The sequence below is a fragment of the Scyliorhinus torazame genome, chromosome 17 (genome assembly GCF_047496885.1).
Source record: "Scyliorhinus torazame isolate Kashiwa2021f chromosome 17, sScyTor2.1, whole genome shotgun sequence".
Lineage (NCBI taxonomy): Eukaryota > Metazoa > Chordata > Chondrichthyes > Carcharhiniformes > Scyliorhinidae > Scyliorhinus > Scyliorhinus torazame.
The window spans coordinates 158,209,129-158,445,589 of NC_092723.1; the positions used below are offsets into that span (position 1 = coordinate 158,209,129).

A 236,461-nucleotide genomic window follows, 5' to 3' on the forward strand; every position below is an offset into this window, starting at 1 on the left:
CCCAATTCATTTTTTCCAATTAAGGGGCAATTTTAGCGTGGCCAATCCACCTAACCTGCACATCTTTGGGTTGTGGGGCGAAACCCACGCAAACACGGGGAGAATGTGCAAACTCCACACGGACGGACAGTGACCCAGAGCCAGGATTGAACCTGGGACCTCGGCGCCGTGAGGTAGCAGTGCTAGCCACTGCGCCACCGTGCTGCCCCAATAAGCCTGGTACCTTTAAGACTTAAAGGAAACTAATTGGTGCAATTAGATAAATGTTACTTGTGCAAATTAAAGAGAGAGAGCACAACTCAGGACAACTAAAAACTTCTAAGGACAAAGTGAGGTGTTTGAAAATGAGCTTTATTGGAAGGGTCTGCGTTGTCTACAACTGAAATACTGTAAACTTGTCTTTGAGTTATTCTGTAGCTAAACCCAAAAATTAACAGTAAGCCTAATTTTAGGAGATTTCCAAGTCTTCTGATTTCAGGTTTCAACCTGCTGCAGCCAAACAACCATGAAAGATGAATTCCAAAACTCAAGTTCAACCCATTCAAGCCAACTTAAATCTTTAAGTAAGAAGGCACCACCAATTGAATAAATGTTTACATTGGCATGCGACCTACCCCATTGCTATCAGTGGACTCCCCTTATTGATTCATCTTGTCTGTCTCCTGCCTTGTTAAGCTTGGTGTTTACTGATTCCAAACATAATTTTTCATTTTTGAGTCAAAAAAAAGCACAGATTTTCTCACCGTCAATTTAATTCAAATTTAACATGAATTTGGCGGGGGAGTGACTGGGAATTAGAAGGCTTCGATGTGAGGGCTGGTTTTAGAAATGTTTGCTCCCAACAATTTTGCATGCATTAAATTTATGCCAATTTCTGGCCACAATGCCCCAATATGTTTCCAGTGGACAAGGTTCCTCATCAAGCACTATTCGTACATTTGACCCTGTAGAATATTGATTTCCTGTTTTTTATGGTGTTGGGTTTCCTCTGAACATTAAGGAACCAACAACATACTGGAAATGCAAGGTCTCCTGGCAAAATACAGTCACAAAACAACAGACTTTCCACAGGTTGAAGACAGACAACTTTAATTCTGATATAACCAAATGATCCTAACACCTACAAATCACACATCTAACCCCATGTGGCCAACATGTTGTCCTCCCACCAACATCCAGAACTCATAGGTCATGGACTCCATTATCAGATGTTCAAAGGTCCTCGCTCTCCACCCATAGAAGATGTTGTGGAGTCTGTAAGATAAGACATAGCTAGCTACTGTCCACAACTAAAAGACCATGTCTACCCTTCACCACCATGTAAATTCAAGAATAGATCATTCTATGAGAGAATACATTATTAGGACTGCCCAAAGTAGAATACACCTCAGGACCTCTCAAAATAATCATCTTCAGTAATTTTGTTTTACACTCCTTAGCATTTGAACTGGTAGTTAATATGGACAATTAATGAACAATGATTATATTTCAAGGCATGTATGAACAAAGTCTGATGCACTGCACCACCTTCATATTAACAGCTCCACTTTTCCTGTTGAATATCACCTAGATCCTTTCTGATCCTCATTTTCCAGCAAACCAGTATTACTATACTCTCCCCTCCTATTCCCAGTCCTGGATACCCAATTGTCATGTTGGGTAAACTGCAATACTAACCTTGCACAAAAATTGGTTTGGCATCCATTCAATCTGATCAGCAATAATAGTGTACTGTCACTCCTCTCAATTAAGTCACTCATGCTGTGCAGTTCTTGATAAGTGAACCACTTAAATTTATGTGGTCAGCTACTAACCTATGCTTTGTAGCCTTTAGACAAATATTTAACAGTTTAATTCCATTTTACCACAATATTCCTTACAAATCACTGCGGCCCATGTTGATTCACTCTTGCACAAATTGCCTCACTAACTCTTTCTCTTACACTCAACACTTCTCCCCAATCACCTCAGTGGATTTCTTTGTCCATGAAGGGAAGCTTCTTTAATTTCCCCGAACTGAATCAAGGCACTAATTGTTTTCAGTATCCTGTTAGTGGTTTATTTTGTGAGGTGGTGAGATTTCCAACTTGAAACACCTTCTCAAATGTCACACAGTCGGACACAGAGGGAAGCATAATGAGGATTAGTTAGCTATCAGTTCCCGGAGGGGCAAAATATAAACAGATGCATTTAAAAGAAAGGGAATGAGGAACAAGCTGAAACAACAAACCATTAAATTAAATAAAATCAAAGCAAACTACATCTTAACTATGCTGGGAAGTCTACAATATTAATGTATTTCATTTTTAAATTGACTTGTGTACAGTCAACAACTTTAGACGGCCATTCTTTAACTTGAATAGCCATAAGATTACGTCTCAAAGCCACAGTGTGAAAATGTGTTGTAGAGATATGTTGTAGAGTGCTTGTATCATGCCAATATAGTGTGTTTCTGGCTGGAAAAACTCAATGCAATGCATATGTTGCTATCACAGGTCTCAGACACTCCTGTATTCACTGACCAGCTGGTTATGTTGGGCAGATCAAATAAAAGATAATTGAAAGTAAAAAGAAATGAGTGGAAGGAAAATGGAGAACAGGTATATATTAAGTGGCCTAAAGTTTGCCATAACCTGTATTCCTAAACCAAAACTGGGACATACATGAAGCAATTTAAAGTTTACAGATTGTGAAGGTGCATTTTAAATATGTAGTTCTTTCCTAACCTGTAATTTAAACCACCCACCACCACTGCCTTGCATCTATATCTTTGCTGTACTCTGCACTTGTTATTTCATAGCACAAACAGTGGAGAAAATTTGTATGGTTCAGCAGGGAACCAACTATATTGGTCAGTAAGTTTCCATAAAGCCTCAAAGTCTTAAAACAGGCATGCCTCTTACACAGTCTGTGTATATAGTTTTCCATCCAGATTAATGTTCCAAAGATTTTTTGGGGGGGGGGGGGGGCTAGCAAAACTAGGTTATTTAGCTAAAGAATGGGTTGTGTGATGGTGGATAGACACAGCAAGCAGATCACTGACAAGGAGGAGCAAAATTAGATTAAAAGGGTACAAGAACAAAATGTTAGCAGCAGCAAGAGTTGAGTCACGATGCTCCAAACGCAGCAGCTATGATACCAAAGCACTATTCTAAACATGCACTGGGACACTATATTGCAAATAAATTAACCCTCTGAGCCCTTTATAAATCTTTCTAAACTGTGTCAAAAATGACCAGGTTGGTACAACTTTGTTCATAGAATGCTAAAACTGTCTTGTGCTTCACCTTTTACATATTCATTGTACAGATTTGATAAAAGTTTTTTTTAATGTCCTTTGTTATACAACAGGTGCCTCCATGCTGAAAGCTCAGTTCTCAAAGGGTTAATGAACCATGGCTTCTTGGACAGATAAGACATAAGCTATTTCACCCATAAATAATGAATAAGCTCCTTGTTCAGGGCTTTCTGTATCGGTTCTTTGGCGTTTCTCCACATCCGGTGATGTCACAGGATGACAGAGAGGGGTTTTTCCCAGCAGAGATGGCTCCCAGCAAGGCAGGGAGCTCATTGGTGATGATGCGCTCGATTTTCTCCAGCAGACATCCTCCCATGTAAGAGCACTGTGCTGACAGCAATTTGAAAGTGTTAATTGAATTAATGCCAAAGAAATCTTTATAGACACTAGGATTGGGCAGGTCAAACTTGCTGACGTTGGTTTTAGCCAGGATGGATTTAAAAATATAGAATTTGTCTGGTTCGTCCAATATTTCATTGAAGACTAGCTCAGGATCACCGAAGAAGGTCATTTTTTCTTTAAAGGTCTGCAAGTATCGGTCCACAAGGAGAGCGTGAATGCGCACACGTATGGCATGCTGGCGGATGAAGGCAATTTTGTTCTCCAGCCTATTCTCAATGACTTGGTTGAGATCCTCCAGTAGGGAGACTTCCTCTTTCAGGAATAGGTTTTGGTTTGTATCAGGTTGGTACTCATATGGCCAAAAGGAACTAACATAGACTCTTGGTGGTTCTGTGACATTGATTAATGGTGCCAGGCTCCAAAAGAGAGCTCCATAGACTCGCATCAGTTCCTGGGTGGCCACATTGTCAGCTTTGTTCAGAATTATTCGGATTTGAGACTCACGACCCTTCAGCTGACGGAAGAGCATCTCTAATTCCAATCCGACATCCAATTTGGTGGGATCAAACACAACAAATATGAGATCAGCTCGGTCAATAAACCACTGGCAAACATCGTTGAAAGGATAACCTATGAAAAGATAGAAAAGTAGAAATTTGCAATTTTATTCCATAGAGAAATGATCAGATTACTGGGGTTCTAGAATCGAATGAAGAGGGCCACTGAATGCAAATCCCTCTGAACTATTTTTAAGGAATTGAATGAAAATCTCCTCTCACTTTTCACATTTTCAAAATCTCTCCATACTATTTGACTTCTGATCATGTCCAACTTTAGGTTCCATATCAAACTATTATTCTTCAAATGGGAACTACTGTGCTTTCTGCACTCCCAATTTCACACCTCTGCCCTACTTCCTGTCTCCCTTCAAATGCCTTCTCAAAAAACACGTTGGGCCCGAGCCCCTGAACTCCACCACATAATTGCTGTTATTTTTCATCTCGGCTATTTAAAAATAAAGAAAAACTTTGGTAAATACCCAAAGTATACCCAAAGTTTGGGCAGCACGATAGCATTGTGGATAGCACAATTGCTTCACAGCTCCAGGGTCCCAGGTTCGATTCCGGCTTGGGTCACTGTCTGTGCGGAGTCTGCACATCCTCCCCGTGTGTGCGTGGGTTTCCTCCGGGTGCTCCGGTTTCCTCCCACAGTCCAAAGATGTGCAGGTTAGGTGGATTGGCCATGATAAATTGCCCTTAGTGTCCAAAATTGCCCTTGGTGTTGGGTGGGGTTACTGGGTTATGGAGATAGGGTGGCGATGTGGACCTTGGGTAGGGTGCTCTTTCCAAGAGCCGGTGCAGACTCGATGGGCCGAATGACCTCCTTCTGCACTGTAAATTCTATGAAATATACCTTTTAACCAAGATGATAAAATATCTGAATGATAGTCTTACAGTTTTACATTTCAATTCCTCCTTGTGTTTTTGTCTCACATACTATGATCATTTCTGGCAGAATTCCCGACAGCAAGGTTCACTTGTGCTTTTCAAAATCATGAAACCGGCATCGTGGCTGATGAGGGAGAGAGAGGGGGTATGGAAGGTGTCCAACATCACCATAGTTTGCTGACAGTTGTCCCGCTGGCAGGGGTCTGCCAGGGCCGGGGAGAGTAGCGGGGGTGGGCAGGAGGTAGGCTGTGGAGTCGCGGTGGATGAGCACGGAGCAGCTTTGCCGTGGCCTGCAAGGCAGCCACGTAGCTGCGCACGCCATTAACTGCCCACTGTGAACTTAGGACCACTGGTTGTATGGGTGTCACCCCCAGGGCATCCCCCTTGGTGCCCTCTGGTCCCAGCCGACCCAGCAGTGAGATGGGCAAGCTCCAGCGCAGCCAGTGACGTCCTGTTGGCTGGGATGTGTAGGGATTGTAATGTGTATATGCAGCTGCAGCTTATCAGCCCCCCACCGTCAATCACGGACCTGGCAAATCCCACACCGTTTGTCATTGGAATCGATTGTGTTCCACGTGGTGTTGGTGCTAGACCCTCTACAGTCGCTGAATCAGTCCAGGTTCGGCACCAGTTTTGCATGGATAGAAGTCCACGCTCCACTATTCCTAACGTGCACTTCATCTTGAGTGCCAGTGCTCACAAAGTCACCGATTGTGGAATCAGCCTCGCTGTATCAAAATAACAGGATATCCAAGTGTGGGAATGGATTCTCTGATTGTTGTATTGCTTCATAACCATGGGCATGAGAACCTAAAAGATTTCTTGCTGCCATTTCTCCATCTTAGCCGGTACTATCGCAGATCATAGCCAATTCATGACTGTCCATTCAGTAATATGTTACTCTTCAAGATACTCTTCCCCCACCCCACTCCCATGCTGTCACAGGATAGAGATGGTGGTTATAGTTCCTCAATTATATCGCACCTCACCCAAATGAGCCATCGGAGCGTATATTAGCAAAATTCCTTATTTACCTCTTTCTTGCTGTTTACGGTTTTCAATTATTCCAGGCGTGTCCACAATAGTTACTCGTTCCAGTAACTTGTGTGGGAATTCAATGCCAACAAGTTTCTCCAGAAAGTTCTGTCCGAACTTTTCCAGAGGAGAGAATGACCGAGCACTGTCAGCAGCCATGACAATTCCTTCCACTGTCCGTACCTTAGACCCATGCATCAACACGGTAAATTCCGATGTAGTGGGCTCTGCACCTTATGGGCGAAACAGAGAACGTAAGAAAATTAGGAACTAGTGGTCTATTCGGCCCTTTAAGCCTGCTGTGCCGTTCAATTCAATCCTGGCTGATCTGCATTTGAACTCCATTAATTGCGTTTGCCCTCTTCCATAAAAATCTATCTGCTAAAGCAAAATACTGTGAACACTGGAAACCTGAAGTAAAAACGGCAAAGATCGAAAACCCATGAGGAGATCAGACAGCATCTGTGGAGAGAAACCGAATTTTCAGGTCGATGACCTTCCATCAGATAATTTTGACCTTGAAAATGCACATTTCCCTGTGGGGGGGGGGGGGGGGGGGTTCCAGATTTTTACCACGCAAGAAAGGCTGTGCTGCAAGAAATACCGCCTGAACTTACACCCCAGTGTTCAGCTTAGACTACACCAGCAGGAAACATTTGCTTGTTGCTCATGACTTGGGCCCAATTATTTCTATATGGACATTTCCCCCAGTCCGAGTGCATTCAAAAAGATAGATATTTGAACAGTGCCAATTTTATTTTATTTGAACCAATAAGTGACATTTTTAATACCGAAGTTCTAGATTTGTGATAAATGCTAATTAACTAGCATCTTAATAGAGAGGGCACACTAAAAACGATTGGTTGAACTAAATATATTTAAAGATGCATATTTAAAGATGCATAAAATATGTTCTTACGTGCCATTTTTATACAACTAAGTTCTTATAATCTGGAATGCACTCTCTGAACAATAGTGGAAATAGATTCAATGTTAACTTTCTTAGGAAATGGAGTAAATACTTACTTGAAAATCAAAGATTTGCAGTGCTTTGATAGAGCATGGAAGTGGAACTAAATGTATGGGCTAAATGGCCCTTACTGTGTTGTATGATTCTATGATGAGTGTTTATGAAATAAACCTCAAAGTTAATTAAATATAACTGCAGAAGGCAATACTGTAAACATCCATTGATTTTAGAAATTCTCTCACCGCTCTGGTTGTGCAGAATCTGATATCACAGCAAATGACTTAACTGATACGAAGCTTTGAGATCTAATTGAACAAGAATTCTAGTGTGCACTCTGGAGTGTGCACTTTGGAGGTTACTGCACAATTGATCAGTTCTATGGCAAATTTAAGTATGCATGCTGTCTCGCTGATCAGGATGATTGATTTACCAATGATTTAAAATGAATATGAATGATATTGGGTTCATGCCATAGGGAGTCTTTGAGTGAATTGTTCTGTCCTTTCTGGTCAGACCATGAACTCAAGTTAAAGTAACTACTTTTGGAGCTGAGTCCCAATGTCATGCAGTGAATTAAAACCCATGTGGAATAGGGCAGCACGGTGGCACAGTAGTTAGACCTGCTGCCTGACTGCGCCGAGGACCCGGGTTTGATCCTGGCCCCCTGTCCATGTGGAGTTTTTATGTTCTCCCCGTGTCTGCGTGGATCTCACCCCCAACCCAAAAAGATGTGGAGGTTGGTGGGGTGGCCGTGCTGAATTGCCCTTTAATTGGAAAGAATTATTGGGTACTCTTAATTTAAAAAAAAAAAAAAAAAATGTTTAATTTATAAAAGTACTCGTGGAATAGATGGGGTAAATCATTTGGCACTTCGAGCCTGTTCCACAAGTCAATAAGATCTTAACTGATTTTTCCACCTCAACTTCACATTCCCACACCATCCCCATAACCCTTGACTCTTAGTACCCAAAAATCTATCAACCTTTCTGAGCATTTGAGATCGAGAATTCACAAGAGAGTTGTGAACACCACCCAGTCCATCACATGAACCCTCCTCCCATCCATTGACTCTGTCTGCACCTCCCGCTGCCTTGGGAAAGAAGGCAGCATAATCAAAGACCCCTCCTGCCCGACTTACTCACTCTTCCAACTTCTTCCATCGGGCAGGAAATACAAAAGTCTGAGAACATGCACTAACATTAAAAAACAGCTTCTTCCCCACTGTTACCAGACTCCTAAAGGACCCTCTTATGGACTGATCTGATCTCTTCGCACATCTTCACCCAATGCCTGTGTCTATGTATTTACATTGTGTATTTTATGTTTGCCCTATTATGTATTTTCTTTTCATGTATAGAATGATCTATTTGAGCTGCACGCAGAACAATACTTTTCACTGTATCTCAGTACGCATGACAATAACCAATCCAATCCAATCAAATCCAAAGACTCGCAACTCTCTGGTTAAAGTCATTCCTCTCATTACAGTCCTAAATAACCTGCCCCTTATTCTGAGACTGTGATCCTTAGCTGTAGAATCCCTAGCCCATCAAACCCCCAAATAATGTTATAGATTTCATTAAGTCTCTGATCATCCAGTTTAATTATCGGCCTAAACTACTCAATCTCTCTTTCACATTGCCTGTCTCAGTACCTGTATAAAGCTGGTGGATAGTCTCATCCAATCCCAGGAGGTAGTTGACCATGGTGGACTTTCCAACACTCCATGGTCCCAAGAACAGCACCATTGGTTTTGATATGATTTCTCCATCTGGAAGCAGAGCAGTTTCCATATACAATTACAGAAAAACAATTAATTGTAACACAACAAAATCATAATGGGTTACTTGTCAGTCCCTGTTAAGCTAAATAAAATCCCTCCAAAGCAGATAATAATGTAGAGGGGTTCTACAAGTAGGTACAAACACACTGCTCCTTCCTACATACACACACTAGAGACTGATAGGTGCCAGCTTTGGCGCTGTGGTAGCATCTAGTTCCTGAATCAGAAGGCTGTTTGTTCAAGTCCCATTCCAGAGCACAAAATGGTACTGATACTCAGATGCAGAAGTGCTGTCTTTCAGATTAGCCTTTAAAACAAGTATCAATTTGTCCTTTGAGGTGAAAATTTAAAAGATGCTATGTCACTCTTGATGAGGAGCGAGGGAGTTCTCTCCAGTGTAGCCAATACTTATCCCTCAACCAACATCATCATTAGCTATTTATGGAACCTTGCTGAGCGTACTGGCTGCCGTATTTCCCTATATTGCAAGAAACGTGATGGGTTACAAAAAACAATTAGCTGTGAAACTACTTTGAACTCTTTTGAGGTTAATCGACTTATTATACTAAAAGAAACAAACTCAGGAACTACCCAAACAAAACAAAGATCAATGGAAACTTGACAAACATCAAATGGGCGGTACGGTAGCAAATGCTAGTGCTAGTGGTTAGCATTGTTGCTTCACACCACCAAGGTCCCAGGTTTGATTCCCGACTTGAGTCACTGTCTGTGCGGAGTCTGCATATTCTTCCTGTGTCTGCGTGGGTTTCCTCCGGGTGCTCCAGTTTCCTCCCACAAGTCCCGAAAGGCATGCTGTTAGGTGATTTGGACATTCTGAATTCTCCCTCTGTGTACCCGAACTGGCGCCAGAATGTGGCGACTAGGGGCTTTTCACAGTAACTTCATTGCAGTGTTAATGTAAGCCTACTTGACAATAAAGATTATATTATATCAAAGTGCAGTTAAGAGGGTCGATAAAGCACTCCAACCCATGGTGCTCACCAGGCACGGAAGGCTGAAACTGGTTTGAATCTCCCATTTGTGAAAGACAAATGTTCCTTTTGCATTATTGACTATCGCCATTAAAGAGATGTGAAATGAGGGCGGCACGTGGCGCAGTGGTTAGCACTGGGACTGCGGCGCTGAGGACCCGGTTTGAATCCCGGCCCTGGGTCACTGTCCGTGTGGAGTTTGCACATTCTCCCCGTGTCTGCGTGGGTTTCACCCCCACAACCCAAAGATGTGCAGGGTAGGTGAATTGGCCACGCTAAATTGCCCCTTATTTGGAGAAAAAAAATTGGGTACTCTAAATTTATATTTAAAAAAAGAGATGTGAAATTAATCAAGTTTGAGACCAAATTTCAATGTGACCCATTAATTTAAGAGATTAAGCTGGATAATCTTTTTTCGGAAACCTCATTCGTGTTATTGGGATATATTTTAGTTTAATAACAGTTCCTTCATACAACAACAAAGCAAAATACAAACAATGAGAGGAAAGAGGCAACAACACAATGAAGTTACTAACATTGAACCATTACAAAGGAGACCAACCAGACAACAATACAATAACAGAAAACAATGAATAAACAAGCAACAATGCCACGAGCCAGCACACAGCCTGTGTTATTGGGAATTGCCCGTTTGGCTTTTAACTGCGACAGATAAGACTGCTTTACTTGCTTAGGTTAACTAGGTTCTGTTCATTCCAACTGGTGGCTACTGAACAAGGATGGTGTTTGAGGTATTAGGGAAGTGAGGGCTGGTACGGAGGGTCACGTTGCCGATTATTGTACTGTATGTGAACACAGATTCGTATTTTCTTTTGAGTCATTTTGTTCATCGAAACATCCCAAGGAAATGATGAGGGATCTCAGGAAATGTCCAGAGAGGTATGCAGGGAAGCTTAAAGAAACAGTACAGAGAGAAAGCAAACCAAAACATCGTGAAACTAGGGGAGCAAGATAAGCAGAGACTGAAACGGAGCGAAGGAGATAGTGAAACAGATTGAGACGAAACATACATTGCAAGAGTAAGTCTAAGGCAAAGAATAAAATAAACAGATTGAAAAAGCAAGAAAGGTTGAACGAGGGGAAGGAGAGGTTGAAACAGAAACAGTGAGACAATTGAGTCTGAATCAGAACCAGTGCTGATGGATGAAGTGTGAGGGAGGCCAGGGATCTAAGTAACTGTTACCATCTGTGAAGTTATTGACGCCAATGTTTAGTTCGTTTACGAAACCTCATTAGAGAGAAGGAGAAATTTGCATTAATATCAGGCCTTTCGTGACCATAGGTCCTCACAAAGTCCTTCGCAATGAAGTTATTTGGAAGTGTGGCAGCGAAGTCCTGGCCATTAATAACCCCTCTCATCTGAACCACGGTGGGAGAATATTTCAATTTGAAGAAAATAGAAAGTGGGGGGGGGCGTCATTGAGAGAATTCCAGAAGATAGACTTCCCAGTTCCTCTCCCAGGGTGAATTGCTCATTCTGCTGTAGTGCAATAGAAGATTCGAGGCAGCCTCGCCCATTGAACTCCCCGGCACAGGGATGCGGTTGTCAAATGTGCCCTCAGGATGTCCAATTGACTCGGAAGCTGGACTTCCTTTATTTAGAAGCGAGGGAAGGTGGGCCGGTGCTGAAATGAACGACCGCCACCTGTGACTGTGATACTGCTTTTCAAGACTTCTGAAGGGAATTGAGTAAAAAGATAAGTTTTTTTTTTTATTGCAGTGACGGGTTTAATTATCAGGAACGTGTGTGATGACATTTTGGGACAAATTCCATCGGGAAAACTCACTGGAACCTAACTAGGTTCAAGAATTGAGAGATTTGAGAGCACGTTTTTAAGCTGGCGCACCCAGCACAGAGCAGCATAGTGAACTTGCTGAAGGAGCGAGGATCCGCCTGCTTTGCAGAGTGAGCCGGGTGCGGTAGAAAGTGGAGGCTGACAACGGGAAGAAATTAAGTGGGAAGCTGAACAGACTTTTCAAGGAATCTAAGAGATAGAGCGTGTTGTTTGAACATTGGAGCGCCAATTGAATATCTCGGTGGTCTAGCTCACCGCTCCAGCGAATAGTGTGGAGTTTTGAGCAGTTCAGATGAGGGGCAAATTTCCCAGTTGTGCTTCTGGCAGGAAGCCTTGTGGCTGCCACGGAAACTGGGCACAAACCTCCATCAGGGAAACTCAAACAGGACCTGTCAAGGTTTATTCCGAGACATCTGGGAAATTTCCTGCATTATCTTGGGAATTTGGAAGGGCAGGATTGGCAGCTAAACGTTCCAGGATTTAGATGTTTCAGGCGGGATAGAGGGGGATGTAAAAGGGGTGGTGGAGTTGCGCTACTGGTTAGGGAGAATATCACAGCTGTACTACGGGAGGACACCTCAGAGGGCAGTGAGGCTATATGGGTAGAGATCAGGAATAAGAAGGGTGCAGTCACAATGTTGGGGGTTTACTACAGGCCTCCCAACAGCCAGCGGGAGATAGAGGAGCAGATAGGTAGACAGATTTTGGAAAAGAGTAAAAACAACAGGGTTGTGGTGATGGGAGACTTCAACTTCCCCAATATTGACTGGGACTCACTTAGTGCCAGGGGCTTAGACGGGGCAGAGTTTGTAAGGAGCATCCAGGAGGGCTTCTTAAAACAATATGTAGACAGTCCAACTAGGGAAGGGGCGGTACTGGACCTGGTATTGGGGAATGAGCCCGGCCAGGTGGTAGAAGTTTCAGTAGGGGAGCATTTCGGGAACAGTGACCACAATTCAGTAAGTTTTAAAGTGCTGGTGGACAAGGATAAGAGTGGTCCTAGGATGAATGTGCTAAATTGGGGGAAGGCTAATTATAACAATATTAGGCGGGAACTGAAGAACCTAGATTGGGGGCGGATATTTGAGGGCAAATCAACATCTGACATGTGGGAGGCTTTCAAGTGTCAGTTTAAAGGAATTCAGGACCGGCATATTCCTGTGAGGAAGAAGGATAAATACGGCAATTTTCGGGAACCTTGGATAACGAGAGATATTGTAGGCCTCGTCAAAAAGAAAAAGGAGGCATTTGTCAGGGCTAAAAGGCTAGGAACAGACGAAGCCTGTGTGGAATATAAGGAAAGTAGGAAGGAACTTAAGCAAGGAGTCAGAAGGGGTCACGAAAAGTCATTGGCAAATAGGGTTAAGGAAAATCCCAAGGCTTTTTACATGTACATAAAAAGCAAGAGGGTAGCCAGGGAGAGGGTTGGCCCACTGAAGGATAGGCAAGGGAATCTATGTGTGGAGCCAGAGGAAATGGGCGAGGTACTAAATGAATACTTTGCATCAGTATTCACCAAAGAGAAGGAATTTGTAGATGTTGAGTCTGGAGAAGGGTGTGTAGATAGCCTGGGTCACATTGAGATCCAAAAAGACGAGGTGTTGGGTGTCTTTAAAAAATATTAAGGTAGATAAGTCCCCAGGGCCTGATGGGATCTACCCCAGAATACTGAAGGAGGCTGGAGAGGAAATTCCTGAGGCCTTGACAGAAATCCTTGGATCCTCACTGTCTTCAGGTGATGTCCCGGAGGACTGGAGAATAGCCAATGTTGTTCCTCTGTATAAGAAGGGTAGCAAGGATAATCCAGGGAACTACAGGCCGGTGAGCCTTACTTCAGTGGTTGGGAAATTACTGGAGAGAATTCTTCGAGACAGGATCTATTCCCATTTGGAAGCAAATGGACGTATTAGTGAGAGGCAGCATGGTTTTGTGAAGGGGAGGTCGTGTCTCACTAACTTGATAGAGTTTTCCGAGGAGGTCACAAAGATGATTGATGCAGGTAGGGCAGTGGATGTTGTCTATATGGACTTCAGTAAGGCCTTTGACAAGGTCCCTCATGGTAGACTAGTACAAAAGGTGAAGTCACACGGGATCAGGGGTGAGCTGGCAAGGTGGATACAGAACTGGCTAGGTCATAGAAGGCAGAGAGTAGCAATGGAAGGATGCTTTTCTAATTGGAGGGCTGTGACCAGTGGTGTTCCACAGGGATCAGTGCTGGGACCTTTGCTGTTTGTAGTATATATAAATGATTTGGAGGAAAATGTAACTGGTCTGATGAGTAAGTTTGCAGACGCCACAAAGATTGGTGGCATTGCGGATATCGATGAGGACTGTCAGAGGATACAGCAGGATTTAGATTGTTTGGAGACTTGGGCGGAGAGATGGCAGATGGAGTTTAATCCAGACAAATGTGAGGTAATGCATTTTGGAAGGTCTAATGCAGGTAGGGAATATACAGTGAATGGTAGAACCCTCAAGAGTATTGAAAGTCAGAGAGATCTAGGAGTACAGGTCCACAGGTCACTGAAAGGGGCAACACAGGTGGAGAAGGTAGTCAAGAAGGCATACGGCATGCTTGCCTTCATTGGCCGGGGCATTGAGTATAAGAATTGGCAAGTCATATTGCAGCTGTGTAGAACCTTAGTTAGGCCACACTTGGAGTATAGTGTTCAATTCTGGTCGCCACACTACCAAAAGGATGTGGAGGCTTTAGAGAGGGTGCAGAAGAGATTTACCAGAATGTTGCCTGGTATGGAGGGCATTAGCTATGAGGAGCGGTTGAATAAACTCGGTTTGTTCTCACTGGAACGAAGGAGGTTGAGGGGCGACCTGATAGAGGTCTACAAAATTATGAGGGGCATAGACAAAGTGGACAGTCAGAGGGTAGAGGGGTCAATTACTAGGGGGCATAGGTTTAAGGTGAGAGGGGCAAGGTTTAGAGTAGATGTACGAGGCAAGTTTTTTTACACAGAGGGTAGTGGGTGCCTGGAACTCGCTACGGGAGGAGGTGGTGGAAGCAGGGACGATAGTGACATTTAAGGGGCATCTTGACAAATACATGAATAGGATGGGAATCGAGGGATACGGACCCAGGAAGTGTAGAAGATTGTAGTTTAGTCGGGCAGCATGGTCGGCACGGGCTTGGAGGGCTGAAGGGCCTGTTCCTGTGGTGTACATTTCTTTGTTCTTTGTAAAGAGCAGAATGCGCCAATATATCTTTTAAAATAATCCCCCACGGATGATTTTCCTGGGCCTGCGCCCGGTTTCACCGGGACGACCCTCTGAGTAAAACAGATGGAATATGGGGCGGGTTCACTCCCAGCCACCTTTTTGGCCAAGCAATCCAACATGCTTGGGTGCAGAGCTAGGAAAGTCTCCCTTAACATGTTTTAATACAAATACTACCGTACGTAGTCCTTCTCTGAGGACCCTTGTCGATTGCCGCACCTACGGCAAAATATGTCGACTAGCTTCTTGCTGCTGCACACAGTCGGATGTGTGCAAATTGTTCTGTCCACAGGGCGAGGAACTGAGCTAGAGCGACTTACACTTGCACACAAACTTCACGTGTTGACTCAAAGGTAACATGCACGGTCCTGTACTGTAGCCTGCCATCTGCTGATCAGTAAGCATTAGTAAACACTGCATCAAATCCATATCACATCTTCAGAATATGGATTTAACACAGCTTTCTCCACTGTGTTTGGACCCCCATGCTTCTAAACTCAGGGAGCGCTGGGGCAGAATATTTATTCATGAAAATACTGCCTCTTCCTAACGTTCTTGATACTTTGCTTCAGCTGAAATTCAGCGTCTAATTTTTTTTTTCTGTGTCGGTAGTAATGTAGTTTGTTCCACTTTTTATAATCTAGTGTCGGCATCGAATCTCCTCGGGGCAGGTACAGCTGGGGTTAGGTATCGAGTAAAGCAGGCCAAAACGGCGGGTTCCCCCCGGCGCCGTCCACACCTGGTCGCTGCAGTCGTGGGCGGTGCGTGAACGCTTGGGGAGGGGGGGGGGGCGAGGGGGGGATCCTGCACCGGGCTTCACTTGGAATGTGGGGTGGCCCGCGATCGGTGCCCACTGATCGTCGGGCCGTCCTCGCTGAAGGAGGACCTCCTTCCTTCCGCGGCCCCGCTAGATCCGTCCCCCATCTTCTTGCGGGGCGGATTTAGACAGGGCGACAATCACACATGTGCGGGTTGGCGCCGGCCAACCCGCGCATGCGCGAATGACGTCCGTTATGCGGCGCCGGCTGCGTCATCTATGCGGCGCCGCTTTTACGCGGGCGACAAGGCCTGGCGCATGTAGATGACGCGGCCCCGATACTGGCCCATTGTCAGGGCCTGAATCGGTCGGGACCGGGGACGTTCCGCACCTTCGTGAACCTCGACGGCGTTCACGACGGCGCGGCCACTTCGGTGTGGGAGTGGAGAATCCCGCCCAATGTGCCGGATCCTGAGACTGGCTGGATTGGTGGGGCAATCACGTTTCCCATTATAGCCACCCCTGTGGGTCCTCTGTGAGCTTCTTGGGCTAACCAGACAGTAGGTCAATTACTGAGAATTGCCAACCTACCTGGGTGATGGGAGAGGGGGCAGCTCAGTCTACACCAGTTACTTATTCTACAATCCCAATTCAATCCAATAGTGACATCTACGATCCTCCGCGCGTCCCACCAATTTGCATTAAGCTCGTGGCGAATTTGCTGCCGATTGGGTTTTGCTCTAATAATTGATGTTTTGTTACTGGGACCAGGGAGCTTGTCAATTTATTCCCCCAAAAACTTGTTTCTTGAGTCATTACAATGACTTTTTTTTACACATAACGTCGAGTCGAGGCGTGATAAAAGCAAGTCCCTCTGGATTGATAGACTAATTTTATCCCATGGCTGTCAGTGTGTGTTCACTGGACTTGCTCAATATTCTGAGATATTAAACCAATTCGTACATGTTATTCAAATGTTGGCCAAAACATCAAAGCCCCTGCGTACTTTCAGATTGGTAGCGGCCCTGAACATGAACGGAACGTCAGTGCAACTGACAGACGTAGACACTGCATAGCCGGGAAATATGATAGGTGGAGTCTGATTTAAGCAGAAGCTGTTGGCCGCCGGAGGATTAATTTCTGGTCACTTTAATGGCATTTCTCCAACCAAGTTGCATGCTTGCTCAGCTGTGTTACTGCCTTTTTGCCTCGTAACAGTTAGAAGGTTGGGCTTGAGCATGCAAGAGGCAGATAATGTTACCAACCTTGGAATGAGTTCATGGAACGTCCTGGGTAGGCTGTTAGATGGGAGGGGAAGAAAAAGGCAGAGTGAGTGGAGTCAAGCAAAGGGAAAGAAATGAAATCAGTGAAGAAAGAGAGAAGAAAGAGGCAGAAATGGTGACAAAATGTTAAACAAATACATGGAAGCTGGACTGGAAACTTAGACGTTTAAACATGTTATTCCTTTCTCCATGCAAGAGTTGTGTGTTTATCATAACTTCTAAAATCGGAGTACTTTTCCTCAAAGGAGTTTCTTTGATCCAGGACAGTTGAAAATTTCAAGTGAAAAATCAGTATGATGTTAACTGGGGACCAGGAGGCGTGGGGAAGGGGGCAGTGTTGGGGCAGTTGAGTCGGGTGGATAGGGATAAAGGTGGGTGCCAAACTCCACATCTTGAGATTGTGCAGTTTAGGAATTTTTAACTTCCAGGCCTCATCTGCAGAGTCTCAGTGAGTGTTCCCCACATCCTATCCTACCCCACCCATCCCTGTAAATTGGCTGGGAGGAGGGGTGGGGTCAGGGGTCATGAGACAGAAGCTATCACTGGGGACAAAAGGACACAGGTAAGATACAAGAGGGCCTTGCCATTGGGAGAGTTGGGGAAGGGTGGTAAGTGGGAGGAGGCTGCCATGATAGGGAGAAGCCTAAGTTCATGCGGTTTGGGGGAAGAATCCTGCTCTTTACAGATCCCCAAGGGAATTGTAAAAAATTAAGGAGATCACGACACAACTTCGCACTTAGCAATCCTGGTGTAAAACCACAATTACTTTCCCACACAAGCATTTGGTTAAAATAGCATTCCATGCCCCAATTTTTTCTTCTGATCTCCTTTAAAGGAGAACCCCGCAGGTATCTAACGGTTGTCCCCCTCGCATGTTCAGAAGACCAGGTTAAAATTAGAACCTGAAGAATTGGTGCGGGACATCAGTAGGTGAGTCACACATGGCAGCTTTAACTGCCTGGCCTCATTCTACCTCTGGTCCGGGTTAAAATTGGCCAGGTAGAATGGTTGAGTATAGACTTTAAACGATCAGTAATCTAACCCATGAGTCCCTCATTTCTTTTCTGTGCCTGAAGCCATGAATACTCCAGAAGGGTAAAACAGGGAAATAAGAATACTGGTCTGAACTGGTCTTGTATACTTTAAAATGGAACACCAGTAAAACGGGGAAATACGAACACATGTCCGAACTGTTTTTACCTTCTGGGAGGGCAGTGCAAGAGGAAAATGCCCAAGACACAAAACTCATTAAAGCCCACTGGTACTGTACATAACGTTAAAATAATATTCCTGGGCATCTCTGAACTTCTACAAGAACAAGTGGGTTTTAACTGGGCTGTTTAACTTCAAGGTTCCATTTCCTCACATGCTACCCCAACCACCTTGACGCCAACCAACTTGGCACAGTTTCATCAGGATGCAAAGGGAGACAGAGTCTGTTTCATAGCCCGTGTGCATGGCCCACAGTATTGGTCCTTAGGTGTTGTACAATATTTACCTGTGGAGAGCATCACATTGTCTAGACCCATACAGTTCTCTCCACACTCTTAATTTCTAGAACAGTCAAAGAAGGAACATTGGCTGATATTAAAACTTTATTTTCCAGGTATTCATCCTTTAAAGGAGACACCCACCCATAACTATTGGGTTTCAAAATGGCTGAATGATCTTTCAGGATCATTATGTCATCAAGACAGCATCAATGATCATATCAGTAATGAAAATAAATGATGTTTGAACACAAAAGATCGAAAACAACATTATTAAAATTTTTGACAGGGTGGCACAGTGATTAGCACTGCTGCCTATGGCACTGAGGACCCAGGTTCCATCTCGGCCCCGGGTCACTGTCCGTGTAGAGTTTGCACCTTCCCCCCCCCCCCCCCCCCGTGTTTGCGTGGGTTTCACCCCCTCAACCCAAAGACATGCAGGTTAGGTGGATTGGCCACACTAAACAATTGCCCCTTAATTGGAAAAAAATAATTGGGTACTCAATTTATTTTTTAAAAATTCAATTTTTGACGATCAGTTGTATAATCAAAGCTCTTGAGCCTTACTTGGAATGTAGATTTTACAATCCCTGTTGAACATCAACAGCCTTGCATAGCTAAATTTTATTTTGGCTTCCGGTGGCAGCCGTAAGCTGATCGGTCGCACACAAGGTGGCTCCTGCTTGGATGCTTAGATTTTGGCCCTAACTATCCGGCCTTGTCGGGAAAAAGTGCAGAATAATTGGAGGGTGTCAGTGTCTCCTCCATAGGGAAATGTCAGCGGGTTACAACACCCGGCAGAAGTCGAATAAAATCAACTGAAGACATGGAGGACCCTCGTGGCACAGCAACAGAAAGTATGGCGGTGTTGGGTGTGTCGTCGTCGCCTACCCCACTGCCGGCAGAGCAGTTGATGGTTCTTCACTGGGGAATTCAAGAGACATCAGCAAGAGTCGCAAGAGGACCAGTCCAAGGCGATTAAGGAGCAGTAGCCCCTCGTGAGATTTAGAAGCCGGTGGAGCAGCAGTTGGAGTCACAGGGCGCGACAATCCATGAGGTAGAAAGTGTGTTGTCTGACCACCGCAATCGAATCGTGGATATGGAGGTGGCATTGCTGGGAAAGGCCTGCAAGGTGTTGAGGGTGGATGATCAGCGAATCAATCCAGATGGTAGAACCTGAGAATTGTTGGTCTGCCAGAGGGGTTCGAGGGAACAAGTGCCACGATGTGGCGAGGATGTTTGTGAGGCTGATCGAGGAGGAGGGCCTTTGAGTTGTCCCCGGAGGTGGATCGAGCCCAACGGTCGCTGTGGCAGAGGTTTAGAGAGGGGGGGCTGCGTGGTGATCGTCCGGATGCATAAGTTCCAAGAGAAGGAGTGAATCTGGAGGTTGACGAAGGCGACACAAGACTGTAGCTGGGAGGTGAATCGGATACGGATCTACCAGGACATTGGGTTCAACTTGGCCATACGGAGAGCGGGTTTTAACATGGCCAAGGTAGCTCTCAAGCTGGAGTCTTGGGAGAGGAGGAGTCGGTGAAGCAGGTGGCTTTGTGGCAGGGTTTAGGTGAGCATGGAGAGGGTGGCCATTTTGGGTGGGCCCAAATGAGAGTTGGCCTTGGAGGTATTGGGAGCTTCTTGTTAGGTTGGGATGGCGGGCATTATTAATATAGGGGGGGATAGTGACGTCAAACATGCAGGGGTTAAATGACCCGGTGAAACGATCCCTGGTGCTTGCTCATTTGAAAAGTTTAAAGGCAACATGGTTTTCCTGCAGGAGACGCACCTGAGGGTGAAGGACCAGATAAGATGAAGGAAGGGACGGGTGGGGCAGATGTTCCATTCAGGGTTTGATTCTGTTCAGTAAGAAGATTGTATTTATGGCGGCCAGCAAGGTGCGGGACCCAGGAGGGTGGTACGTGATGGTGAGGGGGTCTTGGCAGGGCTGCCAGTCACCTTAGTTAATATATTTATCTGCCTATTTGGGATAATACAGAATTCATTGAGAAGATGCTGGCGGCCATTCCGGACTTGACTTGCACTAATTCATTATGAGGGGGTTGATTTCAATTGTGTTTCAGATCCTAGGTTGAGCCCCAAGTCATTGGGGTAATGTCTGGAATTGCGAAAGAGTTGGGAGTATTTATGGATCAGATGGGGGGGGGGGGTGGATCCAGCATCTGGGAGAGAGACGGCAGGATTCTCCACCCCGCCGCGCCACATTTCTGCCCCGACCCGCCGACGGTATTCTCTGTTACGCCGGCTGATCAACGGGGTTTCCCATTGTGGGGCAGCCCCATGCCGTTGGGAAACCCCGGACGCTGGCAAACGGAGAATCATGCCGGCAGAGAATCCTGCCCAGGGATTTTGATTTATTTTCCCATGTGTATCGAGTATTCTCCCAAATATATTTTTTCCTGGTGGGGAATCTATACTCCGGGGGATTGTGGGAGTGGAATATACTGTGATTGTAATATCAGACTACGCACCACACAATGTGGACGTGAGGTTCGAAACCGGTCGGGTCCAGAGCCACCATAGAGGTTTTATTTGGCGCTCCTGGCGGACAAGAAGTTCTGCAAAAAGATCGCCTCGTCGATAGAGGACTATATGGTGTTCAACCAAAACGAGGTCTCAGCCTTCACGTTTTGAGAAGCGTTGAAGGCAGTGGTCCAGAGGGAGGTAATATCTTATAAGGCCCACAGGGGCAAGGGTGAGACAGATGTTGGTGGATGCCATCATGCAAGAGGACCGGCGGTACTCTGGCACTGACTAGAGAGTTGCTAGCGGAGCGAAAGAAAGTGAGGTTGAGTTTGATCGGATATTGACAGGGAAGATGGTGGGTCAGCTCCGGTGTTCAAGGGGAGTGTTCTCCGAGTATGGGGAAAAGGCCAGCCGCCTGCTATCCCATCAGCTGAGACAACAGGTGGCAGCCACACGGGAGATAGCACAGGTGAGGGATTGGGGGGGGGGGCTGGCGCCGACGAGGCATTCGAGGATTTCTCGGGGGTTTTATACTTATGAGCCCCGGGGGAGGACGTGGAGATGGAGCGGTTTCTAGATGGGTTGAAGTTCCTGGAGGGGGGGAGGGACAGGGATTGGAGGTGCCATTGGGATTGGAGGAGATAATGGAGGCCATTGGGCTGATGCAGTTGGGGAAGGCACCGGGGCCGTATGGCTTTCCGTCAAAATTTTATAAACAATTCACGGTAGCGTAGGCACCGTATCTCCTGGTGATGTACAATGATTCGTTGGCACAGGGGTGAGTTGCCGGCTACGTTGGCACAAGCTTCGATCTCTTTAATTCAAAATAGGATAAGGAAGGACCCAGTGGAGTGTGGGTCGTATAGGCCCAATTCCTTGCTGAATACCAATGTGAAGGTTCTGGCTAAGGTGTTGGCGACTGGAGGGGTGTGTGGCAGAGTTTCTGAAGATCAGACAGGTTTTGTCAAGGGCGACAATTGTCAAACAACATTAGGTGGTTGTTGAATGTGGTGATGGCTAAATCTGGGGACACTGCCAGAAGTTGTTATCTCCGGTGTATCCAAGAACACTGCATGAGGCTAGAGAAGAAATTGCGGGAGCCCTGGATGAGATATTTGCATCATTGTTAGCCACGGGTGAGGTACCAGAAGATTGGAGGGTAGCAAACTTTGTGACCTTATTTAAGAAGGGCAGCAAAAAAATACCTGGGAATTATAGACCGGTCAGCCTAGCATCTGTGGTGGATAAGTTACTAGAGAGGATTCTGAGGGATAAGATATACAGGCATTTGGCAAGACGGTTTGATTAGGAGCAGTCAGCACGGCTTTGTGCATGGGAGATCATAACGTACAAATTTATTAGAGTTCTTTGATGAAGTAACCAAGAAGGCTGATGAGGGCAGGGCAATGGATGTAGTTTATATGGGCTTAAGGAAGGCCTCTGATAAAGTTCCACATGGTAGGCTGCTCTGGAAGGTTAGATCACATGGCATCCAGGGAGAGCTGCCAAATTGAATATACAATTGGCATGATGGTAGAAGGAAGAGGGTAATTGGGAAGGATGCTTGTCGGACTGGAGACCTGTGACTAGTGGTGTGCTTCAGCAGTCAGTGCTGGGCCCATTGCTATTTGTCACCAAATCGTTGATATAGATAACAATGTACAAGGCATGAAGAGTAAGTTTGCAGATTACACTAAAATAGGTGATATTGTAGACCGTGAGAAAGGTTATCAAAAATTGCAGCAGGATCTTGATCAGCTGAGCAAATGGGCCAAGAAATTGCAAATGGAGTTCAGTACAGATAAATGTGAGGTGTTGCATTTTGGAAAGTCAAACCAAGGTAGGACTTTCACAGTAAATGGTAGGACCTTAGGAAGTATCGTGGAACAGACAGACCGTTCAGGTGCATGGTTCTCTAAAGGTGGAGTCACAGGTAGATACGGCAGTGAAGAAAACGTTTGGCATGCTGGCCTTCATCAGTCAGGGCATTGAGTATAGAAGTTGGGAAGTTATGTTGCAGTTGTACAGGATGTTGGTGAGGCTGCACCTGGAGTATTGTGTTCAGTTTTGGTCACCTTGCTGTAGGAAAGATGTTACTAAACTGGAAGAATGTAGAAGAGATTTACAAGGATGTTGCCAGGACTCAAAGGACTGAGTTATAGGGAGAGATTGGACAGGCAAGGACTTTTTATTTGGAGCATAGGAGACTGGGGTGATCTTATAGAGATGTACAAGATCATGAGAGGCATGGATAGGGTGAATGCACTCAGTCTTTTTCCCAGGATTGGGGATCGAGAACTAGAGGGCAAAAGTTTAAGTTAAGAGGGGAAAGAATTAATGGGAACCTGAGGAGCAACTTTTTTAAACACAGAGGATGGTATGTATGTGGAATGAGCTGCCGGAGGAAGTGGTTAAGGCAGGGACATTGACACCATTTAAGGGGCATTTGGCCAGATACATGGATAGGCGGGATTCACGCCAGCCCCCGGCGATTCTCCGACCCGGCGGGGGGTCGGAGAATGTCGCCCAGGGTGTCACTTTATGCAGATGACCTGTTGCTTTGTGTCTCAGACACACTGGTGGGCATAGAGAAGATAACAGGCCTATTCGGGATGTTCAGCACCTTTTCAGGGTACAAACTCAATGTGCTAAATAGTGAAATATTCCCAGTGGATCCCAGGGGAGGAGTGCCAACTTGGAAACCCTGCTGTTCAAACTGGCCAAAACAAGGTTTAGGTATTTGGGGATTCAGGTGGCTCATGATTGGGCTACAATGCACAAAAGGAGTTTGGTCAGGTTGGCAGAAGGGTGAGAGGGCATCTAAAGAGGTGGGACCCTTGTCCTTGTTGGGGAGAGTGCAGACCATAAAAGATGAAAATTCTCCCAATGTTTTTGTTTCAGTCCCTCCCGATGTTCCTCCTCAATCTCAGCCTGTGTGGGCAGCCACGACACCCAGGATTTGGAGGACTTTCTTGCAGCGAGGATAGCATTTGGGGGGGCTGGCTCTTCCAAATTTGTTTTATTACTGGGCAGCGAATGTGGGAATGGTGCGGCGATGGTAGGCAGAGGCGGGGTCGCAGTTGGTATGGATAGAGGTGGCCTCCTGTGTAGGGGCATGCTTAAGGCTTTAGCGATGGCCCCTTTCCTGTTTTCGCTGACCAGGTAGTCAGAGAACCTGGTGGTGGTGACATTCCTTAAGATCTGGAACCAGCTTACTTTGGAGTAGGGGGGTATTGGTACTAACCTCGATATGTGGCAATCATAGGTTTACAACAGCGAGGACGGAAGCCACGTTGGAGTAGGGAGGGGTTGAGCGGATTAGGGACTTGTTCGCAGGGTTGGAGGATTTGTGGGGCTGTACCAGTTGCCATGGGGAAGTGAATTCGGATGCATGCAGGTGTGGGACTTTGTGCGAACGGAGCCTCCTTCATTCCCTCAGCTGCAAAGTCATACCCTACTGGAGAGGTCATCAGATGATGTATTGAGGGAAGTGAGGATTGCGGATACCTAAGGGTGGCTACTGGAAAAGGGTGAAGGAGCCATTAGAAGAAATAAAGGGGAAGTGGAAGGAGGAGCTGGGATTGGGGGGTGCCTGCAATGAAATTTTGTAGCGGGTAAATGCGACTTCCTCATATGCCAGCCTGATATGGTGCAAGGCAGTCCACAGAGCTCACATGACACGGGTGCGGATGAATAGATTCTTCACTGAGGTGGAGAATAGGTGCGCGGGGAGCTGGTGAATCACGTACGCATGTTCTGGTCCTGCCCGAAGCCAGTACAGTTTTGGACATCGATCTTTGAGATATTGTCGGAGGGGCAGCACGGTAGCATTGTGGGCAGCACAATTGCTTCACAGCTCCAGGGTCCCAGGTTCAATTCTGGCTTGGGTCACTGTCTGTGCGGAGTCTGCACATCCTCCCCGTGTGTGCGTGGGTTTCCTACGGGTGCTCCGGTTTCCTCCCACAGTCCAAAGATGTGCAGGTTAGGTGGATTGGCCATGATAAATTGCCCTTAGTGTCCAAAATTGCCCTTAGTGTTCGGTGGGGTTACTGGGTTATGGGGATGGGGTGGAGGTGTTGACCTTGGGTAGGGTGCTCTTTCTAAGAGCCGGTGCAGACTCGATGGGCCGAATGGCCTCCTTCTGCACTATAAATTCTATTTAATCATGAGGGAGATGCCGGAACTAGTGGAGGGGAGGGAGTCGATGTCATGGCCTTCGCCTCTGATTACTTGGCGGCGAATTCACCGAAGGCATTGGTAAAGCTGAGGGACATGGGGGAATTCCTGCAAATGGAGAAAATTAAGTTTTCTCTTAGATGTTCAGAGGAGGAATTTTGCATGAGATGGAGGCTATTTATTTATATCTGTGTTTCAATATTTGTTTGGTGCCGGATTGGGGTTCGGGGGGGGGGGGGGGTGGCAAGGTTTAAAAAAGGGGGAAATGACAAACTGTTTGTACATTAGCTGATTTTTGGATGGTTGTGTGGGTGTGTAATTTTTTATGTTATGTTTGGAATCAAAAAGTTTTGTTTTTAAACTTTTTTTATTTTGTCACTTTTTTGTGTTCTCTTGTGAGACCATCACAGTCCAGATTTTCATTAGCGTCCACACATATGCATTTTTCAACATGAACCATTGTAAAATAGGATAGTTAGCACTGCTGCCTCACAGCTCCATGGACCGGGTTCAATTCCGGCCTCGGGTGACTGTGTGGAGTTTGCACTTTCTCTCCATGTCTGCTTCGATTTACCCCGGGTGCTCCGGTTTCCTCCCACAGTCCAAAGATGTGCATGTTAAGTGGATTGGCCATGCTAAATTGCCCTGTGTCCAAAAAGGTTAGGTGGGTTTACTGGGTTACGAGGATAGGGTGGAGGTGTGGGTTGAAGTAGAGTGCTCTTTCCAAGGGCCGGTGCAGACTTGGTGGGAGGAATGGCCTCCTTCTGCACTGCAGATTCTATAATAGCTGATTCCCACCTTCCTTTCAAATCCTAACTAGTTCCCATACTGTTACCTTAACTGACATTGGCAACATCAGCAGGGGCTGAGTTCCTGGTCAGTGCCACCTCACCCAGTGCATTTGTCCTCACAAGTCGTTAACAGTGTCATTTTTAATCTTCAATTTTGAAAATCATTCAGGTCTGTAACTGAACGGCCAAATCAACAATTTCAGTTCTGAAAGCGATGACATGGGAACCGGTCACAGGATAAACAGAAACAATAAACTGGGGCGTGTAGGAATGCATGCGTCAGAGGTTGAGGCAAACATCTGAGTGCTTCAGCACTACATCCCTAAATCATCATTTCTGGAGTGCTCCTTTATGACCAAATAATTCTGACTGTAAAAACAGAAGTCATTTGACTGCAAACATCGAGTCGGATTATTCCTGGATCTGCTCCCATATCTAAACTGAAAATAAACAGGTTTCCCTGATAATACTTTCATCTGTGAAAACCAGGCCACACTGTTATGGTTGGAACTGGTGTTTCACAGAATAAAACGTAATATTGTTTACTGGTGCAAACTCAATTCAACTTCAATGGCAAGTAGCACACATTTAAAGAGATTAACAAAAGCAACAGCTGGAAATTCAAAATATAAGAAGAAAGTGCAGTATGAGAAAATATAAAGGACACATTGGAATCTCGTGGAGACCCTTCATCAGATCTGAAAACTGGGAGATAAATGAACTGCTTTCTAGGATTGAGCAAAAATAGGGAAGGAGGCCACTGCAGGGTGCTGCCCTCCTGTCATGTCATGACCGTTGTGGGCTCAGTCGACAGTTCTCATGCCTCAGAGTCAGAAGGTTGTGGGCTCAAGTTCATCTCCAGAGACAAATGCATAATCTATCCTGACAGTCCAGTGCAGTAATGAGAGAGTGCTGCATAGGAGTGATATGATTTGGCTTACCCTCCACTTTAACAATGAGCACTTGCTTAACATTCTGACACATGCCCCACATTTTAGAATTTCTTTCAGAATTTATTAATGCTGCATAATATGAACAAATTGGCAAAGAAATGAAGATGCATTATCTGAAATTCCTCAGCCACCAGAACCACAGGTGTTTGAATACAGTTCAGCCTCTTTGGTGAGATGTTTTGCCACTGATATGCCACATGTTCTGGACTTATGCTGGTATCCATCCAAAGATTTTCTCTGTTAACCTATATTGTCGCTCCTTCACACTTCAGGGCTACATCACAGCTAGTATTAGCAACAAAAGCTGCTTGGCACAGAAATGCACCCAGTGTTGAATAAAACATCCCGTCTTGAGCTCAAATATATTTAAATAAAAGGGTGCACTAGGGAATTATATCCCAAATAAGATCATTTTGGTTCACTTGAAGCTGGCAACATCTTCCTTCGAGTAGGATGCAACACCCTCTAAACCCCTTGATTAGACAGTGCTTTAGAATCAATCAAGCCAGGTCTCAGTGATGGAGCAGGTAGAGGCCCTGTGGCCAATCCTGGCTAGATCTGATCTTCATCAAACATGCATTCCTTTTGAGATGCTGATTGACTGGTCAGATTATTATATCATAGAATCATAGAGTGATGGATATTGTGAAATTATGATCTGCCGAATATCCCATTTAATATGGCAGCAGTCTTGCCTGACTGTTATCAATTGTATTCACTGTATGTCACTTTACTGGACTTTAGCTTCATGGAATGTTTGCTCGTAATAACTGACAACACTGCAGGGCTTCACAATATCATCAATTTTCACAATTAATTGCTTTTCTTTTCAATGGCATTGACTTTAGGTTTTAACATTTCTAGGGTATGAGGAACAGGACCAATAGCAAATTGTTCTAATTAAATAATAATTATGCCTCAGCCACTTTAAGTGGATGATAAGGTCCTCTTTTTGACACAGTTGTATAATTGAAACTCTGGTTTTCTCAATTAGATTATAGGTTTTACAATGTTTGCCACCTGTGTACATAATTGTTGGAAGTGCAGACTTCCGGTTGCGGCTATGCCTAGGTAGGTTGCACGTTCATCAGCGCCCGCCGGGAACGGACTTTTGGGCTCTTCAGAGGGGCCCCAATGGCAATTGTTCGACGGCTCCCAGTGTGGGAAGGTGACAGCAAGGTTCCCCCGACATTATATGGATTGGACCAGGACTGGAGCGGTCAAAAAAGTGATCCTGGTGCAGCGAAAAGTGCGAGGGAGGAAAAGCAAGATGACGGCGTGTGGAGACCAAGCAGCGTGGGCGCAATGGTCGCAGGAGCAGCAGGAATTCCTCAAACGCTGCTTTGCGGAGCTGAAGACCGAAATACTGGTGCCAATGAAGGCGGCGATTGAGAAGCTTGTGGAGACCCAGAAGGCCCAAGGGGCGGCGATCCAGGAGGTGCGGCAAAATGCCTCGGAGAACGAGGACGAGATCTTGGGCCTGGCGGTGAAGGTGGAGGCGCATGAGGCGCTGCACAAGAGGTGGCAGGAAAAACTTGAGGACCTGGAGAATAGGTCGAGGAGGAAGAATCTTCGGATTCTGGTCTCCCTGAAGGAGTGGAGGGGCCTGATGCCGGGGCATATATGAGCACGATGCTCAATTCGCTGATGGGCGCGGGAGCTTTCCCGAGGCCCCTGGAGCTGGATGGGGCTCATCGGGTCCTGGCAAGGAGACCCAAAGCCAACGAGCCGCCAAGGGCTGTAGTGGTGAGGTTCCTCCGCTTTATGGACAGTGTGTGTCCTGAGATGGGCCAAAAAAGAACAGAGCAGCAGGTGGGAGAACACGGAGATCCGAATTGACCAGGATTGGAGTGCGGAGGTGGCTAAGAAGAGAGCTGGTTTTAACCGGGTTAAGGCAGTTCTCCATCGGAAGGGGGTGAAGTTTGGGATGCTGCAGCCAGCGGATTGTGGGTCACGTTCCAAGATCGGCACCACTATTTTGAAACGCCTGATGAGTCATGGAACTTTATCCAGTCTGAAAAGTTGGACTCAAACTGAGGGTTTGCCGTGGGGGGGATGTTTACTGTGTTTACTGCGTTTGGGGAATGTTCTTTTTGTTTCGGTGCTGGATGGGGATGGGTGAATGGATTTGATGTGGGGGCTGTGGGAGAGTGTGGGCGTCGGTGTTGGAGGGGCAGGGCCCCGTGGAGGAAGAGGGTGGAGGCCCAGGGATGGGGAGTTGGGGTAAGGCCGCAAAAAAGGAGGGGGATGGGCAGTGCTGGAGAGGAGCGTACACTGACTGCCAAGGGATGGGGGGATTCTCATACTGGGGGGTCGATGGAATGGCGGGAGAGGCCGGGGTTAGCAGGAGTCAGCTGACCTACGGGAGTGTCATGGGGGGAGCAGAATGGTTAGATGAGGATCTAGCGGGAGAGGGGGGGGAACTGGGTTGCTGCTGCATTGGCCAAAGGGGAGCTGGAAGTAGGAGAGGTGGTCGGGGCGGGGGTCCGCCGCCTGGGAGACTGGAAGGTGCGGGAGGCGCGGGCACGTGGCTGGCCGAGAAAAGGAGATGGCTAGTCGGCAAGGGGTGGGGTGCGAGGCGAGAAGCCCCCTGATCCGGCTGATAACTTGGAAGGTGAGGTGCCTGAATGGGCCGGTCAAGAGGGCCCGGATGTTCGCGCACTTAAAGGGACTGAAGGCTGACGTGGTTATACTCCAGGAGACACATTTGAAGGTGGCAGATCAGATTAGGCTGAGAAAGGGACGGGTCGGGCAGGTCTTTCATTCAGGGCCGGATGCGAAGAACAGAGGGGTTGCAATACTGGTGGGGAAACGGGTGTCGTTCGAGGCACTGAATATTGTAGCGGATAATGGAGGTCGATATGTGATGGTGAGTGGTAGGTTGCAGGGGATGTGGGTGGTACTGGTGAACGTATATGCCCCGAATTGGGATGATGCCGGATTTATGAAACGCATGTTGGGTCGGATTCCAGATCTGGAAGTAGGAAGCTTGATAATGGGGGGGGGGGGGGGGGGGGGACTTTAACACAGTGCTGGACCCAGCACTGGACCGTTCTAGGTCCAGGACGGGTAAGAGGCTGGCTGCGGCCAAGGTGCTCAGGGGGTTTATGGACCAGAAGGGGGGAGTGGATCCATGGAGGTTTGCCAGGCCGCAGGCCAGGGAATTTTCCTTCTTTTCCCACGTTCATAGAGCCTACTCCCGGATAGATTTTTTTCATTTTGAGTAGGGCGCTAATCCCGAAAGTGGAGGGAACGGAATACTCGGCCATAACCATCATGGACCACGCCCCGCATTGGGTGTAGCTGGAGTTGGGGGAGGAGGGGGACCAGCGCCTGCTGTGGCGCCTTGATGTGGGACTATTGGCGGATGAGGGGGTGTGCGGGCGGGTGCGGGGGTGCATTGAAAGATATTTGGAGGCTAACGACAACGGGGAGGTGCAGGTGGGGGTATAGTCTGGGAGGCGTTACAGGCGGTGGTCAGGGGAGAGCTAATCTCCATTAGGGCCCACAGGGAGAAGAGAGAGAGGAGGGAGAGGGAGTGGTTAGTGGGGGAGATTTTAAGGGTGAACAGGAGTTATGCAGAAGCCCCCGAGGAGGGGCTACTTAGGGAGCGACAGAACCTCCAGACGGAATTCGACCTGATGACTACGGGGAAAGCAGAGGCACAGTGGAGGAAAGCGCAAGGGGCGGTTTATGAGAATGGGGAGAAGGCGAGTCGGAAGCTTCGTAAGAGGGAGGCAGCAAGGGAGATTTGTGGAGTTAGGGATAGAGGGGGGAATACGGTGCGGAGTGCGTTGAGAATAAACAAGGTATTTAGGGACTTCTATGGGGATCTGTACAGGTCTGAGCCCCCAGCGGGGGAGGAGGGGATGCGACGATTCCTAGATCAGCTGAGGTTCCCGAGGGTGGAGGAGGAGCAGGTGGCTGATTTGGGGGTGCCGATTGGGCTGGAGGAGCTGGTTAAAGGATTGGGGAACATGCAGGTGGGGCCGGTTGAATTTTATAGGAAATACGTGGACCTGCTGGGCCCGTTATAGTGAGGACTTTTAATAAGGCGAGTGCAATGTCTAGAGCGCTGATTTCTTTGATCTTGAAGCGGGACAAGGATCCATTGCAATGTGGGTCGTATAGACCGATCGCGCTCCTCAATGTTGACGCTAAGTTGCTGGCGAAGGTGCTGGCTACGAGAATTGAGGACGGTGTCCCGGGGGTGATTCATGAGGACCAGACGGGATTCGTGAAGGGTAGGCAGCTAAATACAAATGTGCGGAGGCTCCTCAATGTGATTATGATGCCCTCGGTGGAGGGGGAAGCGGAGGTAGTGGCAGCTATGGATGCAGAGAAGGCCTTTGACCGGGTGGAGTGGGAGTATCTTTGGGAAGTGTTGCAGAGGTTTAGGTTCGGGGAGGGGTTCATCAGCTGGGTCAGACTGCTATATGGAGCCCCGGTGGTGAGTGTGGCTACGAACCGGCAGGAGGTCGGAGTACTTTCGGCTGTACCGGGGGATGAGACAGTACGAGTATCTCCCTTGTTTGAACTGGCAATTGAGCCGCTGGCCATGGCACTGAGGGAGTCCAGGAAATGGAGGGGATTGGTTCGGGGGGTGGGGGGGGAGAGAGGAACACCGGGTGTCGTTGTATGCCGATGACCTGTTGTTGTATGTTGCGGATCCAGTGGAGGGGATGGCAGAGATCATGCGGATCCTTCGGGAGTTTGGGGACTTTTCGGGGTATAAACTCAACGTAGGGAAGAGTGAGCTCTTTGTGATGCACTCAGGGGACCAGGGAAGGGGGATAGACAAGTTACCGCTCAAGAGGGCGGAAAGGAGCTTTCGGTACCTGGGGATCCAAGTAGCTAGGAGTTGGGAGGCCCTGCACAAGCTCAATTTGACACGGTTGGTGGAGCAGATTGAGGAGGATTTTAAAAGATGGGATATGCTGCCACTCTCACTGGTGGGTAGGGTGCAGTCGGTAAAAATGACGGTCCTTCCGAGGTTTCTCTTTGTGTTCCAGTGCCTTCCCATTTTGATCCCCAAGGCCTTTTTCAAACGCGTAAGCAGGAGCATCATGGGATTAGTGTGGGCGAATAAGACCCCGAGGATGAAGAGGGTGTTTCTGGAGCGTAGCAGGGATAGGGGGGGGGGGGGGCTGGTGCTGCCGGATCCTGGCTATTATTGGGCAGCCAATGTGGCGATGATCCGTAAGTGGGTAATGGAGGGAGAGGGGGTGGCGTTGAAGAGGTTAGAAATGGCGTCCTGTGTGGGCACGAGCCTGAGGGCGCTGGTGACGGCACCGCTGCTGCTCTCGCCGACAAGGTACAGCACGAGTCCGGTGGTGGCGGCGACGCTGAAGATCTGGGGGCAGTGGAGGCGACACGGGTGAGGTGGGGGCCTCGGTTTGGTCCCCGATTCGGGAGAACCATCGGTTAGTCCCGGGAAGGATTGATTGGGGGTTTCGGAGCTGGCATCGGGCAGGGATTAGAAGAATGGGGACCTGTTCATCGATGGGACATTTGCGAGCCTAGCGGTGTTGGAGGAGAAGTTTGGGCTACCCCTGGGAAACGCTTTTAGGTACATGCAAGTGAGGGCGTTTGTGAGGCGGCAGGTGAGGGAATTCCCGCTGCTTCCGGCACGTGGGATTCAGGACAGGGTGATTTCGGGTGTATGGGTTGGAGAAGGCAAGGTTTCAGCGATTTATCAGGAGCTGCAAGAAGAGGAGGCGGCCTCGGTGGAGGAGTTAAAGGGCAAGTGGGAGGAGGAGCTTGGGGAGGAGATAGATGAGGGTCTGTGCGCTGATGCCCTGAGTAGGGTTAGTTCTTCCTCCTCTTGCGCCAGGCTTAGCCTAATACAGTTCAAGTTACTCACAGAGCGCATATGACAGGGGTGAGGTTGAGAAGGTTCTTTGGAGTGAAGGACAGATGTGGGAGGTGCTCGGGGAGCCCAGCAAATCACGTCCATATGTTCTGGTCGTGTCAGGCACTGGATGGGTTTTGGAGGGGTTTTGCGAGGACTATGTCCAAGGTGGTGAGTGCCCGGGTCAAGCCGAGCTGGGGATTAGCATTATTTGGGGTATCGGACGAGCCGGGAGTTCAGGAGGCGAAAGAGGCCGGTATTCTGGCCTTTGGGTCCCTCGTAGCCCGGTGGAGGATTTTGCTACTATGGAATGATGTGAAGCCCCCCAGTGTGGAAGCTTGGATCAATGACATGTCAGGGTTCACCAAGCTGGAGAGAATAAAGTTTGCCTTGCGAGGGTCTGTGCAAGGGTTCCTCAGGCGGTGGCAACCGTTCCTAGACTATCTCGCGGAGCGTTAGGAGGAGGTCAGCAGCAGCAGCAGCCCAGGGGCGGGTGGGGGGGGGTCTCTCGGGGTGGCGTTTGGGTTAAGGTGGGGGGGTTTCCCTATTTGTGCTTTTTACTGTTATATGGGGGGTTACTGTATATGGGGGAAATCCAATGTATAATTTCTATGTTGCGTTCTTGTTGCTTTCTTATTGTTGGGGGGGGGGGGGTTTGTTGAAAATTTGTTGAAAAACTTGAATAAATATATATTTTTAAAAAAATAATTGTTGGAAGTCAACAGTATGATATGATCAGTTCTTTTTAATTTTGCCACATTTTTGAGTTTCGTCACAGTTCACATCTTCATCCAAGTCCATACATATGCATTTTCCTCCTGTCCTACCTGTGATTTCATGTTGTCTCAGCTCATTGTACTTGTATGCTTGCTCCAGGGGTCTAATAGCATTGTGATATATCTTCCGCAACCGCTGTAGTACACCTAGTGAGGGGATGGGATGGGGAACACACAAAATGTATATAAAGGACAAGAAAACACAAATAAACATTTGTCGAGTACACCAATAACTCTGCCTTTCAGAGCATCATTCAATATAATAATATTAATAATAATAATCACTTATTGTCACAAGTAGGCTTCAATGAAGTTACTGTGAAAAGCCCCGAATCGCCACATTCCAGCGCCTTTTCGGGGAGGCCGGTTCGGGAATTGAACCCGCGCTGCTGCCTTGTTCTGCATTACAAGCCAGCTATTTAGTCCAGTGTGCTAAACTCTAATGGACTGCACTCCACTGCTCTGTATAAATGTTCACTGATCCCCAAAGGTATAAAGCGAACTTACCAAAATTGCCAGACATGCCCAAACTATTCCTCACATCCCTAGAAGATTCCTCATCCCACACCTCCACTAATCAACCTTGTGGCTAAATGCAACATAGGTGCCAACTAACCAGAACTGAACAACTGCTCCAGAAAAGCTGATGACTTAAAAGCAGCCTTGAATGTTAGAAATATACACAGAAAATAGAAGCAGGAGTAGACCATTCGGCCCTTCGAGTCTGTTCTGCCATTCATTATGATCATGGCTGATCCTGTTTCTATGAGAGCCCCTCTCACTCTTCTAAACTCCAGTGAATATAATCTTAACCGACTTAGTCTCTCCTCATATGACAGTCCTGCTATCCCAGGAATCAGCCTGGTAAACATTTGCTGCACTCCCTCTATAGCAAGAACATCCTCCCTCAGATAAGGACACCAAAACTGCATGCAATACTGCAGGTATGGCCTCACCAACACCCTATACAATTGCAGTAAAACACCCCTATTCCTATACTCAAATTGTTGCGCTATGAAGGCCAACATACCATTTGCCTTCTTTACTGCCTGCTGTACCTGCGCACTTACGTTCAGCGACAGATGCACGAGGACACCAAGATCTCGCTGAGTATCTATCTCTCTCAATTTACACCCATTCAAATAATAATATGCTTTCTTATTTTTGCTACCGAAGTGGATAACCTCACATTTATCCACATTATACTGCATCTGCCATGCATATGCCCACTCACTCAGCCTGTCCAAATCACACTGAAGCATCTCTGCATTCTAATCATAGCTCACCCCCCCAGCCAACTTTGTATCATCTGCAAATTTGGAGATAATACATTTAGTTCTCTCGTCCAAATGATTAATATATAATGTGAACAGTTGGGGTCCAAAGACAGACTCCTGCAGTACCCCACTAGTCACTGCCTACCAAGAAAAAGAACATTTATTCCAACTCGCTTCCTGTCCGCTAACCAGCTTTCTATCCATCTCAAGACATCACCCGCAATCCCATGTACTTAACTTTACACAATCTGCTATGTGAGACCTTGCCGAAAGTCTTCTGAAAGCCTAAATAAACCACATCCGCCGCTTCTTCCTGGTGAACTCCACTGGTTGCATCTTCAAAGAATTCCAGTAAACACCACGCCATCAGCACTATGACGCAGGTCAATACGAAATGTGGTCTCAGTGCAGGCGGCCATTTTAAGCAACCAACAGGAGCCACCATCTTGTGCCAGAAATGTGGCAACCGACATGGCCCACGGCAATGTCTAGCCTTTGGAAAAGTATGTTCCAGCTTCTGGCCGTGTTGGTCATTTTGCAAAACAGTGTTTTCCGCATCCTCCAGTGGACCAAATCAGATCAGTCAACGAGGTTGATGAGATGCCTCCAAACGAACAGTTGTTCAGCGATCTCATTTCACCGAGGACCAGAAGAGTCCTACCCATGAAGATATAATTTCAAAGAATAACGACTTTAGTAAGAACAAATCTGATTGCATCGAAACCAGATGGAAAAAGTCAGTGTGGATGAATGACTCATTGGTACGATGCAACCTTGACATGGGAACGAGGGCCAACCTCCTCAGTCGGTCCGCTTTGCACAGGCTGAATGCATAGCCAAAAGTCATTGATCGACCGGACTGCCGATAGGCTACAGTAGGAAAAAGATTGAGAAGTTGGGTGAATGTGAACTTGAACTAGGCGTGCACGACACAACATGCATGTTACCGTTTCACATTGTGGACATGAAAATAGAATCCATCATAGGAGCGGATGCATGTGAGGCCCTGAGCGTCAGTTGAGCGGCTGTACGTTCCAGACAGCGGGTGGCCAGCCGAACTCTACAAATCCCAAAGAGGTATGATAGTGCAGTCATTCGATGAGGAAACAGCAGACATCCAGGCAGACGACAAACAGGATGACGAGTCGGAAGATCCAAAGGACATTCCAGACTTTTGTTAACAGTCTTCAAGAAGGTGTATGTAGTCAGTAGCATGATACAGGAGCATATGAGCCCGTATTAATGCATCTACAAGATGTGAATGTTCAGAGAGTGAACAGCCGATGAGCTTCACCCTGGAGTTTGAGCCTATTGATTATTTTACAAATGAGGCAATTACGAAAGTATACCAGCGGCAATGGCGATCTGAGAAGCTTGAATCTTCATTCATTGACGAACTAGAAATCATGGGTGCACAGGCTACCAGATCGACTGGAAGAAAGGAAAAAATGTCACGCTGAAAACCATTAAAACAAAGCTGAAGCAGTTGGGTTGGTGTACTCGCAAAACATTTATGAAAACTGTACCAAATGACTCATTCTTCAATTTCTTCAGTCCTATTGAAGTTCCACAGCATGGAATGTTAAATAAAAGTTCTGCAGCACAACCTGCTGCTGACCTTGAAATTGGTTGCCTCCTGCACGAACACGTAATTCCGTGTGCAATGTTGTATTTTACAGAGGAAGTTTTTGCAGAGGATACCGACTCCGATGATGAATACTACGATGACATATATGACGATTATGAAGATGATGTAGAAAGTAAAGACGTGGAAAGTGAGCCAGATGAAGACGACTATGAAATGCTGGTAAACCTGTTTCACGGGAGTAATGGCGAGCTCGATGAAGGAGCCTGAGTAGCGCTGCTCTGGTGGTTTGGCGGGAATGACGAGGTGGTCACAAGGGTCGCCCAGACTGCGCAGGACACGAGAAGTGCGAAAGCTCTGAATGGCGCACTCCGAAATGAAAAGTGAAATTGCAGTAGCCGACACCTCGGAGGAACAGAATTCAAATAAACTAATAACAGAAGACATCTTGGAGAAACTGGCTCCAGAGGCACATGGTGAATCGTCTCAGGCCTTTGAAATGGTTCCGGTATTCAACTCCCCAATGCTCGAGACTGCTACACAGGAAGATGACCGACAAGCCACAGACAGAGAATATTGAACAATGCAGCAGCAGCAAAGAGCGCCGTGTGAAGAAACGCAAAAGAAAAATGCTGGTTACGCAGATGTGGCCAACGAGGATAAATGCCTTCAAAAAGCGGTACGCCAAAAAGATACGAAGCAAGAGACCGGCACGCAAACCAGTCTTCACAAAAGCTGGCAACAGCCCAAACGATCAGCGGGGTGATCCCATGAGGGAGGCACAATGAGCTGTGCATAAGGGTTATACACCTAGCAGGCATATCATGTCTATGGACACACTAGTTAAATTTGTTTATGCTTAAACCAAATGTGTAAAGTAAAGATATTAATCATGTTTGTATAGAAAGATCAATATCTCCAAAGGGAGGGGAATGTGATGATATGCCTGTGAATAATATTACATGTACTCAGCATTGCGCCCTCCCACCAGCAGGTGGTGTTGGACATCAGTCATGTGACATACGGCTATCGGCAGAAGATTGTGAGGCGTACGCCAGGACAGTCGCACATAAGGGTAGCTCCAGTAGTGTCCATGTAACTCAATCAATAACTTGGTCTAAATAGCATTCTGATTGTTACCTAACCATGTGTACATCAATAAAACATCATTCTAGTTAAGTCACCAGCTGTGGTGTAGAATCATTTATAAAGACAGGATCATGGAACCACAACAAACAGCAGGTTTTTTGTATTTCTGCATGTGTGAAAGTTCCAGAAAATATTCTAATTTTTGCGCATCGAGCCAGAATCCTTCCCCTTCCTGGCAATTGACTTACCGGAGTAATCATCAGATGGGGTCTTCTCATTCAGCCGAAGAGTTTTATCAATGTGATATCGGTTTCTGTAAGGTAACTGTAGCTGAGGCTGCTCTTCCATCTCCGCCTCCACCTCATCTCCTTCTGCAGACAAAGGGAAAGGAAAACATCAGAAATGAACAGCATTTCAGGATTTCAAATGCTCTGAATCCCTACTCCAAACATTTGCTGGAACAACATTCACTCTGTGTCAGCTTTGGATCAATAATAACATTCTCAGCTCTTGTCCCACTTCAACCAGGCTCACACTCCTGGCACAGTACAGAGGGACTGCTGCACTGTCCGAGGTGCCATCTTTCAGATGAAATTTTAAACTGAGGCCCTGTCTGCCTGCCAAGTAGATGTAAAAGATCCCATGTCAGTAATTCAAAGAATAATAATAATCTTTGTCACAAGTAGGCTTGCATTAACACTACAATGAAGTTACTGTGAAAAGCCCTTAGTCGCCATATTCCAGCGCCTGTTCGGGTACACGGAGGGAGAATTCAGAATGTCCAAATTACCTAACAACACGTCTTTCGGGACTTGTGTGGAGGGAAACCGGAGCACCCGGAGGACACCCATAGAGACACAGGGAGAACGTGCAGACCCCACATAGACAGTGCCCCAAGCCGGGAATCGAACCTGGTACCCTGGAGCTGTGAAGCAATAGTGCTACCGAGAAGGGCAAGTGAATTCTTCCAGTGCCCTGACCAATTTTAATCTTCAACTAACAATGTCAAAAACATTTCATCTGGTCATTCATTTCATTGCTGGTTGTGGAATTTTGGTGCATGGAAATTGGGTTTTAGTGTATTATAACAGTGACTACTTATAAATTATTTTAGTGAAATGTTCTTGGATATTCGAAGGATGTGAAAGACACCATAAAAATAGAAGTTATTTCCTTTCTCTGCACAGTGGACGATCATGGTATTCAGGGTGCTGTTTACATCTAACTAGATATCATAATACTGCAACATTGAATTTTATTCTAACTTGCTTCACTCCTGAAGGCACTGATTCATTGTAGGAGTCTTGTTTCATCGATGTTAGCAATTACTGTATTCTGTTGACTGGCTGCTCCATACTCCAAGTGCCTGTAAATTTAAAAAATCAAAATCTGAAACTTTCCTTGAATTCAAAGCTCTAAAAAAACACTTGAGGGATGTGAAGTCAATATGATATTTCTCTATTTTTCTGAGGGCTTCTGCCACATAGCATAGATGCAGTAGTAAAGCCCTTGGGCCTGCTTTGCCATCCTGTTAGTCATGGATGATTTATACTTCAATCCCATTTACCTGCCTTTAACCAAATGTCCCTTTCTACCATTACCCAACAGAAATTAATCTTGAACATTTCAGTTGACCCTCAACATCCACAACTTTTTGGGAGAGACAATTCCAAATTTTTACTGTCTTTTATATGAGGAAATACTTCCTAATTTCACTTCTGAATTGTCTGTCCTGCATTTTAAGATTTTACCTCCTTGTTCATAGAATCCCTGCATTGCGGAAGGAGGCCATTTGTCCCAGTGACTCTGCACCAACCCACTAGAGAGCACCCTACCTAGGACCAATCCCCTGTAACCCCACCTAATCTTTGGACACTAAGGGGCAATTTAGCATGGCCAATCCACCTAATCTGCACAGTGAGAGGAAACCGGAGCACCCGGAGGAAACACACTCAGAGAATATGCAAACTCCACAGTCATCCAAGATCGAAATTGAACCCAGGTACCTGGCGCTGTGAGACAGCAGTGCTAACCACTGTGCCACCCTGTTCTTTGTCTTGTCCTTCCTGTTAGTTGAGCTTCCACTACTCACTTGCAATCATTTTGAAGGTTGAACTGAGGGAGGAGTGGAGCAAGACTGAGTCTCAGAGGTGACTCTTAAAAGGTTTCCTTGTTCAGCAACAATGAATATTCTAGCCACTCTTTGATGGCCTTGCTGAGATTGTGAACTGAACAAAAGCAAAACAGGGCTTCTTTGCTTAAATTTAGTTTGAAGAAAAAATCACTCCCTATAAGATTCACTACTCACCATTAAAGATGCCATTATTTCTGTGTGAGCCTATACAGTGAATGTTAATGGTCTGCTTTCACATAGGAGGTATTAATCCTCCATGCTATGCGATCCATACCACACCAAGCCCACTTGTTCCAGCTGGGGTCCATAGAGGGTGATCAAGAGTAACAGCAGCTGATTTTCCCCCACACTAATGTCAGTTTGGCTCTGTTGGCAACATTCAAGCTCAATCATGGATTGAGCCTATAATCAAGGCTGAGGGAGTGCTCCATTTTCGATTGTGCTTTTTATTAGATGAGGCGTTAAATTAAGGTGTGGGCTGCTTGTTCAAGGGAATATGTAAGGCGTGATTTAACACCCAAAAAACAAAGTCTGGTTTTGGGCGGGAGGCGCCGAGAACAACCCCACTATCAAACCCCGAGGCCGCACTTACTTTCATTTTAAGTGCTTAAGTGGGGTGCTCTTTCCTAAGGGCCGGTGCAGACTCGATGGGCCAAATGGCCTCCTTCTGCACTATAAATTCTATGATTTCCTACACTGGGGCACCATTTTTTAAATACTGCGCCGCCCTTGTTAGGTGGATTGGCCACGCTAAATTGCCCCTTAATTGGGGGAAAAAAAATTGTGTACTCTAAATTTATTTTTAAAAAAACAAAAGACGAGCCAAGCCGGAGCTCATGAAAACTCACCCACTCCCGCTCTCACACCATGTGACCACATTGAAAATCACTCTTAGCCCAGTAGAGCAAGCAGAAGGCTGGATTAAAGTAGAAGCACGTTTCGTAGAATGACCTGTTCCCACATGGCCACCACCCACAACAGCATGGCTTAAATTAGTAGTCCTTGACCAAAAGTGACACTGGTCTTTTGAGAGCTTTGACACCCTAGATTCAATCAAATGTTTTAGACGTGTACCAATGCACAATGGTAGACTACTATATCATACTACAGTTAGCATATTCTCATAATGCACTGTTGCCTAAAGAACACTGAACAAGCCTTTGGCCTATGATGTCTTCCAATTTCCTAAGTGGTAGAAACGCTGACAAATAAGCAACATTATCCAATGTAAAATAATTAATCCACAATTAACTGAGTGAGAATCAGACAAAAACAGTTCAGTTACTGTGATGTGGGACTGAGGGATGTCAGGGGTTAGTAGCTTGTCCTTCCATTTCTGGACCCTTGTTTGAATCTGACCCATGAAAGGTGTGTTCCTACCTGCCTGCAGAAGCCTGATATGGAATCCATTCTCCCAGTCTCACCACAGTTCCTAGGGGTATAAAACTGACGTGACATTATTTTGGCACCCTCCTCCATGCAGCACAGATAATGTAATTATACATATTTTGCTGGCATGGAATAGAAGGTCTTTTTGAAGATGCAATTAAGAAAGTTTATTTGAGCACAGTAAAGACAGATTTACTTGGATGCAGTGTAAAGAGAGATTTGTTCTGTATCAAACCCATGTTTTACCTGCCCTGGGTGTGTTTAATGAGGAAATGAAGAGGGAGCTTTGTACAATATTTAACCTGTGCTATACCTGGCCTTGAATGTTTTTGGACAATGTAGAGAGAGCTTTATCTCATGTAAATTTTTGGGGCTTGCTTAATGCAGACACTGGCTGCACAAATACAGCTTTCATTTTGATTAACCCAAAATTCAGTCGACAAACTCTTAGTTGAATGAGCACAGCTAATTTCATTGGCTCTTGGATTAATTCTGGATGGCTCTAAACTTTGAAGTATTATTTGAGAGTAAGACATCACACTGATAGTACAGAGAGGCATTTCCCAAAACAAATTTCTGCCCACAAGTATTAAGGGTAAAGGAAGTGAAACCACACAGAAACCATGAAGTCATGCATCTTGGGAGGTATATGTGAAGTTATGAATGAATCACTCTCTGCATTAATAGTGAAATTAGTAGCATCACAAGCAGAAAATCTCCAAAGGTTACTCCACTCCATTGGTCAGTCTCACTCGTACAACTGATGTGTTAAATAAAGTTGATGTGGGAAGCCAAAAGAATAAAATCAAATTCCACAGCTGAATATGTCAGTGCCTTGTTAAGATGGTGATGAGTCCTCATTGACTCACCGTCTCTCTTCTGCCCCGTCATTTCTAGAGATAGCCTTGTGTTATTACTGGCGCTGATAGGCATACTTCCTCCAGAATCAGCAGCTTCTTCCTTTCCTGCATTCTCCGATCCTGGGAAGGAAGCAGCTTTATCAATAATGAAGCCTAGATTAATAATCCCCTCCTCAGCAACTTTGACTCCTTCTTCAGTTTTTTGATCTGATACTTGCACTGTCTTTGCAAATGCTTCTTTATTATCTCTATCTTCCTCAGATCCATTGGCATTGTCACTTATTTCAATCTCTAGAGTTTTCTGACTGCAAGAATCTTCAGATTTCAGCATATTTTCCTCTGCTCCACTTTCATCTGATTTATTGTAAGTTCCCTCATCATTTTGCTCCTGCCTCTCATATTTGTCTTTTCTCGTACTAACTTCTTGTTCAAAATCTGCTGCGTCAGTATTTTCTTCCTGACTATCCAATGTTTCCTCTTCCAGGTCCTTTGTTTTGTCTTGTTGGCTTGAAGTCTCTTCTTCTGTTTCCTCTGAAGAACCTTCCTTTAGATCCGACTCGCCATCAGAATCACCTTGCTTAGGCCAATGCTGACTTCTGCTGTTGCTGTTTAGCTCAGTTTCTTCTTCAGAGTCTGTGGCATATTCAGGGGCTCCATTTTGTGTTGCCTCTCTTAGTTCTGTTTCTTCATCCTCATAGGATTCATTGATGCCATTTTCTGCAGTTTCATTTGATTCACTTTCCACATTTGGTTCAATTTCTATGCTGTTGGGATCCAGCTTTTGAGAATTGCCATTCTCCTGATCAGCAAGAACACTAGCTGCGTCCCCTGTAGTGTCAGACACTCTGTTTTCATTTCTTTCATCATTTACAATCAACTCCTCAGTGTCATTTTTAGAGTTGGCTTCATTGCTTTGACATTCTTGATCTTCTAAACCTCTTTTAACCACGTTACTGTGTACAGTAGCACATCTCGAACATGTTGCTGCACAGCTATCAATTAGTGACTGACCTTTTTCTTCTTCCTCATTGGAATCCATTGGGGAACTGTGAGATCCCAAGCCTGAACTACCATCAGATGAATCTGCGTGCACTGGGGGACTGGCCTTCTCTGCTTGTTGCTTACCATTCTTAACCTTCTCATCATTCACATCGATACCCGGGTCTGCAGCCAAGGCTCGGTTCCCTGTAAGAATGATAACATCTTCACTGTTCAGTTTGGTGAGGTCTTGAGCCTGGCTCTAAATCACCAGAACATTATCAGTCAGTTTGAAGCCAATTTCAGTCGCGATGTGTTTTTAGTCAATATAATTCAGAGAGAAAATATATGTTCAAGACAATGCTGTTACTGGCCCAGAAAAGTATCAAGAGCAGGTGTTATTATTTCTAGGGAGGGGACAGATGGAACGATATAGGCCTGTGACATCCAATGGTGAATCATTGATTATGTGGGCACTCCATAAACAAAAGTAATACATTTGTGTGACCCTTACTAATCTGGATTTGGTTATGATTTTGCAGTGACAGGATTTGTTATCAGTCAGTGGCAGGGTAATTGAACTATGATCAGCCCCTCAAATGAAGCTATTTGTCATGGAATGCCATAGATTGCTGTGAATTATAACATAACTACACATCCTTCCTGGACAATGAAAATCAAAATTAAGTTCAGGGACTTTTTGATGTCAGTCCTTACAAGCATTGGAAAACAGTTATGGGAGCTGCCTCATGTTCATTTAGTGAATACTCAGTGTGTGAATGTGCCATGCAGACAGTTTCTCAGCCAAGAGGACAGTAGGTGTACTATAATTGGGCGATGCTGTTGTTCCTAGCCATTGGCCAGCTTCTGGCTTCCATCATTTGAAAAAAATATGGAGAGAATGGCACTGAGAATTACAGCAAAGCCACAGGTCAGATCAGTTGAAACTTTTGCCTGATGACAAGAGCTGATTGAGGGAAATGAGTGCAGTGAAGATAACCCTGTGTGAATATCTCCATGTTGTGCAATTACAATGGTCAGGCCTGTAATGTTACGCGTGTGTGTATATAAATACAAACCACACCTACACTACCTCCTGTGGCATTCGACATGGAAAGTCAAAACCTAATTTAGTCCTCATGTGAAGGGACAGTCAAATGTTAGAGATAATTCTCTTTTTAAAAATATTTTTATTACAGAAAAGGGTTTGTCAATATTTCAAAATAACACCACAATATTCAGCAAACAAATACAGATACAGTACAAAAATAACACATTTCAACCACTATCAATCCTACTAACCCCTAGCCCTTCTCCCTATAACTCAAAACAAAGAAAACCCCAACTAAGACCTAATAATCCCCCTCCCCATCTAATAGCCGATGGTGACTAACTCTCTGAAAAAGGAAATGAATGGCTATCATCTCGAGTTGAACCCATCTACTGATCCTCTCATGGTGTACTTGATCTTTTCAAGGTATAGGAAATCCATTAGATCACCCAGCCATGTCAAGGCAATGGTGGAGTGGGAGAACTCTATCCCAGCAGACGTCGCCTCCGGGCTATCAACGAGTCGAAAACGAGGACATCCACCTTCGACCCTGTCTGCGGCACTGGTAAGTCCAACACCCTGAAAGTGGCCACCAGCGGCCAAGACTCCAGTTCGACACCAAGAATTCCTGATATGGTATTAAAGAAGGAGATCCAAAAGCCGACAAGTTTCGGACAGGACCAGAGCATAACATTTGCTGGACCCCGAGAACACCAAATGCACCTGTCTTCTACCCCAGAAAAGAAACCGCTCAATGTAGTCCTAATCAGGTGCTCTCTGTGCACCATCTCAAACTGAATCAAGCTGAGCCGAGCACAAGAGGAGGTCAAGTTGACCGTGTGTACAGCCTCACTCCACACCCCTTCCTCAAAAACCTGACCCGGCTCCCCCTCCCACTTCCTCCTCGCCTCCTCCAGCGGAGCCTGCTCAGCAGACAGGATCTGACCGTAGATATCTGAAATCTTACCCTCACCCACTTCAGCCAAAGATAGAATCCTATTCATGAGAGAGGATGAAGGTGCTAACAGAAACAACAAGATCTCCTTGCGTAGGAAATCACGTACCTGTAGCTACGTTTTTTAAAAATTAGACCGCAGGAGCTGGAATTTTTGCAACAAACCTACCCTCCACAAACATATCCCTAAGATGTGGAGAAAGAAATTGCAAAGCAGATTATGGATAGGTGTGGAGTCTCAGGGTAGTTGTCATGGGTGACTTTAACTTTCCAAATATTGATTGGAACCTCTATAGATCGATCAGTTCGGATGGGGCAGTTTTTGTACAGTGTGTGCAGGAGGGTTTCCTGACACAATATGTGGATAGGCCGACAAGAAGGGGGGGGGGGGCACATTGGATTTGGTACTGGGTAATGAACCGGGCCAAGTGTTAGATTTGTTTGTGGGAGAGCACTTTGGAGATAGTGACCACAATTCGGTGTCTTTCACTATTGCAATGGAGAGGGATAGGGCCATACGGCAGGGCAAGGTTTATAATTGGGGGAGGGGTAATTATGATGCGATTAGGCAAGAATTAGGGAGCATAAGATGGGAACACAAACTGTCAGGGAAAGCACAAATGAAAAGTGGAGTTTGTTAAAGGAACAAATACTGCGTGTCCTTGATAGGCATGTCCCTGTCAGGCAGGGAGGAAATAGCCGTGTGAGGCTCACAAAAGAGGTTGAATGTCTTGTCAAGAGGAAAAAGGAATAGGAAAAAGGAAGAGTACGTAAGGATGAGAAAACAAGGTTCAGTAGGGTCGCTTGAGGGTTACAAGGTAGCAAGGAATGAACTGAAAAAAGGGCTTAGGAGAGCTAGGAGGGGGCATGAGAAGTCCTTGGCGGGTCGGATCAAGGAAAACCCCAAGGCTTTTTACTCTTATGTGAGAAATAAAAGAATGACCAGGGTGAGGGTAGGGCCGGTCAAGGACAGTAGTGGGAACTTGTGCATGGAGTCAGAAGAAATAGGAGAGGCGTTGAATGAATACTTTTCTTCAGTGTTCACAAAGGAGAGGGGCCATGTTTTTGAGGATGAGAGTGTGATTCAGGTGGGCAGGCTGGAGGAGGTAGATGTTCTGAGGAAGGATGTATTAGCAATTTTGAAAAACCTGAGGGTCGACAAGTCCCCTGAGCCAGATGTGATATACCCATGTATTCTTTGGGAGGCAAGGGATGAGATTGCAGAGCCGTTGGCTTTGATCTTTGGGTCCTCTCTGTCCACTGGGATAGTGCCAGAGGACTGGAGAGTGGTGAATGTTGTTCCTCTGTTCAAGAAAGGGAATAGGAATGACCCTGGTAATTATAGGCCAGTTAGTCTTACTTCGGTGGTAGCGAAGATAATGGAAAAGGTCCTGAAGGACTGGATTTATGACCATTTGGAAAGATGCAGCTTAATCCGGGATAATCAACACAAATTCGTGAAGGGTAGGTCTTGCCTCACAAATTTCATTGAATTCTTTGAGGAGGTAACTAAATGTGTAGATGAAGGTAGAGCAGTTGATGTTGTATACATGGATTTTAGTAAGGCGTTTGATAAGGTTCCCCATGGTCGAAACCAGGAGGTGTGGGATAGAGGGAAATTTGGCCAATTGGATAAGTAACTGGCTATCACATAGAAGACAGAAGGTGGTGGTGGATGGAAAATTTTCAGACTGGAGACCAGTTACCAGCGGTGTACCACAGGGATCAGTGCTGGGTCCTCTGCTATTTGTGATTTTTATCAATGACTTGGAGGAGGGGGCTGAAGGGTGGGTCAGTAAATTTGCTGATGACACCAAGATTGGTGGAGTAGTGGATGAGGTGGAGGGCTGTTGTAGGCTGCAAAGAGACATTGATAGGATGCAGAGCTGGGCCAAAAAATGGCAGATGGAGTTTAACCCTGATAAGTGTGAGGTGGTTCATTTTGGTCGAAAAAATTTGAATGCGGATTACAGGGTCAACGCAGGGTTCTGAGGAATGTGGTGGAACAGAGAGATCTTGGGGTTCATGTCCACAGATCTCTGAAGGTTGCCACTCAAGTGGATAGAGCCGTGAAGAAGGCTTATAGTGTGTTAACGTTTATTAACAGGGGGCTTGAGTTAAGAGCCGCGGGGTTATGCTGCAACTATACATGACCCTGGTGAGACCACATTTGGAGTATTGTGTGCAGTTCTGGTCACCTCATTATAGGAAGGATGTGGAAGCATTGGAAAGGGTGCAAAGGAGATTTACCAGGATGCTGCCTGGTTTGCAGGATAGGTCTTATGAGGAAAGGTTGAGGGAGCTAGGGCTTTTCTCTTTGGAACGGAGGAGGATGAGAGGCGACTTAATAGAGGTTTATAAGATAATGAGGGGGATAGATAGAGTGGACGGTCAGAGGCTATTTCCTCGGGTGGATGTAGCTGTTACAAGGGGGCATAACTATAAGATTCAGGGTGGGAGATATAGGAGGGATGTCCGAGGTAGGTTCTTTATTCAGAGAGGGTTAGGGTGTGGAATGGACTGCCTGCTGTGATAGTGGAGTCGGACACTTTAGGAACTTTCAAGCGGTTATTGGATAGGCACATGGAGCACACCAGAATAACAGGGAGTGGGATAGCTTGATCTTGGTTTCGGACAATGCTCGGCACAACATCGAGGGCCGAAGGGCCTGTTCTGTGCTGTACTGTTCTATGTTCTATGTTTAAACCTCTCCAGCCCCTCCCTCCCCCAGGACTCAAACCACAAGTCCAAATCCACTGGCACAAAGCAGTGATTCCTACAGATAGGAGCTAATAACGACATGGAGCGGAGCCTAAAATGCTGCTTTAACTATCTGCAAACCCTCAGCGTTGCCACCACCACCGGGATCAAGGTAAATTTTGCAAGGAGAAAAGGGAAACAAGGCAGTTACCATGGCCCACAAACTAGAACCATGACAAGAGCCGCCTCCATCTGCCCCCATGTAGAAATCTGAGCCTTAAACCACCCAGCACTTTTTCAATATTGGCTGCCCAACAATAGAATAACAAATTAGGTACGGCTAAGCCCCCCCCCGACTGTCTCTCTCTCTCTGCAGAAACACCCTATGAATCCTCGGGTTTTACCCGCCCAAATTAAAGAAATAGTCAACTTATCGATTCTCGGGCAGCACGGTGGTGCAGTGGGTTAGCACTGCGGCCTCACGGCGCCGAGGTCCCAGGTTCGATCCCGGCTCTGGGTCACTGTCCGTTAATTGCCCATTCTCCCCGTGTTTGCGTGGGTTTCGCCACCACAACCCAAAAATGTGCAAGCTGGGTGGATTAGCCACGCTAAATTGCCCCTTAATTGGAGAAAAATGAATTGGCTACTCTAAATTTTTTTTTTTTTTTAAACTTATCGATTCTTGCAAAAAATTATTTGGGAAGAAAGATAGAGAGACATTGAAAAAGAAACAAAAATATTGGAAGGATGTTCACCTTAACTGCCTGTACCCTGCCTACCAAGGACAGGAGGAGGTTACCCCCACTTCTGAAAATCAGCTCCCCACTCACCAGCGTGGCATAATTAAATTTACGAAGTGAGTACCAGTCATGGGGCACCCAGATTCCCAGATAGCAAAAGCTAGATCTGACAAGGCGAAAAGGCAACAACCCCAGATCGACTCACCCCCACTCCCCCTCCCCAGGAGGCTCATCAGAAAATATTCCACTTCCGGGAAGCTCAACTCATCCAAAAATTGCATCATGAGCAACTTCTCCTCTACGGGCTTTGATATGTATAGCCTTTGATAAAACTCTTCAAACACTGCATTAACTTGCATTGGGGCAGAAACAAACCTGCCAACTGAGTCCCACACCTGGACAATCTCCCTGGAGGCCACCTCAGCTGATTCGCTAAAAGACGACTAGCATTCTCCCCATATTCATGAAAGGTCCTCGAGCATCACAGCTGGCTCACCGCCTTACCCGTTGAGAGTAGCTCAAATTCAGTCTGCAATTTCTTCCTAGATGCCAGCAACTCCGGTGCAGGGGCAATCGAACACTGGCAGTCCACCTCAAGGATAGAGTCTACCAGCTTCTTATAAGTTCGTAAGATATAAGAGCAGAATTAGGCCATTTGGCCCATCGAGTCTGCTCCGCCAATCAATCATAACTGATCTCATCCTGGTTTTAACTCCACTGTCCTGCCCGTTCTCCATAACCCTTCAACCCATTAGCTGATGTGAATCAAAATCAGGAATAAAGGCCAGTAATTATTAAGGGGATTAGGGGTTATGGGGAGAAGTCAGGAGAATGGGGATGATAAACATATCAGCCATGATTAAATGGCAGAGCAGACGCAATGGGCCAAGTGGCCTAATTCTGCTCCTATGTCTTATGGTTTTATCGTAATTTATTAAGGTAATCTATATGATCCCAATTCGCAGCACACACGATCACGAGAACCACCAAGGTGCCTGCCAAACACCCACTGATAATCACGTGTCTCCCATTTGGATATTAACAGTCGAGAAAGAAACCCTTTTATTTATTAATACTGTGGTCCCTGGGCCCTACCAGCAAATCCCGAGTGGAATACCTGTCCCACCCAACCCTTTCGTAGCTGTTGTAGCCATCTGGGATGGCCACTTCCCGATTACAAAATGGACACTTTGCAAAGATTGCAGGGAAAATGAACAATACTGAGAAAACAAGCAGGTGCAAGGTTTGTCTGTTGATTGGAGCCATAGCTCCCAGCCAAGATCGATACTGCAAACCATTTCCATACTAATGAGCCATCCCCGGGAACAAAAAGGTAACATTTAAGTAAACAATACCAAGACAGACACCCCGGCGCCAGAGGAGACCAGAACAAAGCAGGCCAACGGCCACCTAGGATACGCCCAGCAATCAGGGCACCCACCCCTCTATTGGAGGAAATCGATGGGAACGATTGGGAAACGGGCCAATTAATTGGGGCCAAGTTCAAGGCCCGCCCAAAAGCGTGCGATGCCCCTTTTGGGTATAAGAAGAATCCCCCAAGAGAGAATCGCTCTCTTGTGGCTCCGGCTCTCACCAAGGAGAGACCTGCCCACCAGCAACATCAGAACAAGTAAGTCCAAGGCCAACGCACGCTACCAGACAGACGCTCCTGGCTGTTATTCCGTACCAATTTGACCCCAGCAGCCTCAGAACCAAACAACGGCCATTGTTCTTCTGACTGAGTGGGCGCCCAAAGCTAAGTATAAGCTTTTAGCAGTAGTGATAGTTTAGTTTGTAGAGTTTTATTCATGAGTATATTTGACTGTGCGTGTAAATAAATGAGCATTGAGTTTGAACTTACTAACTTGTGTATCGAGTCTTTTATCAGTATTCAGTTTTGAACCTCGTGGCGGTATCGAGAGATACCTGGCGACTCTAGAGCGAAACGTAATTAGAATTAAGGAAGGCGACCATACTGGCCACCACCTTCATAGCCAAATTAAGAGAAACACAATTCGCAACACTGTGTCCGGTCTACTAACCCGCAAATCTGGGCAGCACGGTAGCATTGTGGATAGCACAATTGCTTCACAGCTCCAGGGTCCCAGGTCCGATTCCGGCTTGGGTCACTGTCTGTGCGGAGTCTGCACATCCTTCCCGTGTGTGCGTGGGTTTCCACCAGGTGCTCCGGTTTCCTCCCACAGTCCAAAGATCTGCAGGTTAGGTGGATTGACCATGATAAATTGTCCTTAGTGTTGGGTGGGGTTACTGGGTTATGGGGATAGGGTGGAGGTGTTGACCTTGGGTAGGGTGCTCTTTCCAAGATCCGGTGCAGACTCGATGGGCCGAATGGCCTCCTTCTGCACTGTAAATTCTATGAAATTGCTCTCCTGCAAAAACAGCACATCAGCATTCAAACTCTTCAGATGAGCGTATATCCTCTACCTCTTCACGGTCATTCAATCCCCTCGCATTCCAAGTTACCAGCCGAATTGGGATCCCCTCACAAAAGAGGCTCAAACAAACAGTCAAAAGGCGAATAACAACCCCAAACCCCTACCTCATCTATCCCCAACACAAAACCAAATCCTGAAGCTCATTATCTAAAACCTGTAGTAAGATAATCAGCTGCGGGGCGGCGCAGTAATTAGCGCTGCTACCTCACGGCGCCGAGGACTCGGGTTTGAATCCCGCCCCGGGTCACTGTCCGTGTGGAGTTTGTACATTCTCCCCGTGTCTGCATGGGTCTCACCGCCACAATCCAAAAAGGTGTGCAGGGTAGGTGGATTGGCCATGCTAAATTGTCCCTTAATTGGAAAAAAAGAATTGGGTCATCTAAATTTAAAAAAAAGATAATGAGCTGCAGTTACCCTCACCGCATCACTCCCGTTAGCAAACTGCTACAGCTAGCAGGGCAACTCCTGTCCAGGACATATAAAAATAAATAACCATAACAACCAGTCACCCGTCCACACCCAACTTTAATGAAACACCCATCCTACTGTTCTTTGTATACAAGAACAATAAAATGCAAACTGGTAAAATAAACCCCAACAAATCCCAAAAACTACAAGCCCTCTCCAATAACATCCAGACCACATACATAATACAAAACACAATTAACCAACCCCCAGCCCATGCTTCCTCGCAAAAGCATCGGCATTGTACACTATAGCTTTGGCAGAAGAGAAATGGCTAATAGCAGTTACTAACGCTACTTCTCCTGGGTTTCCACTAAAATTCAGGAGAAAATCCCAAATTGGGTTTTTCATTGGGCTCTATGGAGTGAAACTGGCCTTGATTAGTGGCATGAAATGCACTCAAGGTGAATTGGCAGACCAGTATACACCACACCAGAGTTACTTTTTAAAAAAATTTCAGAGTACCCAATTATTTTTTTTCCAATTAAGGGACAATTTAGCGTGACCAATCTACCTAACCTGCACATCTTTGGGTCGTGGAGGTGAAACCCACGCAGACATGGGGAGAATGTCCACTCGGACAGTGACCCAGGGCCGGGAGGCAGAGTTATTTTTTTATATATATATCAATTAGACCAGAGCCTGTACCTCATAGAAAATAGGAGCAGGAGTAGGTCATTCAGCCCTTCAAGCCTGCTCCACAATTCATTATGACCACTGCTGATCATCCAACTCATTACCATGTTCCAGCCTTTCTTCCCCCCCCCCCCCCAATATCCTTTAATCCCTTTTGCCCCAAGAGCTCTATCTAACTCCTTCTTGTAAACATACAGGGCGCGATTCTCCACTCCCACGCTGAAGTGGCCGCGCCGTCATGAACGCCGTCCAGGTTCACGACGGCGCGGAACGGCCCCGGTCCCGACCGATTCAGACCCTGTCAATGGGCCAGTATCGGGGCCGCATCATCTACCCGCGCCAGGCCTTGTCGCCCGTGTAAAAGCGGCGCCGAATAGATAACTTAGCCGGCGCCGCATAACGGACGTCATCCGCGCATGCGCGGGTTGGCCGGCGCCAACCCGCGCATGCGTGGTTGCCGTCCTGTCCAAATCCGCCCCGCAAGAAGATGGGGGACGGATCTTGCGGGGCCGCGGAAGGAATGAGGTCCTCCTTCAGAGAGGATGGCCCGACGATCGGTGGGCACCGCTCGCGGGCCACCCCACATTCAAGGTGAAGCCCGGTGCAGGATCCCCCCTCACCCCCCACAGGCCGCCCCCCCCAGCGTTCACGCACCGCCCACGACTGTAGCGACCAGGTGTGGACGGCGCTGGGGGGAACCCGCCGTTTTGGCCTGGCCGCTCTACCCATCCGGGCTTCAGAATCGCGGGGGTGCCGGAGAATCGCCATTTTGGGTATCTCCGGCGATTCTCCGGCCTGCGGCCCGTAAAACTCGACTGGCCCGTTCCCGCCGCTCGGGAGAATCGCGGGAGGGCGTCGGACCGGCGTCCCCGGAAATTTCGGCGGCCCAGGCGATTCTCCCAACCGGCGTGGGAGTGGAGAATCGCGCCCACAATGTTTTGGCCTCAACTAATTTCTCTGGTAGCGAAATCCACAGGTTCACCACTCTCTGGGTGAAGAAATTCCTCCTTATCTCAGTCCTAAGTGGTCTACTTTCTCCCTTCAGAGTGTGACCCCTGGTTCTGGACTCCCCCATCCTCGAGAACATCCTTCCTGATTCTACCCTGTTTGGTCCAGTTAGAATTTTTTAGGTTTCTATGAGATTCCTCCCTTATTCTTCCAAACTCCAACGAGTATAATCCCAACTGATTCAATCTCTCCTTATCTATCAGTCCCGCTATCCCAGGAATCAGTAAGGGAAACCTTCATTGTACTCCCGCAAAGGGTAGCACGGCGGCGCAGTGGGTTAACCCTGCTGCCTCATGGCGCCAAGGTCCCAGGTTCGATCCCGGCTCTGGGTCACTGTCATGTGGAGTTTGCACTTTCTCCCCGTGTTTGCATGGGTTTCACCCCCACAACCCAAAAGATGTGCAGGGTAGGTGGATTGGCCTCGATAAATTGCCCCTTAATTTATATATTTTTTTAATTGTACTCCTCAATAGCAAGAACATCCTTCCTCAGATAAAAAGACCTAAACTGCGCACAATGCACCAGGTATGGTCTCACCAAGGCCCTATATAATTGTATCAAGATATCCCTGCTCCTGTACTCAAATCCTCTCACTGTGAAGGCCAATATACTATTCGCCTTCTTTACGCCTGCTGTACCTACATGCTTACTTTCAGCGACGGGGGTACAAGGACACCCAGGTCTTGTTGCATATTTCCCTCACTATATTTATAGCCATTCTGATAATCTGCCTACACTCCCAGAAATCTGGGCCGGGATTCTCCCCCAACTGGCGGGCGGGCCGTACCGGCGCCAAAGAGTGGCGTGAACCACTCCGGCATCAGGTCGCCCGGAAGGTGCGGAATCCTCCGCACCTCCAGAGGCTAGGCTGGCGCAGGAGTGGTTGGCACCGCGCCAACCGGCGACGAAGGGCCTCCGCCGGCCGGCGCGAGGTGGCGCATGCGTGGGAGCGCCAGCGTGTTCTAGCGCATGCGCAGAATCGCTGGCGTGATCCCTGCGCAGGGGTTTCTTCCCCGCGCCAGCCATGGCGGGGCCTTACAGAGGACGGCGCGGAGGGAAAGAGTGCCCCCACAGCACAGGCCCGCCCGCAGATCGGTGGGCCCCGATGGTGGGCCAGGCCACCGTGGGGGCCTCTCTTCACCCCCACCCCCCTGGGGCCGGATGACCCCCCCCCCCCCCCCCCCCCCCCCCGCGAGTACTCCGCAGGCTGCCCTCAGAGCCAGGTCCCACCGGTATGGACCTTGTGTATTTCACGCCAGCGAGACCGACCGAAAACGGGCGGCCGCTCAGCCCACCAGAGCCTGGAGAATCGCCGGGGGGGGCAACTGCCAATTGCCCCCGACCGCGCAACGTGATCCGCGCCAATAATACGACGCCGGAGAAATCGGCAGCGAGCGGCGGGGCGGGATTCACGCCGACCCCCGGCGATTCTCCGACCCGGCGGGGGTCGGAGAATCCCACCCCTGTTATTTAGTATATAAAAAATGCAAACCCTTGATTAGATTCCCACCTGTAAGTGTCTCCCAGGTAGCATCCTCCACCGCACCACTCCCCCACCCCACCTCCCCATACCCAAATTCCTCAGTTAAATTTGAGCTTGTAACACACACCATGGTAGCTGTTACTCTGTATATAAACACACTGAACATTAAATCGAGTCTGTGACTCACTCCAGGGTATCCGTCATTCTATATATAGACCGCATGAACCTCTTAATTAGTTTTGCTCCTGGATATCTATTATTCTATATATAAACCACCCGAACCCCTCTAGTTCAGGATTCTATATATAAAAAGATCTTTACAGAGTATGGGTTTACATGTTGGCATTGCTATCGCAATGCACTGACCTCGCTGTCTATTTGAAGAACCACGAAGGCGATGTTGGAAATCCGTGAACATTCTAGCAGAGGAATGCAGATGAGGTAGGTTGTTCAGATAGATTAGCTGTCGAAATGACATGTTTAGAGGATGTCCCTTGCTCTTTTACTGGAGCTGTTAATCTGGTTTTTCACCAGAAGGAATGTTCTACAAATGTTAGCATCGTGAGCAGTGATTTCCAAACTCTTTTTTTGTAAAGGGATGATTCAAAGCAGTGACACATCCTGCTGCTCTCAGCTTTTCATTCTCTATCTGATATTTCCTCTTCCATTATTCCTACATTCAGTGCAGGGTTAAGGCAGACGTACAGAGGTGGGATAGACACCCTCTGCCTTTGGCAGACAGAATGCAGTTGGTGAAAATGAATGTTTTGCCGGGGTTCCTTTTTCTGTTCCAGTGTGTGTGTTTTTTATGCCGAAATCCTTTTTGGGGGTTAGAGAAATTTATTTTGTCTTTTATTTGGGCGGGTAAAGTGGCTAGGATTCGGAAGATGGTCCTCCAGAGGGTCCGGCAGTCAGTTGGCTTGGCGTTGCCGAACATGATATATTATTACTAGGGGGTGAATGCGGAGAAGGTGCTGGGGATGGTGTGGGGTTCAGAGGCTGTATGAGTGCGGATGGAGTTGACATTGTGTAGGGGGTCAGGTTAAGCGTGTTAGAGACGGCCTCGCCGCCGTTTTCTCTGGGAAAATATTCAGCGAACTCAGTGGTGGTCTCCACATTGAAGATATGGAGACAGTTTCGGCAACGCTTTAAATTGGTGGTATCGAAGTTGACGCCGATCTGTGCAAACTATTTATTTGAGTTGGCGAGGCTAGATGCTAGGTTTAGGGGATGGAAGGAACGAGGGACTTGATTTTAGAGAGGCGATTTGCGAGTATAGAAGAATTGTCAGAGAAATTTGGGCTTTCACAGACAGATGGTTTTAGGTACCTACAGGTTCACAATTTTGAAAAAAGGTCTTCCTGACATTCCCTGTGGGCCTCCTTCCTCAATGTTGGAGCGGCTTTATTACTGGCAGGGACGGAGGAGAGGAGCACGTCGGGAATCTTCTGAAGGATTATGGAGGAAGAGGCAGTATCTGCAGAGTGGGTGAAGGCTAAGTGGGAGGAGGAATTGGGGTCCGAGATGGAGGATGGGGTGTAGTGTGAGGATCTGTGCAGGTTGAATGCAACACCATCATGTGTGAGGTTAGGGTTGATATAGTTGAAGGTAGTGCATAGGGCTCATTTGACCAAATCCAGGATGAGGAGGTTACTTGTGGGTATGGACGATGAGTGTGAGCGATGTGGAAGATCATGTACACATGTTTTCATCATGCCCTAAGCTGATGGGGTTCTGGGTCCCCTTCTATAGCACCATGTCGGTGATTCTACAAATTGAATTGAAGCTCAGAGCCTTAGGGGCCACATTTGAGGTGTCGGACCAGCCAGAGCTGCAGACTGGGGCGGGGGCAGATGTCCTGGCCTTCGCCTCACTGATTACTCGAAGGCAGGTGCTGCTGGGGTGGAGATCAGCTTCTCCACCTAGTGCCTCAGTATGCCTGAGGGATCTTTTGGAATTTTTATATCTCGAGATAGTTAAGTACTCCGTGAGGGGGGCAATTGAGGGGTTCTACCGGAGGTGGCAGCCATTTATTCTGTACTTTAAAGAGCTGACACCGTTAGTTGTTAGGTTGGGGGGGGGGGTCTCTCTATTGGGGGCTGTGCTGTGTGGGGGGGGGGGGGGAGGATTTGGAGGTTTGCTTATTGTTTTATTGTGTTATTTACATATAAAATTTTAAAAATGCAAATAAAAGCACTTTAAAAAGAAAAAAGAATTATTCCTACATTCGGGAATTTACTGATTATGGTGCAATTGCCCAGCACCTCAAACAAGTAGGCCAATCTTCATCTGTGTTTCACGATTTCCGAGTCAGTGAGCTATTAAATCAGAGGGTTATTGCTGGTGTCACCCATCCTGTCATATCAAATGTTCATACACAAGCTCCTTGTGATCAGATGGGACTCTCACTGGTTTAGTTTTTAAGCTTTAATTTCACCCCCTTTGAGGACATGAACAGTTAATTTGGGCTGAAATTTCAGTACAGTTTTGAGAGAGGCCAGAAACCCTGCAAACCAGAAAATCCTGTGCATATTCTTGAGTGTTTAAATTCTCAACACTAGTGGGACTGCGGATCCTCAGCCATTGATTATATTCAAAGCTGATATCTAAAATATTTTGGGCTCTTGGGGGAGTCGGCGGGAAAATGAAGTTGAGATAAAAAATCATCTATGGTCTCATTGATTGATTGAGCAGGCTCAAAGGTACATCTGGCCTACACGTGTTACTATTTCTTCAGTTTTTTTCTTATTTATTATGTTAAAAACAAATGAAAAAGAAAATAAATAGTGCTTGATTTGGTGTCAGGTGTAGCCACCTAAAATGGCTGATCCCCGATTAATTTGGCCAAAACCCGATGTAAAATGGCTATCCGAAAAGGTTGATGGGAAAAGCAGCCAACAGGGCACAAACGGACAGCTACAGACAGATCAGCGTATTCGGCTCTGGGGAAGTCGGCCCAGATCGATACCTGCGACCATTAGCAGCACATCAACCCAGACATCTGCAGTTTAATCGGCTATCCCCGGGAACAATTACAACATATTAGCAATTGAATGCCGATCCAGACCTCTCGGCGCCAGCAGTGGCCGAGACAAAGAAAGGTGAACGACCAACCCCCGATCAAGGAATCGCCCCATTATTGGAGCATATCGAACCCAGTAATTGGGAATAAGTCCAATCACTTGGGACCAGGGTCAAGGTCCGCCCCGAGAGGCGGGAAGCCCCCGGGAACTATAAAAATAGGGGCCAAGTTCAGATCGACCCTTCTCTCCCTTCTTCTCCTGCTCGCAACCTTTGCAAGAACCATCGACCAGAAACCGTAAGTTTGACTCCAGCGATCGCTACCCGATAGAGACTCCTAGCCATCGACCTGTATCAGCCTTTGAATCCCGCAGGCCAGACCCAATTCGATAAGCCATTCGTTTCCCTGACCTGGTGGGCCATTCCCAAAAGTTAAGTATTGGCCAGTAGTGGTAGGTAGTAGTCTAAGAAAGTAGGATTATTGTGTAAGTATTTATTGCTGTACATAATAAATGACCGTTGATTTTAATCTTACTAAGCGGTGTGCTGTCTTATTAATCATAACTAGAGCTTGAACCACGTGGCGGGATCAGAAAGATACCTGGCGACTCGTGAGCAAAGGTGACAAAATGAGAGCTAATAAAACTAAGGCTAATAAGAGCAACAAATTGGCGACTCCGCCGGGACCCGATTTAGAAGTGGAAAACCACTCCGGGAGAACCCAAGAAATTTGAATAGAATCCAATTGGAAACAAAAAAAAAAAAACCACATGTCTTCAAGCGATTCTGGTTAATAATTCACAATTCCGAAGTGTGTGCAGTCGCAGCGACCGGCAGCAGTAGAGTGGGACAGTGTCCCATTTGGGAGGAGGAAATTAGGAAATACCTCAAGGGCAAAGGATGGCCCATGTGGAATGATTTCTGTAATAATGACGACTCAGGTCCCGGAAGTATAGGGCATACTTGGTGGGAGAACATGAGTGAAATCCACAAAAAGAATTTAACAAAAGCTCGCAAGCCGATGGCTTGTGTCCTGACTGGCACAATTACGACGCACAGAGGAGGCCGTTAGGACGCTCCGCAAAGAAGCAGAGGGCATACATCGCACGAGTAAAGTCGATGTATGCGAGGTGGAGAAAGAGAATTTAGAGTTAAGGAGGAAATTGGCAGCAAAAGGTGAAAGGATGAAAAGGTGGCTGACGCCAAACGGGGTCACCAGTTTTGTCTGGCGCATTTGAGTAGTTTTCAGTCCCAGTACGAAAAGGCTTATCAGGACACGCAGCGTGCAATCCTGGTAAAGAAAGAGACAGAGAAGCAGGTGGAGACGCTACAGACGCAATGTAGTGATCTCAAGGCAGCCTTGAGAGCGCTCCACGCTGCAACCACGGAACAAAGGCAGAGCACCATAGACCATGCGAAGTGCCGGAAGCAAATTGCAGACCTGCAATCACTGCTTTCTGTCCAAAAGGGATTCCAAGAAACCTTTGGGGAAAGTTTAGAACAGGAAGACGGCCCTGATTGGGAAGAATTGCAGGAGACAGCGCAGAGATATGTTCAGGGAACATGTGCGCAGGGAAAGCCCCACCCCCCACACAGCAGGTAGTTCAGGCTCCGATGAACCCTGTAACAACCCACCGCACCGCCACATCAGACGAGGCGGAATTCCTATATTCCACCCCCCTCACAGTGACCCAATTACGGGACGCGTGTGCAAAAATCACACCGTTCCTCCCCGCTTCAGACCCACACCATTTCTTTGCCACCGTCAAACACCAGGTGACCTTGTACGGCCTGGATGAGAAAGAGCAGGTAAAGCTCATGGTCCTAATCTTAGACCCATCGGTAGCAGCAGCCCTTCCCGACCCACAGAGCGTAGGAGGAGGCACCCTTGCAGAAATGCATACCGCGATCCTGGATGCGATCGGGTATAACCGGGGTGACCCCGTAGATGGCCTAAATAAGTGCAGACAGAAGAGGTCTGAACACCCCACAGCGTTCGCAGGACACTTGTGGATTCACTTTGAAGCCGTTTTCGGAAAGGTAGACCATGCCCATTTGTCCCCAGATAATATGGCCAAATGGACCCGCACCCTTATCTCCCATGCAACAGAGGCAGGACAGAATGCCTGTAGTAATTATGACCATAATGAGAAGTGGGTGGTAAAAGGATTGTCCCGCGTTTGGGAACAGTCTGCTCACAATAAACCTGCCGCTAAAACCCCCGAGGAAAAGCAAGCCGCCGCAGACGTGCAGGCAGTAAGAACCACTCTTCACAACCCCGCCTGGGTAAATGAGGGAAAGAGCAGCCCCCCAGCAAAACCGCAAGAATGTTACAACTGCGGACAGTTGGGACATTTTGCCAAAGAGTGCAATGCCCCTAAAAAGCCACAGAGAGCCCAACAGACAGGCACTCTCAGTAAGAAAAAGGCAGAGCCCATACATAGTGTTAGCGCCCGGTAGGATCAGACAGACTTGACCGGAACGGACTGACGGTGTACAGGCTCCCCCAGTTGGGTCTGCGATACCCTTTGGGATAGGTCAGGACGACCCGTAGTCACAGCGAAAATTCGGGGACAGCCTATCGAGCTTCTCTGGGACACAGGAGGGTCCTGCACCACCATAAATTCCTCCACCCTTGGTCAGGACACGTGGCCCCACTACAGCCACTATCAACCTCAGCGGCTTCACAGGCCACTCACAGCAGGGACACATCACAGCCCCTGTACCCATCCAAATCGGAACCATTAGAACAAAACACCCCGTAGTTTTAGTCGACCTGCCCCAAACAGCAGAACACATTTTGGGAATCGACTTCATGGATTCCCACCACCTATCTTTCGATCCAGTCAACCAGTGTGTTTGGAAGATGGTGAAATCCGCTAGAGCCCCCGCAACGCTCACCATAGGGGACTACATGAACAAAGTTAGCGCAGTAGGCGAGTTTTGGTTCAGCCACACCACACAGCACGGACCGACAGGTTAGGGCAGTCCTGCAAAAAAACAGGGCAGCATTCGCGACCCACAAGCACGACTGTGGATGGATGACTGGCTCCGTACAAATAACAGGACCGGACCCTAGACCCCAAAAGCAGTACGGATTCCCCCTAGAAGCCGAGGGAGAAATCCTAAAGGTTATAGAGAGCTTATTAGAGCAGGGCGTCCTAAGATCGGTAGCCTCAACTAATAATGCCCCGATTTGGCCAGTAAGAAAGCCCGACGGATCATGGCGCTTGACCATTGATTATCGGGAACTCAATAAAGTCACCCCCGCAGCAGCCCCCACCGTAGCAACAAGTCCCGAGACCATGCTCAAACAGGGACTCCATGCCCGATATTTCACGGTTTTGGACGCCAGTAATGGATTCTGGTCCATTCCATTGGCAAAGGCGTGCCAGTATAAATTTGCCTTCACTTTCAGAGCACAGCAGTACACGTGGACATGCCCGCCACAAGGCTTCCACAACTCCCCCTCCATTTTCCACCGACAGCTGGCAAATGGACTAGCTAAATTTTCTCACCCCAAATGTCTGGTACAGTATGTAGACGATCTACTACTGCAGACAGACACTAAGGAAGAGCACATTGAGCTTCTGTCCGAACTCCTGGAATTACTACATTCCATTGGATGTAAAGTAAACCCCAAAAAGGCCCAGATATTGGAAGAAAAAGTGGTATATTTGGGTACTATTATCACACATGGCAAACGCGAGATCGAGCACAAAAGAATTGACTCGATCGCTAAATTGCCCCTTCCCCAGAACGTTTCAGCCCTCCGGTCGTTTTTAGGACTGGTTGGCTACTGCCGAAACCACATCGAAGGTTTCGCCAGCAAAGCAGCGCCCCTCTCAGACCTCCTAAAGAAGGGAGCCCCCTGGGAATGGCTTCCGCAGCATACGGATGCTCTGGAATCATTAAAACAGGCACTCATAGCCGCTCCCGCACTACAAGTTCCAGACCCGCTTTCCCCTTACGCCATAGAGGTAGCGACCACAGACCGCACCCTTTCAGCCGTGCTCCTGCAGGAACGGCATGACCAGCTAAGACCCGTGGCTTATGCCTCCCGAATTTTAGACGCTGTGGAGCAGGGATTTTCAGCCTGTGAGAGGCACCTGCTCGCAGTTTTCTGGGCAGTCCAGTACTTTTCATACATTACCGGACTGAACCCCATCACCATTTTGACCGAGCACACCCCCACCCAACTTTTACTAGACGGACGACTTAAAGACGGTACCGTCAGCCAAATCCGCGCTGCTAGGTGGACCCTTCTCTTGCAGGGACGCGACATCACAGTAAAACGGACAAAGACCCACACATACTTAGCGGACAATTTACAGTACCCCGGAACCCCCCATGAGTGTGAAATCATCTCGCCCCACCATAATACAGGCACCTTTATAGCTAAAACACCCCCCAGAAAACTAGCCACTCCATCTCAGAGCCCCCTTCACCCGGACACGTGTGACCCCATTAGGATCTATGTGGATGGATCTTCCACAGTCTTGGATGGGCAACGCATAACAGGTTGTGGGATTTATGTTGAGGACGCGCAGGGACGCGCCCTCCAGGAAATCGCATTAAAATTACCCGGACACTTAGGCGCGCAGGCGGCAGAGCTTGCGGCCATCGCCTACATTGTAGAGCACCCAGATTCCTTCCCCAGCCCAGCAGACATATATTCAGACAGTCTATACGTCTGCAACAGCCTCACTGAATTTCTGCCCCTCTGGGAAACGAGAGGATTTGTTTCCGCGGATGGGAAACCCCTCCCCTCAGCCCCATTACTCCGCCATATTTTGCAAAAAGCCAAGGACAGGACTTTTGGCATTATAAAAGTCCGCAGCCACCATCGTTCCTCCCCCCCCCTGGAAACGTAAAAGCCGACGCACTGGCTAAGGCAGGATCCAGACATGGGTACTTTTGGAAACGTCCCGAAAGCGCGCCAATGAGTGCGCCAGTGAGTGCAGTTCAGGTCACGCAGACTAGGATCGAGGATCTAGTAGAGGCCCAGAAGCAGGATAGCGCTCTCACTGAGATAGTGAAAGGGAACTTTCCAGCCTCATACGAGAGGTACAGAAATATGATAACCACACATGACGGAGTGGTGTTAAAGGACACCCTTTATGTAGTTCCTGAGCAGGATAGGAACCAATTAATCTGTTTATTCCATGATGGTCACGGACACCAGGGAATCGATCCCACTACAGCCCACCTCAAACAGCTTTGTTGGTGGCCAAATCTCAAGGACGATGTATCCCATTACATTGAGAATTGCCTCATCTGCGCACAGAACAACCCAGATAGATATGCCAAAAAGGCACAACTCAGCCACACCCGACCCGTTAACGGCCCCTGGACTAACCTCCAGATCGATTTTATAGGTCCATTGCCCCCTAGCAGGAATGGCTATAAATATGTTCTGGTGGTCATAGACACTTTTACAAAGTGGGTGGAAGCATTTCCAACCCGCACCAACACCGCGAAAACCACAGCCAAGATCCTAACCCACCACATCTTTACAAGATGGGGACTCCCCCGCAGTATTGAATCGGACCAAGGTTCGCACTTTACGGGTCGTGTCATGCAGAACGTCCTCACGATATTTGGCATAGCCCAAAAATTTCACATTGCGTACCACCCACAATCGAGTGGTATAGTGGAGCGCATGAATTGGACCCTAAAAACTACCCTCAGAAAAATGGTCCAGCAGAACAACACCACTTGGGATTCAGTCCTCCCCTTTGCGCTGATGTTTTTGTGTAACACTGTTTCCACCTCCACAGGTTACACCCCACACACTCTCATGACCGGACGCCCCATGAAAGGGACAGAATACTTGTTAGGTTTAGACCTGACCAACCCTGAAGTTACGGTCCTCACCCACGAGAAAGCCGTTGAGCAATTAGTTGCGAATGTAAAAACGGCTCAGTTAGCAGCCGCAGTTAAATTGGGCACCAAAAAGAAACAGAGCAAGGCCTGTTTTGATAAGGCAGTGCATGCAACGGAGTATGATATCGGACAACAAGTGATGTTGTCTGTGTATAACCCCAGCACATTCCTGTCTCCGAAATACTCGGGTCCGTACTCCATTACGGATAGAGTAAGCCCATCGGTATATAAAATCAAATACCCAAATGGTAAGACTGCGTGGTTTCACATAAACCAGTTAAAGGCTTATGGAGCCCAGTCAAACCACTCCCACCACGTCATGCTTGACACAGCAGATCACACCCCGCCCACAGCCAACGTAACCAGACCAACCCCCACCATGTCCAGCCCAGACACGGACTCGCCCTCGACTCCACCCCCAAAATCTACACTCCGCCCCGGAACGCCCACAGACTGCAGCAGCAGAGACAGCGACTGTGACTCTGACGATAGCCACAGCACGCCTCCCTACTATCCCCATACAACCGGACCCACAAAGCCAGCGACTCCGATTTCGACTCCAGTGATCCCTTCATGATCACTTTTCTAAACAAACCCCACCACCGAACCACACGGACGACCCCGACTTTGTCCCCACACAACTCGACGAAACTCATTGGCACCGCAACAACTCCTGCAGACTCGTCCGAAACGACGAAAGCAACCCTAACTCACACCACGCAGTCCTTTCAGCATTAATTCACTCCAGAGTTTGGCACCCGGGAGAAGGGGACGACCTCGAGTCGGACCCCCAATCCACCAACCCTTTTGCGACCCTGTTCGCAACAGAGAACTGAGGTGTCCACATGATGATTTAAAGGAGACACTTGGGAGAAGTGTCGTCCTTCCTGATGGAACCTGCAGGATGTTTTATGTTGTTCGTACGTTTGTTTAAGTGTTGTTCGTCCGACAGGAGAATTTTTTTCACCCGCTTGTTCAACGGTACCAACTTGTCCACAGATACCTGGTCAACAGACCAGACGCTTGTTCAGCGGAACTAGCTTATCTGCAGATACCTGGTCAGCAGACCACACGCTCGTTCAGAGGAACTAGCTTTTCAGCTGATACTGGTTCAAGTATTAGACGCCCGTTCTGATTTGAGGGTAGAATCACAGCAGCAACCTCACCATGATGACTACATTTTTGCCCGTTCTTGTCGGTTGCTCAGGCAGTGGAGAAACGGCGTGAGACCCGCCCTGCCCGGGGACCCCCCGTTGGTCAAACACGCTCGGGTAGGGGAGATACGGCATTGGTAGCCGTCCTACCCGGGGACTGCATCCAAATCTTACCCGTCGCGGCCCATACGCACCTCATTTGACATTTTCATTTCAAAAAGTTGTTTTTTTTGGTGACCTTTAGGTTGCTGCCACATGCTATTTACATCCTGGAACATTGGGATGGTAAATCAGCACTGGCCCTCACTGGGAAGTGTGCCGTGTCCTAAAATTTGTTTTGAAAAAAAAAATGAGGGAGTCACACGTAGTGACCAATTATAAGGGTATAATTGGCCCCAAAAAGGACAGACACACTAACGTACCGGATATTATACCAAGGTAGTTACAGATACTATGCTTGTTTTACAGAACTCCAGAAGCTCCAGGACCGGAGAAAACAGAGAACACAAAGAAAGAAAAAGAAAGAGGACAGCCATGAGGACTTCTTTCATCGTGCTCAACATCTTTTTTTTTGGACATTTGGTTGCGCGGGAACGCGGACCCCATTACTCCAAACCTCCCTGCCGTTAATGTTTCACGGGCCCGCAGTACCCAAAGCCCAGTCACCAGCGACACTGCATCTTCCTGGTGTGACAGGTTCATAACCTGGTACTCCCTGTCCTAAGTGATTGAAGCACTGTTAGCGTTGGCGATACTCTGCTGTGCAGTGCAGACTATGCGCCTCCGCAAATGGAGAAGGAGAGCGTACCGCGCTCGAACCCCGGTATATCGGATCCGATCCCCTATATTCGGGTATGACCAGACCCCCGACCCTCGCAACCTATAACACAATAACAAAGAACATGCACTTGCGTTTTTCTGTAAATAAAAGATGTACAAAACTCCCATAATCAAAAAAATGTATTATCCTGAGCTTGACTGCCAAGCCAGGAAAGAGTATGTTGAATGTTATGATTATTGTATGTTTTAGGAAGATAGGATAATGCAATGTTTGGTGAGTATAGTGTATTTAGGTAAAATTAGATGTTCCAAGTTTTTTTATTTTTGTAGATGCATGCCCCTGCCTGACATAACGCCCTTAGAATTGTTTAGGTAAAAATATTTTGGTGCATAGCTAGGGTCAGAGTAGTGGCCATGTAGGAGGTGTCCCCCCCGGTCAGGGAACGGAAAGGACAAAATTTATGTGATCCTTCACGCTTCGCGTTAGGATCACAAGTAGGGAATGTAGCCACCTAAAATGGCTGATCCCCGATTAATTTGGCCAAAACCCAATGTAAAATGGCTATCCGAAAAGGCTGATGGGAAAAGCAACCAACAGGGCACAAACGGACAGCTGCAGACAGAACAGCGTATTCGGCTCTGGGGAAGTCGGCCCAGATCGATACCTACGACCATTAGCAGCACATCAACCCAGACATCTGCAGTTTAATCGGCTATCCCCGGGAACAATTGCAACATATTAGCAATTGAATGCCGATCCAGACCTCTCGGCGCCAGCAGTGGCCGAGACAAAGAAAGGTGAACGACCACCCCCCGATCAAGGAATCGCCCCATTATTGGAGCATATCGAACCCAGTGATTGGGAACAAGTCCAATCACTTGGGACCAGGGTCAAGGTCCGCCCCGAGAGGCGGGAAGCCCCCGGGAACGATAAAAATAGGGGCCAAGTTCAGATCGACCCTTCTCTCCCTTCTTCTCCTGCTCACAACCTTCGCAAGAACCATCAACCAGAAACCGTAAGTTTGACTCCAGCGATCGCTACCCGATAGAGACTCCTAGCCATCGACCTGTATCAGCCTTTGAATCCCGCAGGCCAGACCCAATTCGATAAGCCATTCGTTTCCCTGACCTGGTGGGCCATTCCCAAAAGTTAAGTATTGGCCAGTAGTGGTAGGTAGTAGTCTAAGAAAGTAGGATTATTGTGTAAGTATTTATTGCTGTACATAATAAATGACCGTTGATTTTAATCTTACTAAGCGGTGTGCTGTCTTATTAATCATAACTAGAGCTTGAACCACGTGGCGGGATCAGAAAGATACCTGGCGACTCGTGAGCAAAGGTGACAGAATTAGAGCTAATAAAACTAAGGCTAATAAGAGCAACACAGGCCCCAAAGGAGTTGATTCCCACTTTTGCTTCATCAGAAGCCCATTGCCTCCTACAAAACGTCAAGGTCTGAATGAATCTAATTTTCCAACAGAGATTAAACTAAAGCCATCCCTTTTGTTTTGATTCCTGTAGAGCTTTCAAATGTCCAACACCATTTCCGTCAGCCCTTCCTGGCTGTCATCTCAGTCTGGATCAAGTGATTTGCTAGTCTGACCCCAAGCTATCCTTTCATACACCGTTCTATCTCTGTGTTGTTCCACATTCTGAATACAGGAATTTCAGAATGAGAAAAGATCAATCTCCATATTTCACCTTCTACCATCATGCTAAACATACAATGATAATGGGGCTGTTGACAGATCACTACAGTCGTTATATCAGTTGGTCTACAGCAGACCCAGACTTGATGCAAGGAAAACCCCAATGATAGAAAAGCTTAAAAAACCAAAAGGTCCAAAGTTTCCTGTTTCTCCTACTTGCACTATGCCACTGGATGTTTATGCACCTGCCTCTATCCTTCTGTCACTGAAACCCTAATTTATGCCTTCAGCCCATCAAAAATTGATTTTTCAATGTCTCTGCACTACCCGCTCGTCCATCACAAGCTCCAATTAATCTAAAACTTGTATACCTTTCAGACACTGGAAAATGCATTCCTGACAGTCCTGGTCTGTATCCTGTTTACCTCCATTGCCCAACCCTTTCCTTCCCTTGCAATCTCCCATCATGCATCCCAGTCCTAATGGTCTTGACTTGCTGCTTGCTCCTCACTTTCTCAACCATGTGCCCCTAAACTCCCCACTAAACCACTGCATCACTTCTCTCACTTCTTTCAAAAGGCTCTTAAAGGGGGGGCGGGGGGGACATGTGCACAGCAGCGGGTGCATTTCACAAGCTCCGGCTCTGCTCGTCTTTTTCATCCTGGTGATCATTTCTTATTTGCTTTTTCTTGGGCTATGCCATGTCCCTGGAAGAGCCGATATAAAATGCTAAAATCCTTGTTTGTTTGTGACAGCATAGTAAGCCTGTTGGGGCTCAGCTTGCAGTGGCGCATTTACTGCTGAGGGGTTCTTGCCTTGGTGGTGCTGTGTGCATCGGATGATGAACGGCATGAAAGTTGTTGCCTTGACTGAGAATTTTCGCTCTGCCATGAAGGTCTTTAGAGCTCACTTTGAGGGATTTCAGGGTACTACCTTCAGAAGAGTGGTGGAGGCGATGAGAGGAGAGGGTTATTGCACTGTCCCTGGTTAGGTGCCGCTTTTGTTTTGTTGCAATCCTTTGCATGGTGTGTCGTTTATCCTGACGGGTTCGGGAGGTGTGGGCCGGGCGAGGTGTCCCCCTGATCCACTCCCTGATGGGAGATGGGAATTCCCGATTGAGTTCGAGAACTGGCTTCCATGCAATGGTAATCTTGACTTGGAGGCTGAGTGCATCAGATTCAATGAAGCACAACGTATCCTGTCTGTGAAGCCAGGGGTCGGTAGGACCCACCGACCACTGGTCCTATTTTGTCCTATTCTTGAGCTCGTCTTGAGGGGTTGGAGGTGGCCAAGTGGGTCGAGTCATTCTCCCCGGCCGGGGCCTAGGCTGTAGACCGCCTGGACGTCAGAGAGACAGCATGGTGGAAGTGATGGTGTCTTGTGCTTCAATCATTGGAATCCTTGAGAGATTCTGGAGTGTGCTCGTTGATCCTGCCTTATTTCTTTGCCTTCTTGTGCGATATGAAAGATGCCATTATCCTGCAATTTGCCGTGTGGTTCTTTGATAATCCTGATCGTTACTCCCTGTTGATCATGTTGTTGACTTTTTTTATTACTGTCTTTTTTCCTGTAGGGGAGTGTGAAATGTGAGCATGATGGCCTGTGCCATTGATTATCCTTATCCTGTGTTAGCAAGATCATTTTGAGTCAATTATGGGAAGTGTGATTGTTTTACTCCTTTTGGTTATAAAGATTATTAGTGGAGCTGGAGCGGGGTGAAGGATGGTTGGTAGGGTTAGTTTAGTCCGCATGATATTGAGGTTAGCCGCCCCCCAGTTAGAGCTAATCTGTTTCTGTTTTTTCTTTTGGATTTGGAATATTATCTATTTGGGTCTCTCTTCGTATTCCTCCCATAGGCTACTGTGGTGGTTGGGTTGTTGAGGAAGGAGGTTGCTCTGGATATCCTTTCTACGGTGATTGTCACTTTGAGGAGACTTTTCTTCTGGGTGACCATTCTGTTGGTTCTTATCCTGATCGGATCCGGTGGGAGGGGTTTATTTTTTTTCAATTTTTTTCCAATTAAAGGACAATTTAGCGTGGCCAATCCACCTAGCCGGCACATCTTTGGGTTGTGGGGGTGAGACCCATGCAGACACGGGGAGAATTAGCAAACTCCACACGGACAATGACCCAGGCCGGGATTCGAACCTGGGTCCCCAGCGCCTTAGGCAGCAATGCTAACCAGGGTGCCACGTGCCACCCCGGTGGGAGGGGTTTCTGTTTGTGGTGGCAAGGCAGTAATCTTCTCTCCCTCCCAGGGTGCCTAATTATTGGGTGCCTTGACAGTTCATCTTCTCGGGCGGAAGCCCCACTGTTTGGTCGGGGCTGGAATAATCATCCTTTTGTGGTGCGTTGCCATAGTTGGGGTTGGTAGGGTACAGCGTAATGGGGGTGTAAGTTTTTACGGTGTGCTGGAGACCCTGGGGGCATAGTTCATTAACAACTTGGATGATAACAAAGAAAGTCATATATCCAAATTTGCTGATGGTACAAAGTTAGGCGGCATTGTAGACAGTCTAGATGATAGCATAAAATTGCAAGGAGATATTGACAGACTAGGTGAATGGCAAAATTGTGGCAGATAGAATTCAATGGAAGCAAGTGTGAGGTTATCCATTTTGGACCTAAAAAGGAGAGAGAGCAGAGTACTTACTAAATGGGAAGGAGGTTAAGTACAATGTATGTCCAAAGAGACTTGGAGGTTCAGGTGCATAGAATTTTAAAATGGCAGTAACAAGTGCAAAAAATAATCAAAAACGCTAATGGAATGCTGGCCTTTTTATCTAGAGGATTGGAGTATAAAGACAGAGGGGTTATGCTGCAGCTATACAAAACCCTGGTTAGACCCCATTTGGAGTACTGTGAGCAATTCTGGGCACCACACCTTAGGAAGGATATATTGGCTTTGGAGGGAGTGCAGCGTATGTTTACTAAAATTATACCTGGACTACAGGGGTTAAATTATGAGGAGAGGGGCAGCACGGTGGCACAGTGGTTAGCATTGCTGCCTACGGCGCTGAGGACCCGGGTTCAAATCCAGGCCCTGAGTCACTGTCCTTGAGGAGTTTGCACATTCTCCCCGTGTCTGCGTGGGTTTCACCCCCACAACCCAAAAGATGTGCAGGATAGGTGGATTGGCCACGCTAAACTGCCCCTTAATTGGAAAAAATAATTGGGTACTCTAAATTTTGAGAGAAAAAAAAATTATGAGGAGAGATTGCACATTTAGGCCTGTTTTTGCTAGAATTTAGAAGGTTATAGGTTGATCTGATCGAAGTATTCAAGATATTAACAAGAAAAGATAGGATGGATAAAGGTAAACTATTTCCACTGGTTGGAGATTCTAAAACTAGCGGACTTCGTCTAAAAATTAGGGTCAGACTGTTCAGGAGAGATGTTAGGAAGCATTTCTTCTCTCAAAGGGTGGAACTGTCTTCCACAAAAAGCAGTTGAAGCTAGAATAGCTGTTAATTTTAAATCTGAGACAGAGCAGCACAGTGGCGCAGTGGTTAGCACTGCTGCCTCACGGCGCCGAGGTCCCAGGATTGATCCCGGCTCTGGGTCACTGTCCATGTGGAGTTTGCACATTCTCCCCGTGCTTGCGTGGGTTTCGCCCCCACAACCCAAAGATGTGCAGGGTAGGTGGATTGGCCACGCTAAATTACCCCTTCATTGGAAAATGAATTGGGTACTCTAAATTTCAACAAAAAAAATGTAAATCTGAGACAGATAGATTTTTGTTAAGCAAAGATATTAAGGGATATGAGCCAAAGGCAGGTATATGGATTAGGCCATAGATCTGCCGTGATCTCATTGAATGGCAGGACAGGATCGAGCGGTTGAATGGCCTACCCCTATTCCTATGTTTCTTGTGTGATGGTTGGTGCTGGGCTAGGCCAGTCCGGGTACTGTGGCTGTTATACTATTGCGGGTTTGACCATAGTCTGGACATGTTGTTTCTCCCTCTCCTCTCTTCATAATTGTGGTTCTGTCCTGGAACTGTTTTTGAGGTTTAATTGCATGAGGCTAATTCCCCATAGATCTGGGGATTTGTGTCTTTTCTTTTGTTATTGCAAGCGTGGGTATGACAAATCTGTTCCTGGCTCTTATATGAGTGCGGTGGTCTGGAATCCAGAAAGAGAAGGCTGTGTTGGGTCATTGGTGCCGTTGGCGTACAGGAGTTGAGGGGGGTTGTACATAGGTGCCCGCCCGATTAATGTGCGGGATGTTTAATAATAATAATAATAGCTTATTGTCACAAGTAGGCTTCAATGAAGTTACTGTGGAAAGCTCCTAGTCGCCACGTTCCGGCACCTGTTCGGGGGGGGGTGGGGGCGCTACGAGACCTGAACCCGCGCTGCTGCCTTATTTTGCATTACATTTTGCATTACAAGCGAGCTGTTTAGCCCACTGTGCTAAATCCTGCTTTCCCGTGATGATTGCGTGGCTGTGTGGCATGGGAAGGTATGTGCCATTTTGTCAGGCTGTCATGTTTTCAAGATCCTATCCTGTTTCTCCCTTAGTCGCTGGTGGGGTGCTATGGGTTGCTAGTTCTGTTCAATTATTGTATTAAGCCAGTTGTGATGTTATTATCCTGTTCTTTGCTGTGCTCTTGTAAGTTAAGCTATTCCTGTTTTATTATTCCTTTCCTGCATATGGTAATATATTATTTTATAACTTTGTGTTATTTCATAAAATGTAAAATCTCAAGAAACATTCTTTTTAAAAAGCCTCTTAAAAATCTGATCGTTCCGACTTTGTTTAGTATTTAGAATACCCAATTACTATTTTTTTCTCAATTAAGGGGCAATTTATCATGGCCAATCCACCTAACCTTTGGGTTGTGGGGGTGAAACCCATGCAGACATGGGGAGAATGTGCAAACTCTACACGGACAGTGACCCAGGGCCGGGATTCGAACCCCGGTCCTCAGCGCCGCAGTCCCAGTGCTATCCACTGCGCCACATGCCGGCCCTCCTCCATCTCTCACAGTGCTGAGTGTCCTTTCCTCATTGACAAACACCTGAGATGTCTTCAACATGTAAGGTATGTGGATATGTGGTTGTTGAGTACACACAGCCTTGGTTGCATTCAGGTTTGTTACATAAATCTTGGTTTGTATTCACTTGAGTTTAGAAGATTACAGTGTTTAAATTGAGGTGTTTAAAATGTTAAAAGCATTCAATAGAGTAGAGACAGCGATACTATTTTCTCTGGTGGGGGGAAATCCAGGAGTGGAAACATAATCCTAAACTTTGAGCTCGGCCACTTAGGAAGAAAATTGGGGAGCTCATTTTTCACTTGTGGAAACCTGGGACTCTCTTTAAAAGACTGCTTATGTTGGAGGAATTTTTGAAACTGAGATTGATCGGTTTTTTTGTGAGATAAGGTTATCAAAGAAATATGGAACTTGAGCAGGCAAATAGAGTTGAGGTACAGATCAATCCTAATGTACTTGTAAATTAGCAATCGTAGCACTCTCGCATCTGTGTTGTGTGTCCAAGTCACGCTCCAGGACATGAGTGTCAAAATTAGATGATTTTCGGTTGCGGCTATGCCTAGGTAGGTTGCATGTTTGGCAGCTCCCGCCGGGAACGGACTTTTGGGCTCTTCAGAGGGGCCCCAACGGCAATTGTTCGACGGCTCCCAGTGTGGTAAGGTGACAGCAAGGTTCCCCTGACATTATATGGATTGGACCAGGAGTGGAGCGGTCAAAAAGGTGATCCTGGTGCAGCGAAAAGTGCGAGGGAGGAAAAGCAAGATGGCGGCGGGTGGAGACCAAGCAGCGTGGGCGCAGTGGTCGCAGGAGCAACAGGAATTCCTCAAACGCTGCTTTGCGGAGCTGAAGACAGAAATGCTGGCGCCAATGAAGGCGGCGATTGAGAAGCTTGTGGAGACACAGAAGGCCCAAGGGGCGGCGATCCAGGAGGTGCGGCAAAAAGCCTCGGAGAACGAGGACGAGATCTTGGGCCTGGCGGTGAAGGTGTAGGCGCACGAGGCGCTGCACAAGAGGTGGCAGGAAAAATTTGAGGACCTGGAGAATAGGTCGAGGAGGAAGAATCTTCGGATTTTGGGTCTCCCTGAAGGAGTGGAGGGGCCCGATGCCGGGGCATATATGAGAACGATGCTCAATTCGCTGATGGGCGCGGGAGCTTTCCCGAGGCCCCTGGAGCTGGACGGGGCTCATCGGGTCCTGGCAAGGAGACCCTAAGCCAACGAGCCGCCAAGGGCTGTAGTGGTGAGGTTCCACCGCTTTGTGGACAGAGAGTGTGTCCTGAGATGGGCCAAAAAAGAGCGGCGCAGGAGGTGGGAGAACACGGAGATCTGTATTTTACCAGGACTGGAGTGCGGAGGTGGCTAAGAAGAGAGCTGGTTTTAACCGGGCTTAAGGCGGTTCTCCATCGGAAGGGGGTGAAGTTTGGGATCCTGCAGCCAGCGCAATTGTGGGTCACGTTCCAAGATCGGCACCACTGTTTTGAAACGCCTGATGAGTCATGGAACTTTATCCAGGCTGAAAAGTTGGACTCAAACTGAGGGTTTGCCGTGGGGGGATGTTTACGGTGTTTACTGCGTTTGGGGAATGTTCTTTTTGTTTCGGTGCTGGGTGGGGATGGGTGAATGGATTTGATGTGGGGGCTGTGGGAGAGTGTGGGCGTTGGTGTTGGAGGGGCAGGGCCCCGCGGAGGAAGACGGAGGGGGTGGAGGTCCGGGGATGGGGAGTTGGGGTAAGGCCGCAAAAAGGAGCTGAGCCAGAGGGGGCGGGGCCGGCTCAGACGGAAAGCGCGGGCTTTTCCCCGCGCAAGGGAAGGATGGGGGCGGGGCCGGGGAGAAGCGCAGTGCTGGAGAGGGGCGCACACTGACTGCCAAGGAGTGGGGGGATTCTCACACTGGTGGGTCGATGGAATGGCGGGGGAGGTCGGGGTAAGCAGGAGTCAGCTGACTTACGGGAGTGTCATGGGGGGAGCAAAATGGCTAGATAAGGATCTAGCGGGGGGAGGGGGGGAACTGGGTTGCTGCTGCATTGGCCAAAGGGGAGCTGGAAGTAAGAGAGGTGGTCGGGGTGGGGGTCCGCTCCCTGGGGCACTGGAGAGTGCGGGAGGCGCGGACACGTGTCTGGCCTAGAAAAGGAGATGGCTAGTCGGCAGGGCGGGGGGAGTAGCTCCCTGATCCCGCTGATAACTTGGAATGGGAGGGGCTTGAACAGGCTGGTCAAGAGGGCCCGGATGTTCGCGCACTTAAAGGGACTGAAGGGAGATGTGGTTATGCTCCGGAGTCACATCTGAAGGTGTCAGATCAGGTTATGCTGAGAAAGGGATGGGTAGGGCATGCCTTTCATTCAGGCCTGGATGCAAAGAACAGAGGGGTTGCAATACTGGTGGGGAAGCGGGTGTCGTTCGAGGCACTGATTATTGTAGCGGATAATGGAGGTCGATATGTGATGGTGAGCGGTAGGTTGCAAGGGGTGTGGGTGGTACTGGTGAACATATATGCCCCGAATTGGGATGATGCCGGATTTATGAAAAGCATGCTGGGTCGGATTCCGGATCTGGAGGCAGGAAGCTTGATAATGGGGGGGCGGGGGGAAGAGACTTCAACACGGTGCTGGACCCAGCACTGGACCGTTCTAGGTCCAGAACGGGTAAGAGGCCGGCTGCGGCCAGGGTGCTCAGGGGGTTTATGGACCAGATGGGGGGAGTGGATCCATGGAGGTTTGCCAGGCCGCAAGCCAGGGAATTTTCCTTCTTTTCCCACGTCCATGGAGCCTACTCCCGGATAGATTTTTTCATTTTGAGTGGGGCGCTAATCCCGAAAATGGAGGGAACGGAATATTCGGCCATAGCCATCTCGGACCACGCCCCGCATTGGGTGGAGCTGGAGTTGGGGGAGGAGAGGGACCAGCGCCCGCTGTGGCGCCTTGATGTGGGACTGTTGGTGGATGAGGGGGTGTGCGGGTGGGTGTGGGGATGTATCGAAAGATACTTGGAGGCCAATGACAACGGGGAGGTGCAGGTAGTCTGGGAGGCGTTGAAGGCGGTTGTCAGGGGAGAGCTAATCTCCATTAGGGCCCACAGGGAGAAGAGAGAGAGAGGAGGGAGAGGTTGGAGCGGGAGATTTTAAGGGTGGACAGGAGTTATGCAGAGGCCCCCGAGGAGGGGCTACTTCGGGAGCGACGGAACCTCCAGACGGAATTCGACCTGTTGACCACGCGGAAAGCAGAGGCACAGTGGAGGAAAGCACAAGGGGCGGTTTATGAGTATGGGGAGAAGGCGAGTCGGATGCTGGCACATAAGCTTCGTAAGAGGGAGGCAGCGAGGGAGATTGGTGTTGTTAGGGATAGAGGGGAGAATACGGTGCGGTGAGAATAAATGAGGTATTTAGGGACTTCTATGGGCATCTGTACAGGTCTGAGCCCCCAGCGGGGGAGGAGGGGATGCAACGATTCCTAGATCAGCTGAGGTTCCTGAGGGTGGAGGAGGAGCAGGTGGCTGGTTTGGGGGCGTCGATTGGGCTGGAGGAGCTGGTTAAAGGACTAGGGAACATGCAGGCGGGGAAGGCCCTGGGGCCGGATGGGTTCCCAGTTGAATTTTATAGGAAATACGTGGACCTGCTGGGCCCGTTGCTCGTGAGGAATTTTAATGAGGCGAGGGAGGAGCGGGCCTTGCCCCCGACAATGTCCAGGGCGCTGATTTCTTTGATCTTGAAGTGGGACAAGGATCCATTGCAATGTGGGTCGTGTAGACCGATCTCGCTCCTCAATGTTGACGCTAAGTTGCTGGCGAAGGTGCTGGCTACGAGAATTGAGGATTGTGTCCTGGGGGTGATTCATGAGGGCCAGACGGGATTTGTGAAGGGTAGGCAGCTAAATACAAATGTGCGGAGGCTCCTCAATGTGATTATGATGCCCTCGGTGGAGGGGGAAGCAGAGGTAGTGGCAGCTTTGGACGCGGAGAAGGCCTTTGATCGGGTGAAGTGGGAGTATCTTTGGGGAGTGTTGCGGGGGTTTGGGTTCGGGGAGAGGTTCATCAGTTGGGTCAGGTTGCTATATAGAGCCCCGGTGGCGAGTGTGGCTACGAACCGGCGGAGGTCGGAGTACCTTCGGCTGTACTGGGGGACGAGACAGGGTTTGCACTGGCAATTGAGCTGCTGGCCATATGCTGCCATTCTCAGTGGCGGGTAGGGTGCAGTCGGTAAAAATGACGGTCGTGCCGAGGTTTCTCTTTGTGTTCCAGTGCCTTCCCATTCCGATCCCCAAGGCCTTTTTCAAACGGGTAAGCAGGAGCATCATGGGATTTGTGTGGGCGAATAAGACCCCGAGGGTGAAGAGGGTGTTTCTGGAGCGTAGCAGGGACAGGGGGGGGCTGGCGCTGCCGAATTTGTGTGGCTATTGTTGGGCAGCCAATGTGGCGATGATCCGTAAGTGGGTAATGGAGGGAGAGGGGGCGGCGTGCAAGAGGTTAGAGATGGCGTCCTGTGTGAGCACGAGCCTGAGGGCGCTGGTGACTGCACCGCTGCCGCTCTCACCGACAAGGTACAGCACGAGTCCGGTGCTGGCGGCGATGCTGAAGATCTGGGGGCAGTGGAGGCGACACAGGGGTGAGGCGGGGGCCTCGGTTTGGTCCCCGATCCGAGAGAACCATCGGTTCGTCCCGGGAAGGATGGATGGGGGGTTTCGGAGCTGGCATCGGGCAGGGATTAGAAGAATGGGGACCTGTTTATTGATGGGACGTCCCTGGTAGCCCGGCGGAGGATTTTGCTACTATGGAAGGATGCAAAGCCCCCCAGTGAGGAAGCTTGGATCAATGACATGGCAGGGCTCATCAAGCTGGAGAGGATAAAGTTTCCCTTGCGAGGGTCTGTGCAAGGGTTCCTCAGGTGGTGGCAACCGTTCCTAAACTGTCTCGCGGAGCGTTAGGAGGAGGTCAGCAGCAGCAGCCCAGGGGCGGGGGGGGGGGGGGGGGGGGGCAGTTCTTCCCTATTTGTGCTTTTTACTGTTATATGGGGCGGTTACTGTATATGGGGGGAAATCCAATGTATAATTTCTACTTGTTGTGTTCTTATTCTTTCTTTTTGTTGCGGGGGGCGCGGGGTGATGTTGTTGAACATTTGTTTAAAAACTTGAATAAATATATATATTTTTAAAAATGAGTGTCAAAATTAAGGCTAAGACTCTACTGCAGCACTGAGGGAATACTGCACTGTCAGGGATAGTGGGCTGGATTCTCCATTTTTGGGCCTATGTCCCCACACCGTCGTAAAAACTGTGGCCTTTCAGGGCAGAAAAACTGGCGTCAAAAGGCCCCATATTCATGGTCTTGCAGAGGGCTCGCAGGGACCCGTCGTGAATCTAGCAGCTTTAGCTGCAGATACGGGCCCCCGTACTTCGTGGTCAGAGGCCACGCATGCGCACGGCGGCGGCCTCGCATGCTCCATGGCAGACTCAGACCGCAGAGCTGGACCTCCGAAACAGTGGAACAGTGGTCAGCCGCGCGTCCGGCCCGGACCACCTGCCCAAAATCAGCCTGGTCCTGTATGAGGCCTCCCCCCGACCATGGCGGCCGCAGACTGAGTCTGCAGCCGCCACGCGAGTATCCCGAACGGCAGAACCATGTTAGATCCATGCCGTCGGGCCTGTCGGGGGCGGAGAATAGCGGGGTGGGCCTCTGGCAATGGCCGCAGGTAAGGGGATATGCAGCCTGGCGTACTCTCCCAGTATGCTGCCTTTCGGGGGCCGGAGAATCAGGGAACCGGCACCGGTCCCGATTCTGTGCACGGAAATGGATTCTCCACCCCGGTGCTGGTCGCGGTTTCGGCATTGGGGTGCAGAGAATCCAGCCCAGCATTTTTCTGATGTGGCTTTCAACCTAGGCCCAGTTTGCCCTCTTGAGAGATTGAATCATAGAATTTACAGTGCAGAAGGGGGCCATTCGGCCCATCAAGTCTACACCAGCCCCTGAAAGAGCACCTTCCTAAGCCCACACCTCCACCCTACCCCCATAACCCAGCAACCCCACCTAACTTTTTGACACTCAGGGCAATTTAGCGTGACCAATCCACCTAATCCGCACATCTTTGTAGAACTTATTTTGATTAAGAGCAGGCGGGCTATCCCCACTGTCCTGACCATAATATATCCCTCAATCAACATCACCGAAACAGGTGATCTGGTCATTATCACATTGCTGTTTGTGGGAGCTTGCTGTGCACAAATTGGCGGCTATGTTTCCTAAATCACAACAGGTACAATACTTCAAAAGCCCTTTATTCATTATAAAAAGCACTTTGATACATCGGGTGATTGTGAAAGATGCTATATAAATGCAAGTATTTTTTATTTTTATTTGAATGGAGGTACAAGCTCGAGGAGCACAAAAATCCTCTCCTGTTCCACTGAACTGAAACCTCACTTCAGGAAATGGGAGACATTTGTCTACTGAGGTAAGAATGATAATCGCCCTACTCACACTTTTTATAATCAGTTCTAACACATTTGGAAACTTTCATGATGTGACTATGACTCATTACTGGGTGAGTATGGTATGGACCAGAAAGGGGAACAAGGTCACCTCCGAGTTCAGGACCAAGATCACTTACTGTGACAATAAAATAAGACATTGCCAATGCAGAGCAACACACTGCAACAACAGGAAAAGCAGAGATGCATCAGAAGTTACAGAACCAAAGGAGATACTCAATTCCTCACAACTAAAATATATCCGAGTGACGAAGAAAGATAGGAAGGGGTAAAAATCATCCATGGCTAAACAAGGAGGTCAAATACATTATAAAGACAAAAACTAAGTTATATCATATTGCAAAGGCCAGTGGCAGGCTGGAAGATTGGGAAACTTTCAAACATAAACAAAGGTTAAAAAATTAATAAAAAGAGCTGAGAAAAATTACGAAAAAAACTAGCACAGAATATCAAAAAGGGTAGCAAAGCTTCTACAGGTACATAAAAGAGAAGAGAGTTGCTAAGATGAATGTTGGCCCCATGGAAGATGAAACTGGTGAGTTAACAGTGGGGAACACAGAAATGGTAGAGATGCTAAATCAATACGTTGCCTCAATTTTCACGGTGGAGGACACTAGTACCATCCCTATAGGAACGGGCAATTCAGAGGTAATAGAAAGGGTGGAACTTGGAACAATCAGCATCAATAGGGAAACGGTATTTAACAAACTATTGGAATTGAGGGCAGACAAGTCCCAGGGCCTGATGGCCTACATCCCAGGGCGTTAAAGAAAGTGGCAACAGCGATAGTGGATCCATTGGTTGTAATATTCCAAAATTCCATGGACACAGGAAAGGTACCAGTGGATTGGAAAAATGTTACTGTAATGCCTTTATTCAAAAAGGGAGGGAGTCAGGGCAGCATGGCGGCGCAGTGGTTAGCACTACTGCCTCACGGTGCCGAGGTCCCAGGTTCGATCCTGGCTCTGGGTCACTGTCCGTGTGGAGTTTGCACATTCTACCCATGTTTGAGTGGGTTTCACCCCCACAACCTAAAAGGATGTGCAGGGTAGGTGGATTGGCCACGCTAAATTGCCCCTTAATTGGAAAAAATGAATTAGGTACTCTAAGTTTTTGTTAAAAAGGGAGGGAGACAGAATGTGGGAAATTACAGACCAGTTTGTTTAACATCTGTTGTTGGAAAATTATTAGAATCAATTATCTAGGACATTTGGAAAGCCAAAGTGCTATCCATCAGAGTCAGCATGGTTTTATGAAGGGCAAATCATGTGTGACTAATTTGCTTGAATTCTTTGAAAATGTAACAAGCAAAGTGGATAATGGAGATCCTGTAGATGTAGTATATCTGGACTTGTGGAAGGCCTTTGATAAGATGCTGGTTAATTCTCAAGGTGAGATCACGTGGGATTAGGGGTAATTTATTAGCTTGGATAGAAGTCAGCTGCACAAGATGACGCCGGAGCAAGGCGACTCTCTGTGAGCTCTCCCTAAAAGATCCACTTTTTACTTAACTTACAATTGTTCTAATCTTTTAAAATTCATTTCTAAGACTATGTATTTTCTTTTCTTTTCATGTACTTAATGATCTGTTGAGCTGCTCGCAGAAAAATACTTTTCACTGTACCTCGGTACACGTGACAATAAACAAATCCAATCCAATCCAATCCAAGACTGGCTGACAGGCAGGAGTCAGAGAGTCGGGATAAATGGGTATTTTTCTGGCTGGCAACTTGTAACTAGTGGGGTGCCACAGGGTTCGGTCCTTGGGCCCCAGCTATTTACAATCTATATTAACGACTTGGATACAGGGATAAAAAGGTTCTAGTGCCAGATTTGCAGATGACACAAAAATAGGTGGGACAGTAAGTTGCAAAGAGGAAATAAGAACCTTACAAATGGATATAGATAGGTTAGGAGAGTGGGCCAAAATGTGGCAGATTGAGTTTAAGATGGGTAAGTGTGAGGTCATGTATTTTGGTCGTAAAAATGGAAAGGCAACTTATTATCTAAATGGAGAGAGATTTGGGGTGTTCCGATGCAGAGGGATCTGGGGTCCTCGTGCATGAGTCACAGAAAACGAGCGTGCAGGTGCAGCAGATAATAAGGAAAGCAAATGGAATGTTGGCATTTATAGCAAAAGGAATTGAGTATTAAGGTAAGGAAGTGTTGCAATTATACAAGGCATTGGTAAGACCGCATCTGGAGTATTGTCAGGAGGGAGCATAAGAGAACTCCATACCTTTAGAGACATCACAGCACTCACTTGCACCCTCCATCAGCTCAGGAACACACACCTCAGCGGGTTTTAGTGCTAGTTCAGAATGGGCTTCACAATCTGGTGGTCACCACATGGACACGTGTCCACAGGAGGAGGATGTAAGTGGCTTTTGGAGGACTGCTGGGGAAGAGGCATCGGCGATGTCCCAGTCTGATGACAAGCCTTTGGAATCAGCCTCTCGACCCATGGTGGAGAGTCAGCAAGAGGCGGGGCAACATCAGGCAAAGCTGTTGGAAGCTTTCAGCAGAGTAGCCAGCGAGTTAGAGGAGTCTGTCCACCTGCTGTCCGATGAAGTGTTGTCAGAATGTGCACACTTCAAGGTCTCCAAGGGGCGGATAGCAGACGCCATGGAGACCTTGGTCCAGCAGAATGCCCAGTTTCTACTGGGTATGCAGGAGGGCCTGTACTCCGTCGCCATTGCCAGGGGTGAGTTCATGCAGTGGCAATGTGAGAGGGGGACCAGGCACCTCGACATCCTTCCAGGTGCCCCTTCTCCTCAAAGAGTCAGACTGGGGCCGTCAAGCACCTGAAGGGAGGAGGAGAAGCAGCTGGACACCCCTGGGTCATTCACTCAGGAATCTCACAGGTTGTCGGCTCCTTCCGAATCCCCTCAGCCTGTGACCCCTTCAACCTCGTCCTCTTATCATTGCAGAGGGAGATGCTGGTCCACCAGCGGAAAGCCAAAGTAAGCCGGGGCCCTCCTGGGCTTTGCTCCCCAGAGGACGGCCGCCAATGGTATCAAAGACAACAGGGCAGACAGCTCCACAGGCTGCCTCACCCCTGCTGCAGGTGTCAGGGCAGAAGAAGAAATGGTTGCTCAGGTGAATACTGTTATTGTATTAGCTGGAAATACATTCACTGTCACTAAATAATGTCTAGTGTTGTCTTTCAGCATCATTATATAGGCTTTGTGAGCCCCCACCCCATCCCCCCCCCCCCCCACCCCCAACACCACCATTCCTCTGCAACACTCGCAATTCAGCTGGATGTAACTGCACCATGAGTAATTCTGAAGGGAGAAGTGTTTGTGGCAGGGGCTTTCAGGGCCTTGTGCATGCACTCCCCCACGCACACAAATCCTTTATCCATCACATTGATCTGACTGTCCCAAGGTTTTGTGATGCAGTCTTCTGGGGTTCTCTTTCAACTGTCCAGCTGAGCTGACCTGCATGTCCACCCATTGAATGAACTCCCATTCAGCACCAGTGACCGTCCAACACGAGACTCCGCTCACCTTCAATTTGGAAAAATGGTGGTAGTGAAGTATTAGATCCTCTGCCACTTGAGGAAGGGTGTTCCAAAGGCTCTGAACCATCCAAGAGAAAACAATTCTTCTCATCTAGTCTTAAATGGGCGACTCCTTATTTTTAAACAGTAACCCCTAGTTATCGATTCTCCCACACAATGAAGTTGTGGCACAGTGGTTTGCACTATTACCTCACAGCGCCAGGGACCCGGGTTCAATTCTGGCCTTGGGTGACTGTCTATGTGGAGTTTGCACTTTCTCCCCCTATCTGACTGGGTTTCCTCTGGGTGTTCCAGTTTCCTTCCACAGTCCAAAGGTGTGCAGGTGAGGTGGATTGGCCATGCTCAATTGACCTTTAATGTCCAGGGATATGCAGATTAGGTGGAGTTACAGGTTTATGGGACTGGGCCATGAGAGTGGGCCTAGGTCGGGTACTCTTTTGGAGGGCCGCTGCAGACTCAATGGGCCGAATGGCCTCCTACTGCACTGCAGCAATTCTATGGTTCTATGGGAACATCCTCTCCACATTCACCATGTGAAGACCCCTCAGGATCTTTTGTGTTTCAATCAAGTCACCTAAACTCCAGCAGATAAAAGTCTAGCCTGTCCAATCTAAAGGCACCTTCCCTGAATACAGGGAATTTTGGAAAATTATAACCAACGCATCAAGTATCCCACTTCTTTTTTTTTTTTTAATTTAGAGTACCCAATTATTTTTTTTTCCAATTAAGGGGCAATTTAGCGTGGCCAATCCACCTACCCTGCACCTGAAATTCCAGGAAAATGGGACCAGAAGCACTCACTAATGTTCCCTTGTCGTTATTGATGCTCCTGCGTCGTCTCTTTGGGCCACATTTGGGTTGTGGGGGGTGAAACCCACACAGTCACAAGGAGAATGTGCAAACACCACACGGACAGTGGCCCAGGGCCGGGATGTGAACCCAGGTCCTCAGCACCGTAGTCCCAGTGCTAACCACTGCGCCGCCGTGCTGCCCCTGTATCTCACTTCTTTTGAGACGCTAGGATTAAGTCCATAAGGCCCCAGGGATTTGGCACCCCGTAACTCCAGGGATTTGCTAAGTCCCCTGGCGATTGTAATTTTCATGAGGGACCCCCACCCCTTCCAACTCTAGATTTACAGCTATTTCTGGGATGTTATTTGTTTTCTCTCCAATGAATATCAATGCAAAATACCTGTTCAATTCATCTCCAATCTCTTTAGTTTCCAGTATTAATTCCCCAGACTCACCTACAGAACCAATGCTCACTTTGTCAACTCTGTTTATTTAAAAATCTATAGAAACTCTTAATACCAGTCTTTATATTTCTAGCTAGCTTTCTCTCATACTCTAATTTTTCATTCCTTATTCACCTTTTGGTCATTCTTTGCTGCTCTTTATATTCTGTCCAATCTTCTGATCTGCCACCCCTCTTTGTGCAATTATATGCTTTTTCTACTGTCTAACTTTTTCAATAACAACAAATGGTGTTTTTTCTTGGTCCTTCTCGTTGGAATATATCTATTCTGTGTATTCTGAAATATCCCTTTACATGTCTTGTCACTGTATCTCTATTCACCTCTCTCCCTTAACCTAGTTTGCCAGTTCACTTTAGCTAGCTCTGTTTTCACTCCCACATAATTGCCCTTATTTAAGTTTAAAATACTAGACTTGGGCCCACTTTTCCCTCCCTCAAACTGAATGTAAAATTCAATCATATTATTATGTTCGCTGCTGCCTAGGGATGCCTTCACCATGCGGTTGTCAATTAATCCTATCACATTGCACAATACCGGGTCAAGCATAGCCTCTTCTGTTTGGCTGCAGAATGTGCTGTTCTAAGAAACTATCCCAAAAGCATTCTATGAACTTCTCATCCAGGCTACCTTTGCCCATCTGATTTTTCAAGTCTATATGTAGATTAAAATCCCCCATGATTATCGCCATACTTTTCTGACAAGCTTCCATTATCTCTTCATTTAAACTCTGTCCTATCATGTAGTTATAATTAGGGGGCCTGTACACTACACCTACAAGACTTATTGCCTTTATCATTTTCATCTCAACCCACACTGCTTCTTTAACCTATTTTCCTGAACTTTGTCATCCCTCTCTAATGCACTGATACCAACATTAATTAGCAGAGCCACCCCTCCAGCTTTTCCTAGCTTCCTGTCCTCCCTAAAAGTCAAGTACCCGTGAATATTCAGGTCCCAATCTATGTCATCCTACAGCCATGGTGACTAAACTATGGGGAAAACATCTAGTGACAGAAGTGACAGTTTTCCACTGATGTAACTGAGTGAAAACTGGGAGATCTAATTCTAAGTTTATGAACCACATTGCTCAGTCCTGATGGCTTGCATTCCACATTTAGTACTAGCACCAATCCCAGTAGTGCTCAGTCATAGTATTCAGTGGGACTATTCAATAAATTCAAGGCCAGTACGTGTCCCTCTAACCTTCAAATTTTTGAGTTCAAAATGGAGTGGCTCGTGCACCAGGATTCTCCAGGCTCTTTTGTCTCGGAGTCATTATCTATCTATGCATAATGTTTCTGCTGTGGCTCTGGGGTAGGACCCTTGTCTCTAAGTCAGATAGATTCAAGTTTCACTTCAGACTGGAGCACAAAATCCAGGCTGATACTCCAGAGGGAGTGTTGCACTGTTAAAGTGCCATCTGTGGCATAGTGATATTGTCGCTGGACTAGTAATCCAGAGACCCAGGATAATGATTTGGGGACCCGACTTTGAATCCCACCATGGCAGGTGATGGAATTTAAAAGTCTAATGATGACCATGGAACCATTGTCGATTGTTGTTAAAAACCCATTTGGTTCACTAATGTCCTTCGGGAAGGAAATCTGCCATCCTTACCTGATCTGGCCTACATGTGACTTCAGCAATATGGTTGACTTTTAACTGCCTTCTGAAATGGCCTAGCAAGCCACTCAGTTGTATTCAGCCACTACAAAAACACAAAAACAAATGAAACCGGATGGACCACCCGGCGTCAAAACAGGTACTGGAAATGACAATGGCAAACCCAGCCCTGCCGACCCTGCAAAGTCCTCCCTACTAACATCTGGGGGCTTGTGCCAAAGTTGGGAGAGCTGTCTCACAGACTAGTTAAACAACAGCCTGACATAGTCATACTCTCAGAATCATACCTTACAGACAATGTCCCAGACACCACTATCCCCATTCCTGGGTATGCCCTGTCTCACCGGCAGGACAGGCCCAGCAGAGGTGGCGGCACAGTAATGTACTGTCGGGAGGGAGTTGCCCTGGGAGTCCTCAACATCAACTCTGGACCTCATGAAGTCTCATGGCTTCAGGTTAAACATGAGCAAGGAAATCTCCTGCTGATTACTACATACCGGCCACCATCAGTTGATGAATCAGGACTCCTCCATGTTGAACACCACTTGGAGGAAGCACCAAGGGTGGCGAGGGCACAGAATATGCTCTGGGTGGGGAACTTCAATGTCCATCACCAGAGTGGCTTGGACCACCACAGACCGAGCTGGTTGGGTCCTAAAGGACATAGCTGCCAGACTGGGACTGCAGCAGGTGGTTAGGGAACCAACAAGAGGGAAAGACATATTTGACCTCAACCTCACCAATCTGCCTGCTGCAGATGCATCGGTCCATGACAGTATCGGTAGAAGTGACAAAGTCGGGCAGCACGGTGGCGCAGTGGTTAGCACTGCTGCCTGCAATGTGGGTGTCCGGCCCCGGGTCACTGTCCGTGTGGAGTTTGCATATTCTCCCAGTGTCTGTGTGGGTTTCACCCCCACAACCCAAAGATGTGCAGGTTAGGTGGATTGGCTACGCTAAATTGCACTGTTATATTCTATGTATGTCTATGTAAATTGCCCCTTAATTGGAAAAAAAATAATTGGGTACTCTAAATTTATGGGAAAAAAAGTGACCAAGTCCTGTCTTCAGATTGAGGATACTCTCCGTCATGTTGTGTGGCACTACCACCGTGCTAAATGGGATAGAATTCGATCAGGTCTAGCCACTCAAGACTGGGCATTCATGAGGCGCTGTGGGCCATCAGCAGCAGCAGAATTGTATTCAACCACAATCTGTAACCTCATGGCCCGGCATAACCCCCACCCTACCATTACCACCAAGCCAAGGGATCGACCCTGGTTCAAAGAAGAGTGAAGGAGAGCATGCCAGGAACAACATCAGGCATAACTAAAAAAAATGAGGTGTCAACCTGCTGAAGCTACAACACCGGACTACTAGTGTGCCAAACAGCATAAGCAAGTGATACACAGAGCTAAGTGAATCCGCAACGAACGCATCAGAGCTAAGCTCAGCAGGCCTGCCACATCCAGCCGTGGATGGTGGTGGACAATTAAATAACTCACTGGAGGAGGAGGCTCAACAAATATCCCTATCCTCAATGATGGAGGAGCCCGGCACATATGTGCAAAAGACAAGGCTGAGGCATTCGCAACAATCTTCAGCCAGAAGTGTCAAATGGATGATCCATCTCGGTCTCCTCCAGAGATCTCCAGTATCACTGATGTCAGTCTTCAGTCAATATAATTTACTCCATTTTTTATCTGATATCAAGGAACGGCTGAAGATACTGGATACTGCAAAGGCAGTGGGCCCTGACAATATCCCGGCAATAATGCTGAAGACTTGTGCTCCAGAATTTGCCGCACCCCTAGCCAAGCTGTCCAGTACAGCTACAACACTGGCATCTACCCAGCAATGTGGAAAATTGTACACAAGAAACAGGACAAATCCAACCCAGCCAATTACCTCCCTATCAGTCTACTCTCCATTATCAGCAAAGTGATGGAAGGAGTCATCAACAGTGCTATCAAGCGGCACTTACTCAGCAATAACCTGCTCATGGACACTTAGTCTGGGTTCCGCCAGGGTCATTTAGCTCCTGATCTCATTACAGCCTTGGTTCAAACATGGACAAAAGAGCTGAATGCCAGAGGTGAGGTGAGAGTGACTGCCTTTGACATCAAAACAACATTTGACCGAGTATGGCATCAAGGAGCCCCAGCTAAACTGGAGTCAATGTGAATCATTCTCAAATCTCTCCGCTGGTTGAAGTCATACCTGGCACGAAGGAAGATGGTTGTGGTGGTTGGAGGTCAATCATCTCAGCTCCAGGACATCACTGCAGGAGTTCCTCAGGGTAGTGTCCTAGGCACAACCATCTTCAGCTGCTTCATCAAGGACCTCCCTTCCATCATAAAGTCAGAAGTGAGGATGTTTGTGGATGACTGCACAATGCTCAGCACCATTTGCGACGCCTCAGATAATGAAGCAGTTCATGTCAAAATGCAGCAACAACTGGACAATACCCAACCTTAGGTTGACAAGTGGCGAGTTACATTTGCGCCACACAAATGCCAGGCAATGACCATCTCCTACAAGAGAGGATCTAACCACTACCCTCTTCACATTCAAGGGCATTATCATCGCTGAACTCCCCCACAATCAACATCCTGGCGGTTACCATTGATCAGAAAGTGAACTGGACTAGCCACATTAATAATGTGGCTACGAGGGCAGGTCAAAGGCTAGGAATCCTATGGCGCAAAACTCATCTGACCCCCCCCCCCCCCCCCCAAAGCCTGTCCACCATCTACAAGGCACACGTCAGGAGTGTAATGGAATACTCTCCACTTGCTTGGATGAGTGCAGCTCCAAGAGCACTCAAGAAGCTCGACACCGCCCAGGATAAAACAGCCCGTTTACATATAGAACATAAGAACATACAGTGCAGAAGGAAGCCATTTGGCCCATCAAGTCTGCACTGACCCATTTAAGCCCTCACTTCCACCCTATCCCCGTAACGCAATAACCCCTCCTAACCTTTTTGATCACTAAGGGCAATTTATCATGGCCAATCCACCTAACCTGCACGTCTTTGCAATGTAGGAGGAAACCAGAGCACCCAGAGGAAATCCATGCAGACACGGGGACAACGTACAGACTCCGCACAGACAGTGACCCAGCGGGTAATCGAATCTGGTACCCTGGCGCTGTGAAGCCACAGTGCTATCCACTTGTACTACCGTGCTGCCCTAATTGCTTGATTGCTTCCTTTTCCACAAACTTTCAAACCCTCACCACAGACGAACAGTGGCAGCCGTGTGTACCATCTACAAGATGCACTGCAGTAGTTCGTTAGACAACACCTTCCAAACCCACGAACACTACCATCTAGAAGGACAAGAAGCAGATAACTGGGCACCCCACAACCTGGAGGTTCCCCTCCAAGTCACTCACTGCCCTGACTTGGAAATATATCACCATTCCTTCACTGTCGCTGGTGCAACATCCTGGAACACACTCCCTAACAGCACAGTGGGCCTATCTATACTCAAGGACTGCAGCGGTTCAAGAAGGCAACTCACCACCACCTTCTGAAGGGCAACTAGGGCTGGGCAATAAACGCTGGCCTAACCAGCGACACCACATCCTGTAAATTAATTTTCAAAAACATTGAAGTGCGACCCTATCTGGCCTCTCATGTAAACATAATATATCCCTTGATACTATTTAAAGTAAAACACACTAGTTTTTCTTGGTATCCTGCCAATATTTATCTCCTAACCGACATCACTAAAATAGATTACCTGGTGATTATTACATTTCTGTTTTTGGGACCGTGCCTATGCAACACTAGCTGAAATTAATTAACCATGAAGCATTTGAAGGATGCCCTGAAGGTGTGAAAGGGGCAATATCAATGTAAGACCATAAGACATAGGAGTGGAAGTAAGGCCATTCGGCCCATCGAGTCCACTCCACCATTCAATCATGGCTGATTTCAACTCCATTTACCCGCTCTCTTTCCATAGCCCTTAATTCCTTGAGAAATCAAGAATTTATCAACTTCTGTCTTAAAGACACTCAACGTCCCGGCCTCCACCGCCCTCTGTGGCAATGAATTCCACAGACCCACCACTCTCTGGCTGAAGAAATTTCTCCTCATCTCTGTTCTAAAGTGACTCCCTTTTATTCTAAGGCTGTGCCCCCGGGTCCTAGTCTCCCCTGCTAATGGAAACAACTTCCCTACATCCACCCTATCTAAGCCATTCATTATCTTGTAAGTTTCTATTAGATCTCCCCTCAACCTCCTAAGCTCCAATGAATATAATCCCAGGATCCTCAGACGTTCATCGTATGTTAGGCCTACCAATCCTGGGATCATCCGTGTGAATCTCCGCTGGACCCGCTCCAGTGTCAGTATGTACTTCCTGAGGTGTGGGGCCCAAAATTGCTCACAGTATTCTAAATGGGGCCTAACTAATGCTTTATAAAGCTTCAGAAGTACATCCCTGCTTTTATATTCCAAGCCTCTTGAGATGAATGACAACATTGCATTTGCTTTCTTAATTACGGACTCAACCTGCAAGTTTACCTTTAGAGAATCCTGGACTAGGACTCCCAAGTCCCTTTGCACTTCAGAATTATGAATTTTGTCACCGTTTAGAAAATAGTCCATGCCTCTATTCTTTTTTCCAAAGTGCAAGACCTCGCACTTGCCCACGTTGAATTTCATCAGCCATTTCTTGGACCACTCTCCTAAACTGTCTAAATCTTAATGCAGCCTCCCCACCTCCTCCATACTACCTGCCCCTCCACCTATCTTTGTATCATCGGCAAACTTAGCCAGAATGCCCCCAGTCCCGTCATCTAGATCGTTAATATATAAAGAGAACAGCTGTGGCCCCAACACTGAACCCTGCGGGACACCACTCGTCACCGGTTGCCATTCCGAAAAAGAACCTTTTATCCCAACTCTCTGCCTTCTGCCTGACAGCCAATCGTCCATCCATGTTAGTACCTTGCCTCAAATACCATGGGCCCTTATTTTACTCAGCAGTCTCCTGTGAGGCACCTTATCAAAGGCCTTTTGGAAGTCAAGATAGATAACATCCATTGGCTCTCCTTGGTCTAACCTATTTGTTATCTCTTCAAAGAACTCTAACAGGTTTGTCAGGCACGACCTCCCCTTACTAAATCCATGCTGACTTGTCCTAATCCGACCCTGCACTTCCAAGAATTTAGAAATCTCATCCCTTTTTTTTAAATAAATATTTTATTGAAAATTTTTGGTCAACCAACACAGTACATTGTGCATCCTTTACACAATATTATAACAACACAAATAACAATGACCTATTTTATAAACAAAAAATGAATAAATAATAAATAACAAAAATGAAAACTAGCCCTAATTGGCAACTGCCTTGTCACAAGTAACACTCTCCAAAAATATAATTTAACAGTCCAATATATAATTATCTGTAACAACGACCTATACATATTATACAGTATATATTAACAACCCTGAGAGTCCTTCTGGTTCCTCCCCCCCCCCCCCCCCCCCCCCGATCCTGGGCTGCTGCTGCTGCCTTTTTTTTTCCATTCCGTCTATCTTTCTGCGAGGTATTCGACGAACGGTTGCCACCGCCTGGTGTCGGGAGCTGCGGGAATTCCCTCACCTGTTGCCTCGCGAAAGCCCTCAGTTGCATATACCTGAATGCATTCCCTTGGGGCAACCCATATTTCTCGGTCAGCGCTCCCAGACTCGCGAACTTCCCATCCACAAACAGATCTTTCAGTTGTGTTATTCCTGCTCTTTGCCACATTCCATATCCCCCATCCATTCCCCCCGGGGCAAACCTATGGTTGTTTCTTATCGGGGACCCCCCCCCCCCAAGGCTCCAGTCTTTCCCCTATGCCGTCTCCACTGTCCCCAAATCTTCAGTGTAGCCACCACCACCGGGCTTGTGGTGTAGTTCCTTGGTGAGAACGGCAATGGGGCTGTCACCATAGCCTGTAGGCTAGTCCCCCTACAGGACGCCCTCTCTAATCTCTTCCACGCCGCACCCTCCTCCTCTCCCATCCACTTACTCACCATTGAAATATTAGCGGCCCAATAATATTCACTGAGGCTCGGTAGTGCCAGCCCCCCCCCCCCCCTATCCCTGCTACGCTGTAAGAATCCCTTCCTCACTCTCGGGGTCTTCCCGGCCCACACAAAACCCATGATGCTCTTTTCAATCCTTTTAAAAAAAGCCTTCGTGATCACCACCGGGAGGCACTGAAACACAAAGAGGAATCTCGGGAGGACCACCATCTTAACCGCCTGCACCCTCCCTGCCAGTGACAGGGATACCATATCCCATCTCTTGAAATCCTCCTCCATTTGTTCCACCAACCGCGTTAAATTTAATCTATGCAATGTGCCCCAATTCTTGGCTATCTGGATCCCCAGGTAACGAAAGTCCCTTGTTACCTTCCTCAATGATAGGTCCTCTATTTCTCTACTCTGCTCCCCTGGATGCACCACAAACAACTCACTTTTCCCCATGTTCAATTTATACCCTGAAAAATCCCCAAACTCCCCAAGTATCCGCATTATTTCTGGCATCCCCTCCGCCGGGTCTGCCACGTATAGTAGCAAATCGTCCGCATACAAAGATACCCGGTGTTCTTCTCCTCCTCTAAGTACTCCCCTCCACTTCTTGGCACCCCTCAACGCTATCGCCAGGGGCTCAATCGCCAGTGCAAACAATAATGGGGACAGAGGGCATCCCTGCCTTGTCCCTCTATGGAGCCGAAAATATGCAGATCCCCGTCCATTCGTGACCACGCTCGCCATTGGGGCCCTATACAACAGCTGCACCCATCTAACATACCCCTCTCCAAAACCAAATCTCCTCAACACCTCCCACAAATAATCCCACTCCACTCTATCAAATGCTTTCTCGGCATCCATCGCCACTACTATCTCCGTTTCCCCCTCTGGTGGGGCCATCATCATTACCCCTAACAACCTCCGTATATTCATGTTCAGCTGTCTCCCCTTCACAAACCCAGTTTGGTCCTCGTGGACCACCCCCGGGACACATTCCTCTATTCTCATTGCCATTACCTTGGCCAGGATCTTGGCATCTACATTTAGGAGGGAAATAGGTCTATAGGACCCGCATTGTAGCGGGTCCTTTTCCTTCTTTAAGAGAAGCGATATCGTTGCTTCAGACATAGTCGGGGGCAGTTGTCCCCTTTCCTTTGCCTCATTAAAGGTCCTCGTCAGTACCGGGGCGAGCAAGTCCACATATTTTCTATAGAATTCGACTGGGAATCCATCCGGTCCCGGGGCCTTTCCTGCCTGCATGCTCCTAATTCCTTTCACCACTTCTTCTACCTCGATCTGTGCTCCCAGTCCCACCCTTTCCTGCTCTTCCACCTTGGGAAATTCCAGCCGATCCAAGAAGCCCATCATTCTCTCCCTCCCATCCGGGGGTTGAGCTTCATATAATTTTTTATAAAATGTCTTGAACACTCCATTCACTCTCTCCGCTCCCCGCTCCATCTCTCCTTCCTCATCCCTCACTCCCCCTATTTCCCTCGCTGCTCCCCTTTTCCTCAATTGGTGTGCCAGCAACCTGCTCGCCTTCTCCCCATATTCGTACTGTACACCCTGTGCCTTCCTCCATTGTGCCTCTGCAGTGCCCATAGTCAGCAAGTCAAATTCTACATGTAGCCTTTGCCTTTCCCTGTACAGTCCCTCCTCCGGTGCTTCCGCATATTGTCTGTCCACCCTCAAAAGTTCTTGCAGCAACCGCTCCCGTTCCTTACTCTCCTGCTTCCCTTTATGTGCCCTTATTGATATCAGCTCCCCTCTAACCACCGTCTTCAACGCCTCCCAGACCACTCCCACCTGGACCTCCCCATTATCATTGAGTTCCAAGTACTTTTCAATGCACCCCCTCACCCTTAGACACACACCCTCATCTGCCATTAGTCCCATGTCCATTCTCCAGGGTGGGCGCCCTCCTGTTTCCTCCCCTATCTCCAAGTCTACCCAGTGTGGAGCGTGATCCGAAATGGCTATAGCCGTATACTCCGTTCCCCTCACCTTCGGGATCAATGCCCTTCCCAGCACAAAAAAGTCTATTCGCGAGTAGACTTTATGGACATAGGAGAAAAACGAGAACTCCTTACTCCTAGGTCTGCTAAATCTCCACGGGTCTACACCTCCCATCTGCTCCATAAAATCGTTAAGTACCTTGGCTGCTGCCGGCCTCCTTCCAGTCCTGGACTTCGACCTATCCAGCCCTGGTTCCAGCACCGTATTAAAATCTCCCCCCATTATCAGCTTTCCCATCTCTAGGTCCGGAATACGTCCTAGCATCCGCCTCATAAAATTGGCATCATCCCAGTTCGGGGCATATACGTTTACCAAAACCACCGTCTCCCCCTGTAGTTTGCCACTCACCATCACGTATCAGCCCCCGTTATCCGCTACTATAGTCTTTGCCTCGAACATTACCCGCTTCCCCACTAATATAGCCACCCCCCTGTTTTTCGCATCTAGCCCCGAATGGAACACCTGCCCCACCCATCCTTTGCGTAGCCTAACCTGGTCTATCAGTTTCAGGTGCGTTTCCTGTAACATAACCACATCTGCCTTAAGTTTCTTAAGGTGTGCGAGTACCCGTGCCCTCTTTATCGGCCCGTTCAGCCCTCTCACGTTCCACGTGATCAGCCGGGTTGGGGGGCTTCCTACCCCCCCCCCCCCCCCTTGTCGATTAGCCATCACCTTTTTCCAGCTTCTCACCCGGTTCCCACACAGCTGTATCTCCCCCAGGCGGTGCCCCCCCGCCCATCCTCTCCCATACCAGCTCCCCCCTCTCCCCAGCAGCAGCAACCCAGTAATTCCCCCCTTCCCCCCACCCCCCCCCCCCCGCTAGATCCCCCGCTAGCGTTATTACTCCCCCCATGTTGCTCCCAGAAGTCAGCAAACTCTGGTCGACCTCGGCTTCCCCCCGTGACCTCGGCTCGCACCGTGCGACGCCCCCTCCTTCCTGCTTCTCTATTCCCACCATGATTATCATAGCGCGGGAACCAAGCCCGCGCTTCTCCCTTGGCCCCGCCCCCAATGGCCAACGCCCCATCTCCTCCACCTCCCCTCCTCCCCCATCACCACCTGTGGGAGAGAGAAAAGTTACCACATCGCAGGATTAGTACATAAAACTCCTCTTTCCCCCCCTTTTTAACACCCCTCTTTGCCCCCCACATTCGCCCCACCACTTTGTTCAAACGTTCTTTTTAATAACCCGCTCATTCCAGTTTTTCTTCCACAATAAAAGTCCACGCTTCATCCGCCGTCTCAAAGTAGTGGTGCCTCCCTCGATATGTGACCCACAGTCTTGCCGGTTGCAGCATTCCAAATTTTATCTTTTTATGAAGCACCGCCTTGGCCCGATTAAAGCTCGCCCTCCTTCTCGCCACCTCCGCACTCCAGTCTTGATAAACGCGGATCACCGCGTTCTCCCATTTACTGCTCCGAGTTTTCTTTGCCCATCTAAGGACCATTTCTCTATCCTTAAAACGGAGGAATCTCACCACTATGGCTCTGGGAATTTCTCCTGCTCTCGGTCCTCGCACCATCACTTGGAATGTTCCCTCCACCTCCAACGGACCCGCCGGGGCCTCCGCTCCCATTAACGAGTGCAGCATCGTGCTCACATATGCCCCGACGTCCGCTCCCTCCACACCTTCAGGAAGACCAAGAATCCTCAGGTTGTTCCTCCTTGCGTTGTTCTCCAGTGCCTCCAACCTTTCCACACATCGTTTCTGATGTGCCTCATGCGTCTCCGTCTTCACCACCAGGCCCTGTATGTCGTCCTCATTCTCGGCTGCCTTTGCCTTCACGACCCGAAGCTCCCGCTCCTGGGTCTTTTGTTCCTCCTTTCGCCCTTCGATCGCCTGTAGTATCGGGGCCAACAGCTCTTTCTTCATTTCCTTTTTGAGCTCTTCCACACAGCATTTCAAGAACTCTTGTTGTTCAGGGCCCCATGTTAAACTGCCACCTTCCGACGCCATCTTGGTTTTTGCTTGCCTTCCTTGCCGCTGTTCTAAAGGATCCACTGCAATCCGGCCACTTTCTCCTTTTTTCATCCGTATCCAGGGGGGATTCCCTTCTGGTTTACCGCACAGTGTTTTTAGCCGTCAAAATTGCCGTTGGGGCTCCTATCAAGAGCCCAAAAGTCCGTTTCATCGGGAGTTGCCGAAACGTGCGACTCAGCTGGTCATCGCCGCACCCGGAAGTCTAGAAATCTCATCCTTAACAATGGATTCTAGAATCTTGCCAACAATCGAGGTGAGGCGAATTGGCCTATAATTTTCCATCTTTTTCCTTGTTCCCTTCTTGAACAAGGGGGTTACAACAGCGATTTTCCAATCCTCTGGGACTTTCCCTGACTCCAGTGACTTTTGAAAGATCATAACTAATGCCTCCACTATTTCTTCAGCTATCTCCTTTAGAACTCTAGGATGTAGCCCATCTGGGCCCAGGGATTTATCAATTTTTAGACCTTAGTTTCTCTAGCACTTTCTCCTTTGTGATGGCTACCATATTCAACTCTGCCCCCTGACTCTCCGGAATTGTTGGGATATTACTCATGTCTTCTACTGTGAAGACTGACGCAAAGTACTTATTCAGTTCCTCAGCTATTTCCTTGTCTCCCATCACAAAATTATCAACGTCATTTTGGAGCGGCCCAATGTCAACTTTTGCCTCGCTTTTGTTTTAAATGTATTTAAAGAAACTTTTACTATCATTCCTAATGTTACTGGCTAGCCTACCTTCAAATTTGATCCTCTCTTTCCTTATTTCTCTCTTTGTTATCCTCTGTTTGTTTTTGTAGACTTCCCACTACTCTTTGCCACATTATAGGCTTTCTCTTTTGCTTTGATGCATTCCCTAACTTCCTTTGTCAGCCATGGCTGCCTAATCCCCCCTCTGATAACCTTTCTTTGGAATGAACCTCTGTACTGTGTCCTCAATTACTCCCAGAAACTCCTGCCATTGCTGTTCTACTGTCTTTCCCACTAGGCTCTGCTCCCAGTTGATTTTCGTCAGTTCCTCCCTTATGCCCCTGTAGTTACCTTTATTTAACTGTAACACCTTTACATCTGATTATACCTTCTTTCTTTCAAATTGGAGATTGAATTCGACCATATTATGATCACTGCCTCCTAAGTGCCCCCTTACTTTAAGATCTTTAATCAAGTCTGGGTCATTACATAACACTTAGTCCAGAATGGCCTGTTCCCTCGTGGGCTCCATCACAAGCTGTTCCAAAAAGCCCTCCTGTAAGCATTCAATTAATTCCCTTTCCTTGGGTCCACTGGCAGCATTATTTACCCAGTCCACCTGCATATTGAAGTCCCCCATGATCACTGTGACCTTGCCTTTCTGACATGCACTTTCTATTTCGTGGTGCATTTTGTGCCCCTGGTCCTGACCACTGTTAGGAGGCCTGTACATAACTCCCATTATGGTTTTTTTGCCTTTGTGGTTCCTCAACTCTACCCACACAGACTCCACATCATCTGACCCTATGTCGTTTAGTGCTATTGATTTAATTTCATTCCTAATTAACAAGGCAACCCCGCCCCCTCTGCCCACCTCTCTGTCTTTTTGATAGGTTGTGAATCCCTGGATGTTTAAATGCCAGTCCTGAACCCCCTGCAACCATGTCTCTGTGATGCCTACCACATCATACCTGCCAGTCACAATCTGGGCCACAAGCTCATCTACCTTGTTCCGTACACTGCGCGCATTTAAATATAGCACCTTTAATTCTCTATTGACCATCCCTTTTTGTTTTCTTAGTGTGGTGGACCTTGGTTTACTGAGCCTTTCCATACACTGTGTCATATTTTGTGGGATGGGGACAATCGTAACCACTCTTGAGTTTTGTCTGTTCGTGTTTTTTTGTATTCCTAAGCAGCTACGCTCCTCGCTGATTACTTCACCTCTTGGTTCCCTGACTTTCCCTTCCCCCCCCAATCTTTAGTTTAAAGTCCTATTGATGAAATCTTAATTCTTTAGTTCAATTAAAGCAGCATTTTTCAAACTTTCCCAGGACTCACTTTTACCAACCGGCCGACGTTTGTGACCCACGCTGGCCGACCTTTGTGACACACCATTTTCGCTTACCTTTAATGCGACAGGTGAGCCTGCTTGGTACTCACGATCTCATTTACTTTCTCATTCAATGTTACATTTCTGCTAAGGACTTCAGCTAAGGATTTCTCGCTGCATCCTTTGAAGAGATTTGTCCTTGAACTCGCCATGCTCAGTCTTCAAATGCCTTTGAAGTTTGTGGGTTTAAACTCATTTGCTAGTATTTCCCGTCATACAACAACACATGGATTTTGCATCCTGATTTGCATTGGCGCAATTAACAAAGCCATACTTCAAGAAATCAACTTTATACTGCTTTGTTCCCAATTTCAGTTTTTTTCTTTGTTTAAACTGATCCATCTTCAGTTCTTCATAGTCCTGTTGCCTTGCATGCTCACAGCTAGAAAATGGAGGAATCTCTCCTCCGTGATTTCACGGCAAAAGCATGGGCGTACCGAGTGCATAACCTTCTCTCTGCTGCCCCTTTTGGCCGGAAGACTGCATTGTTCCGTTTAAAAGCCGGTCGCAGCCGGCATTCTCAATTTAAAAGTCGGTCACGGCCGTTGAGCACTTGTCCCCCAATCGGGAACGCCACGACTGATCGCTCCGCGACCCTCCCGACACCTGCCCACAACCCACCCGTAGTTTGAAAATCCCCGAGTTAAAGTACCTGTTTTTCCAAGGTGGAGATATTAGCAAATCTTGATAATCTGCTTTGTGAGATGACGGTAATAAGAACAGCCCATTCCAATCATGCAAAATTAAAACAAGAGAAAGCAGTAAACAAAATACAGGAACAACTTCATAACAGAGACTTCATTTCAAAAGTATTTAGACCTGGACTTCCGGTGGCGGCTGTGAAGGAGTAAGTCGCACATTTGGTGGTTCCTGCTCTGGTCGGACTTTTGGACCTTTTTCCCCGATTTTCTACCGGACTCGAATTGTAAACCTGATGACAGAGGCAATGGTGTACTGAATTCCCACATCGGTGCATGGAGAGAACGACTAGAAGTGCTTGTAAAGGCAGAAACAGAAAGACAGAGAAGGCTTGGGCTGAAGCTGCAGCAGGAGACAGCATGGCGGAGGACCGGACCTCTGGTTTGTCGACTCAGCAGTCAACGCAACAGCTGATGCAAGTTATTCAGGAAGGCTTTGCTAAGCAGAAACAGGACTGCTTGGACCCGATAAGAGTCAATTGAGCGGCTGGAGGAAGATCGTGGGATCCAGAAGGTAGAGAAGGCGCTGGCTGAGCAGGAGGAACATCAAACTGTGGTGGAGTTGGAGGTAGGGATGCTGAGAGACCAGCAGAAGAAGCTCCTGGAGAAGGTGGAGGACCTAGTGAGTAGATCCCGCCGGCAGAACTTGAGGATCGTTTGGCTCCCGGAGGGATCCGAAGGAGCGGACACTGGGCATACATCGTGGACATGTTTGAGAAGCTGCTGGGGGATGGGCATTCTCCCGGCCCTTGGAGGTGGACAGGGCTCACAAAGCACACGCGAGGAAGCCACGAATGGGAGCCCCCCCCCCCCCCCGCCCGAGGACAATGGTGGTGAGTTTCCACAGGTACTTGGATAAGGAGCGCATTCTACAGTGGGCCAAGCAGACACGGAGCTGTAAGTGGGACAACAGTGTCCTGCGGGTTTACCAAGACCTGCGTGTGGAGGTGGCCTGGAGAAGAGCAGCTTCAACCAGATTAGGTTGATCCTTTTTAAGAAAAAGGTGAAGTTCGGACTGTTGTATCTGGCCCGTCTCTGGGTCATGCACGAGGAACAGCACTTTTATTTTGAGTCGCCTGAGGACGCGCTGGACTTTGCGAAAAGGAAAGGGGACTGGTGGTGGACTGAGAACTTTTGAACTTTGCTGCAACGTTCATGTTTTTTTTTGTTTGTTTTTCTTTTAAAAAAAGTTTTCCGTTTTCATTTTGTGGAAGCTGTTTGTAATGCCTTTTGCATTGATTTGGGACCAGCGATAGAGCTGAGTGAGTTACGGTTTTCATTTGCACTGTTGGGGGATGGAGGTGTGCGTGTTTAGATTTGTGTTTTTCTGTCGGGCAATTGTGTGGGGATTGTTTGATGTTGGAGTAAGTTTGTATGAGCTGGGGGCAGGGAACAATAGGTGGGAGACTATCCGGCGCCAGGGATGGGGGCCACCAAGCTAGCTGGGTTGGCATAGTGGGGGGTATGCATATGTTCGGTTTATTAAAGGGGTTGCGTTTTGTGTTGTTACTGGGGGGGGGGGGGTAAATGTTCTGCTGACGAGGGAGGGACTTGGGCTAAGGGACAGAGAGGAGGTTGGGGGCAGAGGCTGCCTGGGGGCGGGCCAGCGGAACCACGGCGCACGGGCTGGAGGCTGGCCCAAAAAAGGGGATGGCTGATCGGTGAAGCGGGGGGCAATGAGCCCCCCAACTAGGCTGATCATCTGGAATGTTCGAGGGTTAAATGGGCCGGTCAAGAGGGCACGTGTGTTCGCGCATCTTAGGGGACTGAAGGCGGACGTGGTAATGTTGCAGGAGACGCACCTTAGAGTAACTGACCAGATTAAATTGAGGAAAGGCTGGGTCAGTCAGGATTTTCACTCGGGACTAGACTCAAAGACTAGAGGAGTCGCGATCCTGATCAATAAGCGGGTGGTGTTTGAGGCGGGTAGAATAGTCTCGGATGTGGGAGGTCGGTACATTATAGTCAGTGGGAAACTGGAGGGGGTGCAGGTGGTATTTGTAAATGTGTATGCGCCAAATTGGGATGATGTGGCGTTTATAAAGAGGATGCTGGGGAAGATACCGGACCTGGACTTGCACAGGTTGGTCATGGGAGGCGACTTCAACACAGTTATTGACCCTGGCTTGGACTGGTCAAGCTCGAAAACGGGCAGGGTGCCAGCAATGGCAAAGGAACTAAAAGGGTTCATGGAGCAGATGGGGGGGAGGGGGGTGGATCCATGGAGATTTGGGCACCCGAGGGTGAAGGAGTTCTCCTTCTACTCACATGTGCATAAAGTGTACTCCTGGATTGATTTCTTTATTTTGAGCAGGACCTTACTGGCAGGAGTGGTGGACACGGGTACTCGACGATCACAATCTCACACCATGCTCCGCACTGGGTTGACCTGCAGGTTAGTAAAGACAGTAACCAGCGCCCGCACTGGAGGTTAGATGTGGGACTTTTGGCTGACGGGGTGTGCGAGCGGCTGAGGAAATGTATTCAGAACTACCTGCAGGTCAACGATACGGAGGAAATTTCAACAGCTGTGGTCAGGGAAGCACTGAAGGCGGTGGTCAGAGGGGAGCTGATCTCGATACGGGCCCATAGGGAGAAGGTGGACAGGGCAGAGACGGACCGACTGGTAAAGGAGATACTACAGATCCATAGGAGGTATGCAGAGACCCCAGAGGCAGGGCTTTTAAGGGGACGGCGGAGGCTACAGGCGGAGTTCGACTTGCTAACCACACGGAGGGCGGTGGAGCAGCTGAGAAAGGCGAGGGTGGGCGATCTATGAGCATGGAGAGAAGGCCAGCAGAATGCACAGCAGCTCAGAAAGAGGGAGGCAGCCAGGGAGTTGGAGAAAGTAAATGACAAGAGATGGGAACCTGGTTGGAGATTCAGCAGGGGTGAATAAGGCGTTTAGGGATTTCTACAGTAGGCTGTTCAGGTCGGAACCCCCGCGGGGCCGGAGGGGATGAGGCACTTCTTGGAGGGGCTGAATTTCCCAAAGGTGGACGGGGAGCTGGTAGAAGGGCTGGGGGCCCCGATCGGGTTGGAAGAGATAGTGGAGGGTCTGAAGGCCATGCAGTCGGGTAAAGCCCTGGGGCCGGACGGGTATGCAGTGGAGTTTTATAAAAAGTTCTCTGGGATATTGGGGCCGGTGTTGATGAGGCTTTTCAATGAGGCAAGGGAAAGAGAGGTGCTGCCCCCAACGATGTCACAGCCCACGATTTCACTGATTCTGAAGTGGGACAAGAACCCGGAGCTGTGTGGGTCCTACAGGCCGATATCCCTGTTGAATGTGGATGCAAAATTGCTGGCCAAAATTTTGTCCTCCAGGATTGAGGATTGTGTTCCAGACATTATTGGGGAGAACCAGACAGGGTTTGTTACGGGTAGCAGTTGGTGGCCAATGTAAGAAGGTTGTTAAACGTGATCATGATGCCCCCGGAAGGTAGGGAGGTGGAGGTAGTGATCGCAACGGATGCAGAAAAGGCTTTTGATCGGGTAGAATGGGATTATCTGTGGGAGGTGCTGGGACGGTTCAGATTTGGGCGGGGCTTTATTGACTGGGTCAGGTTGCTGTATCACGCTCCAGTGGAAAGTGTACGGACGTATAGGACAACATCGGATTATTTTGGACTACACCGGGGGACGAGACAGGGATGCCCCCTCTCCCCACTGTTGTTTGCGCTAGCTATAGAGCCGTTGGCAATTGCTCTGAGAGCCTCAAGGGGCTGGGTGGAGCACAGAGTCTTGCTCTATGCAGACGACCTGCTTCTGTATGTATCGGACCCAATAGAGGGCATGGAAGAAATCATGAGGATTCTCGGGGAATTTGGCCGGTTTTCGGGGTATAAGCTAAATATGGGGAAAAGTGAGATGTTGGTGGTCCAGGCGAGGGGATAGGAGAAGCGATTGGGGGAGCTGCCATTTAGATTAGTAGGGGGAAGCTTTAGGTACCTAGGCATTCAAGTGGCGCGGGAATGGGACCGGCTGCATAAATTAAATCTGGCCCGACTAGTAGACCAAATGAAGGACGAGTTTTGGAGGTGGGATGCGCTTTCGTTGTCACTGGCTGGGAGGGTGCAGACGGTGAAGATGACAGTCCTCCCGAGATTCCGGTTTGTATTTCAGTGTCTCCCCATCTTTATTCCGCGGGCCTTTTTAAAAATAAATTTAGAGTACCCAATTCATTTTTTCTAATTAAGGGGCAATTTAGCGTGTTCAATTTACCTACTTTGCACATCTTTGGATTGTGGGGGTGAAACCCACGCAAATACGGGGAGAATGTGCAAACTCCACACGGACAGTGTCCTTTTTTAAACGGGTTAGCAAAGTGATCACTGGCTTCGTTTGGGCGGGCAATACCCTGCGAGTAAGGAAGGTGATGCTTGAGTGGAGTCGGGGAGAGGGCGGGCTGGCGCTGCCAAATTTTAGTAACTATTACTGGGCAGCGAACATAGCCATAATCAGGAAGTGGGTGGTGGGGGAGGGGTCTGCATGGGAGCGTATGGAGGCGGCTTTTCATGCAAGGGCACCAGTCTGGGGGCGTTGGTAACTGCGCCTCTGCCGTTCCCGCCGGCACAGTACTCCACCAGCCCCGTGGTTGTGGCGGCCCTGAGAGTCTGGGGGCAATGGAGGAGACATGTGGGAGCATCGGTCTGGTCCCCAATCTGTAATAATCACTGGTTTGCACCGGGAAGTATGGATGGGGGGATCCGGATATGGCGGAGATCAGGGATTGAGAGGATGGAGGATATGTTTATCGAGGGGAGCTTTCAGAGTATGAGGGCGCTGGAGGAGAAGTTTGGGTTGGCGAGGGGAAACAAATTCAGGTATCTGCAGGTGCGGGACTTCCTATGTAAACAGGTGTCAACCTTCCCGCTCCTGTCCTTCCGAGGTTTCTTTTTGTGTTTCAGTGCCTTCCCATCGTGATCACCAAGGCCTTTTTTAAGGAGAGTAGGCAGGAGTATTATGGGGTTTGTGTGGGCGAAGAGGACCCCGAGGGTAAGGAGAGGGTTTCTGGAACGCAGTAGGGACCGAGGAGGGTTGGCGCTGCCGAACCTAGGGAGCTACTACTGGGCAGCAAATGTGGCGATGATCCGTAAATGGGTGATGGAGGGAGAGGAGGCGGCATGGAAGAGGGTGGAGATGGTGTCCTGTAAAAGGAACAAGCCTGGGGGCGCTGGTGATGGCACCGCTGCCGCTCTCGCCGTCAAAGTATACCACGAGCCCGGTGGTGGCGGCAACGCTAAACATCTGGGGCCAGTGGAGACGGCACAGGGGTGCAATGGGAGCCTCGGTGTGGTCCCAGATCAGGGGTTACCACTGGTTTGTCCCAGGGAAGATGGACGGGGGGATCCAGAGCTGGCATCGGGCGGGGATTAGAAGAATGGGGGACCTGTTCATTGATGGGACGTTTGCGAGCCTAGGGGCACTAGAGGAGAAGTTTGACATACCCCCGGGAAATGCTTTTAGATACATGCAGGTGAGGGCGTTTGAGAGGCAGGAGGTGAGGGAATTCCCATTGCTCCCGGCACAGGAAATTCAAGACAGGGTGATCTTGGGTGTATGGGTCGGGGAGGGCAAGGTGTCGGCAATATACCAGGAGATGAAAGAAGAGGGGAAAGCATTGGTAGAGGAGCTGAAGGGTAAATGGGAGGAGGAGCTGCGGGAGGAGATCGAGGAAGGTCTGTGGGCTGATGCTCTAGGTAGGGTTAATTCCTCCTCCTCGTGTGCCAGGCTCAGCCTGATACAATTTAAGGTGGTTCACAGAGCTCACTTGACGGGGGCGAGGTTGAGCAGGTTCTTTGGGGTAGAGGACAGATGTGGAAGGTGCTCAGGGAGTCCGGCGAACCATGTACATATGTTTTGGTCATGCCCGGCACTGGAGGGGTTCTGGAGAGGAGTGGCGGGAACAATATCTCAGGTGGTGAAAGTCTGGGTCAAGCCAAGCTGGGGGCTAGCAATATTTGGAGTAGTGGACGAGCCGGGAGTGCAGGAGGCAAAAGAGGCCGGTATTCTGGCCTTTGCGTCCCTAGTAGCCCGGCGAAGGATCTTGCTCATGTGGAAGGAGGCGAAGCCCCCCAGCGTGGAAGCCTGGATAAACGACATGGCTGGGTTCATTAAGCTGGAGAGGATAAAGTTTGCCTTGAGAGGGTCTGCGCAGGGGTTCTACAGGTGGTGGCAACCGTTCCTAGACTATCTCGTGGAGCGTTAGAGGAAGGTCGGTCAGCAGCAGCAGCAACCGGGGGGGGGGGATGTCCTGTGAGGGGGGGGGGGGTTGCCTAGGGGGTGTTTGGGCAAGAGAACACATGAAAGATTTGGGAAACTGGCATGTACGGGAGAGAGCCAGTGTACAAAGCTATGTAACATATTGTTTTACCATGTATATATCTTGCTATGTGCGATTTCTTTCTATTTTGTTACGAGGGTGGGGGGGTTTATTGCTTGTAAGGGTGAAAAATAGTGTTAAAAAACTTTAATAAATATATATATTTTTTAAAAAACTACCCGCTCCTACCGCTAAGGGGGATTCAGGACAGGGTAGTTTCCAGAGGGTGGGTAGGAGAAGGGAGCGTCTCTGACATTTACAAGGAACTTATGGGGTCAGAGGAGACGCAGACCGAGGAGCTGAAACGCAAGTGGGAGGAGGAGCTGGGAGGAGAGATAGAGGATGGTCTATGGGCGGACGCGTTGAGTAGAGTCAACGCGTCCGCAACATGTGCCAGGCTCAGCTTGATGCAATTCAAGGTCGTTCATCGGGCTCACATGACAGTGGCCTGGATGAGCAGATTCTTTGGGGTGGAAGACAGGTGTGCAAAATGTGTGGGAGGACCAGCGAACAATGTCCACATGTTCTGGGCATGTCCGAAGCTTAGGGGATTCTGGCAGGGGTTTGCAGATGTCATGTCCACGGTGTTAAAAACAAGGGTGGCACCGAGTCCGGAGGTGGCGATTTTCGGAGTGTCGGAAGACCCGGGAATCTAGGAGGATAAAGAGGCAGATGTTCTGGCCTTTGCTTCCCTGGAAGCCCGGAGACGGATACTATTAGCTTGGAGGGACTCAAAGCCCCCAAAGTCAGAGACCTGGCTATCGGAAATGGCTAGCTTTCTCAGTCTGGCAAAAATCAAGTTCGCCTTGAGAGGGTCACTGTTAGGGTTCGCCCGTAGATGGCAACCGTTCGTCGACTTCTTTGCGGAAAATTAATCGTCAGCAGAAGGGGAGAGGGGGTTAGTTTAGTTTAGAGTAGGGGGTTAATAAAGGTGGGACCTGTAAGGAAGGGAGACGGCTTTTGCACTATGTTTATAGTTTCATGTACATTGTTTATTTTGTTGTTGTTACAATACTAAAAATACCTCAATAAAATGTTTATTTAAAAAAAAAAGTATTTAGACCTAAAAATCTAGGCTGATATTCTAGCACAGTACAAAGGGAATTGCCATCCTTTGGATGAGACATTGAAATGAGTTACCAATGGCTAGATGTGGATCTAGAGGGTGGGGGGGGGGGAAACAGGGTTGCTGCTGCATTGGCCAATGGAAGTAGGAGAGGTAGTCGGGGCGGGGGTCCGCCGCCTGGGGAACTGGAGGGTGCGGGAGGCGCGGGCACGTGGCTGGCCTAGAAAAGGAGATGGCTAGTCGGAAGGGGGGGGGGGGGCGAGTAGCCCCCCCCCAATCCGGCTGATAACTTGGAATGTGAAGGGCCTGAACGGGCCGGTCAAGAGGGCCCGGGTGTTCGCGCACTTAAAGGGACTGAAGGCAGACGTGGTTATGCTCCAGGAGACACATCTGAAGGTGACAGATCAGGTTAGGCTGAGAAAGGGATGGGTACAAAACAAAGAACAAAGACATGTACAGCACAGGAACAGGCCCTTCGGCCCTCCAAGCCCGCGCCGACCATGCTGCCCGACTAAACTACAATCTTCTACACTTCCTGGGTCCGTATCTCTCTATTCCCATCCTATTCATGTATTTGTCAAGATGCCCCTTAAATGTCACTACCGTCCCTGCTTCCACCACCTCCTCCGGTAGCGAGTTCCAGGCACCCATTACTCTCTGCGTAAAAAACTTGCCTCGTACATCTACTCTAAACCTTGCCCCTCTCACCTTAAACCTATGCCCCCTAGTAATTGACTCCTCTACCCCGGGGAATAGCCTCTGACTATCCACTCTGTCTATGCCCCTCATAATTTTGTAGACCTCTATCAGGTCGCCCCTCAACCTCCTTCGTTCCACTGCGAACAAACCGAGTTTATTCAACCGCTCCTCATAGCTAATGCCTTCCATACCAGGCAACATTCTGGTAAATCCCTTCTGCACCCTCTCTAAAGCCTCCACATCCTTCTGGTAGTGTGGCAACCAGAATTGAACACTATACCCTAAGTGTGGCGTAACTAAGGTTCTATACAGCTGCAACATGACTTGCCAATTCTTATACTCAATGCCCCGGCCAATGAAGGCAAGCATGCCGTATGCCTTCTTGACTACCTTCTCCACCTGTGTTGCCCCTTTCAGTGACCTGTGGACCTGTACTCCTAGATCTCTCTGACTTTCAATACTCTTGAGGGTTCTACCATTCACTGTATATTCCCTACCTGCATTAGACCTTCCAAAATGCATTACCTCACATTTGTCTGGATTAAACTCATCTGCCATCTCTCCGCCCAAGTCTCCAAACAATCTAAATCCTGCTGTATCCTCTGACAGTCCTCATCGCTATCCGCAATTCCACCAACCTTTGTGTCGTCTGCAAACTTACTAATCAGACCAGTTACATTTTCCTCCAAATCATTTATATATACTACAAACAGCAAAGGTCCCAGCACTGATCCCTGTGGAACGCCACTGGTCACAGCCCTCCAATTAGAAAAGGAGGAGGTGGGTAGGTCAGGTCTTTCATTCAGGGCTGGATGCGAAGAACAGAGGGGTTGCAATACTGGTGGGGAAGCGGGTGTCGTTTGAGGCACTGAATATTGTAGTGGATAATGGAGGTCGATATGTGATCGTGAGCGGTAGGTTGCAGGGGATGTGGGTGGTACTGGTGAATGTATATGCCCCGAATTGGGATGATGCCGGATTTATGAAACGCATGCTGGGTCGGATTCCGGATCTGGAGGTAGGAAGCTTGATAATGGGGGGGGGGGGGGGGGGGGGACTTTAACACAGTGCTGGACCCAGCACTGGACCCGTTCTAGGTCCAGGACGGGTAAGAGGCCGGCTGCTGCCAATGTGCTCAGGGGGTTTATGGACCAGATGGGGGGAGTGGATCCATGGAGGTTTGTCAGGCCGCTGGCCAGGGAATTTTCCTTCTTTGCCCACGTCCATAGAGCCTATTCCCGGAAAGATTTTTTCATTTTGAGTAGGGCGCTAATCCCGAAAGTGGAGGGAACGGAATATTCGGCCATAGCCATCTCGGACCACGCCCCGCATTGGGTGGAGCTGGAGTTGGGGGAGGAGAGGGACCAGCGCCCGCTGTGGCGCCTTGATGTGGGACTATTGGCGGATGAGGGGGTGTGCGGGCGGGTGCGGGGGTGCATTGAAAGATATTTGGAGGCTAACGACAACGGGGAGGTGCAGGTGGGGGTAGTCTGGGAGTCGCTGAAGGCGGTGGTCAGGGGAGAGCTAATCTCCATTAGGGCCCACAGGGAGAAGAGACAGGGGAGGGAGCAGAGATAGGGGAGGGAGAGGTTGGTGGGGGAGATTTTAAGGGTGGACAGGAGGTATGCAGAGGCCCCCCCGAGGAGGGGCTACTCAGGGAGCGACGGAACCTCCAGACGGAGTTCGACCTGTTGACCACGGGGAAAGCAGAGGCATAGTGGAGGAAAGCGCAGGGGGCAACGTACGAGTATGGGGAGAAGACGAGTCGGATGCTGGCACATCAGCTTTGTAAGAGGGAGGCAGCGAGGGAGATTGGTGGAGTTAGGGATAGAGGGGGGAATATGGTGCGGTGAGAATAAACAAGGTATTTAGGGACTTCAATGGGGACCTGTACAGGTCTGAGCCCCCAGCGGGGGAGGAGGGGATGCGATGATTCCTGGATCAGCTGAGGTTTCCGAGGGTGGAGGAGGAGGAGATGGCTGGTTTGGGGGCGCCGATTGGGCTGGAGGAGCTGGTTAAAGGATTGGGGAGCATGCAGGCGGGGAAGGCCCCGGTGCCGGATGGGTTCCCGGTTGAATTCTACAGGAAATACGTGGACGTGCCGGGCCCGTTACTAGTGAGGACTTTCAATAAGGTGAGGGAGGGGGGGACCTTGCCCCCGACAATATCTAAGGCGCTGATTTCTTTGATCCTGAAGCGGGACAAGGATCCGCTGCAATATGGGTCGTAAAGACCGATCTCGCTCCTCAATGTTGATGCTAAGGTGCTGGCTACGAGAATTGAGGACTATGTCCCGGGGGTGATTCATGAGGACCAGACGGGATTTGTGAAGGGTAGGCAATTAAATACAAATGTGCGGAGGCTCCTCAATGTGATTATGATGCCCCCGGTGGAGGGGGAAGCGGAGGTAGTGGCAGCTATGGACGCGGAGAAGGCCTTTGACCGGGTGGAGTGGGAGTATCTTTGGGAAGTGTTGCAGGGTTCGGGGAGGGGTTCATCAGTTGGGTCAGGCTGCTAAATAGAACCCCGGTGGCGAGTGTGGCTACGAACCGGCAGAGGTCGGAGTACTTTCGGCTGTACCGGGGACGAGGCAGGGGTGCCCCCTATCCCCCTTGTTGTTTGCACTGGCAATTGAGCCTCTGGCCATGGCACTGAGGGAGTCCAGGAAATGGAGGGGGACTGGTCCAGGGGGGAGAGGAACACCGGGTGTCGTTGTATGCTGACGACCTGTTGCTGTATGTGGCAGATCCAGTGGAGGGGATGGCGGAGGTCATGCAGGTCCTAAGGGAGTTTGGGGACCTTTCGGGGTATAAACTCAACGTAGGAAAGAGTGAGCTCTTTGTGGTGCATTCAGGAGACTAGGGAAGTGGGATAGACGAGCTACCGCTGAAAAGAGCGGAAAGGAGCTTTCGGTATCTCGGGATTCAAGTAGCTAGGAGTTGGGGGCCCTGCACAGGCTCAATTTGACGCGGTTGATGGAGCAGATGGAGGAGGATATTAAAAGATGGGATATGCTGCCACTCTGACTAGCGGGTAGGGTGCAGTCGGCTAAAATGTCGGTCCTCCCGAGGTTTCTCTTTGTGTTCCAGTGCCTTCCCATTATGATCCCCAAGGCCTTTTTCAAACGGGTAAGCAGGAGCATCATGGGATTTGTGTGGGCGAATAAGACCCCGAGGGTGAAGAGAGTGTTTCTGGAGCGTAGCAGGGACAGGGGGGGGCCAGGCACTGACAAATTTGTGCGGCTATTATTGGGCAGCCAATGTGGCGATGGTCCGTAAGTGGGTAATGGAGGGAGAGGGGGCGGCGTGCAAGAGGCTAGAGATGGCGTCCTGTGTGGGCACGAGCCTGAGGGCGCTGGTGACGGCATCGCTGCCTCTCTCGCCGACAAGGTACAGCACGAGTCCGGTGGTGGCGGCGACGCTGAAGATCTGGGGGCAGTGGAGGCGACACAGGGGAGAGGTGGGAGCCTCGGTTTGGTCCCCGATTCGGGAGAACTATTGGTTCGTCCCGGGAAGGATGGATGGAGGGTTTCGGAGCTGGCATCGGGCAGGGATTAGAAGAATGGGGGACCTGTTAATCGATTGGACGTTTGCAAGCCATGGGACACTGGAGGAGAAGTTTGGGCTACCCCCGGGAAACGCTTTCAGGTACATGCAAGTGAGGGCGTTTGTGAGGCGGCAGGTGAGGGAATTCCCGTTGCTCCCGGCACAGGTCACTCAGGACAGGGTGATTTCGGGCGTATGGGTTGGAGAAGGCAAAGTTTCGGCGATTTACCAGGAGCTGAAGGAAGAGGAGGAGGCCTCGGTGGAGGAATTAAAGGGCAAGTGGGAGGAGGAGCCGGGGAGGAGATAGATGAGGGTCCGTGGGCTGATGCCCTGAGTAGGGTTAATTCTTCCTCCTCTTGCGTCAGGCTCAGCCTAATACAGTTCAAAGTTACTCACAGAGCACATATGACAGGGGCGAGGTGGTGTAGGTTCTTTGGGGTGGAGGACAGAAGTGGGAGGTGCTCGGGAAGCCCGGCAAATCACGTCCATATGTTCTGGTCGTGCCCGGCACTGGAGGGGTTTTGCGAAGACTATGTCCAAGGTGGTGAAAGCCCGGGTCAAGCAGAGCTGGGGGTTGGCATTATTTGGGGTATCGGACGAGCCGGGAGTGCAGGAGGCGAAAGAGGCCGGTATTCTGGCCTTTGCGTCCCTGGTAGCCCGGCGGAGGATTTTGCTATTATGGAAAGATGCAAAGCCCCCTAGTGTGGAAGCTTGGATCAATGACATGGCAGTGTTCATCGAGCTGGAGAGGATAAAGTTTGCCTTGCGAGGGTCTGTGCAGGGGTTCCTCAGGCGGTGGCAACTGTTCCTCGACTATCTCGCGGAGCGTTAAGAGGTCAGCAGCAGCAGCCGCCCAGGGCCGGTGAGGGGGGGGTTCCCTATTGGTGTTTTTAAATGTCATATGGGGATTTATTGTATATGGGGGTCCAGGGCCGGTGAGGTGGTGGAGGAGATGATGGTGTCTTGACAGGCGCGTGGGAGGCACGACTGATGGTTCGTGGTGTCTTGAGGTGGCAATTCGACATGTGGAAATGGAGGGGAAAGTGGTTGTGGGCAAGCAACTTTTCGCAGTGCCCTTTGATTCCTTCGCACAATGGAGCCATCAGCCATACGTATGACATAGGATCTGGGCGCGGCCTGTCGAACAACGACATTTGGAGCAGACCTCCCACCATCTGATGTCTTGATTCAGACCGTGTCTGCCGGAGACAGCACGTCCAGATCGATGGCATGTGCGTCATAGCCCTGCTTCTGGCTGTCGCGAAGCTGCTGCATCTTCTGCAGCACCGGGAGGTGATCAAGGTTGGGCAGGTGTATGGCTGGAAGCGTCGTCTGCAGGTCCCTGTTCATAAGCAGTTGAGCTGGCGACATGCCAGTGGACAAGGGAGTCGCCCGGTACGCAAGTAGTGCAAGGTGTATGTCGGAAGCGGAGTCCGAGGCCTTGCGGATGAACTGCTTAACGATGTGCACCCCTTTTTCGACTTTACCATCGGACTGCAGATAGTGCGGACTGGAGGTGGCATGCGGACTGGAGGTGGCATGCCTGAAATTGTAGCTCTTGGCAAACGTGGACCATTCTCGACTGTGGAAGCACGGGCCATTGTCGCTCATGACGGTGTTCGGGATGCCATGCCATGAGAATGTCTCTTTACATGCTTTGATGACAGTCCGTGAGGTGAGGTCTGGCAGCTTCAGCACCTCAGGATAGTTCGAAGAGTAATCGATGATTAAGATATAGTCACGACCATTCACATGGAATAGGTCAATGCCAACCTTGGACCACAGAGAGGTCTCTAGGTCATGTGGTTCGAGCATCTCCTTGCTCTGCGCTGGTTGGACCTCTGACAGGTTTTGCAGTTCAAGACCATGTCTGTGATGTCCTGGTTGATGCCGGGTCACTAGACAGCTTGCCGGGCCCTGGGTCTGCACTTTTCTATGCCCAGGTGTCCCTCATGAATCTGCCGCAGCACCATGCTTTGGAGACGTAGCGGGATGACTATCCTGTCCAGCTTGATCAGGATGCCGTCGATCAGCGTCAGGTCGTCCTTGATGTTGTAGAATTGAGGGCATTGTCCTTTCTGCCAGCCATTGCTGAGGTTGTGGATGACTCGCTGCAACTGGGGGTCTTTGGCCATCTCTTCTCGGATCAGAACGATCTTCTCATCTATTGCCGGGAGAGTGCTTGCACACAGCTGTACCTGCAATTTAATGTGCTGGATGATCTCCAGTGGTTCACTGGGTGAGTTGAAGGAGCGGGACAATGCATCGGCGATGATGAGCTCCTTGCCAGGTGTGTACACCAAATTGAAATCATTTCTCCGGAGTTGGAGCAGAATTCTCTGCAAACGAGGAGTCATGTCGTTCAGGTCCTTTTGGATGATGTGGACCAGAGGCCTATGATCCGTCTCAACAGTAAATGTTGGCAAGCCATAGACATAATCATGAAATTTGAGGATGCCGGTGAGAAGACCTAAACACTCCTTCTCAATCTACGCATATCTGGTCTCAGTGGGTGTCATTGCCTGTGACGCGTATGCTACCCAGGATGATGTGTCATCTCTTTGAAGCAACACCGCCCAAATGCCATCCTGACTCGCATCTGTGGATATCTTGGTCTCTCGGTCTGGGTCAAAGAATGCAAGGACGGATGAAGTGGTGAGCTTGGCTTTCAGCTCCAACCACTCTATTCGGTGCTCCGCCTTCCACTGATTTTTTTCACCAGGTCGCGTAGGGCCATAGTGTTTGTGGCCAAATTTGGGATGAACTTGTCAAGGAAATTGACCATTCCCAGGAAGCGCAATACTGCCTTCTTGTCCTCGGGAACTTTCATTGCCTCGATGGCTTTAATTTTGTCTGTGTGGAGGTGCACACCGTGTTGCGAAATTTGAAATTTGATTACCCAGGAACTTCAGCGTGGATGTCCCAAAACAGCACTTGGACCTGTTTAGCTTGAGGCCATGTTCATGTATGCGTCAGAATACTTTCTTGAATCGCGACACATGTTCCTCTGGGGTTGTGGACCAGATTCTGATATCGTCAATGTAGACATGAACCCCTTCTATTCCCTCCATCATCTGTTCCATGATGCAATGGAAAATCTCTGATGACGAGATGATGCCAAATGGCATTCGGTTGTAGCAGAATTTGCCAAAAGGCGTGTTGAAGGTGCAGAGCCTTCTGCTGGATTCTTCAAGTTGGATTTGCCAAAACCCTTGGGATGCGTCCAATTTTGTGAAGAGGCGCGCGTGTCATCTCACTCGTGATTTCTTCCCTCTTCGGGATGGGGTAACGTTCCCGCATAATGTTTTTGTTTAGATCCTTGGGGTCAATGCAGATGCCCAAGTCCCCCGAAGGCTTCTTTACGCACACCATCGAGCTGACCCAGTCGGTTGGTTCACTGACCTTGGAGATGATGCCTTTTTGTTGTAGACTCGTGAGCTCTGCCTTCAGGCGCTCTCTCAGTGGAGCAGGGACACGTTGTGGTGCGTGGACCACTGGCTTGGCATCAGGCCGCAGTAGAATCTTGTACTCGTACGGCAACGTGCCCATCTCGCTAAATACATCTGGGTACTGGGTTAGGATGTCGTCGATGCTGGCTTGAAGATCCGAATGTAACGGTGTCGTGGTGTAGACCCTTTGAACGAGGTTCAGTTGCTTGCAGGTGTACGCACCTAGCAGGGACGCCCTGTCTGGTTAACAATCTCGAAGAGTAAGCTTGCTCGTGTGTGTCGTCTGGACACCTGCAGATGGCAGGACCCCAGTGCCTTGATTGCGTTTCCATTGTAGTCCAGGAGTTTGCAGGCAGCTGGAAGGATTGTGGGGGGCTTCTTGATTCTCTTGAAGTCCACCTGCGAAATCAGGTTGGCGGAGGCACCTGTGTCCAGTTTGAACTGGATGGGGTAATGGTTGACCTTCATCACTGTATGCCATTCGTCCTCGGAATCCACGGCCAGGATTGATTGGACTCGATGTGTCTGGTGTGGCGTATTCGCACTTTGTAATAGTGCCCACTCGGTATGTGTTGTCCAGGTATTCATCATCTGGATCCGTCGCACTGCCTGGATCAGAGTCATGCATTCGGTGTTGCACACTTCTGATGCGCCGCTGTCGGAATTGGGAGCGTTGGCTCCTGACTGGTGGTGCAGATCTGCACAGGGCTGCCAAGTGGTTTGGTTTCCCACAGTTTAAACAGCGTTTGCCTTTTGCAGGGCAGTTTCTTCTGGTTTTTTTTTTTTAAATGGGCAGTGCCGCAGTTCGCACACGTCATGCGTCATGACGCTCAGTGCGTCGTTGCGCATGCGTGGTGCGATTCTCGGACGTCTGCACCTGCGCAGAGCGGTTTTCAGCCGCTTCGTGTTCCCGATCGCATTGCGCATGCGTCGGGCCCCGGGAAGAGCGCGCAAAATGGCCACTTTCGGCAATGTGGAGGCGCTGGATCCGGGAGATGGCCTTAACACTCTTCACCTCGTGGGAGGCTTGTTTTTCACGTTCTGCTGTTTTGTGCTGTGAATAGCGATTTTTAGAGTGCTCATGCACAGTACACGTTTCAATCGCGACTGGCAGGGTCATGTGCTTGATTTTCAACAATTGCTCTCGCAGAGGATCAGAGTGGACTCCAAAAATGGCTTGGTCTCTGATCATGGAGTCAGTGATATCACCGAAGTTGCAGGATTGCGCTAGCAGTCTAAGGTTAGTAAGGTATGAGTTGAAAGATTCGTCCTCACCTTGCATCCTCTGCTTGAAGATGTTGCGCTTGGTGTCCACCTCACAGTGGTTGAATTTGTCCAGGATGGTTTGGTACTTCGTTTTGTCCTGCCCTTCGGAAAAGTGAAAGGAGTTGAAGATTTCTATCGCATGGTCACCCGTAGTGGTGAGTAGAAGTGCTATCTTCCGAACATCGGCCGTGCCATTGAGGTCGGATGCTTCCACGTATAGTTGAAATTTCTGCTTGAATGATCGCCAGTTGGCACTAAGATTGCCGGTGGTCCTGAGCTGATGAGGAGCCTGAATCTTGCGTATTGTGCCTGTATTCAGTAGATCTTGCGGAGTTGAACTAAACAGGTTGAACAGTCACTTCTGGTATCATGTTGTGTTAAGCTGCTTCGGATAACACAGGCTGCTACTTGATGCAGTCTTAACTAAAGGATGCTCCAGACTCAGAAATGAGTTCAACGTGTTTATTGAACTATTAACAGTTCTCAAATGAGTTCGACTCTCTGCTAATCTTTTTTTTTTTAAATAAATTTAGTGGACCCAATTCATTTTTTTTTCCAATTAAGGGGCAATTTAGCGTGGCCAATACACCTATCCTGCACATTTTTTGGATTGTGGGGGCGAAATCCACGCAAACACAGGGAGAATGTGCAAACTCCACACAGACAGTGACCCAGAGCCGGGATCGAACCTGGGACCTCAGCGCCGTGAGGCAACAATGCTAACCACTGTGCCACCGTGCTGCCCTGACTCTCTGCTAATCTAACTGTAGTAACCCAGTCTAACTGTACCAGCTTGCTCTAAGCCATGTGCTGGGGTGTGATGCTGCTGATCAACCCTGTCAAACTCTAGATGTCTGTCTGTGGAAAGAGGCAGGGTGTAAGTGCCTCATCCCTTTTATATAGTATTAATGTCATGCCCCTTTGTGGTGATGCCACCGCTGAGTATCCTGACTGCCCATTGGTTGTGTCCTATTCGGAGTGTTCATTGGTTGCATATCATGACAGGGGATCTTCTACATATAGGGTCACAGGGCTGCATAATATAGGGGAGGGCTGCAGGGCAGACGAATGAGAGTGAAGTGGGACTTCAATTGCCTCCATTGGGGAAGATGTCCCACCAACTGGGGCTGCCAGCCAATCCAGTTGGCCAGCAGCTTCATCATTGCTGACAGGAAGTTGTCAGTGGCCACTGCAGAACTGCAAGAGAAGAAGAAGACCAATGCTTGTGGATCGCCGGGGCAGGTAAATCCAGGGTCTTGAACCAGGAGCGTTTGGGTAGGTTACGAAGAGGGGAGTGGGTGGGTTTAAGTAATGAAGTGGTTGGGAAGAATGCGGGTTTCACCCTGTCCCTCCCAGCCTTTAAGCATTTGAGTGAAAAAAATGAACCCTCCTGCTCCTGCCTGGCTGGAAACACCAAACATTTTATGGCATGGGCAGTGTATTATCAGAGTCAGTTGGCTTGATATCAAACCTAATTGACTTTTGATTATTCATTTAAATATGATGGGTGAGCTATCATATTATGGAGTGAGGCCGATGGTGGGATGCACTCCATCCTATTTTATCCACAGGAAATATGCCGCAGGGGGCACGTAAAATTCAGCCCTCAATCCTGCAATCCCCAATAAATATTGACACAATCTTGGGATCCCCAGTAAATATTTACATGTTTCTGCTTACCCCTATGAATACTGACACATTTCTGAGGATCCCATACAAACATTGGCACTTTCCTGGAGAACCCTTCAAATATTTGCATGCTCCTGGGAACGCCTCATCAATATTGGCTCGCCCCTGAGGGCTGCTATCAATATTGGCTGGCGCCTAAGGTCCGCCTAGCAATATTGACACATTTCAGGGGAAACCTAATCAAATATTGCCACACTCCTGGGAATCCTATACCAACACTGGCACCTTTCCAGGAACACCTGTTCTAACCTCTAAAAGATAGGACAGGATAAACTGTCGAAAAGAAAATTTCCACTGAGAAGGGTACATTCTGAATGCATGCAAATGAAGGAAGGACATAATTAACATTTCTCTCATTCCTAGTACCCTGGCAATGCTGGCTGCTGAAAACCCAAATGCTCTCCTGATATCCAGAATTGGTGAAACCAGGGTGGTGGGTTGCTTTTTAAAAATTTTAAAGACCGCTGCATTTTATGCAATTGATGGTGGGCCAGTGGAAACATGGATGTAGGTCAGGGGTTGGTAAGAGGTTGCGCTATGTTTTCGGGACTTTTCTAATCTAACCACCACTGCTACCATCTAGAATGACAGAGCAGCAGACACTGCCGCCTGGAAATTCCCCTCCAAGCCGCACACCATCCGGACTTGGAAATATAACTCATTCCATCACTGTGGCTGAGTCAAAATCCTGGAACCCTCCTTAACAGCACTGTGGGCATACCTACTGCAGCAGCTCTAGAAGGCAGCTCACCACCACCTGCATGAGAGCAATTATGGATAGGCAGTAAATATAGGCCTAGCCAGCAACGTGCACATCCCATGAATGATTATAACATCACTTTTCTGATTTGTGGTCTGTAATAACTGATGATTAGCTATCAAATGTCACCAAAAGAGTAAGGAAAAATTATCTTATACAACAGATTGTTAGTTCAGAATACTTTGCTCAAGAGAATAACTAGAATTTTTAACAACAATTTGTCTTTATATAGCACCTTTAACATAAGAAAACATCCCATAGTGCTTTACGGAGCATTATTATACAAAATGTAACACCAAGCTACATAAGGAGATATTAAATCAAGTTGCCAGAAGCTTGGTAAAAGAAGTAGGTTTTCAGATATGTCTTACTTAAAGGAGGAAAACAAGGTAGAGAAGCGTAGGGAGAATTTCCAGATCCGAGTATCAGTGGTGGAACAATTAAAGTCAGGTGCTCAGGAGGCCAGAATTAGAGGAATAGAGGACTGCGGGATTGAAAACATTTTCAGAATTGGACAGAGGGTCAGTGAGGCCACAGAGCGATTTGTAAGCAAGGATGAGAATTAAAAAATGTATTGCTTAACCAAGATTCAATGTAGATCATTGAGCACAGAACTGATAGCTGACGAGGATTTGTTATGAATTGAGACATGGGCAGTAGAGTTTTGGATGACCTCAGAGTTAAGAAGAGTAGAATGTCAGAGTCCGACCAGGAATGTATTGGAATAGTCAAGTTTTGAAGTTATTTTCTCAATTAAGTGGCAATTTAGTGTGGCCAATCCACCTACCCTGCACATCTTTGGGTTGTGGGGGTGAGACTCACGCAGACTTGGGAAGAATGTGCAAACTCCACATGAACAGTGACACCCTGGGCTGGGACTGAACCCGGGTCCTCAGCACTGTGAGGCAGCAGTGCTAATCACTGATTAATGAGGGTTTCAGCAGCTGATGAGCTGAGACAGGGGCAAAGTCAGGCAATATTACGGAAATAGGCGGTCTTCGTGATATCATGAATATGAAGTCAGAAGCTCATCACCGGGTAAATGGGACACCAAGATTGTGAACAGACTGCTTTAATCTAAGACGGTTGTGAGGGAGAGGGATGGGACTGGAGTCTGTAATAGGGAATGAGTTTACAGCAGAGACCAAAAATGATGGCTTCAGTCTTCTCAATATTATTTTGGAGGGGGCAGCACAGTGGTTAGCATTGCTGCCTACAGCACTGAGGACCCGGGTTCGAATCCCGGCCCTGGGTCACTGTCTGTGTGGAGTTTGCACATTCTCCCCGTGTCTGCGTGGGTTTCGCCCCCACAACCCAAAGATGCGTAAGTTAAGTGGATTGGCCACGCTAAATTGCCCCTTAATTGGAAAAAATAATTGCGTACTTTAAATTTATTTATTAAAAAATATATATGTTGTCTAATAGTTTATTAACAGTGGAGGAGTCAATAGAGATAGTGGTGAGGTAGATCTGGCTGTCGTCAGGGTACATGTGAAAATAAACACTGTGCTTTCACATGATGGCACCAAAGGGCAGCATGTTAATGAGAAATAGGAGGGGGCCAAGGATAGGTTCTTAAGGGATACTAGAGGTAAGGGAGCAAGAAAAGCCATTGCAAGTGATATTATGGTTAAATAGATAAGAATGGAACCAGGCGATAACACTCCCACCCAGCTAGACGGCTAGATAGTGGAACTGTCTTGGAAGAGGATGGTGTGACCAACCATGTCAAAGACTACAAACATCAAGAAGGACGAGGAAGGATAGTGTTATAACCTGCATGCTTACCACTGGCTGGGGACTAATGGCAATCCCATAATCCTTTGGGAGTATGAGCTTCCCCAATGAGCGGGGGCAGAGAAATCATTAGCAAGTTCCCTGCATAAATAAAGCTGGCTAGTTTGGAACCAGCTAGAGAGGAGTGAGCAGCAAGGGAGTTGCTGCTGCTGTTGTATATTTATGTTATTGTAAATAAATGCTATTTCTTTGTATCCTTCAACTCGTGCTGGATTCTTTGTGGCCTTCACAAAACTGGCGACGAGGGTTAAAGTGGATAGCTGTCTACGCTGCTTAAGCCGCCTCCCTGGATTTTTGTTGGATACAGGTTGGAAGTTGTTTTTCTGTTACACCATGCCTCTGTATGGACGTTTGGATGTTTTTGATGCTGCGCTGGAAAGTTGGAACCAGTACGCACAACGGATGCGTTACTATTTCCGGGCAAACACCATCACTGAAAACGAGCGCCAGGTGGTCATTTTGCTCACTGCCTGCGGCCCGCATACTGTTTGGGGTGATTAGGAGCCTTGCATACCCAGCTGCGCCGGACACCAAGGCGTTTGATGAAGTTGTGAACTTAGTGGGGCAACATTTTAACCCAACCCGCCCATGACAGTCCAGCGTTACCGGTTTCATACCGCTGAGAGGACCCCAGGAGAATCCCTTGCAGAGTTTCTATCCAGGCTACGCAGGATTGCAGAGTACTGTGACTATGGTGAGACCTTGTCAGAAATGTTACACGCCCGTTTGGTTTGCGGTATTAACAATGCGGCCCCCCCAGAGAAAGTCGTTAGCTGAGCCAACATTGACATTTTCAACAGGCCATTCAAATGGTATTGTCCCGAGAGAGCGCAGAACGTGGAGTGCAGGAGCTACAGGGAATGGAGGTGCATGCCTTGAGGCGCAACCTCTTCCGTCCAAAAGCGTCTCCCCGCAGCCCTGCGGTACCTTGGGCGAGGCGACGTCCGGATCGACGCCAGTGGCCGTCGAACGTTCCTCCCCGAAGGGAGCCTTCTCCAGAATCAATGGATGAGGGGCCATGTCCATGTCGGACTTGTGGGCGCCGACCCCGTCGCAGACGCCGGTCCTGGGCATGCCAGAGGCGCCGACGTTCCGACAGAAACTGGGGCCAGCCCAGGGGCCGTACCTTCCATTTGAATGAACCTGCGGCGACTACTCCCAAGGACGTGCAGACGAAGGACGACTGCCTGCAGCTGCATTGTGTGGCAGCTCCCCATGTGGCCCCCATTAAGGTGACAGTACAGGTCAATGGTCACCTGCTTGAGATGGAGTTGGAGACTGGCGCAGCGATCTCAGTGATCGCCCAGAGGACATTCGACCGCATCAAGCAGGGTATACAGACCCTTACATTAACCGACACACAGGCCAGGTTGGCCACCTACACGGGGGAACCATTGGACAATGCAGGAACTACGATGACCCCTGTTGTTTATGGACGCCAGGAGGGGAGTTTCCCACTCATCGTGGTGCGTGGCCACGGGCCCAGCCTGTTGGGTCTGGACTCGTTGCGCCATTTGCGGCTGCAGTGGCAGCACATCCTCAAAACAGGTTCTGGAGGGATGACTGAGGTGCTAGGACGGTACCCAGATGTATTCCAGCCCGGTTTGGGGAAAATAAAAGTGGCTGTAGTGCCGTATCCAAGTCGAACCAGGAGCCATGTTCCGGGCGCACCCGGTGCCTTACACTTTGTTCGAGAAGGTAGAAGGGGAGCTCACTCGTTTGGAGACCTTGGGTATTATCAGGCCCGTCCGTTTTGCTGACTGGGCAGCACCAATTGTACCTGTAATGAAGCCAGATGCCATAATTCGCTTGTGCAGCGACTATAAACTTACAGTGAATATAGCTTCCCGGCTCGACCGATATCCAATGCCTCGCATAGAGGATCTCTACGCGAAGCTTGCAGGCGAACTCTCGTTCACAAAATTAGATACGAGTCACGCCTACCTACAGTTGGAGATGGACCCTGTCTCCCAGCCATACGTAACTGTCTCCCAGCCATACGTAACTATCAATACACATTGGGACCTGTATGAATATACACGGCTGCCCTTTGGGGTATCCTCTGCCTGTGCTATTTTTCAATGCATCATGGAGGGCATCTTGAGAAGTTTACCACGTGTCGCTGTGTACTTAGACGACGTTTTGATTACAGGGACGTCGGAACAGGAAAATTTGGAGGCTGTGCTTCGACGCTTTTCAGAGGCTGGAGTCCGTTTACATCACACAAAGTGCGTCTTTCAGGCGAAGGAAGTGGTCTACCTGGGTTATCGGGTGGACCGCAAAGGTTTGCACCCCGTCGCAGAGAAAGTGCGCGCAATTCAACAGGCCCCCGCCCCAACTGACAGTTCGCATCTTCGTTCTTTTCTCGGCCCCGTAAACTATCACGGGAAGTTCCTCCCCAATCTGGCAACTACACTGGCCCCATTGCACCTTCTGCTAAAGAAGAATCACACTTGGGTTTGGGGTCAGCCGCAAGAAACCGCTTTCTGGCGGGTAAAACAACAATTGTCATTGTCTGGGTTACTAACCCACTATGATCCTGGAAAGCCTTTGTTCATCACGTGTGCATCCCCGTATGGTATTGGGGCCTTCCTGTCCCACAAGATGGAGAACGGACCGAGCGGCCGATAGCTTTCGCCTCCCGCACATTGACTGCAGTGGGAAAGAAGTATGCATAGATCGAGAAGGAGGATCTGGCGGTGGTCTTTGCGATTAAACGCTTCCACCAGTATGTGTATGGCCGCCACTTCACTATCGTGACTGATCATAAGCCTCTGCTAGGATTTTTCCGAGAGGATAAGTCAATACCGCCCATTGCTTCTGCACGGATCCAGCGCTGGGCTTTATTGCTCGCTGCCTACGAGTATTCTCTGGAGCACAAACCAGGAACCCAGATAGCGAATGACGACGCACTGAGCCAATTGCCTTTATCGACCGGCCCCATGTCGACTCCCACGACCGGTGAGGTGGTTGCAACCCTAAATTTTATGGACTCCTTGCCTGTCACGGCATCACAGATCCGTGAGTGGACCCAGATGGAGCCAGTGCTGTCAAAGGTTCGGCACATAGTCTTGTATGGTGGGCAGCATAGACAGCTCCCAGGCGAGTTGCGGGCATTTTCCTCCAAGCTGTCAGAATTTAGCATGGAAGACGGTATACTCTTGTGGGGACACGTGTGATTGTCCCGGAAAAAGGACAGGAGCTGATACTAAGGGACTTGCAGAATGGGCATCCGGGTGTGACCAAAATGAAAATGTTGGCTCGGACATGTCTGGTGGCCAGGCCTTGACATCAACATTGAGAAGGTGGACCAAAACTGCTCCATTTGCCAGGAGCATCAGAGGCATCCGCCGGCCGCACCCCTACATCACTGGGCGGCCTTGGGCACGCTTGCATGCGGATTTCGACGGCCCTTTTCAAGGATCCATGTTCCTTCTATTTATCGATGCCCAATCTAAATGGTTAGAGGTGCATAGGATGGTCGGCACAACATCCTGCGCAACAATCGAGAAGTTGCGTTTGTCTTTCAGTACGCATGGTCTCCCCAAGGTGCTGGTCATGGACAATGGCACTCTGTTCACAAGTCGGGAGTTTGCAAGGTTCATGAAGGTGAACGGCATACGCCATATCCGCACCGCTCCATACCACCCAATGGATTGGCGGAGCGCGCAGTGCAGACATTCAAACGAGGCCTAAAGAAGCAGTCTTCCGGATCTATGGACACGAGACTGGCTCGATTTTTGTTTTCATATAGGATCACTGCACATGCAGTGACTGGGGTAGCTCCCGCGGAACTCCTAATGGGCCGGAGACTTCGCACCCGCCTTAGCATGGTTTTCCCGGATATTGGCGCAAAATTACACCACACTCAAGAACAGCAGGGACATGGTTTTTCTCGGCATCGGCCGATTCGGCAGTCTGCGCTCGGTGACCCAGTGTTCGTTCGAAATTTTGCTGGTGGTGCCCAGTGGGTCACTGGCGTTATCTTTCGCCGAACGGGCCCTATCTCTTACCAGGTGCAAGCCCATGGTCGTCTCCAGCGCAAGCATGTAGACCACGTTCGGTCCAGAAGACCATCTCTTCCAAAGATTCCCCGCCCCCGGAGCTCAATTCTACAGCCACAGAGACGAGTATTCCTCACAATCTTCCTCTGGCGCCGCACTCAAAACCTGCACAGGTCGTTGCAGAACCACGTGGAGATAGAGACGCCGAGATGACGGAGGCAGCGGACTCCGACTCCGAGATGGAGACACAGGACGCCTCAGAGGGGGAGTCCTCAGGCCCACGGGTCGTGGATGTACAACCGTTACGCCATTCATCACGTAAGCGCCGTTCTCCGTCTCGTTACACACCGCCTGATCCAGCGCTTCATGCAAATGGTGTCCGGCCTGCGGCAAAACAAGTCCGACGCCCTCCTTCGCCAGGGTCTTCGGTAGATTCCGTGGACTTTGGGGGCGGGATGTTATAACCTGCCTGCTTACCACTGGCTGGGGACTAATGGCAATCCCACAATCCTTTGGGAGTATGAGCTTCCCCAATGAGGGGGGGGGGGGGGCGGAGAAATCATTAGCAAATTCCCTGCATAAATAAAGCTGGCCAGTTTGGAACCAGCTAGAGGAGAGTGAGCAGCAAGGGAGTTGCTGCTGTTGTATATATATGTTTTTGTAAATAAATGTTATTTCTTTCTATCCTTCAACTCGTGCTGGATTCTTCGTGGGCCTCACAAAAGATAGTTTACCTTTGTCACAACTGCATAGGATATCACTTGTGACTTTGCTAAGAGCTGTTTCGGTACTGTGATAGGGGTAGAAAATTTACTGGAGAAATTCAAACATGGGAGTTCCAGGAAAGAAGGTGGGAATGGATTTGGGAAAATGACAACATGTTCAAGAACTTTAGAAGAAAGGAATGTTGGAGACGGGCAGTAGCTTTCAGGGACAGTGAGTTCAAGGGTTGGTTTTCTGAGGAGTGGGGGGATGACAGCAGATTTAAAGGAGGGAGGGGCAACACTTGAAAAGAGAAAAGCAATATCAGCTAACTTGGGCACCAGGAGGGGTGGCTGACTGTTTAATGGGGATGGAATTGAAGGTAATGAGAGGTGTGTCTCATGGGCAAGATAAGTTCAGAAAGGATATGGGATAGATACTGGAGAAAATTTCAAATTTAGGGCTAGATTTAGAGTTAGCATTATAGCAACTGTGGCCAGGGACAGTGGAAGGGAGGAATGTGGCGACGGTAGCGGATCAGATGGTCCGTGAGTTCCTTGCATTTTTTTGTTGGAAGTGTGGGTGGAGGAGACCAGGTACAAAGAGGTGTTTTAGAAGACAGTTTGCAGTAGAAAAAGAGATGCTGGGGTCATTTTTGTTTTCCAGGAAATTTTGAAGAGAAAATTCAATAAATGTTTGAAGCAGAGGATGATCAAGGACAATGGGTAGTATTGAGTCTGCTCGAGCAAAGTGCCAGCACAGGTAGGACAGGCAAAATGGTCTTTTCCTGTGCGTTAACTTTCTATGTCAGGAGTACGCACAAGGGCTCCTGGAATGGAAATCAATGTTTAGGCTCACTGTAGATGTACCATTTCCTTCAGGAACCATTGGGTCATTAGCAGCCAAAGAATCGGGATGATTGCTACAATAGGAAGGAAAGAAGAGGAAAAATTATTTAAAATAGTTGTAAATGGTCATACTAGCCCCCACCTTTTCCCTGTCCCACTCCTGTCCTTTTGATTTTAACTCTTCAGCAAGAGAGAATCTAACAGTGTACCCTTGACATTCAATGGCATCATCATCACTGAATCTCCCAATATGAACGTCCTGGGGGTTACCAATGACCAAAAACAGAACTAGACTAGCCATATAAATACTGTTGCTTTCAGAGCAGGCTGGAAATTCTGCTCCTGATTCCCCGAAGCCTGTCCACCATCTGCAATGCACAGGTCAGGAGTATGATGGCATACTCTCCACTTGTTTGGATGAGTTCATCTCCAACAATATTCATGAAGCTCACCAAGATCCAGGACAAAGCAGCCTGTGTGATTGGCACCCCATCCACCACCAACCCGCAGTGTGTACCATCTAGACTGTACTGCAGAAACTTACCAAGGCTCCTTCGACAGCACTTTCCAAACCCAGAACCTCTACCGCTTAGACAGACAAGGGCAGCAAATACATGGAAACACCTCCACATGCAGGTTTCCCTCTGAACCACACACCATCTTGATTTGGAACTATATCGCTCGGTCAAAATCTTGGAACTCCCTTTCCCACAGCACAGTGTGTGTATCTACACCACATGGACTGCAGTGGTTCAAGAATGCAGCTCATCGCCAACTACTCAAGGGCAATTAGTAGTGGGCTGGCCTAGCCAGCAACACCCAGATCCTGTGAACAAGCAAAATTTTTAAAAAACAAATTCATCAGCTCTTATAAATGTTACATAATTCTTAATTAGTTTCCAGGGTGCAGATAGTCAACCTGAATCCAGTCATACCTCTACATCGTCGGAAGGGTAAGGGCATAGAATATACCCTGGGTGGAGGACCTCCATGTCCATCACCAAAAGTGGCTCGGTAGTACCGCCACAGACCACAGTGGCCAATTCCTAAAGGACATAGACTGGGACTCAACAGGCGGTGAGAGAACCAACAAGAGGGAAAAACATACTTGACCTCATCCTCAGCAACCTGTCTGCTGCAGATGTATCTGGCCATGACAGTATCAGTAGAAGTGACCACTGCACAGACCATGTAGAGACAAAGGCCCATCTTCACATTGAGGATACCCCCCATCGTGTTGTGTGGCACTACCACCATGCTAAATGGGATAGACTTTGAACAGAACTCACAACTCAAGACTGGGTTTCCATGAGGCGCTGTGGCCATCCACAGCAGCAGAATTGTACTCAACGATTGAGAGATTTAAAAAGAGCGGGAGCTGCGAGTCGGAGCGGAGATTTAAAAAGAGCGGGAGCTGCGAGTCGGAGCGGAGATTTAAAAAGAGCGGGAGCTGCGAGTCGGAGCGGAGATTTAAAAAGTGCGGTGAAGTACCCTCAATAATGACATAGAGATTAAACTGTAAAGAAGGCTTTATTAGATTAATAACTATGCTAGAGCTAGAGACGAGAGCTGACTGTTACACAGACCATGAGGCAACCCTTTATGTATGGCTCCCAGATGGGCTGAGCCAGAGGCGGAGTCCCCAGGGTTCCAAGCCCGGTCTTAAAGGGGACATCACCTTACATGATGTTAAGGCAGTAACCGTTCATTACATTCACCCCCTGTTTAAAAAAAGAGTCCGGCGGGGGTGAAGTGCCATCATAGGTCCATCCGTCTCGGTGGCCGGATCGTCCTCCTCAATTCAGGCGGTGGTGCGGCGGGCACGGACGTCCCAGTTGAGGGCACATCCGGGAGCACAGAGGTCGGAGCTTCGGTCCGGGTCGGGGCAGGGGAACTAGGCAGGGCATGGGGTAGCGGTGCCGGCGCCGGCGGGGTGTGTCAAGAGGGGGGCGACGGATCCTGCAGGGGAGCGGCGCGGGAAGGGGCGTCAGTGGTGGAGGATCCAGCGGGTGCCAGATCCCGGAGGGAAACCGTATCTTGCCTGCCGTCGGGGTACTCCACGTAGGCGTAACTGGGGTTGGCGTGGATCGGTCAGACCTTTTCAACTAGGGGGTCCGTTTTATGGCTCCTCGCGTGCCTCCGGAGAAGAACAGGTCCCGGAGCCATCAGCCAATGTGGAAGCGAGACCCCGGAGGTAGACTTCCTGGGGAAGAGAAATAATCGGTTGTGAGGGTTCTCATTTGTGGCCGTGCAGAGGAGTGACCTAATGGAGTGTAGGGCATCGGGTAGGACCTCCTGCCAGCGGGTGGTTGGGAGATTTCGCGACCGCAGGGCCAGAAGGAGAGCCTTCCACACTGTCGCGTTCTCCCTCTCCACCTGCCCGTTTCCCCGCGGGTTATAACTGGTCGTTCTGCTCGAGGCGATGCCTTTGTTGAGCAGATACTGACGCAGTTCATCGCTCATGAACGATGTACCCCGGTCGCTGTGGATATAAGCGGGGAAACCGAACAGGGTGAAGATGCTGTGCAGTGCCTTAATCACCGTGGCTGAGGTCATGTCGGGGCAGGGAATGGCGAATGGGAAACGGGAGAACTCATCGATCACGGTGAGGAAATAGGCATAACGGTTGGTGGACGGGAGGGGCCCCTTGAAGTCCACGCTCAGTCGCTCAAAGGGGCCCGAGGCCTTTACGAGCCGAACCTTGTCTGGCCTTGTCTTGCACTCCGCGCAGACTTGGCAGGCCCTGACCATGGCCTTGACCTCCTTGGTTGAGTAAGGTAGGTTGCGGGACTTGATGAAATGGACGAGCCGGGTAACCCCCGGGTGGCAGAGGTCATTGTGGATGGCTTGCAGGCGGTCCTCCTGCGCGTTGGCGCATGTGCCGCGGGACAGGGCATCTGGGGGCCCGTTGAGCTCCCCTGGACGATACTTGATATCGTACGAGTAGGTGGAGAGTTCGATCCTCCACCTCACACAATTTTATCGTTTTTTATTTTGCCCCGTTGCGTGTTATCGAACATATAGGCGACCGACCGTTGGTCGGTGACGAGGGTAAACCTCCTACCGGCTAGGTAGTGTCTCCAGTGCCGTACAGCCTCCACAATGCAGTCGAAAAGGAGGCACAAGCCAGAGTGTCGAACCTCGGAGGCGGTGAGGGTTCGGGAGAAGAACGCTACTGGTCTGCCTCCTTGATTGAGGGTAGCAGCCAGGGCGATGTCTGATGCATCACTCTCTACCTGGAAAGGGATGGTTTCGTCCACCGCGTGCATAGCGGCCTTGATGATGTCGGCCTTGATGCGGTTGAAGGCCAATTGAGCCTCAGGCGAGAGGGGAAAAGTGGTGGTCTTTAGGAGTGGGCGGACTTTGTCCGCATACTTGGGGACCCACTGGGCGTAATAGGAGAAAAGCCCCAAGCACCGTTGGAGGGCCTTGAGGCTGCGGGGGAGAGGGAGTTCCTTAAGGGGGCGCATGCGGTCGGGGTCGGGACCTAGGACCCCGTCTTCCACGACATAGCCGAGGATGGCCAGCCGGGTGGTGTGGAAAACGCATTTGCCCTCGTTATAGGTCAGGTTAAGGGCTTGGGCAGTCTGGAGGAACTTTGAGGTTAGCGTCATGGTCCTGCTGATCATGGCCGCAGATGGTGACATCGTCCAAGTACTGGTATGTAGCCCGCAAACCGTACTGGTTCATCGCCCTTTGAAAGACGGAGACCCCATTTGTGACACCAAAGGGGACCCTGAGGAAGTGGAAGAGTCGGCCGGATGCTTCGAAGGCAGTATAGGGGCGGTCTTTTGGTCGGATGGGGAGCTGGTGGTAGGCGGATTTGAGGTCGACCGTGGAAAAGACTTGGTATTGGGCGATCCGATTTACCATTTCCGCGATACGAGGAAGGGGTACGCATCAAGCTGCGTGAATCGGTTCATGGTCTGGCTATAATCCACGACCATCCGTTTCTTCTTCCCGGACCAGACTACCACCACTTGCGCTCTCCAAGGGCTGTTGCTAGCCTCGATGACCCCCTCTCCCAGTAAACGCTGGACCTCTGACTTGATAAAAGCCATATCTTGGGCACTGTAGCGCCGGCTCCTGGTGGCGACGGACTTAGAGTCAGGAGTGAGGTTCGCGAATAGCGAGGGGGGTGCGACTTTGTGTCGCAAGGCAGCACACCACGAGGGGGGGCAAGGGTCCGCCGAACTTCAGTGTCAGGCTTCGGTGGCTGCACTGGAAATCCAGTCCGAGCAGCAGGGGGGCACAGAGGTGAGGGAGGATATAAAATTTGAAACAGGTGTATTTGCCGCCCTGGATCGAGAGATCCACAATACAGTACCCCGTGATTTGTACCGAGTGGGACCCAGATGCGAGGGCTATGGTTTGGGATGCGGGATGGGTGCAAAGGGAGCAGCGCCTTACCGTTTCAGGGTGGATAAAGCTCTCTGTGCTCCCGGAGTCGAAGAGGCATGCAGTGTCGAGCCCGTTGACCTGGACCTGCATCATGGAGTTCTGCAGGTGTTTTGGCCGAGTTTGATTGAGGGTGATCGCACCCAGTCGCGGGTAGTCGGAGTCCTCAGCCGAGTCGGACTCGTAAAATGGCCACCGCCGCCAGCTGCGTGTGTCGGGTCGAGAAGATGGCCGCCGACAAGATGGCCGCTCCAATGATTCGCACGAGGCTGATGACGCGTCAGAAGAGGTCGGGTCGGTGCGCAGCAGCATTGCGAGGCCTGCGGGCCCGAAAGCCTGATTTTCGGGCCGGCTGTTCTTTGTTTTTCTGGCCCCTGGGTCTGGCCAGGCAGACCCTCGCAAAGTGCCCTTTCTTCCCACAGTCGCTGCAGATCGGGGAGCGGGCTGGGCAGCGTGGGCGTGGGTGCTGGCCCTGCCCGCAGACGTAGCATGGTGTGCCCCCATGGTGAGCGGGTCGCCGCGTGGCGCAGGCCTGTAATACGGTTGAGTCTGAGGAAGTCCGGGGGGGCTGGCAGAGTCCGCGGGGTACGTACCCAAGTTATGTCGGGCCACCGCCAGCGAGGAGGCGAGCGTTAGCGTCTCTTGGAGGTCGTTTGCCCCGTTTTCGAGCAGCCGCTGCCAGATGTAGGTCGAGCGGATGCCGGACACGAAAGCGTCCCTGATGTGCAGGTTCATATGGACTTCCCCCGTCACATCCTGATGGTCACAGTCCCTGGCAAGCGCGGTGAGTTTTTCAACAAACTCGTCGAGTGATTCCCCCGAGCGCTGCCGGCAGGTAGAGAGCAGATGCCGGGCGTGCACATCATTGATGGGTTTGACAAACCGCTTGCGGAGCAACCCGATCGCCTCATGATAAGTCGTAGCCTTTTCGAGCGTGGTGGAGATTCTGTGACTCACTCGAGCGTGGAGTAGACGCAGCTTGCGTGGCCCCAGGATGGGAGTCTCTGCGGAGTCCAGGTAGGCCTCGAAGCACTGCAGCCAGTATTTAAAAATGTCCTTCGCCTCCGGCATTCGTGCTTCCAGATTGAGCTTCTCTGGTTTTAGGCCTGCGCCCATCCTGAATCTAGTTTAGTCTAATAAATTGAGGTACCCTCAATAATGATGCTTAGAGATTAAACTGTAAAGAAGGCTTTATTAGACTAATAACTATGCTAGAGCTAGAGACGAGAGCTGACTGTTACACAGACCATGAGGCAGCCCTTCATGTATGGCTCCCAGATGGGCGGAGCCAGAGGCGGAGTCCCCAGTGTTCCAAGCCCGGTCTTAAAGGGGACATCACCTTACATGATGATAAGGCAGTAACCGTTCATCACATGCGGGAGCTGTGAGTCGGAGCGGAGATTTAAAAAGAGCGGGAGCTGCGAGTCGGAGCGGAGATTTAAAAAGCGCGGGAGCTGCGAGTCGGAGCGGAGATTTAAAAAGATCGCGGCCTAGTTTTGGGAGCCGTTCGGAGGAGGAGGAGCAGTCTCTGACAGGGAGAGAACCTGAGAACGTCTAAGACCCTCAGAAGGTAAGTAAGTGATTTTTACAGTTTTTTTTTACTTTTATTACCTTTTCAAATTGTGTGTGGGGGGGAGGGGGGGGAGAAACTGAAGTGACATCACAGAAAAGCTGTGACCTGAGTGGCTGGTAAGGAATCTACACTAAATTTAAAAAATTAAGCATTGGTAACTAATTAAACATAATTACTTAATTATAATTTAGAGGGGTATCTAAGCCAGAGATCGGAGAGTACTATATTTAGCTTTCACATTTATAGTAGAAATTTAGTGCTAGGAAACAGATAGTTAACAGTAACTTAAAAAAAAAAATTTTTTAACTTTTAATTTTAATTTACTAATTAATTGACGCAATGTCAGTTAGAGGGGTGCAGTGCTCGGACTGTGAGATGTGGCAGGTCCGGGAGGCTTCCAGCGTCCCGGATGGCTTCATCTGCAGAAAGTGCACCCAACTGGAGCTCCTCACAGACGCATGGTTCGGTTGGAGCAGCAATTGGATGCACTTAGGAGCATGCAGGAGGCGGAAAGCGTCATAGATCGCAGTTATATAAATATGTGGTCACACCCAAGGTGCAGGCAGAGAAATGGGTGACCATCAGAAAGAGCAGGCAGTCAGTGCAGGAATCCCCTGTGGTTGTCCCCCTCTCGAACAGGTATACCCCTGTGGATACTGTCGGGGGGGATAGCCTATCAGGGGAAAACAGCAGCAGCCAGAGCAGTGGCACCACGGCTGGCTCTGATGTTCAGAAGGGAGGGTCAAAGCGCAGAAGAGCAATAGGACTGAGTTTAGGAGGAACTTGTTCACCCAAAGGGTTGTGAATCTATGAAATTTCTTGCCCAGTGAAGCAGTAGAGACTCCTTCATTAAATGTTTTTAAGATAAAGATAGATAGTTTTTTGAAGAATAAAGGGATTAAGGGTTATGGTGTTCGGGCCGGAAAGTGGAGCTGAGTCCACAAAAGATCAGCCATGATCTCATTGAATGGTGGAGCAGGCTCGAGGGGCCAGATGGCCTACTCCTGCTCCTAGTTCTTGTGTTCTAATAGGGGACTCTATAGTCAGGGGCACAGATAGGCGCTTCTGTGGACGTGAAAGAGACTCCAGGATGGTATGTTGCCTCCCTGGTGCCAGGGTCCAGGATGTCTCCGAACGGATAGAGGGCATCCTGAAGGGGGAGGGCAAACAGGTAGAGGTCGTTGTACATATTGGTACTAACGACATAGGCAGGAAGGGGCATGAGGTCCTGCAGCAGGAGTTCAGGGAGCTAGGCAGAAAGTTAAAAGACAGGACCTCTAGGGTTGTAATCTCGGGATTACTCCCTGTGCCACGTGCCAGTGAGGCTAGAAATAGGAAGATAGAGCAGCTAAACACATGGCTAAACAGCTGGTGTAGGAGGGAGGGTTTCCGTTATCTGGGCCACTGGGAGCTCTTCCGGGGCAGGTGTGACCTATATAAGGACGGGTTGCATCTAAACTGGAGAGGCATAAATATCCTGGCCTCGAGGTTTGCTAGTGTCACACGGGAGGGTTTAAACTAGTATGGCAGGGGGGTGGGCACGGGAGCAATAGGTCAGAAGGTGAGAGCATTGAGGGAGAACTAGGGAATAGGGACAGTGTGGCTCTGAGGCAGAGCAGACAGGGAGAAGTTGCTGAACACAGCGGGTCTGGTGGCCTGAAGTGCATATGTTTTAATGCAAGAAGTATTATGGGTAAGGCTGATGAACTTAGAGCTTGGGTTAGTACTTGGAACTATGATGTTGTTGCCATTACAGAGACCTGGTTGAGGGAAGGGCAAGATTGGCAGCTAAACGTTCCAGGATTTAGATGTTTCAGGCGGGATAGAGGGGGATGTAAAAGGGGTGGCGGAGTTGCACTACTGGTTAGGGAGAATATCACAGCTGTACTACGGGAGGACACCTCAGAGGGCAGTGAGGTTATATGGGTAGAGATCAGGAATAAGAAGGGTGCAGTCACAATGTTGGGGGTTTACTACAGGCCTCCCAACAGCCAGCGGGAGATAGAGGAGCAGATAGGTAGACCGATTTTGGAAAAGAGTAAAAACAACAGGGTTGTGGTGATGGGAGACTTCAACTTCCCCAATATTAACTGGGACTCACACGGGGCAGAGCTTGTAAGGAGCATCCAGGAGGGCTTCTTAAAACAATATGTAGACAGTCCAACTAGGGAAGGGGCGGTACTGGACCTGGTATTGGGGAATGAGCCCAGCCAGGTGGTGGAAGTTTCAGTAGGGGAGCATTTCGGGAACAGTGACCACAATTCAGTAAGTTTTAAAGTGCTGGTGGACAAGGATAAGAGTGGTCCTAGGATGAATGTGCTAAATTGGGGGAAGGCTAATTATAACAATATTAGGCGGGAACTGAAGAACCTAGATTGGGGGCGGATGTTTGAGGGCAAATCAACATCTGACATGTGGGAGGCTTTCAAGTGTCAGTTGAAAGGAATTCAGGACCGGCATATTCCTGTGAGGAAGAAGGATAAATACGGCAATTTTCGGGAACCTTGGATAACGAGAGATATTGTAGGCCTCGTCAAAAAGAAAAAGGAGGCATTTGTCAGGGCTAAAGGGCTGGGAACAGACGAAGCCTGTGTGGAATATAAGGAAAGTAGGAAGGAACTTAAGCAAGGAGTCAGGAGGGCTAGAAGGGGTCACGAAAAGTCATTGGCAAATAGGGTTAAGGAAAATCCCAAGGCTTTTTACACGTACATAAAAAGCAAGAGGGTAGCCAGGGAAAGGGTTGGCCCACTGAAGGATAGGCAAGGGAATCTATGTGTGGAGCCAGAGGAAATGGGCGAGGTACTAAATGAATACTTTGCATCAGTATTCACCAAAGAGAAGGAATTGGAGAATGTTGAGTCTGGAGAAGGGGGTGTAGATAGCCTGGGTCACATTGAGATCCAAAAAGACGAGGTGTTGGGCGTCTTAAAAAATATTAAGTTAGATAAGTCCCCAGGGCCTGATGGGATCTACCCCAGAATACTGAAGGAGGCTGGAGAGGAAATTGCTGAGGCCTTGACAGAAATCTTTGGATCCTCACTGTCTTCAGGTGATGTCCCGGAGAACTGGAGAATAGCCAATGTTGTTCCTCTGTTTAAGAAGGGTAGCAAGGATAATCCAGGGAACTACAGGCCGGTGAGCCTTACTTCAGTGGTCGGGAAATTATTGGAGAGAATTCTTCGAGACAGGATCTACTCCCATTTGGAAGCAAATGGACGTATTAGTGAGAGGCAGCATGGTTTTGTGAAGGGGAGGTCATGTCTCACTAACTTGATAGAGTTTTTCGAGGAGGTCACAAAGATGATTGATGCAGGTAGGGCAGTGGATGTTGTCTATATGGACTTCAGTAAGGCCTTTGACAAGGTCCCTCATGGTAGACTAGTACAAAAGGTGAAGTCACACGGGATCAGGGGTGAGCTGGCAAGGTGGATACAGAACTGGCTAGGTCATAGAAGGCAGAGAGTAGCAATGGAAGGATGCTTTTCTAATTGGAGGGCTGTGACCAGTGGTGTTCCGCAGGGATCAGTGCTGGGACCTTTGCTCTTTGTAGTATATATAAATGATTTGGAGGAAAATGTAACTGGTCTGATTAGTAAGTTTGCAGACGACACAAAGGTTGGTGGAATTGCGGATAGTGATGAGGACTGTCAGAGGATACAGCAGGATTTAGATTGTTTGGAGACTTGGGCGGAGAGATGGCAGATGGAGTTTAATCCAGACAAATGTGAGGTAATGCATTTTGGAAGGTCTAATGCAGGTAGGGAATATACAGTGAATGGTAGAACCCTCAAGAGTATTGAAAGTCAGAGAGATCTAGGAGTACAGGTCCACAGGTCACTGAAAGGGGCAACACATGTGGAGAAGGTAGTCAAGGAGGCATACGGCATGCTTGCCTTCATTGGCCAGGGCATTGAGTATAAGAATTGGCAAGTCATGTTGCAGCTGTATAGAACCTTAGTTAGGCCACACTTGGAGTATAGTGTTCAATTCTGGTCGCCACACTACCAGAAGGATGTGGAGGCTTTAGAGAGGGTGCAGAAGAGATTTACCAGAATGTTGCCTGGTATGGAGGGCATTAGCTATGAGGAGCGATTGAATAAACTTGGTTTGTTCTCACTGGAACGACGGAGGTTGAGGGGCGACCTGATAAGAGGTCTACAAAATTATGAGGGGCATAGACAGAGTGGATAGTCAGAGGCTTTTCCCCAGGGTAGAGGGGTCAATTACTAGGGGGCATAGGTTTAAGGTGAGGGGGGCAAGGTTTAGAGTACGAGGCAAGTTTTTTTTACACAGAGGGTAGTGTGTGCCTGGAACTCGCTACCGGAGGAGGTGGTGGAAGCAGGGACGAGAGTGACATTTAAGGGGCATCGTGACAAATACATGAATAGGGTGGGAGTAGAGGGATACAGACCCAGGAAGTGTAGAAGATTGTAGTTTAGTCGGGCAGCATTGTCGGCACGGGCTTGGAGGGCCGAAGGGCCTGTTCCTGTGCTGTACATTTCTTTGTTCTTTGATAATCAGCAACCTCATGGCTCAGCATATCCCCCACTCTACCATTACCACCGAGCCAGGAGCAACACCAAGCGTATCTAAAAATAAATTGTCAACCTGATGAAGCTACAACAGAGTACTACTTGAATGCCAAACAGCATAAGCAGCAAGTAATAGGCAGAGCTGAGCAATTCCACAACCAGTGGATCAGACCTAAGCTCTGCAGTCCTGCCACATCTAAGGAGCCCAGCACATATGTGCAAAAGACGAAGCTGAAGCAGTCGCAACAATCTTCAGCCAGAAGTGCCGAGTGGATGATCCATCTCGTTGTCCTCCGGACGTCCCCAGCATCACAGATGTCAGTCTTCAGACAATACGATTCACTCCACGTAATATTAAGAAACGACTGAAGGCATTGGATACTGTAACAGTTATGAGCCCTGACAATATTCTGGCAATATTACTGAAGACTTGTTCTCCAGAGGTTGTCACACCCCTAGCCAAGCTGTTACAGTACAGCTACAACACTGGCATCTACCCAGCAATGTGGAAAATTGCCCAGGTGTGTCCTGTACACAAGAAACAGGGCAAATCCAACCCAGCCATTTACCGCCCTATTAGCCTACTCTTCATCATCAGCAAAGTGATGGAAGGAATCATTACGAACGCTCAGTTTGGGTTTCGCCAGGGTCACTCAACCGCTGACTCACTACAGCCTTGGTTCAAACATGAACAAAAGAGCTGAATGCATGAGGTGAGTGTGACTGCCCTTGACTTCAAGGCAGCGTTTGACCGAGTATGGCACCAAGGAGCCCAAGAAAAACTGGAGTCAATGGGAATTAGAGGAAATCTCCCCACTGGTTGGAGTCATACCTGGCACAAAGGGAGATGGTTGTGGTGGTTGGAGGTCAATCATCTCAGCTGCTTCATCAATGACCTCTCTTCCATCATAAGGTCAGAAGTGGGAATGTTTGTGGATAACTGCACAATGTTCAGCACCATTTGCGACTCCTCAGATAATGCAGCAGCGCATGTCCAAATGCAGCAACAACTGGACAATACCCAAGCTTGGGCTGACAAGTGGAGAGTTACATTCGTGCCACACAAGTGCCAGGCAATGACCATCTCTTACAAGAGAGCACCTAACCATCGGCCCTTGACATTCAGTGGCATTTCCATCGCTGAATTCCCTGCAATCAACATCTTGGGGGTTACCATTGATCAGAGACTAGCCATATTAATACTGTGGCTACCAGAGCAGGTAAAAGGCTAGGAATCTTTTGGCAAGTAACACATTGCCTGATCCCCCCCGCCAAAGCCTGTCCACGATCTACAAGGCACGCATCAGGAGTGTAATGGAATACTCACCACTTTCCTGGATGAGTGCAGCTCCAACAACACTCAAGAAGCTCGACATCATCCAGGACAAAACAGCCCGCTTGATTGCTACCCTGTCCACAAACATTCAATCCCTCCACCACAAATGAACAGTGTCAGCCTTGTGTACCATCTACAAGATGGACTGCAGGAACTCACCATGGTTCCTTAAGCAGCACCTTCCAAACCCATGGCCATCTAGAAGGACAAGAGCAGCAGATACCTGGGAACCCTACCATCTGGAGGTTCCCCACCAAATCACTCACCACCCCGACTTGGAAATATATCAATCGATCCTTCGCTGTCACTGGGTCAAAATCCTGTAAATCCCTGCCTAACAGCACCGTGTGTGTACCTGCACCTCGGGGACTGCAGAGGTTCAAGTAGGCAACTCACCACCATCTTCTGAAGTGCAACTAGGGATGGGAAAGAAATGGTGGCCTAACCAGTGACGCCCACATCCTGTAAATTATTTTTTTTAAAGTATGACTCAGCTAGGTCTAGTGAGCATTTCTGGCCAAAACTTGCAGAATGTATTTTACAATTAACATAATCACAAATGAAGCTGAAACAGGAATGTTGGATGTGAATGAAGCACTGAAGAACGTGATCTGTACCGAACTGGTGTTTCTCCAGTCCCTGCAGCTTCGATCAACATTCAGTTCCAGAGTTGTGTGGAAGTTTTCCATGTGCTCAAACCACCTCCCTGGCGAAGTGAATACACTCTAGCATGGCGGCTACGTTTGATATCAGACTTTTTAAAAATTCCAAAGTGGAGTGTGGGCCTCACTGGCAAGGCCAGCATTAGTTGCCCATCACGAATACCCTTGAACTGACTGGATTACCAGGCCATTTCAGAGGGCAGTGAAGAGTCAACCAAATCTCAGTCCAACCTTGTGATAAACGGTTACTGCCTTATCATCATGTAAGGTGATGTCCCCTTTAAGACCAGGCTTGGAACCCTGGGGACTCCGCCTCTGGCTCCGCCCATCTGGGAGCCATACATAAAGGCCTGCCTCATGGTCTGTATAGCAGTCAGCTCTCGTCCAAATCTGTAGCATAGTTATTAGCCTAATAAAGCCTTCTTTACAGTTTAATCTCTAAGCATCATTATTGAGGGTACCTCAAACCTGTTATCACACACAGGCTACACCAGCCGATTTCCTTTACTGAACCAGATAACCTTACTGAACCAGATTGGTTTTTTAAATGACAATTGATATCAGTTTCATGGTCAAAGCTTTCAATTGCAGATTTTATTAATTCCACCAACTGCGGTGTGGGGGGGGGGGGGGGGGAGAGTTGGTCCAATGTCCCCAGAACTTTAGCTTGATTCTCTGAATTCCTTTTTTGTTTTTAAATTTAGAGTACCCAATTCATTTTTTTCAATTAAGGGGCTATTTAGCGAGGCCAATCCACCTACCCTGCACATCTTTGGGTTGTGGGGACGAAACCCACGCAAACACGGGGAGAATGTGCAAACTCCACACGGACAGTGGCCCAGAGCCGGGATACGAACCTGGGACCTCGGCGGCATGAGGCAGCAGTGCTAACCACTGCGCCACCATGCTGCCCGATTCTCTGAATTCCTAATCTCACCACTACACCACCATCATAGAACATAGAACAATACAGCGCAGTACAGGCCCTTCGGCCCACGATGTTGCACCGAAACAAAAGCCATCTAACCTACACTATGCCATTATCATCCATATGTTTATCCAATAAACTTTTAAATGCCCTCAATGTTGGCGAGTTCACTACTGTAGCAGGTAGGGCATTCCACGGCCTCACTACTCATCATATTATGTACATTAAGAAGTTTAAATCGGGACCTGTCCAGCACACAGGTGACTCGTGGACTTGGTCCTTAACCAAGGCTTTGAGTACAGTGTATATGGAGAATTCTGAATTCTCTCTGTGTACCCGAACAGGTGCCGGAATGTGGCGACTCGGGGCTTTTCACGGTAACCTCAGTGCAGTGTTAATGTAAGACTACTTGTGACAATAAAGATTATTTATATATTTATTTGTAACTGGATATTGTCTTGTGCTCATTCCTTTACTGATCTAGGTTGTTCTGCTTATTCAAGCTTCTCATGCTACTGGCTGTTTCTAAATTTTTTTGGAAGTGCACATCAAAAACCAAGGACACAACTATAATGTACCACCCTGGTCTAGTTGGACGACATTTAGAGGACAGTGAACAGTCTGCTCTCTATATTATATAAAGGCAGGACGGCACGGTGGCGCAGTGGTTAACACTGCTGCCTGCACATTCACCCCGTGTTTGCGTGGGTTTCGCCCCCACAACCCAACAAAAAAATGATATGCAGGGTAGGTGGATTGGCCACGCTAAATTACCCCTTAATTGAAATAAAACAAATTGGGTATTCTAAATTTATAAAAATAACACTGCTGCCTTCGGTTCGATCCCGGCCACGGGTCACTGTCCATGTCTGCGTGGGTTTCACCCCCACAACCAAACGATGTGCAGATTAGGTGAATTGGCCATGCTGAATTGCCCCTTCATTGGAAAAAAATAATTGGGTACTCTTTAAGGGTGGAACGGTAGCTCAATGGTTAGCACTGTTGCTTCACAGCTCCAGGGTCCCAGGTTCGATTCCCGGCTTGGGTCACTGTTTGCGAGGAGTTGGCACGTTCTCCCTGTGTCTGCGTGGGTTTTCTCCGGGGGCTCCAATTTCCTCCCACAAATCCTGAAAAACGTGCTGTTAGGTAATTTGGACATTCTGAATTCTCCCTCTGTGTACCCGAATAGGTGCTGGAATGTGGCGACTCGGGCTTTTCACAGTAACTTAATTGCGGTGTTAATGTAAGCCTACTTCGGACAATAAAGATTATATATATATATATATATATATATATATATATATATAAATTTATTAAAAAATATATATATTGTATAAACGCACTGATGAAGTTGCAAAACATACTTACAAGAATGTAACCAGAACGGAGGGTTGCAAGTGTTGGGAAGACCGAAGAGTTTGGGCTCCTTTCCCTCAAAGAGTAGGTGAGGGGTAACCTGATAGAGGTCTTTAAAATTAAGAGAAGGGTGGCGCAGTGGTTAGCACTGCTGCCTCACGGTGCCGAGGACCCAGTTCAATCCCAGTCCCGAGTGACGGTCCGTGTGGAGTTTGCACATTCTCCCAGTGTCTGCGTGGGTCTCACCCCCACAACCCAAAGATGTGCAGGGTGGGTGGTTTGGCCATGCTAAATTGCCATTAAATAGAAAAATGTTTTATTTTTTAAATTATGAAGGGATGATGTTATCAATATGGTAAAGATATTTTCATTTGTAGAGAGGGGTTCAAACTAAAGATCATAAATATAAGATAGTCCATAATAGTCAGAGAATGATGTAAATAAGGAATGCATTACCACATGATTTAGTTGAGGGTATTCACAATTTACAGGGAAGCTAGATGAGAGAGAAAGGACTGGATGAATATGTTGGTTAAAGTTAGATGAACTAGGATGGAAGGAAGCTCATGTGGAGCACAAACACTACCCTGGACCAATGGGGCTTAATGGGCTGTTTCTGTGGTATGCCTTCTATGGTGTAAAAAGAAATCTCCAATATTGGGCATAGTTAATCAAGCACATCCACCTGTTACTCAGAATGCTGAGGAATGTAATTAAATATAAATAGAGATTCCTACAAGCTGCATTTAGCACCAGCTCCGAAAGGACTCAGACACTTGACCGAAATATCTTGAGATTTTTAGACTTCAGTAACACATAGCAGGCAGTTAGAGATTTTTTGTAAATTATATAATTTCATTTACTTTTTTTAAAATTCTTTTTTTCCAATTAAAGGGCAATTTAGCGTGGCCAATCCACCTACCCTGAACAACTTTTCGGTTGTGGGGCTGAGACCCACGCAGACATGAGAGAATGTGCAAACGCCACACGGACAGTGACCCGGGGCTGGGATCAAACCTGGGTACTCAGCGCTGTGAGGCAACAGTGCTAACCACTGCGCCACCATGCTACCCCTATAATTTAATTTACAAATAACCAACTTTCTTCTACATTTTATCACTACGTTTCCTTCCTATCATAGAATCACTATTGCAGATGGAGGCCATTCGACCCATCGTGTCTGCACCAACCCTCCAAAAGAGCACCCTACCTAAGCCCACTCCACCACCCTAGCCCCGTAACCCAACCTAACCTTTTGGACACGAAGGGGCAATTTTTGATGGCCAATCCACCTAACCTGCAAATCTGTGGGAGGAAACCACAGCACATGGAGGAAACCCATGCAGACATTGAGAGAATATGCAAACTCCACACAGTCACCCAAGGTCAGAATCGAACCCAGGTCCCTGGTGCTATGAGGCAGCAGTGCTAACCACTTTGCCACCATGCCGCCCTCTTAAAATCCATTAAAATATTAACTTGTCTCTGGGTCAGGTTGCCCATTCAGGCCTTTGCCTCAGGGCTATCCCATCACTTGTATAACTCAGCTCTCTGTACCTCAACCCACAATTACCTCATCTCTGGGGTACCTGAATCATCAAGTACTTTATCTGAGTGCATTGCCCTTCTAGCACCTCATCTATCCAGCAAGTCATCCCTCAGGCATCTTGTCCCTTTTACTGACTTCTGCTCCTTCTACTTTTTCACCCCTTCATCTCTCTACTCCTTTGCTCTTCCAGTTCTTTGCTGTTCCAGTCTCTCTTCATGAGTGAACCGACAAAGAATTCAACCTTAGAGGCATCACAACTGAACCCCATTCGGTCCTAATGTCCACACACACAAGCACGTACAAAGCTGCACACCTAAATGTTAGAAAATAATTTCTACACAGCATTAACAAGAGTAAGTCAAAAACCCTAATACCATTTATACTTGAGGGTCTGAGCTGTAAATAATCAGGACCACCAGTGATCAGCAGTGCTTTTACAAATTGGCATCAAGTGTCAAATTATCGTCAGTCTGTAACATAAGTTTACAAAATTGCATATAAAGAAGTTGGTCTTTGACCCTGAAGTGACATAGCCACGATTCTGTTACATGTTATATGTTATATGAAGTGATGATCTGGGGATGTTGGAATGTGTTAATTCATTGCAGCATGGACGAGGCTCCAGTTTTCAATGCTATGCTCTTCTCAGTGGTGCCCTTAGATGGCATATTTCCAAAGTTCAGTAGGAATTAGAAGCAAACAAGGTGCAACGGAAGTGCTTTCTGTGGTCACACTTGATCAGGCATTACATTCACATTGCAAACCATCCAAAGAACACAAAATGTCAACAAAACAAATGGTTCATCTCTTGACTGTTAAGTAATGGGTTAAGAGACATTGCAATTAGTTGTCTCATTTATGTTAAGTATCCATTAATTGACACTGATATGTAAAGGGACTTCAGGTGGCCTCTGTCAGGTGATGTATCGCGAGAGTTTTGTGCAAATAAATGTGTGTTTGTGAAAGAGGAACAGAACTTTAGACTCTTCATATCACAGCAACTAAAACGTCTAACATTGACCACTCCACTCATATCAAGCAGGAACTCGATAGAATACTGGATGGGACAGCTACAGGAAAAACAAGAAGCTCAACACTATCTGGGGCAGAAGATATCATTTGATGGGCACCCTTGCTCCAGTCCCTCCATCACCAGTGCACTGTGCCTGACAGATTTGGATCGAAGACTGCATTGCAGCAACTCACTAAGCCACTTCAACAACACCTCCCCAGCAACCACAATCACGGAGAAGGTTAAGAGCAGCAATAGCATGGGGGCACCATTCCCTCTGGGTCACAGTCTATCCTGACTTGGAAATATATCGCTGTTCCTTCAGTGTCTTGGGTCAATATTGTGGAATTCCCAATCTAACAGCACTGTGGTAGTACCTTCATCACATAGATTGCAGCGGTTCAAAGAGAACGCCCACCACTGCTCTTTCAAGGGATACTAGCAATGGATAATAAGTGAAACCTTGTTCAGATTGCGCACATTCAGACAAATAAAAGAGAGACCCCCATGACAAATTATGTTCACATGTCTTGGGGTTGCGAGATGTTGGAGAGCTTCTGGAAGGTGATGTTTGGACCTTATTGAGGATAGTCAGGGCTGAGGTGAAGCTGGACCCCATGGTGGCGAGCTTTGGGATTTCGGAGTTGCCGGAGCTGCTGGAGAGGAAGGAGGCCAATGTCGCGGCCTTCGCCTCTCTGATTGCCCGGCGATGGATTCTTTTGAATTGGAGGTCAGATATGCCACCGGGGTTTGCGGCTTGGCTGGGAGACCTGTACGGGTTTCTCCAGTTGGAAAAGATTAAGTTTACCTTAAGTGGGTCACAAGAAGGCTTTGAGCGGCGGCATGGTGGTGCAGTGCTTAGCACTGCTGTCTAAGGCACTTAGAACCCGGATTCAATCCCTGCCCTGGGTCACTGTCCGTGTGGAGTTTGCACATTCTTCCCATGTTTGCGTGGGTGTCACCCCTACAACCCAAAGATGTGCAGGGTAGGTGGATTGGCCACGCTAAATTGCCCCTTAATTGGAAAATAAATTGGGTATTTTAAATTTATTGAAAAAAGAAGAGGGCTTTGAGGTACAATGGAGGTCGTTCATGATGGTATTTGAGGAGCTGTTCATCAGGAGGATGGGAAGGGATTAAAAGGGGGAAAATGTACAAACTGTTAACTCTGTTTTGATGGAATGTGATTTTGTTGTTGTTTATGTTTGGAATAAAATAAATTCTAAAAAAGATGTAGTGAACTAATTTTAGTTGCAATCTGAGCATTTTACAAACTAAGCCCAGATCTCCCTCTGCTGGCTACACATTAGCAAGACATGGATCTAAATGGGAAAAAGTGAAATTCAGTTTGAAGTCAATTCAACTTTAGGAAATCACAGGAAAGCTCACTCAAAACCGGACTGCCATTCCTGAACCAGGCAGTGATAACACCAAACCGAAAGACAAAATGTATAGCAATCAAGGACCATTTACGACTGAGTCTGATTGTAATATCTGGTCTCAGTATACGGCGCTGAGGACCCGGGTTCGAATCCCAGCCCTGTGGAGTTTGCACATTCTCCCCATGTCTGCATGGGTTTCACCCCCACAACCCAAAGATATGCTGGTTAGGTGGATTGACCACACTAAATTGCCCCTTGATGGGAAAAGAAAATAATTGGGTACTCTAAATTTAAAAATATATATCTGGTCTCAGTAGAGCGTTTTTGCTGACCTCAGTTGATTTCATCTTTGCATTTTGTTAAATCTATTTGTCCTACCTGTTTTGTGGGGCTGAGGTCTTCACTTTCCACTGCCAGCAGAGAATTGTGATCAGGCAGAGAATAGAGCCCAATGGCAAAATTTGCGATTTGCGCCCGGTGCCAGATCCGTTGCCATGCTCCAGTCCCCTGCTGGCAGCGTTACTGAGGTTTGTGTCCTGTGCTGGCAGGCCCATGCAACATCGTCGTTTGCATGGATTAAAATCTCATTAGTGGGTTAGACACTTCATGCTCCACCCCTCTCAGGCAGAAGTCACATGGGCACGAATTGGTGCAATTATTTACAAGTGGGGCCTGGGCCCAGCGGTTACACTACCCGAGGGGATGGGAATTGCTTCCAATTCATGCCGGCAGAGTGCTGGTCCATTTGCATGCCCGAATGGTGGACCGAATACCACCCCCAATGGGAACGCGAATTGCACACTATAGAGTTCCAGCGGCCAGTTAGGCCAGCGCAACGTGAAAGCAATTCCCGGCCTGTGCTGGGGCTGGAAATGGCGCTAAAGAGCCTGACAGCTGGGGCTCTTTTTAAGCTCTCCACTCACCACACACATTCCAGCCACGAAGATGGCTCAGAGAAGACCTGCTCCACCCCCGCCCCACCCCTCGAGAGTCTGAAGTGGGCTCGATGCCAATGAGGAGAGAAGGGACATCCTTTTTCCCAGGATGAGCCACAGACTCACCCATCCCTCCTGAACAGCATCTGGGAGGAGATGACAGAGGAAGCATTGCCGTCAGTCTCACCAGGAGGGGACAGCTTGTGATCCTGAGAGGTGGAGTCACTGGTGAGACCAGGGAAGATTCCAAAGGCCACGGTGCAGGTGTCCTTTGTTCGGAGTGGGCTCTGCTAATCTCCTGCTTCCTCCACAGTGGGCTGTGCTTCTGCGCAGTGCCAACACCCAGTGGGCCACTGGTTGAGCTTCGCCACACCCAATCCCTTGATACCGTTGCGGTAAGAAGGTTTCCAGAGGCCTGCGTGGTACGAGGGGTTCCAGTGGCCTGGGTAGTCTCCCACATCACCAGAGGCTCTCTGGGCATTTATAGGACACAGAGAGCAGTCATGAGCCTGTAAGTAGCACCAAAGGGGTGTGTTTAAATCCAGTGTAAGATATTCTGATGTGACGATAGTGCATTATTGTCTTCATTGGTCGAATTAATAAATCTGGATGCTTTTCTTTCTATTAACTAGTTCCTTTACCTCCACTTCAGTCAAAGATTAGCTACAAATCAAAGACTTTCTTCTGTGCTGTAATTCTATAATGATAAAAAATAGTTTATCTCAATTGTTTCTGTTTACCATTGGTAAATGTCCTGTGATGACAATGAATCATCAGCTGAGTCTCTGATTCAAGATGGTGGACAGTGCACCTTTAAATGGATTATAAGAAGAAGTTGGGGAGGGGGCTGAGGTTATCACAAGCTTTTCAGCTTTCTTCCCTGGGCTTAAATTCAACCAAGACCAATAGGATCAAAGTCTCCTCAGTTTTCTGACTTTAAGTGTGTGAATATGGAATGAGTTTGTCATTCTGGCCCAGTTCCGAGTAGGCATTGGCCTATGGAACTGAACTATTATTGATACAGTACAAATCTCACTCAGACACACCCAAGAACGGCCAGTATGTCAAATGGAAAAAAATAAATGGCACAGTGGAGCAATAGAAGCTGCATTTTGAAGAATGCTATGCAGCTAATAATTGAACGTGAAACCAAGTAACTTTCACCCTTGTAACACCAGCATAGGATTTAGAAAAAACATGTTTCTTTAAATTTGGCGGGATAGGTAAACAACATTTCTATTTAATGAAATTGAAGTGAAATTTTGAATACAATGTGTTCACCCTGAAGAGTAGCACTATTGGCTTCAGTGAGAGTCCGCTCTCTCTCCTCCTCCCCACCCTCTCATTGCTTAAAAGCAAATATAGTTGTAAATGTTTTATGTTCAGAGGCACGCTGATTTTTTAAGAATAGGAAGTAAAGGTGTAAAAAGGTTTTTTTTAAAATATCTAATTAAATCTTGGATTTTATCATTTGGAAATGAGCAACAAACCAAAGAGAACATGCAAATGCTGTACAAATCATGGATTAGACCATGGTTAGAAGTGTTTGATTTTGAGCGCCTTGCTTTTGGAAGAATCCCAAGATCATGGATTGTGTACAGAAAGATTCACTAACATAATACCAGGGATGAATGGCTTTGATTATGATGAGATCCCAGAGAAACTGGGCTCTTGACAGGAGGAGATTTGAGAGAAGTGCGAAACATTATGAGAGGAATTTGATAAAGTAAATTGGGGATAACTATTTCCATTTATCAGTTCGTCACTCAACTGGAAGGCGTCAATTAAAAATCATAAAAAGAACAAATGGAGAGGTTAGAGTTTTCTTTACATTGAATCTTACATTATGGAATGCTCAACTACAAACAATGAGAAGCTAAACATCTATCATAAATTTTAGTGGGAAAGCAAATAAATCTTAGAAAAGTAAAATTCAAAATTCTGTGGGAAAAGCTCAGTGGAATGTGACCAAGTGGATAACTTAAGAGAGCTGGCACAGGAATAATGGGCTGAACAGCTTCCTTATGGTTTTTAGGATTCAACATTGGCCTTTTTGTGGTATTGAACTTGATTTCATTTTGATTTTTCCCTCACCAATGGGTATAAACTGCTGCCTGTACAGTTAAATGGAACGTAGGAACAGGACTAGGTCATTATGGGTGGCAGGGATATCTGCGAACTCCAGAAACATTCAGGCCCTAATTTGTGAATTATCTGTCTTTTTGGTAGCTGGGGTGGATTTCTGTTATCAATGAGTTGTGTGCCTCAAATTCATTGGTACAAGCTTGAGGGACTGAACCATAGAATTTACAGTGCAGAAGGAGGCCTGGTGGCACAGTAGTTAGCACTGTAATCTCACAGCTCTAGGGACCCGGGTTCAATTCCGGCCTCGGGTGACTGTGTGGAGTTTGCACTTTCTCCCCATGTCTGCATGGGTTTCCTCCAAGTGCTCCAATTTCCTCCCAAAGTCCAAAGATGTGCAGGCTAGATGGATTGGCCATGCTAACTTGTCCCTTAGTGTCCAAAGGGTTAGGTGGGGTTACGGGGATAGAGTGCAGGCGTGGTCTTAAGTAGGGTGCTCGTTCATCGCTTCTTGGCCTTCTGGCTGAGATTGAGCGTGAGGTCAGGTGAAATGCCTGGATCTGATATGTCTCTCTTGTGGAGACCATGAATTGGAATCAATTTGAATTGGTTTTTGGAGCAGGCAAGGAGCTGGATAAGGGGTTTGCCCCTGACCACTCTGAGCTTTGGCTTTGTAACTCTGATAAAGGAATAAAACATTTTGTTAATTTAAAAAATTTTTTTTTTTTTTTTTAAAGTAGAGTGCTCTTTCCAAGGGCCGGTGCAGACTCGATTGGCCGAAAGGCTTCCTTCTGCACTGTAAATTCTATGGTTCAATCCCTCAAACTTGTACCAATGGCTTTGAGGCGTGCAACTCATTGATAACAGAAATCCACCCCAGCTACCAAAAGGACAGATAATTCACAAATTTGAGCCTGAATGTTGCTGGAGTTCACAGATATCCCTGCAGGTTATGCACCGTATTTCGCACTCCCATCAAGGAACCATTCTCATTGGATTCAGGGAGGCATAGGACCACAACATTCAAACCCAATGATTTGTCCCGTGCTCCCAGTGAACATGGCTTTTCACTGGGAGAACAGGATCATGAAATCGCTCTCCTGAATTCCAGACAATGACACCATCTGGGATGGGAGTTCCACAGGCAGGGAGAAGTCGTATGGCAAGCTCTGCCTGATTATAAAACAGACAACTTGGAGGGAGCTAATATGTTAATGTTGAAATTGGGCTGCAATAGAGTACATGCTTTGAATTGGTAATTAAGAGCCGTTGTCCCCAGACTGGTTTAGATGAAGAGGGTCAGGGACAGAAGCAGGAATTGGAAGAATCAGTTTCCTGACTTTGTAGTCTTGGAAATAAATCTGTTTTATGGGGAAGACTGGCTTAGATTCATTGTTTCCCCAATATACAATTAGTGGAGTTAACAAATAATGGTAGCCAGGCAGGTTGTGTGTTGGAGATTAGCTGTGCCCTTGGTTCCTCGAGAACTGTGGCATCTTTTGTTGTTTTAAAATTGTCTTGGTGGAAGAAAAGACTCATTTCATGATTGCAAGATTAAGGCTCATGATATCCAGCAATGAAAAATTAGGATATGGGAGAGAGAGCTGCCCAACAATGTAGGCCTGCCATTTTCTTTGTAGCCTCTTTGAAACGTGCAGCTGCAGGTGAATTACAGGGATTTTCTCCATTAACGAGTCTTACACTGTTATAACCTGCCTACTTACCATTGGCTAGGGACTAATGACAATCCCACAATCCTGTGGGAGTATGAGCTTCCCCAATGAGGGGGGCGGAGAAACCACCAGTAAACTCCTAGTATAAATAAAGCTGGCCAGTTCAATAATGAGGGAAATCTGCCCTGTTAGAAGGGCAGTACTGAAGGAGCACTACACTGTCGGAAATGCTGTTTTTGAAACCGACACCTTGTCTGCCCTTTCAGGTAGACATTAAAAAAAACATTTTGTCATGATATGCAAACATGCAGCTAATGAACACATAGAATAGGACACGACCAGTGAGAATAGGACACGACCAGTGAGCAGTCCGGACACTCAGGGGTGGTATCTCACTATAAAAGGGATGAGGCACTCACACCCCGCCTCTTTCCACAGACGAACATCTACAGAGTGAGACAGGGTATATCCTCAGCATCACACCCCAGCACGTGGCTTAGAGCAAGGCTGGTTCAGTTAGACCGAGTTACTACATTTAGATTAGCAGAAAGTCGAACTCATTGAGAACTGTGCTAATAGTTCAATAAAACACATTGAATGAACTCACTTCAAAGTCTGGAGCATCTTTTATTCAAAACTGCATCAAGTGGCAGCTTGTGTCATTCCAAATTACATAACACAGCATGATACCAGGAGTCTATTCAATCTGTTAGTTCAACTCAGCAAGATCCGTGATGACCAGCGAATGTATACCGGCACAATGGAAAAGATTCCGGCTCCTCACCAGCTCAGGACCTCCGGCAATCTCAGTGCCAACTGGCGGACATTCCAGCAGAAATTTCAGCTTTACGTCAAAGCATCAGACCTGAATGGTGCGTCTGATGCACGGAAGATAGCTCTTTTCCTCACTGCAGCGGTTGATCACACCTTGGAAATATTCAACTCCTTTCACTTCGCCGAAGACCAGGACAAGACAAAGTTTCAGACCATCCTGGACAAGTTTGACAGCCACTGTGAGGTGGACGCCAACAAAATCTCCGAGCGCTACATATTCGAGCAGCGGTTGCAAGGTAAAGACGAATCCTTCAACTCATTTTTAACTAACCTTAGACTGTTAGCGCAATACTGCAACTTCGGTGATATCACTGACTCCATGATCAGAGACCAAATCGTTTTTGGAGTTCACTCGGATCCTCTGAGAGAGCAGTTACAGAGGATCAAGCATATGATCCTGCCAGTCACGACTGAAAGATGCACAGTGCATGAGCACGCTGAAAATCGCTATACCCAGTACAAAATGGCAGAAAATGGTACTAGCCTCTCAAGAGGCGGAGAGTGTGCAGGCCATCTCCCAGATGCAGCGCCTCAACATTGACGAAAGCGGCCATTTTGCGCGCGCTTTCCGGGGCCCGACGCATGCGCGATGCGGACGGGATAACGAAACGGCCGAAACCCGCACTGCGCAGTTGACTGAGAACTGCGCATGTGCAACGACGCACGGGGGGTCAGGACGCCGACGTCGTCGAACTGTGGCACCGCCCATTTAAAGAAACACTGCCCTGAAAGAGGCAGGCGCTGTTTAAACTGCGGGAAGCCAGGCCACTATGCAGCCCTGTGCAGATCTGCACTGCCAGTCAGGAGCAAGCGCTCCCAATTCCAACGATGACGCATCCAGAGTTTGCAACAACGCCGACAGGATTCTGATCCCGGCCGTGCAACGGATCCAGATGATGAATGGCTGGACAACGCCTACCGTGTGGGCATTATTAGAACGTGTGAATATGCCACACCAGACTCATCGTAAGTCCAGTCAGTCCTAGCTGTGGCTTCAGAGGATGAATGGCGAGCAGTGATGAAGGTCAACCACTGCCCCATCCAGTTCAAGCTGGACACAGGTGCCTCTGCCAACCTCCTCTCACAGGCAGACTTCAGACGCATTAAGAAGCCCCCCACGGTCCTTCTAGCTGCCTGCAAGCTCCTGGATTACAACGGGAATGCCATCACAGCACTGGGATCCTGCCATCTGCACGTATCCAACCGACACACACAAGCATGGTTACACATAGAACATAGAAAATACAGCACAGAACAGGCCCTTCGGCCCACGATGTTGTGCCGAACCTTTGTCATAGATTATCATTGAATTTACAGGGCAGAAGGAGGCCATTCGGCCCTTTGAGTCTGCACCGGCTCTTGGAAAGAGCACCCTACCCAAACTCAACACCTCCACCCAACACCAAGGGCAATTTGGACATTAAGGGCAATTTATCATTGGCCAATTCACCTAACCCGCACATCTTTGGACTGTGGGAGGAAACCGGAGCACCCGGAGGAAACCCACGCAGACACGGGGAGGACGTGCAGACTCCGCACAGCCAATGACCCAAGCCAGAATCGAACCTGGGACCATGGAGCTGTGAAGCAATTGTGCTATCCACAATGCTACCGTGCTGCCCTTAAGAACAAATAAATCTACACTATATCATTTTACCGTAATCCATGTACCTATCCAATAGCTGCTTGAAGGTCCCTAATGTTTCCGACTCAACTACTTCCACAGGCAGTGCATTCCATGCCCCCACTACTCTCTGGGTAAAGAACCTACCTCTGATATCCCTCCTATATCTTCCACCTTTCACCTTAAATTTATGTCCCCTTGTAATGGTGTGTTCCACCCGGGGAAAAAGTCTCTGACTGTCTACTCTATCTATTCCCCTGATCATCTTATAAACCTCTATCAAGTCGCCCCTCATCCTTCTCCGCTCTAATGAGAAAAGGCCTAGCACCCTCAACCTTTCCTCGTAAGACCTACTCTCCATTCCAGGCAACATCCTGGTAAATCATCTTTGCACCTTTTCCAGAGCTTCCACATCCTTCCTAAAATGAGGCGACCAGAACTGTACACAGTACTCCAAATGTGGCCTTACCAAAGTTTTGTACAGCTGCATCATCACCTCACGGCTCTTAAATTCAATCCCTCTGTTAATGAACGCGAGCACACCATAGGCCTTCTTCACAGCACTATCCACTTGAGTGGCAACTTTCAAAGATGTATGAACATAGACCCCAAGATCTCTCTGCTCCTCCACATTGCCAAGAACTCTACCGTTAACCCTGTATTCCGCATTCATATTTGTCCTTCCAAAATGGACAACCTCACACTTTTCAGGGTTAAACTCCATCTGCCACTTCTCAGCCCAGCTCTGCATCCTATCTATGTCTCTTTGCAGCCGACAACAGCCCTCCTTACCATCCACAACTCCACCAATCTTTGTATCGTCTGCAAATTTACTGACCCACCCTTCAACTCCCTCATCCAAGTCATTAATGAAAATCACAAACAGCAGAGGACCCAGAACTGATCCTTGCGGTACGCCACTGGTAACTGGGATCCAGGCTGAATATTTGCCATCCACCACCACTCTCTGACTTCTATCGGTTAGCCAGTTTGTTATCCAACTGGCCAAATTTCCCACTATCCCATGCCTCCTTACTTTCTGCATAAGCCTACCATGGGGAACTTTATCAAATGCCTTACTAAAATCCATATACACTACATCCACTGCTTTACCTTCATCCACATGCTTGGTCACCTCCTCAAAGAATTCAATAAGATTTGTAAGGCAAGACCTACCCCTCACAAATCCGTGCTGACTATCCCTAATCAAGCAGTGTCTTTCCAGATGCTCAGAAATCCTATCCTTCAGTACCCTTTCCATTACTTTGCCTACCACCGAAGTAAGACTAACTGGCCTGTAATTCCCAGGGTTATCCCTAGTTCCTTTTTTGAACAGGGGCACGACATTCGCCACTCTCCAATCCCCTGGTACCACCCCTGTTGACAGTGAGGATGAAAAGATAATTGCCAACGGCTCTGCAATTTCATCTCTTGCTTCCCATAGAATCCTTGGATATATCCCGTCAGGCCCGGGGGACTTGTCTATCCTCAAGTTTTTCAAAATGCCCAACACATCTTCCTTCCTAACAAGTATTTCCTCGAGCTTACCAATCTGTTTCACACTGTCCTCTCCAACAATATCGCCCCTCTCATTTGTAAATACAGAAGAAAAGTACTCATTCAAGACCTCTCCTACCTCTTCAGACTCAAAACACAATCTCCCGCTACTGTCCTTGATTGGACCTACCCTCGCTCTAGTCATTCTCATATTTCTCACATATGTGTAAAAGGCCTTGGGGTTTTCCTTGATCCTACCCGCCAAAGATTGTTCATGCCCTCTCTTAGCTCTCCTAATCCCTTTCTTCAGTTCCCTCCTGGCTATCTTGTATCCCTCCAATGCCCTGTCTGAACCTCGTTTCCTCAGCCTTACATAAGTCATCTTTTTCCTCTTAACAAGACATTCAACCTCTCTTGTCAACCATGGTTCCCTCACTCGACCATCTCTTCCCTGCCTGACAGGGACATACATATCAAGGACACGTAGCACCTGTTCCTTGAACAAGTTCCACATTTCACTTGTGTCCTTCCCTGCCAGCCTATGTTCCCAACTTATGCACTTCAATTCTTGTCTGACAACATCGTATTTACCCTTCCCCCAATTGTAAACCTTGCCCTGTTGCACGTACCTATCCCTCTCCATTACTAAAGTGAAAGTCACAGAATTGTGGTCACTATCTCCAAAATGCTCCCCCACTAACAAATCTATCACTTGCCCTGGTTCATTACCCAGTACTAAATCCAATATTGCCCCTCCTCTGGTCGGACAATCTACATACTGTGTTAGAAAAGCTTCCTGGACACACTGCACAAACACCACCCCATCCAAACTATTTGATCTAAAGAGTTTCCACTCAATATTTGGGAAGTTAAAGTCGCCCATGACTACTACCCTATGACTTCTGCACCTTTCCAAAATCTGTTTCCCAATCTGTTCCTCCACATCTCTGTTACTATTGGGGGGCCTATAGAAAACTCCTAACAAGGTGACTGCTCCTTTCCTATTTCTGACTTCAACCCATACTACCTCAATAGGGTGATACTCCTCGAACTGCCTTTCTGCAGCTGTTATACTATCTCTAATTAATAATGCCACCCCCCCACCTCTTTTACCACCCTCCCTAATCTTATTGAAACAGCTATAACCAGGGACCTCCAACAACCATTTCTGCCCCTCTTCTATCCAAGTTTCCGTGGTGGCCACCACATCGTAGTCCCAAGTACCGATCCATGCCTTAAGTTCACCCACCTTATTCCTGATGCTTCTTGCGTTGAAGTATACACACTTCAACCCATCTCCGTGCCTGCAAATACTCTCCTTTGTCAGTGTTCCCTTCCCCACTGCCTCATTACATGCTTTGGCGTCCTGAATATCGGCTACCTTAGTTGCTGGACTACAAATCCGGTTCCCATTCCCCTGCCAAATTAGTTTAAACCCTCCCGAAGAGTACTAGCAAACCTCCCTCCCAGGATATTGGTGCCCCTCTGGTTCAGATGCAACCCGTCCTGCTTGTACAGGTCCCACCTTCCCCAGAATGCGCTCCAATTATCCAAATACCTGAAGCCCTCCCTCCTACACCATTCCTGCAGCCACGTGTTCAACTGCACTCTCTCCCTATTCCTAGCCTCGCTATCACGTGGCACCGGCAACAAACCAGAGATGACAACTCTGTCTGTTCTGGCTTTCAACTTCCAGCCTAACTCCCTAAACTTGTTTATTACCTCCACACCCCTTTTCCTACCTATGTCGTTGGTACCAATGTGCACCACGACTTCTGGCTGCTCCCCCTCCCCCTTAAGGATCCTGAAGACACGATCCGAGACATCCCTGGCCCTGGCACCCGGGAGGCAACATACCTTCCGGAAGTCTCGCTCGTGACCACAGAATCTCCTATCTATTCCCCTAACCATTGAATCTCCTACAACTATTGCTTTTCTATTCTCCCCCCTTCCCTTCTGAGCCCCAGAGCCAGACTCCGTGCCAGAGACCTGACCGCTAGGGCCTTCCCCCGGTAGGTCATCCCCCCCAACAGCATCCAAAACGGTATACTTGTTTTGAAGGGGAACGGCCACGAGGGATCCCTGCACTGTCTGCCTGTTTGTTTTTTTCCCCCTGACTGTAACCCAGCTATTCTTGTCCTGTACCTTGGGTGTGGTTACCTCCCTGTAACTCTTCTCAATCACCCCCTCTGCCTCTCGGATGATCCGAAGTTCATCCAGCTTCAGCTCCAGTTCCCTAACACGGTCTTTGAGGAGCTGAAGTTGGGTGCACTTCCCGCAGGTATAGTCAGTGGGGACACCGGTGGTATCCCTCACCACCCACATCCTACAGGAGGAGCATGTAACTGGCCTAGCCTCCATCCCCTCTTACCTTACAGAATATAGCTGCTGTGTGGACTAACTAGATCTCCGACTCTGCTCCCAGTCAGCTACACTTTCTGTAAATTCCTGGCTCTCTTCGCACTCTTTGCGGAAATGTCGGTAACAAAATGAAAGGAGCACCTTACTCCCTCCTCACCTAACTCCCTCGGTCACCAAACTCTTACTATCGCACTCAAAAAGCACCAAATTCAGCACTCCCTCGGTCACCAAACTCTCACTATCGCACTCAAAAAGCACCAAATTCAGCACTCCCTCGGTCACCAAACTCTCACTACAGCACTCAAATGCACCAAATTCAGCACTCAGTGCAAACAAAGTCTGCACTGTCGGGGATCACTTTTATACTGTGAATCTAGCCTCTGAAAACTGGCCTAATCCAATTAACTAATTAACAAGCTCCAGCTGCAAGTGCCTAGAAGTAGATGCCTGTTTAAAGCTGATTGAAAATTCACCTTCTTCTAAACCAAACAGCAACTTTTAAGTTAGTTAACTAAATAAAAGAAAGACTAAACTTTAGATAAAAATGAAGCCTTATACTCCCTCGGTCACCAAACTCTCACTATCGCACTCAAAAAGCACCAAATTCAGCACTCAGTGCAAACATGGTATGCCCGGACAGGGCATCACTACTAGGTGCGCTCGCCTGCAAGCAGCTGAACCTCATTCAAACGGTTTACACCACGACATCCTCCCATGTGGATCTTCAGGCCGGCATCCACGACAACCTCGCCCAGTATCCGGATGTGTTCAACGGGATGGGCACGCTGCCGTATCGATACAAAATTCTGCTATGAACTGATGCCAAGCCAGTGGTCCACGCACCACAACGTGTCCCTGCTCCACTGGGAGAGCGCCAAAGGCACAGCTCAAGGATCTTCAGCAAAAAGGCATCATATCCAAGGTCACCGAACCGTCTGACTGGGTCAGCTCGATGGTGTGCATAAAGAAGCCTCCGGGGGACCTGCGCATCTGCATTGATCCCAAGGATCTCAATAAGAATATCATGCGGGAACACTACCCCACCCCGAAGCGGGAGGAACTCACGAGTGAGATGGCACACGCGCGCTTCTTCACCAAATTGGATGTATCATAGGGATTTTGGCAAATCAAGCTGGAAGAGGCCAGTAGAAGGCTCTGCACCTTCAACACGCCTTTTGGCAAATTCTGCTACAATCGCATGCCATTTAGCATCATCTCGGCATCGGAGATATTCCATTGCATCATGGAGCAGATGATGGAAGGCATTGAAGGGGTTCGTGTGTACGTGGACGACATCATCATATGGTCCACGACCCCTGAAGAACATGTGTCCCGTCTCCAGAAGGTATTCCACCATGTACATGCCAACGGCCTAAAGTTAAACAGGTCCAAATGTTGTTTTGGCACATCGACGCTCAAGTTCCTAGGCGACCAGATCTTAGAGCATGGTGTGCGCCCGGACACAGACAAAATCAAGGCCATTGAGGCGATGAAGGTCCCGGAGGACAAAAAGGCAATGCTGCGCTTCTTGGGTATGGTCAATTTTCTGGGCAAGTTCATTCCAAACATGGCCACACACATCACGGCCCTACGCAACCTGGTGAAAAAGTCAACTGCGTTTGAGTGGAAGGTGGCACAGAATGGCTGGAGCTGAAAGCCAAGCTCACCACTGCACCAGTCCTGGCATTCTTCGACCCGGACCGGGAGACAAAGATATCCACAGATGCGAGGCAGGATGGCATCGGTGCGGTGTTGCTTCAACAAGATGACACATCATCCTGGGCACCAGTAGCCTCCACATCAAGGGCGATGACGCCCACTGAAACCAGATACGCTCAGATTGAGAAGGAGTGCATGGGTCTTCTCACCGGCATCCCAAATTTCATGATTATGTCTACGGCCTGTCGACATTCACTGTCGAGATGGATCATAGGCCTCTGGTCCACATCATCCACAAGGACCTGAACGACAATACGCCTCGGTTGCAGAGAATCCTGCTTAAACTTAAGAGGTATGACTTCAACTTCAACTTGGTGTGCACACCTGGCAAGGAGCTCATCATCGCAGATGCTTTGTCCCGCTCCGTCACCTCGCCCAGTGAGCCTCTGGAGATCATCCAGCGCATCGAATCGCTGGTGCAGCTGTGTGCTATCACTCTCCCGGCGACAGATGAGAAGGTAGTTATCATCCGTGATGAGACAGCCAAAGACCCCCTTTTGCAGCGCGTCATCCACAACCTCACCAATGGCTGGCAGAAAGGGTAGTGCCCACAATTTTACAATGTGAAGGATGACCTGCTGGTGATTGATGGTATCCTCCTCAAGCTGGACAGGAGCGTCATTCCACTCAGTCTCCAGAGCATGGTGCTGTGCCAGATTCATGAGGGACACCTGGGTGTCGAGAAGTGCAGACGCAGAGCCCGGCAAGCTGTCTACTGGCCCGGCATCAGCCAGGACATCACGAACATGGTCCTGAACTGTGCTACCCATCAGCGGTTCCAGTCAGCGCAGAGCAAGGAGATGCTCCAACAGCATGACATAGTGACCTCTCCATGGTCCAAGGTTGGCATCAATCTCTTTCATGTGAATGGTCGCAACTACGTATTGATCATTGACAATTTCTCGAATTACTCTGAGATGCTGAAGCTCCCGGACCTCACCTCTCGGACCGTCATCAAAGCCTGTAAGGAGACATTCTCGAGGCCTGGCATCCCAATCACTGTCATGAGCGACAAAGGCCCGTGCTTTACCAATCGAGAATGGTCCACGTTTGTCAGGTCATACAATTTCCAGCATGTCACCTCCAGTCCGCACTATCCAGTCCAATGGAAAAGTCGAGAAAGGGGTGCACATTGTGAAACAGCTCATGTGCAAGGCCGTGGACTCTGCTTCTGACATACACCTTGCGCTGCTCGCGTACAGGGCGACTCCATTGTCCACTGGCATGTCGCCAGCTCAGCTCCTGATGAACAGGGACCTGCGGACGATGCTTCCAGCCATACACCTGCCCAACCTGGAACACCTCCCGGTGCTGCAGAAGATGCAGCAACTCAAAGACTGTCAAAAGCAGGGCTAGGATGCCCATGCCACCGATACGGCTGTGCTATCCCCAGCAAACACGGTCAGGATCAAAATTCCGGATGGTGGGTGGTCTGCCCCAGCTGTCGTTGTTCGACAGGCCGCGCCCCGCTCTTATGTTGTATGTATGGCTGATGGCTCCATCGTGCGAAGGAATCGACGGGCACTGCACAAAGTTGCCTGCCCGCAACCACTTTCTCCTCCATTTCCATATGTTGAATTGCCATCTCCTGATACCTCGCACCACGAGGCCACCAGTCAGGCTTCTATTCTGCCTGTCAAGGCACCATCGTCCCCTCCTCCACCTCTCCGGCGGTCGACCAGGATCAGACGCAAGCCTCAGAGACAGGACTTGTGAACGTTTGTTTTGTTTGCTCGGTTCTGTTGTCCTCCGTCAGTCACGTTAGACAGACTCATTCAAATGTAAATACATTCACATATGCCAACAAAACATTTTTAAAAAGGGGATATGTCATGATATGCAAACATGCAGCTAATGAACACATAGAATAGGACACGACCAGTGAGCAGTCAGGACACTCGGGTGGTATCTCACTATAAAAGGGATGAGGCACTCACACCCCGCCTCTTTCCACAGACGAACATCTACAGAGTGAGACAGGGTATATCCTCAGCATCACACCCCAGCACGTGTCTTAGAGCAAGGCTGGTTCAGTTAGACTGAGTTACTACATTTAGATTAGCAGAGAGTCGATCTCATTGAGAACTGTGCTAATAGTTCAATAAAACACATTGAACTCACTTCAAAGTCTGGAGCATCTTTTACTCAAAACTGCATCAAGTGGCAGCTTTTATTATTCCAAATTACATAACACGGAGTCTGCACGTTCTCCCCGTGTCTGCGTGGGTTTCCTCCGGGTGCTCCGGTTTCCTCCCACAGTCCAAAGACATGCGGGTTAGGTGGATTGGCCATGATAAATTGCCCTTAGTGACCAAAAAGGTTAGATGGGGTTACGGGGATAGGGTGGAAGTAAGGGCTTAAGTGGGTCGGTGCAGGCTCGATGGGCCGAATGGCCTCCTTCTGCACTGTCAGTTCTATGTTCTAACACAACACACTTTACTATTTTGAAGAGGAGGAGGAGCTCTCCAGTGTCCTTGCCAATTTTATCCATCATCATTAAAACAGGTTATCTGCTCTGTATCACATTGCTGTTTGTGGGAGCTTGCTCTGTAAAAAATGACTGTAGTATTTCCCACATTAGAACAATGTCTTCACTTCAAACAGTACTTCATTGGCTGTAAAGAGTTTTAGAATATCTTGAAATCCTGAAAGGTTTAAAGAAATACATATTTGTGTTTCTCCCAAGCTGAATGTGCTGTATGATAGTCTGGTGGAACCAGGCAATTGAATGAAGCAGGTGTTGGGAATTCTAACACCAACCCAACCCAGCAACTGCCAAGTAGTTTCATAGAGAAGGAAAAGTGGAATAGCTAAAAGGTGGAATTCCTAAAAGGAGAGTCCCACACTCACATGGGCTGGTGAAGCTGTATCTCAACTGGTCAAGGGGGGCACACTGGATTCTGTTGTTCAAAACATTTCAATTCTTTTGAAAAATAAAAGATGTCCTTAAATGGTCAGAAAGATGGGATAAATCTGTGTGACAGCACATGGAGCCAACAACTGCTGCTGGCAGAGCGAGGCAATGAACCAGGGCTGGTGTCTAGTTACAAAGCCATTTCCATACTTAGTTCCTTTACACTAACCCAGAATACTCGGACATGAGCAACAGCAGAATTGCTGGATCAAATTAACCCAAGGGCGCACAAGGGTAACTCGAACAAACCCCTCCCCTCTCACTTCACGAAAAAATTACTTTTAAATTTACTGCAGGATAATGGAAAAAACAGCCTTTTTAAAGTTCTACTCATCATGTTCAAGAACGACAGTTAACGCAATCTTTTCATTTTCTAATCTCACAAGCTCTCCCGTCACGCTTTTGCAGCCTGGCACCATTTAAGCAGAGGGGTTGGACACAAAAAAAGCTTTTAATTCCCAAACCCTCGAGCTTAGGCTGCAATACCAAGCCAAGCTTTAAAGATTTCAGCATCCACTCCTCCCAAATGTGTTTTTACAGAACCAGTTTCTTGCTGGCTGATACTTCCAGCAGCTGTTCGTCACTCTGCTGGTTAGCCTCTGGACCCAGACTCTTCATTGAAGTAAATTTTAAAGTCTCCCGTTTGCGGATACTGACATTAAGTCACAATGCAAAAAAGAAATGAAGCAAGCTCAGATAATGCTGTCAATCTACCAACGAGTTAAAAAGAGGGACTTACCTGCTATCACAAAGACGAGCAGAGAGAGGAAGATACTGAATGAGACCAGTCCCTTCATTTTGACTGTCAGGAGCAACCTGTCAGCGAGCAGTAATATATAGGGGAGAAGGTCGGAGGTCAGAAGGTGACCTTAAAAGGAGGAATCAAAGGTCAAGAGACCAAGATGACAATTGCCATTCAGTGTGAAATTTGTGAACAGCATTGACCAACATCAGCTGTTGTTTTATGTTCTCTGATCTGTGCACAAGCCAGCGCCGGAAGGTTTGATTGTGAAAGTTTATTAAAACTACCCTGTATATCCTTCAGCTTCAATTATTTTAACTCAGAAATTATACTTCCATCTGAGCATGCAACGTGGTCTATCTGACTTGAACGAATATTATTTTAAATACCTTTAAAACATTGAACAAGGGAACTTCCTAAGAACGAGGAACATATTGGTGCAAAATCACAATTTCCACATAATTGTGCTTGTATGAAATATTTAAATATTTTTGTTGGATAATTAAACATTTGTGACCTTGTCAAATTTTGAACTGCCTGTCAATGTATCTTCTTTACATCACTGTACAGCAGGCGGCACATTGGTTAGCACTGCTGCCTCACAGCGCCAGGGACCCGGGTTCAATTCCAGCATCAGGTCACTGTCTGTGTGGAGTTAGCACTTTCTCCCCGTGTCTGCGTGGGTTTCCTCCCACAGTCCAAAGATGTACAGGTTAGATGGATTAGCTATGCTAAATTGCCCCTTAGATTTAAAAAAAAAAGATGCGGAGGTTAAGTTAAGTGGTTATTGGGATAGGGCAGGGGAAGTGAGCTAAGGTGGAATACTCTTTCTATGTCTTCCACAGTTTCTATTTCTTTCTCTCACTCTTTAAATCCATGGGCTGGATTCTCTGTTCCCCGACGCCGAAATCGCATTCGGCGTCGGGGTGGAGAATCCGTTTGGGCGTCAAAATCGGGAGCACTGCCGGTTTTTAAATTCTCCGCCCCCCCCGGAAATCGGGGTACTCAGGCCATTGCCCGAGGCCTGCCCCATGGTGCTCCATTGCCAAACGGCTGAATTCCCGACAGCGTAGGACTCACCATCCGTGATCCTCGCGTGGCGGCTGCGGACTCAGTCCGGGGACGCCACAGTTGGGGGAGGTCTGATCGGCGGGCAGGGGGAGCTACATTCGGGGCTGGGGACAATGTGGGCCGGCGATCTGGGGCGCGCTAGTGGCTGATGCGGGGCACTATTTTGCCGGTCCAGGTCCGCGGGCTGAGTCCGCCATGGAGCACGGCGTGGCTGTTGCAGGTTGCTGCGGTATGCACGCGCTGCCTCTGACCCAGAGGTGCTGGGGGCTGTATCGGCAGCTAGAGCTGGGAGCTCTACAACGGCTGCCTGCTAACCCCCAGCAAAACGGTGAATCTGGCCTTTTTACGCCAGTTTTCCTGGTGTAAAAGACCACAGTTCTCACGACGGTGTGGGGACTTAGTCCCAAAAACGGAGAATTCAGCCCCATATCTCTGTCAGAGGTTCAATATGGTTAATGGGCGTGATTTAACAGCTGCGTCGTGCCGGGTGCGAAACTGGGCGAGTCAGTTAGATCGCAGGAGGGTCCAAAATCGGGAACTGCACCAGCTGCCGTTCAGCTTCTGATCGAACCAGCTCGCTCCCGTTGCCGAGATTCTGATCCCACCGTGGCATGGCGAGAAACCAATAATCGCCAGTTCTCCATCCCATTAACGGAAAGGACCCCATATTTATCGGCCTCCCATCATCTAACTGGTTCCCCAGCGAGCAGTCATGCCAGTGCCAATTAATATTGGTCCACACAAACGTGGACCGGGTGTTATGGCACCTGGAGCAACTTCCAGGCCATTGGATGCCCCGGGTGGTCTGGAATAGGGCTGGAAGACCCCAGGCCCTCCCCCTGGAATGTGAGCACCTTGGCACTGCCACCCAGGCACAGCCAAGATGCCTGGGTGGCACTGCACTGCCAAGGGTAAGGATCTGAGGGGGCTGTACCCATGAAAGGAGGGTGGAGAAGGGGTATGAAGAGGCCTCTGAAAGGTTGGGGAGTTGAAGAGTGGGGGTCCTGGATTGGGAGGCCCGAAAGGGGGTATGGAAGTCCTGACAGGGAGGCCCTCAGTGATCCCATTGCAGGGTGCCATCACTGGGGGGGGGGGGGGTTGTTGTGGGGCAATGCCCATGTGTGTGGGGGGTGACATCCACCATGGGTGCAGGAGGCCCACAAGCCCATTTAGAGATCAGGGTACCCTTTCAAAATGGTGGCCCAATTTCTGAAGAGCCGCTCTGGCCAGCGGGTTCAGCACCCCAGTGCTGAAAATAATTCTAAGGGCGAAATCTACCGGCCACGTTGCACTCAAGCACGGCATGGCCGGTAGATCCTGGGTGGGTCATCCCATGGACTTCCCGGCAGCCTTTACGACTTGCGAGATCTGGGTAGATCTTGCAAGGCTTCGGAATCAGAACCCCATCCAAAAAGGGCGTGATCAAATGGCACGCACCTAAGCAGGTTTTAAACCCGATTTAGGCAAGCTTACCCATTATCGACCAGCCTCCTCATGGAGACTGTAGCCGAGCACCGTTCAGTACTGGTCCGCACAAACGTGAACCAGAACAGCACCCGGGAGGGGGTCTCCCAACTGGGTGGCCAGGGATAGAGCAGGGTCGCCACCTGGCACTCCCCCTGGAACATGGGCACCTTGGCACTGCCAACCTGTCTGGGTGGCAATGCCAATCTGACATGAGCACTGCCAGGGTGGCACTGTCAGGCCAAAGAGGGGGCCATGCCCGTGAAAGGAGGATGGAGGGGGTGCAGAGCAGGTAAACAGGGGCCTCTGGGTGGTTGAAGGGTGAGGGGCCTATTAGGTGGCATGGGGGGCCTGAAGAAGAGGGGCCCCAGGGGCCCTACAGCTGGATGTCCTCACTTGACGGGTTGTGGGGTAATACCCATGTGTGTGGGGATGACAATGCCCATGCGTGGAGAGTAGGGAACCGACAAGCTCACTTAGAGATTGGGGCACCCTTTCAAAATGGCTGCCCGGTCTCTGAGTTCGGCTCCCCAGTAATTATGTGTGCACGATCCTCTGGAAAAATTTCTAAGTGTGCTAGCGAGCGGGAAATGCCGCGTGTTTCCCAGCACTCGTCCCAGCGAGGCCGGCAACGCTATTCAACATAATTGGTCCACTTAACGAGGTCTCACGGGCCTCTCGCCCCAAATGACAGCTCGCCAGCTAATTCGTTAGCACCGCGCTCGCCAGCCCCCCGCTAACAAGGTCGAGCAACACTTTAGCCCAATTGCTCGGCCAACCCCAGCCAGCTTGCAACAATAGCGCTGAGGAGGCCAGCCCCAAGATTTGGGGATGCTGACCTGGGGAGGCACCTGGACATGGCAGAGTTCAGGAGGGATGTCCTGTTACCCTGAGGGTACCGGAGGGTGACCCACAAGGCAGCCAGTGCTGCCTGGGACGAGGTGGCAGCAGCAGTCAGCTCGTGGAGTGTGACCATGAGGACTCCAGTTCCGGATGACGGTCAACGACCTACACCGGTGACCCCGAACGCTCCCTCCACCCTCTCCCCCTTTAACCCTCCCATACCCACCCCTTCAACCCTCCCTCCACCCCGACCCTACCTTCAACCCCCCCCCCTCGCCACAACTGTGAACTACGTGTGTGGCTAACGATGCCCTCTCTGTGTCTCCTCAGGAAAAGCACTCCCATAATTGGCAGGAGAGGGCACAGACTGGCGGTGGGGTGCCAGACTGGAGAATCATTACCTCCTTCAGGGAGCGGGCCTGGGAGGTGACCGGGATCGCCGAGGACAGATTGGTCACCCAGGCTGGCGGACGCACAGAGGTGAGGGACCACCACTCTCCACCTGGGGATCCTGTCGAACGCGAGTAGCGATTGGATCACTGACCACATGCCCATTCTCCTGCAGGTCCTCCAGCGGACGGCGACAGCCCATTCTGGGTGGCCCCCTCTCCTGACACCAAGGTGAACACCCCGGAGGAGAGCTCCAAAGATGCCAGTCGTTGCGGCACAGCTGTCATCCATACCCTCCACCAGCGCAGATACACATCGGTGGGAAATGTTAGTGGTCAGGCTTCTGGGGCACAACCTGGTGAGCACCACACTGCTGCTGATGTACATCAGGGAGAGGCAGGAACCCACAGGAGAGACAGCAGTCAGAGAGCTGCCGGATCCCAGGACCAGGTGGGTTCCAGCCTGATGCTGAGCATCTGGAAGTGGGTTACCCAGAGCTGACTGAGACCATAAGGAGTGGCTGGAACATTCAAAGGGAGATGTCAGCCTCACTCCAGCAGATCCATAGCCTCGTGGAGGAGTCCCAAAGTCTACAGGCGCAGAGATGGCACCGGCAATGAGTGGCACTGAGGCCAGCACTACAAGGGTGGCGACCACAATGGAAAGCCTGGTGCACGACTCGCTCAGTCAATGACGGTCATGGCTGAGGGCCTCGGCAGAATGTCTGCCTCGCTGCTGGATGTCACCCAGCTCCAGGCTGACCTTGATGAGGTTCTGCGGGACACGCCCCACTCTCAGATGGGCATGGCCAAGGCACTGCGGAAATTGTCCCAGGAGGTGAGCATGGCTGAGGCACTGCAGAGCACGTCCCAGTCACTGCGGAGCCTCGCTGAGGGCGTCGACACCATGGTGTGGACCGTGGGGAACCGCCAGGGCTGACAGAGCCAGACGATACAGGGGCAGCTGGGGCTCGAGCCAGCTGCTCCTCTAACCCAAGGTGAACCCCAGGGCCCTATGGGCACCAATCGGGAGGAGGGGGCAGTGGGTGCCAGGCCAGACCCGTCCCATGGAGTGGCGACAGTGGCCACCAGCTCCCCCGAGTTCCATCCTTTGATGAGGCCACGTCTCGCAGTCAGCACACAGGACAGGCCGACAAGTGAGCCAGGGCCTTCTGGCCGCAGAGGACGCCCGCCAGATGAATCGATGGCCACGGGACGAGGTAAGCATCTGGCTGCCTCCACCTCTGATGTGCATCCTGGGGAAACACCAAGACGTAATGGTAGAGCTAAGAGGGCCAAGCACGTTGAGGATCACTGAGTGCACCGGGGTAGGGGGCAAGAGAGTGGGGGGGATGGAGGCGGCACCATCGGGAGTGGGGTATTGTACAGCACATTAAACAACTTGTTGCACAACCATTATGATACTTCTGTCATTTTCTTCCGCAATGCAGGCTGACCCCCAGACCCCTTGCCCATCTCTCCAGGCATCCCCCCGCTCCCGTGGTGCTCATCCACCCTCTGGTCGTGGACATGTCCCCGGAGCTGCGTCCCATCCCCTGGGTGTTCGGATGTTGCTTGTGTGGTGTTGCCTCCCGCAGTGTTCAGGCATCAACGTGTGATTGGGATGCTAGGCAATGATTCCCACATGCTACATGGCCTGCCCACCCACGGGAATCCACTTGGCATGTGTGAAGTGCTCACTTAAGCAGGATTGCCAATACTCTTTTAGCAATAGTCTTCAGCCACACGGCCAGAGGCCTAAACAGTTGGTGGGGGTTGAGTGATCGGTGGAGCAGACGGGTAGGGACAAGGGATGCCCCTGGAATGGGTACACACAATCCAGGAGTTGGCATGGTGATGCTGCGAGCGATTGCCTCCCAGTTGCCCCCCGGCGGGGTGTCCCCCGACACCCCACCGAATACTGGGGGGGCTTTAATTAAATGGGAACAAAGTCCCATAATGAGTGCGCAAAGCTGCGTGTTTTCTGGCACTCGCTTTAGATAAGGGGCCTCAGTGGGGAACGCGCGGCCGAGCCTGCACATAGCCTCATTTGGTGCACCGAGAAACTCCACTCTCTGGAACTCTCTGGCTGCCTCCACCTGCCATCCCTCAGGTTGCACATCAGAGGAGTAGCCTGTGAGCAAAGATGGCTACTCACCTCCTCGGCTCCCCACAGAAGCCCTTCCGCCAGGTTCACGTTTTTCAGGAATACTAATCAGCTCCAGCATGAGCACTTGCTGGGAAGGCCGCTGAATGACGGGAGGCCGTTGGATATGTGGTCGCTCTTGGTGATTGTATGGAAATGGGGCTTAAGCGGTGATAATTGGTTTCTCGCTATGCTACAGCGAGACCTCGATTTTACCTATCGGAGCAGGCCAGTTGCACCGCAAACTGTTTGGCACCCGACGCGGATCTCATTTTTGGTCTCTCCCGCTATTCACCGGCCTCATTACGCTTGAGCGAGAGCGCAATGAAGCTGGAGAATCGCACCCTATGTGTGGGCTAAAGGTGAGAAACTCCCCAGGGCCCAAAAAAGTGGCTATGGGTGCCATTTTACCACCAGGCTGTGCCCAAAAAGCAGCGCGCCACGGTGCAGTGTGGCCGATAGAAGCCAGGAGACTCCGTTCTCGGGATCTACCCAGCTCGCAAGATCTAGTGCAATCTCGCCAGACGTTGCAATGCAAGTCCTGTCCATTGTGGGCGGGATTACTTTTTAGCAAATCTGCATATTAAAGCAAGACAGCTAGTCTGACTTTGATGTGCAAATTCCGGAGGTATCCGAGGCGGTGTGGGATCCAGATGGAACGGCACTTGTGGGGGTCTCCCAGGCCCATGCCCTTCGGGAAGGATGGTAGCCTGGCACTGCCAGCTGGCAGAACTGCTAGGGTGCCAGGTTAGCACTGCCAAGGTGCCACACTGGCATTTCTTGCACAATGGCGATTCGGCTGGAAGTGCCCTGTGTGGGTGTTGGGGACCCTCCCATTATGCCTTGGTGGAGGTCGGTTTGGGAGCTCCAAAGATCGGGATGCCATTTCTAAATGGCGTCCTGATCTCTCACTACACGGAGGAGTTCCAGAGAGCAGAGTTTCTCGGTGCACCAAATGGGGCTACGTGCAGGCTCGGCTGCGCGTTCCCCACTGAGGCCCCTTCTCGAAAGCGAGTGCCAGAAAACACGCAGCTAAGCGCACTCATTATGGGACTTTGTTCCCATTTAGTTAAATCCCACCCTAAGTATCTCTTAAGATAGTGGTGGGGAACTCGCTGGCAGAGCCGGCAGTAAACTCCCAGCAAAACCTGCCACAATTGACACTTAGAAGGTTTTCTGTTTAATCGCGCCCCCCAAGTTTGGGCTTGACTGGGGAGAAACTCCCCATGCCTAAAAAAGTGTCTAAGTGTGGTTAGATAGCAGTGGTGAACTCGCCGAGAGTGCTGGAGGGAAACTCCCAATAAAACCCGTCACAAATGACACTTAGAAACTTTTCCGTTGGATTGTGCCCTATATATGGAATAAAGGTTACCGAGAAGTGAGTTGCATGTTGGAATCTAATTGAGGGGTTTGACGTTGTGGGTGGGGTGTGTGTGTGATGGTGGGGCACTAATAGAATAACAGATACCCAGAATTAAATTAAAGGAAATAACCTCAAAGCACATTCAGTAAAAAAATACAGTGCTTTAGTGAGCAGTAAAGATGAGGATAGTCCTTGGTTTGATTGCTGATCTGTGCCAATCATAGCGATTAATAAAGTTTATGACCCCTGCAGCAGGGACAGGACAGGAAAATTAATCAGCCAGGATTACCACCCAGTGACCATTGGGAAGTGTGCAATGTTGGGTGAGGATTGGTGTCACATCACCTGCATTGGAAGAGCCCATTAACAATCACTTGGGGCTGAAAGATAAAGAATGGCATCCATCACCCAGCCGGAGACAGAAAGAGGGAATGTTGGGAAGAAACTTGTATTAAATTTTGCAACATCTCAAGCAGTACAGTCATACAGCCCTTCCTGCCAGGACTGTTTCCAAAGGCTGGGAGTGCTGTGTATAAGAGAGTACAATTGAGAGGAGAGGAAAAACTTGCCCATCTGTTTTTTTTCCCCCAAATGAGTTTCAGTGAATTTTCCAGGTATTAGATTTGTAAATTGAGGGAGCTTGTTAACTTTGAATCCAATGTTGCTGAGCATGTTATGTGTCATAGTATAAACTTCCTGCTTTCCTCTGACACCTTGTGCCTGCCCCAGCTACTAGTTTTGACTGTGTGTGCTCTAACTGGCCAGGGAATGGGGCGCCTGGGCTCCTGGTACACACATGGCCCAGACATTCTTGTACAGCCTCAGGGGATTAATCTTCCTCTGCTGTTGCTGACATGCAATGAAGGGACTGGATTTCCATCGAACAGGGACACCTGCTGCTGCTGCTGGAAATGGCAGATGTATTTGCAGAGAACAGTGCTGGAGGGGATTAGCGCCACATAAATAGCAGCGGATGCCATTATTCATCATACCCATGACACAGGTTTGCCATTTTTAAAATCTAGCCCTCTCGGTGCCATCAGACCAATCACATGTTGCCACAAGCAAGGAAAGGAGCCATGTGACCTGTTGCCTGCCCTGCCCCCCACACATAAAGGAGGCTGTGCGATTCTGTTGACTGACAAAAGGGCTATATTTTTAATTCCATGTATTACTCGGTTCTTCAGATTTCTTTGGATTTTCTTTTCTCTTCACAACTCCGCTCTCAACCCAACTACACCTCAAATTTAAAATTTGCATTCACATGTTCAATTGGTCTCATCCATCCCCATCTTTGTAAACTCCTCCAACTGTACAACTCTCCAAGATTTCTGCTTTCTTCCAGTTGCGGGCTCTTATGAAGTCCCAATTTCCATCATTCATGTCCATGACTTCAGCTGACGAGGCTCAACGTTCTGAGATTCCCTCGTTAGAGCTCTCTATGCCTCACCCCCTCGCTTATACAACCTACATCTTGCTCACTTGCCCTAATATCTCCTTGTGTGCCTCAGTGTCAAATTTTGTCTGTTAATGCTAACGGTAAGCACCAGGGGCAGCATAGTAACACAGCGGTTAGCACCGTGGCTTCACAGCTCCAGGGTCCCAGGTTCGATTCCCGGCTGGGTCATGGTCTGTGCCGAGTCTGCCCGTTCTGCCCGTGTCTTCCCGGGTGCTCCGGTTTCCTCCCACAAGTCCCAAAAAACGTGCTGTTAGGTAATTTGGACATTCTGAATTCTCCCTGTGTACCCGAACAGGTGCCGGAATGTGACGACTAGGGGCTTTTCACAGTAACTTCATTGCAATGTAAGCCTACTTGTGACAATAAAGATTATTATTATTCAACATAGTACCACATTAAAAGCACTATATTAATGCAGGTGCTTGTCTTTATGCTGAGTACAAGGCAGTTGCCCTTGTATTTGGACAACCGCTATTCCTGCCAATGAGTGTTAGCAGGCTTTTTAAAATCACACCCAGACCTCAATCCTGGCACATGGATGCAACTTCTGGCAAGAGAGCAATAATTCAGGAAAACAGAATCCCTTGTGATAACATATTTAAAAATGGTGGCCGATTAATTATTTTCCTAATTTACACTAATTCAAAAAGTCAAAACTATCCTACTGTCCTGAATGAGTGGTTTGCTAATCAATATTAATCTGATGTTTTCCTGCACACATACAGTTAACACCTAGCCACAGGAAAACACATGAACACACAAAAAAACTAATTGTTTAAAAAAAACAAAGTACAAACTTTATTTCTTTCTTTGCAAGGCAGGTGCCTTTTTTCCCACTTTCTTAACAAAATATAATAGTTTTTCCATGAACACAAACCTCATCTCAACTTAAAACGCGGATACGGGGAGAATTGGAAGGAACTAACAAACTAACTACACGAAAGAACATTGCTTAAAAAAATCACCTACATCAGTACAAGGGGGGGGGGCGGCAATTACAGAAGTGGGGTCCACAGTTCACACTGGGAGGAAGTGCCCCACTGGATTGAACAAATTGGTAAGTGCTTGAAACTCCCACCCCTCCCCAAAACGTAAAAAAATAAAAGAATGCTAAAATGTCCTTCAGCAACACTTCAGCTACGAATTCCAAGGTAGTCATGAGCGCAAGAAAGGATTTTGCAATCCCTTCTGGTATGGTCCAGATTTTTAATAGCCTCTCTCCTTCCAGGCTGAGACTGTTTACAGTATTGGGACGATCGAAAAGAGACCTCAACCATTTCTTTCCTTTCTTGAAAAAGAACATTGGGAACGATGTTTGAATCAATCCCGGCCTGGCGCATCTGTAGTGTCATGGAAGAATTCTCTCCGAGGGCTCCTTCTCCTCGCCTGGCACCATAATTTCCGTCGCCTCACTCCTCTCCCGGTCTGATTCAGTGCCTGACCAAACACGGGTAGGCTGGACAATAACTACTCTCCGCTGCTCCTCTTCCTGCTTTTCTTGTGTTCCTTCAATGTGCTGGATCGCCTGTGATTTAAATTTTAAAAAAACTTAAGTGGTAGTCAATCCGTTGGGGGGGGGGGGGGGTAGGTGGAGCAAAAAGAAATCTTAGTAAAACTTCCCCTATTTGGCCTATTGGGAAATTACTAGCAAGTGTCTCAGTGGCCCACAGTTCAAATTGAGGCTGTACCAAGTTAATCAGTATTACTTGAGGTGGCACAGTTAGCATCAGTGCCCTGGGCTAGGGAGATCAACATTCAGACAGGAACATCCACTTGTGATAAAATCAGAAAATGCTAGAAATATTCAGTAGGTCCGGCAGCATAAGTGAGAGAGAAATATAGTTATGCATTTCAAGTTGAAATGGGCAGCATGGCGCCGAGGACCCAGGTCCTGACTTTGGATCACTGTCCATGTGGAGTTTGCACATTCTCCGTGTGTTTGCGTGGGTTTTGCCCCCACAACCCAAAGATGTGCAGAGTAGGTGGACTGGCCACGCTAAATTGCCCCTTAATTGGGAAAAATGAATTGGGTACCTCTAAACGTTAAAAAAAACATTTCAAAGTTGAAGGGAGGCATGGTAGCACAGTGGTTAGCACAGTTGCTTCACAGCTCCAGGGTCCCAGGTTCGATTGCCGGCTTGGGTCACTGTCTGTGCGGAGTCTGCAAGTTCTCCTCGTGCCTGCGTGGGTTTCCTCCGGGGGCTCCTGTGTCCTCCCACAGTCCAAAGATGTGCAGGATAGGTGGATTGGCCATGCTAAATTGCCCTTATCAGACATAGACGTTACAGTGCAGAAGGAGGCTATTCGGCCCATCGAGTCTGCACCGGCTCTTGGAAAGAGCACCCTACCAAAGACCACACCTCCACCCTATCCCCATAACCAAGTAGCCCCACCCAACACTAAGGGCAATTTTGGAAACTAAGGGCAATTTAGCATGGCCAATCCACCTAACCTGAACATCTTTGGACTGCGGGAGGAAACCGGAGCACCCGGAGGAAACCCACGCACACATAGGGAGAACGTGCAGACTCCGCACAGACAGTGACCCAAGCCAGGAATCGAACCTGGGACCCTGGAGCTGTGAAGCAATTGTGCTAACCACTATGCTACTGTGCTGCCCTCAGTGTCCAAAAAGTTTAGGTGGGGTTACTGGGATAGGGTAGAGGTGTGGGCTTAGGTAGGGTGCTTTTTCCAAGGACCAGTGCAGACTCGATGGGCCGAATTGCCTCCTTCTGAACTGTAAATTCTATGATTCTAAGACCTTTCATTGAAACTAGGACAATTTAAAGGTGTACAGTAAAGTATTATCCAGCACTCTACCAACCAGAATTTCTCATGTTCTCCGAATACAAATCACTGTAGCAACTCGAGGCAATTTTGCATAGTTGTATACTGTATTTTATATTTCACAGTATGTTTTTATATACCGTTGAAGATTAAAAGTAAAAAGACTACTATCCTTTACTTCCAGAGTACCTGTATATTAGTTTGTGGTGCAAGTATTGTGATGTATTCCATTGGTAAATACTCTCTGTTAACCAACATTTTTGATTAACTGGCACCACCCATGTATGCTGGATTGATGCTGCAGGACTAAAGTGAGTAATAATGGGACAAGTAAAGAAACACAAGATGCATTGTGTGAATGGAGGAGATGTGAATCGCAGAATGATGAACAACTAGCATTAGAAAAAAAATAAAAAAATTAAAACCAGGAAAGAAAAATGAAACAAAATGGAGACAGAGATGATGATTTGAAATTGTTGAACTCAAAATGTTGAGTCCAGAAGGCTATAAAGTACCTAAATAAAAGATGAGGGGTGTTCCTCAAGCTTGCATTGAGCTTTAATGGAACACCGCAAGCGGCCCAGGGCAGAGAGGTCAGTGTAGGAGCGCAGTAGGGATAAATGGCAAGCCACGGGCAGCTTGCAGTCATTCTTGTGGACCGCAAAGCCGTCACCCAATCTGCATTTGGTTTCTCAGTGTAGTGCTGATTGCAGTGTGAACAGCAAATACAGCAGACTAAATTGAAAGTTATATATATATATATATATATATAAATTGCTGTTTCACCTGAAGGACTGTTTGGGACCTTGTAGAATGGGGAGAGAGAAGGTAAAAAGGCAGGTGTTGCATCCAACTCCGCACACATGGGAAGCGAGTGACTAAGAAGCAGACCCTTCAGAATCCTGAAAGGGGAGGCGAAGATGTGTTTGGTGGTGATGCTGTTCCTGAAGGTGGCAGAAAATGATCCGTTGAGTATGGATGCTGGACATGTACAAGATGATGACGAGGAAACCTGTTGTAATTCTGGGAGGGAGGGGCAGGGGAGAGAACAGAAGCCCGGGAAATAGTCAAGGACCCTGTCAACTACAGCAGGGCTAGGGCAGCACGGTGGCGCAGTGGTTAGTGCTGCTGCCTCACGGCGCCGAGGTCCCAAGTTCGATCCCAGCTCTGGGTCACTGTCCATGTGGTTTGCACATTCTCTCCGTGTTTGTGTGGGTTTTGCCCCCACAACCCAAAAGATGTGCAGGGTAGGTGAATTGGCTATGCTAAATTGCCCCTTAATTGGAAAAAATGAACTGGGTACCCTAAATTTTATTTTATTTTTTTAAACTACAGCAGGGTGGGAGAGGTGGGGAAATCCTCAATTAAGGAAAAAGGAAGAAATATCAGAAGGGCTGGTGTGGGAGATTGTATCATCAGAATAGATGCAACAGAAATGGAGAAACTAGGAGAATGGAAGAGTCCTTACAGAAAACAGGTCGTCACGGAGTGTAATCAAGGTAGCTGTGGAAGTCAGTGAGCTTATAATGAATGTTGGTTGTTGGCTTATCCCCAGAAATGGAGAAAGTAAGTGTCAGGCATAGACCATGTGATGACGAGAGAAGGGTGGAAATGGGAGGCAAAGTCAGTAAATTTTTCTATTTGTAATGGTTATTCACAGAAATCTCCATTCCTAATCCAGAGTTGGCAATTTTGAGCCAATGGAAATATAACGGTCTCATATTCCTGGACTGGAGAGAAGAGAAAGCCGGCCAGTGTTTGTTCCCTCTCTACACAAAGTTAGGTGACATGGGAACTTGTATAAGTGGGAGCAGATGTTACAAAAGGGGAACAGACATAGTAAATGAGTGGCTAAACTCTGCATAATGATGGTCAATGTGGGGAAGTGTGAGGTCATTCAATTTAGATCTGTGAAAGACAAGTCAGAATCTTTCTTAATGGTGAGACAAGAAACTGGAAGAGGAAAGGTGTGCAAGTGGACAATCACCAAAAGCCAGTCCACAGGTACACAAATTAACCAAAATGGCTAATGCAGTCTTGGCTTTTATCTCAAGGAAACTGAAATACAAAGGGTAGGAATTAATGCTTTAGTCATATGGTCTTGTTTAGAGTGGAGTGACTGCATTCAGTTCTGGGCACCACTCCTGAAGAGGAATGTCTTATTGTTTGTCCTTCGAGGCTAAGATGACCATGTTCATCATCTGGGTTTCTTGTTAGGTGGCTGTTAAGGCTGATCTGCGCCTGAAAGGTTCTGCTGAAAATAGGACAGAATGCTGCAGCCGATTGAATTTTGGACGAGTGGCTGGCTCAGCATTTTCTGACCTTGCATTTCTCTCTACCTTTGATTTGTACTTGCTTTCGAAGAAGGCCACACCAATTTGCTCCATGTGCAACGATCCTTGGCAAACTTCTCCAAGGACTATCAAAACTCCTCAATGAAGCCTTCAGTGTGTCTTTGTACTGCTTCCTTTGACTGTCTTGAGAGCACACCCCAGACTCAAGCTGTCCATTGAAGATTCACTTTGGTATATAAGGCTACATAACCAGCCCAAGTCAGTTGTGACTGTCAAAGTGTGGCTGCTTGGGATACCAGCTTGGGTAACCACCTCAATGTTTGATATTTTGTCCTGCCATCTGATCTTCAGAAGCTTCGAAGGCAGCTCAACTGAAGGTAGTTGAGCTTCTTGGAATGACATTGGTACATGCACAGAACAGAGAAATTGCTCGATAGACTTTGTTTGATCGGCAGATTTACTCCTCTTCATTCCCAGACTGATGTTCAAAATCTGCCAAAGGCTACATTTGTTTTGGCAATTCTTGGATGTCTCTCATCAAAATAGAATCCCGAGACAGTGTGCTGCTGAAATAAGTGAACTTATTCACTGCTGAACCTAACCTTTGGGCTTGAGATAGGGCTTGCTGATACATTACTTCAGGTTTTCTTCATTCTGATCATAAGACTACATGCATGCACTGGAGAACAATTCCCGCTCTGAACCAGCAGCTATTGTGCAGTCATTGGCAAACAGAAAATCGCGAAGTATGTCCTTAAAGACCTTGGTCTTTGCCTGAAATTATCTCAGATTGAGCAGCAGTCCATGCGATATCTGATATTGATGCCAGGATTAGCATTGTGGAATCAGCCAGTATGGTGGAGAAAAATATACTGAAGGGGGTGAGTGCTAGCACACAGCTCTGTTTAACTCTATTAGTGACTGACAATGGGTCAGAAAATTCACCATCATCCAGGCTACACATGTGTATGCCATCATTGAACTGTCGCACCGTGATGAATTTCCCAGGGGAGCCGAATTTCTCCATGAATTTCTAAAAGTCCCTCAGAGCTGACTGTGTCAAATATGGTGTAGAGGTCCATGTTCTGATCTTGGCAATTCTGGATCTGTCTCACTGTAAACACCATATCAGTGATTCCTCGACCTTTTCTGATACCTTACTGATTTTCTGGCAGCAGATCCTGGTCGAGGTGTTGCACTTAGTCATTTAGAAGGATTCTGGCAAAGCTTTTGGAGAGAAGTGAGATTCTTTGAAGGTTCTCATAAGATTGGCAAGTTCTTTTCTGCTTGTACAGGTTGACACAGAGGTATCTTTGTATTCCTCAGTGAGATAGCATCAGCTCCTGGAGCTTTGCCATTGCACAGAAGTTTGGTTACAATTGTTCTTTCGAACAGTGTGGGAGGGTCATCAGGAGGGAAGGTGATGACAACCTGTGGCAGCTTTTCGATTGTTTCTTCATTGATGGATGAAGGCCAAATGAGGACGTAGTTTAACTGATCTGCTCGGCTTTGCAGAATTTGTGATTTTTCTGTGAGCAGTGTTGGCACCAAGAATTGCTGGTAGACTGGGGCCCATGGACAGAATCTAGAGGGAGAGCTCTTGATGTTTAAGGCGAGATATATTAGTCTTGAAGGGTCTTGAAGACTATTGCAAATCTGCCAGAATGACACCGAAGCTTGGAGGGTTATAGGACAGATTGCATAAACCTGACTTGTAATCCCTTGAGTTTTGAACGTTAAGAGGTGATCTGATTAAAGTGTTTAAAATGATAATGGGTAAGTTAAAGTAATTAAAGGAAAAGTTTTTTCCTCCAGTAGTGGGAGCCAGAACAATGGTAAGAATCTGAAACTCTCTTTCTTCTCCAAATAGTTGTGAATGTTGGGAGTCAATTGGAGATTTCAAGACCAAGATTGATTTTGTTGGATATAAAAATATGGATCAGAGTTGGTTAAATGGTGTTAAGCTACAGATCGTCCATGATCTAACTGAACGGTAGAACAGGCCTAATGGGGCGAATGACCTCTTCCTGTTCCTAAAACCGAGAGGGCCACTGGAAACCCAGGGGAGTTGTGGCCATCAGGGCAGCAGTCTTACCTGCACAATGGTGTCCAGGTTCTGTCTTGATGTAGTGGAGGGGCTATTGATGACTGAGGATGGTCCCATTGTCACCACGGTGACTTGGTGTGAAGCTGGTGGGGGTGGAGTCTGCACTATGACAGTGGGATGGTGGGTTGACGCTGGGAAGACGTGAGCTGGCAGGAGCTAAAAGATAATCAGAGAGGGGCAAAAAGATGTAATTACAACAAGTTAACCCGTGTTGCTCACTAACCCGTTGCTAGAGCCCACAGTTGACAGTGGCTGAAGGCTCACAATTAGGCAGCGTTAATAGAGAGTCCATGGGCAGCACAGTGGCACAGTGGTTAGCATTGCTGCCTACGGCACTGAGGACCTAGGTTCGAATCCCAGCCCTGGGTCACTGTCCGTGTGGAGTTTGCACGTTCGCCCCGTGTCTGCGTGGGTTTCACCCCCACAAACCAAAGATGTGCAGGATAGGCGGATTGGCCACGCTAAATTGCCCCTTAATTGGAAAAAATAATTGGGCACCCTAAATTTATTTTAAAAAGAGAGTCCATTGTGTTCTGACTCTGAGAGGCATTACCCTTATGTGATAATGAATCGATGTTACTGAGCATGCAGTTTGAGCACTAGAGAGGCAAGTGCTGACCTGTGCCATAAGTTGGGACTCGGGCTCGTGCTGCTCCTCCTGTAGTAGGATCTTGGGCTGCTCCTGGTGCCGTTGCTGCAGCTGTACTTGTTGCGCAATGGCCTTTAGTTTTTCAGGGTACATGTGGGCGTCCAGCAAGCGAACCTGACAACAGATGCACCTCATCAGTCTCTCAGGGATAGTGGAGAGCTTTCCAGAGATTAAATTAAAATAGGCTCTGGAAAAAGCTTGGCCTCCTATCCATTGGGTTCCTGCATCACATGTGATGCTGGACGTCTGGCAGGAAGCTCCTGCTGCACGACTGCCCCTCCGCACCACTCCCTTACACCACTCCTAACATAGCTCCATAAGCAAAGCTGCCCTACCATACTTTGCTCAAGTGACAAGTGTGTGCCCAGTCAGTGGCTGTGTGTCATTTAGTACAGTAATATAGTAATTATGTGGCTGGACTTGTCATCCAGAGGCCGGACTAATGATCTGGTGACACCGGGCAACTGGAGAATATATATTCAATTAATTAAATAAATCTGGAACACAAAGCTAGTATCAAGAGTGGTGGCAATGAAACTACCAATTGTAAAAACCCATCTGGTTCACTAACATCTTTTTGGGGGAGGAAATCTGTCTTCCTTATCAGCCATGCTCTGACTGAATGGCGGAGAAGGCTCAAAGGGCTGAATTGCCTACTTCTGCTCCTAATTCCTATGGCCGACAAGTGATTCCAGACCCACATCAATGAGGGTGACTCTTAACTGCCCTCTGAAATGGCTCAGTAAGTCACTCAGTTGTCTTAAAGACAGTTTTTCAGCATCTTCTCGTCAGCAACAAGTCCTGGCCCTGCCACCGCTACCCATCATCATGAATGAATGGAATAAAAGGGTTATTCATTCACCAGATGTGAGCATCATTTGCTAGGCCAGCATTCATTGCCATTCCCCAATTGCCGTTAAGGTGATAGCGAGCTGCCTTCTTGAATCACTGCAGTCCCGGAGGTGTAGATACGCACCTACAGTGCTGTTTGGAAGTGAGTTCCTGGATTTTGACTCAGCGACAGTGAGGGAACGACAATATATTTCCAAGTCAGTGTGGTGAGAGGCTTGGAAGAAGCTTCCAAGTGGTGGCATCGCAACTAAACTTCCCACCCAACATCCACATACTAACATGCCAGAGTAGCTCCCCAGATAGCGATCAAGCACAGAGATCATGTTTCCATTTTTTCCTAATCCAGGGTGCCAAAGATAAATGTGATCAACTGTCTCAGCCCAAGATTAAATCTGGGGCCTTCTGTGTGCATGCCTTAGTACTGCACATGGTGCTCCCTTCATCTGTGATGAGCATCAAAGCAAATGCCACCAACCTGTTCCTCCAGCAACATCCTGACCGAACGCTCCTTGTCCAACTGATGTCGCAATTCAATCATTTCCCGCTTCAGGTCTTCCAGCTTCTCATCTTCCCAGACATCAGGGGAGCCAATCCCTTCATCCTTATCCTCTGCACGTCTCCGCTTAGGGGAGGAACCACTGTACTCCTGGAAGGCAAAGCTCTGTTAAATGCAATGACAGCTAATCCAAGTGTAATCAGAGTGGGAGTGCTATACTATCGAATGTACTGACTTTTCTGTGAGATATTAGGGGAATTCTTCCCTGCGGCTTAGCCGATATTTATTCCTCAATCAACATAACTAAAACCTATTATCTGGCCATGATTCTCACTCAGGGAGTGCCAGTTTGCTCGGAGTGCTGGGAGTTAAGGTAACAGTGGGAGTTTAGGGAAGTGGGGAAGCAGAGATTTAAAAGGAGTGGGAGTTGCCAGTGACACCCCGAGGCAGCAGGCGGAGTTTGAAAAACAATCCAGGAGTGACATCGTAGGAAAATGGTAAGTTCATTGGCTGGTTAATAACTGCTAATTTTAATGACCTATTCCAAGTTGCCTTCAGATTAAAAGTAAAAAGAGAAATATTTCACAGATTAGAAAGACTAAAAAAAATGAAAAACAAATTAAATAAAATAGAGATGCAGGACCAGGCGATGTGTTTTACCTGCATGATGTGGGAGCTGGTGGACCCCATTGTGGTTCCTAGTGAACACATCTTGTAGCAAGTGTTGGTTGCTTGAGGAACTTTGTTTGGCTCAAAGTTGATGAGCTGGAGTCTGAGCTTTGGATGCTGTGACACATCAGAAAGGGGGAGAGTTACCTGGACACGGTGTTCAAGAGGCAGCCACACCCCTTAGATTAATTACCTTAAATTCGGCCAGTGGTCAGGGACAGAAGGGTGTGACTATGAGTGAGGTAGGTAGTGGTATCCAGGAGGTAGGGTTGTAGGAGCCTCAGTCCTTACACTGTCCAACAGGTTTGAGATTCTTGACTTCCGGTTGCGGCGATGCACTGCTAAGCCGCATGTTTCGGCAGCTCCCGTTCTAACGGACTTTTGGGCTCTTTTCTGGAGCCCCAACGGAATTTTTTTTGGACCAAACCCAGTGTGGGGTGACGAAGGAAGGAGTCCCCTCGGGTGTGTATGGAAAGGATCGGTGGTAGTGGCCAGATTGCGAAGGATCCTTTGGAGCAGCGGCAGAGAAGAGAAGGAAGAAGCAAGATGGCGACGGATGGAGCCCAGACAACATGGGGCCCGGACCAGCAGGAATTCCTCCGACGGTGTGTGGAGGAATTAAAGGAGGAGGTGCTGGCGCCGATGTTATTGGCAATCGAAGGGCTAAAAGAAACGCAAAAGGCCCAGGCGATAGAGCTCCGTGGGGTGAAGGCGAAGGCATCTGAGAACGAGGATGAGATTCTGGGCCTAGCGGTAAAAATGGAGACGCACGAGGCGCTACATAAGAGGTGTATCGAAAGGCTCGAAGCCCTGGAGAACAGCTCGAGGAGAAAGAACAGCTCGAGGAGAAAGAACCTCCGAATTCTGGGTCTCCCCGAGGGAGTGGAGGGAGCTGATGTTGGGGCTTATGTGAGCACGATGCTCCATTCGCTAATGGAAGCTGAGGCCCCCTCGAGCCCCCTGGAGGTGGAAGGGGCTCACCGGGTCCTTGTGAGGAGACCAAAGGCTGGAGAACCACCAAGGGCGATAGTGGTGAGATTTCACCGCTTCACCGACAGAGAGGCGGTTTTGAGCTGGGCCAAGAAGGTACGGAGTAGCAGGTGGGAGGATGCGGTGATACGAGTGTATCAGGACTGGAGTGCGGAGGTGGCGAGAAGGAGGGCGAGATTTAATCGGGCCAAGGCGGTGCTTCACAAGAAGAAAATAAAGTTTGGGATGCTGCAGCTGGCGCGATTGTGGGTCACGTACCAAGGCAAACATTACTACTTTGAAACGTCGGATGAGGCATGGACCTTCATCCAAGAAGAGAAATTGGACCAGAACTGAGGGACTGATGCTGTGGGGGAGACGACGATGTCGATGTATAGAAATGTAAATTGGGGAATGGGAGGTTCACAGTATCGGGACGATAGACGGGGTTTTTTTTTCTTCTTGACGGGGGGACACTGAGAAATGTGGGCGCCGGTGGAAAAAGGGACTGAGGGGGGGGGATGGGGAATGGGGGAGCTGCGCCATGGGGGGGCGGGGCCGATCCAGGAAAGCGTGGGTTTTTCCCCGCGCTAGGGAGATGATGGCGGGAAGATAGGCGCAAGGAGGATGAGAGTTCCACACACGGGGGGGGGGGTCAAGGAGAGAGCGGGGGAAGCCGGGGTCAGTTGGAGTCAGCTGACTTTCGGAAGCATCATGGGGGAAGTAACCATGCTAGATGGGGATCTAGCGGGGGGGGGGGGGGGTCAACTGGGTTGCTGCTGTTGGGAGCGAGGGGGAGCTGGCAAGGGAAGAGGTGGTCGGGATGGGAGTGCGCGGCCTGGGGGACGGGTGGATGCGGGGGACTGGCCTAGAATAGGGGATGGCTAGTCGGCCGGGGGGGGGGCCAATCCGGCTGATCACGTGGAATGTGAGAGGCCTAAATGGGCCGATTAAGAGGGCCCGAGTGTTCGCGCACTTAAAAGGACTGAAGGCAGACGTGGTCATGCTTCAGGAGACGCATCTGAAGGTGGCGGATCAGGTTAGGTTAAGGAAAGGATGGGTGGGACAGGTGTTCCACTCAGGGTTGGACGCGAAAAATAGAGGGATGGCGATATTGGTGGGGAAATGGGTGTCGTTTGAGGCTAGGAATATAGTGGTGGACAACGGTGGTAGATATGTGATGGTGAGTGGTAGATTGCAGGGAAAGGAGGTCGTGCTGGGAAATGTACATGCCCCGAACTGGGACGACGCGGGATTTATGAAGCGGATGCTGGGACGTATCCCGGACCAGGAGGTGGGAAGCCTGGTAATGGGGGGGGTGGGGGGGTGGGGGGGGGGGATTTCAATACTGTGCTGGATCCAGGGTGAGATCGGTCCAGATCCAGGACCGGAAGAAGGCCGGCAGCGGCCAAGGTGCTCAGGGGGTTTATGGAGCAAATCGGGGGAGTGGATCCGTGGAGATTTGCCAGGCCGTTGGCCAAAGAGTTCTCCTTTTTCTCCCATGTCCATAAGGTATACTCCCGGTTAGATTTCTTTGTTTTGAGCAGGGCACTGATTTTGAGGGTGGCAGGAACGGAGTATTCGGCCATAGCCGTTTCAGACCATGCCCCGCACTGGGTGGATCTGCAACTAGGAGAGGAGAGGGAACAGCGCCCACTCTGGCGACTGGATGTGGGACTATTGGCGGATGAGGGGGTCTGTGGAAGGGTGCGGGGATGTATTGAGAGGTACCTGGAGGCCAATGATGAAGGTGAGATCCAGGTGGGGGTAGTATGGGAAGCGCTGAAGGCGGTGGTTAGGGTAGAGTTGATCTCCATTAGGGCTTACAAGGAGAAAAAAGAGGGCAAAGAGAGGGAGAGATTAGTGGGGGAGATTTTGAGTGTGGATAAAAGATATGCGGAGGCCCCGGACGAAGGACTATAAAGAGAGAGGCGAAGACTTCAGATGGAGTTTGACCTGTTGACCACAGGGAAGGCAGAGGCACAGTGGAGGAAGGCACAGGGGATGAGATACGAATATGGGGAAAAGGCGAGCCGGCTGCTGGCCCACCAGCTTCGTAAGAGGATAGCGGCGAGGGAAATAGGGGGAGTTAGGGATGAAGCGGGAACTACGGAGCGGAGAGCAGGGAAGGTAAATGAGGTGTTTAAGACCTTTTATGAGAGGCTATATAGGTCCCAGCCCCCGGAGGGAAAAGAGGGGATGCAACAGTTTCTGGACCAACTAAGGTTCCCGAGGGTGGAGGAGCAGGAGGTGGCAGGTCTGGGGGCGCCAATTGGGGTGGATGAGGTGACTAAAGGGCTGGGGAACATGCAGGCAGGGAAGGCCCCGGGACCAGACGGGTTCCCGGTGGAATTTTACAGGAAATATGTGGACTTGTTGGCCCCGTTGTTGGCGAGAACCTTTAACGAGGCCAGAGAAGGGGGGACTCTACCCCCGACAATGTCGGAGGCGACGATATCACTAATCCTGAAGCGTGATAAAGATCCGCTGCAATGTGGGTCATATAGGCCTATCTCGCACCTGAATGTAGACGCCAAGTGGCTGGCAAAAGTGCTAGCGACGAGGATCGAGGATTGTGTCCCGGGGGTGGTGCATGAAGGCCAGACAGGGTTTGTAAAGGGGAGACAATTGAATGTCAACATGCGACGGCTGCTGGGGGTGATAATGATGCCCCCAGCAAAGGGGGAGGCAGAGATAGTGGTAGCGATGGATGCAGAGAAGGCATTCGATGGGGTAGAGTGGGAGTATTTATGGGAGGTGTTGAGGAGGTTTGGGTTCGGGGAGGGGTTTGTCAGTTGGGTCAAACTCCTCTATGGGGCCCCAGAGGCAAGTGTAGTCACAAATCGGCAGAGATCGGAGTATTTTCGGTTACATAGGGGAACAAGGCAGAGGTGCCCCCTGTCCCCATTACTGTTCGCGCTGGCAATTGAACCACTGGCCATAGCGTTGAGAGACTCTAGGAAATGGAGGGGGGTGGTTAGAGGGGGAGAGGAATATAGAGTGTCACTCTACGCAGATGACATACTGCGGATCCTGTGGAGGGGATGACAGAGGTTATGCAGATATTGAGGGAGTTTGGAGATTTTTCGGGATATAGGCTTAATATGGGGAAGAGTGAGCTTTCGTAGTACACCCCGGGGATCAGGGAAGAGGGATAGACGCCCTGCCGTTAAGGAGAGTGGAAAGGAGCTTCCAATATTTCGGGATTCTGGTAGCCAAGAGCTGGGGAACTCTACACAAACTCAATCTGACGCGGCTGGTGGAGCAGATGGAGGAGGAGTTCAAGAGGTGGGATATGCTGCCGCTCTCACTGGCGGGCACAGTGCAGGCGGTCAAGATGATGGTCCTCCCAAGGTTTCTTTTTGTGTTTCAATGTCTCCCCATTTTGATCACTAAGTCCTTTTTTAAGAAAATAGACAGGAGCATTATGAGCTTTGTGTGGGCAGGGAAGACCCCGAGGGTAAGGAGGGGGTTCCTGCAGCGCAGCAGGGACAGAGGGGGACTGGCGTTGCCGAATCTAGACGACTATTACTGGGCCTCCAATGTGGCGATGGTTTGCAAGTGGATGAGGGAGGGAGAGGGGGCGGCGTGGAAGAGGCTGGAGATGGCGTCCTGTAAAGGAACAAGCCTAAAGGCGCTGGTGACGGCGCCGCTACCGCTCTCCCCGAAAAGGTATACCACGAACCCAGTGGTGGTGGCAACCTTAAGGATCTGGGGGCATTGGAGGCGACATAGGGGGTGACGGGTGCCTCGGCGTGGTCCCCGATCAGGAATAACCATAGGTTTGTCCCAGGAAGGATGGACGGAGGGTTCCAGAGCTGGCATCGGGCAGGAATTAGGAGATTGAGAGACTTGTTTATTGACGGGGAGTTTGCGAGCCTGGGAGCGCTGGAGGAAAAGTATGAGTTGCCCCTGGGGAATATCTTTAGATATATGCAAGTGAGGGTGTTTACGAGGCAACAGGTGAGGGAATTCCCGCTGCTCCCGACACAGGGGATCCAGGATAGAGTGATTTCGGGGGTATGGGTCGGGGAGGGCAAAGTGTCCGAAATATATCAGGAGATGAGAGACGAGGGGGAGGCGCTGGTAGAGGAGCTGAAGGGAAAATGGGAAGAAGAGCTGGGGGAGGAGATTCAGGAGGGGCTGTGGGCTGATGCCCTAAGTTGGGTAAATTCCTCTTCCTCGTGTGCCAGGCTTAGCCTGATACAATTCAAGGTTCTACACAGAGCACACATGATGGGAGCAAGGCTGAGCAGGTTCTTCGGAGTGGAGGACAGGTGCGGGAGGTGCTTGGGAAGCCCGGCGAACCACACACATATGTTCTGGTCATGTCCGGCACTGGATGAGTACTGGAGGGGAGTGGCAAGAGTGATTTCAAAGGTGGTGAAGGTCCAGGTCAAGCCAGGCTGGGGGTTAGCTATATTTGGGGTAGCGGAAGAGCCGGGAGTGCAGGAGGCGAAAGAGGCCGATATTCTGGCCTTTGCGTCCCTGGTAGCCCGGCGAAGGATCTTACTTATGTGGAAGGAAGCGAAACCCCCGGCGTGGAGGCCTGGACAAACGATATGGCAGGGTTCATAAAACTGGAACGGATGAAGTTTGCGTTGAGAGGATCGGTTCAGGGGTTCTCCAGGCGGTGGCAACCGTTCCTTGACTATCTCGCGGAATGTTAAGGGAAAATAGGTTGTCAGCAGCAGCAGCCCGGGGGGGCGGGGGGAGCACTATTTTTTGTTACTTTGCTAGTTCACTATTTTATTTAAATAATGTTACTTATTAGTTATTGTGTTATCTCTTATGTTGATTTGTAAAGTGGAAAAATTGTGTTTGAAAACTTTAATAAAATATATATTTTTTAAAAGGTTTGAGATTCTTGCTCCCTGTGTGGATGAGAGCGGGGACTGTGGGGACATTGAGTAAACTATAACTAATGGTTATAGTTAGGGGCATATAGACACTGTTCTCTGTGATCAGGATCGAGAGACCCGAAGGTTGTGTTGCCTACCTGGTGCTCTGGTTCAGGATATCTCATCTTGGGCTGCAGAGTGGGAGGGTAAAAAACAGTTGTCATGGTCCACATAGGTACCAACAACATAGGTTAGACAAGGATAATGGTTCATGACCAGCTAGGGACTAAATTAAAAACCAGAACCAAAAAGGGAATAATCTCCAGATTACAACTTGAGCCACAAGCTAATTGGCACAAGATCAATAAGATTTAAGAGATAAATGTGTGGCTCAAAGGTTGGTGTGGGAGAAATGGGTTTGAATTCATGTAACATTGGTACCAGTACTGGGGAAGGAGGGAGCTGTTCCAATGAGACGGTCTTCACCTGAATCATGCTGGGACCAGAGACCTGGCAAATCGCATAACTGAGGCTGCAGATAGGGCTAAATAATGAATCACAGAGACGTGGGTGCAAGGGGATTAGGACTGGGATTTAAATATTCAAGGATATGCGTCCAATCGAAAGGGCAGGCAGAGGGGGCGGGTTGCCTTGTTAGCAGGTGGACAGCCTGGTTAGCAGGTGGACAGCACGCTAGCACAGTGGGTAGCACTGTTGTTTCACAGCTCCACGGTCATTGGTTCGATTCCCAGCTTGGGTCATTGTCTGTGTGGAGTCTGCACTTTTCCCCTTGTCTGCGTGGTTTCCTCCGGGTGCTCCGGTTTCCTCCCACGAGTTCAGAAAGACGTGCTGTTAGGTGAATTGGACATTCTGAATTCTCCCTCAGTGTACCCGAACAGGCACCGGAATGTGGATTTTATTGCAGTGTTAACGTAAGCCTACTTGTGACACTAATAAAGATTATTATAGGAAGAAGTTAATCGATAGCATATCGGGTCGGAAGACGTAGAATCTGCGTGGGTAGAGTTGAGGAATTGCAAAGGGAAAAAGACCCTGACGGTAGTTATGTACAGGCCCCCTAGCAGTAGCCAGGGTGTGGGACAGAAAATAAATCAGGAGATAGAAAAGGCGTACAAGAAAGGCATATTACAATAATCATGGGGGATTTCAATCTGCAAGTGGACTGGGAAAATCAGCTTGGTAGTGAATCCCAAGGAAAGGAAGTTGCGGAACATCTACGAGATGGTTTTTTGGAGGAGCTTCCAGTTGAGCCCACTCAGGAACAGGCAATTCTGGATTTGGTGATATGTAATGAGGGAAGGCGGTGGCATAATGGTCTTGTCGCTGGACCAGTAATCCAGAGTCATGCTCTGGGGACCTGGTTTTGAATCCCGCCATGGCAGATGGTGAAATTTGAATTCAGTAAATATCTGGAATTAAAAGTCTAAAGGTGACCAGGAAACCATTGTCGATTGTCGTAAAAACCCATCGGTTCGCCAATGTCCTTTAGGGAGGGAAATCTGTCATCCTTATCTGGTCTGGCCTACATGTGACTCCAGACCCACACCAATATTCCAAAAGATGTACTTGTTAGGTGAATTGGACATTCTGAATTCTCCCTCAGTGTACCCAAATAGGCGCCGGAGTGTGGTGACTAGGGGCTTTTCACAGTAACTTCATTGCAGTGTTAATGTAGGCCTACTTGTGACACCAATAAAGATTATTATTATTAGTTTTCACATATAAATTTAGAGTATCCAATTCATTTTTTTCCAATTAAGGAGCAATTTAGCGTGGCCAATCCACCTACCCTGCACATCTTTTGGGTTGTGGGGGCGAAACCCATGCAAACATGGGGAGAATGTGCAAACTCCATACGGACAGTAACCCAGAGCCGGGAATGAACCTGGGACCTCGGCGTCGTGAGGCAACTGTGCTAACCACTTGCGCCACCGTGCTGCCCGAAGATTACTATTATTAAAGTGGTTGACTCTTAAATGCCCTCAGGGATGGGCAATAAATGCCCATCCAGCGATGCCCACAACCCATGAACAAATAAGGCAGACTCGATTAGGGAACTTAAGGTGAAGGAACCCTTCGGCAGTGACCATAATATGATCAAATTCACCCTACCGTTTGAGAGGGAGAAGCTGGAATTAGATGTAACAGTATTTTGATTGAGTAAAGATAACTACAAAGATACGAGGGAGGAGCTGGCCAGAGTTGATTGGAAGGGGAGCCAAGCAGGGAAGACAGTGGAACAGCAATGGCAGGGGTTTTGGAGGGTTATTTAGAAGGCACAACAGAAAAGCATCCCAAGAATGAGGAAACATGCTAAGGCAACCATGGCTGATGAGGGAAATCAAGGACAGCATAAAAGCAAAAGAAAAGGCATACAAGGTGATGAGGATTAGTGGGAAGTCAGAGGATTGGAAAGCCTTTAAAAGCAAGCAGAGGACAACTAAAAAAATAGCAATAAGGGAGAAGATGAAATAAGAGTATTAAGCTCGCTAGTAATATAAAAGAAGATTGCAAGAGTTTTTTTCAATATACAAGAGGTAAGCGAGAGGCAAAAATGGACATCAGACCACTGGGAAATGAGACTGGACAAGTTGCAATGGGGAACAAAGAAATAGCAGAGGAACTGAAAGATTGCATCATTCTTCACAGTGGAAGACGGCTGTGGCATATCAGAACTTCAAAAGAGAGTCAGGGGGCAGAGGTGAGTGTCGTGGCCATCACTAAGGACAAGGTGCTGGGGAAGCTGAAAGGTCTGAAGGTGGTTAAATCACCCAGGCCGGATGGACTACACCCTAGGGTTCTAAAGGTGATAACTGAGGAAATTCTGGAGGGATTGGTGATGATCTTTCAGGAATCACTGGAGTCAGGGAGGGTCCTAGAGCACTGGAAAATGACAAATGTAACATGTTTAAGGAGGGAGGGAGGCATAAGATGGGGAATAATAGGCCAATAAGCCAGACTTTGGTCGTTGGTAAGATTTGAGAGTCCATTATTAAGGATGAGATTGCGGAGTACTTGGAAGTGCATGATAAAGTAGGACTGAGTCAGCATGACTACGTCAAGGGGAGGTCATGCCTGACAAATCTGTTAGAATTCTTTGAAGAGGGGCAGCAAGGTGGTGCAGTGGGTTAGCCCTGTAGCCTCACGGCGCCAAGGTCCCAGGTTCGATCCCGGCTCTGGGTCACTGTCCGTGTGGAGTTTGCACATTCTCCCCGTGTTTGCATGGGTTTCACCCCCACAACCCAAAGATGTGCAGGCTAGGTGGATTGGCCACGCTAAATTGCCTCTTAATTGGAAAAAATTAATTGGGTACACTAAATTTATTTAAAAAAAAGAATTTTTGAAGAGGTAATGAGGAAGTTAGACAAAGGAGAGCCAGTGGATCTAATCTTTTGGATTTCCAGAAGGCCTTTGACAAGGTGCTGTACAGGAGGCTGCTAAATAAGATGTACAGGAGGCTGCTAAATAAGATAAGAGCCCATGGTGTTAAAGGCAAGGTACTGGCATGGATAGAGGACTGGCAGAAGGCAGAGAGTGGGGATAAACGGGTCTTTTTCAGGATAGCAGCCAGTGACTAGTGGTGTTCCCCAGGGGTCATTGTTTGGAGCACAACTATTCAAGAGGCGGCTAGATATAGCATTTGGGGAAAATGGGATCAAAGGCTATGGGGAGAAGCAGGATTAGGCTATTGAGTTGGATGATCAGCCATGATCGTGATGAATGGCGGAGCAAGCTCGAAGGGCCAAAAGGCCTCCTCCCGCTCCTATCTTCTATGTATCTATGTACCATTAGAAAGAAGGAACTGAGGGCATTGTTGCTAAATTTGCAGATGATACAAAGGTATGCAGAGGGTCAGGTAGTGTTGAGGAAGCGGGGAGGCTGCAGAAGGACTTGGACAGGCTAGGAGACTGGGCAAAGAAGTGGCAGATGAAATACAATGTGGAAAAGTGTAGGTTATGCACTTTGGTAGGAAGAAGAGGCATAGACTATTTTCTAAATAGAACCTAGGAGTCCTAGTTCAGGATTCTCTTAAGGTTAAGATGCAGGTTCAGTTGGCAGTCGGGAAGGCAAATGCAATGTTAGCATTCGTTTTGAGAGGGCTAGAATACAAGAGCAGGGATGTACAGCTGAGGCTGTTTAAGGCTCTGGTCACACCCCATTTGGAATATTGTGAGCAGTTTTGGGCCCGTATCGAAGGAAGGATCTGTTGGCCTTGAATGGTGTCTAGAGGAGGCTCGCAAGAATGATACAGGGAATAAAGGGCTGGTCTTATGTTGTCGAGCTATTGAGGACTCTGGGTCTGTACTCAATGGGGTCCCATACTGTTGGGGCATACTTGTGCTTTGAAAATGCCAATGGATTGATTGTATTACCCCCTCCTTTCCAGCTGATATCCTCTGTCCACCACCTGTTGTTCATAGGGAGCATATGTCGTCCATGAAGGGCGTCTTTGAAAAATGCAGTGTGCAGCCCACTACCAGCATCATGATCTATAAGACCCTCGCCTAACTGTACCACCCCCACATTGACCTAAACACTGTATATAATCAATCTGTTGAGGCCATGCCCCATAACATCCCAGGAACACTGCCACCAGCCATTGCCCACACCATCCCCTGCCCCACCAATTCCAGGCGGCATGCCCACCTGAATGAAGCGCTTCAACTGTGAGTTCTGCTGAAGTAGTCGGGTTTTCTCTTGCTCAAGTGAAAAGATATATTCTGCCGTTTGCTGCAAAATGGCTGCCTGTGGGGAAGAGAAATAACAGGAGCATGAATTGGGCCTCCAGTCAGGGTGGTACTTCATCACTGAAACCAAATGGTCTCAATTGGAGAAAAATGCATCATGAGGGAAGTTGATGATTGGGACTTTCTCCAATTATGCATTTGTTAAACAGTTACAGCAGGCCCTCATCATTAGTAGCACTGCACTGTAAGACTTTCCTCCATCACCCAATTGGACTCATTTAATCCCTCACTGCTGAAACCCACTAATTACATAGAACATACAGTGCAAAAGGAGTCCATTCGGCCCATCGAGTCTGCACCGACCCACATTAAGCCCTCACTTCCACCCTATCCCCGTAACCCAATAACCCCTCCTAACCTTTTTGGACACTAAGGGCAATTTAGCATGGCCAATCCACCTAACCTGCACGTCTTTGGACTGTGGCAGGAAACCGGAGCACCCGGAGGAAACCCATGCACACACGGGGAGAACGTGCAGACTCCGCACAGACAGTGAACCAGCGGAGAATCGAACCTGGGATCCTGGAGCTATGAAGCCAGTAAAATTGTCCAGTAAAATGTGACAAACGTGTCACGGCAAAATAGAATACGCTTAAAACAAGCCCCTGGCCCCACCCCCTCAATTCCAAATGTTGTAACCCCCTCTCTGATTCTGAGCACCCCTGTTGGGAACTGTGCATATGGAGGTGGACCAGTTGGCGCCTGACCTTGCTGAGTTTCTCGCCATCAGTGTGTGGTATCAGTGTTTTCAAGGATTGGAACCCAGCGTTAATGCTTTGCATTCGGCGCCTCTCATTGCTGTTGGCAATTTCTCTCCGTATCCTCCTCTCCTGGTCTCTCTGAGACTCCTGGGTCAGTGGGATGTTAGCCAAGCTGGAAAAAAAATCAAGATAATCATATCTTTATCCCCACAATTCACTTTCTTTTTTTAAAATTTAGAGTACCCAATTATTTTTTCCAATTAAGGGGCAATTTAGCGTGGCCAATCCACCTACCCTGCACATCTTTTGGGTTGTGGGGGCAAAACCCACGCAGACACGGGGAGAATGAGCAAACTCCACATGGACGGTGACCCAGGGCCGGGATTTAAACCTGGGTCCTCAACACCGTAGGCAACAATGCTAACCACTGTGCCACCGTGCTGCCCCACAATTCACTTTCTAACAATTTATCTTGCAGCACATCACCGGAATGACCATTATTCACATGTAAAGACATTTTAGTGGGGGTTATTTGACTACATAGGCATCATGGTCATGCCCAATCCCACTTTCATCTGGTGTTTATATACTCAACAGCTTCTGGCAGGAGTCACTGGTCTGTGACCAGACCTACCCCTGCACAACACAGAGACAATGAGTCCAATTTGAGTGACACAATCTGCTGCATCAGAGCCTGCTGGTCTGAACCTCTGCAGCAACTAACACAGGTTCCTTCTTCTTGTCTCTCTCATTCTACCACACAAATGCCTGTAAAAGCAATACAGATCCAGTGTGGTGGTATGTATTAGGGGTAATACGGTACATCACGTGTCAACAGGCTATTGGTGGAGGGATGCCAGGTCCTGATAGGATCTGCCACCTACTGGACTCCACCCAGAAATGCCGGTATAAGAACCCAGTTTTACCCTCCATTTCCCTCAGCAGTTGCATTCTGTAACCACGCTGCTGGGGATAAAGTTCTGCTTAATAAAGCCTTCAATTGACATTACCTCAACCTGCCTCACATCATATTGACGGTGCTACATCCAGTAATCAAAATAGAACCATACTGGAGAGTAAGATCCATAGGTTTTGGATAGTTAGATTAACATTTTAGCTCACATTTTTGTATCGCCATTATTTTCTATATCTACATTGATAATGAAAGTTGCCTATATGAACACCAGTCAGGTTGCAATTACTACTTCCGGCCAATTGTGTTGTAGCACAAGAGAGTGCAGTTACAATGAGACACATTCTACATTTTTCCACTAGAAACGTAAAACAGGAATTTACAAAAGGAAACTGTCGACAGGATGTGCATGCAGATGCAAAATCTCAATTATATTAAATTGACTTTTTTCATGCAAAAGGAATGTCAAAAAAAGTAAAATTATTCAGGCTGCCTGCTTCAGAAATTCAGTCACAAATTAACAAGTAGTTTTCATTTACCGAACTTCCTAACTCAATAATTATTAAACACTCTCTCACGCCAGTCAGTTTCCTTAGCCTTTTCAGTGCGTGGATATGAAGTTGACTGAGTGACAGGAAACAAAGATCAGTGGTGAATGGTTGTGTTACAGACTGGAGAAAGGTATATAGTCAATATTAGTTTCACTGCTTTTCTTGATCTATATTAATGACCTAAACTGAGTGTGCAGGGCCCAATTTCAAAATTTACAGATGATACAACTAGATTGAGAACTGTGAGGAGAATAGTCGTCGACTTCAAGAAAACATAGACAGGCTGCTAAAATGGGCGAACATGTGACAGATTAAATTTAATGCAGAGCAGTGTGAAGTGATACATTTTGGTAGGAAGATTGAGGAGAGAGATTTTAACTTAAAGGGTACAATTCAGCAGCAAAAGAGGGACCTGGGGGCATTTGTGCATAAATCATTGAAGATGGCGGGACAGGTTGAGAAAGCAGTTAAAGGGACATTGGGGTTTCTGGGCTTTATAATTAGAAGGCAGGACTTTCCACACAACCCACCACATGTTTTGCGGAGGCAGCCCGCCATTAGTCGGCAACGGGGTCTTCTCGTCCCGCTGTTGACAACAGAGTTTCCTGTTGAACACACCCCATTCACCCACGAAACCCCCAGTGGGGGTACGTCGTCAACAGGTCCGGAAGATCCCCCCAACGTGAACAACCAGGAAATTCCAGCCAAAGAGTACAAGGCAAGCAAGCTATGATGAACCTTTATATATCTCTGATTCAACCTCATTGTGTCCAATTCCGGCACCACTTTAGGAAGGATGTGAAAGAGTGGGGCAGGTGCAGAAAAGTTTTACTAGAATGGTCCTGGGAATGAGAGTCAACCACATGCTGTGGACCTGTAATCACATGTTGGCCAGATTGTATAGGGATAGCAGATTTCCTCCGCTAAACAGTATTAGTGAATCAGATGGGTTTTTACAACAATCCAGTAGTCTCATGATTATTAATACAATTAATATTTTATTCCAGATTTATTAATTAAATTCAAATGCCGGCAACTGCTCTGGTGGAGTGTTGGTCCGGGTCCCTGAATTATTATCACTAATATTACCACTGTTGGGGGCAGGTTAGCTCAATTGGCTAGATGGCTACTGTGTGGTTCAGAACAACATCAACAATGCAGTTTGATTCCTGTTCCAGCTGAGGTAAACTTGGGGACTCCTCCTCGCTCTGCCCCCAAGAGTGGAAGGGAGTGACAAAATCTGTGAAGAAAATAGTTCAGGATGAAGCATCGGCAGACAATGAGCCAAGGGCCTGATTTTGGGCAGAGTGCACAACACTCACTCATTAAACATTACCACTATGATATCACCCCGTTCAGTTGCAAGGATAGATTGGAAAAGCTGGGGCTGTTTTTTTTTTTAAAAAGAGGAGGATTTACAGATTTAATAGGGGCATTTAAAATTATAGGGTTTCAGACAGGGTGGGAAGGAAGAAACTGGTGAAGTGACTGCCCTTGACATCAGGGCAGCATTTGACAGAATGTGGCATCAAGGGGCCCCAGCAAAACTGAAGTCAATAGGAAGCAGGGAAAACTTCGAGTTGGAGTCACACCTAGCACTAAGGAAGATAGTTGTGGTTATTGGAGGTCAATCATCTCTGTCCCAGGATGTCATTGCAGGAGTTCCTCGGGATAGTGTCCTAGGTGCAATCATCATTAGATGATTCATCAACGACTTTCCCTTCATCATAAGGTCAGAAGTGGGAATGCTCACTGATAATTGCATAGCATTCAACACCATTCGCAACTACTCAGATACGCAGTCCCTGACCATATACAGCAAGACCTGGATAACATTCAGGCTTGGGCTTATAAGTGGCAAGTAACATTCAATTTACACAAGTGCCAGGCAATGAACATCTCCAACAAGAGAGAATCTAACCATCTCCCCCTAACATTAAATGGCATTACCATCACTGAATCCCCATTATCAACGTCCTAAAGGTTACCATTGACCAAAAACTGAACTGGACTAGCCATTTCAATAATATGGCTGCAAGAGCAAGTCTGAGTTTAGAAATTCTGCGACAGGTAACTTCCCCAAAGCCTGTCCACCATCTGCAAGGCACAAGTAAGGGGTGCGAAGGAAGGGCAGCATGGTGGCGCAGTGGTAGCACTGCAGTCTCACGGCGCCGAGGTCCCAGGTTCGATCCTGGCTCTGGGTCACTGTCCGTGTGGAGTTTGCACATTCTCCCCATGTTTGCGTGGGTTTCGGCCCCACAATCCAAAGATGTGCAAGGTAGGTAGATTGAACACGCTAAATTGCCCCTTAATTGGAAAGAATGAATTGGATACTCTAAATATATTTTTTAAAAAGGAGTGCGAAGGAATACTCTCCATTTGCCTAGATGAATGGGGTTCCAACAATCAGGGGCTGGTTTAGCTCACTAGGCTAAATCGCTGGCTTTTAAAGCAGACCAAGGCAGGCCAGCAGCACGGTTCGATTCCCATACCAGCCTCCCCGAACAGGTGCCGGAATGTGGCGACTAGGGGCTTTTCACAGTAATTTCATTGAAGCCTACTTGTGACAATAAGCGATTTTCATTTCATTTTCATTTTCAAGAAGCTCAACACCATCCATGACAAAGCACCCCGCTAGATTGGCACCCCATCCACCATCTTCAACATTTACTCCTTACAGTGAGTATCATCTACAAGATGCAGCAACTCCTTCAACAGCACCTTCCAAACCCATCACCCTCAGCACCATAAGGATAACAGCAGCAGATACATGGGAACAGCACCTGTACGTTTTCCACCAATCCACACACCACCCTGAATATGGAACTAAATCACTATTTCTTCACTGTCACTGGGTCAAACCCTGGGAACTCACTTCCTAACAGCAGTTGTGGGTGCTATGGTTTAAGCAAGTGACTCAGCACCACCTTCTCTAGGGCAATTAGAGGTGGGCAAAAAATGCTGGCCTAGCCAGCGGCACTCACCATCCCATGATAAGGATTTTTTTTTTTTTTAAACTGTTCCTATTGATGGAAGGATGGAGAACCAGAGGACAGCAATTTGAGGTAGTTAGCAAACTGAGGAAAAACGTATTTACACAGCAAGTGGTTAGGATCTGGAACACACTGCCCAAGAGTCTAATGGAGGCAGATTCAATCGTAGCTTTCAAAAGAGAATTGGATAATTATCTTTAAAAATTAAATATACAGAGAAAATTCTGAGCACTGGTACTGCCCGAGTAGTTCTCTCAATGAGAGCTGCCACAAACTAAATGGCCTCCTTCTGTGTTATAACCATTCTATGATATGCAGCAAACGTGTGGATGCTGCTAAGTACTATAAAAACAAATCAGCAAGGAACAGAAGAGAGGGTCACCATTAATATACAGGATGAAAATATATACTAGAGAAAAACATTCTACATAAAAAACTTCTATGAGGCCCATACTCAAGGATTCAGTGAACATATTTCACCAGAGTAGCTCCCTCCAAACTGTCCATCGAACACTCCTGAGGCAGGTATAGCACAGACTAAATACTGAGTAAAGCTTCCTCCACACTATCACCATCTAACAACCCTAGGGTTAGTACACCAAGTCTTAGATATAGCTCATTTTTGTGTTATGGTGTGAACTTGATACCCTTGTGCATTTAAGGGGGGCTTAATGCATATATGAGGGAGAAGGATGTCAGGGGAGAAAGAGGTAAAGTGTGTGGAGGAGGATTGTATCAAATAGCAGTGAACAGTTGAGCGAAATAGCCTGTTGTTCGGTTGTAGATTCAGGGTAATCAGGTGTGCGACCAAGTGTAAACGTTAGTCCCCAGACAAGATAACATCAGTAATCCAGGGCCTGAACACTTTCATGTAGGCAGCGCTTCATGTGCACCTCCTTTAATCTAGTCTATTATTACATTTGCTGCTCCCAATGCGGTCTACTCTACATTGGAGAGACTAAATACAGACTAGATGACTGCTTTTATACCTGCCAAATACCTTCAGTCCATCCACAAGCAGGACCCAGATATTCCGGTCATTTGCCATTTCAACTCACCATCCTGCCCTCACGTCCACATGTCTGCCCTTAGCCTGCTGCAACGTTCCAGTGAAGCCCAGCACAAACTGGAGGAACAGCACCTCATCTTCTGATTATGTACGTTACAGCCTTCCAGACTTAACATTGCGTTCAACAACTTCAAACTGAACTCTCTCCTTCACCTTCATCCCATTTTTATTTCTATCAATTCATTTTTTCCATCTATCCGTTTTCCCCTCACCATTGTTCCCCCTCCCCACTTGGGCCATCTGTTCCATGTTCCTAGATGTCCTTTGACACACTGTTTACTTTTGTTCTGCCATTAACACATTCTGATTTATTAACGTGCCACTATCAGCATCCCTATTAGCCACCATGCCATTTGTTTTCAAATTTAAAGTAGCCAATTATTTATTTATACCAATTAAGGGGCAATTTAGTGTGGACAATCCACCTAACCTGCACATCTTTGGGTTGTGGGTGTGAAACCCACGCAGACATGGGGAGAATGTGCAAACTCCACATGGACAGTGACCCAGGGCCGGGATTCGAACCAGGGTGCCCAGCGCTGCAATTCCAGTGCTGACCACTGCGCCACATGCTGCCCCTTTCTTTGCCATTTTTGATGTCTTGAAGAGTCTGTGCCTCATGTCTATTGAATTTTCTATACCGAGCTTCCAGTTGCGGCAATGCAGAGCTAAGTCACACGTTCGGCAGCTCCCACTTGGAACGGACATTTGGGCTCTTTTCAGGGCCCCCAACAGCATTTTTTCAACATTTCCCGGTGTGGGAAGAAAACTGCAACATCCCCCCGACAGCGTATGGCTTGGACCAGGGGCGGGGCGACTAAAAAAGTGGTGGTGAACCCAAAGAAGGTGCGAGGGAAGTGCAAGATGGCGGTGAGCGGGGACCAGGCAGCGTGGATGCAGTGGGCGCAGGAGCAGCAGAAGGTCATTCAGCGCTGCTTCAGGGAGCTCAAAGGGGACCTGCTGGAGCCGATGAAGGCTTCTATTGATAAGCTGCTGGAGACCCAGACGACCCAGGGGGTGGCGACCCGTGAGGTCCGACAAAAGATCTCAGATAACAAGGACGAGATCTTGGGCCTAGCGGTAAAGGTGGAGGCGCACGAGGCGCTCCACAAGAAATGGCAGGAACGGTTCGAGGAGATGGAGAATTGGTCGAGGCGGAAGAATCTGCGGATCCTGGGCCTCCCGGAGGGGCTGGAGGGGCCGGACGTGGGGGCCTATGTGGTCACCATGTTAAACTCGCTGATGGGAGCTGGGTCCTTCCAGTGGCCCCTGGAGCTGGAGGAGGCCCAAGGCTAACGAGCCGCCGCAGGCGGTGCTGGTGCGGTTTCATTGGTTCACTAATCGGGAGTGCGTACTCAGGTGGGCCAAGAAAGAGAGGAGCAGCAGGTGGGAGAACGCAGACGTTCGAATATATCAGGACTGGAGCGCGGAGGTGGCGAAGAAGAGGGCCGGGTACAATCGGGCGAAGGCGGTGCTGCACAGGAAGGGGGTGAAGTTTGGCATGCTGCAGCCGGCGCGACTGTGGGTCACCTACAAGGACCAGCACCATACTTTTGAGTCTCCTGAGGAGGCGTGGGCCTTTGTTCAGGACGAGAAGCTGGACACAAACTGAGGGTCGGGATGGGTGATCGGGATTGCTGTTGGTGTGTTACATTTTGAGGGGGGGGTTCTTTGCTCTTGTTTCTTTTTGGTTCGGTGAGGGTGGTTAGGGTGGGTTGGGCACTGTTTTGGGTGGGTCTGTCGGGTGGGCTCTTGGAGGGGGGCAAGTAAACGGAGTAGGGGTGGATGGCCGGTAGGGGGGGGATGGGGCCCCACGGGGGAGGGGGAGGCCCGAGTCGGGGGTGAGGGGACTGGGCCTGCAAAAGGAGCAGCGCCAGAGGAGGCGGGGCCAGGCAGGTGGAAAGTGCGGGCTTTTTCCCGCGCTGGAGGGGGCGGGGCCAGGGAAGCGAGGGTTGTTTCCCACGGTTGGGATGGAAGGGGGAGGCGGAGAGCCTGCTGATGGGTAATGGAGGAGGAGGGGAAGTCCCACAATGGGAGGAGTCGAAGGAGAGGCGGGAGTGGCTGGGGTCAGCAGGAGTCAGCTGACTTGCGGGAGTGCAATGGGGGGAGCAAAGCAGTTAGGAGGGGTCCTAGCTGGAGGGGTGTGGGGGGGAACCGGGTTGCTGCTGGTATGGTCAAGGGGGAGCTGGAGCGAGTAGAGGGGGTTGGGACAGGGGTCTGCCGCCGTGGGGAACGGGCTGGGTGTGGGGTGCGGGCGCGTGGCTGGCCGAGGAGGGGTTATGGCTAGTCGGCGGGGGAGGGGGGCGGGTAGCCCCCTGATCCGGCTGATAACCTGGAATGTAAGGGGACTGAACGGGCCGGTTAAGCGGGCCCGGGTGTTCGCGCACCTGAAGGGGCTGAAGGCGGATGTGGTCATGCTCCAGGAGACACACCTGAAGGTGGCAGACCAGGTAAAATTAAGGAAGGGGTGGGTAGGTCAGGTGTTTCATTCGGGGCTGGGTGCCAAAAACCAGGGGATGGCGATCTTGGTGGGAAAGAGGGTGTCGTTCGAGGCATTGAGCATTGTGACAGACAATGTCGGTAGGTATGTAATGGTAAGTGGTAAGCTGCAAGGGGAGAGTGTGGTGCTGGTCAACGTGGACGCCCCGAACTGGGACGATGCGGGTTTTATGCGGCGCATGTTGGGTCAGATCCCGGACTTGGAAGTGGGGGGCCTGATAACGAGGGGGGGGGACTTTAACACGGTGTTGGATCCGGCAATGGACCGCTTCAGGTCTAGGACAGGTAGGAAGCCGGCAGCGGCTAAAGTGCTGAGGGGGTTTATGGACCAGATGGGAGGGGTGGACCCTTGGAGATTTGCAAGGCCGGGGGCTAGGGAATTTTAATTCTTCTCGCATGTTCATAAAGCCTATTCCCGGATCGACTTTTTTTATTATGAGCAGGGTGCTGATAGCGAGAGTAGAGGATACCGAGTACTCGGCGATAGCCATTTCGGATCACGCCCCGCATTGGGTAGACCTAGAGCTGGGGGAGGAGAGGGACCTGCGCCCATTGTGGCGCTTGGAGGTGGGGCTGTTGGCGGACGAGGTGAGCGAGCGGGTCCGAGGAAGCATAGAGAGATACCTGGAGGCCAATGATAATGGGGAGGTCCGAGTGGGGATGGTCTGGGAGGCGCTGAAGGCAGTGGTTAGGGGAGAGCTGATCTCCATTAGGGCCCACAAGGAGAGGAGAATAAAAGGGAGTCACTTTAGAACAGAGATGAGGAGAAATTTCTTCAGCCAGAGAGTGGTGGGTCTGTGGAATTCATTGCCACAGAGGGCCGTGGAGGCCGGGACGTTGAGTGTCTTTCAGACAGAAGTTGATAAATTCTTGATTTCTCAAGGAATTAAGGGCTATGGAGAGAGAGCGGGTAAATGGAGTTGAAATCAGCCATGATTGAATGGTGGAGTGGACTCGATGGGCCGAATGGCCTTACGTCCGCTCCTATGTCTTATGGAGAGAGCAGAGCGAGAGGGAGAGGCTGGTGAGGGTAGACAGGAGGTACGCGGAGATGCCGGAGGAGGGACTGTTGCGGGAGAGGCGTAGCCTCCAGGCCGAATTCGACCTGTTGACCACCAGGAAGGCGGAGGCGCCGTGGAGGAAGGCCCAGGGGGCGGTTTATGAATATGGGGAAAAGGCAAGCCGGATGCTGGCGCATCAGCTTCGGAAGCGGGATGCAGCTAGGGAGATCGGGGGAGTTAAGGATAGGGGAGGGAGTGTGGTGCGGAGTGGGGTTGGTATCAATGGGGTCTTCAAGGACTTCTATGAGGAACTGTATCGGTCCGAGCCCCCACTGGAGGAGGGAGGGATGGGCCGCTTTCTGGACCAATTGAGGTTCCCGAAGGTGGAGGAGGGACTGGTGGCGGGATTAGGGGCCCCGATTGGGCTGGAGGAGCTGGCCAAAGGGATAGGGAGCATGCAGGCGGGGAAGGCACCGGGTTGAAGTTGAAATTTGCCTTAAGAGGATCGGTGCAAGGATTTTTCAGGCGGTGGCAGCAGTTCTTGGACTTCCTGGCAGAACGGTAGACAATGGTCAGCAGCAGCAGCAACCCGGGAGGTGGGTTCTATTTTATTTTTGTTTGTCTATACTGGGGGATCTGAGGGTGTGTATATATTTGCTATGTGTTAATTCGGGGGGTTAATTTATTATTTATGTATAGGGGAGGGGGGCATGGGGTTGTTTTATTTTGTTCTGTATTTAATTCTATTGGGTTCCTTTTACATTTCGTTGTTGATATTTTGAGAAAACTTCAATAAAAATTATTTATAAAAAAATAAAAAATACAATTTTTAATGTTCTAGGCCGCACTCTTTGATTTTTTGACAATGTTGTTGTTGACATATTGTTTGCACTTCAGCGCCGTGCTCCTGATCTACCTGGTGTGGAGAGGGCTGGGGAAGGCAGAGGAGCCCATGAACCTGCTCCTGGGGCGAAGCTCGCTATTGACAGGTCCAGGCAGCGGACGATCGAGGGGGTTGTCCGGCTGGACTGCCTTCCCATCTTATGCGGCTTTATTCGCAGCCGGGTATCCCTGGAGAGGAAGCATGCGGTGTCCATGGGCATTCTCAAGGCCGTCTGCGCCTGGTGAGTACCGCAGGGGTTGGATTGCTTTATCGATCCCTCTTTTCACATTATGATTTAATGCTGTTGTTTCCATTCTTTTTTTGTTATTTTCGGGCCAGTGCCCCTACCAGGAGGGCAGCACCTTTTAACAACCCTCAGTTAATTTCTGTTATTCTATTTAATAATAATCTTTATTAGTGTCACAAGTAGGCTTGCATCAACACTGCAATGAAGTTACTGTGAAAAGCCCCTAGTTGCCACACTTCGGCACCTGTTCGGGTATACCAACGGAGAATTCAGAATGTCCAATTCACCTAACAAGCACGTCTTTCGGGACTTGAGAGGGGAAACTGGAGCACCCGGAGGAAACCAGCAGACACGGGGAGAACGTGCAGACTCCACACAGCGACCCTAGCCGGGAATCAAACCCGGGTCCCTAGGTGATTGGCCCAGAAATAAAGCAACTAATTAGCCTTGATCATCCCTATTTACGTTCCTTTTGTCTTTCTGTCCACCTCGATCCTGCTCCGTGCCCCCTCCAAACAGTATAAATTCGACCCTATTTCCAGTTCTCTCCAGCATTGACAAAGAGTCATCCAGATTCAAAACATTAGCTCCAGGTCCCTGCTGATCTGGCAAGACATAATCAAGAGTTTCAGGTCGATGACCGGGTTCTGATGAAAAGTCATCGACCTGAAACTAACTTTCTCTCTCCTCCGATGCCCAGCAGAACTACCAGGATCTCCAGCTTAGTCTGTTTTTATTTAAGATTTCTAATATCCATCGTATTTAGTTTTTGTCCCAATATAATCAAGCTTATTTTAAAAATGACTCCATTTTCGTATAATTTGCAATCCTTTACATAGTCCTTGAATGGACAGATCAGACTGAGCTGGATGTGTGGGGGGCATAAGGATGCTTTCTGCAGCGCAAAACTACAACCCCAGAGGTCCGTGCGGCAAGGATGGACTACAGCTCCCATGATGCCCTACGCCTGCTACCTCCAGCTGGGCTGCGGAGGAGCAGGCAGGCCCGAAGCGCCGCACGGCCCCAACCCCAGCTCCAGGAGGTGGGGGGGGCGCGAAGGAGGTGCTCAAATCACCCCTCAGGAGCCGACAGGGCGAATCTTTTCGATATTTTTTAAAAATTGACCCGACCGTCCACACATTACACCCGGAAAGTGACCACTGGATCCACGTGCGCCCCTGGGGCGAGGAGGAGGGGAAGGTGGATTGTTTGGACTCCCATTGAGAGGAGGAGGAAAGAGAGGGAGAGTGATAGGTGTCCGGGAAGTGGGCGCACCAACTTCCCCCCCGCCCCCCTTTACCTAACTCGGGCAGCGTGGCTGCAGCGCTTCCCACGTGGGTGTGTTTGGAACCTCCGAATGTATCCATTCCGCTTTGGAACGTTGCCCTAGAACCGCCGCGTTCCAAACCCCGAATCCACGTGGAACCCTTCCTGCAGCCCCATCATTCAGCAAATAGCAAGAACGCCGCATCCCCCACCTCTTTCTCCTCCTCCTCCTGGGGCTCTGCAAGCTCCTCCATGCAGACAGCAGATGGAGCCTTGCTTGTTAGTAGCAAAAGAAAAAAATGATATCTATATCCATATTTATAAATGGGGAGAGAAAAGTACACACCTACAGAGACCGCCTATCACTTCTTTCTCACTCTTCCTGAAATCCTGGAATGAAGGTACCTTTTGAGTCGGCACCACGAAATATTCCATGTCTTGCACCTGGAGAAAAGAATTGTCCAGAAATAATAATCGTGTTAAATAAAAGGCTGGCTGAGTGCAGGTTCTCTGTGTGTTTCCAGCTGATCGCTCTATCAGATGGTTGTAAATGGCGGGAAACAGCTGGTGCTTTCGCAGCACCGCCGCCTCCTTCCGCCGGGACCGGGATTGCATGTAAACAAAGGACTATTCCCCGGTCCTCGCCGAGCTCCCGGACAGGGTGCAGCCAGGTGCCGGCTCGCTTCTCAAAAAGGGGCTTCGTGGGAAGAGGGGACACTTGGGGTAGAATGGGGAAAGAGGAAATGGACAATGATCAATTAGAAAAGGGGGATGTTTCTGCATACGCCACTACGTGTGTGTGTGTGTGGGGTGAAGCGGCTCATCAGCTGACGGGCTGGCAAAAGCTGAGAGGAAAAGCAACAGCTTCTGTGACATTGGAGCAGCTGAGAACACAGAGGCGCAAATCCAACCCCATCCGCCCACTTATTCCGACTCTGCTTTAAAGAGACACAGTCTTTTGCATATTTAAAGCAACATTTGGCTTTCTGTTTTAAATACCGCAGCCTTTTGGGGAAAAAAAGTAATAAGAGAGGAAGGGACTGCTGGGGATTTCCGTGAAGTGCAACAAGCTAGAGAATCTCAATGTTAAAATACCATCTGGTTTATTTTAGTGCCCCATTCTAATGTAGCACAGCAGAAAACAATGTTTTTTTTCTCTGAAAGGGGTGGGACTTTGTTGTACCCGCATTATGTAGCGTGACACTGCCCACCCACCACGAAGAAAAATTATTCAAGGTATTTAAGCACACAATAGTCTGCCTGCCAGTTCTGGTGGTAAGAAGTTCCATTCCATTGTTTCCTGTCACTCAAGCATTTCACAGTCGGAAGTCAGTTGGGATTTTTTTTGCAGCTTTCAAGATCACAGGAGTACTCCCCTTGTTCTGGCATTGGGGCAAATTGACCAGATACTTCCCCCATCCATCCCCACCAACTGCACGTGTGGGAGTGACCTGATAGAAATCACCGCGATTTAAATGAGCGATGGCAACTTTCTGATGAGATTCCACATCTTTGTTAGATCAGCCAGTTGCATTTATATAGTGCCTTTAATATCCCAAGGTGCTTTACAGGAATGTTATATAATAACATTTGAAACCGAGCCATGATATTAGGCCAAATGCCCCAAAATATGATCAGAGGTAGCTTCTCAAAGGAGAGTCTGAATGAAAGGAGGAAACAGGAGGCAATTCCAAAGTTTTTGGCAGTCTGAGTGTTGGTGCAAATGTAGGAAGCTCGTCGAAAACAAGTTGCGAACAGTCCAGCTTCAGAAAGAGTTGGTGCTCGAGAACGGAGTTTATGATGGGAACCAAAGACAATGAATTATGTCTTCCCAATATTTAATTAGGGGGAAATTTTGCTCTTCCTGTTCTGGATGTCAGACAGGCAGTCACAATTTCGAAACAAAGGAGGGGGTCAAGAGGCTATCTGGATATCTGGCTTCAGGACCCGCGACAACGCAGAATCGTCGAGCAGAAACTTATAGCCAAGTTCCGCACACATGAGTGCGGCCTCAACCGGGACCTGGGATTCATGTCGCATTACATTCATCCCCCACCATCTGGCCTGCGAAATCCTACCAACTGTCCTGGCTTGGTACAATTCACACCTCTTTAACCTGGGGTTACCCCATCTCTGGATCTGTAAAGATTTAATCCCCTGCTAATGCTCGCATTCCTAGCATTGTTTGGCATCTTTGAATTTGTCTATATATGTGTTTCTGGAACAGACCTCTTCATTCACCTGAGGAAGGAGCAGCGCTCCGAAAGCTAGTGACATCGAAACAAACCTGTTGGACTTTAACCTGGTGTTGTAAGACTTCGTACTGTGCTCACCCCAGTCCAACGCCGGCATCTCCACATCATATCTGGATATGGTCAGCGTACCTATGGAAACTTGACACCATTATTTTGCATAATGTCGCCAAGGGGCAGCAGGTAAATGGGAAAATGGGGGGCAAGCCATTTATGAGGGCTATATCTAGGGAACATTAGGGTGAGAAAGGGTACTAGTTCCAGAGAAAGAGACAGGACATTAAAGGTTGTGGAGAGAGTGAGATTGAGTGAATCAGTAGCTGCCAAGAAAACATGATCAATAAAGGCCAAAAGCTAGATAGCTAGGAATTTAAGTATGCAGTGATGGGGGGAGGATTTTCTCAGGGTCACTCAGACATAAATGGACTTTGGAGCATCTGAAAATGTTTTAATGAGCATGAGTAAAGCTGAACATTTTTATGGTGCTCATTGCTATCCTTAATTATCGACCACCAATTTCTCAGTAACAGATGCTCGGCTAACTTGATGACTATTCCTTTGTTTCCCTCCCTCACCTTTATTAAACAACTGATTAGCATGCACAATTTAAAGGAACAATTCCCATGGTGGGAACACCACTACCTCCAAGCCACACAAAATATATCACCATTTCTTCACTGTCACTGGGACGAGACCCTGGAACTCCCTCCCGAACAACACTGTGGGTGTACCTACACCACATGGACTGCAGTGGTTCAAGAAGGTAACTCACCACCACCTTCTCAAGAACAATTAGGGAGGGCAAGAAGTGCTGGTTTTGCCAGTGATGTCCACACCTCTTGAACAAATGAAAAAAAAAACCTTAGGGGCAGAGCAGAGAAAGGACACATAATAGTGGGAAAGGCTAAAGAGAAAAATGGAAACAGCAGAAAAGAAGGAAACAGTAGTGATGGGCTCGGGATCAGTGCAGCAGCCAAAATGTGCACGAAATGTGACAAGGTTATAAATTAGATCAAAATAACTAAGATTAAAATAATAATCGCTTGTCACAAGTTGGCCTCAATGAAGTTACTGTTAAAAGCCCCTAGTCACCACATTCCGGCACCTGTTCGGGGAGGCCGGTACGGGAATTGAACCCGTGCTGCCGGCCTTGTTCTGCATTACAAGCCAGCTGTTTAGCCCACTATGCTAAACCAGCCCCTAAATACATGTAGGAGTAGAAAGGTGTTAGCACAAAAGTAAAAACATCTAAATTTTAAAGTCACCTCTTCTTGACTACCCCTCTCCGCCCCCGAAATAATGTTGCCAATTTCAGAGGAATCATGCAATGACTTCTGTCCAGTCACACTCCTCGTTTAGTCCTGTGGCAGCTTGTGGCTTCTTAACCCTTCTATTCCATTAGGCAAGAAATAAAAACTGTTTTAATTAGTCTTCTAAATTCCTCCAATATTAGGTTGGATGATAGGAAACTGACATTTGAACAGATGGAAGAAGGTGGGGCCAAAGGCTGCAAATATGAGCTTGCTTAGGTTATTTTCTCCAAGTCACAAAACTGTGGGTTAAACCCAGCTCCAGGATTTAAATGTAGAATCTAGGTTGGGAGCCATTATTATTTTAATATGACATTAAACCAAGACCCTATTTGCCTGTTCATGTGGATGTACTATCTGAATGGCTGTAAATTGGGAGAGGGGAGCGTGCAGCGGGACCTGGGTGTCCTTGTGCACCAGTCGCTGAAGATAAGCATGCAGGTGCAGCAGGCGGTGAAGTAGGCAAATGGTATGTTGGCTTTCATTGTGAGAGGTTTCAAGTACCGAGCAGGGATGGAATTATACAGGGCCTTAGTGAGCCCACACCTAGAATATTGTGCACAATTTTGGTCTCCTTTTCTGAGGAAGGATGTTCTTTCTCTCGAGGGAGTGCAGCGAAGATTTACCAGGCTGATTCCGGGGATGGCGGGACTGACGTACGAGGAGAGATTGACTAGGTTTGGATTGTTTTCGCTGGAGTTCTGGCGAATGAGGGGGAATCTCATAGAGACTTATAAAATTCAAACAGGACTAGTTAAGGTGGATGCAGGGAGGATGTTCCCAATGGGAGGTGTGTCCAGAACCAGGGGCCAGAGTCTGAGGATTCAGGGTAGACCATTTAGGACAGGGATGAGGAGACATTTCTTCACCCAAAGAGTGGTGAGCCTGTGGAATTCATTACCACAGGAAGTAGTTGAGGCTAAGACATTGAATACATTCAAGAGGCGGCTAGATATGGCACTTGAGGCGAATGGGATCATGGGTTATGGGGAGAAAGCAGGATTGGGCTATTGAGTTGGATGATCAGCCATGATCGTAACGAATGGCGGAGCAAGCTTGAAGGGCCGAATGGCCTCCTCCTGCTCCTATCTTCTATGTTTTTATGGTATTATTTGGCAAACAATGGGGGACCTCTTCTGACTTGCATTTGTCTCTGAATCAACACCAAAAACAGAATATCTGATCATTTATCTCGTTGTTGTGGAACCTTGCTGTGTGCAAATTGGCCGCTGTGTTTCTGACATTACAACAATGACTTCACAAAAATGTAATGAATCAACTGTTACGCACTTTAGGATGGCCTGAGGACATGAATAGCAAAAGGCTAATATACAGGTACAGCATGTAATTAGGAAAGCTAATAGAATATTTTAATTTCTTGTGAAGGGAATTAAATAAAAAAATAGGGAGGTTATTCTTCAGTTGTACAGGAGACTAGTGAGACCACATTTACAATACTGTGTACAGTATTGGTCGCCTTACTTAAGGAAAGATGTAAATGCATTGGAAGCACTACAGAGAAGGTTTACCAGACTAATACCTGGAACAGTGGGTTGTTTTATGAGGAATGGTTAGTCAGGCTAGGCTTGTATCTGCTGGAGTTCAGAAGAGTTAGAGGTGACTTAATTGAAACATATAAGATCCTGAGGCGTCTTGACAGTGTGAATGAGGAGAGGATATTTCCTCCTGTGGGGGCATCTAGAACTAGGGGGTCACTGTTTAAAATTAAAGGGCAGGGTAGTGCAGTAGTTAGCACTGCTGCTTCACGGCGCCTAGTACCTTGATTTGATCCCGGCCCTGGATCACTGTCCATGTGGAGTTTGCACATTCTCCCCGTGTCTGTGTGGGTCTCATGCCCACAACCCAAAGATGTGCAGGGTAAGTGGATTGGCCGCGCTAAATTGCCCCTTAATTGGAAAATTAAACATAAATAAATAAATAAGGGGTTGCCAATTCAAAATGGAAATGAGGCAAAATCATTTCATTCAGAGAGTCATGAATCTTTCGAGCTATTTGGAAGGTGGTGAAAACAGAGTCTTTGAATATTTTTAAGGCAGAGGGGGTAGATTCTTGGTGAGCAAGGGAGTGATAGATTCTCAGGAGTCGGCAGGTTACAGATTTGAGGTTACTACCAGATAAGCCATGATCTTATTAAATAGTGGAACAGATTAGAAGAGCTAAATGGTCTTGCTCCTGCTCTTTGTTCATTTGTTCATATATAAAGGAAAGCTATTGTAAATATGTAATTCATAATATATATGTTTTAGAAAATAACTTTTAGTTTAAGGAATTAAAGTTTCAACTCTAATAAATGGGGTCATCTGTTTTAGAAACTGGTAAAACGAAACTGATGTAAATGCAACTCCAACAAGCCTGGGTTTATTGCACTTAAAATGTAGCCTGTGTTAATGTTCCTATGTCAAAATTGATACTACCTGAACGGTGAATGCTCATTTCTTTTTTCCAATTAAGGGGCAATTTAGTGTGGCCAATCCACCTACCTAACCTGCACATCTTTGGGTTGTGGGGGCGAAACCCTTGCAAACATGGGGGGGAATATGCAAACTCCACACGGACAGTGACCCAGAGCCGGATCGAACCTGGGACCTCGGCGCCGTGAGGCAGCAGTGCTATCCCACTGCACCACCGTGCTGCCCCTGAATGTTCATTTCTAAGTTGTTAATAGACCAAGTAGTCTGGAGAGTTGGAAATTATATCCATTCTAAAAAATATTCAAATGGATCACAGAGTCAAAGACTTGTGTTGAAGGTAAAATAATTTACTTGCTGCTCTGTTTGAATAATCCCAAAGCATGTCATATTGCCATAGTGATAATTATTCTGGGTTATTTTGTGTAATTTATCACTGTGTGTTTGCTAACAGAAGCAGGCATTTCAGTTCAGGTTTCATGAGGAAAAAGAAGCTGGAAAATTTGCTCTAGCTTGCAGCTAGTAAAATAAACCTACCGTGGTCCTCATAGAGCCTTCTGGCAGAAAGCAGTCAATTTGAATTGTTAGCTTGGAAAGAGCTGTACTGACGTTACAGGAAAAAATGGGATAAAGCAGTCCATGTATGTCCAAAGCCATAACAAGGAGTTGCAGGTTCCACAGCCATGAAGAATATTGGAGGATCGCTTAGCTAAAAGTTACTGGAAGAATCCCCATTAAATTTGAATAGCTGGAATACTAGACAATGAAAGTAAATTTCCAGAATGGCCTCAGGAAAAGTGAATGGGGGTGGGGGGTGGGGGAGGGTTCTTTTTATTCATGGGTTGTTAGCTTTGTTGGTTGGGCCAGCATTTGTTGCCCATCCTTAATTGTCCTAGAACAGAGTGGCCATCTCAGAGGGCATTTTATCAACCACATTCCTGTGGATCTGGAGTCACATGTAGGCCAGACCAGGTAAGGATGGTAGATTTCTTTCCCTAAAGGATATTAGTGAACCAGATGGGTTTTTAGAACAATCGACAATGGCTTCATGGTCATCATTAGTAAAAGACAGAACTGAATTTATACCATAAGTTTTTATAAGCTATAGTTACTAGTCCTTACTTTGTTTAGTTCCTTTTGATATACAATAAAGCTTGTTTTTGTTTAGAAGCATGAAATCGTTTGGTGTAGTTCTGTTGGTTAATTGCAGGGTGTTCAGAGTTCTTTTTAAAAATAAATTTAAAGTACCCAATTATATTTTTTCCAATTAAGGGGCAATTTAGTGTGGCCAATTCACCTTCCCTGCACATCTTTGGATTGGATGGTGAAACTCACGCAGACACGGGGAAAATGTGCAAACTCCACATGGACTGTGACCTGGGGCCAGGATCGAGCTCGGGTCCTCAGCGCTGTGAGACAGCGGTGCTAACCACTGCACCACCGTACCGCCCCCAGAGCTCTTTAAATATCATTGGCCCCTAACAGGATCAGAACAAAGTTTATTAATCTTTTCTCCTTAATTTCCTTCAGCACACTTCCTTAGAACTTTGGAACATAGAAGCGCATTCAGCTCATTGTGCCTGCATCCCATTCCCTTTTGAAAGTTATAATTGAAACTGCTTCTATTACCCTGGTGATAAGTTTTCTCAGAAAGGGGTGTTTTAAGGGAGGTCAAAGAGGTGGAAAAGCAAAGGAAGGGAATTCAAAAGGCTGAGGCCTAGATGGCTGAAGGCATAGCTACCAATAGTAAGGTGAAGGGAAGAGGGGGCACACAATCAGGATCAGAGGAGTAGAGATATGGGTTGGGGGAGGAGTGAAACAGCTAGAGGTGATCACCGATAAGAGACATTGCAGCTTTCAATTTCCTGACTTCATTGCGCTGCTGTACTTGTCACACTGCACGGTTTTGCTTGCTTGTCACCATTGCTTCTACACTCAGTAAGATTCGGGAAAGTAGAGAAAGAGATGTGGCAACAGAACAGAAGGAAACTTCAAGAGAATGCCCTCTCAGTGTGTGGGAATGCTTCAGTGAAAAGTTTGAGTGTTTGTGACAGATACGTGGTTTACATCAGAGCTTTATGGAGCTGTGGATGATGACCAGATCTTCCAGGATACTGTGTGCAGCTCAGTACTCCAAATTGCAAGAAGGATATAGAGATACTGGAGAAGGTACAAGTTGATCAGAGAACTGGGAAGTCATAATTATCTGGAAAGACAAATAGGCTGGAGCTCTTTAGAAAAAGGAAGACTGAGGGGTGATTTTCAAATTTTGAAGCAGATTAATAGGATCAACGGAGAGATGTTTTCATTTGTGTGGGGGGATCAAAACTAAAGGCCTTATATATAATGTTACTAATAAATTCAGTAAGGAAGAACATAGTAAAGTTGCCCTAGTCCCAGATGACCATAGGCTGCTTTCCCCCTTGAGGGGGAGAGCTGACTGGTGGTGATTTAACCTGAGGATCACCACACCTCAGGTGAGGGGTGATGCACGATCAATTACACTCAAGACGAAGTGATTTCATAACTGAAGGCTTTAATCGACTAGAACTTGTTCCCCAGCAGCTTCGGTACAGAAAGTGAAGGCTGCTGGGATGACACCGGTTCTTATACTCCGCCTACGTATCAACAGCCAATAGTAAACTCATAGGTTTAACCAATGGTCATCAGCCTCTTAGGTACCGCAATACCTGGTAATACCACATTCACCCCCTGTTAAAAAGGAGTCCGGCGGGGGTGGTGGCCAGTGGTAACAGTCGCCTTTAACATGGTATGATCAGATATGGAGGTACCGTGATACCTCCTTACAGGCCTTCGAAAATATTTACAAAGTGTTCGTTCACGGTTAAAGTCACAGCGAAGCAATCAGTCGATCCGGTGGCCTGGCCGTCCTTCTGGATCGTCTGGGCTTCGGTGGTGATTCTGGTGGGGGTCCAGGTGGTTGCGACTCCGGGAGCGTGGTTTTGGCCTCCCTGGCAGCTTCGTCACCCCCAGGCGGCGCTGTTGGGGCAAACGGTTGACACGGGGGGGGCACCTGTAGGGGGCGTCGGTGGGTGGGCGGGCCTAGGCAGGAGCGGCGGGAGTACTGACTCTCCAGTGAGGTGCTGTGGGGGGGTGGGGGTGGGGGATGGTGGGGGTAATGGTTCGGGTTCGCGTGGGATTCCGGCGGGCGCCAGGTCACGTAGGGAGACCACATCTTGCCGGCTGTCAGGGAACGCCACTGGGGGTTAGCGTGCAGCAGGTGGACCCTCTCGACTATTGGGTCCGACTTGTGTGCCCACACGTGCTTCCGAAGCAGGATGGGTCCGGGTGTCGCTAGCCAGGTTGGGAGCGAGGTCCCGGAGTAGGACTTCCTGGGGAAAACAAGGAGACATTCATGAGGTGTCTGATTGGTAGTTGTACAGAGCAGCAACCGGATGGCGTGGAGGGCCACCGGGAGGACTTCTTGCCAGCGGGAGACTGGGAGATTCCTGGACCGTAGGGCCAGTAGAACAGTCTTCCAGACCGTTCCGTTCTCCCTCTCCACCTGTCCGTTTCCCCGGGGGTTGTAACTTGTGCAGTGGCACAAGTGCCGCGGGACAGGGCATCAGGAGGCTCGTTTAGCTTCCCCGGACGGTACAAGATCTCGTAGTTGAAGCTGGAGAGTTCTATCCTCCACCGCAAGATCTTGTCGTTTTTAATTTTGCCCCGCTGTGCATTATCGAACATGAAAGCAACCGACCGTTGGTCCGTGAGGAGAGTGAATCTCCTGCTGGTCAGGTAATGCCTCCAATGTCTCACAGCTTCAACTATGGCTTGTGCCTCTTTTTCGACCGAGGAATGGCGAATTTCGGAAGCATGGAGGGTATGGGAGAAGAAGGCCACGGGCCTGCCCGCTTGGTTGAGGGTGGCCGCCAGAGCTACGTCGGACGCATCGCTCTCGACCTGGAAGGGGAGGGCCTCGTCGATGGCGTGCATCGTGGCCTTTGCAATGTCTGCTTTGATGCGGCAGAAAGCCTGGCGGGCCTCCATCGACAGGAGGAAGGTTATGGACTGGATTAGGGGTCGGGCTTTGTCTGCGTAGTTAGGGACCCACTGGGCGTAATAACTGAAAAACCCGAAGCAGCGCTTCAGAGCCTTGGGACAGTGAGGGAGGGGGAAATCCATAAGGGGGCGCATGCGCTCAGGGTCGGGGCCTATAACTCTATTTCGCACTACGTAGCCTAGAATGGCTAGATGGTCGGTGTTAAATACGCATTTATCCTTATTGTACGTTAAGTTAAGGATTTTCGCGGTCTGGAGAAATTTGCGGAGGTTGGTGTTGTGGTCCTGCTGGTCATGGCCGCAGATGGTGACGTAATCCAGAAACGGGAACATTGCGCGTAAACCATACCGGTCAACCATTCGGTCCATCTCTCGCTGGAAGACCTAGACCCCATTAGTGACACCAAAGGGAACCCTTAAAAATTGATAGAGCCGCCCATCTGCTTCAAAGGCAGTGTACTTGCGGTCACTATTATGGAGGGGTAGCTGGTGGTAGGCGGACTTGAGATCCACCGTGGAGGAAACCTTGTATTGCGCAATCCTGTTTACCAGGTCAGCTATACGGGGGAGAGGGTACGCGTCCAGCTGCGTAAACCTGTTGATGGTCTGACTGTAGTCAATGACCATCCTATGTTTCTCCCCGGTCTTTACCACCACTACTTGAGCTCTCCAGGGACTGTTGCTCGCTTCGATGACCCCTTCCCTCAGCAGCCTTTGGACCTCTGACCTGACGAAGGTCCGGTCCTGGGCACTGTACCGCCTGCTCCTGGTGGCAACGGGTTTGCAATCCGGGGTGAGGTTCGCAAACAGGGAAGGCGGGTCAGCCTTAAGGGTCGCGAGACCGCAGACAGTAAGGGGGGTATAGGGCCGCCGAATTTAAAGGTCAGGCTTTGCAAGTTACATTGGAAGTCCAACCCCAGGAGGGCAGCCGCGCAGAGGTGTGGCAGGACATAAAGGAGGAAATTGTTGAATCTCCTGCCTGGGACAGTGAGGTTCGCTAGGCAGAACCCCTTTGTCTCCACCGAGTGTGACCCGGAGGCCAGGGAGATCATTTGGTTTACAGGGTGGGTAACAAGTGAACAGCACCTTACCGTGTCGGGGTGAACAAAGCTTTCCGTGCTCCCAGAGTCAATCAGGCAAGACGTCTCGTGGCCGTTGATGAAGACCGTCGTTGTTGCTGTTGCGAATGTTCGAGGTCAACTTTGGTCCAGTGTCACCGAGGCCAGATGAAGCAGTTGCGAGTTCTGATCGGGGAGCGTGTAGTCGGCCGTGCTGGGGGCCTGGGGCCCCATCCAAGATGGTGTCTCCCATGGGTCGCACATGGTGGCCGGGGATGGACAAGATGGTGGCGGGGATGGACAAAATGGCGGCGCCCACCTGTCCAGCGTGGTGTCCATGGGGGCAAGATGGCCACGCCCGTGGCACTAGGATAGGGGGGGTGGCGGTGAGCGCTGGCCTGTCGGGGCCTGAAGGTGGGGGTTTCTGCGGCGGTCCGGAGTCGCTGGAGACCGCGGCCATGGCGCGGGCCTGGCAGACCCCCACAAAGTGGCCCTTCTTGCCGCACCCTTTGCAGGTGGCGGTGCGGGCCGGGCGGGGTTGATTTGCCTGCCCGCAGAAGAAGCAGCGGGGCCCGGCAGCGTTAGCGGGACGTCTCGGCGCGCAGGCCTGCGGGGTCAGGGGGAAGGTCTGTGTGGCTGCTGCTGCGGGGTGCCACACTGCCCAGGGGGCCGCCGTGCGGTCGGGCGCATAGGACTGCGCGTTTTGGGAGGCTACGTCCATAGACCCTACCAGGGCCCGTGCCTCTCTAAGTTCCAGGGTGTCCTTTTCTAGGAGTCTTTGGCGGATCACTGAGGAGCTCATACCTGCTACAAAGGGATCCCTGATTAAAAGTTCCGTGTGCTCGCTCCCCGAAACTTGCAGGCAGCCACAGTTTTGGCCCAGCACCAGTAGCGCCCGGTAGAAATCCTCCAACGATTCCCGGGGGTTTGCCGTCTAGTTGCAAGCAGGTGACGAGCATAGACCCGATTTACAGGGTGGATATAATGTCCTTTTAACAGTTCGATCGCGGCATCATAGTCCTCCGCCTCCTCGATAAGATCCCAGGGCTGACCCTTGAGCGCAGGAGATGCATTTTCTGTCCTTCTGAGGGGGTGCCTCCGGCCGTCTCGAGGTCGCCTTTAAAGCACGCCAGCCAGTGTTTAAATATTGCAGCCGAGTTCTCCGCGTGGGGGCTAAGTTGTAGGCACTCCGATTTGATTCGGAGATCCATCCTTCCAGCTTAAGTCTAGTCTATTAAATTGATGCACGATCAATTACACTCAAGACGAAGTGATTTCATAACTGAAGGCTTTAATTGACTAGAACTTGTTCCCCAGCAGCTTCGGTACAGAAAGTGAAGGCTGCTGGGACGGCACCGGTTCTTATACTCCGCCTGTCAGGGCGGAGCTACGTATCAACAGCCAATGGTAAACTCCTAGGTTTAACCAATGGCCATCAGCCTCTTAGGTACCGCAATACCTAATAATAGCACAAGGGGCAAGGTTGAGGAGGCGGGGCCTTCATGAATAACCTCAGCTAGTACAGGAATTGAAACCCACTGTCCAGCCAACTGGGCTAAACCAGCCCCCAGGAGGAACATATTTACTGAGAGAGTGCTATGAGACCTCAGGAATCATGAATAGTTGGTTGTTAGCCGCACAATTTTTTTTTTCCCAAAATATACTTTATTCATAAAATATCCGAAAGAGATGTTATAAAACATTTCACATTTTCATAACAAGAAAGTGCAATGATATTCACATTTTCTCCAGAGATCAAAATGCACTCTGAGATGCTTCAATTTAGTAATGAGAACATTACAAACATTTCAGTATTTTCGTTACAGAGAGTACAATTCTGTTTAAACTATATACATCGGGCATGTTGCACCCTGCGGTGCTTCAGTGCAGTAACATATGGTTAGTGTTAAGCACACAGTCCAAGGGGTTTGCATGGGTACCAGTCCCTTGGTGTATGTTGGCTGAAAGGCCTTACACAGTGGTCTTTCCTCATTGCACCTTAGAGGCGGCTGCCCCAAGCTGAGTACGTCCCTCAGCACATCGCCCCCGCATCTTGGAATGTGCCAGTCTGCAACCTTGGTCGAGGACAGCTCTTTTCAGTGGAAGATCAACAAGATTTTGGGCAAACCAAAGGGCATCTTTCATCAAGTTGATGATGCTCCAGCACAAGTTCTTTTTTTAATTTCAAAAATATACTTTAATCTCTAAAGAAAAAACATTACAAATACATTTCAATTTGTCATAACAGTAAAGTACGATAATATTTACATTTTCTCCAGAGGTCCAGATGCACTCTGAGATGCTTCAATTCACTAATGAGGATATTATATACATTTCAATATTTTCATTACAATTCTTTTCAAAATATTTACATTGGTAATGTTGCACTCTGTGGTGCTTCAATACACTTTTATAGATTTAGTATTAATCACACAGTCCGAGGGGTTTTGCATGGTTATCAGCCCCTCAGTGTACATTGGCTGAAAGGCTGTACAAAGCGGCCTTTCCACATTGCACCTTGGCGGCAGCTGCCTCAAGCATTTTTAAAATTTAGAATGCCCAATTAATTTTTTCCAATTAAGGGGCAATTTAGTGTGGCCAATCCACCTAGCCTGCACATCTTTGGGCTGTGGGGGCGAAACCCAGGCAAACACAGGGAGAATGTGCAAACTCCACACGGACAGTGACCCAGAGCCGGGATCGAACCTGGGACCTCGGTGCCGTGAAGCAGCAGTGCTAACCACTGCACCACCGTACTGCCCGGGGCTGCCTTAAGCTTGAGTGTGTCCCTCAGCATGTAGTCCTGTACCTTGGAACATGCCAGTATGCAACACTCGGTCGAGGACAATTCTTTGCACTGGAAGATCAACATGTTTCAGGCAGACCAAAGAGCGTCTTTCACTGAGTTGATGATCCTCCAACAGAAGTCGATGTTTATCTCGGTGTGTGTCCCTGGGAACAGCCCGTAGAGCAGAGTCCTGTGTCACGGAGCTCCTTGGGATGAACCTCGACAAATACCACCGCATCTCTCTCCAGACCTTCTTTGCAAAGGCACATTACACAAGGGCAGCATGTGACGATGCTGAGACCTCGGGCGAGCATGAAGGATCTGGCAGAGAGTGCCCTTCTCACCACCAGCCAAGCTAGGTCTTGGTGCTTGTTCGAAAGTTCTACCTGGTGACTCTGACAGTCTGCTCAGGGAACCATCTGACATGACCCACCATCTCCTTTTCCCTAAGGGCCTCAAGGACATTATGTGCAGGCCACTGCTTGATCGCCTTGTGGTCAAAGGTGTTTTTCTTAAAAATTGTTTCCATGAGGAACAGGTGGTACAGCACAGTCCAACTACTTGGAGTGTTTTGCGGCAACAAGGACAGACCCATCCTTTGCAATACAAGGGACAGGTAGAACTTCAGTACCTAGTGACACTTGGTGTTTGAGTACCAGGGGTTCACGCAGAGCTTGATGCAACCACACACAAAGGTAGCCATCAGGACGAGGGCGGCGTTGGGTACATTTCTCCCTCCTTTATCCAAAGATTTGTGCATGGTGTCCCTCTGGACACAATCTATCTTTGATCTCCAGATGAACTTGAAAATGGCTCAGGTGACTGCTGCAGCGCAGGACCAGGGTATGGTCCAGACCTGTGCCACGTACAGCAACACCGAGAGTGCGTCACATTTGATGACCATTCAAAAAAAAAACTAAAGTACCCAATTATTTTTTCCAATTCAGGGGCAATTTAGCATGACCAATCCACCTACCCAGCATATCATTGAATTGTGGGAGTGAAACCCACACAGACTCGGGGAGAATGTGCAAATTCCACACAGACAGTGACCCGGGGCCAGGATTGAACCCGGGTCCTCGATGCCGTAAGGCAGCAGTGCTAACCACTGAGCCACCGTGCTGCCCCTGATGACCAGGTTTTTACCAGCAATGGAGAGGGAGAGTTGCTCCCACAGGCCCAGTTTCTATCTTACCTAACCTCCAGCACAAGTTCTCAAATAGCTAAAGGAGGACAAGATAGAGGGTGACTACTGTAGCCACCTGGGTTGGCCACTTCCTGACTTAAAATGGAGATCCGCAAAGAATGCAGGGAAATTCAGTCAAGCCAGGAAAAACTAGCAGGTGCAAAGTTTCCTGTGTATTAGAACTTGCAGAAACCCAGACAGCACTGAAACCAACAGCCATCTGCATATTAATGAGCGATCCCTGGGAACAATTTAAACATTTAAGGTGAATAAGGCCAAGCCAGACTCCTCGGCGCCAGCAGGAGCCAAGACAAAGGAAGGCCAACAGACACTCAGGAACCGCCCAGCGATCAGGGAACGGCTCCAGTATTGGATAAATTGATCCAAGTGATCGGAACGTAGTCCAATCACTTGGAACCAGATACGGGGTCCGCCCCGAACGGCACGCAGCCCCTGGGGACTATAAAGTAGAGTCCCCAAGTTCAATTTGTCCTTCTTGGCACTCAGTAGCTCGAAACAACCCTTGACAGTGACCTGCCCAGCTGCCGCATCAACCAAGTGTAGCGCACCAAGACTCCCGAGAGACGAATAGAGGTGAAGTCGATGAGGCTTTATTAAGCGTGACTCGTTCCCCGCAGTTCAGCAACAGACTGGAGCTGCGGGGAGAATTCCTGGTTCTTATACTCCGCCTTCAGGGCGGAGATAGAGATCAACAGCCAACCAGGACCCAGGATCTGTCAGCCAATGACATCATGGCTTCACAATCCCACATGACCCCTAATGCATACTACCACATTCACCCCTTGTTAAAAATGAACCCGGCGGGGTGGTGCTTCGCATGGTGGTAAGGGTTTACAAGGCTGGTCCTGGGAGGAAAAAAACTTTTGCATGTCATTACAGTGCCCAACACTGGGCTATGTACAGGGTTTTTTGTTTTGAACTATTTACAGTATTCGTAAGAGGGAAAAGGAAAAAAAAACATTCTCGTTAAAGTCCACAACATTCTAGTGTTACACCGATGCCACGAGTCGGGCGGGCGGTCTGGTCGTCCTTGTCGATCGCCTCAGCCCCGGTGGTGGTGGTGCTTGTTCCAGTGTTGTCGCCTCCGGGAGCTTTACGGTTTCTGCTTCAGCTTCACTTCTGGTCGGACCTGGGAGGAGGACCGATCCTCCCGGGAAGGGGGCTGTTGCGGGGTGCGCCGGTGGCAGGGAGGGGGTGATTGGTGTCGAGGGGGTGTGTGTGTTGCCGGCGGGCGCCAGATCTCGCAGGGAGACTGTGTCCTGTCGGCCGTCGGGGTACTCCACGTAGGCGTACTGGGGGTTCGCGTGGAGGAGGTGAACCCTCTCGACCAACGGGTCCGACTTGTGCGCCTGCACATGTTTCCGGAGCAAGATGGGTCCTGGGGCCGCCAGCCAGGTCGGCAGCGACGTTCCAGAGGAGGACTTCCTGGGGAAGACAAGGAGGCGCTCATGAGGCGTTTGGTTAGTGGTGGTACACAGTAGCGACCGGATGGAGTGGAGGGCTTCCGGGAGGATCTCCTGCCACCGTGAAACTGGGAGATCCCTGGACCGTAGGGCCAGTAGGACGGTCTTCCAGACCGTGCCGTTCTCCCTCTCTACTTGCCCATTCCCCTGGGGGTTGTAGCTGGTCGTCCTGCTCGAGGCTATACCCTTGCTGAGCAGGAACTGGCGCAGCTCATCACTCATGAAGGAGGACCCCTGTCGCTATGGATGTATGCGGGGCAACCGAACAGTGTGAATATGGTGCTAAGGGCTTTAATGACTGTGGTCGCTGTCATGTCAGGGCAGGGGATGGCGAAGGGGAAACGGGAGTACTCGTCCACCACGTTCAGGAAGTATGTGTTGCGGTCGGTGGAGGGGAGGGGCCCTTTGAAATCCAGACTGAGGCGTTCAAAGGGACGGGAAGCCTTGATCAGGTGCGCACTATCCAGCCTGAAGAAAATGCGGTTTGCACTCTGCGCAGATGTGGCAGTTCCTTGTGACTGTACGGACCTCCTCCACGGAGTAGGGGAGGTTGCGGGACTTTATAAAATGGTAGAACCGAGTGACCCCCGGGTGGCAGAGGTCCTCGTGGAGGGTTTGGAGACGGTTAATTAGTGCGTTGGCACATGTGCCACGGGATAGGGCATCGGACGGCTCGTTCAGCTTTCCGGGACGGTACAAGATCTCATAGTTGAAGGTGGAGAGCTCGATCCTTCACCTTAAGATCTTGTCATTTTTAATTTTGGCCCGCTGTGCATTATCGAACATGAAAGCTACCGACCGTTGGTCAGTGAGGAGAGTGAATCTCCTGCCGGCCAGGTAATGCCTCCAATGTCGCACAGGTTCCACTATGGCTTGGGCTTCCTTTTCCACTGAGGAGTGGCGGATTTCTGAGGCGTGGAGGGTTCGGGAGAAAAAGGCCACGGGTCTGCCCGCTTGGTTAAGGGTGGCCGCTAGAGCTACATCGGAGGCGTCGCTCTCGACCTGGAAGGGGAGGGACTCGTCGATGGCGCGCATCGTGGCCTTTGCGATATCCGCTTTGATGCGGCTGAAGGCCTGGCAAGCCTCTGTCGACAGAGGGAAGGTCGTGGTCTATATTAGGGGGCGGGCCTTGTCTGCGTACTGGGGGACCCACTGGGCGTAATATGAAAAGAACCCCAGGCAGCGTTTTAGGGCTTTTGAGCAGTGAGGGAGGGGTATTTCCATGAGGGGGCGCATACGTTCGGGGTCGGGGCCTATTATCCCATTGCGCACTACATATCCCAAGATGGCTAGCTGGTTTGTGCTAAAAACGCACTTGTCCTCGTTGTATGTGAGGTTCAAGGCTTTAGCGGTCTGGAGGAATTTTTGGAGATTGGCGTCGTGGTCCTGCTGATCGTGGCCGCAGATGGTTACGTTGTCGAGATACGGGAACGTGGCCTGCAACCCGTGTTGATCCACCATTCGGTCCATCTCCCGTTGGAAGACCGAGACCCCGTTTGTGACGCCAAATGGGACCCTTAGGAAGTGGTATAATCGCCCGTCTGCCTCGAAGGCTGTGTACTTGCGGTCACTTGGGCGGATGGGGAGCTGATGGTAGGCGGACATGAGGTCCACGGTGGAGAAGACCTTATATTGGGCAATCCGATTGACCATGTCGGATATGCGGGGGAGAGGGTAAGCATCTAGCTGTGTGTACCTGTTGATGGTCTGGCTATAGTCTATGACCATCCTTTGCTTCTCCCCTGTCTTTACTACTACCACCTGTGCTCTCCAGGGACTATTGCTGGCCTGGATTATGCCTTCCTTCAGTAGCTGCTGGACTTCGGACCGAATAAATGTCCGGTCCTGGGCGCTGTACCGTCTGCTCCTAGTGGCGACGGGTTTGCAATCCGGGGTGAGGTTTGCAAACAAGGATGGGGGCTCAACCTTGAGGGTTGCGAGGCCGCAGATAGTGAGTGGGGGTATTGGGCCGCCGAATTGGAAAGTTAGGCTCTGCAGATTGCACTGGAAGTCTAATCCCAGTAATGTAGGCGCGCCGAGTTGGGGAAGGACGTAGAGCCTGTAGTTTTTAAACTCCCTCCCTTGCACCGTTAGGGTCACGATGCAGAAGCCTTTGATCTGTACGGAGTGGGATCCTGCAGCTAGGGAAATCTTTTGCGCACTGGGACGGATGGTCAAAAAACAGCGTCTTACCGTGTCGGGGTGGATGAAGCTTTCTGTGCTCCCGGAGTCGACCAGGCATGGTGTCTCGTGTCCGTTGATCAGCACCGTTGTTGTCGTCGTCTGGAGCGTCCGGGGCCGTGCTTGGTCCAGCGTCATTGAGGCCAGACGTGGTCGTAGTGCTTCAGCGTCTTCCTCGAACCCCGTGGAGCCGTCGATGCTGGGGTCCATTGTTGCCGTCCAAGATGGCGGCGGGGGTGAACAAAATGGCCACCCCCATGCATCGCACATGGCTGGGGGGTCACAAGATGGCGGCGGGGGTGGACAAAATGGCCGCCCCCATGCGTCACGCAGGGCTGGGGGGTCCCAAGATGGCGGCGCCCCTCCTCCCATCGTGGTGGCCGGGACCCAAAATGGCGGCGCTTGCGGGTCGCACATGGGGCGCTGGGGGGGTTGGGGAGCGTTTGGAACGCGCAGGACTCCTTCTTCTCCGGGGACAGCGGCGACCCCCCGGGACCGGCACACAGCCGCGAAATGGCCCTTTTTCCCGCAGCTCTTGCAATATGCTGCGCGGGCCGGGCAGCGCTGCCGGGGGTGTTTCGCCTGGCCGCAGAAATAGCAGCGGGCTCCCCCGGGACGACTTGGCGTCTGAACCGCGCAAGCCTGTGGGGGGGGGGGGGGGGTTTGTCACGACGGGGGTCCACGGAGCCCAAGGGGCTGCCGCGCGGTCGGGGCCTCTAGTGAGGCTGCAAGGGCCCGTGCCTCTGAGAGTATTAGCGACTCTTTTTCTAAAAGTCTTTGGCGGATTTGGGGAGAGTTCATATCAGCCACAAACGCATCGCGAATTAACATGTCCGTGTGTTCAATCGCGTTTACCGGCGGGCAGCTGCAGGCCCTTCCCAAAATTAGCAGCGCGGCGTAGAATTCGTCTAGCGATTCTCCGGGACTTTGCCGTCTCGTTGCAAGTTGGTAGCGTGCGTAGATCTGGTTCACTGGGCGAACATAGATGCTCTTTAGTGCTGCGAACGCCGTCTGGAAATCCTCTGCGTCTTCTATGAGAGGGTAAATTTCCGGGCTTACCCTCGAGTGCAGGACCTGTAGTTTCTGGTCTTCTGTGACCCGGCCGGGGGCCGTTCGGAGGTAGGCTTCGAAACAAGTCTGCCAGTGTTTAAAAACTGCTGCTGAGTTCACTGCGTGGGGGCTGATCCTCAGGCATTCCGGGACGATCCTGAGCTCCATAGTCCTTTAAGCACGCTTAATAAATTGTAGCGCACAAAGACTCCCGAGAGACGAATAGAGGTGAAGTCGATGAGGCTTTATTAAGCGTGACTCGTTCCCCGCAGTTCAGCAACAGACTGGAGCTGCGGGGAGAATTCCTGGTTCTTATACTCCGCCTTCAGGGCGGAGCTAGAGATCAACAGCCAACCAGGACCCGGGATCTGTCAGCCAATGACATCACGGCTTCACAGTCCCACATGACCCCTAATGCATACTACCACACCAAGTAAGTCTCCAGTCAACGCACGCTATGAGATAGGCGCTCCTAGCTACCAGTCCATACCAGCTTTTGAATCCTGCAGACTCAGAATCCGAACAAAGGGCCATTTGTACCCCTGACCTGGTGGGCCAGTCCAAAGCTAAGTATAGGCCTTTTAGTGTTAGAGATAGTCTAGTAAGTAGAGTTTTATGCATGAGTAGTGATTGACTGTGTATAATAAATGCGTTTTGATTTGAAACTTACTAACTGGTGTAGTGAGTTATTGATCAGTACTTGAACCTCGTGGTGGTATCATAAAGATACCTGGCGACTCTAGAGCAAAGGTTATAAAACAGAGCAAATTAAGTAAAGACACAACGGGCAACATTTAAGAGCCAACCAAAAGTTAGCAACACTACTAGCTGCAGTTTATGCTCCTTCCTCTTGATATCCCTCAGCACTATCAGCGTGCCTAGCTCTCCACCTTGCCCTCTCCTCCTTTAAAACATTACTTAAAACCTGCCCTTTTAAAAAATATATTTTTTTATTCTCCTTTTTCACAATTTCTGCCAAATTTACACCCACCAACAATAAACAATAATTAGTAACAAATATGTCAATCCCCATATCAATAACAACGATCCCATCCTCCCACCAAACCCCAAACATTAGCCCGCATGTTCACACAAACAAATGACAAAAAGGAATTAGGGAACACCCATTGTCTCCATTAACACACACTGCCCCCCTCCCCCCAACCCTCCCACACACACCCCAACTAATGTTCGATGTTATCCAGTTCTTGCAAGTGCATAATGAATAATGCCCATGAATTGTAGAACCCCTCCATCCTTCCCCTCAGTTCAAACTTAACCTTCTCAAGAGTCAAGAATTCCAACAGGTCCCCCCGCCACGCCAGGGCACAGGGTGGAGAGGTTGCTCTCCAACCTATCAGGATCCGCCTTCGGGCGATCAACGAGGCGAAGGCTACAACATCTGCCTCCGCACACGTTTCCAACCCTGGCTGGTCCGACACCCTGAATATGGCCTCCCGGGGGCCCGGTCCAGTTTCACGTGCACCACTTTAGAAATTATCCTAAAAACCTCCTTCCAGTAATTCTCTAGCTTTGGACAGGCCCAAAACATATGAACGTGATTAGCAGGGCCACCCCCCACAACATTCACACATCTTCTACTCCTTCAAAGAATCAGCTCATCCTCGCCCTCGTGAGGTGCGCTCTGTATAAAAACCAGCCCTTTTAACAAAGTTTTTGATCACCTGCTCTTCTATCTCTTCATATGGCTGTTTGTCATATTTTGTTTGAAGACACCCCTGTGAAATTTTGGTACATTGAAGGTGCTATAGAATTACAAGTTGTTACTGTATTAATGACCCAATGTAACGGGGGGAAGCTGGTGGTTAAGTTAAATTCTGAGTCTGGAAATGACTTTGTTTCAGCATTATCAGAGCATGATTCACTGTTCACTGCACTAGATGGCGGTCTAATCTATGAGCCAATAGCTCCACATGTGAAGAAGTCATTCCTCAAACTAAGTCATACTTCCTCATTTTGCACTGGTCTCATTCCAACCCTTTCCATATTTCACACGGAATGATCTCTCAAGATCTACATTACTGAACCTTCCAAATCTTAAATTGCATCCTCTCATTAAACCTGCTTCCAGTGAGAATAAAGTACAAAGAACAAAGAACAATACAGCACAGGAACAGGCCCTTCGACCGTCCAAGATTGCACCGATCACATTCCTATCCAGACCAACCGCCAATATCCTTCTATGCCCTGTCTGTTCTTGTGTCTATCCAGATAAGTCTTAACGGTCGCTAACGTATCTGCCTCAACCACCTCACTTGGCAGTGCATTCCAGGCCACCACCACCCTCTGTAAAAAACTTCCCCCGCATATCTCCACTGAACCTATCGCCCCTTACCTTGAACTTGTGACCCCTTGTAATTGTCATTTCCACCCTGGGAAAAAGCCTCCAACTGTTCACCCTATCTATACCCCTAATAATTTTATATACTTCTGTCAGGTCGCCCCTCAGCCTCTGTCTCTCTAGGGAGAACAATCCCAGTTTATTCAATCTCTTCTCATAGCTAATACCCTCCATACCAGGCAACATCCTTATAAACTCTCTCCAAAGCCTCCGTGTCCTTCTGGTAGTGTGGTGACCAGAATTTAACACAGTGATGCACTATCAATTACGACGAGACAAGAGTAGAGAGTAATCGGGGCTTTATTACACAGAGATGTGTAGCCTCCCGCAGCTGCTGCCGAAATGGCTGCAGTTCGGAGAGCACACACATTTATACTCCGCCTACTGGGCGGAGCCAGCAGGCAGGGATCTACCCCCGTACCTGTAGTACAGGAGCCTTACCACACACAGTATTCCAAATGTGGCCTCACCAAAGTTCTATATAACTGTAACATAATTTGTAAGCTTTTATACTCGATACCCAGTCCGATGAAGGCAAGCCTGCCATATACTTTCTTCACCACCATTTCCACCTGTGCTGCCACTTTTAAGGATCTGTGCACCAGCATGCCCAGATCTCTCTGTGTGACTATGCCCCTGATGGTCCTGCCATTTATTTTATAGCTCCCACCTGAATTGGATCTACCAAAATGCATCACCTCGCATTTGTCCAGGATAAATTCCATCTGCCATTTCTCCGCCTAATTTTGCAGTCTATCTATATCCTACTGTATTCTCTGACAATCTTCATCACTATCCGCAACTCCTGCAATCTTAGTATTATCCGTAAACTTGCTAATCAGACCAGCTACGTTCAGCGGCAATTTAGCACGGCCAATCCACCTACCATGCATATCTTTGGGTTGTGGGGGCAAAACCCACGCAAACGCAGGGAGAATGTGCAAACTCCACAAGGACAGTGACCCAGAGCCAGGACCGAACCTGGGACCTTGGTGCTGTGAGGCAGCAGTGTTAACCACTGCGCCACCATGCTGCCCATAAGTCATTTATATATATTACAAACAGCAGAGGTCCCAGTACCGATCCCTGCGGAACACCACTAGTTATAGCCCTCCATTCAGAAAAACACCCTTCCACAACTACCCTCTCTCTTCTATGGCCAAGCCATGCTGAATCCATCTAGCTAGTTCACCCCTGACCCCGTGTGATCTAACCTTTTGCACCAGCCTGCCATGAGGGACTTTGTCAACTGCTTTACTAAAGTCCATGTAGACAACATCCACAGCCCTTCCCTCATCAATCATTTTTGTCACCTCTTCAGAAAACTCAATTAAATTAGTGAGACATGACCTCCCTCATACAAATCCATGTTGTCTGTCGCTAATAAGACTGTCCACCTCCAAATGTGAATAGATCCTATCTCTGAGAATCTTTTGCAACAATTTCACTATCAATGACGTCAAGCTCACTGGCCCATAATTATCCGGGTTATCCTTGCCATCCTTCTTAAATAATGGGACAACATTGGCTATCCTCCAATCCTCTGGGATCTCAGCTGTGGCCAACGAGGAAACAAATATTTCTCTTGTCTCCCTCAGTAATCTGGGATAGATTCCATCTGGCCCTGGGGATTTGTCTACCCCCAACTCACTATGAGGGGACCCCCGGGCCCCAACCCAAAACCCGTGCAGGGCACACCGGCCCGATTGCCACCATGTGAAGAATGCCAAGTTGGCAGTGCCAACATGGTACCCTGTCAGTGCCTCTGGCAGTGCCAACTGGCCACCTTGGCAGTACCAGGTTGGCACCCAGGTGGCACTGACAATATGTCAGGCTGGCATTGCCAGTGTTCCCAGGCGGCACAAACCTTTCTATTTATGAACAGGTGGTGAGAGGAGAAATGAGTGCTTTTTAAATAACCCCCCTCCTGTCTCGAACACTACCTTTGCTAATCTGATTCAACCAATCTTTATGTAGATTCAAATCACCATTTGCCATACCTTTCTCACAAGCGGCATGGTAGCACAGCAGGATGGCACGGTAGCACAGTAGGACGGCACGGTAGCACAGTAGGGCGACACGGTAGCACAGTGATTAGCGCTGTTGCTTCACAGCACCAGGGACCCGGGTTCAATTCCCGGCTTGGGTCACTGTCTGTGCGAAGTATGCATGTTCTCCCAGTGTCTGCGTGGGTTTCCTCCGGGTGCTCTGGTTTCCTCCCACAGTCCAAAAATGTGCAGGTTAGGTGAATTGGACATTCTGAATTCTCCCTATGTACCCGAACAGCAGCTGGAGTGTGGCGATTAGGGGATTTTCACAGTAACTTCATTGCAGTGTTAATGTAAGCCTACTCGTGACACTAATAAAGATTATTAAATAATGATTTCTTCCTGTATGCCTCGTCCTACAGCGTGGTTACTGTTCGAGGACCTAGAAACCGCTCCCACAAGCGACTTCATACCTTTCCGGTTTCTCATCTCTACCCAAACTGATTCTACATCTTGATCCTCCAAATTAAATTCAGCTCTCCCTATTGTACCAATGTCATCCTTAATTAACAGGCCTATCCCTCCACCATGTCCCTCCACATTCTGGTCCTTCCTAAATGTCATGTACCCTTGAATATTCAGGTCCCAGTCTTTGTCATCCTGCAGCCATATCTCTGTAATGGCTATCAGATCATATATATTTATTTATTTTTAAAATATATTTAATTCCAAACATAACATAAAACATTACACAACCATCCAAAAAATAGCTGAAGTACAAACAGTTTGTCATTTTTCCCCTTTTCATACCTTTCCCAGCTTAACCTTCCCCCCAACCCACGCTTACTCACTGGCAACAAACAAATCTTTAACACAGGTATAAACAGCCTCCATCTCACACAAAATCCCACCTCACACCCTCTAAGAGCAAACTTAATTTTCTCCAATTGTAGGAATTCCCCCATGTCCTCTAGCCATGCCAACATTTTTGGTGGCGCCGCCGACCTCCACCCTAGCAGAATTTGCAGCCGAGCAATTAGGGAGGCGAAGGCCATGATATTGTCCTCCTCCCCTCCAGTAGCTCCAGCATCTCTGACACTCTGAAAATCATCACCAGCGGGCAAGGCTCCACCCTCACCCCCACTATCTCCGACAATGTCTCCAAGATCAATGTCCAAAACTACTAACTTCAGGCAGGACCAGAACATGTGTATGAGATTCACATCCTGCCCACATCTCGCACCTATGCTCCAGCTCGGGGTGAACCTATTCATCCGCACTGCATCTTTTGAGCTCTGTGAACCACTTTGAACTGTATCAGGCTTATCCAGGCTCACAAGGAAATTGAGATCATCTGATACAAGATTTCACTCCAGGCACCCTCTCCCAGATCCTCCTCCCACTTCCCCTTTATTTCTTCTAATGGCACCTTCCCCATTTCCAGTAGTCACCCATAAATATTCACAATCCTCCCTTCCCCCAACTCATCAACTGATAACCGATTCAGTAGGGTATATCTTGGCATCTGAGGGAACAAAGGGAGCCTCTTTCACGCAAAGTCCCGCACTTGCATATATCTGAATTCACTCCCCCTCCACAACTGGTATCACCCCCCCACCTCCTCCAACCCCGCAAACCTCCCTTCCATGAACAAGTCCCTAGTCCACTCAACCCCCTCCCTCCTCCAGCTCCTATACGTGGCGTCCGCCCTCGCTGGTGCAAACCTCTGCTTCCCGCATATCAGGGGCAGTATCAACATCCCCCTCCCCCGGCTCCAAAGTGTCACCTAAGCTGTTTCCAGATCTTGAAGGGTCTTTGGGCTTGGTGTATACCTGACCTGCAAATATGAGGGAGGGACGGTCGATAAAGCTCTTAAATACCCCCCCACACAGGAGGCCTCCTCCATCCGTACCCACTCCGACCCCACTGTCACACCTTTTCCACATTTGCCGCAAAAAAATAATATAACAAATTTGGAAGCTCTAGCACAGCCCCCCCCCCCACCTCCCCCGGATCCCTCTGCAAGAAAACGCTCCAAACCCTGGGTGTCTTGCCTGCCCACACGAAGGCTGAGATTATCTTTCTACCTTTCGAGAAAATGCTTTGGGGAGGAATATCGGGAAGAGCCCGAAACACAAACTAAAACCTCGGCGGAATGTTCATCTTCCCACCTCTTTAGCTCCCCTCTCAACCCCTCTATGAAGCTGGCCAAGCTTCATTTGTGCATTGTAGCCCAATCATGAGCCACCTGAATCCCCAAATTTCTAAACCTTGTTTTGGCCAGTTTGAACGGCAGGCCAGCTGTATAGAACCTTAGTTAGGCCACACTTGGAGTATAGTGTTCAATTCTGGTCGCCACACTACCAGAAGGATGTGGAGGCTTTAGAGAGGGTGCAGAAGAGATTTACCAGAATGTTGCCTGGTATGGAGGGCATAAGCTATGAGGAGCGATTGAATAAACTCGGTTTGTTCTCACTGGAACGGAGGAGGTTGAGGGGCGACCTGATAGAGGTATACAAAATTATGAGGGGCATAGACAGAGTGGATAGTCAGAGGCTTTTCCCCAGGGTAGAGGGGTCAATTACTAGGGGGCATAGGTTTAAGGTGAGAGGGGCAAAGTTTAGAGTAGATGTACGAGGCAAGTTTTTTACGCAGAGGGTAGTGGGTGCCTGGAACTCACTACCGGAGGAGGTAGTGGAGGCAGGGACGATAGGGACATTTAAGGGGCATCTTGACAAATATATGAATAGGATGGGAATAGAAGGATACGGACCCAGGAAGTGTAGAAGATTGTAGTTTAGTCGGGCAGTATGGTCGGCACGGGCTTGGAGGGCCGAAGGGCCTGTTCCTGTGCTGTACATTTCTTTGTTCTTTGTTCTTTGTTTGTCTCCCAAGCATTTCTCCCCTGGGCCTTCACCGGGAATATCTCACTCTTTAGAACGTCCCACAATCCCCGGGAGTATAGATTTCCCCACCACGAAAAAGTCTATGCGAGGCTATACCCGATGCACATGGGGAAAAGGAAAACTCCCTCTCTCCCGGATGCCTAAACCTCCACGAATCCCCCCCTACCCCCCTGATCTGATCCATAAATACCCCCAACCTTTTCACCAGTCTCAACTTTACCAATGACTTGGGGCTTGACCTATCCATCCTGGGAAATCATCCCCCATAATCAATTGGTGCAAGTCTAAGTCTAGAATGGCCATCAATGACCTTCTTAATGAATACTGTATTATCCCAATTGGGTGCATAAATATTAACTAAGACAACAGCCCCCCCCCCCCCCCGCAAGATCCCACTCACTATTACGTACCACCTTCCCATGTCCCGCAGCTCGTTAGCAGTCACAAATACCGCCTTCTTACTGAACAAAATCGCGGCCCCTCTCAATTTGGAATCAAATCCTGAGTAGAATGTCTGCCCCACCCATCCCTTCGTTAATCTTGTCTGGTCCTTCACCCTCAAGTGCATCTCCTGCAGGAAAACCACATCTGCCTTAAGACTTTTCAAATGGGCAAATATCCGGGATTGTTTAACCGGGCCATTCAGCCTCTGCACATTTCACGTCATTATCCTCACCGGGGGCCTCTGAACGCCCCTCTATTAATGTCCGCCATCTCAACCTAACAAGGAACTCCCAATACCTCCGGGCCTATCTCTCGTTCAAGCCCACCCAAAATGGCCGTCCGCTCCACCTACACCCTGCCACAAAGCCACCTGCATCACCAGCTCCCTCCCTCCTAAATTCCCCCCCCCCCCCACCACGATCCCCCTACCCCTCACAACACTCCCCTCCCTCCCCCTCGAGCCTCCCATCCAATCCACCCTTCCCCTACCTCTTACTGCTGAACTGCCACTCCCCCCCCCTTCTCTGGCTACCCGCTGCTGGCCCCTCCTCCACATTGCTTCTGTTTACTAGCATCCTTGCTAGTATGGCAGTCCCCACCTGGAGATGTACACAAAGCACTCCACCTACGTTGGCCAAACTACCCTTCCCCCCACTTCCTCCCCAACTTTCCTTCGGACAGTCCCTACCCAGCACCGACCCCCCCCCCCCCCCCCCGCCCCCTTCCTGCGAGAGCCCCCTCCCTCCCCATCTCCAGCTGGAGAAGAAAAAACCCAGGTCTCAAAACTCTCCCCCATTAACCATACCAAAAGAAAATATGTGCAACAATAACATTTTCAAACATTCGCATTATAAAAATATCAAAACCCACCATTAGTCATCACCCCAACCATGCTTCCTGACAGTCATTTGCCTTTTCTGGTGTTGTGAAATCATGTTCCTTGTCCTTAAATGTCACTCACAGTTTAGCCGGGTACAACCCAAACGCGCCTAGTTGTGCCTGTTAAAGCCCACTCTCCACATGGCCAAGTCAAACTCAATGTCCTGGTAGATCGGTACCTGATTCCCCTCCCAACTACAGTCTTGTGTCAATTTGCTCTTTCACTTGGAACTTGTGCATCCGAACGATCACCACCCGTGGCTGTTCCCCTCTCTCGGACTTTGCCATAGCGACCGGTAGGCCTGATCCACCTCCGGGGGCTTCTCGAAGACCCCCTCCTCAACTAGCTTCGAGAACATCCTTGCCATATAATCTGTGGCACTCATTCCCTCAACCCCCTCCGTCAGCCCGCTGATTCTCAAGTTCTACCTCCTGGATCGATTCTCCTGATCATCCACCCTCATCTTCAACATCTTGCAGGCCTCTCCCAGCAATGCCACCTCTGCCTCCACCTCCACGGTCTGATCACTATGGTCGAACACCATCCTTTCCACCTCACAGATCGTCACACCCTACGACTCCAACCGCTGCTCCACCCACTCCAGAATCCTGCAAAGAGGGGCTACTGCTCCCTCAATCACCTTGGACTGGTCGTCCTGCAACTGTTGCCAATGCCTCTTAATTTCCCCCTTGATATCTCCATCAGCTGCTCTGCCAGCGGTGGGGTAGGCAACAATGACACACCCAACTCCACCACATGTTTCTATTTGCTGCGCGACAAAGGCCCTCCACCTCTTCAGTTGCAGCTTTATTTAACTTATGTCGGGTACTGTAACCCGCTGATTTTCCCCTATAGAGGAAAAACCAACACCATCCAATTATTCTGAACTTTTTCCCAACAAAGCGCCACTGTTACCGGGTGGAAAGGACCAAAACCTAAGCCTCCAAGTGGAAACCAATCAGCTCATGGCTGCCTCCAGAAGTCAGATCATATATGTATATATCTCTATTTCTGCTGTCAATTCATCGGTGTTGTTACAAATGCTATGTGTATTCGATACACAAGCTTTAGTTCTGTCTTTTCACTATCTTTTTAATCTCCAAACTATCTTAAGTGCACTCTTTAGGTTTGTACATTGTCTTTCCTGCCTCCTATCATAATTTCCGTTCTTCTTACCTTGCTCTCTGACCATATCTAAAACCCTCTCCACCATCCTAGTTATAGCAACTTGTCAGAACACTCATCCCACACCATCCCAATGGTACAGCTTCCAATTTCCCCAGTATTGGGGACCTCACACTTCCTCATTTTGAACTCCATTTGCCACAGTTTAGCCCTCTCATTTAGCCTGTTAATGCCTCTTGCTAAGTTTCTGCTCCCAATTTTTACATAACTAAGTTGGTGTCATCTCCAAACTTGGATATACCACTCTCTATTCCTTTATCTTCTATCCCTGGGGAACACCATTCATTGCATCCCTCCAATCAGAATATATACCTTGTGTCCATACTCTGTATCTCCCACCTCTCAACTAATTACCTAGTTACTCACAGCAAGACATAAATCTATAACTGTAGCCATCGGGGATGGCCATTTCCAACTAGGTACAGAGCAACTCGCAAAGACTGATGGGTAAAATGGACAAGCCAAGAATCAGGCAGGCTCAGAGCCTGAAATGCATATTTGTCAGCAAAGTCCAGACGGCATCGAAACTCCGTCCCATTAGCATGTTAATCAGGCCGATTAGCAGGTGATGGCCCATCTTCCCCAAAAAAAAGGACCAGTACTCCAGCAACCGGGACAGTCCCAGACATTTCGGCACCACTCCCTGTCCAAGGGAAACGCAAACAACGGGGTCAGTGACCGCTTGGGACATGCCCAGCCATCCAGATCCCCGCCCACTTATTGGCTAAGGAATCAAACAGCATGATCAGGGATCACCCAATTAGTAAGGCCCAAATCGAACCGCCCAAAAGAGCGCAAACCCCCCCCCCCCCCCCCCCCCCACCCCCGAGTATAAAGGAAGAGTTTGCCGTATGTTCACTCTCTTTTGGCCTTGGTACCCCGGTCACGGCCATTGCCAACTGCAGCAACACCAGAAGCAAGTTCAAGTTCAACGGCCACTACCAGATGGATGAGCCCAGCTGAGCAGCAGTTACCACTTCGAACCCAAGAGATCCAGAATTGAACAGCGGCCACTGTTTCCTGACCTAAGTCGGGTTCCCGAAGTTAAGTACAGGTTGTCTTAGTAATAGGTGTAGTTGACTAGTAGTGTTTATGTTGCATGACTGATTGTATGGAAATAAAGTACCCTTGACCTTGAACTAACTAACTGGTGTTTGGCTCTTTGATCGATAGCGGTTGAAACTTGCGGTGGTATCATTCGATACCTGGCGACTCTAGGCATTCGGACATTGACAATATAGAAAGAAGGCAAATTCACTTATTGCCCTAATTGGGACAGAGCCACAGAAAAGACCAAGTAGTAGAGAAAACGCACAACAATTGTTGGTGACATCTGACTGGACTCGATCCAGAAGTGACCGTGTCACTCCGAGAGAACCCACAAAAGCATTTGAATTAGAATCCAAATTGGCAAAGTAAAAGAAACCACAAGCGAAACGAGTATCGATCAAACCTCCAGAATTCGGAAGTGGTTAATTTGCATGTGCACTAACAAAGGAGTATCAGGTAAACTCGATAGATTTTGTTGCGTGAAACTTTCGCGAGTTGCGTAAACCGGAAAATAGCTTAAGCCGTACCCGTGTTTGCACCACCGCTTTATTCCCCCTTGTTCCAAATTTCTGGTAAGAGACAGAGTATTTGTAGGGATGGCCATGAAGGCAGTGGAACGCCTTATGCATCCACAAGAGCCCGAGGTCGCAGCGACCAATAGATCAGAACAGTGTCCCATATGGGAAGAGGAGATTAGGAGATACCTAAAGGGGAAAGGATGGCCTTTATGGTCTGAGTTTTGCGCGAATGAAGAGACAGGTCCTGGCAGCATAGGATAGACTTGGTGGGACAGCCTGACCGAGATCCATAAAAAGAGTTTGACTAAGGTTCCTAAGCCGATGGCAATCGTGTCCTGTCTGGCACAATTGCGAGGCACAGAGGAGGTCGTGAAGACGCTCCGCAAGCAGCTAGAGGAGAAGGAGAAAAGTCGAGAGGGAGGTTTAAGTGAATGCGAGAGATTAAATGTACAGCTCCGGGAGCAGTTAGCAGCGAAGGACAAGGAAATGGATGATGTCAAGAGGGCATATCAATCCTGTCTCGCCCACCTTAGCAGCTTCCAAATCCAATATGATAAGGCCTAGCAAGACACACAGCGTGCTGTACTGGTAAGAGAAGAGACAGAGAATCAGGTACAGCAGCTAAAGAAACAATGTGAGGACCTAAATGCAGCCCCCCGAGCACTCCACAGTTCCACCACGGAACAGAGACAGAGTTCGGTGGACCATGCCAAATGCAGGCTGCAAATTGCAATGTTACAATCCCTGCTATCAGTTCAAAATGGGTTCAGAGACACCTTTGGCCCACAGCTAGACCAGGAAGACGGCCCCGATTGGCAGGAACTCAGTGAAATGGCCCAACGGTACATAAGCGAGACCGAGAATCAAAATAGAGCCCCCCAGGCCCCGAAGAGGAAAGCACCCGCACCACTGACTGCACAAGCAGCACCCAACCCAATGAACCCCATTACCACACAGCGCAGGGTTACCAGGGAAGACCAACCCAATTTTGTGTACACCACCCCATTATCGATCACCCAGTTACGAGACGCCCGCGAGAAGATAGATACTTTCCACCCCACATCGGACCCACATCACTTTTTCGAGTTAGCAAAACAACAAACCCTGATGTATGGTTTAGACGAGCCGGAGCAGGTTAAGCTCATAGTTATGTGCTTAGACCCCTCAGTTAGTTCAGCCCTACCCGACCCACAAAATGTAGGAGGAAGTAGCCTCCAAGAAATGAAAACAGCCATTTTAGACGTCATAGGGTATAACAGAGGAGATCCGGTAGACGGACTCAACCGGTGCAGGCAGAAAAAGGGAGAGCATCCAACAGCGTTTGCTGGACTCCTTTGGATCCATTTCACTGCGGTATTCGGTGAGTTAGCCCACGCCCATTTATCAGCAGACAATACGGCCAAATGGACCCGTACGTCAGTGTCCCACGCCACAGAGGCAGGACAGAAGGCTTGCACCAATTATGACCCCTCAGACCCAACACACAATGAAGTGTGGGTTCTGAAACAATTGTCCAGAGCTTGGGAACAGTCATTACAGAAAAAGACAGAACATGAGAGAGTAGACGCCACAATGAACCCAGTAAGGGCACATCAAGACCCTGTATGGGTAAATGAAGGCAGAGGTACAGCGCAGCACCCCAAGACACAGGAATGCTATAATTGCGGACACAAAGGACATTATGCTTGAGAATGCAATGCCCCCCCAAAGCAGCAAAGGAATCAGCACCCAAACGACCCCCCAGAAACAATACCCGACCCATTCACAGCGTTAGCGCCCGACCAGATAATTCGGCCACGAGTGGCACTGATTGACGGTGTTCAGGCTCCCCAACTTGGGTCTGCAATACCTTCGGGATAAGTCCGGAAGACCGGTAGTCGCAGGCACAGTCAGGGTACACCCCGTAGAGTACCTTTGGGACACAGGAGGGTCCCGAACCACGTTAAACTCCTCCATCATGTTCCATGAAGAGATTTGGCCCACTACGGATACCATTACCCTTAGTGACTTTACAGGTCACCTCCAGCAGGGACACATCACAGCCCCTGTGGACGTACAACTCGGTAATATTAGGACAAAACATTTGGTTGTTTTAGTAGACTTGCCCCAGGCAGGCAGAACACATTCTAGGTATCGATTTCATGAGTACACACAACCTCTCATTCGACCCAGTTAACCGATGCATCTGGAAAATGGCTAGAGCAGCGCGAGCCCCTGCCACGCTCACAGTAGGAGATTATGCCCATAGAATCAGCTCAGTAGGAGAGTACTGGTTTGATCCACAAACCATTACCACAGTCAAAGCAGTTAGGGAGGTCTTGAAAAGACATAAGACAGCATTTGCCCAGCACAAGCACGACTGCGGTAAAATCCCAGGTGTTGTAAGCATTACAGGTCCCGATCCCAAGCCCCAGAAACAGTACGGCTTCCCCCAGCAAGCCGAGGGAGAGATAGCCAAGGTAATTCAAAGCTTATTGAAGCAAGGCGTGATTTGACCCATTGCATCGACAAATAATGCCCCGATTTGGCCAGTAAGAAAACCCGATGGATCATGGCGACTGACCATCGACCACAGAGAATTGAACAAAGTGACTCCCCTAGCACCCCCCACCATTGCCACAAGTCCTGAGACCATGTTGAAACAGGGACTCCAGTCGAAATTCTTTTCGGTATTAGACATCAGTAATGGCTTTTGGTCCATTCCACTGGACAAAGCATGCCAGTATAAATTTGCGTTCACCTTCCAGGGACAGCAGTCCACGTGGACGTGCCTTCCACAAGGCTTCCACAACTCCCCCTGCATTTTCCACAGACAATTGGCAAACGGATTATCTAAATTTTCCCGCCCTGAATGCCTTGTTCAGTATGTGGACGACTTGCTCCTACAGACTGACACCAAGGAAGAGCACATCTCGCTTCTTTCTGAATTATTGGAACTTCTTACAACGATTGGATGCAAAATAGTACAGTCATCACGCATGGGAAGCGTGAAATAGAACTCAAACAGATTGATTCCATCGTAAATTTGCCCTTGCCCCAAAACGTTACAGCCCTCCGGTCATTTTTAGGACTGGTTGGTTATTGTCGGAACCATATCGACAGATTCGCCACAAGGGCAGCCCCACTCTCCGATTTACTAAAGAAACAGGCACCATGGAAATGGCTTCCACAGCACACGGATGCCGTGGATGCATTGAAACACGCCCTGAGCACAGCCCCCGCTTTACAAGCCCCCAATCCCCACTCCCCATACGCGATAGAGGTAGCGACCATAGGTCGCACCCTTTCGGCCGTACTCCTGCAGGAAAGGCACGATCATCTAGGACCTGTAGCCTATGCCTCACGAGTCTTAGATCCGGTCGAACAAGGGTTTTCAGCCTGCGTGAGGCACCTGTTAGCAGTTTTCTGGGCAGTACAGTACTTCTCGTACATAACCGGACTCAACCCAGTAACCATTTTGACTGAGCACACCCCAACTCAGCTTTTATTGGACGGCAGACTAAAGGACGGCACAGTAAGCCAAATTCGAGCAGCGCGATGGACCCTACTCCTACAGGGACGCGACATCACTGTAAAACGGACCAAAACGCACACGTTTCTGGCTGATAACTTGCATTATTCAGGGACCCCACATGAGTGCGAGATCATAGCCCCAAAACACACCACAGGACCCTTTGTTCCAAAGTCGGTACCAAGAAAGACAGGTATCGCACCCCAGCCCACAGACAAAGCACTGAGAGTTTATGTAGATGGATCCTCCATAGTCCTTGAGGGAAAAAGGATAACAGGCTGTGGCATTTATGTAGAGGATGCGCAGGGACGCGCTTTAGAAGAGATAGCTTTAAAGTTTCCTGGACACTTAGGTTCGCAGGCAGCCGAGTTAGCGGCCATTGCTTACATTGTGCAGCACCCCGATTCATTCCCGACCTCTGCAGACATATAATCGGACAGTTTGTATGTCTGCAACAGCCTTACGGAATTCCTACCCCTGTGGGAATCGAGAGGATTTATTTCCGCGGACGGAAAACCTCTACCCTCAGCCCCACTACTCAAACATATCCTTCAGACAGCTAAAGGCAGAGAGTACGGCATCATCAAAGTAAGAAGTCACCATCGCTCCTCCCCACCCGGTAATGTGAAAGCAGACGCCCTAGCAAAGGCAGGCTCACGACATGGCCACTTTTGCCAACCCCCGAGAGTGCCCCAGTACACGCAGTTCAGGTCTCACAGACCAACATCCAAGACTTAGCCCAGGCACAGAAAGAAGACGAAGCGTTAAGAGACATTTTAAAAGGAAACTTCCCAGCCCCCTATGAAAAATGTAGAAATTCTTTGACGGTCCATGAGGGAATCATTCTCAAAGATGGAGTTTATGTAGTCCCCACCCAGGACAGAAATGAAATAATTTGCAAGTTCCATGACGGACATGGACATCAAGGGATTGAATCCACCCTTGCCCACCTCAGACCCCTCTGCTGGTGGCCCGAGATGAAAACTGACGTGTCGCACGACGTCGAAAACTGTTTAATTTGTGCTCAAAACAACCCCGATAGGTATGCGAGAAAAGCCCAGCTCCGACACACCCGCCCTGTAAATGGCCCATGGACAAACCTTCAATTGGATTATATTGGCCCCCTCCCCCCCTGCAGAAATAGTTACAAGTATGTGTTTGTGGTGATAGACTCATTTACGAAATGGGTCGAAACGTTCCCATTGAGAACAAACACAGCCAAGGCCACAGCAAAGGTCTTAACAGAACAGATTTTTACAAGATGGGGACTCCCCCGTAGTACTGAGTCGGACCAAGGGTCCCACTTTACAGGAAGGATCATGAAACATGTAATGACGATATTTGGAATTAAACATAAGTTCCACATTGTCTATCACCTGCAGTCCAGCGGCATTGTGGAGCACATGAATCGGACGCTAAAGGCCACCCTTAGAAAAATGGTGCAGCAGCACAATACTATATGGGACACAGTGCTCCCATTCGTGCTGATGTTTATTAGAAACACAGTGTCGAGCTCTACAGGATATACCCCCCATACACTCATGACCGGACGATCCATGAAGGGTACCGAATACTTATTTGGACTTGATTTGGCCAACCCCGCAGTCACCGCCCTGACCCATGAGAAAGCAGTCCAGCACATGGTAGAGACTATTAAGCAGCACAGCTCGCTGCAGCTGTTCGACTAGGCGCTAAACGAAAGCAGAGTAAGGCCTGCTTTGACAAAACAGTACACCCGACAGAGTATACAGTCGGACAGCAAGTAATGATCACCTTGTACAACCCTAGTTCGTTCCTCTCCCGTAAATTTGCAGGACCCTATTCAATCTCGGACAAAGTAAGCCC

At 48.7% G+C, this 236,461-nt stretch overlaps 2 protein-coding genes and 1 long non-coding RNA gene across 14 annotated transcripts; 1 reads left to right on the plus strand and 2 right to left on the minus strand.

Annotated features, from left to right (window-relative positions):
* Positions 1-333: 333 nt before the first annotated feature.
* srl (sarcalumenin) lies at positions 334-158,840 on the minus strand. Of its 9 annotated transcripts, none has more exons than XM_072481419.1 (9): positions 158,718-158,790; positions 42,931-42,990; positions 41,815-41,925; positions 37,671-37,793; positions 33,523-33,618; positions 16,936-16,968; positions 8,748-8,864; positions 6,123-6,356; positions 334-4,270 (listed from the first exon to the last, which is right to left on the minus strand). In XM_072481419.1, exons 1-9 carry the CDS (start codon positions 158,773-158,775, stop codon positions 3,459-3,461), a joined length of 1,644 nt encoding a protein of 547 aa, XP_072337520.1. In that variant the 5' UTR covers positions 158,776-158,790; the 3' UTR covers positions 334-3,458. The 9 variants fall into 9 exon arrangements, with proteins under 9 accessions (XP_072337520.1, XP_072337524.1, XP_072337521.1 ...); XM_072481423.1 differs by lacking the exon at positions 41,815-41,925 and adding an exon at positions 123,633-123,685 and having other exon boundaries at positions 158,718-158,765; XM_072481420.1 differs by lacking the exon at positions 41,815-41,925 and adding an exon at positions 123,633-123,685 and having other exon boundaries at positions 42,817-42,990; positions 158,718-158,765.
* Positions 54,453-66,370, plus strand: LOC140394300 (uncharacterized). Its single transcript, XR_011935847.1, has 2 exons — positions 54,453-54,718; positions 64,807-66,370. It is a non-coding gene; the product is annotated as an uncharacterized lncRNA (long non-coding RNA).
* Positions 158,841-168,226: 9,386 nt separating the features above from the next.
* Positions 168,227-200,625, minus strand: tfap4 (transcription factor AP-4 (activating enhancer binding protein 4)). Of its 4 annotated transcripts, none has more exons than XM_072481428.1 (7): positions 200,417-200,625; positions 188,596-188,761; positions 187,788-187,886; positions 176,620-176,790; positions 175,263-175,406; positions 174,632-174,799; positions 168,227-168,980 (listed from the first exon to the last, which is right to left on the minus strand). In XM_072481428.1, exons 2-7 carry the CDS (start codon positions 188,668-188,670, stop codon positions 168,804-168,806), a joined length of 834 nt encoding a protein of 277 aa, XP_072337529.1. In that variant the 5' UTR covers positions 188,671-188,761; positions 200,417-200,625; the 3' UTR covers positions 168,227-168,803. The 4 variants fall into 4 exon arrangements, with proteins under 4 accessions (XP_072337529.1, XP_072337531.1, XP_072337528.1 ...); XM_072481430.1 differs by having other exon boundaries at positions 200,358-200,538; XM_072481427.1 differs by lacking the exon at positions 200,417-200,625 and adding an exon at positions 200,046-200,181.
* Positions 200,626-236,461: the final 35,836 nt, after the last annotated feature.

Bases quoted from the DNA above. Each gene is read 5' to 3' on its own strand.
- srl (XM_072481417.1), bottom strand. From the start codon at position 42,136: ATGCTGAAATCTGAAGATTCTTGCAGTCAGAAAACTCTAGAGATTGAA. The intron at 37,794-41,814 runs GTGAGTCAATGA...CTTTGTCTGCAG, and splicing joins GACGGGGCAGAAGAGAGACG to AAGGAGATGAGGTGGAGGCG. The intron at 4,271-6,122 runs GTAAATAAGGAA...ATCTTTTCATAG, and splicing joins CCGTAAACAGCAAGAAAGAG to GTTATCCTTTCAACGATGTT.
- tfap4 (XM_072481430.1), bottom strand. From the start codon at position 200,446: ATGGAATATTTCGTGGTGCCGACTCAAAAGGTACCTTCATTCCAGGAT. The intron at 174,800-175,262 runs GTCAGCACTTGC...ATTATCTTTTAG, and splicing joins AGTCCCAACTTATGGCACAG to CTCCTGCCAGCTCACGTCTT. The intron at 168,981-174,631 runs GTAAGACTGCTG...TTTAAATCACAG, and splicing joins ACCTGGACACCATTGTGCAG to GCGATCCAGCACATTGAAGG.